At 38.2% G+C, this 232,570-nt stretch overlaps 2 protein-coding genes and 1 long non-coding RNA gene across 3 annotated transcripts in view; all 3 read left to right on the top strand.

The window, feature by feature from the left end:
* Positions 1-7,802: 7,802 nt before the first annotated feature.
* LOC117409277 (cyclin-G-associated kinase-like) lies at positions 7,803-93,648 on the top strand. Its single transcript, XM_034015063.3, has 28 exons — positions 7,803-8,326; positions 23,341-23,402; positions 26,894-26,953; positions 27,509-27,623; positions 28,705-28,847; positions 30,484-30,609; positions 42,879-42,968; positions 44,547-44,682; positions 45,447-45,559; positions 54,613-54,724; positions 62,355-62,463; positions 67,550-67,599; positions 69,381-69,529; positions 69,905-70,027; positions 70,672-70,805; positions 71,915-72,109; positions 72,229-72,346; positions 75,790-75,869; positions 78,488-78,681; positions 78,809-78,967; positions 80,241-80,729; positions 81,458-81,643; positions 81,929-82,066; positions 82,507-82,629; positions 83,059-83,307; positions 89,494-89,642; positions 90,486-90,662; positions 91,157-93,648. The coding sequence occupies exons 1-28, from the start codon at positions 8,185-8,187 to the stop codon at positions 91,256-91,258; spliced, it is 4,023 nt and encodes a 1,340-aa protein (XP_033870954.3). The 5' UTR covers positions 7,803-8,184; the 3' UTR covers positions 91,259-93,648.
* Positions 93,649-97,368: 3,720 nt separating this feature from the next.
* LOC117408849 (centromere protein C-like) lies at positions 97,369-178,904 on the top strand. The gene is made up of 22 exons (XM_034014206.3): positions 97,369-97,707; positions 104,870-104,919; positions 111,657-111,724; positions 111,839-111,948; positions 125,973-126,036; positions 130,473-130,680; positions 131,362-131,613; positions 131,804-132,396; positions 134,286-134,493; positions 138,446-138,700; positions 139,855-140,450; positions 143,389-143,661; positions 144,324-144,584; positions 149,069-150,053; positions 150,451-150,539; positions 152,760-152,834; positions 155,780-155,839; positions 156,966-157,079; positions 176,038-176,097; positions 176,202-176,365; positions 177,420-177,510; positions 178,140-178,904. Exons 1-22 carry the CDS (start codon positions 97,684-97,686, stop codon positions 178,211-178,213), a joined length of 4,674 nt encoding a protein of 1,557 aa, XP_033870097.3. The 5' UTR covers positions 97,369-97,683; the 3' UTR covers positions 178,214-178,904.
* A 45,183-nt stretch (positions 178,905-224,087) lies between these two features.
* The window catches only part of LOC131699672 (uncharacterized), an 11,909-nt gene continuing 3,426 nt past the window's right edge, over positions 224,088-232,570 (top strand). Inside the window, exons 1-2 of the long non-coding RNA XR_009308254.1 lie at positions 224,088-224,279; positions 225,862-225,929. This is a non-coding gene — a long non-coding RNA (uncharacterized LOC131699672). The remainder of the gene's footprint in view (positions 224,280-225,861; positions 225,930-232,570) is intronic.

Raw genomic sequence — 232,570 nt, 5'->3', positions numbered from 1 at the left:
TTATTATACCAAATGAATCACGATATATTACTTATTCTAAATTATTTTGCGTGTTGAAATGCATCGCGCAGATTCTCACATATCTATTTGTATTTTATTATGAAAGAGTATCAACATACCTGCAACATTGAGATTTCAAAATAAGGGCGCTTTTGTAAATTGAAATCTTTGTGGCCTGAATTGAAGTGAATACCAACAGAAAGGCATACAATTATTCCACTTGTACTGTTATACGACGGTCCTTCTAATTGCTTTTAAAAAGGACCACCGTATAACAACTATTACATGCTTCACAATCAAATTCTCTCTTGGCCCCTGTGGTTCTTATTGTACTGTAGTTGTAGGTGGCTGATTTGGCAGCAGCCAATAAATACGTAACTGTAGTTGATATTCCAAGACAGCAAAACATACACAGTTGGCGCTGTTACTGGGTGCGTTCACGAAGATAATTCTGCGCAGAATGATGAACGCACCTACTTTTAACACACAACAAACCTAGGCCGAGTTTGGTGCTGCACATTGACCTCGTCATGAAAGGACGACCTATGGCACCTATTTTATAACAAGAAAAAAACCCTCTAAATTCAATAAGTCCATCATAAAAAAAATTATTTATAAAATCCCAAATACACAACAACGTGGTATTGCAACGTTATTCATTACACTGCACGTATGTGGCGGATCAATAATACCACTGTCAGTAACATTCAATTATCAACTATCTTCTATTTTAAATGAACACTATTTCTGTATATAAACACGTTAAATCAATCTGAATTTCTAAAGCAATGTTGATGCTGAAATTGTAACAGAAACGCCTTTCACTATTTCTGTGACTTTTAGACTTTCCTGCAATACTTTGCAGTTTGTGAGTCTGAGAACATGTCTACTACAGATTTGCTGAACTTGTCACAACATGTAAAGGTCTCTGCTTATGTAACTTTCTTGATCTCTGTTTTTTCTTTGACAACGAAAAGTGTTATTAACTGAAGCGCTGGTTTTCGTAGCGTTACTGGCTTTGGTGTTTTTGTGATCTCTGGTGCTTACCACAAACATCAGTCTTGCTCCCATGTCCCACCGTTGAAATCAGTCCTGCATAGTTTACAGAAAGTACCCCTTGTCCAACGTTGCTTCTGATTATGTGAGAATATGTTGTCCAAGAAGCATGAAATTTGCATCAATAGTTTTTTTTTGTTTTTTTTTTAAGTTTTTTTTTTTTTACAGTAGCAGCTAGGGACATTAGACTACTGTCAGGTCACTGAATTTTTTTTTTTCATCCATGGGCCTTACAAAAAGAGACAGGGGTAAGAACACCTCTTTTAGAGCAGGGGTTCCCAAAATCGGTCCTGGGGACCCCCTGTGTCTGCTGGTTTTCATCCCAACTGAGCTCTCAATTAGTGAACTATACCCTTAAATTGAACTGATAATTTGCTTAATTATACATTTTTACTGGTTTTCAGCTCTTAAACAGTTGCAGAGTTCAAGTTAGCTATAACATTTTATAAGTAACTTGAACTCTGCAACTGTTTAAGAGCTGAAAACAATTAAAAAGGTATAATTAAGCAAATGATTAGTTCAATTAAGGGTTTAGTTAAGTGATTGAGAGCTCAGCTGGAATGAAAACCAGACGACACAGGGGGTCCCCAGAACCGGGTTTTAGAGCATCCATTCGAATGCATCTGACCAAATCTATACTTACACCTCGAGTTAAGTTTGATACATTTCACCTGCTTTCCACAAAGAATGACACTTTGCATCAAATATAAACAAATGAACATAAATTGCTAAATAAGCACCACACTCCTCTGAATGTCGAAAGAAGAAATATGTAACAAAGTTTTAAATAAGAACATAAGAACATGAGAAAGTTTACAAACGAGAGGAGACCATTCGGCCCATCTTGCTTGTTTGGTTGTTAGTAGCTTATTGATCCCAGAATCTCATCAAGCAGCTTCTTGAAGGATTCCAGGGTGTCAGCTTCAACAACATTACTGGGGAGTTGGTTCCAGACCCTCACAATTCTGTGTAGAAAAGTGCCTCCTATTTTCTGTTCTGAATGTCGCTTTATCTAATCTCCATTTGTGACCCCTGGTCGAAAAAGTCTCCTGGGTCGACATTGTCAATACCTTTTAGAATTTTGAATTCTTGAATCAGATCACCGCGTAGTCTTCTTTGTTCAAGACTGAATAGAGTCAATTATTTTAGCCTGTCTGCATACGACACGCCTTTTAAACCCGGGATAATTCTGGTCACTCTTCTTTGCATTCTTTCTAGAACAGCAATATCCTTTTTGTAACGAGGTGACCAGAACACAATATTCTAGATGAGGTCTTACTAATGCAAACTGCAAAGTTTTAACATTACTTCCCTTGATTTAAATTCAACACTTTTCACAATATATCCGTGCATCTTGTTGGCCTTTTTTTATAGCTTCCCCACCAAAATATCGCTCAATCTCATCGAGAGTAGCGTACAAGCTGGCATGTTTTGACCCTTTTCATGCACAAAAATAACCTTTCATTTGACAAACTAATACCCACATTTGCATACGGTAAAAATATGTTAGAAAAATAAATCCATTGATTTTCATGTGTAACATTGCCTTAATTTCTTTCCATATAAATGCATATTTAAGCAATGTAACATTTTAAAACAGTAATTATAACAGTACATTTCAACTAGTGTATCTAATACTGTAGTGCAGTGGTTCCCAACCCCCAATCATTTAACAAGTAATTTGAAATATGCAACTGTTTAAGAGCTGAAAACAAGTCCAGCAGTGTCAGCACCAGTCTGACCAGTCCAGCAGTGTCAGCACCAGTCTAACCAGCCACAGCAGTGTCAGCACCAGTCTGACCAGTCCAGCAGTGTCAGCACTAGTCTTACCAGTTCCAGCAGTGTCTGCACCCATCTTACCAGTCCAGCAGTGTCAGCACCAGTCTTACAAGTCCCAGCAGTGTCTGCACCAGTTGTACCAGTCCCAGCAGTGTAAACCCCTGCACTGACTCGGGAGAGATGAAGACACCCTGCAGGCACGCCATGGTCGGAGGACCACGAAGCTGCGGGCAACTTACAGGCAGGCCCACAGGCGGCCACTAGTCTACAGGGGTCGCTGGTGCACGGTAGACTGAAGACACCCTGGCCAACCGAAGCCCTCCCCACCCAGGTGGCACTCGACCAATTGTGCGCCACCCCCTGGGAACTCCCGTCCACGGTTGGCAGTGGAATGGCCTGGACTCGAACCGGTGACCTCCAGCCCATGGGGCGCATCCTACACTCCATGCAGAGTGCCTTTACCGGATGCACCACTCTGGAGCCCCCGAAACTACTTTTTAAAAACACCTTTTTCTTATACCATTACAGTACTAGTATCACTTAAATAGAAAAACTGTATTTATCTTAAGTGGTGTGGGGAAACCTCAACATTTCTAGAAATATATTTTAAAGAGCAATTCTCATACCTCCCATTAAATCTGCATTATGCCACACTCGCTCTAGCGCTCAACGCTGCCTCAGGGGCTGGTTGTGCTAAATGGATCTGATCCAGGCTCCAGGCTCCGATCTGTGCGAAGCTTCAGTGCTCTTCGAAGACTAAAGAAGTCATGGCTTCCTAATTCTATGACTCAGAAGCGACTGAATAATATAGCTATTTGCCACACTCATCACTCATGACAACATTGTGCCAAAAATCTATTGCTATGAATGATTGCAGCAGGAATATCTTTGGATCTTTTAACTAGCTGTACAAGGGAAGCAGTGTTTTATTATATGTGTTGGTGACATACTGTTTATTTCATATAGAATAATCTTGAGGCATTCCCCAGCTACAGAAACTGTCCCTCACACTTTTGAAACCAAAGTCACGCCACAGATGTGGTCCACTTTATCATATATTATTATTTAATTAACAGTTATTAATTTGTAATATGTTGTCAACAGAAGCTTTAACTGGTATAAATTCCTGTACAGAAAACTTCTACAGTACACACACACACACACACACACACACACACACACACACACACACACACACACACACACACACACAAAATAAGTAGCAGTATTTTAACCGGGTACAATGCAAGAGCTATGTTTGAGTATTTAGATTGTTTTGCAGTACCCTATTTTTATGAATAGCTAAAAACAGTCTATAACAGTTTTATAAAAAACATACTGCATTTTATTCATTAAAATACACTTGTAAAAAAACTCTCATTAGGTAAAGCTTAATGAATAGGTGCCATTATTTAATAAATAACAATAATGAAATACAAGAAATCTTTACAATATTTCCAAACAAAATTAAAATATCATGAAAAACATTGTTCAAAGATGCAGGTATTCCAGAACCATGCCTCCCCTTATGAACTGTGCATATACTTTTTTTTTTTAATCTGTTATAGCTCCTTCCATAAAAATTCCCCTGTACAAGTTATAACAAAATGTAAAAAATGTCCAAATGATGTTCACATGATTCTATGGAAAATAATACATATTTAATTTACTTCACTATGAAAAACACACAATTGAAACAGAGCACACAGTTTTTGCAGTGTTCTGTAGCTTATTACTTACTGTTCCACTCACCAAAACAGCAGATCTTTTGAAAAAAGAGAGACATATGCTCGCTCAGAAAATGTGATGCCTTCTCAAAATAACGATAACCAAGGCAAGGGTATGCTAAATAACTCGTAAACATTTGAGTTTACTGTCCTTCAGACAAAACCTACTTAGCACGTACCCCACCACAACTTCCTCTCCCCGGGTATCATTAGGCTACGTTCAATTTGTCCCCGGCGCGTACATGTTCCATGTATAACAACTGGGTAATACATATTCATCATCACCAACTGGAGTGAGATACATATATATAGGGCTACTGTTTTTCCACGATCGCGGAATCACGGACGGAATGGCGGAATTAGGCATTGGGAAATAATTGGCATTTTGGGAATGGAATTCTGCTTTGCAACTGCACCTTAGAAAAAACAAAACAAAACTGAGCAAACAGTCTTTTACCGCTGTTATTCTCCTATAAAGAATAATGGCTTGCTTTGAAAACTACACTACCCAGAAGCCCAGCGATGGCGCTTGTATAAAACGTTTTTGTATGTTTATTTGGATCATTGGATAATGAGAAACCAGGTGGTTTTGTGGGTGTTACGCTGATGGACTGTCTGTCTCTGTTGCGGCGCTGCCTGGGTGCTGTGTGAGTCGAGTTGTTTAAAAAAAACAACTGTTTAATTTGAGAGAGTTCTATTCTGTGGAATAATTTAGGAGTTTTATATACAGAAAAATGAAAAGTACCTAAAAAAAGATCGTCAACCCCCCGAACCCCTCTCTCTCTACTGTATACTGTAGTAAGAACAGAAAATGGTGAAAATTGTAGATTCAATAATGAGTGGACCAATAAATACTTATTTATTTTACCAACTGTACCGACTGCAAAGCCAATGTGCCAATATTGTGCAATGGATGTGTCAGTAGTCAAGGAATACAATATGAAAAGGCATTTTAAAATCAAATAAGGAGCTTTTGGAAATACGTATCCAGAGGGCACAGTAGTTAGAAGTTCAAAAGTAGAAGCGCTGATCTCTTCTTAAGTTATACTATTAATATGTCACATACATTTTAAAATGTTTGTAATGATACTCCGTTAAATTCTCACACTGTTCTGTTATTAAAGTACTTTTTTTTTGGTAAAATGTGTAAGTCTTGTTCAATATATGAACATTAAGTTATGTAATATTTATTATTGCTTAAACATGTGCAGAGTAAAATACACTGGCCTGCCTACTCCTAACTTTTTTCCAATCTGGCCCCCTTAAATTAAAATAAATAAATAAATAGTTGAAGAGCCCTGCTCTAACTCAGGCAACTCTGTCTGTCCAGGGTATACGAGAAACACATGCAAGCAGTTCTACAGCAAGTGCAGCATAAACCAGTCTGTGTTGTTGCAGATTAAACTACAGATGGGAGAGGGAAGTGTCCTGAACATTGTATTTAATTTGTAATTTTATGAAAACTACATTAAAAAAAAAAAAAAATCAATAGATTTTTAATGTAAACATTATATTTATGTTCAAATTATGTTGTTAGGGTCTGCTAAATAAACAAATAATTGTAACGCAGGAAATAATTGGAACCAATCGTGAGGGTCTGGAACCAACTCCCCAGTAATGTTGTTGACGCTGACAACCTGGGATCCTTCAAGAAGCTCCTTGATGAGATTCTGGGATCAATAAGCTACTAACAACCAAACGAGCAAGATGGGCTGAATGGCCTCCTCTCGTTTTTAAACTTTCTTATGTTCTTAATAAATCGGTAAATCGATATTGGTCATTTTGAAAAACAGAAAAAAAACAGAATTGGTCATTTTGAAAAACGGAATTTGCCATTCCCAAGAATGTAAAATCAAGAGCCCTACATATATATCTGTGTCACACTGGGTAGATTTTTCTACAAATACTATTTTAAAAAACAATAATGCCATACCATTAGTTAGGAGAGGCATGGTTCTATGTAACACGTTAACATCTAAGTTTAAACGTTAAATAAACTTATAATATACACATTTCAAAGCAACATATGCAATTTAAGGTATTAAAATGTTCTTACAATTGTATGTTTTTGTCATAAGCAAAAGTATATCCTCATGGGCAACAAGTGAAAGTTCTCCACGTTGTCTTTTTATTATTATTATTTTTTAAACTAATTTTACAATCATTATTCATGGCATTGGGGACATTTTTAAAGTGTTTTCTCCAGTCTTAAATAAGCTTCTTTTTTTTTTTGCACACAGAAAATTCACACACCCAGTAATCTAACAGAAATAAAAAAAATAACCCAATAAAATAAGCACAGAGCACATTTAAATATATATACAGACAGATTCATCTGACATATATGTGGAATGGTATCATTTTCACTTTCAGTAACAGGTGCTTGGATATGGGTTTTAGGAAAATACACCCTCACGCAATAAAGCTCTCTCAAGTTGTTAGTTTCTCAATTTTTAACACAAGTGGGATTTGAAACTTTGAAATGATGATATCCCTTGTTTTATTAAAAACATACAATAGTGGCAGTGGTACGGTAGTTTGAATTATAATCTTATAAAACACTGAGACTAAAATAAGAACCTTATATTAAAAGGAAAAAAAAACACTAACTTTTTAGGCATGTCAGTCCTGTAGTGCTGATTGGTTTATCACTGGTGGCACTGGTGCTGAACAGCCTGTTTTGTGGGGTGGAGGCACCTTGTACGAATTAATGAATTAAGACGAGGGGGCACGAGTCTATGCTGCCAGAAAATGTAGAACATCTGTTGCTTCTACAATGTGGATTCTACTTTCATGGAACACATTTCTACTTCATTTCAACCCAGATATATTTATATTTACAAATATAAACGCTCTCTCGCTCTGTCGTACTTTAAAATAATGTTTTATCATAACCTTTAGACACATTGGCTTGTCTTACCAGGTTTCTTTCGTTTACCTTCACTTATTTACAGCTAACATATAAATTACTTCAAGTTATTTTAGTGTATTGTTAATAGAGACCACTGCAATGTACACGCGTTGACTATAACTTATATATGCTTAGTACAATATGCAATACCCAACTTGAAGAAATCGATCATGAGACTTTCCCTGACGACGCCAAACGGTTCTGACATCATTTTTTCAGCCTTCCGTCAGCGAGATAGCCAGTCACATGACTTTTCTCATGACTTTTCATTGGTTGACTAATCGTATGATGTAAAGTTGCTTTTACAAAATCAACTCGTTTGATAAAGTTGCGCCTAAACGTGTAGTTTTTACGTTACTTTCTACAAAAAAACCCTCACTTTCTACAGTTCTCTGGCAACATGTAGCCGAGTATCCCCGCGGCTCAAGGGTTGAGCATGACGTCACGTGATGCGTCAGATCCTCACGGAAGTGTAATGAAGATAGTAACTGTTCTCGGCTAAGCAGAACATTAGGAAGAAGAGTGGGTGAGAGAGAGAGAAAATAAAAAGAAAAAAGAAACAGACAAACAGAGAAACAATGAAACAATAACAATTAAGGCGACGGGCAAAGCAATACTGCAGTTTTGAAACCGATCCTTTGGAATACATTACACGCATTTTTTGTCAAAGCAACAACAATCCGTTCTCCCCGAGGGGGACGCCGGACGATTATGTCCTTGTTCCAGTCGGCACTTGATTTCCTGGCGGGGCCCGGCTCTGCTGGAGCCGCAAGCCGAGACCAGAATGATTTTGTTGGGCAGACTGTGGAGATGGGCGACATGAAGCTCCGGATCAAGCGGGTGATCGCAGAAGGTAAGGTATTATGTAAAGGAATCTGTATTAGCATGCAGCTCAAGCCAGGTACATTGAACGAGTTTTTCATTAACGTAGTGTGGCAGGGACAGGTAGGTACACAGTGTTGGTAGTGGATAGTGAATACCTGGCCTTACTTTACAGTCACAGTACACCAGCATCGGTGTTCTTCTGGTTGCACCTGCCATTCAGGGTCTAGTTCTGCGTGGGGATCGGTTGATAAAACTAAACCAAAAAGCAGAGTGTTATTTTAACCACAAGCCTGTCGCTGCTTTACAATCCATTTCAAGAATATTTGCTTGGAAGTGATACTTATACGTTAGTTTAATAGTTTAATAAAGTCAGCTATGATTACTACAGTTTAACGCTTAAAACGAGCAAGTACAACCCGAGGAGAGTGGACTCGGTGTATTCATTCACGAACCCTGTTTTGTTGCTGGAATTTTTTGTTTGTTTCCTTACTATAGACTCGTGTGCTTTATGTGATCAAATATATTGCATATTATTAGATTACCCTAGTCCCTTCAGTGCATTACAGTAAAAGGAGCTTGCAAATCTGGACTTTTATTACCTAAACGTTTTCCTACCTAGTTTTGGTATTTAAAATACAGTAACACTAGAAGGATAGCCACAACAATGACCCAGTTTTAAGTTCAGCAACTATGGAGCCACAACATGCTAAATATCAGATGCAACAAAAAGACACCAGTTCAGGCAATCCCCTCAACTGAATTGTTTACAAACCCACTTCACTGTTGTACTTGGTCTTTTATGTGTGCACTGTAGTATAATTCTGCTGGATTTTACTTCATTTATATTATTTTTAGTGTATGAATGGATTGTCCAGACATTTACAACCGCGTCAGAGCTGGTTGGACAGGTTTCCAGTTGTTATGAGATTACGCTGGTTCAATAAACAAAATGTAGTATTTAAAGTCCTATATTTAGCTGACTTTTGTTAGAATTTTTTTTAAATTATGCTGTGTGCTAAAACCAGTAAAACTTTTAAATTATCAAGTATATTTAAGACTTTTACCCTGTACACATACTTCTGGGGGTACGAAGCCCAAGAGAAATGCAAAAATGAAAGTAGGAGAAAATAATGATCTTGAATATATTTTTTAAACAGTATTCTATCTCTAAACCACTGTGCATAAATGTTTCATTTTTGTTTTAGCAGCTTAAAGGTTAGTATAGTATAGTTTTAAAATGATCGTCCCCCTGTATGTATGAGCGATTTAGATTGAATGGATTTCCACTATGATATTAGGGAGGGTGAAGCAGGTGTCAGGCAATTCTGCCTGTGGAGAATTCTGCTCAGTGGTTTGTGTTGTTCAAGTTATAAAATGTTATAGCTAACTTGAAATGTTCAACTGTAAGAGCTGAAAACAATTAAAAAGGTCATAATTAAGCAAATTATCAGTTCATATAAAGGTCTAGTTATGTAATTGAGAGCTCAGTTGGAATGAAAACCAGCAGACAGAGGGGGTCCCGAGGACCAGGGTTGGGAACCACTGCTCTAAATCGCTCCTGGAAGAGCAGTAAAAAAAATAAAATAACAAGTGCTCTGGCTTTTCTGTTCTATACCACATCATAGATTGTTATTGCTGCGTTACCTGTTTGACAATGTGGGCAATAATCCTTACAATATCATTGCACTAGAACAGACATTTTGAAAAGAGCTTTGTAAGGATTATTGGCCACATTGTCAAACAGGTAACGCAGCAATAACGATCCATGATCATAGCAACACATGGGGACTTATAACACTATTTTTTAGAAACCTGCTACTTGCTCTTTAAATGGCACACAGTTATGCTGAGATGAGCAGTAAAAGGTAACATGATAAACATTTGCAGTGCAAACTACTTTGGGTTATTTAGAGATTCCCAAATACTGACTTTTGATTCTGTCCAGCCTGTCAGTCCCTAACTTGTGCCATAAATTATATTAAAGAAATGTGTTAATCAGATTATTCTACCTTTTATTGCAACATTCAGTAGAGAAAACATGTAAATGGGAACCTTCCGGACAGAAGAGGTACAGTTTTTAAAAGGTTGAAAACCACTGGTATAAAGAAAATCACTCCTAAAAACCTCAACCAACAGCAGCATAAAGGCAAAATAGGTTTGATGGCAGTAGTTTCTTCTTAGGGTCCTGAAAACAGCCAACAGAGAGAAGTAGTAATATCAAATGACACCTGCAGTTTGTTTTTAGATTGGCTGGTGTGTGTGTTGCTGGTATATACTGTTGTTAAGTCAAACTAGTATTTTCGATAAGGAGTTTATCAATTAAACAGTCGAGATACTGTATCTGGACCAAGTTGGAACCAAATAATTAGCACCCTGCTTTTTAAATCAGTAGTACCAGTACCATTTTCACTAATTCCCCCTATTGTCTTAAGAATCGGCCTTCAGTAAAATTAGTTTGCCTCTGTCCCTAGGTTTGGACTCTTCAGTTAAGTAGAACACTGTACTTTTAATGGGAATTTTTAATTGTTGCATCTAATATGCAAATACTTAGAGGGTTCATGAATATGTTTCCTTATAGCCTATGCGGGAAACACAGTTTATGTATTTATGTTACAGATATTTGTAGACCATATCTGGATCACTGCCTACTGTACGTATCACCTTTAAGACTTTCATTACTTCATATTATACTTAAGAGTAGAAGGTTTTAAAAAGCAGAATTTTCCTACCCCAATAGTGTCATTACCATTTTTACTGCTTGTGTAGCTTGACTTGAAAAACATTTCCTTGAAAAAGTCTTGAACGGTAACATATAGAACGACCCATTCCTCCATGTTGGTCCACAAATATTGCTGTCTTATATTGGACAACTTGTGCCATTCTGCATCACTGAAACTGTGAAAAAGGTGAATTACTTTTTTTCTGAGAGCATTGGCTCTCTAATCTCAAGATGATTTGAAGCAAAAAGGGGCAGTGAAAAGGTTCCTTAATCTTATTAAGGGTATGGAAATTAAATTAAAACCTTAGACTGTACTTCAGTAAAGGATTCATGTTCTAGTAATCTACTGACTGGCCAGAAAATAGAGAATGCAAGTACAATTACAATTCCCCTTATCATGTGATCCAGTAGACTTGTATAAGCATTGTGAGATGCGTGCAACTATTCAAAAAACATTATTGGAAACCTTTCATCATGGATTATTTTTCCGATTATTTAAAGTAATTGTAGCATATGTAGCTAATGGAAGTGCAAAATGGAATTATTTTGTTAGCTACAATTCCAGTTAATCATCCAAAAAGACATTTATTTAACTTGACAAACCAGGAATAAACAGCTCTGCTAGGGGCTTGTAAGGAGTCTCTAGTTTATTTGTTTTAAATTTCAGTTGATGCTATTTCCTCTATAAATTTTACCCCCAAAAAGTTCATCTTTTGTTAGGTGGGAAAACTGCTCACACCCAACTTCAACAAAATACTAAAGGCAAAAAAAAAAATAATAATTTGAAATTAGTTTGCACATCTAAAATGTGGTGTAGCACACTATTATAATTTTTAACCACGTAAGTGAAAACTGTCACACAGCACCATTCAGAAGTACATGATCTACTAGCCTTGTTTGAATTTTGCACTGCTTTCATCAGAAGTAAAAACGCAGCCGAACAGCATAACTCGGCAAGTGTCGGAGGGTTTCTTTGAAATCTGTCTGCTCTCCTTTTCATGACCAGCGACGGATGTACAGTAGCACCTATGTATTGCGTGGGTCAAATGGTCAAAACCTTGTAATTTAGTAATTGAGGTTATCAGAATCTTGGTTTGATGTGACCAGTACTGACAATATTTATAAATTCTGTTTTAGTTTTTTTTAGTAAAGTATGCATCTTAAAAATACAAAATTCATAGAACGATATTGTGTCCAAGAAGTTTTTAAAGTGATCACTTCTTGTGCCTCAGTTAAACCCATCTTATAATTCAGTGGTTAGCACTTTGCGTTTTAACAAATCAAAACAAGCACTAACATATAAGCATAAAACAGTTTTTGTTACAGGTGATGAGGAGAGCCTTCTGTGTCATCCAGCAGCAGCACGGACGAAAATATCCTGACAGTTTCTGCTTATGAGACAAAAAAAAAAATGCTTGTGCTAATGTATATTTTAATTTAGACATACGTGTGCGACTAGAAATTCCTAAAGGTTGACCAAACAAAAACATGATTTTTTTTTCACCTGAAAATACATTAAAAAAAACAAAACAAAACAAAAAAAAAAACCTGTCTGATCTAAACTCTCAAAGCTCAATCGTAATGTACTCTGGGAATGTAGTTTATTGGTGTCAACTGCCCACTGTTAATCACACATTAAAAACTACAAATCCCATATCGCTATACTACCATAACAGGCAAGTAGCACATTCTGAGGAAGATGCTACCAGGTTAAATTGGGGAAAAAAATTATAATTATGTTGATGCAAAAGTATTGAACTGCACAAGTGTTATGAAAGGAAGGGAAAAAAAGATTTGTAGATATTCAACAATAAATTTGAGCAATTTTTTTTTTCTGTGCCCCTAAATATTTCAGTGCGCACCTAAAGTTAGCATTGAGCCCTGCCTACACCAGATCACAAGACTCTGATGAAAAATGCTGATAAGTTTTTCTGTTTTATAACTACCTATGCTTAATATTAAAAATGCTTTGATTGCGCGTTTGTTACGTTTTTGTTGCGCATGCTTTATTTTTGGTATCTTACGTATTGGACACTATTATATTAAATCCCGCTAATAATTGTTGGTCACAGCTTACTGGTGGATCGCGGAGCCCGTTGAGATCCACCAAAATGGATCACAGTGTTTGGTTTATTGGCCACCATTGCTCTAGATCAGGGGTGTCAAACTCCGTTCCTGGAGGGCCGCAGTGTCTTCTGGCTTTTGTTCCACCCAAGCTCTCAATTACTTAATTGGTCTAATTATTTGATTAACTGGGCACATTTAACACTTCTGTTCTGGCCTCAAAATGTTTCACAGGTAGTGTACCTTGAATCAAGTGCATTTTTTAAATCCTCAAGTGTAAAAGACCTTAAAACATATGAAATATGTCCAATTGAACTACTAATTAGATCAATTATGTTAATTGAGAGCTTAAGTTGGAATGAAAACCAGAAGACCCTGCGGCCCTCGAGGACTGGAGTTTGACACCCCTGCTCTAAAAACATAACAAACAATAATCACAAATGTGATCGTGATTTTTTTTTTTTTTTTTTTTTTGACACGGCAACAGCTCTTAATAAAGGCAGCCGAGAAAGATGCCACCTATTGATGACAGCACACTAGCTAACCTAAAATGTACAGAAATGTAGCACTGGTTCAATAGTTGTTTTAGACACTAAAACTGAGCATGAAAATGCTCCTCCAGTAATATATAATAGAAATCACACTGTGTTACACTTTTGTTTTGAAGTTTTTGGCTAAGCACATGTGATATACAGGTATGGTCAAAATATATGTAGTAGAGAATTTTAACCAAATTAAATGTGGCCTTCGTATCATTTTGCAATAGTTGTGCTTTGATTTCATATGAAGTGTTTTTGTTGTTACACTAGTGCAACTCCCAGCATCAGGTATTTTGGTATATATCTTTTGGCTGTTGTGGTCAGTCAAAACTCTTCTTTGCTTTCTGTGTAAAAGGAAGTTCAACTTTCAATATGCTGTTTTTTTTGTTTTTGTTTTTTTCCAGTATTTTTTTATCATAGAGAAAAATGTCTGGTTGTTAAATAGTTAGTACATTTTATTATTAGTACATTGATTCTATACATTTCTTCTAATATCAGTAGAACAATGCATTACAAAATAGCTGGAGTTGTAGAACAAAGAATATTTCAGTTGGCCCTTAAAGTTTTAGTTGGCTAACAAATTTTGGCACCCCCGAAGATATATCCACCCCCCCACAAATATATAAATAAGCTACTAAATTGAGAAATGAAACAATGGAGCACAGGATAGTGTAGGTTATTCAAACATGTAACTTAAATAAAAAATATATTGTAGTGACTTGCTAACTGGGTAAGTGTCAACATGAAGGAGACAAACTATCCCTGTAGTATCAAACTCCACTCTTTATTTTACAGCAACGTGCCTGTCAGCCGTGTTCAGAGTAGCTCTGACCCATTCTCCTTACACTATACATAAACATATTTACAGAAGTGTGGACTGTAAAACAAACCCACAATGCTGAAAACACTACTCTATTCGGAAGCCCCGAAGACTGGAATCTCAGCATGGAGCCGGCCAAGAACACTGCCTGTGGTTGCAGCCTGCACATGTGTATCCCTTACTCATACTCTTGCTGAAAGCCCCTTCCAACTGCCCCCCCCCCCCCCCCCCCCCCGACACACCCTGCTCCTATCACACCTGTATGGCATAGACAATAGCATGGAATGCAGATCGTGGGTGTCAAAGTATGCTTCTGATATCAATGAGGAAAAAAAAAAAGTCAGCTGTGTCCTTATACCTGAGTGTGGAATTACCTGGTGAGTGGCATGAAAAGGAAAGGGAGCTTTTGGAGAATGCAACTACAGAGGTATTTTACAGATTGAGCCCCTGGGCGCTGCAGCCCTTTGCCAGTGTTGCTGAGGATAGGGCACTTAGCTGAACACATGTAATGGAAACATTCTGACATTGCAAGTCTGTCACGCTTATCACAAAACACAGTCATTTTCATTCAAATTTGGCCTTCGGAGCAATTCAAATAATTTTGTGCTTAAGCATATGAAATTTGCGCACGTGCACACATTTGTGTCTAATGTTTATCATTATCGCAGGCATTAGCATGGCTAATAAGCGAAGTATTTAAAAGGGCCATCACAGATTCTACTGAATTCAAACAGATGTATCTATGCTGTGCTGTTTGCTGGGAAGTGAGGTTATGATTTATCTACTTCTGTCTCCATAATTTTGACAGGTGTCACACAAATATGAGTACATGTTACCTATTCTAATTAATTTACATTTTTTTACTTTCTTGTTTTCTTTCTCAGTATTAGCCGTGATCCCGCTTATCAAACCGCTATTGCTCTGTGTCTGGACTGATCAGATTTTTGTAATGTGTTTTTTTTTTTCTTTTTTTTTTTTTTTTTTTTTAAGAACTGTAGGTTGCCCTGGATAAGGGCGTCTGTTATAAGAAAATACATAAATACATTAATAACAACAACAATAATTAATAATATTAATAATCCAGCTGGAATCACCTGTTTTTATAGCATATATATATATATATATATATATATATATATATATATATATATATATATATATATATATATATATATATATATATATATTCAAATCTGGGGTGCAATTAATTCAATTTATATAAAACAGGCTCAACAGGCAATGGAATAAGAAAGGAGCACCTTTCGTATATTTACATTCAAAACGCTGACAAAATGTACCAATACAGTAATTAGTAGCCTAGCCTACTACCATATCAGTGTCTTTGATATTGAAATCTATGTGAATGCTAGGTAAGGAGGTGCAAACTGTTGCTTGATCGATCTAGGGTTGATATACTGCTGTATGAGTCTATTAAAGTAAAGCTTCCCTGCATTATACAGGTAGCTGTTTAGTATCTGCCGGCTCGGTCTATGTTACATACCGACGGTATGTACTATGATACCGTGCTGTACTCTTGATTCTGTTTTGGGAGTTTTTCTTTCAGCACCAAGAAAACGTGCTTTTGAAAGTGATCAGTTTTCTTTCGGACCAAAAGAACGGTCATGATTGCAGCTTCCCTGTTTATTTTTTAAACATGTATTAAAACTAGTACTGCTGCTATCACAGTCATTCTTTTGACTATAATCATTATATAGATGTGGACGGAACCTTGTAGGATCGCTGGGTGTTTTCCATTGTTGTAGTACCTCGGAAAGCGCCTGCATTTCACTTCAGTGATTGGGTGAGTGAGTTCTGGAGTGTTGTGCGCGGAGTTAAGGCTTGCTTTTTAAAAGCGTTATTTTGTGCCTCGCAAAATTGGTTTTGTGCTTGGCGCATACTTTCGAACATGGCAGGATCTCAAAGTAGTCGGCTTCTCCTGGGAAATTGCGCTATGCATACATTATATTTGAGCACAGCGCAAAACGGATTGTGGTACGCAAAAAGAAGTTTTGAATATGGCACATTTTGCACAATCACGCATACCGGCCATTTGCGACGCACATAACCCTCTGCACTTTGTGCAAACCTTTCGAATATCTGGGCCTAGATGTTTGTCACCATAGTCAATAATAATTTCTTTCCTTGTCTACAGCTCTCTTCCCAAGTACACGTTCATCTTGGCTACTCTATTTAACCTGGCTTTAGCATTGGTTAATCAGAAAACATTGATTTGAATACAGCCTCCATGGTTAACCTAGATCATTTTTTGTCTGTTGGAACATCTACATATCTCATCTTAATTTTCCCACAGGTTGGATAGCCAAGCACAATGCTGTAGACAAGCATACAAATATTATTTTGGCATGTTTTTTTTGCGTTTTTCAAGATGAAATAAAGGCCTTATTGTTTTAAATTCATAATACATAATGTAAACCCTTTTTGCTTTCTAAATAGTCTCACAATACAGGATTTATTTGCCTAGTCAGATAAAAAAAAACAAAAAAAAAACTGTTATACAGTTACTAGAAGTTATCCTTCTTTCTTATATTATTTCCCTTTGAACCCCTGCTTGAGTGCTGTTTTTTTCCCCAATTGCAAAGATGTGTGAAGCTACAGATCTTTGTAGCTTGACCACAAAAGCTGGGTTATCCTTATTCTCATATCCTGGTTACAATGGGTATTTCAGTCAACTCTGAATAAGCATTCCTGTATTGACTTGAAAAAAAGCTTCAGTGTCACCTGAATTGAACCAGACCAGTTCCATGAAAGGAGTGCCACCATGTGAACAGGATATCCTTTGTATCCTCTTGTATAGAGAGCTTTTTTTAAGAAGCAAAGGCATACATGTCAACAATAAGGGAGCTTTTGTAAGCTGAAATCTTAGTGGCCTGAATTGAAGTGAATACCTACATAAGACAAAGGCATACAACTATTCCATATTATTACTTGGTAGAATGATAGACTGTGATACAGTCTCCTTCTCATTGATTCTAAAAAGGAAACGTATCAAACAGAAAAACAACCATGACATGCTTCACAATCAAATTCTGTCTTGGTCCCTGTGGTTCTTATTGTACTGTAGTTGTAGGTGGCTGATTTGGCAGCAGCCAATGCTTTGTAAACAGGTCCACTGTAGTTGCTTTTGAAAGACAGCAAAGCATACACAGTTGGTGTTGTTACTTTCATCACAAAACAAACCTAAAGGACGCGCTATGTCACCTACTTTATAACAAGAAAAACTCTCCATTCAGCAAGCCCATCATTGCATTTTTTATTTTGTATTTAAATGAAATTTAAAAAAAAGCCAAAATACACAACATGGTATTGCAACGTTATTCATTACCGACAGATCAATAATGACACTGTCAGTAACATTTTAAATTAACACACTAGTAATGTATATAAACACATATTATTCCTGCAATTTGTGAGTCTGGGAACATGTCTACTACAGATTTGCTGAACTTGTCACAACATGTAAAGGTCTCTGCTTATGTAACTTTCTTGATCCCCGTTTTTTCTTTGACAACGAAAAGTGTTATTAATTGAAGCGCTGGTTTTCGTAGCGTCGCTGGCTGGCTTTTTGGTGTTTTTGTGATCTGCCTTTTCCAACGTTGCTGCTGATTATGTGAGAATATGTTGTTGTCCAAGAAGCTTGAAATTTGCATCAATTTTTTTGTTTTATTTTTTTACCGGGCGGGCTGATCGCACGCGAAGCCATCGTCGATGGTCAAGTATGTGAGCTTGCCTCACGCACTGAATGCACGCCTGCCACAGGGCTCCCCTGGGTCCTAAACCCTGCTAGGTACAGATGGGGATTGCAGTAACCACAGACCGTACATGACTTTTGCAGAAATTAAAGGTTAGCTGACATAAAAAGATTTAACAGTAGAGTTTTGAGCAAAATATGGGAGAAAATCTGTCCCGGGAGAAGTGTCTAAAAAAAATGGGAGAGTCCCTGCAAATAAGGGAGAGTTGACAGCTCTAATCTTGATGGGTAAATTCACATGTATCCGTGTGTTTTTGTGCAACGGGGAGGGGGCAAGTAGATATTTCTAGTATGTTGTCCCTTGGACAACAAGTTTTTCAAAGATTGCAGACCCCTGTAGGTACAAAAATGTAATAAGTGTTTGGGGTCTGTGGCAATGTGCTCCGCCCCTGTGTGCATTTCTGTGTTGTATGTTGCGTGTGCTGTGTTAATGTTGGTGTATAGGCATTGGTACATGGGATATAAACGGGTCTGTGTTTCACGTGTGATTTAAAATGTATAATTGTATTTAGGCACGGGATTGCACATCACTTCACGTGCATTTAAAGTATATAATATGTGAGCACGAGGTTGCACATAATTAATTCACATGCTGGGATTCAAGTGAATAATTAATTAGTAATTGAATCCCAGCACAACAGTATATATAGGTGCACGTTTCACTCACTCGGGGTTGGGTGTTCGGTGAGTAGTGAACGGGAGAGAGAGAAGGAGAAATAAAGTTAAAGATAAAGTTAAATAACAATTGCTATCGCGTGCTGGTAGGACCAGCACGATACTTGTTTGTTTATTTACTCACCGTGTTTGTTTGTGTGTCTGTCCGTGCACCGTTTAAGTGTTAGTCCGTTTTGTTTGTCTGTTTTATTTTGGCATAAAGTGCCGTGTCCTGTCTTTTGTTTTGTTAAAACCTTTTATTTTACAATAAACCGGCGCAAGTAAACGCCTTCATCATTTCATTTCATCTGTCTGTGTGTTATTCATTTCCTGGATCTGACGGCACCACTCAGCCAGCCGTGTGACAGGTCTTATGTTTAAAATCTTAATATGTAGATGTGTACCCCTACTGTGAATATAACTTGTAAGATTTAGATTTTATTTAACATTGAACACAATCAATCAATTTGATTTAACAGGGGCAGAGATATAGCGTTGTAGCTTGATGGGTTCACTAAATTCTTCAAGATACACAAAAGGTTCCCTGTGACCCCACCTCACCTCAACAAATGTATAACATACTTTAAGGAAATGTTCCTTTCAGTGCAGTTTTTAACACATTTGCTAGTAAATTTAAGTAACATACCAAGAGTACAACTATAAGCAATATTTGAGAGTTATTCAAATATAAAAATAGCGTCTGCCTGTTTTTTTCCACTCTTTCTCTATAAGCTGAATCCAACTCCTGATGTACAGGTGTGTTAGTTTGTTGCATCACAGATACGAAATCATTGCCAACTGTTACTGCTGTTTTGTGGAATTCTGATTTTTCTGTGTATAACCTTTTTTTTTTTTAAAAAAACAGTGTACAACATTTTACAGCTATTTTTCCTCATCTAACATGTTGTCCCATGATGGCTAACTGGAACACCGCTGCAGCAGGGTGATCCTGGTTTCATACCTTGATGTGTTTTTTTGTTTTTGTTTTGGGAGGACAACATTATTTCCCTGCACTACACTCACTGAAAACTAAATCCATAAATTAATTCATAATTAAACAAATTTCCATGAGCTAATCGGTCTGTTTTATTTTAAAGTAATAATAAAATATTGTACAGGTAATTTCATATATAAGTATTTAATTTCTATCATTATAAACATATTTGGCAATCTTCATGTTTTATTAGTTTTACAAATTGATGAATTGAGCATGTCCAATAAATAACTAATATTGCTTCTGTTCAAATCTATTTAATATAGTGTTTTAAATCTAAAAAAATGTAAATATTAAAGCAAACTAGGTTAGCAAACTAAAATCGAAAGAAAAAAAAATACTTAAGTTTGTCTTGAAATGCTTCTGAACAGTAAACTTCACTTTTTTTTTTTTTTTTCATACATCCCAGCAAGTACTGTACACGCTTGACCACAAAGTTGACTCAGGAATAATTTTATAAATTACACAAGACGATTTTCTATAATCCTCTAATACCTTAGCAACTGGTGTTTTTTTTTTTTTTTTGGTTGTTGTGACTTTACTAGATTGCTACATTTAAATATGAGGTTCATGCATTAAGAAAGCAGCATCACTTATTTGCTAGTTTACAAAAAATGAAAATAATAGGGCTCCCGAGTGGTGTGTCCAGTAAAGACTCCGTGTGGAGTGCAGGATGTGCCCTATAGCCTGGAGATCGCAGTTTCGAATCCAGGCTATGTCACTGTTGACCGTGACCGGCGGTTCCTAGGGGGCGGCACACAATTGGCCAAGCGCCGCCCAGGTAGGGAGGACTTAGGTCGGCAGGGCAATCCCACGGTTCACCGCGCACCAGCCAACCCTGTGGCTGATAGAGCGCCTGCGGGTCTGCAGTTGAGCCATTCAGATCTGTGTTGTCCTCCTGCACTATGGGTCTGGTGGCTTCGCTGTGGATCCGCAGAGCAAAAAATGACGGATTGGCAGGAACATGTTTCAGCCTCCGTTGCCGAGGGGTTGCAGCGGTGAACCGGAGTAAAAATAATAATTGGGCATTCCAAATTTGGGAGGAAACTGGGGTAAATTAGACTAAATTAAAAAAAAAAATGTAAATAATACCTTAAATTGAAAAGATTAGTCTGTGCATTGCCAGGGGCTCACTTGGCAGCCACTTCTGGGTTTCTTTGTAACCAATTTTTCCCACAGCTAGCCAATCAGAAATGATAGGGGTGGGATGTAAACACTTTAAAAAATGTTTGTGTGTAGGTGTTAGACTTCCGCAATTCAGTTTTGAGAAATGCCTGGCTCTAAAAATAGACCTATGTTTTCTAGCAACAGAACGAATGTAGTAAAAATAAATAAATAAAAACTACTTGTCCGACGGGCTAAGTATAACGGTAAAACTTATTGTCCCTCACACAAATGTTGTTGTCCGGGGCGTCGGGTGATTGCACATCCCTGATCTAGTAGCCCATGTTTTCAGTTGAGTCCAGCCAGTCAACAAATACCCTTCAGCCACTTTTCTCTAAATTTGTGTGCTTTATTTGGAGTGGGAGGAGCTTCCCCTGCTTGATCACCTGCATTCTCTGTCATATTACCTGACAAACCAAGACATTTTGACAGGTCACTTTGAGTTGTACGCTTGCTCATATTGACAGTATTAATGAACAATTCTTTCTAACAGACAGGTGCTTTCATTACTATTTTTTACAAATTGAGGTCCGCAAAAGCACTTTCACATAAAAGGATTAAGTCCGTAGTTTTACATTTTGGTCCTCATGCGAACTGACGGACCAGTTATGTTTACAAAGCCACTTTGCAGTGCTTTCTCAAGAAGGGCTGCCATCGTTGATACATTAAAAACAGATGCTTCTACGTGCAATTTTTTTTTTCAGGGACACGCAACACCTCATTTTAATTTGGTTCTGAAAGTTTTTTCCACAATAGCAGCACAAACGCCTCATTGATTTTTATAACCACCATCTTTACCCACGTAGGGTTTGTCGGGACTCACGTTTGCCATTGTCTGCATCCTTGGGACAAGTGTGTGTCCGTCTGACACGGGTAGCACCACAGCAGATTATTATAATTTGTATTAATTTGTATTAATCTGCTGCGTTGTGTGAGTTCGTGCTGCAAAGTTCTGGAAAACAGGGACCTGGGAATACTTGGATCAGAGCAGACTGAACCTATACTGAGTTGTGCCTTTTTCACATGACCTCCTGTGTACGGTTGCTTGTTTTGCAGAAATACATTTCAGGCTTTCTTGTTGACTGCTTAAAGCATAAACAATTGTGATTGAAAGATGTTAGCTGCTGCTGACAGAAGCTCAGAAGTTTAATGGATTTCTTTTTGCTGTATATTTATCTGTGCTGTGGTAATGCTGCTAAGTTTAAGGGTAGACTGGTTGCTTGTCAGTTCTTGGCAGAATTGTTTTTCAAATAATCATTGTTTACATCTCCATTTAGCCAATTATATTAAATATGAGCTCCCCTTGAGTTAAGTTTGACATATTAATTATGTTGATGCAGTTTTAAGAAATGTAACGAAAGCAGGACTTCACTTCCCACTTCCCTAGAGCTTAGTGTTCTTATGTTGAATAAGCAAGTTAGTTAGTTTGGGCAACTCAGTAGAAAAATATAAGCAAGACCAAAACATGAATTCTGATTTATGAATTTAAAAACCTGATTAGGTTCTGAACTGGAGCGGTCTCCTTTTTAATATGAAGAGCAGTGGGGGATGCCTAGTTTGAGTATAATGGTTGGTTCTCCTTTGATATTTATGGAATTTTATTTTTGTGGATTATTTTGCTATTCCTTTTTGTTCTTGTAGTGTTTGGTTTCTTTTTGTTAAATTGTCAAAACTTTCATAACTGATGAAAAAAAAAAAAAAAAAAAATTTGATAGTCCTGGACCCTCAATGGGGGAAAAAAAGTTTTGGGGAGCCCTGACCACCCTGTATTTGAATCTCTGTATGTGTAAGTGCATACCTGTAGTCATACTACAGAAACACTAGTAACAACTGACTCTCGTACAGTAAGCACCTCCTACTCCTTCCATATGGCCTTTTGAGGTTTGAGGTTTCCGTTTCATGAAATGTTTGTCTACAGCACGCTAGACATGGAACTAAAATGAAACCATACAACACTGTTGGTTGCTTTCAAGATGTGGCTTACCTTATGCCGACTGCACTGAAGATTTTAACGCACTGGATAATTGAACATTTAAGCATCATTAACCATTAACAAAATCATACTTTTTTAAAACTAGCTTAGCCATTTAAAAAAAAAGTTTAGCCATTTAAAAATAAAACTACAGATGTTATCCAGCATGCATTGTCTTTAGTAGTTAGTTAAAGAAAAACATTTAAAATACATATTTTTGAAGGCAACAGTTACTTTACCTTTGTTTAGTAATATATAAATAATACTTAAATCTATAAAATAAACATTTACCTTTTCACCGAACATGTTATTACTGTACAGTAACACTCTTTCCTCTTTTCTAACAGGTGGATTTGCCTTTGTGTATGAAGCCCAGGATATTGGAAGTAGTAAAGACTATGCTCTTAAGGTAAAATGTTTCTTTTATTGATGATTAAGGTAAATATGAAAAATGTTTTCCTTTGCAAGACTTTTTAACAGTTCAAGATGAAGCAGATTTATCCATTTTTTTTTAAAGCTCATTAATTTACTGAGTTATCCATGAATGTTGCATCATTTATATTTGTGTTTCGACAAAAAATTCACTTGAAATATATCTGAACTATTACAAGCAAGGGCATCATTTAGGAGAATCGAATTTGGGTATGACTGCGAAAAAGTCTGTTGTGAATTATGTATGTTCAGTTTTATATTCAATATAATGGCAAGAGTAGAGGGAGCAATCTTATTGGTTAACAAGCGTTCTAACCTGTGCAGATATGTCCCCATACTAGCACAGCTCTTCACATGACAATTAGTTCACTTTTCTAGTGGTGCCATTTTATAAGCAATAACACATTTAAGGTTCTTCAAATATGCTCCAATATCCACAGGCCTGAGCTGTTTAACAGCATTTGGCTTCGCCTAGTGACAAACACCACCTCTAGGCTTATAGATATGGGACAATATTTAAAAATCCTGTCATGTGGGGATGCCTTCTTTCACCCTTACTATTTGCACAAGCATTGGAACCACTTGCACCTGCTGTTTGCATAAACCCCTCTTTCCCAGTTCAACATTTAAGCTTATGCTGTATGCCGACAATAGCCTGTTGTCCGTGTCCGACCCAGAAAACTCTATTCCTGCCCTATTTAAAGTGGTGAATGCACTGTCCAAATTCTCAATACCAACTCAACTGGGCAAAGTCAGAGGCGCAGGTTCATTTCAATGACCAAGTAGAGGTGTAAAATACCTGGGCCTTACAATTCCACCTGAATTAGATCAATTAGTTTCATGCAATATTGAACACTTGTTAAATAAATTTACAGCTGATTTTACTAGATGGTTTTCTTTGTTTTTGTCTATGGGGAAAAGCTAACAGCTAAGTTTAAGCCAGGGAAAATCTTTTAGCCGCTGTTGGTTGAACTTGTATGTTCTTTTGCTACTCTCCGTCAACTGTGAATACGCTGTAACTACCCTAGCCCTTTTCAAAGTTCCCTGTTCACTTTAATCTTTTCACATACCTTCAGTGCCGACATATCCCATTAAAATAATTTGTTATTTTCCTAATCATGGTGTGACAAGTTTTCAAACTGTCTGGAAACAAGTCCCCATCGCACTGATAAATCAGTTAAATTGGTGGGGCATTTTTATGTTTTATATTTTAAAAAATCACATTCATTTTTTTTATAGTCAACCTTTAGGAATTTCGTTGCATACATGCGCCTAAATTAAAATGTACGTTTGCACAAGCATATTTTTAGTCGCATATGCACTGTAGAGCCCTGGGTTAGTTTGTCTGTTACTTTTATTATTATTATAGTTTATTAACATACACTTGCCTATTGCTTTTCTCTTATTCAGTTCATTTCATATGTTGATACACGTGCGTTATGACAAGTAATACATATTTATTTATTTATTGATTCATATTGTGTCTCTGGTGGCTAACTCCGTCTTAGACGGAGACTACTGTATATGAAAATAATATAATAAATTAATTTGAAAAATTAAAACAACAATTTGGTTTACCACAGTCCCACTTCTGGAGGTATCTGCAACTCCGATACCTGCTGTGTAAAGTCTTTGGTTCAAGTACTAACCTACCACAGTGTGCATAGTCCCCTTACAAAATCCTGGAGATTTTTGACAAAGGACATGAAGCTTCTGCTTACTATTCTCTACTCCTACAAAGGAAGGACACATACATCGATCTCAGCATTACAGTCTGTATCGGAGAGAGATTTAAATATTTCTGTCACTGGGTAAGAATGTTGTTATGCTTTTTAGAACATTAGACCAATGTCAAGAGAGTTGTGGACTGGACTTGTCCAGTTTAAGATTTGGAATACATTTTACTGGACTGCCCCCAGGCTACATAGACTAGGCCTAAAGGATTCAAGCAAGTGTCAAGCAGAGGAGGGGGACACTAGTTCATATTATATGGTCTTGCCACTGAATTCTGGTTAAAGGTTCACAAAGTCCTGCAAGATGTGGTTAAGATAGACATTCCTCATTGCCCCAGTTTTTACATTCTGGATGACCCCTTCATATTAGCACACCTGCCTATAAAGCAGACTGGATCCAGACTGCGCTATTGATTGGGAGAAAACCTCTGGTGGGAGGGTGGAAATCCACAGAAGCCCCCTCTCTACATGAATGGCAGTTACATCAGGGTAGTATTGCAGCCTATGAGCGACTTTCATATAGGCTTGTGGCAGGATGGCTGCAGTGGTGACGTCACACCCGGAAGAAGACGCAAATACACAGCAGCTGCGGGTTAAAACCGAGACCTGAAGTTGCTCGGTTTCTTTATTAAATAATAATTCAAAATAAAAGAGTTGAACAAAACACACCACACAAACGGGCACAAGGGCCAAACAAACTAGACAGACAAACAAGTAAGTGTCGTGCTGGCTAATCCAGCACGTTTTAGCAATTGTTATTGTCTCCTCTCTATCTCCCCGTACCTCCTCTCTGTACACCCAACCCCGACTTAGTGACAATGTGCGTCTTTTATGCAGTTGTACCGAGACTCGATGCTAATCAATCATTCAATTAGAATCTCGGTATAACTGCACATGGATTAATTACGTGTCCTTCCCCGTGCTCACATAGTATTACATTTTAATCAGCACATGAAGTGATGTGCAACCCTCGTGGCTAAATACAAATATACATTTTATCAGTCGTGCTACGTAGACCCATTTATATCCCGTGTACCAATGACTACACCAACATTTAACACACTACATGCAACATATAAACAAACAATACACACAAGGCGGGGTCACACTGCCACAAGGCTGGTTAACAAAATGGAGATATTTGAGCCAAGATGGTACAGATATTTGGGCATCCTTGGTGTACCGACCCATACAGAGTGGCAACCTAATCCACTTAGAAAAACACTGGTATACTTGCGTCACAGAGATATTGGACATCTAAAACCGCAGGGAGACTGGGTTAAGACACTGGCACTAATTTTATTTATTTTAATTTTATTATTATTATAATGGTGTTCATTTGTTTTCTTATTATATTTAGTTTGTATGCATATGTATCTGTTCTATTTGTTTAATTGTACTTTTCTGTTTTCCTTTTCAACTGGTTATGTATATAGTTAGTTGAGTATATTGCCATGTGCTTTGGTCATAACCTATTGTTGTTTTGGAAAAATCAATAAAACAATTTAATCTAAAAAATAAAAAAATCTGTCATGTTTGCTTTTTTATTTTTTGTGTAAATCATTATACACAATATCCATGGATTTGTTGTATTTTTTGTTTTTTACAGTTTAACCGTGTTAAGAACGAATTAAACATGTATAACACGTGGTAATATTTGGACTTCACAGGAAATTGTCCTTCATATTAATTGTTGAGATTAGCTGTAACTTCCTCCTTTGTTTTGCAATTACAGCGGCTGCTTTCAAACGATGAGGAGAAGAGCAAGGCGATTATTCAAGAGGTCTGCTTTATGGTATCCTTTACTGGAATTGGGAATCTCTCTTGGGGTTGCTCAGTGATCTTGTTCTGGAATAACTATGTAGGAATGGACATTTATCAAGGTTTTTATGGGCATTTAAAACAGTTGTTGAGGGTTTTCTATCTCCACTATTAGTCACCCGAGTTCATTGGACATTTGTTACAAGAAATCCACATACACTACTGAAAATGTAGGTAACAGTTTTATGTTTTCCACAATACTGAGTGCTGACAACTGGTTAGATCAGTTTTCCATTATACTGACACCTAAACATTTTAATGTATATCCCTGGCAGGGATATGTATGACATTACTATTGATGTGTGGTATGCAGTATTAGTGAATCACATAGTAGTTTAAACTGGTGCTGTTTGTGACTCATAGATGTAAGAAGAATAGCTTTACAGGTGGCATCTCAGTGATTTGCCTTTACCTTAGGTTATTAGTAATGACTGAGAATTAAACTCGGTTAAACTAGCAGGTGAACTGTCCCCATCCTAACAACCTCACTTGGTATTGGTATCATTTTACCTTAACCATTAAACTGCAGAAAAAGCTCTCGGGCCACCCTAATATTGTTCAGTTCTGCTCAGCGGCATCAATAGGAAAAGAAGAATCTGACACGAGACAAGCAGAATTCCTCATTCTCACTGAACTCTGTAAAGGTAGGTTTAAAGATGTATGAACCTGTTTGTAGGACTCCTAACACTTTTTTCTGCCTCCCTGCTAGCTTATTACTGCAAGGGATGATGGAACTTACTGGGGCTGCAAGTTGACAGCCCAGCACAGCTCTTTAATCAAAATCTAAAGACTACTAAAAGACCACTGTCAGAATCTGGTTATATATGGAATATACATTTTCGGAATATAACATGCACTCTTACACATTTTAGGAGAATTTGTGGGTTGTATGTTATATAAGGTGGTCACCATACCTTGGTTACAGTGTTTGATATAATATACCTTTGTGTTTTTGCTAGGGTAACATATAAGAGGCATGTGTTAAGCAAGGGATCGAGCCCAAGGCTGAATTCATGTGTTCTCCTCTGTATATACACAAGTTTGCATTATATTTTGTGGTATTGCAAACTTTGTCTGTTGTGGATTTAGATCATGGTGGGCTACATTTTCAAGATATGGAAAGACCTTATTTCATATACAGCTGTGGCGGAATATTTATTGCAATTCTTTCACCATTGACAGTGTTATGGCAGGTGTTTCCAATCTTTTCTTTATCCGCTTCAAAGACATTTTATTTTCACCTAATATTCAATGATTTCCACTCCAATATTTTGAAATTATTTGTACACTTCCTTTTGGAAGACTAGATTAAATATTTGAAGTTTTGCTGAATGTATAATGTTACTAAACTGGTGCATTTAATTTTGTAAATGGAACTCCTATTGCAGTTACAAAGACAAGGAGCTTTGATAAAGGTTTGAAAAGAATAGATTAGTTTCACAGGCACACTCACTTAAGTGTCCATGAAATCGTATCACTTGCATGATATATAAAGGATGCAGGGTAGATATATTTGTCTCTAAACATATTACTCAAATGATTTGTAAAGGGAGATGCCTAAATTGGGTTTCAGAACAAGCTTGTTGTCATAAAGAGATTATTCCTTTTTATTCTAAACTGTATTTCCATTTGTTGTCATGTTTTCATTTGTCGGTGGCATTAACACATTGTGGATATTATTAACTGTTAGTAACCTAATTTGACATGTTTGATTTATCCTTGCAGGTCAGTTAGTCGACTTTATCAAGAAAGTGGAATTGAAAGGCCCTATGTCATGTGATACAGTGTTAAAGGTCTTTTACCAGAGCTGTCGAGCGGTACAGCACATGCACAAACAGAAACCACCTATTATTCACAGAGACCTCAAGGTAGGGCAACATGTGTTTTTTTTTTTATCTGTGATGACATGTTTAATGGGGGGGGGGGGGGGGGGGTTGACGATCGGTTTTTTTTTCAGGTACTTTTCTGTATATATAACTGTGGCAATGTGCTCCGCCCCTGTGTGCATTTCTGTGTTGTATGTTGCGTGTGGTGTGTTAATGTTGGTGTATAGATATGGCTGCACAGGATATAAATGGGTGTGTGTAGCGTGAGTTATTTAAAATGTATAATTGTATTTAGGCACGGGATTGCACATCACTTCACGTGCATTTAAAGTATATAATATGTGAGCACGAGGTTGCACATAATTAATTCACGTGCTGGGATTTAAGTGAATAATTAATTAGTAATTGAATCCCAGCACAACAGTATATATAGATGCACGTTTTACTCACTCGGGGTTGTGTGTTCAGTGAGTGGAGAACGGGTGTGGAGAAGGAGGTAAAATAAAATATAACAAAAAGAATAATAATAATAACTGTTTGACTCACCGTGTTTGTTTGTCTGTCCGTCCACCGTTTTGTTTATCTGTTTTATTTGGCGTAAAGTGCCGTGTCCTGTCTTCTGTTTGTTTAAACCTTTTATTTATAATAAACCGCGCAACAGCGCTTTCATCATTTCACCTCATCTGTCCTGTGTATTCATTTCCTGGATCTGACGGCACCACTTAGCCAGCCGTGTGACAATAACTCCAAAATTATTCCACAGAATAGAACTCTCACAAAACAATTAGTTGCTTTTATAAACAACTCGACTCACACAGCACACAGGCAGCCCCGCAGCAGAGACAGACCGTCCATCAGGGTAACGCCCACAAAACCACCTGTTTTCTCGTTATCCAATGATCCAAGTAAACATACAAAAATATTTTATACAAGCGTCATCGCTGGGCTTCTGGGTAGTGTAGTTTTCAAAGCAATCCATTATTTTTTTATAGGAGAATAACAGCGGTAAAAGACTGTTTGCACAGTTTTTTGTATTTTTATTTATTTATTTATTTATTTATTTATTTTTTTAAAGGTGCAGTTGCAAAGCAGAATTCCATTCCCAAAATGCCAATTCCGTTCCCAATGCCTAATTCCGCGATTCCGTCCGTGATTCCGCAATCGTGGAAAATCAGTAGCCCCAGCCATATGAACTGTGTTTTTATCTGACAGTTTGTATCTGATGGAAATAACATGACATTGAAAATAGCTGTAATGTTTACTTATTATTATTTAACTAGATACAGTTAATTCTCGTTAAAACAAACTCAGATTAGACAAATTTCCTGATGCTATGAATTTTCTATGTGGTCCCAACCAAAGTTAGTAATTTTATTAAAAATTGCTTAACACAAATTAATTTCCTGTTGAAATTTGTATTAAGAAGAATTGACTGTATTATAAAACATATAGTATGTTGTGTTATGTAAGATGCAAGCTCATTTTCACCCAGCAAGCTCACTTGTAGAGTGGATATCAGCTTGTATGGTACAGCCCTGTATACACCGTTCTAAATGTATTCTCTTCTGGTTCTAAGCATTTTATTGGGATGTTTTAATACAGTCATCCATTTGTGATTGCATATTGTCAGTGTGCTGTTGCCGTGTGTAAATTAGATTTATTTTCTTCTATGTTACAGATCGAGAATCTACTGATCAGTCACCAGGGCACAATCAAACTGTGTGATTTTGGCAGCTCAACAACCATAGCGCACTATCCAGATTACAGTTGGTCTGTACAGAAGAGATCAATGGTGGAAGATGAGGTGTGTATGCAATTAAAAAATATATATATATATTTAATTACTCGTTTATATATATATATATATATATATATATATATATATATATATATATATATGGCTTCTGTTTTTCAGTTTTTATTAATTGTATTTTTCGGTGCGTATTTTTAGGTATTTGTGAGTTTTATGTAAATCATTTTTTTCGGGGCTTTCGTTTTTGGTATACTGTATTAAATTAGTGTTTTCGGTTACTTTCCAAAATGCTTGAGCATGTCACTATGTATAGTAGTAACTTAACAGTACTTGCACACTTAAGTTGTACCTTCTTTCGTTTGCTGTCTTCCACAACGAAATCCCTAGGTCATGGGCACATTCTTCTGGGGTTTTTTATGTGCAGACATTTTTGTACATTTCGCCACAATTATGTTTCAAGTCCTCCGTATCTTAACTGTAATACAGCTTTAAATCCCGCTAACAAGCCTCCATTCTTGATTGTAATCTCGTTTTAAATTTATATACAGTACTGTGCAAAAGTTTTAGGCAGGTGTGAAAAAATGCTGTAAAGTAAGAATGCTTTCAAAAATAGACATGTTAATAGATTATATTTATCAATTAAGTAAATGCAAAGTGAGTGAACAGAAGAAAAATCTAAATTAAATCCATATTTGGTGTGACCACCCTTTGCCTTCAAAACAGCATCAATTCTTCTAGGTACACTTGCACAAAGTCAGGGATTTTGTAGGTATATAGTCAGGTGTATGATTAAACAATTATACCAAACAGGTGCTAATGATCATCAATTCAATATGTAGGTTGAAACACAATCATAAACTGAAACAGAAACAGCTGTGTAGGAGGAATAAAACTGAGTGAGGAACAGCCAAACTCAGCTAACAAGGTGAGGTTGCTGAAGACAGTTTACTGTCAAAAGTCATACACCATGGCAAGACTGAGCACAGCAACAAGACACAAGGTAGTTTTGCTGCATCAGCAAGGTCTCTCCCAGGCAGAAATTTCAAGGCAGACAGGGGTTTCCAGATGTGCTGTCCAAGCTCTTTTGAAGAAGCACAAAGAAACGGGCAACGTTGAGGACCGTAGACGCAGTGGTCGGCCAAGGAAACTTACTGCAGCAGATGAAAGACACATCATGCTTACTTCCCTTCGCAATCGGAAGATGTCCAGCAGTGCCATCAGCTCAGAATTGGCAGAAAACAGTGGGACCCTGGTACACCCATCTACTGTCCGGAGAAGTCTGGTCAGAAGTGGCCTTCATGGAAGACTTGCGGCCAAAAAGCCATACCTCCGATGTGGAAACAAGGCCAAGCGACTCAACTATGCACGAAAACACAGGAACTGGGGTGCAGAAAAATGGCAGCAGGTGCTCTGGACTGATGAGTCAAAATTTGAAATATTTGGCTGTAGCAGAAGGCAGTTTGTTCGCCGAAGGGCTGGAGAGCGGTACACGAATGAGTGTCTGCAGGCAACAGTGAAGCATGGTGGAGGTTCCTTGCAAGTTTGGGGCTGCATTTCTGCAAATGGAGTTGGGGATTTGGTCCGAATTAATGGTCTCCTCAATGCTGAGAAGTACAGGCAGATACTTATCCATCATGCAATACCATCAGGGAGGCATCTGATTGGCCCCAGATTTATTCTGCAGCATGACAACGACCCCAAACATACAGCGAAAGTCATTAAGAACTATCTTCAGCGTAAAGAAGAACAAGGAGTCCTGGAAGTGATGGTATGGCCCCCACAGAGCCCTGATCTCAACATCATCGAGTCTGTCTGGGATTACATGAAGAGAGAGAAGCAACTGAGGCTGCCTAAATCCACAGAAGAACTGTGGTTAGTTCTCCAAGATGTTTGGGCCAACCTACCTGCTGAGTTCCTTCAAAAACTGTGTGCAAGAGTACCTAGAAGAATTGATGCTGTTTTGAAGGCAAAGGGTGGTCACACCAAATATTGATTTGATGTAGATTTTTCTTCTGTTCACTCACTTTGCATTTTGTTAATTGATAAATATAAACTATTAACATGTCTATTTTTGAAAGCATTCTTACTTTACAGCATTTTTTCACACCTGCCTAAAACTTTTGCACAGTACTGTATATCATTTTTTTAAATTTTTTTAATTTTTTTATTTTTATTTTGCATGTTACTGATGAGCGATTTATCACTTTTACAGGTCGATTCAATTATCGATTCGATATTTGAAAATAATCCAGATTTACGATTATTCTAATAATATCATTCTTAGGGGGAAAAAAGTCACAAAGGTTCCTGTGGGAGGGTGTGGGAATTCACTGGACACAAGATATAGTCCCCCGTGAAAAGCGCGGCACATTTTTCCAAATCCTGCGGCAAAAGTCTATGATTTCTGCAACAGAAGTTCTTGAATCCTCCGGTAGCCGTTTAAAAGTTAAAACCAACCTGGTTCTTTGTTAATTTTTTTTTTTTTATAGGGCTGTTTTCAAAGTTTATTACAGTACATGCTAAAAAGAATAGCTAATGAAGACACAAAAACATTTATTAAAACTTTAAACTTTTATTCATTCCAAAAACTAAATTGTGAGGCCACTGTCAGCAGGTAGAAAAGTAAAAGAAATTATCAAATAAATACTGATGTTTTCCAGTTTTAAACCTTTACTGCTTTGAGGAAAAAATACCTGAAATAATAAATAAATAAATAAATAAATACAAATTTTCTCCATTTTCTCAGGACTGTGGTCAAGTCCTGCTTTCCCATTGAAGTAGTGGAAACAGGGCTCTGATAGTTTCTTCAGAAACGATATGCATGGCGTTGGAAGTTAAAAATAACTATCTAATGTAGTCTTTTCAAGTAACTTCTACACAGTACAGTATTAAGAAAAAAAGTACCGTATTAAATAATGTTTTAAAGTTGCGATATCCAGTTTCTGCACACAAATCTGACTGTTTCCGCCTTTTTTAAATTTTGCTGATTTTTAAAATAGAGCGTGACTCAGTTTTGTGGCACCGGCATTTTCGGTTCCGGCCTCCCTATTTCAATCTGGCTGCAGGGTCAGGATTATGTGAACATACAAATGCTTTAAAATAAACTTATTACCCTTTAAGATTTCTGCAGACATGTTTGGTAGTTAATCTGTCAATCCGAACACGATTAACAGATGAACTTGTTTTAACCATGTAGGTTTCAGTATTTATGGTTTATTATGCAATGTTGGAACAAATAGAACATTTATGGAAGGCTGCTTCTTGAGAGAGTGGTTTGATTTGTATGTAATAAATGCTTATCAGGAATTCAATAGTAGTACTTAATATCCGAGTACGCAACAGCAGAGTATGTATTAAATAGGGCTGGGTATCGGCAGTGTCTTAACACAGGGCTCAAAGTTTGCCAAAATCCTTAGGGGCATCTGGCTCCTAGACTAAAATTTGGTTGCCAACTAAAACTTTGGGGCCAACTGAAATATTCTTCGTTCTACAACTCCAGCTATTTTGTAATACACTGTTCTACTGATATTAGAAGAAATGTATACCATCAATGTACTAATATAAAATGCACTAACTATTTAACAACCAGACATTTGGTAAATAAATACTGCAAAAAAACAAAAACAACAAAAAAACAGCATATTGAAAGTTGAACTTCCCTCTTATACAGAAAGCAAAGAAGAGTTTTGACTGACTACAACAGCCAAAAGATATACCAAAATACCTGATGCTGGGAGTTGCACTAGTGTAACAACAAAAGCAGCGATTTTAATAAGACTCTTATTGCATAGCAGTTTCTCCCATGCCAGGTTTTACTACGAGCTTGATTCGCCACACTGTATAGGTATCCAGCACAAGTGAATCTTCTTAAACTCATAGCAGTGGTGTGCTGTCAGGACCTTCAAGATATTCTCTGCTGACCAGACAGTGCCAAGTAAACTGTCAGTCAAATGACATTACGTTGCCTCATTCACTTGTGTACAGTGTGCTTGCTTATACGATGAAACATACTACTCTAATTATTATTTATTCATTTGTCTGACGCCTTTATCCAAGATGACTTACAGGGTTTACTAGAGGTTTTTTTTAAGAGTCTAGGGGTTTCCTGAAGGAGATGTGATCAGCCACTAAGAGATCTGCATTTCCCCCGCATGTGTCTAAAACAACGACCAGACACTAGAAAAAAAACAGTTGAGGGTATTCTCCATTTCAGTTGAAGGGCTTGAGTGAGTTTAACCAATAGACAGGCGACCAATCAGGAGTGAGTAGAGGCGGGCCATAAATCTCCCAGGGTATTCTCTGCCTCACTTGAAGACCCTGCTTTAGCAACCAGTGGGAAAGTCAAAGCTCTGATAGCTGACCAATCATTAGTGAGCAACTAATGTGTTGCGACGACTCTGCTACCCAGTCCATTTTGTCACGGCACGCCACTGACTCATAGGTAAACCAGGAATGATCAAACTGCGATACAATGGGAATCTTATTTCCATCCCTGAAAAGTGTACCACATTTAAAGAATTTACATACGGATTAAGAAATATTTAAAAATGATGTTATAACTTCTATTTCACCAGGCTTTGTAAATTATAAATTAGTAAACAAACAAAAAAGTATGATACTGGACTGGTACAAAAACACTTCATATGAAATCAAAGCACAACTACTGCAAAATGATACGAAAGCCACATTTAATTTGATTAAAATTCACTACTACATATATTTTGTCCACACCTGTATATCACATGTGCTTAGTCAAAAACCTCAAAACAAAAGTGTAACACGGTGTTATTTCTATTATATATTACTGTCTAAAACAACTATTGAACCAGTGCTACATTTTTGTACATTTTAGGTTAGCTAGTGTGCTGTCATCAATAGGTTGCAACTTTCTCGGCTGCCTTTATTATGAGCTGTTGCTGTGTCAAAAAAATAAATAAATAAATAAATCACGAGCACATTTGTGATTATTGTTATGTTTATTTAGAGCAGTGGTGGCCAATAAACCAAACACTGTGATCCATTTTGGTGGACCTCAATGGGCTCCCTGATCCACCAGTAAGCTATGACCAACAATTATTAGCGGGATTTAATATAATAGTGTCCAATACGTAAGATACCAAAAATAAAACATGCACAACAACAAAAACGTAACAAACGCGCAATCAAAGCATTTTTTATATTAAGCATAGGTAGTTATAAAACAGAAACTTATCAGTGTTTTTCATCTGAGTCTTGAAACCTGGTGTAGGCAGGGCTCTACGCTAACTTTTTTTTAGGCACAAGTTAAAAAAATCTAGATGCACATTGAAATATACACACAAAAAAATTGCTCAAATGTATTGTTGAATATCTACAAATCTTTCATAACACTTGAAGTTCAATACTTTTGCATCAACATAATTAGAATAACTTTTTTTTTTTCCAACTGAAATGGTAGCACTGCCTGGTAGCATCTTCCTCAGAATGTGCTACTTGCCTGTTATGGTAGTACAGCGGTATGGGATTTGTAGTTTTTAATGTGCGATTAACAGTGGGCAGTTGACACCAATAAACTACATCCCCAGAGTACATTACGATTGAACTTTGAGAGTTTAGATCAGACTTTGCATTTTTTTGTCTCGTATGCAGAAACTGTCAGGATATTTTCATCTGTGCTACTGCTGGACGACACAGAAGGCTCTCCTCATCACCTGTAACAAAAAATGTTTTATGCTTATATGTTAGTGCTTGTTCTGATTTGTCCCAAGATCCACCAAAAATCTCTTCGGATCCATGTATTGGCCACCACTGATCTAGAGTATATATTTTAAACGTAGTGCAGCCGGTAAACATATTTGATTTACCATCAATCTTCTCTCCCGTGCATATGCGCAGGTTACACAGGGCCATAGAATCGTTCCTCTAAATCAGCTGTATGTTTGAAACAAATGGTTTGGAGGATTTGTTCGGATTATCTAAACTTTTAGTGCATTGCTTTTTTGACTTGACGGTACGATCACACTCTTTCTTGTTTTGTTTTTTGGTGTTTTTTTTTTGTGTTACTTTCTTGTTGCCATGTAACTGCGTTGACATTGTGAGCTACCAGAAAAACAAACGTCATGTGACGAGGGCTGCGGGATGTAAAATAGCATGGAAGGCCATCTGGGTCAAAAATGCATTGTGTAGAACACGTTTCAAATATTTGCTACACATACTTATTTTGACCAATCAGAGCACAGAAATGACTACTTGTACCAATTTTAATTGGTACATGTTTTAAAAAAATGACACGAGCGACGTATTTCCTACATTGGTGGATAGTCATTTTACATTAGTGGCTTGTCATGACAACGTATTCGCTTGTAATCACTTATGCACAACGTAATTGGCACAGTAGCCAATAACCTTTGGTGTATCATTTAGACGAGAAGACATGAGTATAAAATAAGGTGGCGAGAGATTTTCTTCATTTGCTGAATGCAGCCTTAAAGCGCATTGTATTATTATTCATAACTTGCCGTTTACAAAAGACCCGGCGATTATTGGCAAAGTTTTACGATGACAGAAATAAAATAAAAAGAAAAAAGAAAATACTAAAGGAAAAGTAAAGGCATATAAAAATACACTATACAATCAGAAGTTAAACAGTTGGAAAGGCAAGTTTAAAAAATGTATGTTTTGAGACAGCTTTTAAAAAATATTCAAAGGCTCAGATTCCCTGATCACTTTTGGAAGTGGCGACTTTTCATTGGATCATTTAGTACACATACTAACACCAAGAAAACAAACAAGAAAGTAACATAGAAGGTGGCGTTTGTGTTTCGTGGCAGCGCTACAATATGTCCAAGAGGTGTGTGTGTTTTTTTTTTTAACCACAGTAGCCCATGGCGAGTGCAAAATAATATATGATTGCCGAGACAAAATTTGGTCGACCCAACGTGCGCAAATTTGAGCCCTGTAACAATATGTTTATTCTTTAAAATACATTTCTTTAAAACAAAATTACAAATCAGGGCTCCAAACACAGTTGTTGCCTTAGGACCCAATGGCTCCTCAGCCAAATCCAATTGCTGGTGCCACTTCAGGAACAAGTTGGTTGCTATCATTTTCAACTGCTTAAAGTACAACAACTTGTTAAGACAATAAAGTGATACTAAAACAGGAACTTCATGTCTGTACTCGCTTGTTTGTTGCCACATTCTGCTGAATGGTTAATCTATGCAGCTGATGACGGCAATGAACTCAGCATGTTTATATTTTTTTATATTTTTCAAGTGTTGTGTCTGGAATTTGTGACGGCACCTCTAATTGTGTCCAGTGTAACATGGGAAACCGCATGCTGCAGTGCAGCAGCTCCATGCTCGGTATCAGTGAAGTCCTGATCTGACAGCATGTAACACAGACAGCTCTTATGATTATATGCTACAGTTTATATTTCAGTAAAAACAAGTTTAAATTGCAGTGAGTTGGTTCTGCTGTTTACGATATTAAATACTAAATGTTTACACAACACTCGAACACTTTTGGTCACCGTCACAACTGCAGCATGAAACTGGGGTTACTGTGTTATGATGAGGCGAGTCCACACTGGATTTTAAACCGGTCAGAGCAGGTTGAATTTCACCATCGCCCTGATGAGATTATCAACATTAATAACCCGCCTCCGCTCATCTTCCGTTTCGCTCTGCTGCCAACTTGACATAAACACCCATAACGCAATGATTGGTAGGTGAGGCTGCTAGAGTGCATGCTAATATTGTATGTTGAGTCGTATTTTGTCATATACATGTATTTACTATTACTGAAGTCATTGTATTTAATCTTGCTCTTAATTGTAATAATACTTGTACTGTGATTCTTGAAATGTATTTTTTTGTTTACGACTGTAAGTCACCCTGGGTAAGGGCGTCTGCTAATAAATAAATAAATAAATAAATAATAAGATATTATATTATTATTATTATTATTATTATTATTATTATTATTATTATTATTATTATTATCAGTGTAGACACAAATGAATGCATCCTCATGTTTGTCAGCAGATCAAATTTTACTTAAAAAAACAAACAAACAAAAAAAACCTGAAAAACAGTGTATCGATAATCGTATCATCAAGAAAAATATCACGGTTCACCGTGTGAGTCGATGAATTGGCACACCCATAGTATTAAACGATGTGTTTTGATAGTAAATCGCTTGTTTGGGTCCTGGTTCCATGGCTTAGGTACGTTATGTACTGGGTGTACGTTTTATCCCAGGTACTTTTATAGGCGAGTTCCACTGTATAACATTTCCATTAACCCTGGAATGGGATTGTGTATCACGATCATACTGAAGTGGCTTCTAGGACCGTGATCATGTAAACACGATATAAAAAAAGCACTATGTTTTGATGACTTACAGGGCCACTGTACTTTGCAGTACAGACTTGAAACACATATCATTGTATAGGGGAGGGACCGAGGTTCACTTCTTGATAGGGCTGTCAGTTAAGCCTCAAAATCACCATCGATCAATTGGGCAAACAAAATATAATCGGTCAAGTTAATATCGATGATTGTACCACCCACATACATTTCACTCCATTCCTCTCCCCGCGACGTTATTATTTGAATATCATTGCAGTTCAGTAAAAGCTTGTGCACAATAATTGAATGCGAGGGGTAATTACGCCTGGGTAGCGTCAGAAGAAAAAAAAACCCACAACATTCGCCTAAAGCAAGTTTAACATACTACAGGAGTGTTACTAAAATGTTTATTCCAAACAGATTACAGTACTCTGAAATGTAATCTATATAAAACTAGACAAGAGTTTATGAAAAACTCAGTGACAGCTGCAGCAACACGCATTGCATCTTGTTAATACTGTACCACCTAACCTTCACTATCTATGAAACAATGCGGAAATCCCTACCTAAAACATCGTCATCATCATAATGGTTAGGGCTCTGGACTTTTGACCGGAGGGTCGTGGGTTCAATCCCAGGTGGGGGACACTGCTGCTGTACCCTTGAGCAAGGTACTTTACCTAGATTGCTCCAGTAAAAACAACTGTATAAATGGGTAATTATATGTAAAAAATAATGTGTACAAAAATAATGTAATTGTATGTAAAAAATAATGTGATATCTTGTAACAATTGTAAGTCGACCTGGGTAAGGGCGTCTGCTAAGAAATAAATACATTAATTAATAATAATAATAATAATAATAATAATAATAATAATAATTAAAATAATAATAATAGTAGTAGTAGTAGTAGTAGTAGTAATAATACATTGATTTACATACCACAACATGCAGACCCGCTATAGGTTATAAATGTTCTAATGTAATTAGAAGTCAAATAAATTGGATTTACAGTGTTTTTATTTTTTTACTTTCTTATTTGTAAACAAGTTCCTGTGATGTTTTATTTCTTTGTGCTGCTGAAAACTTTCTTTGTCCTTTTAAAATGTAAATGCCTGTCTGTGACTTAAAAAAAAAAAAAAAAAAAAAACTATATCAGGGAGTGAAATTCAAACCCTCCCCTATCCTATCCAATGATATGTGTTTCCAACCTATACGGCAAAGTATGGTAACACAGTAAGTCAATAAAATCTAATGAAGTGTGTTTTCTGTGCCATGTTTACCCCATCACGGGCCCAGAAAGACACTTCAAAATGATCGTGTGTACACAGTCCTTAAAGGGTTAAGCCTCTGTGTGCCAGTAAAACAATTTTTGAAAAACAATAAAACAAACATCATACACAATAAAAACACTTTTTTTTTTTTGTAAATAGAAATGGATGCAATGAACAATAAAGCATTTATTTGTAAACAGTATAATACATACAAAACACAAGATTTTTGAAGAATAAAAATAGTTTTTATAAATAGGATAGCATACATATGCAAGATTTGTGGTGAATAATAATAAAAAATTTCTGTAAACAATAACATGAGCATTATTAATATATGATGCTTTGTTGGTGCGAGAGCACAGAGGAATGTGCAGGCCCACCGAGAGGCCGGGGAGGACGGGGACATTTCCTCGGGGCCCAATGCCCTGACAGGGGCCCTGGAGAAGAGGGATTTTTAAATAAACAAATGTTTTAAAACAAGTTGCCCTGCACAATACCATTTCTGTTCCCACCACCACATTTAAAAAAAAAAAAAAAAATCACAGACCCGATGTGCTTCTTTTGTATAATGATTGTATGTGTCGGTAGTGGAGGCGCTGTCAAAATACTATGGACTAGGGATGAGCCCCAGTATAAAAATAAAAATACCATGGTAACATTACTATCACAGTATAGCCTACAGTACATCAAGTTATAAAACGAAGGCTTACAAAAAATGGAGTAATACTACAATTCACACAAACACACACATACATTATATATATATATATATATTGTATATCACACTTCCTTTCACGCAATGATTTGAACTTTTGCATTTCATATTTTACTACACCAAAAAGCTGAAAAATGGCAGAGCAATTTTATATATTGTTTTAAAAGACGATCAGAATTTTAAGAACTCTGAAGTTGCACAATATATACCACAGTATGAAGTATTCTGTTATTAAGATCTATAATTTGCTCAAAACAACGTGGTGCTGCAGTTTCTAGAGCAATTCAATCATATAATGTACTTCCTTCAGCTGATGGTAAACACACTTGGCGAATGATCGGTTATATTGTTTAAAATACAAATATATTTACCAATACAGGTTATTAGTTAAGAGAGAGCAGCTATGGGATGAATACAATAGTGTATAGCAACCCCATTAAAAATCATTTTAATGCTAAAAACGTATGTTATTTGAGGTTAAGTAAGCTTTCAATTAATGACTATTACACATGTGGAGTTTGTACAAAAAAAAGATTGAATACTGTAAATAGCTTAACCATTACTACTTTGAGAAAGTAAACTATCCTGCTGCAGATTTTAATAGAGGTATTGAAAGTTCTACGCATTGTTGACAGTTTCCTTCAAACCCATTATCAAATTACTACTGTATCAATTGAAAAGATCTTCCTCAGACACTTCAAATATCTTAGCAGTATCATCGCTTGGTTTAGAAGCAAGTAATTATCAAGTTTGTGTAAAGCCTAGCAAACGCCTCCTGTTATTGCAGTGATCTATCAGTCAACATGATTTTGCAGGTTAAGAGTTATACAGTGCTTGAAAATATTATTAAATCAGATCTTTTTTTATCATGATTTTGTATGGTTAGTGTAACAGCAACGTATGTGTGTGGCTATTATATGACTACAGACAAGTCGGGAATAACGTTCATTAAAAAGTAACTGTTAGATAAACTTTCACAGACCAGTTTTTTGCTAAAATGTTTGGATTGTTTACATTTTGCGAACAGCACGTTTTTTTATGTATGTGTTGTTGACCTCCGCTGGGCAACGAAACTGGCAAAAACAACATACAGACTAGTTAAAACTAATGGTTAAAACTAAATTTGTATACATGTATAAACGTTTGACTTGTTACGATAGTGTATGTAAAACATTCGTGAATAGGCTTAAATGAAACTGATACTACCATTGTGGCTTTTTAAAACAGACGTTAAGTTACATCAAATATAATGAGAATTAAACACAGATCAACAAAGAAAATAGAAACAAGACCACTATCGGCTGCTTGTGACTCCTGTCGTAATTTTATTTCAAAGCAGTAGGAAGCTACAGCATTATAAACACACATTCTGCAAGACATGTAATTGTAAAAAAATATATAAATATTGCTATTTTTTGTGCTTTAACTGTATAATTCCAGCTATTATCACTGAAGCTGCCATTTCATTTGATCATCAAGCGATCGCAATACACAGTGCACGTCATAATGCTGTTCCCTGGGCTGATGAGTATACTACAGAGTTGGATGAATGTAGTCCCATGTGTGCTGGTTTAGTTTTTCATTGTGATGGGGGGGGGGCACATACCAATCCTACCACGGGGCTCATGACGGCTCTCGGCAGCCCTTGGAATGTGAACACCTTGAAAGCATACAGAGATGAACAGTGGGATGTATTCCTTTATTGCTGTATCTTCTGGTGCAAAATCAAAGGATGGCTTTTTCACAAAATAAATCCTTTTTTCGAAGTTATTGTTTGATAGTGGCTGTATTGCTTCAATAAAATATGTACTAAATACCTAGTGTACAAGACTTTGTAAGAAAAGTGTTATGGTAGAATAGGTATGAAACAAAAAATATACACTAGCATTATATCATTTTAATTTTGTAAACTGATCACTGTCCATTTAAAACATTAATCAATTTATTGCAACAGTGGAAAGAAGCTCACATTCTTCTCTTGTCTTCCCTTTTATTTTGCAGATCACCAGAAATACTACACCAGCATACAGGACACCGGAAATGATAGATCTGTACTCTAGCTATCCTATTAATGAAATGCAAGATATCTGGGTAAGTGGACAATTGTGGAAGCCTGAGGTTGGTGCAGAATCTGCATAAGTCGGAACAAAAGCTATAAAACTTTGTTGCAGTCTTTGCTTGAAGAACAACAGTAAAAGCAGAATAAAGGCCCTGATCAGCGAGAATCTGAATATGCTTTACTTCAACCCTGTATCCCGACTTCATGATATAGCATGTACAAACTTTTATTAGAGTACCTGTTTATAGTGACCATTCTGATGATTCCCCAAGTAAAGGATAAAAATGAATCTTAATGTTATAAAACTAGAAATAAACAACTTGAGAGTCATTAAGAGATTATAATACTTACTTGTTTGATTCTAGTTTTGTAAAATTAACAGGTGTTTTACCTCATTTGAAAACTAGAAATTAAAGACTGGAGTAAACATTTTGAAAATATGGCCCAAAGGCTTTTTAGATGGTCCCTTTTAAAGAGTAAGAAGTTGGGTTCTGCAAATATATAGCGTTACACGTCCCCACGTGTTGCTAAAACTGTTTAAGTAACATACCTGTAATGTTTCTTTTCGTTGTTAACATCCTGACAACTTTACATTTCTAACTTTAAAGCCTGTTTTCAAAGCTCTTTTCAAAATGTCCGCTCTAGTGCACTGATAGTGTAAGGATTATTGCCCACATTGTCAAACAGGTAAGCATTAATGATCTATGATGTGGTACGGAACAGAAAAGCCACAGATATGTTTTTTTTTTTTTTTGTAATCACTCTTCCTGCAGTGATTTAGACTAGAGGACAGATCTCAAACCCCAATGCACTAGAGCAGCCATTTGAAAAGGGCTTTGAAACAGACTAAAGTGTAAAAAGTTGTCAGGATGTTAACAATGAAAAGAAAAATTACAGGTACTACTCTTTTTAAGTATTTATTATAGTAATTTTTTTTTAAATTAAGCCACTAGAAAAGATTAATTTCTAGTAGTTCCTCTCTGTTCGTATTCAGATACATTTCATGTTGAATTTACCAGGAAACAAATGTATGCTCACTTGTAAGACATGAGACTCCGTATCCACCTGACAACCTCACATTACAGAGTGTTTTCTGACCTGAATGTAAAGTACATCCACCATTTTACAGTCAATTGTAAACTATTAAGTACATTATAAGAAAGAAACAAAGTATAATGTTTAACGAAGGTAATGTACTGTATTCTTAATTACCCTGAGGAAAGTACTGCACAAAATGTTAATATCAACTTGCTAGTGTTTTTTTTAGATATAAATCTCAATGTACAAGAAAGCCATTCTTTTCCCACCAAAAAAATAAATGTCTTTTGCATTTACTCCACACTTTAACTCTTACTCAGACTAATTGTAACTTGATCTAAACAACTAATATAATTTAAGGTCTCTCAAGTAACCATATAATTTCTACCTTTTCAAAAAATAGGAATGAAACATGTATATTCTGAATCTTTAACTCTTACTCAGACTAATTGTAACTTGATCTAAACAACTAATATAATTTAAGGTCTCTCAAGTAACCATATAATTTCTACCTTTTCAAAAAATAGGAATGAAACATGTATATTCTGAATCTTGTATTACTGTGTTTACAGGCCCTGGGCTGTATTTTACACCTGCTATGCTTCAAGCAGCATCCATTTGAAGAAGGAGCTAAACTTCAAATAGTGAATGGGAAATATTCAATTCCACAGAATGACACCAGATACACAGTCTTTCATGATCTCATACGTAAGTATGACTTTAAATAGTCTGCTTTTATTAACCAAGACTATTTATCTGTTCCATTTGAAATAAAAACAGGTTTTAAAATGTAACTTCCTGCATATTATGCAGTGCATAATATATTCCCAGCCCGTTTTAAGTTAGTTGATAAAATAGAGTGGTTCACCTGGTTAAAAAACCATTGCTGTGTTATATACAGAGTGAGGCATACAGTCTAGGCCACAGGTTTGTGTCTTGCCTGTGCAAATTCTTCATTGGGGATTCCAAAGAAAGCATTTCATTGGCTGTGTCGCTGCAGGTTCTCCTCGTGCTACAGGCACCTGGTGAGCTGGTACTCCAAACTAACGAACAACAGCTCAGCTTCTAATGTCAGTCAAAAATACAGGATGTGTCACCTAGCAACTAATATTTATCCAACAAATCCAGAAGAGAACAGCAAAAAAAAAAAAAAAAAAAAAAAAAAACAACAAACACATGCACTGGAAAGGAATATATTTAAAGGCATAATATTGTATTTTTTTTTATCTCTAAAGCACTGCGTCAGACTGGATTCAGTACAAAACCACAAAAAATGCATATCAAATGAAATAAAAATAAAAAAAACTTCTGTTTTTAAATAATTTGGCTCATTTGGCATAATTGCTATAATGGTTAGGGTCTCGACCATTATCTGTTATTAAAGGTTCGCTTGTGGGTCAACCTTTTATTCACAGTAATGGCCAGGCTCCTGACCATTACTTCTTAAATAATTAGTCATGCGTGTGTTTCAGGTTCCATGTTAAAGGTTAATCCTGAGGAGAGACTGTCAATCACAGAAATCGTAAATCAACTGCAGGAGATCTCAGCCGCCCGCAACTTGAACCCCAGGTCCCCCATCACAGAGGTAGAAATCTCTCTATTTAACATTGTTTTGTTTTTTTGCTGACCTACACTAGTTGCATATCCTCGTGACCTCCTGTACACTACTCTATACTGTACCCTACAAAATGCATTATTGTGGCACCTTATGTATTGTTTTTATTTCAAACATTTTACTGTTGGACAGTTAAAGGGTTGCACCTAAAAATATTGAAGAATGTATCAGTGCAAAGCAGCATAGAGAAAGGTGATAGAGAGAGAATAATATATGGGTTGAATATCTTACCACACAGTGATCTGTCTCGTGATTTGAGCCGTAAAGCATGAGCCACAATATATTCTATGTTTCTTACCTTCTTACCTTTCTTATCTTATAGTTTTGTTTGTGTAAACTGTGACGCGCTGCTGTAATGCAGCATTCATAGTTATGTCTGTGCAGGTTGTATACCAGTACTGGTTCTCAGTCGTCCCCACTTTATTTATTTATTTTTTTTTTTTACTGACAAGATGAAATTCGAAGGTGTATGTCCAGGTCTTTTTCAGGTAGCTGGTGAAATTCTCTCATTTCTCCCACTGAATGCAAAATATGACAATGGAGTTTCCATGTGTGTTTTTTTTAGCTTGAGACATTTGCTCGAGAAAAGTGTCTTGTGCAAAATGCTTTTTCAGGTTTCCATTTGCTCAGTTTATTTTACTCAAGAAAACATGGCTTTTTATCCGATGTCATGTAAATGAAGGGGAAAGGTGGGGGTTGATATGCAGATTAGTTTTGCGTAAAGTTCTCGTGCTGTTCTCGCAGATGGCTCGTGAAAATGTTGTTTCCATGTGCACACAGAGAACTGGTACACAAGAGAATCTAATCTGCGATTTCTAAATACCTAGTGCATGGTTGTTAAATAATTTTTTACTGCTCTTGGCCAAATTTGTTTTTCAAATGGCGTTAATGGGGTGTCATGTCATTAGAAGTGAATACTGTTTCAACTCATTTATCTTATGACTCATTAATTAAAAATGAACTCGGAGGTATAAAATGAAACTGACCAACAGGTATTGCAGATCACCATGGCTGAAAACCAGCAGAGACGTTATATATATATTTCCCTTTCATTCGGGCAATACAGCATATAGGGGATCAGGTGATGCTGCGTATACTACCCTGGCTTAGAAACCCTACCCGCCCGGATGGCTGACAGCTGCTGAGGAAGCATTCAACATCACGCTTGGGCAAATACGGGTAGTGGGCACTTGAAAGGGAGGTGGTGGATACTGATGAAACGGACTGAAGTGCAGCATTAGTTAGTTCCCAGAATTGCCACTGCCTGCTGTATCCTGCACAAACTCTTGTCAACAACAAAATTAGGTTTTCAGGAATCAGTGGCTGCCTGTGAGACAGACAAGGGGAAGGTTACCTCAGCCGCCAGTTTCGATTGGACAGCAGCGATCTGAGGAGGCTCGTGCTGTCAGAGATTCTCTCCTTTCTTTTAAGCTGTGTTGGATTTACCGTTGTGTTAAATATTAATGATGCAAACAAATAAAACACAATCAATATGTTCATTTGCAGTTTTATTTGGTCAGTTCTGAGAGGGCATCAACAACTTGTTGGTATATATGTTTGTTGTGCTGTTTTGGGTGATCGAGCTGGCTCATGACATCCAGTTCACCAACTATATTTATTAACGTGGAGGGCGAACACCCGCTGCCTTTGGACATAGCTGGGATCAAAAAAAGCACAGGAATTAACCCTTTGCGGTCCATTGTCGGACCTGGTCCGACATTGCAATTATTCCTATCAGGTCCATTGTTGGACCCTGTCCAACATCATTATAGAAACGCAAAAAACTGGTTTTAGTCGTTTTTTCTCCGGAAAAAGTTGAGAAAACCATTCAATGGAAACGACAGAAGCCAAGACAAGTCGGAAAAAAAAAGGCGTATCTCATGAATAGTCATACATGGCCCTGGTATCAGATAACGGGGCGGTCGTAAGTAAACAGAGAACACGGACATTTGCAGAGCTTTTTTGAGATGTTATAGTAATAAAATAATGACTTGGATCGCATTATTGAGGAGTTTGGTGATAAAATGAGTGATCAGGAGATGATTGATCGGTATGTACGACTATTATTATTATTATTATTATTATTATTATTATTATTATTATTATTATTATTATTATTATTATTATTATTTATTTCTTACACAGGTGAAAGCGATAGCGAACGAAAGGGTGGGACGGGGCTGGAGATGCCTAGTGAGTGCTTTGTTGATATGCAGGGCCATTTAAACCCGTTTGACTGAAAAAAAAATACTTTTAAACAGCGCGTCTAAAATTAACTGCGCGTGTGAAAATAAATTGGACCTGGCGTGCCTGACGCACATTTAATAAATGGACCGCAAAGGGTTAATTCAGTTACAGACATTTAAGCAGCTCACTTGCTCTTCGTGTTTACCTTTAGCATGGTTTTACAGCAAGGGTATTCTCAAACAGCTGCTTTAATACTATAACAAGCATACACTGCAGTTCATGGTATATTTGTAAGTTGTTTTATACAAAATTGTAAACCCACTTGAGATATACAGCATGACAGGACAGACACACAGCAGTAAGAACATAAGAAAGTTTACAAACGAGAGGTGGCCATTAAGCCCATCTTGCTCGTTTTGTTGTTAGTAGCTTATTGATCCCAGAATCTCATCAAGCAGCTTCTTGAAGGATCCCAGGGTGTCAGCTTCAACAACATTACTGGGGAGTTGGTTCCAGACCCTCACAATTCTCTGTGTAAAAAAAGTGCCTCCTATTTTCTGTTCTGAATGCCCCTTTATCTAATCTCCATTTGTGACCCCTGGTCCTTGTTTCTTTTTTCAGGTCAAAAAAGTCCCCTGGGTCGACATTGTCTATACCTTTTAGGATTTTGAATGTTTGAATCAGATCGCCATGTAGTCTTCTTTGTTCAAGACTGAATAGATTCAATTCTTTTAGCCTGTCTGCATACGACATGCCTTTTAAACCCGGAATAATTCTGGTCGCTCTTCTTTGCACTCTTTCTAGAGCAGCAATATCCTTTTTGTAACGAGGTGACCATAACTGAACACAATATTCTAGGTGAGGTCTTACTAATGCATTGTAAAGTTCTTACATTATTTCCCTTGATTTAAATTCAACACTTCTCACAATATATCCAAGCATCTTGTTGGCCTTTTCCCCACATTGTCTAGATGAAGACATTTCTGAGTCAACATAAACTCCTAGGTCTTTTTCATAGATTACTTCTTCAATTTCAGTATCTCCCATATGATGTTTATAATGCACATTTTTATTGCTTGCATGCAGTATCTTACATTTTTCTCTATTAAATGTCATTTGCCATGTGTCTGCCCAGTTCTGAATGCTGTCTAGATCATTTTGAATGACCTTTGCTGCTGCAACAGTGTTTGCCACTCCTCCTATTTTTGTGTCGTCTGCAAATTTAACAAGTTTGCTTACTATACCAGAATCTAAATCATTAATGTAGATTAGGAATAGCAGAGGACCTAATACTGATCCCTGTGGTACACCACTGGTTACCTCGCTCCATTTTGAGTTTTCTCCTCTAATCAGTACTTTCTGTTTTCTACATGTTAACCACTTTAAACCACAGTAAAACAACAATAAAAAAAGCTGCCTGCATTATCATTAAGATAAAATACACCACTGCTAACCATAAAACTGCCCACTTTCTGCCATCTTGGAACCCACAGTAACAACTGATCTGTTCCCTTGCAATATTTAGAGCTGTGTCACATAAGGACAAACAAGCTCATTTACATTTTCACGTGAAATGCTGGTTTCCATGTGAATATGGGCGTGGTTTTCCAGTGTTTTCCTTCATTTACACGAGTAATTCTCACAAACGTGCACGCATCGCCACTTCACGTGTAAATAACCCTGCATGGAAACTGGCCCATTGTGAGGTTTATGTCAGTAAGTGTTTTTCTTCTGTATACTGAAGAAGGTAATGATGTAAGTAGGAGTCTGATTTTAAAAAAGTATTATACAATGGCAAGGATCACCTTGCTATTCATTTCAGTGGGTTTGTGAAGACAGTCATCCCCACGGTTCGGAAAAACAGCCTTATCACAAGAAAACAAACATCATTACTCCACATACCTCATGCCAGTTCTTTCTGTCTTTCAAAACACATTTTTCTTTCACCATGTCTGATGAAATGGTAGCTGATTTTGACTGTCGGCAATTCTTTATGAATCGTTGCATCAATAAAAAAAAAAAAAAAATTGCCACCTGTGGAAGTGCGGTGGGCAATTCACTGACACACAAGAGACAGAACTGGTTGAAACGCGGCTCTGGCACACTGATTTATTTTGGCCTGCAGAGAGCGCTGTTGTCCGTGGCCTGTATAGCGGCACCGGTAGTCAAGACCACAGAGTTACCAACACTGGTATACAGTCCGGTTGATGCCGGCACACTCGCAGGTGCTCAAAATAATAATGCAAACAAAAGGCGAAATGAAAAGGGATAATAAAACTTCAAAATAATGATGCTGCTTATGCAGTGCCCCCACTGCCGCTAAGCCAGTCAGCTCGGTATCTCCGTCCTACAGTGTTATGCACTATACACTGGGGTGGCCCAGGTTCTCGTGAAATGCTGTCATTACACACGTCCCCTCGGGTACATAACAATATATTTTAATAAATCGTTTATTTATTGTTGGCTGTCTTCCTCAGCCGTGCTTGCCTGTTTTGGTCTCTCGCATAACCAAGTGCAGTACTTATGGGCCGAGCAATCCCCCAAGGCCCGCCTCTCAGCCACTCAGAGAGATGGAAAGCCAACACACCCTCTTCCCCACCTCTCTGTGTCACTGCCATGACTGACAGGCGGATCTATGAGGCTGCCGCCCCCTTCCTGCAGTACCACGCATGCGCCAAAATGCTTGACAGCCGTTCATGAGCCGACGCAATAACAAACAGACACGCCTGCGTGAAAGTTTCCCTTCCGCAAGGCATGTTTCTGTTTATTCTGTTGAGCCATATTTTTGTTGCTTGAGACGCAGCATAAGCCAGATTGCAGCAGGGATGAAGAAACATTTGTTCTAATCAACATTTGGGCGGGTGGTGGATGGAAGCATCAGTAACAAGCTGCTTCCCGTGCATTGATACGCGTATTGTTTACCTGCGACTATAACCCAGGTCAACCCTGCATCTAGTGGCCAAATGAGCTACTTTCAAGGTTGTGTTGTCAATGGAAATGTCACTCAAGGCCTCGTACACATGCAGGCTAAATGCGGTTGCAAGTTCACCTTTTGCTCTTAATACGGTTTAAGTACACACACCGTTCGGTTGCAAAAGGCAGCGACAACAGCACTAGTTAATCCTGTTCGGAACAAGTAGCGAGTTCTGTTAATTCAGTTTGGTTACTTAATGCGCAGCAACTGTGTGTGTGTGTGTGTGTGTGTGTATTAAAACTGCAAGTAGATTGGAGTAAAATAGAGAAAACATCCATGGAAAAAGGATGGCTACTTTTTAAAAATGTAGTACTAGAGGCGCAAAACAATTACATCCCAAAAGTACACAAATCTAAATCTAAAACAAAATTGCCAAAATGGTGTAACAGATCAATAAAAAAAAAATATTCAGAGAAAAAAGGCACTTTACAGAGCGTTTAAAAGGGACCAAGAACAAAGTACACAGAAAGAATACTTGGAACTGCAAACACAAGTCAAAAAGGAAATTAGAAAGGCCAAGGGAGAGATAGAAAAGAGCATTGCTAAGGGGGCTAAAACCAGTTCCAAAAAGTTTTTCCAATATTATAACAGCAAGAGAACATTGAAAGAGGAGGTAAAATGTCTAAGAGATACAAATGGCAAAATCATAGACGAAGAGAAAAAAAATAGCAAATGTATTAAATTATTACTTTTCACAAGTTTTTACAAAGGAGGATACGGGCAACATGCCCCAAATGTCGACCTATTCCTATCCAGTTTTAAATAACTTTAGCATAACAGAGGCAGAAGTATTAAAGGAACTAGGAGCTCTTAAAATAAACAAATCCCCTGGGTCGGATGAGATCCTCCCAATAGTACTCAAAGAAATGAAAGAAGTTATTTACAAACCGCTAACCAAGATCATGCAACAGTCTCCTGACACAGGGGTTGTACCGACAGACTGGAAAATTGCAAACGTAATACCGATCCACAAAAAGGGAGACAAAACCAAACCAGGTAACTACAAACCAATAAGCCTGACTTCTATTATATGTAAACTTATGGAAACTATAGTGAGATCCAAAATGGAAAATTACCTATATTGTAACAGTATCCTGGGAGACAGTCAGCATAGTTTTAGGAAAGGGAGAGAGTGTCTCACTAACCTGCTTGATTTTTTGAGGATGCAACATCAACAATGGATAATTGCAAAGCATATGACATGGTTTATTTAGGTTTCCAGAAAGCTTTTGACAAAGTCCAGCATAAAAGATTAATTCCCAAACCGAACGCAGTAGGGATTCAAGGAAATGCATGCACATGGATTAGGAAGTGGTTAACATGTAGAAAACAGAAAGTACTGATTAGAAGAGAAACCTCAAAATGGAGCAAGGTAACCAGTGGAGTACCACATGGATCAGTATTAGGTCCTCTGCTATTCCTAATCTAATCTACATTAATGACTTAGATCCTGGTATAGTAAGCAAACTTGTTTAATTTGCAGACGACACAAAAATAGGAGGAGTGGCAAACACTGTTGCAGCAGCAAAGGTCAAAATGATCTAGACAGCATTCAGAACTGGGCAGACACATGGCAAATGACATTTAATAGAGAAAAGTGTAAGGTACTGCATGCACGCTATAAAAATGTGTATTATAAATATCATATGGGAGATACTGAAATTGAAGAAGGGAACTATGAAAAAGACCTAGGAGTTTATGTTGACTCAGAAATGTCTTCATCTAGACCAGGGGTGCCCAATCCTGGTCCTGGAGGGCCGATGCCCTCCTGGTTTTTGTTCCAACTGTACATTAAATTGCTTAATTGGACCAATTAAGCTTCTAATAAGTGCTTGATTGGTCCAATTAAGTAATTTAGGGGACAGTTGGAACAAAAGCCGGGAGGACACCGGCCCTCCAGGACCAGGATTGGGCACCCCTGATCTAGACAATGTGGGGAAGCTATAAAAAAGGCCAACAAGATGCTCAGATATATAGTGAAAAGTGTTGAATTTAAATCAAGGGAAGTAATGTTAAAACTTTACAATGCAATAGTAAGACCTCAATTAGAATATTGTGTTCAGTTATGGTCACCTCGCTACAAAAAGGATATTGCTGCTCTAGAAAGAGTGCAAAGAAGAGCGACCAGAATTATTCCGGGTTTAAAAGGCATGTCGTATGCAGACAGGCTAAAAGAATTGAATCTATTCAGTCTTGAACAAAGAAGACTACATGGCGATCTGATTCAAACATTCAAAATCCTAAAAGGTATAGACAATGTCGACCCAGGGGACTTTTTCCACCTGAAAAAAGAAACAAGGACCAGAGTTCACAAATGCAGATTAGATAAAGGGGCATTCAGAACAGAAAATAGGAGGCACTTTTTTACACAGAATTGTGAGGGTCTGGTCTCCCTAGTAATGTTGTTGAAGCTGACACCCTGGGATCCTTCAAGAAGCTGCTTGATGAGATTCTGGTATCAATAAGCTACTAACAACCAAATGAGTAAGATGGGCCGAATGGCCGCCTCCTCGTTTGAAAACTTTCTTATATTCTTAATAAAACAACTGTAGTAGGTGCTCGGTGGATTTCTGCACAAGTAATGATTCATAACAATAGTAAATAGTGCATACATATATTATACTTTTTTTGTAAGAAAAAAATGTAGGTAGATAGATAGATAGATAGATAGATAGATAGATTTGGTTTTGCAACTTAAATAAAACAATATGGGACAATTTGTGTCCCCAAACGCCACAGTGCGACCGCAACTCGTTTTTCTATTGATACCAGACGTCTCATCTGTGTGTTTTGGCACTCCAGGAAAGGTCTCTGTAAATGACAAAGAGTTCAGTTGTTAATTTAAACAGGGAGTGCACTCACTTCAGTTATGAAAGATGTGTGTGTACAACAAACAACTGCAGCGAGTGCAGTGTGTGAGTACCAGGCCTCAATGTTTGAAAATGATCTGTGGCAGTTTCAAAAGTTAGTATTAATATTATCAATTATTCTCTACATATTTATCTCCTCCTGCCTCACAACGCACACATGAGGTGGCGATATCCCACAACAACACACACCCTGTCGTGCCATATTGCTTAATTAGCCATGTACATACGTATGAACGTACCTAATACCAGGATTTATTTTTTCCAGTTTAGGGGTCTGTTGCCGTAGTAGCATAGAATATATACAGTTACAGAGTTTTAAGTAAATATTGTCCAATTCCATTTTTATAACAAAAACGACACTAAAGATCTGTAAAGAGAGATTTTCCCACAACAGCCCACTTATTTATACCAAAAGATAATTTTTATTGTACTGTTCTGGTCTCTTTCCCTCTTGCAGTGTCAAAAAATTGCCTTTTAACAAAGTGATTTGCACCCCACCAGAATGCAAATGTGGCATTCTTGCCAAAAAAAAAAATTGTGAAGCCCTTTCATAGCTGCCAGCATTATGTTTGTGACATGCAATGCAAATAAGATAACCCACACATGTTCTTGACATTTATTTTAACAGCAAGTTTCAAAATGCCAGGTTAGTATTTTTTCTACTATCTGAGCTGAATTAGGGGATGATCTGTGCTAGTCCAGTCTTAATGAGTGGGCTAATGAGATTTGAGAGAAAGAAGGCATGGCAAACTTGAGGCCCAAGGAAGGGTGGGCCTGAACCAGATTAAAGATCTGCTTCTGCTGCTTAGCAGTAAAACAGAAATATCATCAGCCGGTTGAGAAGTCTCTCTTGGATTTGGTTAAAGTACAGAATTCTGGAGTCCTAAAGAACATTCTTCTGGTGTTTGTTTGTAAGCCTGGATCATTTTCTCATGAGTCTGCTAAGCACCTATTTCTGGAAGCCTACTTATGAAGGCTATGAATCATTGCAGCTCCTGGAACAGAACGGTGGCTATGGGAACAGTGCGACCCCCAGGACATCCATAAGTTCACCCCCTCAAGCGTCCAAGCCAGAAGCTCAACTCAACAACATGCAGAATGCAGGTAAGAATACATGATCATGTGTTAGTTGGTTTTACTTATCATAGCTGTTGGCAAAGGAGACTGTCACCCTACTGAATCATTAGGACATCACCCATGAAGGAAGCATGCTTTAGGTATGGTTATATATGGAATTATAGATGACGGGTATTCATAAAAATAAAGTTAAATTTATCCAGTAATATAGCTGTGTATTGTATAGGTATGTTGTGGTTTTATTAAACAACTATCGCTGTCTTATTGCATTCTGTAAACATCAGCCATTCTGTTAATTCTCAGTTGCAGAAAGACAAGAAAAAGCAGCTGTTATCACATCTAATTCAACAATAAAATAATTGAATCTATTCAGTCTTGAACAAAGACAACTACGCGGCGATCTGATTCAAACATTCAAAATCCTAAAAGGTATAGACAATGTCGACCCAGTGGACTTTTTTGACCTGAAAAAAGAAACAAGGACCTGGGGTCACAAATGGAGATTAGATAAAGGGGCATTCAGAACAGAAAATAGGAGGCACTTTTTTACACAGAGAATTGTGAGGGTCTGGAACCAACTCCCCAGTAATGTTGTTGAAGCTGACACCCTGGGATCCTTCAAGAAGCTGCTTGATGAGATTCTGGGATCAATAAGCTACTAACAACCAAACGAGCAAGATGGGCAGAATGGCCTCCTCTCGTTTGTAAACTTTCTTATGTTCTAATAAATAAGTGTTTCGAAAATGAATTGACTGATTGAATTGCTGGCTATTTTGCTTCTCTTGAATGTCTCCATTTTTCTTTTCTTTTCCATTTGTACCCTATGTCTGAAGTCTCTGGGTCCTGTTTTGAATCCTTTTGCGCATTAAGGTTGAAGTGCAAAGACAAATACCGTTTGAGAATAAAACAGTTGTTTTAGTATAAAACCAGCAAGAAATAATTCTTTGAAACCCTTATAAATATTTGATTCCTCTCAGAAAATCCTCCTTCATGATTAAACAATAATGTTTAAAGATTCTTCCTTGCAGCCCCATTTCTCTGGGACAACTTGTAGCTAATATATCCTTATATTTAAGGCCTGTGAAGTCAATTTCACCAAGGTTCAAATGGCATTACTGTGAACCAGTTTTACTGTATGTTGGCACAGATTATCTGTAATGAAGCCTGATGTGTGATCCTACTGATTTTAGAGTGTAAAATTTATAATAAACTTTACAGTGTACATCTACGTAAGTTAAAGAAAACATGCTGTGTTTTCAATACCCTCCAAGCCTCGCCACCTGAAATGTGTTTGTTTAAGCAAGTAAAATCTGCCCGAGTACGTAAGAAGATTTCCTTGTCAGAAGCATGTCAGGCCATCTGGTTACTAGTGAATCTGTTGTGGAAGATTAGTGAGTCTGTGTTGTGTGACGGCTTATGGAGAGGTTTCTGGAAATGTGAAGACACCCAAATGTGTGCCTGGAGTCAGCATTGTATTAGCATACATAGTCTTAGAAGTGATTTTAATACTGTATGTGATCAATGCAGGTCCAGGGGAGGGAAACAAATGTTCCCAATTTTTTTTTTTTTTTAATCTTTCATTTTATTACGCTATTAACATATTTGTGACAGTTGGTGAGGTTTACATTAAAAAAAAGGAACAAGGCACAATTTCATTAAGGTGGATGTTTTTACATTATGTACCTCATTGGTGCTTGCAGACAGCTGTCTTGGCAAGTTGCTATTTCATTGGTCTACAAACAAATACTGGGAATTAAACAATTATGGTGAAGTTTTACAGTTCACATTGCAGAAAATGTTAAAAATAATAGAATGAAAGGAAGGTGCTGGTGAAAATTTAAGATACAGATATATTTATTTTCTGTTTCACTTGTGCCGCGAGCGAGTGGTGGGAGGGGGGTTTGATTGCTGACATTATTGACAAAGCCTGTAGACCCCCACTGTCCTGGAATAATCCATAAATAAGGCATGTACAGCTCACCTTCAAACTATGAACACCATCTCTGTCTTTATTATAAATGCTTTCCTGGTAAAAAATATACGGACGGTACACTTGAGTCTTATACAACAATAATAAGTCTGCATTTTTTTATTGGTCCGCATGCGTACCTGCGTACCAGTTATGTGAACCCCTGATTAAGGATCAAGAGGGTTCAAGGTGCTGGAAAGCCGTATTCTCTGCAGAAAACACGTAGACATAAGAAATACTCGTCGCAGTAACAACTACAGCCTGTCGTCTGCATTTTCTTTGTGACCTGATGTTGATGGACACAAACATGGTGATCCAGTGAATTATAAAATACACCCTGTGTTTAAACAAGCATCTTTTGAAAAACAAGAAGTTGCCACACATTTGATTCCCATAGAAGACAGAGTGAAAAATCAAGAGGTCATTTTAAACTTCATTAACAGAACATTAAGGGTTTTTTTTTTGTACATGGACCGTTTTTAAGTTCAAACTTTTTTTTTTTTAATTTAAACTTACATGACATAAGCAATTAGTGTTTGTTTTTATTAGCTCTATATTTTCTTACATTGCTTTTCCATGGTAGCATAAAATGAAGCAGAAAATTTCAATTTTCTGCTTAAAAATAAACATTTACAATATTAAATGCTTAGTATTGCAAATAAGCCCAAACTAGTGGATGTTATTTTCAATACAAAGCAATTAAGCTCAAGTTCACAAGCTCTTGCTTTGTGTGTGCCCCACTGAAAGTATTTTGTGTGGCTTCTTTTGTAGGTTCAAATATTAGCAGTTGTAGTAGTTGTAACTGAAGCTCAAAAAACAGGAGGGAAAGGGTAGGTGCCACCAAAATAGAAATTAACAACAACAATTGAACAAGAACAAGTGTACACAGTTCTTTTTTGACCTTTAACAATTAAAAGGGAGTGACTTTCTGATATAAACAAGTTGCATTCGAGATCCAAAGGAACAACTACATTAAAATAAGACATGCTGTACAACATTTATTTCAGCCCATGTGCACAGCACAGGTAAGAAAACATAGATTTCACTTGAAACGTTCGTTGTCAGTAGGCATAAACCAACATGAAGACTAGGGAGCTGTCTATGAAAGAAAAGCAAGCGATTTGGATGCTAAAAGAAAAGAGGAACTCAATAGAACCAAAGCACAAAAGTTGGGCATAGCCAAATCAACAGTTTGGAATATCCTGAAAAAGAACGAAACCACTGGTGTCTTCAGCAATCGGCAATGACCAGGTCGGCCAAGGAAAACAACAGCAGTTGATGACAGAAAAATGACCAGAGCTGTGAAAAAACAACCCTAAAATAAGTGTCAGTGAAATCACCAACAACCTCCAGAATGCTGGGGTGAAAGTGTCACAATCTACTGTTCGCAAAGACTTCGGCAGCAGAATTACAAAGGCTACACTGCGAGATGCAAACCTCTGATCAGCAACAAAAACAGAAAGGCCAGATTCGAATTTGCTAAAAAGTACAGAGATAAGCCAGTAGAGTTTTGGAACACAGTTTTATGGACAGATGAGACGAAGATTAACCTTTATCAAAGGGATGGGAAGGCAAAAGTGTGAAGAAAAAAGGAACTGCAGATGATCCACAGCATACCACCTCATCTGTGAAGCATGGTGGAGGTATTGTCATGGCCTGGGCATGCATGGCTGCCTCTCGAACGGGCTCACTCATCTTTATTGATGATGTGACGAATGATGGCAGCAGCAGAATGACTTCAGAAGTGTACAGAAGCATCTTGGCTACCAATGTACAAGAATGCAACAGGACAATGACCCAAAACACACTGCCAACGCAACCAAGGAGTTCATCAGGGGAAAAAAGTGGAAAGTTTTAGACTGGCCAAGTCAATCTCCTGATTTAAATCCAATTGAACATGCATTTCACTTGCTGAAGAGGAGACTGAAGTCAGAAACTCCCCAAAACAAGCAACAGCTGAAAATGGCTGCAGTAAAGGCTTGGCAAAGCATCTCAAAGGACGATACCAAGAGTTTGGTGATGTCAATGGGTCGCAGACTCACTGCTGTTATTGCATGCAAGGGATTTGCGACTAAATACTAGCTTTTATACTTCTTATATTTGCTTTAAGTTGAATTGTCCCAATACTTATGCTCACATAAAATGGGGGGATGGAACTCTAAAAGTGCTGTTATTCTTAGTTGGTAAAACATGTATGTCTTGAAACCACCAGAAATAAAAGGTGACATGCTGTACTTTTGCCTCATATTAATCTTTTACTCGTATTTTCATATTGCTTGAGTGTACAGCAAAAATAGCAATTTTGACTTCACTGTCCCAATACTTATGGAGGGCGCTGTGTGTGTGTGTGTGTGTGTGTGTGTGTGTTTTTGTGTGTGTATATATATATATATATACTGTATATTATTCAGGTGTAATCTGAATCTTAACGTCCTTCAATTTGGATCCCAGATTCCTGCCACTTTTCAGCCTTTTTTTTTTTCTTTTCAGTACTTTTATTTTAAAAAGCCACAAATTAATGTAAAAAATACTCAACATTTTACAGCACACAGCAAAAAAACATGTCCGCATCATTGAATTGTGATTTAATTTCAGGTTCAGTTACTTATATTCTTGGCTGTCTGTCCATATATTTTAATGGAGGATATTACTTCATGGATGTGTCTATAAATATAACTCCTAGAGGTGTGTATTCTTGAATACACGAGGGAAAACCATTTGCAATTAAACATATGATTTCATATTGAATTGTATAGTGGGGTCTTCCCTAATTTGGTATTGTAGCATGAAGTTTTAATGTTCAGTTTTATAGAGCAGACTGGAACATTAGTATTTTATTGAACTTTTAATTTATGTGCATCTCTGGGCACAGAGCTCTCAAAGTCAAACATTTGAAGAAGGGACACTGGCTCTTAGCATCCATGCTAGCCCTGTGCTTTGAGTAAATGTTTTTGCATGTAATTCTCATTTTCTTGAAAGATCATTGTGAAGACCTATATACTGTATGGTATAGTTGTATAGGATATATAGTGGACGTGTCCATTTTGTTTATGTAGCATACCATGTTATTTTTGTATTTATTTAATAGAAATACTGTATTTACAATGAAATACCAGACTTGACAAATGTGGACAGAAGCGGTGTCCCCAACACCAGGGGCTCTCATTGTTATGGAAGCCGAAGCCAAAGCCAATCATTAAGTAGGAATTACATTCTCTCTGGCCTGGCAACTGAGCCAAGACTAGTTTGAGGGGATCTGTTAAACAAAATATACCATAGGAGCTGTTTGGTTGATTTTTACACGACTGATATTTGTTATCCTTTCTATTTACTGGGGTTTTTTAATGTGATTTTTCTAGGTTTTACAAAGATGTTGGGAGTAGTCATTAATTTGGGACCCTCTTAAAAATCATCAAAACACTTAAGCTTTATTGTAATGTTTCTGTTCTAAAGCAACAGTGACATGGTGCTGATAATATTGTTGGAAAGCCAGCATTCAACATTTCTTCTCTATTAATCATGTGTTTTGGTCTAGCTGAAAATAATAAAACAATGGTTTCACAGACCAGCCCTCACAATACTGTATTATGCAGCCTGTGAGGCAGGGATTTGTTATGAAGGATCCCACTCATGTGCCACATTTGTATTATATTTGAGAAATTTTGTTTTCTAAATGTATTATGTATGTAGAGCTATGGCCAAATGTTTTGCATCACCTAGGATATTAGGATTGAGACATTTAATTAAAAACAAAACAAAACAAAAAAAAAACCCTATATGAACATAATTTTATTATTTTAACATTATGAAATCAAAGAAACTACACAATTATATTGCAAAAGTCTACCGGAAGCCATAATAGTAGTACAGTAGTTCATGTTTAGATTTTGAAATGTCACATTTTTTTTCAGTTTTTCATTAAGTATGTGGAAAACTACAAAACCGTGTGTAATTCAATATGTTAACGTAACATTATTCAGCAGGTTTCATTTGACTTTATGAAGCAAAATTAGTTCATTTTATATAGGGTGATGCAAAACCTTTGGCCATAGTTGTACATATACAGTGCCTTGCAAAAGTATTCAGACCCCTGACCAATTCTCTCATATTACTGAATTACAAATGGTACATTGAAATTTCGTTCTGTTTGATATTTTATTTTAAAACACTGAAACTCAAAATCAATTATTGTAAGGTGACATTGGTTTTATGTTGGGAAATATTTTTAAGAAAAATAAAAAACTGAAATATCTTGCTTGCATAAGTATTCAACCCCCACACATTAATATTTGGTAGAGCCACCTTTCGCTGCAATAACAGCTTTAAGTGCTCTCTGTGTGCTCTTTCAGATCCGACTTCTGTGCAAATGCAGATGCAGGTGTTCTTTAGTGATTCTGTAACAAAATCAAATCAGCAAATTGATTTAGAAAACAGAAATGTGTAGTTGTAGCTTTGGAATGCAGAAAGGAAAAGAGATGTATTACAGACTTTATGGTTTCAAAACAATTTCAAATATTTGAAATGAGACTTGGTTTTGAAAGGTTGATATGGGATTTGATCCTGGAACTGCAAAGTCCTGCGCGGGTCTGATTTACATTTACCTTCTAATAGGTAATTGGGAAAGGGTTACAGACAGGTACGCTGAAAGGACAGAAAACATTTTTGGTGATTCAAATTCAGACCCAAAAATTACATTTTTTTGACCCACGCCCGAACCACAAACCGACCTGATGCAGGACTCTATTGCAAAGACATTGTCCAGCTCAGATTTAAGATTAAAGTACATGGGTCATTCTAGCTTCAGTGGACACAATTCTGCAGAGGCATTTCCTACATGGATAATAATGAATTAAACATACATGCACAAGACTGTGCAACCCATGCCCACTTGTTTGCAAAAATGCCTATTTTGATGACAATTTTTGTCGATGTGGGGCATGTAACGGCATCCTTTAAGCTTGTTTCAAGGATTTTCCATCCTGTATTGATCCACTGGAACGATCCATACATTAAAAAAAAAAAAATGGTTTGAATACACACTTCTACAGCCTACAGATATACTAAGGCAGGTCGAGCACTGTTCATTTGTACATCTGAATTATTAAATGCACAATAGCCAATACTAAAACCTGATAAAGCATAGACTAATAATAATACTAGTACCTTTAATTTAATGTAGCATCCTTCACACCAAGGTGTCTCAGGGTGCTGCACAATATGAAAAAACAAAATCAGGAACATGAGAACAAATGTGTCTTAAGAGTGGATTTAAAATTCAACACTGATGTGGAGTCCTGAATGCAGCCGGGCAGGGAGTTTCAGAGAGAAGGGATAACACAGGTAAAAGTACGCCCACCAAGAGCAACACATCGGGCTTTAGAAGCCCAGAGTTTGACAATTTAAGCTGTCTTCCAGGGATGTAAGAGCAGAGAAGGTCTATAATGTAACTAGGACCCTGACCATGCAAAGCCTTGTATGAGAGCAACATAATCTTGAAGGCAACACGAGAATGAACAGGAAGCCAATGCAAGCGCATAAGGACTGGGGTGATATGTTCTGTACGCCTAGTGCCTGTCAAAACCCTTGCTCCCTGTGAATGAAACTCTTAACTTCTTTTTTTAATTTTGTAATGTTTTCATTATACAGAATGAAACTTGTTAACTGTTCAAGTGTCTCTGTTATTTTCAGGGGTTGTTGCGACCGACAGCGGTCTCTTTGACATCCTTAAAGGAGGCACAGAGAGATTTCTGACCAACATCAAGGATACCTCCTCCAAAGTCATTCAGTCAGTGGCCAAGTAAGTCTGGGAATATAAATAATAACGTATAATATAATAAAAGCGTACTGCAACACAATTATTACTGAAGAAAAACGCTTTCACAATTGTGGTCTTCATTTAAAAAAAAAAAAAAAAAAAAAAAAAAACACATTCCTCTTTTTTTTTTTATATATATATATATATATATATATATATATATATATATATATATATAAACATTGTAAGTTAGATTTTTTTTTCCCCCATATACCGCATATGAAAAATAAATTTGCTATTAAGTGCAGTCTCCTGTTTTAGCGTAATTCTTCATATTAAGTAAAGTGCAGAACTGCAGAGGTTTGATTCAGAACATTTGGTCTTTTTTTATTATGTTGGCATTAATTGCTGTTCTTTCCCTTGTAAAATCTAATTCTTCTCATTAAACAGGTTTGGTGGATATCTACAGTGGCAATGAAAAATGATTCAGACTGTTTACTGTATGTTTCAGTCGCCTGGGTTTTAAGTATAAGAATTCGTTTCAGTTGTGTAAAAAACTATTGAAGAATAATGAAGTAAAGAATAAAATACAATTCATGCATGGCAATTCTTAACCAATGTTAAGAAGTAAAAGGACACACTGTGCTAATTCTCAGTCGAATAATCTGTCAAGCTTTTACAGTTTCAGGGGGTGTACTAGTAATGGGTAATAAAAAAAGGATAATACTACAAAAAGGCAAAAGGTAGTAACCCCTAATTTGAAAAACCTATAGTTGCTTCATTTTAACAACTAATTACAGTTTTTTGAAAACTGAAATGTTTCTGTTTTATCGAGTTTATCCACCACGTTTAATTTTCCAAAAATAAAAATACATTGCTGGTAATAGTAAGCAACTTTACTTAAATCTGAAGTGAGAGATATCAAGTATTTTCCAGGACCTGTCAATTCAGAAGGTCACAGCTTGACAGTGAACATTTTTTTTTTTTTTTTACACAACTGAGTCTAACATTGTATATACTGTTTAAAACTATTGCTATTCAAACTTAAAATAACTGTCTGAATCATTTTGGCACTATTTTGTAGGTTATGGTTATAAAAACCTGATTTTACTAACGATTACCAGAGTGGCTGCTGAAGGGTCTGCCAGCACTAGTGGACACTTTTACTTTTCTTTAGGCCCTCGCAAAGAATCTTCAGCAAAATTTGTGTCTGTGCTGGCTATTACTGTAGAACCAAAACACACATTTACTGCACATCCAGCAAACAGCTTAATTTTAGAAGAAAGCTACTGTAGTAAAACAAACTATACAAGAAATGACTGGAAGTCATGAATTTGTTATTTATATATAAAAAAGTATAAACAGTAGCCTTGTACTTAAATCGAAACTTATCTTAGTAGTTTTATTTAGTTACAAGCCTCTGTAGTGAGTTGTATCTTAAGTTTGTACAGTAGTACAGATAATGTAGACATTTTGTTGTTTAAATCTTACTTGGAGGTTTATTTGATCTACCTAAATCCCACCAGAATACACCACAGATCGATTTTATTACAGCATTTTACTGCACTATCTGTGGTTATGCAATGAGAGCCCCTAAAAACTAGGTGGTTGGTAAAATCCAGGTGGATTCCCTCAGGCTGTAAAATACTGTAAAATAATCCAGGGCTGGTTTATCCTGGCAGGGTGTAGTGTGAATTGCTAAAATTAACACTTATCGTTGTAAGTGCTGCTGTATCTGGTAATGTTGTGGAGGCAGTCTATCAGTCTTAGGCCTTGTCCATACTGCTTTAAACTGGCTTAAAGGTGCTAAATACATTTAGTGTCCACACTACGCAGCGTTTAGTACTGCATTCGAGAACCGGACTTGAGACCACCTCAGGGGGTTCTAAATTAGATTGCATCAGATAGTGCGGTTTGTCAGAAGTGTGGATGCTGCAATACCCAGCTAGATTTTTTTGTGTATCCTCCAATATCTCCAAATGCTTTCTGATATGGCACGTGGACATTACAAATACAGTACTCCGAACAGGTGCCTGAAAGAGCTGAGAATGACTATCAATACTGCTGTACTGTATACAGTTTCTGAGGCTTGTTGTAAAATGGTGGATCATGGAGCGACAGTTGCCGAAATCAAGGCACATTGATATCTGGAGCGATGAAATCAGTCAAGGACAACGCACACATTATGATAAAATGTACCTTGTGTTTTTAAGAAACAAAGCCATAGCGTTCATGCTAAGAAGCGCTATCTCTTCTGTGTGCATGGGTTCCATATTTGCCGGGTTGTAAACATATAATACAGTGTGTGGTGGGATAATGTCATATTAAGTCCCAGTCCATTGTGCTGCTAGGATCTGTAACCAGACTATTCTAATAGTGTTTGTAGGCATTAAGCCCGACTAAACATGAAACGGCACTTTAGTGTGGACGCTTTGAGCTGGATTAATGTTTTTTGCGTTTGGTTATGTAGTGTGGACAGGGCCTTCATTTTCAAACTAGATCCACTAAATGGGGGCTTCAGTTAATGTTTCGTATCTTAAATGAATTGAAGAAGTGGAAATAAAGCTGATCTTTACTTGTACAAGTTAAAAAGGCGATGCTGCGCTTCTGAATCATTTGTTGCTTTTCCTTGTGCCGTTGGTGATTGTTTCCATGGTTTTTTGTTATTTTTTCTCCCCCACTCCTTTCTCTCTTACACCACCTCTCGTGGTTTCATACATACCTCTGATAGCAACCCCAGGTAAATATTCACTGTGCTGTTTGTGTGTCAGTGTGCCTTGTCAAAGCTAACAAGCTTGGGTATGTCAGTAACCACAGCTTGTTGTTCTGTCTTTGTATTTTAGATGTTTTAAACATTTTTAAATGTAGAACCAGAACAGGTATGCAACACTTATTAAAATGGGTTACTGCGTGTGTTTTTATATAAGGGTCAGGTATGAAACCAGGCCAAATATTTAAGCTCAATATTAGTAGTTTACATAGTATATTAAAAGAAAATAGAAATAGTATTTACAGGGGTCGGACCAAAAATAACCCCCTGTACTGTACATATAGGAAACGCCCTAATGTAAATGTCCTTCACTAAAATCTGTGACGCAAATTGCATTCCTGAAATGTATTCTGTAATATGGAGTACAAAAGCTGAATCCCCATGTTGCAAGTCATTCTTAGTCACAATGGGAAAGACGTGTAGAGGATAAATTACACTGTTGCAGGCTCATCTTTATCCGACTTTCTACCCCCAGCTTCCTAGAACTAATTAAGTAATGGTCACATATTCTGCCATCCTGGCAGTCCATGGTGGCATAGACAGAATCATATCACAGAAAAATGTGCCTGTTTTAAAGATTATTAACATATTTTAAAGATAATTGAGGCATCACTAGTGCTGTCTTAACAGCCTCTGTACACAAGGGTGTGCTGCATATTACAGGGATTTCTTTTTTTTTTTTTTGTCCAACACCATTTTATAAACATTTTTAATCAGTTATGAAGGCCTGCCAGAGAGTTACCCACTCTTACCTTCTATCTACCTGGGTTCATCTACAGTCTGTAGAGTTACATTGCCAGGTGTCATAATATCCATTCCAGAGTGATCAGTACAGGGGGAAGAAAAAGTAGTGGCCCTTGTGCTGTGTGGAAGCTGGAGCGAATTATTTTATAGTAGTTGCCTATAGTGTCGTTAATAGAATTTTAGCATCCTGCTCTGCTTTTGTAAGACAAAATGCAACCAGACAGCATAGCATGGTAAGTTCCTAGACTGTTTACTTAACAACCTTACATGCTGATTTGAATGTTTAACTGCATGTAGCTTCGTAGCATGTTTAGAAAGCTGACAGAGTTGGTTTTTAAAACTGCAGTGCAGTGCTGTGAGATTCCAGCTAAGGCGAAGTTGCTTTATCTGACTAAAAGGCATGTCAGACTTTAAGATTCTGTTTTAAGATGTACATCTGTTAGCTAGAGGGAAATTTGTTGTCAAAAGATTAGAAATTACACAAGAAATCAATGTTTTAAAAAGTATTGTTTGTATTTATTTGTATAATAAAAAGGCTAGGCATTGGTGATTGAACTAACCTTATTTGTCCTTAACATTTACTTAACCATCATCACTCAGAATGTGACATTATCAGGGTTTTTTAATGTCAGTTTATACTAAAATCCATGAAACCTGCGTTTTCCTAACTGCATTATTTTAATGGATATTTAAAACCCATTTAAGTACTGTTCATTTATTAATTGCCTTAAGTAGAGGGCCCATAGAGTAGTTGCACATTACATGGGTTAGGGTGATGCTGCATAAAAAGTAACTGCCTAGGACAGCTCAGTCTACTGCAGTACAATAAACACATTCACACTATTAGACTGAAATGGGAAATTTGCCTTCATAACCTATCCAAAAAACAGGTGTACCTGGATTCAGAGAAGTCAATATCCCTGAAAACCAATGCGAAATAACTGATTTTAGGGATTATACTATGATGGACTAAAGGACTTCCACTGATAATTTGATCACATTCTGAGATGGTTGTTTTTTTTTTCTTGGAACGACTCCACTACTTATTATAAATTGTAGTAGAATATATACATTGATTTGGAGGACAATTCACACAGCTTAAAGGCACAAGGCAGTCTGGCCTGTCATTAAGGCCAAGGCTCTTTGGCTTTGGTGCACCAGTATCATCATGTTTCACTTTTTGAACAGCTATAATATGTATTATTTACTCTTCTAACGCGTAACAGCAGCTCTCTATAGACGTAATGCATGTAACATCACTATCAGTGCAGTAACAGTCACGCGAGGGGGAGTGAAGCAGAAACATGGGCCCTAGACAGAGGATGCTTGTTAATAACATTCCTAGTCCAGCAACATGAAAGCAGCAACAATAATTGTTTTTGAACAAGCAAATTCATTTACTGAGATTTATTTTTATTATTATTATTACTATTCTCATTTTAGTTGGAAATTAAACACAAATACATTGCAAAGTTAGGTCATTGAAAGTGAAGAAATTCAGGTTTTGCCTTTTAATTGGCTTCAGAACCATAAATAAAAAGTCAAACTTCACAATGAGAAAAAGCTACATAAAAAAATGCAATGAATACATGCTTAACTGTTTTGTATTTTCAGCTATGCAAAGGGAGATCTGGACCTGTCGTATATCACTTCAAGAATAGCAGGTATGTTTATGCTTTGTTTATATCTGGTGAGGCTTCTATGATGTGTATTATTCACTCATGCCCCATTCCTACTTCCTGTCACTAATCATTTGTCAATAAAATGATATGGTAGAATTCACCAGTCTATTATAATGATCTTTACAGTAGAAGATCATTTAACTATTAATCTATAGTTAGGTTTTCGGCTATGCACAATTCTATGTTGGATCTTTTGAGTCTGAAATAATACACTTTCTATTATTATTCTGATAGTTGTTAATGAAGTTTTCACCTCGAACAAAGATGCCATTGTGACAATGTGGATTCTGTTTAAAATACAGAGAAATATGAATTCATTGTTGCATGTTTGTGGTGCATTTGCTGTTTTCATTTCCAGATTTAACACATGTTTCACAGATGAATCTGTAAGTTGAGTATAGATGTTTATTCACTCTCAGAGGGGGCAGGGGGAATGGTTTTAAATACATCTTCAGTATTATCACCAGTCTGCATTTTAAAATTTTGAATAGTATTAAAAACAAGCATATATACATTGTTCAACACTCTGAAAGAAGCAAGAGCTTTGGAGTAAAACTGGAAGCAGCAGCAACTTTTACTTCAGTAGTGTTGCTATGAAATAAGTGTACATTCCAAATTAATGTACAAAACAATGCACATATTACTATATAACTCTATAGTGTTGTTTCAATGTTAAGATAAATTATTGGAAATCAAAACGTGAACAAAACAATGAAAAGTGGTGGTAGTGAAATTGGAGGTTTAAATTTCATGGGCAGCAGTGTGGAGTAGTGGTTAGGGCTCTGCACTCTTGACCGGAGGGTTGTGGGTTCAATCCCAGGTGGGGGACACTGCTGCTGTACCCTTGAGCAAGGTACTTTACCTAGATTGCTCCAGTAAAAACCCAACCCCCCAAAAAAGTGATATCTGTATATTGTGAAATAATGTGATATCTTGTAACAATTGTAAGTCGCTCTGGATAAGGGTGTCTGCTAAGAAATAAATAATAATAATAATAAATGCTGTTATATTGTGAAGGTTACTGTATGCAATATGGTATACTTTTGTCTGTCTTCTGTAACTCTTCTTTAGTCAGCAACCCCTGTCTTTAAAAATGAGCTACTTGCTTTTTCATACATTTGTTAAATGATTGTTACTAGTTTAAAAAAGAAAGCACGGAAGCTCCCGAGTGGCGCATCCAGTAAAGGCACTCCGCGTGGAGTGCAGGATGTGCCCTATAGTCTGGACGTCGCGAGTTCGAGTCCAGGCTTTTCCTTTGCCGACCGAGGACGGGAGCTTCCAGGGGGGCAGCGCTCAATTGGCCGAGTGCCGGCCGGGGAGAGGGAGGGTTAGGTCGGCCAGGGTGACCTCCGCTCACCGCGCACCAGCGACCCCTGTAGTCTGGCCTGGCGCCTAGGGCTTGCCTGTAAGCTGCCCGAGAGCTGCGTCGTCCTCAGACGCTGTAGCTCTTGGGTGGCTGCATGGTGAGTCCACAGTGTAAATAAAAGCGGTCGGCTGACGGTACACACTTCGGAGGACAGCGTGAGTTCGTCTTCGCCCTCACGAGCCAGTGCAGGGGTGGTAGCAGTGAACTGAGCCTAAAAATAATTGGCCATTTCAAATTGGGGAGAAAATATTTAAAAAAATAAATAATTGGCAACGACTAAATTTAAAAGAAAAAGAAAAAGAAAGCACACACACACACACACACACACACACACACCCACACACACCCACACCCAGAAAACAATGTGTTCTGATGCTTCTGTTTGGTCCTGTTGTAGTGATGCCATTTCCTGCAGAGGGGGTGGAATCTGCAATTAAAAACAACATTGAGGATGTGAGGCTGTTCCTGGACTCGCGCCATGCAGGCCATTATGCTGTTTACAATCTGTCTCAACGAACATACAGGCCCTCAAGGTTTCACAACAGGGTAGGTTAACAAATGCATATTGGCTGCTGCTTTACTACTGGGCAGTAGACATGCACTGAGGGACACATTATACTTATACAAAGAAATTAAGACAAGTAAAAGAAATGTTAGAGGCAGTGTTAGTAGAACAGTTTGAAGTCACTGCTTGTTGTGAATCCATACACATGAAATTAAGCAATGAACGTAATGACAATTGAAATCAGAGATTTAAGTATTCATTTTAGAAACTGATGGGAATAATATACCTGGAGAATCGCTTGTGATCATGCAAGTTTATTATTATTTCAGTTTTTTCTTGTATTTTAGTTAAACAATATTATTTTTTCTTTTGTTTTAATTAACCAGAAATAAATTACTTCCATTTCTCTTTTCAAGGTTTCGGAATGTGGCTGGCAAACAAGAAGGGCACCCAACCTAAAAAACTTGTACAGCATTTGCAAGAACATGCACCTGTGGCTCAAGCAAGACCAGAAGAATATTTGTATTGTTCATTGCCTTGTGAGTTGTGTTTTTGTTCCCATTATTATTGTTTTTTGTTTATCAATGGGACACTTCTCACCAATCAAAGCTTATTCCTTCCAACCACACCCTCTAATGCCATTGGGCAGAATCGAATTGTTTTTTTAATGTTTATATGTTTCTGATATTACTATATCACCATGTGTACTATAGTGTTTGGCGGTGACCTATGATTGCATTTATTATTCTGTGCTGGGGATGAAATTCCCTGTGAGGGGGATATAGTGGAGATGTTCGTACATCTGTATGCCGCTGGAGAACACCTTTTCCAATTGACTGAAACTTGGTACTAACTTTATTCAGCATAAGTTATTGAAAGAATCATATTCTGGAGATATATGGAGGTGTCCGTCTGTCTGATCATCCATGCCTCTATACAGATGCATGTTACTGACCTACTTTATTTTGTTTATAATCTCCTGCTATGAGAATTCAAATTGTGATGATACTTGCTAAGGACATTCATTAGCACAAGTTATTGACAGTAGCATAACTGGCCATATCTGTATTGGTAAATGTGCATAATGTGGATGCAAATCATGGTGATTTACTTTTTCATGTTGCTGACAGCTCTACTTGTGTTTACCAGCCATGGTATTAATTTGCTGCTGTGTTGTTTCCAGGATGGCAGGGCTGCCTCTGCAGTGGCTGTCTGTTCATTCCTCTGTTTCTGCCGCCTCTTCACCACTGCAGAGGCTGCAGTCTACATGTTCAGCATGAAGCGTTGTCCCCCAGGCATCTGGCCTTCTCACAAAAGGTAAACCAGCAGCACTCTCTTACAATATAGTAAAGTAACATTGAAAGATCAATGTATCTTGAAAAATAAAAAGTGACTAGAGCAAAATAATCAAAAACAGCACGGATGTGGACTAACAACTTAGAATAGAAAGACTTGATTCACACTGCCTATCTAATTCAGAAAGACTTGATTCACACTGCCTATCTAATTCAGAAAGACTTGACTCACACTGCCTATCTAATTCAGAAAGACTTGACTCACACTGCCTATCTAATTCAGAAAGACTTGACTCACACTGCCTATCTAATTCAGAAAGACTTGACTCACACTGCCTATCTAATTCAGAAAGACTTGATTCACACTGCCTATCTAATTCAGAAAGACTTGATTCACACTGCCTATCTAATTCAGAAAGACTTGATTCACACTGCCTATCTAATTCAGAAAGACTTGATTCACACTGCCTATCTAATTCAGAAAGACTTGACTCACACTGCCTATCTAATTCAGAAAGACTTGATTCACACTGCCTATCTAATTCAGAAAGACTTGACTCACACTGCCTATCTAATTCAGAAAGACTTGATTCACACTGCCTATCTAATTCAGAAAGACTTGACTCACACTGCCTATCTAATTCAGAAAGACTTGATTCACACTGCCTATCCAATTTAAAAGGAGTGCTTGCTAACCAAGGTTTTAAAAACTCTTTTTTTTCACCGGCTATATTATCACTGACGTTTTGGTTCTTTCCATTTTATGCTTCAATTTGGAATATGAACATATTAAAAAAAAAAACAGCCCTGATGAAAATTACCTAATCACTTTATCTGATGTAGTTCAGATTCACTCCAATGATCTTGCTACAGTCAGACTGTGTTACCTACAACAAATGTACCAGGATGCAGCAGTTTAACCATAAGTTTGTATTTGAAATACTTGCATATTCTTAACTCATGTAAGGAAAAACAGCAGGACTGCAATCCAGTGGGCCTGGGTTTATATACTATCAAAGCCACTGCAAGTCTGTTGTGTGCCATCTGTGCTTCTGCCCATCAGTTCCCTAAAACAGGTTAAATGGTCTCAGAAACAAAGTTTAATTCCGGTCCTGAACTCTTTCTCTGCAGGTATATAGAATACATGTGTGACATGATGGCAGACGAGCCCATCATCCCTCACAGCAAACCCATACTAATCCAGTCCATCGTCATGACACCGGTGCCCCTGTTTAATAAACAGCGCAGTGGCTGCAGGCCTTTCTGTGAGGTGTATGTCGGAGATGACCGAGTGGCAACCACCTCCCAAGAATATGACAAAATGAGGTATGCGCGAAAGCTTCTCCGCCAGAACTGTATCGTACAACTGTGCTCCTTTTTTCAGATGTGTCCTTCACTTTAGACACATACTGACTATGAAACCACTGCAACTTTCATTTTTTCAGGGATTTTAAATTGGAAGATGGGAAGGCTGAGATTCCCCTGGGGATCACTGTTCAAGGAGACGTCCTTATTGTCATTTATCATGCCAGGTCAACCTTGGGAGGGAGACTACAAGCTAAGGTATGATCAGCAATTTGTATATTTTCTCCAACGCTGCAAACTGTATGCTTCCACATTGCCTGAAGGGAGTATCAGAAATCTGATTTAAGAAATGTCCTTATTGGCACACTTGGTTATTGTCAAACCCTGATCACCACTGCATAATCTGCATTAACATATGAATCCTCTATTTATTTTCTTTATTGATTTGCAAATTAGGTTAACCTCTTCAACTCCAGATGCAAAAATGAATGTGCACTCTAGGTATCAGATTTTTTAATTATTTTAATTTGTATTTTTACCCCTGAAATTGGTATAAAATAATAATATTTGGAATAAAGTCAATACATTTGTAACCTTTGTATTAACCCTTTAGGCTCCTGTGTACTAGATAGTCATATTCAATAAAGCAAAACAGACACAAAATATATATTTTTTTTACATTTTATTTTTGTATGAACGAAAACAAACTCTCTATAGTGTATACACAGTAAAATAAAGATTTTATATGCAAAATGGAAATATTCACGTTTGTTATGTAAAGTATGTCAAAAAATGATGCACACATTATATAAAAGGAATACAAAAAAATACATATTTTTGTAAAATAAAATGAAATACTATATACTTTAGATATTTGATTCCTGCAGTATCTCCAACTCTTCTCAATGTCTTCACAGATAGGGATTTTTGCATGGAACGCAATTGGATAATAGTCACCTGATTTCGATCTCTCCTTCCCCACTTCAAAACATATATCACATTACAAACACTGCCTTATGGCATGTATACAATCAGATAGATGGGGGAAAAAACAAACAAAACATAGAATAGATGGCAAACCTTGACGTATGTAGTAGAGCATGGCTCTGCAAGTGCTCTTCCATTTGACGTACATGCGTATGTCCTGGAGCTGAATTAAACTCATTCCTTTTGACCAGCCCCATATATTAAGTTAAACCAACAAAAAATAATCGCTTACCATTAAGCCAACGTTCTGTCAGACCCTTTCTAATGGGAGGGGAATCTGAAGAAGTCCCTGTCTTAGGACTAGGGGCTGTGTTCTTTAAAAGTCTTAAGATTTTAAGATCTGCATCTCCAAATTCTTACGATTTTCTTACATTTCTTTAAGAACTTCTTAAATGTCACCTAGAAAAAAATCTTGAGAAATGTAGTGATAGTTAAGTGGTAAACAGTGTTTAAATTATATTTATTGAGATTTTCAAACAATTATTATTATTATTATTATTATTATTATTATTATTATTCAGCAAAGCGACAAAATATACCGGATTTTCTAGTCAAAGCCCAGGGGGCGTAAGGTTGTCATTAAGACAACGGTGGTGGTGGAGTTGGGGGGTTATTATTGACATTAGGTAGATCGATTACATTTATAATTAGACATGCTTAAAATTCAAAGGTAGAGCTTTGAAGCTTATGGACAAAACATGTTTGTGACTGAGAACTGCACATTAAAAAAAATGTTTTTAATTTAAATAAAGGAAATCATTTCTAATTTTTGAGTGCAGACCTTTTTTGGTTTTCTTTAGAGCACAGAACATGGTCATGGTAAAGAAGCAAGTGCAGTTAACATATTTATTGACTGGTGTAATACAATTCAAAGGTGCTGCAGTATGTCCACTGTTCTGCCATTTCAAATATTTTCACAAAATAAACTTTAAAACTACAGTGTGCAGTACAAAAGCACATCATGATAAAACACATTTGTAGGTGAAAATGCTAGAATAAAAGACGCTACATTTAAAACATATATAAACACATTACATTTTCGGTCCACTAAAATAAATGCCTTTACATAATCTCTGCAATTAAGAAAATTGAGTCTCCAGTGTGAAAATACAACATGTAATAATGAATTAATGTAGCATCCAAAGTAGCACTATAGCATTAAAATGTTCAATCCAAAATAATGCCTGCGTTACAACCTCTTGCAGTGTCTAAAAACAAATAATAATAATAATAATAATAATAATAATAATAATAATAATATGGATTGTAGCGTAACAGGAAAGTGTAATCAATCCAACTGCGGAGTCTGTATTATCTAATCCGAAACCGCCAAACTCTTCATCATCTGAACCTTCGTCATTGATGGTGCAAGCAATTGTCTGTATAATTAATTTACAGAGCAACTACTTCTATTCAGGTGAGCCGCGATATTTCCCCTCAGGCACTATTTTCGCATGGTTATTAAAAAACGGAAATCAATGGTGGAAATTTTACTTTCAGATAAAAGTTGTGGGGATCATTCAAACAGGGGCGTTGACTCTGCAGAATCTGGTTCAATAAAATACATTAAAACAATATTGTAAGTGTTTGAAATGCTTTTGACTTGATTTACATTTTGTTGTAAAAACCATTCGTGGCCTATCTCCTTGCTGCAGCAGGCAGCTCTATTTTATAACTGACCGAAACCCAAGCTTCAGCTCTGGAAACTCTGCCTTGTACTACTGTTAATTTGCATAACAAATTAATCAGTCGTGTGAGGTTCAGCCCACTACACATAATATATCAAAGCTTACATTTTTCTCAAACCTTTTAAGTTAATCATCTTTTAAGTTAATAAAAATAGTTATTTTAACTTTTCAGATGTATTTCTTCTACATATCTGATAAGGGCTACTAATTTAAAACAAGGATTTTGTTATCTTAATTATAAGAACAATTTTAATTAAAACAAAAACATATATATTTCTTTGAATATCAATTTCTTAAGTTTCTTCTGAAGAAAGAAGTTTTGAAGCAGAAGAATTCTGGGGGCTCCCGAGTGGTGCATCCAGTAAAGGCACTCCACACTGAGTGCAGGATGTGCCCCATAGTCTGGACGTCGTGGGTTAGAGTCCAGGCTATTCCTTTGCTGACCGAGGACGGGAGCTTCCAGGGGGCGGCGCTCAATGTCCTCGGCTCACCGCGCACCAGCGACCCCTGTGGTCTGGCCGGGTGCCTGCGTGCTTGCCTGTAAGCTGCCCAGGGCTGAGTTGTCCTCCGACGCTGTAGCTCTTGGTGGCTGCATGGTGAGTCCGCAGTGTGAAAAAAAAGCGGTCAGCTGACGGCACACGTTTTGGAGGACAGTGTGTGTTCGCCTTCGCCCTCCCGAGTCAGTGCAGGGGTGGTAGCGGTGAGCTGAGCCTAAAAAAAAATAATTGGCCATTCCAAATTGGGAGAAAATAATCAAAAAAATAAATAATTGACTAAATTAAAAAAAATAATAATAATAAATAAAATAAAGTAATAATTCTTAAGAGGAAGAACTACTGCTATTCACAACACTTTTCTTAAGTACAAACTTTTCTTAAGAATGTTTCAAGAATACAGCTCCAGCTTTCTATTAAGACCATTGTACTCAGTCTCATTGGTGGTCATAATCATGATGTTATACTGCATATCATTTTAGCTGATTTCATCATTGGTAAAATAGCATATCTGGTTTCTTTTCTTTGTCAGATGGCTTCAATGAAGATGTTCCAGATCCAGTTCCACACAGGCTTTGTGCCCAGAAATGCCACTACAGTCAAATTTGCAAAGTAGGTTTCTTTCCGTCTTTCCTGTCCAAAAGTTGGATATGTGGTGTAGTTTAATTTCTTGTTCAGTGAATAGACGTTGATGGTAAAGCTTGTTCATTAGGACATTTAGGAAAAATTGTCTACAAGACATGAGAGTTCCTATTAGTCTTCTTTGTGATTATTTTTGGATATGCAATGGAGGCATTTGTACAATACAATTTAAACTAATATCGTGCCACAGCATATTTCATTGTTGCCCTTCATGCTTGGAATCATGCTGGTGTGCTAGTTCTCCCCAGAAACAGTGAGTTTGTTAGATTTTCCATTGCAAAGCTCACTATTTCAGAATGGAAGTGCACCCTGGTTGTGGTTTTATACAGAAATTTATCTTTGCCCAGGCGCAGAGACTAGTAAACATTTATTTTCTTAAAGTAGTGACTTTAGTAAATGTGCCTGTGGAAGGCCTCGGAATGACACACGGAGAGTTCAGGGATTCAGTTACAAATTAAATTTAAGTTTATTTACAATAAGTTCAACAAAAACTGGTTGCAAAATAATGGTACTGTTTCTTTAAATTTTACAAAACTATGTACAAAGCTATGCACAAGCCGAGAAGCCAACACATGTAGAAAATTGTATGGGTAAACAGTCTCGCTGTTTGATTATTATTATTATTATTTATTTCTTAGCAGACGCCCTTATCTAGGGCGACTTACAATTGTTACAAGATATCACATTATACATCGTATCACATTATACAGATATCACATTATTTTTACATACAATTACCCATTTATACAGTTGGGTTTTTACTGGAGCAATCTAGGTAAAGTACCTTGCTCAAGGGTACAACAGCAGTGTCCCCCACTGGGGATTGAACCCACAACCCTCCGGTCAAGAGTCCAGAGCCCTAACCACTACGCCACACTGCTGCCCGATTTCAGCACAAAGTATCCTGCAGCAGCGGAAGTATTGCTCTTGGTCTTCTGAAGCATTCTTTACCTTGTTACTCTGCAGGGGATTAAAACAGGAGAGTTTATCACGGAATGGCAAACATGTTGGTGTCGCTTACCAGGTCCCAGGAACACAGTCCTGACCTGTGGAGAGGCTGCCCCTTTTGTACACCTTGGATCCGCCCCCTACCTGATTTACCTGGGCTGGGAACCAGGTGTACCTTGTTCCTCTCCACCAGCCTCCTAGCAGGCAGACTCCTACCTTGTAGTTGCCAAAGCCCGCTGGATGGACAGGTTCCTCCTATTCCCTCTGCTGGTGGGAGGTGAACATTTCAGTGCAGGGATTTCATCTACCTTGTCACAGTGCCAAATATCCATGACTGCAGAATCAATCAATCAAATTTATTTTGTATAGTGTCTTTCATGCCAAGGCATCCCAAAGCGCTTTACATTACAAATAAATATAATATAATATACAATAAAATATCAAAAAACATCCCAAAACAAAACAAAAAAAACATTAACAAAACTCTAAAATAGGCCATCTAAATCTACAAAAAGGCCTCTGCGTAAAGATGTGTTTTAAGCTTTGATTTAAATGCATTTATTGAGTCAGCATTACGGATTTCAATTGGAAGATTGTTCCATAGTACAGGTGCATAATGAGTAAAGGCTCTTCCACCACAAGAGCTACATTTTATAATTGTAGTCACCAGAAGCCCAGAATCAGCAGATCTCAGCTGGCTTCCAGGGACATAAGGTAAAAGCATATCATTAATGTAAGCTGGGCCATTTCCAGAGCCAGCCTTAAATGTCATTAATAACATTTTAAAAATAATTCTATACTTCACCGAAAGTAAATGCAAGCGGGCAAGAACAGGTGTAATATGTTCAAATCTTTTTGTACCTCTCAGAATTTGTGCAGCTGTATTCTGAACCTGCTGTAAGCGATTGATTAGTTTACAAGTAGACCAGCCAATAGGGCGTTACAGTAGTCCAGACGGGACGAAACAAAAGTATTAATTAAAATTTCTATGTCAGATTCTGCAAGATACAAACGGACTTGAGATAAATTCTGCAAATGATAATAAAGCAGACTTCACTACAGTTGAATCTGGGTGTCGTCGGCATAAGAGTGGAAATGAAAACCATCTGTCTGATCACATTACCCAGCGGTAGCATATACAAATTAAAAAGTAAAGGACCAAGAACAGAGCCCTGTGGAACCCCAGAAACAACAAGAGAATTAGCCGATTTTGATCCTCCAAAGGACATAAATTGATGTGGGGAGGTGAAGTAGGACCGCAGCCAGGAGAGTACTGTACCAGTAATGCCAATAGTTTTCTCAATGTGAAAGAGTAAGAATAAATATCTTGGCATGCAATATCTTGAATGGCATGCACACTATGGGTGCACTATAAGCACTGTAAGCATGTATTCTATTGTCTTGTGAACCCCAAAGTGCCATAGGTCTGGAGGTTTGAATCCCAAAACCTTGAGATTCATGGGCTGGTTGTAAGGTCTTAGCCATTATTGTCCCCTATTACACTGACCAGTAGCAACATTATCTTATGGTTTATAAACTTCTTGAAGTCACCACTTGAAGTAAGATCTTAGAGTAAACCATTTTCAAGATAGCATTAAAATAGAAGATGTCATTGCTCAATGCTGTCTTCCCCTCTGCAGATACGACCTGGACGCCTGTGATATCCAGGAGAAATACCCAGACCTGTTCCAAGTCAACCTGGAAGTGGAGGTGGAGCCCAGGGACCGGCCCAGTACCACGACTTCCCCCTGGGAGAGCTTTCCCACCAAGGGACTCAACCCCAAGATCCTCTTCTCCAGTCGGGAGGAGCAGCAAGAAATCCTGAACAAATTTGGTGAGCTCTAAATGCAAGATCTATGTGCCTGTGCTGAATCATTATATATACAGTAGCAAGGCAGTTTTACAGTTATATGTCGGTGGTAGGAGACTGTGCCTAATAAGCCTGTATTGCACTTTTGCAGGTAAACCTGAACTCTCCAGGCAGCCTGGCTCCACAGCTTTTTACAACGCAGGCACGCCACCCTCTGAGCAACCCCAGGACGGTTCAACTACAGAGACAGAGTCTCCACAAAGCACTGACACTAACGCAAATAATTTCTTCCAGACATTGGATTGGGATGGTGAGAGACTTTATGCCCTGAGGAAAATGTCATTTAAATGACCCTAACAGTTTGAGCTTTTTAGATGCTGGGTGCTTTTGAAATGAAGGGCCAGAATAAATTAATACAAATTGTTGTCTGTAGAAAATAGCACACTGCCCTGATCTCAAGCAGCAGATTTGTCTTAAAACAGTTAAGTCAATTTAATATGAAATAATATTAATGATTAGAGAGCTGTTTCCACAACGCTAATTATCTAACTTCTAATACACAACATTTATTATATTTCAACTGAAAACTATTCTTGTTATAATGTGTATGTAACTGGGGTGTAGTTGAAATGAAGGTAGCTTACTGAACTGAATAGAAAATCTGAAGCGAGTATGTGATGGAGCAAGGTCCTTCAAATTGTAAAACCAGCAATGGACTGGTTTGGACTTTTCTTTTAACCGTACTTTAATTAAATACTGTAACTTTTAAAACAAATATATAACTGCACCCACAACAAAAGGGAAAACAAAATTGTTACTCACCGGTTGTGTGTAATTCATTATCCTGCAGCAGAGAGGTTTCTCGTAAGAAGGAAAAGGGGTTAATGGGTTTTGCCACTTTTGAGGCACTAACACACTGGAAAGAAAATTGTTTAACTTACTTAGGGTAGTGTTGTCCTCCATTTTGTGGGAGGAAGTGAAAAAAACACCATCTTGGGTGAGGGGTCTTTGGATACTTACCTCTGTACTGACTTCCTGTAGTCAGGGCAGTACCATTAGTTAAAAATAAAGGAGAAGTATTTTTTGAATTGTTTATCTTGTGCTTGCTTAAAGCATTATGTAATTGATACACATGCATGTTTGTTTGTTTGTTTGTTTGTTTTATAATGATTGTGTATTAAGATGTATTAAATATATTGGAAGTATTTATTTATTCTAAATGTTTGACAGTTTAATAGAAGCAACCACTCACTTGGTTTAGTCAGGGGGAAGGGTATACCTGTTCACGTAGGAGAGAGACCAAGGGATAGCTTGAAGCCTTGCTAAGCCTAACTTTTGCTGTTTTACTTTTTTGTGTCTGCTACTTTAGATGCCAATAGTTAAAATTATTAGTAGTGTATATAGTTTTTTTTGTTTTTTTTGGTTTGGTTTCTTGTTTTGTTCTTGTTATTAATAAAAACGCGAATTTGCACCAACTCCTTCTGTTCATGCTTGCTTTCATGCATAACATCACGTGCTGCTGGCCGTGACTTCTACAGAGTACATCTGACAAATATGTTCTTATGGGGTTTCTTGTCTCACAGAGGAAAGAGAGACTGACGATGTTCCTGACGGACAGTTTGCCCAAGAGAAACGCCCAGGCTTGATGGAGGACCAGGATGACTTCAGCGACCCCTCTGATGACGAATTTGCCTCCGTTGACAAAAGGGACGCTGCTGCCCCTCAGGACAACACAGAGCCTGTCTTTGAGGCTGATTTCACCCAGCTTCCCCAAGAGACCCCTCTCGAGGACAGCGTGGACCTGCTGGGGCTGAACTCAAATGACCAGCCCAAAGCAGACCACAGTCCTTCCCCTGCCGCTGGAGGAATGAAGACCTCTTCTAGCAATGCTGACCTTCTCAATGACCTCTTTGCATCCGTCGGCAGTGCCACGCCACCAACTCTGCAGGACAGTACAGAGGACCTAATTGGAGGAGGAGGTGGAATAGAAGATGATTTCTTCTTCAGTGCACCACCAGCCAGCACACGGGGACCTCCACCAGGAACCACTGTGCCACCAGCATCCTCAAGTGGTGAACACAATTTTTATTTTTATTTTCAAGTGTAGAATGAAAGTGTTTCTAGATAATAAAATAATTTCCTGTCATGCATTTCAATTCGCTGTATAGGTCTCAAATGTGGAGTTTTGAACGAAAGATGTTATTTTAAAGCATTGTAATTGGTACTACATATATTATTTTTATTTATTTTTTAAAGGAAAAAATAAATACGTTTGCTATGGCATGTTGTTTTTTCTCAAAACTGCACATTTGATACCTATGTAGTAAGATACCGGTATACATTGGTTGAGCAAATGTAGTATTTATTATATCCACAAGAGGGTGAATGTTACCAGGTAACAGGTTAATTGTTACACCGGTGTACCTGATATTTAGACATGATTCTGAGAAATCTATTTAGGTCACGGGTGATGACCGAAACAGAAAATCTGAACAACACAAAGAAGTTATGATTGTTTATACCCATACCAAGTTGCTCCAGTCTGTTTTCAAAATACTCTTCACAAGAAAATAAAGGTCTCATTCTTGTCTCTAGCTTTATGGCAATGTGTCTCTGAAATGACACTGTCTCCTGATTTTTATTCTTACACAGGCTTACCAGTAGAATTTATAAAAAGAAACATAAGCACCCAGTTCACGTCACGTATGAAATTAAATATGAAAGAATAACCCATATTGGCTAAAAAAAGAGCGCTAATTCATGACCTTGACCAAGCCTGGTTGTTGAAATTGTTCCACAGATGGAGACACCTTCGACCTGTTGGGAATCAGCTCCTCGGCTTCTGTGTCTGAGTCCTCAGCTTCTGCAGCCCAGCAGTCCGGAACTCATGTCTTTGGAGATCTCCTGAGTCCTGATGGCACCTCCAGCTCCATGTCCTCAAACCCCACCCCTCCCCCATCTTCCAGCTCCGGTTTCTTTAACCTCAGTAAGACAAGTCTCCCTGAAGCATTCTAAATTCAGTGCCCTGTGAATATTGTGTTATTCTAGCAACCGTATACCATTCTGCAATGCTGCTGTTGAGAAGCTATTCACTGCAGAGCAATGCAACTTGGCAGGTGGTGGGACCTGATCAAGGGCTGCAAGATTCCAAGATGAACATAAAGGGGTGTTAGTCTAGATATTTTATGTCATACACACTTTTCTTGGATATGAAGTTATGTTTCTGATTTTCCTTCTAGTCAAATGTCTCATCTTCTCATATGTTGCACAGGTAATTTGTCTTCAGATTCATCTAAGATGGCCTCTTCTGCCAGTCAGCCCGACCTGCTTGGTGGCTGGGATACATGGGCTTCAACTCCTAACACCAGCAACACCATTCCACCTCAGATCAACAAGCCTGCATTTGCAGGTATGGACAAAACTGCTGGAAACTGCTGAACTGAACACACAATATCTCAAACTTCACATATTCAAAAGCTTCCCCAATTTATGACCACATCCACATGGTTAGTCTCCAGAGTGGCCTCATTTAGCACTCCAGTACAAGGTGTTGTGTTTTTAGAACAGTGTCATTACTTGCCATTAATCCAGACTGCTGTGATATCTATTATACAGGTACACTGGGTCATCAATTAACTGGGGAATGAAAACAAAACAGATAACCTTACATTTGTTAGTAAAACCCAGCTCATTAGCTAAACCATCAAATCATTGTGGTCTATTCATATAACTTACAATCATGTTGCTTGTTTTCTTTTTTTAGAAATTTTTGCTTGCATCAGTGGCTCCTGGCAATGGTGTGTAAATTGTCAGTTATCTTTTTATTTAAGGTCTTTGTCTCTTTTCTAGCCCCTGCCGTTAGTACGAGTGCTGCTACTTACGGTGTGTCCTCCAACTCTTCATTCACTCAGTCCAAGTCACAGAGCTTCGACCCATTCGCTGACCTCGGGAACCTTGGTGCCACTTTGTCAGGTAATGTGAAACAGAGTCTAAGTTTGCGTCTGTCAATGAATTAATTATGCAGTAAGCTATATATGACATTCAGACAGCTTTGTGTGAGCATTCACTTCAATTTGATCCAGAACCAAGAAAGTTCTTATTAGGCACATTGGGGCGAGGATATAGCATAATATATTATTAACGTTCATCCTGGAAAACAAACCAATTTATACCTTTCTTTTTGGACTTCGTTTGTATATCGGTTATGACCAAAACATAGTCAGAGAATCCTATTGTTCTACTTTATTGAAATTAATAGCAGCGAGAATGGCTTTTGAAACCTCCCTTGATTAAAAACCCATTTTTAAACCAACATGTTTGTCAGATTCTGGAAATCCCAGTGTTTTATGAGCTGTAGCAGCTTGGTGACTGGATTGTTGTTTCTTTCACGTCCTTTGTTAGGTTCTTCTAGTGGTGGATTTTCAGCACCTGGTTTCAGTCAGAAGCATGCCCAGGGGCCCATGGGTGGCGGTCAGTGGCAGTCAAGCAGGCCCCAGAGTACCAGCATGCCTTGGCAGCAACAGACCCCACCAATGCCACGGCAACCCAAACCAGCACCAGCACCAGCAACACAGGCCAAGCCCAACTACAATCTGAACTTCAGTGTGATTGGGGGTCGAGAGGAGAGGGGCATCCGAGGACCTGGGTTTGGTAAGATAGTTTTGATGTTTACTTGCATAATGTTGGATCATCTTAAGGGAGTCAGTTACACCATCAGTGTTTAAGCTGAGTTTTATATACTTTTTTGGTGTCGATGACTACGACCTGTACCACAAGACTATCACTTGCATTATTATTATTATTATTATTATTATTATTATTATTATTATTATTATTATTATTATTATTATTGTTGCTGCTATTAAGACTGTGTTTTTAATTTTTTTTCACGGTTATCATAGATTTCATGATTTCCCTGAAATTTACCCACTGCCATGTAATATGTTGTTCCATGTGAAAATTCCCATTTCTGAAAGAATGGTGTAAATATTCGTATTTTTTATCACAATAAATATAGCAAGTGGTTGCCTGATTGGCGCACTACCTGTTACACTGCATCTAGGAACCTGCAGGGGCCATATTACAGAACAATTTCCTTACTTGCTTTCCTATCTTATCTTTCATGGCTAGATTAGGATATTTCCTAAATTGGTATTACAGAAGCATTTCGTAAGTCAGCAGTGTCTACAATTTCCTAAGTGTCTCATCCGATCCTAACATTAGTTAGGAAATCCTATTTAACGGCAATCTTATCTGTAAAACTTATCTGTAATTGAGTCTGAGTAGAGCAGGTTTCAGCTCGAGCTTCAGGTAACTGTCATCAGGATGTACACGTTTTTAAGTTATGGCGTCTAAACTCGATTCAGTTGTGGCAAAGAAACGCAGGGCTCTAAATTTTACTCGGGAAGAGAATAAGGTTTTGATAGCAAAAAAAAAAATCTACAATAAAATCTAGTTAACAATAAATAAAAAAAACATCTCACAGGCTGAAGTAAAGCTAAAAATAAGAAAAGTACTGTACTGTGATGTTTGTGCCTCTGGTGTGAAAGAAAGTGTGTAATATAATTTTGTACATTAAAGAGTCCAAACTTGTATTTTTCGAGTTACATTACATATATGAGCCGCTGGTTACAGTTCATGGAGCGTCTTGCTGTGTAATACAACACAACAGAATCAACACAGAATACTTCATATCTTATTCCTCAGTGAAGGTTCAAATATCAATTATCATAATCACTGACAACTTGTGAGTGCATCCAACTCCAACTCCATCGTGTCACGTACATAACACTTCTCTCAAGGGAGGTGGGGCTAGGTCTAGATGTTGCACGTAGTTTACTGTTAAAGGTAAGCATACCAAAATATACTAATGGATCATTATGGTTCACTATAGAATATGCTGTATATAATAAGAATATGCTGTATATAATTAGACCTAAGACCTACATTGAATAAATGCCCAGAAATATTAGTGCAGTACAAAACTTAAAATCGAAAGCATAACAACAATAATACATGTACATCACGTTTTCTTTTTTTGTTTTTTGCATGGTTTGTTCAGAGCTCGCAAACTAAACAATTTTCTTTTTCTAACATACAAATGGGAAAGGTTCCCCTGAGTCCTAAATGTTAGGAAAGAAACTTAGGAAATTACCATGTTAGGAACGTTCTGTTATATGCTATTTCCTATATTAAATTAAGATAGGAAAATAAGTTAGCAGAGCATTTTCTGTAATATCAACTCTCCTAAACTTGTAGTAAACTTGAAGATAAGGTAAGAATGTCACTTAGGTAGCTGGTAGCTGATTTAGCTTGCTTCTGGTAAACGATTGAACACTGCATAGAGTTGCTTAAAAGGTGGACAGAAAAAAATCTAAATATTCTACAATTTAGCATTTACTGTTTTTCGGGTAAGCATTTCAGTATTTAGGAACATTTGTTGTATAACACTATGTAACACAATTTTTGTTCCTGGGTAGTAAGTGTTATTTCCTAATTGCTTATGCCTCAAAAGTATAGAAAATGGCTATTATTCCCCACAGACTTTGCTTTTGTGACCAGGACAGTGATATTTTGAAATTTACCTATTTCCAATGAGAAAACGGGTGAATTTGTGTCTTTTCGTTCACAAAGTCAGAAAAAAACAACATATGAATCCAAATTAACATGTATTTATACTAAAGTAATACAAAAATGACTACAAAAGATTTAGAAGTGAGTAGTTTTTCGAGATTTACGATTATACTGTAAATCACTTTCACGAATCAGCCCCCAAATGTAGTCTCCCATCATGTTCTCATTATACTGTCCTTGGTAGCGGCGTTCAAAGTCCAGTATATCCTGGTGGAAGCGCTCGCCTTGCTCCTCCGAGTACGCTCCCATGTTCTCCTTGAATTTATCAAGATGAGCATCAAGGATATGGACTTTGAGGGACATCCTACAGTCCATTGTGCCGTAGTTCTTCACCAGAGTCTCAACCAGCTCCACATAGTTTTCGGCCTTGTGATTGCCCAGGAAGCCCCGAACCACTGCGACAAAGGTGTTCCAAGCCGCTTTCTCCTTACTAGTGAGCTTCTTTGGGAATTCATTGCACTCCAGGATCTTCTTTATCTGTGGTCCGACGAAGACACCGGCTTTGACCTTTGCCTCAGACAGCTTAGGGAAGAAGTCTTGAAGGTACTTGAAGGCTGCCGACTCCTTATCTAGAACTCTGACAAATTGTTTCATAAGGCCCAATTTGATGTGCAGTGGTGGCATCAGCACCTTCCAGGGGTCCACCAGTGGCTCCCACTTGACGTTGTTCCTCCCCACAGAGAACTCGGTCCGCTGTGACCAGTCCCGCCTGTGGTAGTGCGCCTTGGTGTCCCTGCTGTCCCAAAGGCAAAGATAGCAGGGAAACTTGGTAAAACCGCCTTGGAGACCCATCAGGAATGCCACCATTTTGAAGTCTCCTATGACCTTGATGCCAGAAAAATGCAGATATGTATCCACTTAGGCAGCTGGAACTAAACTGAACTGGTGGGCTTAAGGCCCCTGTATTTATACTACTATTTATATTACTGGAAAGTTCTAGGAAGTTCTAGAAGTTACTCCAAGTTTACTCAGCACTGAATCTATCTGGAATGTTCTGGAAAATAGGTAAATTTCAAAATATCACTGTCCTGGTCACAAAAGCAAAGTTTGTGGGGAATAATAGCCATTTTTTATACTTTTGAGGCATAAGCAATTAGGAAATAACACTTACTACCCAGGAACCAAAAAAAAAAAAAAAATTGTTACACGGTGTAATAACTAGATACTTTTTTGAATGTTTTGAATGCAACAATGCAATTTTCCTGCTTTAATAAATATTATGTTTAATCTCAAAATATCTAAACTGTAAAAATTAGCTATTTTTTACCATAGAAAAAAATACAGTCCTAATTTATTATTTGATCGATTCCATTTGTCATTATATACATCGATATAAATACTGGATAATCGATAACGTGCATAGTTAATAACATTATTTAAGTTTATCGAGGAAACTGCACTGAACGCGCTGCCTTGCTATTTACAGTATTTTTTGCCAGACAAGCAGTGGCCGTGTTCTTCTTTTCCTGCTCGTGTTAACTAGCATCTGATTTGCTGGTCCCATCCTAACAGCGAATCAGTTTTGAAAATGCTTTGTAAACGCCCCTTTGTGTATTCACTGTGTAAACAAACAAAACAAATATGTGCGCAACCTTATATCCAGAGCAGGATGACAGGCTTGTATTCCTGGCAAACAGCCTGTAAATAAATCATGCACATTGAAGAACACTGACTGTATATAGTTTGCGCTTCTTTGGAGTTTCAAAATTAACTGTTATATAATGAATACTTAACAATATTCAATAACGTTAAAAATAAATAAATAAACGATCAGTGATGTTAAACGCAGTTTTGGCATAAGGATCAACTAGCGGGTATGCATGTTGTGGTAAGTAAATCAATGTATTATTATTATGATGATGATGATGTTTTAGGCAGGGATTTCCGCATTGTGTGTTTCACAGTGTTTCACACACGTTACCCAGGCGTAATTACCCCTCACATTCAGTTGTTGTGCACAAGCTTTTACTTAACTGCAATGATATTCAAATAACGTCGCGGGAAGAGGAATGCACCGAAAATGTATGGTACAGTCCGATATTTACTCGAACGATTAGATTTTGTGTGCACTATTAATTGACTGCTATTTTGAGGCTTAACTGACAGCCCTAATGTGACAAGATGTGTTATGTTTCCAACAAAGATATATCTGAGCTTTTCAATATTAGTCTGGAGAACTGTCTGGATTTCTTTTCTCTTATGCTTGACTGTCTGAATGGTAGCACAGAAAACAGTATCAGTCAAAGAAAACTTACAGAAAAGGCTGCTAATGGGGTGCACATCACATATGTCAATGCACAGACATCATCTGCACTCTCACAATTTTGGAGAATTTACAGCATCAATATGTGCTGTTGTTTACCTGGATGCAAAGGCATACAGACGTGCTCAAATTTGTTGGTACCCCTCCATAAAAAACGAAGAATGCACAATTCTCTCTGAAATAACTTGAAACTGACAAAAGTAATTGGCATCCACCATTGTTTATTCCATATTTAATAGAAATCAGACTTTGCTTTTGATTTTTTATTCAACATAATATTGTAAATAATAAAACAAATGAAAATGGCATGGACAAAAATGATGGGACCGCTAACCTAATATTTTGTTGCACAACCTTTAGAGGCAATCACTGCAATCAAACGTTTTCTGTAGCTCTCAATGAGACTTCTGCACCTGTTAACAGGTAGTTTGGCCCACTCTTCCTGAGCAAACTGCTCCACCTGTCTCAGGTTTGATGGGTGCCTTCTCCAGACTGCAAGTTTCAGCTCTTTCCATAGATGTTCGATAGGATTCAGATCAGGACTCATAGAAGGCCACTTCAGAATAGTCCAATGTTTTGTTCTTATCCATTTTTGGGTGCTTTTAGCTGTGTGTTTTGGGTCATTATCCTGTTGGAGGACCCATGACCTGCAACTGAGACAGAGCTTTCTGACACTGGGCGGTACGTTTCGCTCCAGAATGCCTTGATAGTCTTGAGATTTCATTGTGCGCTGCACAGATTCAAGGCACCCTGTGCCAGGCGCAGCAAAGCAGCTCCAAAACATAACCGAGCCTCCTCCATGTTTCACTGTAGGTATGGTGTTCTTTCCTTTGAAAGCTTCATTTTTTCGTCTGTGAACATAGAGCTGATGTGACTTGCCAAAAAGCTCCAGTTTTGACTCATCTGTCCAAAGGACATTCTCCCAGAAGGATTGTGGCTTGTCAATATGCATTTTAGCAAATTCCAGTCTGGCTTTTTTATGTTTTTCTGTCAAAAGTGGAGTCCTCCTGGGTCTTCTTCCATGGAGCCCACTTTCGCTCAAAAAGCGACGGATTGTGCGATCAGAAACTGACGTACCTTCACCTTGGAGTTCAGCTTGTATCTCTTTGATTTTCCTCTTGCGGCCGCGCCCAGGGAGGTTGGCTACAGTTCCATGGACCTTAAACTTCTTAATAATATTTGCAACTGTTGTCACAGGAACATCAAGCTGCTTGGAGATGGTCTTGTAGCCTTTACCTTTACCATGCTTGTCTATTATTTTCTTTCTGATCTCCTCAGACAACTCTCTCCTTTGCTTTCTCTGGTCCATGTTCAGTGTGGTGCACACAATGATACCAAACAGCACAGTGACTACTTTTCTCCATTTAAATAGGCTGAATGACTGATTACAAGATTGGATACATGTGTGATACTAATTAAAGAAACCAATTAGTTTGAAATATCACTATAATCCAATTATTTATTATCTTTTCTAAGGGGTACCAACAAATGTGTCCAGGCCATTTTAGAATATCTTTGTAGAATAAGCAATAATTCATCTCTTTTCACAGCTTCTTTGCTTTATTCTATGACATACCAAAGGCATGCAAGTATACATGATAAAATAGCTTTTAATTTCATCACTTTTCAGGAGGAATGAAGCATTATTTCAATGAGCTGTAAGGGTACCAACAAATTTGAGCACGTCTGTAGGTGTGTAGTTTGTAATAAATTGGCAGGGTGGTGTATTGAACATGAATGGCTATTTCCACTTGTTTTAATTTGTACTTGCACCAAACTGAATTTTCATTAGAATGTTAGAAAAAGCAATAAAGTTTGACTGCATTAATCCATTCACCCCCAATGTCCAAGTTCAAAAAAATGCATATTGGAATGTCATCTGTCAAGTACCAGTCATGTAAATTGAAAAAACGCTTAAATTGAATGTGTTTTGTTTTCAGGACGGAAAACTAAAGTAAAGGAGAATGATTTTGAAGACCTGCTGTCCAAACAGGGCTTCACTTCGACACAGGATCGAAAGGGACCGAGGACCATTGCCGAGATGAGGAAGCAGGAGCTTTCCAGAGACATGGACCCCCTCAAACTTCAGGTTTCAACGGGTTTGCTGTCTACTTTTAGTCTACTGAGAGACCTATGTTTGTGTTGTCTGAAAAAAACAAATGGATACGATTTTTGAACTGTTGGTCATTTTTTAATTAATGTCTACTCCGTCCTTGAGGTGCTCATAAACCTGTTTGAAATGCAACGTGCTTCTGATAAAGAACTTTGTAAGTGTATCAGTTCTGAGGGTGATCATTTGCATAGTTCATAACAAATATGATTTATACATATTATACAGAGCAGTGAGATAATTTGATGAGATGGGGCAAGTTTATTTAATGTAATATGGTACCAATTGTACTGTGTTTTTTCATCGAATTCAAAAGGAAAGAATATTGTAGTATTTATTCAATCCATGCTTGTCCCAACTATAACACTCAATCACAAGAGTGTTTATTCATGACTGATGAAAGGACTGGGAAAGAGACCTATGTGTTATATTTTCAACTTCTATCTCATAATTGTTTTTTATTTTTATATTGAGATTTTAGTCTAGAATAGTTTCATGAATATCAAACTTTATTTTATTTATAAAAAGACATTAGTAAAGAAAAGGCTTTGCGGATGGGGCCCATATTAGCACTAAGCCTAACATTATAATAACTTAATTTAGTGTAACACCTTAAATGTAAGCCTTTTTAGTTGTAGTTTTTTAATCAAAACCCTTTGTTCAAAAAAGTAATTGCAATCTTGCAAAGATTTGGGCTGTTAGTGGTAGAGCAGCACACTGTGAACATTGCAAACAAAGTACGCCTGTGACTCAAACTAGGTTGAGTGTCTGCTCCTTTTAAGTCGGTATTTTAATTGATAACCGTGGGTTCTTTGTGTTCAGATCCTGGATTGGATTGAAGGAAAGGAGAGGAACATCCGAGCCCTCTTGTCCACTCTGCAAACTGTGCTGTGGGAAGGAGAGAACAAGTGGAAACCAGTTGGAATGGCTGACTTGCTGACCCCAGATCAAGTGAAAAAGTATTACAGGAAGGCAGTGTTGATAGTCCATCCGGACAAGGTAAGACGTCTAATATTTAGGTTATTGTAATTTGTAATTTTAAGGCATACAAAACATTTAGTTTGTTTTAGAACAAACGTATTACGCACTGTTACTTCTGTATGCTGCCTATTTTATCTTTTGCATGTTTCTCTTACACTCTTTGCTGTGTCAAACTTGATTAGAGGTAGCCACCAAACACTTATAAACATATAAGTCATTTAAATCTAAATTAAAAAAAAAAAAAAAAAAAAAAACAGATGAAAAGCTTATATTAACTTATTTAATCTGTTTAAACTCTTGTGGTTTCAACATTTAGATTTCTTTGTCCTTGACATTTCTGAGTGTGAGATCTGCACTCTCAGTGAAATTGTAAGTGTTGCTGCTGCTAATAGGTTACAATGGGGATGTGACTTTTAATGATTTATAACATGCTGTTATTGATGGTGTTCCCAACATGAAATACTTTTCCCAACATTAAATACTTTTCATTTTCACATTCTTTCCTCTTTTAGACTACCGGACAGCCTTATGAACAGTATGCCAAAATGATCTTCATTGAGCTGAGTGACGCTTGGTCGGAGTTTGAAAACCAGGGCTCAAAAGCACTGTTTTGAGGATAAAAAAAAAAAAAAAAACTTGATTCAGGATGGTTCAGTGGAATCTGTGTGTCACGAGTGTCCCTGTTTTATGTTCATAAGACAATCACTGTAAACAACAAAAAAGATCACTTAAACATTTGGCTAGCCACATGAATGTTCTATCTAGAAATAGTGCTATATATAGTTTTAATGAAATTGCGGTATTTAAGATAACCAGCAGAAATATCACACCTGCATTTTGTTACATTTGTATTGGATAAGGTGTCATAAAATGTTAAGATTATTTGAATGTATAAGGACTTTTACTAAACTTAAAAAAAAAAAAAAAAAAAAAAAAAATTTGTAAAATATTCTGTAACCAGATTATATTTGGCTTTGTGAAGATGACCACGACACATTTAGAGATTGCAAGAGTGTGTGTGTTTTTTTGTTTTTTTTCCAGATGTCTTTGTAATAGTTCACTATCACCACTGAATAATGTAAATAATACACTCAAAGTTTCTGTTAGAATAAGATAGCAACAGAGCCACATGTTCAGTCAGCGGTGATGATGGGAATTATGACATATCATGCCTTTTCAGTTTTTAAGACATGCAATTAGATTTTGCATTATTTTATACTCTCTATGAATGTGGCAGGGAGCCACAGATACAGTAGTATCATTCCTTTAAATTTTGCAAAACTATTGCTATGCTTTAATGACCTTTATTGTACTCCCATGTAATTTATTTATTTTCCCCCTTAACTAGTGGACCAATCAGACTTACTTATGTTTTTTATAAATTGTGCAAAGATTTTTTGGAGACAGGTTTATTGAAATGAATGTCTGTATGTAAAAAAGCACACCTCAGTACCATTTTAAGAGCATCAATCATTCCAAGGCAGTCTATTGCTCTTGCGAGGCATGTGTGTTCTTTGCAGCTGTACAGCTGTTGGAAGATAAGATGGTCAAGATTGGTAAACTGGGAATAGACAGCTATTCATAAAATGAGTTTTTGGTCTGGCTTCTGAGTTTTGAAAATTTACCAGATGGTATTTACCTGCTTCCAATAAGATCCCACATGACTCATTTTATTTAATTTAAAAAAGACTTCTAATCTGGGGGCGGATCCTCTTTGTTGGTATAGTCTTGTTTATAGACAACAAAGTTATAATCTTACCAAAAATGTCTATGAATGTCAGTTTAAGTAAATAAATAAACAGTAGATGTGTAAAAATGTTCACCACCGTGCTTGTTCAAAAACGACTTTGGAAATGTTAGGTACCGGGCAGTTTTGAAAGTACCACACATTTTCAACGTTCTGCATTAACTTATTTCTGCATGTTGCTGGTGTCGGTGCACTTAATGTGTGTGATTTAGTGAACAATGAAATGTGTGCAATGAAAAACCTATTGAAGTACAGAACATTATTATAGTATTTGGAATCAAGTATACTCTCATTAACTGTATGAACTAAAAAGTGGTGCCAGGTGAAAAAAGACCAAATCCTTTGGAAACCCATTTTTTTTATTTTAAACATTGGCTGCCTCCATACACGGGCAGTAGTGTGGAGTCACGGGCAGCAGTGTGGAGTAGTGGTTAGGTCTCTGGACTCTTGACCGGAGGGTCGTGGGTTCAATCCCAGGTGGGGGACACTGCTGCTGTACCCTTGAGTAAGGTACTTTACCTAGATTGCTCCAGTAAAAAACCCAACTGTATAAATGGGTAATTGTATGTAAAAATAATGTGATATCTTGTAACAATTGTAAGTCGCCCTGGATAAGGGCGTCTGCTAAGAAATAAATAACAATAATAATAATAATACATGATCTTAAAGCTGACATTTACTTATCTTTAACCTTAATAGTTAAGACTGGAAGCCTATATTCTTCTCCCATGCAATACCAGTAAGTTGCTGTAGGTAAAAAAGGCTTTGTAGAATGTAACCAAAAAAAAAAGGCACTACAAGGTTCCCGGGTGGCGCATCTGGTAAAGGCGCTGCGTGGAGTGCAGGATGCGCCCTATAGCCTGGAGGTCGCCGGTTGGAGTCCGGGCTATTCCACTGCCAACTGTGGATGGGAGTTCCCAGGGGGCGGCGCACAATTGGCTGAGTGCCGCCCTGGGGGAGGGCTTAGGTCGGCCAGGGTGTCCTCTGCTCACCGTGCACCAGCGACCCCTGTAAACTGACTGGGCACCTGCGGGCTTGCCTGTAAGCTGCCCAGACCTGCGTTGTCCTCCGACGCTGTAGCTCTGGGTTGGCTGACGGCACAGCGTGTGTTCATCTTCGCCCGAGTCAACGCAGGGGTGGTAGTGGTGAGCTGAGCCTAAAATACAATTGGATATTTCAAACTGTGAGAAAAAACGGTAAAATCAGCTGGCGATTTACTAAATTAAAAAAAAAAAAAAAAAAAAAAAAAAAACACCACATGCACTACAATGTAAATACATTAAACAAAAGAAAGCCCTATTACAAATATCCAGTGCATTATTATTCTGTTTTAAGCATGTCTGAGCCTTATTTTTTATTTTGACAAGGACACAGTTATGCCTTGTTTCCACGTATCAGTATCTTTTTTTAAAGTATCCAGAATCAAATGGAACATTATATTGATAGGAAACCAAATAAATGTGTTTACAGATAATCCACTTTCAATTTGTATTGGTGTAGGTACGTGGAAATACAACTGAATGATTTGGGACATTTTTTTTTACATTTCATTTTTGCCCTTAAAATAAGTAATTTATTATTGAGCAGCACGCACCTGATTCCTGTCCCTTTGGATTCCATGGCGGCATAAATGGTTTTGAAGAGTGAATCAATTCAATTGTGATGTAAACCATGACAGCAAAGACACTCCTTTACAAAATAAAATGATACATTTCTGCCTCAGGCATCCAAACAGGATTTTAATATTTCAGTAGGAAATAAATAATGTGATCTGTTGGTGTTCTCGCTATACTTTTTTTAAATTGTTATTTCTCGTCTAGGTGATTTTTAAGGATGAAGGGAATATGACTAACCTCATTCTTACTTTAGTCACCTCTTACAAGAGTGTAAAACAGTTTTCAATGAAAATAGATTGCTTAATTTGTGATCATTACTTATAATACATACATATATATATATATATATATATATATATATATATATATATATATATATATATATATATACAATATAATGATTTAAAATCTATCTTACATTATATGGAAGATTCTCAGCAGTTACTGTACTACGTTTATGAAAAATAAACTTAAATCATAAAATGAAGTCAAGCCTTTTTCCTTTTTTATTTAAAGCCCAGCATACACCAGGGTTATACATCCTTTACTTTTTGAAGGAATACAAAATAGACTACACATAATGACCATGAATGTACAATCAGATTGTACAGATTCCCTATGGGAGGATCTGTACAGTACATGGTATTGAAGATCTGTTGGTGCATGTACAGTGCCGTGAAAAAGTATTTGCACCCTGTCTGATTTTCTGCATTTTAGCACATTTTCCACCCCCGTGAGCTGAAGCTGAAGCTCAGCTGGGTCATGCAGCAACAAGACAATGATCCGAAACACACAAGCAAGTCTACATCAGAATGGTTGAAGAACAAGAAATTTTAAGTTTTGGAATGGCCTAGTCAAAGTCCAGACCTAAACCCCACTGAGATGTTGTGGCAGGACCTGAAACGAGCAGTTCATGCTCAGAAACCCACAAATGTCACTGAGTTGAAGCAGTTCTGCATGGAGGAGTGGGCCAAAATTCCTCCACGGCGCTGTGAGAGACTAATCAATAACTACAGGAAGCGTTTGGTTGCAGTTATTGCTGCTAAAGGTGGCGTAACCAGTTATTGAGTCTAAGGGGGCGATTACTTTTTCACACGGGGGCATTGGGTGTTGCATAACTTTCTTTAATAAATAAATGAAATATGTATCAAATGTTTGTGTTATTTGTTCACTCAGGGTCCCTTTTTACCTAATATTAGGTTTTGGTTGAAGATCTGATAACATTCATTGTTAAAAATATGTTAAAAATGCAGAAAATCAGACAGGGCAAATACTTTTTTACGGCACTGTATTTTATACTGGAATAATACTCCTGTATCTTAAAGAAAATGCTAAAGACAAAGGGTTGCTGCTGCTTTGGATCATGTACCCAACCACTTAATGGGGTTTATTCAGTTAATCTAAACATTGGCGAATATAAGTACCACCAGTGAGAAAATGTGCATAACAAGAGCAATAAAATCAAAACCTCTTAACAGTGCATAGAAGTGTCTTTAGTGCATATCTGCCTGTAAAAATATATAAAGTGCAGGTACTATTTTGTGATTTTTTCAAAGGGCAGTTGTGTTTAGATCTGCCCAGATCAAGTAAGAAGACCCCCATGTGTTAGTTCAGGAACACACCAGTGGTCCCACTGCAGTTAGACAATGTGACCAACAGCAAAGGTACCAGGATCTATAGTCTGTCTGTATGTATGTATGTATATATATATATATATATATATAATATATATATATATATATATATATATATATGTGCATGTATATATATACAGCTTGATTTAAATATTTGCATATTTTAAATATAATATAACAGTAATGATGTTCATAAAGTTGGAGGGTGAAGATACACATAGGGAAGATATAGCCAATGTATTGTATATAGAGGTGATTGCACATCTGTATGTGGCCACCACTGCTCTCCAGGAGGGGATCTATTGTCAAGAAACAGCAAGATAAAGTGTTTTCACAGGGCCACACAAAATATCTTGATACAGTAGATGAATGTCTTAGGTAAGCAGCTGCATACAGCAACCCTGTGTTTTCAAGTAATTGTAGCTTAAAAATGATTTCATAAATATTACTTATTTTGCACTGTCATTATGTACATAGATTTCAAATGTGCAGTTTTTAAAGAAATATGTTATCGCAAGTTTAAAGAAAGTACTCGGTTTGATTGCCTTGTCTTCCAGGTCAAAGTGTGTCCGTCAATAGACAGGAAAGAAGTCAGTGAACGAGTGGAGATAAATTCACCATCCAGGTAACATTGCCTAACAAGTGTGCAAACAGATATTTAACATAGAGTAGGATCAGACATCATTTTCAAAAATGAAAATACATGTTTGCAGAACATGTGTTTCTTTCAAAACTGCACTGGAGAGCTGAGACCAACTTGAAAGCAATTGGATTTTTTTCTTTTTTTTTTTTTCATTTCAAATTATCCAATTATGTTCCCTGACTGCAGAAACTCCCAACATAGCTCAGCAGAACTGAAGGGCAGTGGGCATCCTCAAAACCCACCACCAAGCCAACTGTCTCTTTACACCCAGGAGCTTGACAGCAGGATGTAATTATTATTTATTTCTTAGCAGACGCCCTTATCCAGAGCGACTTACAGTCGTAAATGAAAATACATTTCAAGAATCACAGTACAAGTAATAATACAATTAAGGACAAGATAAAAATACAATGACTTTGGTTCTAGCAAGTACAAGTATATGACAAAATACCATTCAATAACGGAGCAGATAAGTGTCAGTGATAGTTACATCAGGATGTACTTGAATACAAAATACTACTGATTAAATAACACTTGTGACAGATTACAGTACTCTAAAGTACAGGATTAAATGCAGTAAAATAGGGGGCAGATAAGAGCAAGTAAAGTGCATTTACGGAAGAGTGATGTGTCCAGAGGGAAAAAAAAGGAGTTCTACAGGTGCTGTCTGAAGAGGTGAGTCTTGAGAAGGCGCCGGATATCAAAATTAGCAAAGTATGTTTTCTTGGCTCTCAATTGTCTTTATTTCAGTATATGAGTATGTAACATTAAAATGCGTAAAACTTTAATTGTTATTCTCTAGGTGATTTTTAAGGATGAAGGGAATATGACTAACTTTAGTCACCTCTTACAAGAGTGTGAAATACAATAATTTAATTTCTGATATGTTTTCATCAAAATTCTATTTTTTTTTTTTTTTTTTGCAGATTACTTTGGAATGAATAATCACAAATATGCGCATACGTTTATAAAATGTCAAGCTCTCAAAAAACAAAGTGCACCCAATTTTATGTATAAACTGATGCGCCTATTTGCGTGATTATACGGTATTTGAATTTGTGAATTTGTAGGCGGTGGCAAGTTAGAGTTGCATGTTTCTGGCGGGCTTGAATTGCCCCTATCCCGTGATGCTCTCTGAATACTCCCGTTCTAAGGTTGTGTTGTTGTCATCGGTGCAGTTCAAAAAAGCGCGCGAGGTGGAAATACATAGATAATTCACGGATTAGTAAAATTTATTAAATTGTAGTAACGTTCTCAATGACACAGAAGTCAAATACCGACAGAGATGGTTCCTAATCCTTGGTGATAGTATGGGGTGAAATGCGCCGCTCTTGATGTTTGGTTAAAGAAAACACAGCCGCGATTTTTTTCAGAGGAAAACAAATTATACCTGGACAAAATGAATAACAAACTGCCAACCCTGGTAAGTTTTTTATTTTTTATTTTTTTTTAACAATATCAAACCGCGGACACAGAGATTTGTATGCTCTCGAATACCGTCAATTATATTTAATAACAACTTTTTTATGTGTTGGGGGCTGGGTACCAAACTCCTTCGGTAACTGTGTGGTGCTCTAATTCTCTCTACTTCCGTGTGTAGTATTATTGTGGAAAGAAACGTTGCACTGTTTTGTGATGTTTCGTTTTTGTTGACAGTTTATTTTAAGAGTTGTATGCAGGCGGACGCTGTTATTGTTTTTAGTTAAATATCTAAACAAAAATATAGCAATTTGTTTTTGGGATTAAACACTAGAAACCATCATAGAGCTTGTGTTTTTTTTTTTTTTTTAAGTTTGGTGGTGGGGTATTTTTTATTATTATTTGGCAAAATCGGTTATTTTTGTTTATTAAAAATAAACACTCAAACTCAGTTTCTATTGCATGTACGCTTTACTAACACATGCAGTGTTAACTAAGTGCTGAAGCGAGGATGTCCAAATTTGGGATTCAGGCACTAACTCTGGATACATTTTTAATCTGAGAAGTAACACATTTTGTTTTACTTCGCATTACCGCCCGCGTATCTAGCAATACACTAGTTTTTTTTTACAGCCACCCAAATCACTCTAGCTACTAGTATATTGACGGTATATTACGTAGTCCACAAAAAATGACGATTGATCATTAATGTCTTTGTACCCGCCTTCTGAAAGCCGTGCTCTTTATGTAGAAAGACAGTAGTGCATGATTAACAATTAAAAAAAATATTGCCAAAATCCAGATTTATAATTTTTCATCTTTAATAGACGTTCAGTAGCTAGCGTGTTATTACACCTACTGTCCAAGAGTATACGTATTTCATAAACAGCAAATACCTCCTCAAAGACTACTGCCACTGAAAATAACTAAAATGCTAAATATATTCATTACTACTTTTTATAACGCTCATCTTTCCCACTGTACTGTTCTGCATATTTCACTTGCACTTTATCAGCCATACATTAATCCCACACAACCTTTCAACAGACATATCACCTTTGATTCAAATTCCTCTGCCACTTACCTGTCCTAATTCTATAACATTTAATATCTGTAAGTAACCTCTAACTATAAAAAACCTCAGACTCAGAATCAAATAATAGTATTTTGAATGGAAAAACTGTTGAATGGTATGAAGATACATTTCCTGAATTGGACAAAGTACCAGTAATTCAGAAAAAAAGAAAAATGGCACAGTGAAATAATGAAATAATAACAATGCTAACAACATATTCTTAGCTGTAATTAAAAAACGATGACAAAGCAGAAAAGAAAAAAAGCACATGATACCCCAGCAGGGCCACAGCCAGGAATTTGGGGGTCTGGGACAAGTCATTTGGAAAGGACCCCCCTCTTAATCTAGCAAGCACACATTGACAGCATTTGCCCTGTAAACATCCTTTCAGTTTTTTTTTTTTAATGTTATGAAAACCTCAGTTGAAGATATAGGTTCTAATTGGTTAAAATACAGTAAACCTATTTCAATCATACATTTTCTAATTTATATATACTGTAAACATTTCATCATATGTTTCATTATATACAGCTATGAACAAAAGATTTGCATCATTCATCATTTTAGGACTGAGACATAATTAAAACTAACTATACGAACATAATTTAGATCTTATTTTATCAAATAAACTACAAAATGGTATTGCAGAAATCCACTGGAAGCCGTAAGTAGTACAGTAGTATTTAATGTTAGATTTTGAAATGTCACATTTTTTTAAAGTATATGGAAAACTATAAAGCGGTATGTACAGTGGCTCTCAAAAGTGTTCACCCCCCCTTGGACTTTTCCACATTTTATTGTGTTACAACATGGAATCAAAATTGATTTATTTAGGCGTTTTTGCCACTGATCAACACAAAGTCCATAATGTCAAAGTGAAAAATAAAATCTACATATTGTTCTAAATTAATTACAAATACAAAACAGAAAATAATTGCATAAGTATTCACCCCCTTGAGTCAGTATTTGGTAGAGGCACCTTTGGCAGCAATTACAGCCATGAGTCTGTTTGGATAAGTCTCTACCAGCTTTGCACATCTGGACACTGCAGTTTTTGCCCATTCTTCTTAGCAAAATTGCTCAAGCTCCGTCAAGTTGGATGCTGGGGCTTTGGGTCTGCCAGACCTTTTCCCGTCAGAGTTTCCTCCAGTTTCCAAATGCCTTTTGATGGTGTAGGAAACTGTACTCACTGACACCTTGTCTGTCTTTGCAATTTCTCTAAAGGGAATACCTACACTTTTAAGGGTTATAATGGTCTGTCTGTCTTCCTTTGTTAATTGCCTTTTCTCGCCATTATGAGAGCAATATACTACTTTCTGCAGTACAATACTGTCCAAATAATGCTTAAGAGGGTGTAGTAACACAGTCTGTTCCAACACTGCTTTTATACAGACAGAGGGTTTGTAAGTAATCAACAAAAGTTGGACACCTGTAGGAATTGTTGGCATCAGCTTTCAAGGCTTAATTTACTTCCATTGCTGCAGAACAGCTGTAAGTTGTTAACCCATTACTTGTTCCCTGAAAAAGGCCTTTTTGTATAACTCTGAAATGTACATTATTTTTCAGTTTTTGGTAACCTAAACTTTTTTTTTTAACCTCTGGCAGTTTACTGCTTACCTTTCTACCATTTCAGGTTATTCACTGGACTTGAACTGCTTAAATTTCCATAAAAACTGGAAAAATGGGGGTGTTCTAAAACTTTTGACCGGTAGTGTGTATATATAATTAAAAAAACACAGGATCAACACAGCAGCTTTTGAGCCTCTATTTAAAAATTTTAGACAGCAAAAAGTAAACATCAGATTATGCACGTGCAAGCATAGTGATCCTTATGGAAAGCTGTCTGTGTCAAAAAAGAGCCGTTTCAGGACTGGCTAGCAACAGTTGCAGAAGCTGCTGTGTACAGTCATTACAGCGGAACTCAAGCAGGGATCTGTTAACATTAGCTAAAAACAAGGCAATAAAATTAGCAACAATTTCAAACATAATACGATTACTGCAGAATGTTGCTATTACAAGCATTGCATAATTAATTAGGGTCCTTGCGTTAAATATGCAAATAACAGGTTTAAGACTGACATAGCGCTTGTTAAGCGTCAGCATTATAAAAATCAATAAAAGAAAGACGCATTTGCTTCTATTAGTAGCTAATGTTAAAGGCTTTTTTGTGTTCTAGAATATGTTATGCAATTCAAATAGTTATTTTATTTTCTGTAATCGACTACACTGACCCATCCCTAATTAGGATTATTATAAGTCAGTTTTAGTGTTACTGTGACCATATGGTAACAGCTCGGTTGCATGTTTGCTTGTGAAAAAACGAGTATCATTTGTACACATACATTTTCAAATCTTAATAGTTTTGTCATTTTCTGACAAGCACACAAATGTGAAAAAAGATATAAATATATTGGGCCAGATAAAATTGTATCCGGGCCAGTAAAAACACTAGCTCAGTGGCCCAAGGGGCCAGTAGTTAAAAATCTAAACGTAGAGCCCTGATATACCAGTGACCAAACGTGATTTTTTTTTTTTTTTTTTTTTTTTTTTTTGGAAAAAGCGTTTTTCATATTTTCTCATCTCTACCACATATAGTATGCCTGCTCCTGTTGCAACTTAGATAATATGAAAGGACATTTAGTGGCCTTTCATTTGATATGTTACATGCATGCAGTATGAACTATCCAGTAGTTAAACATACATAAATGAAAACCATGAAAAACAGGCAGAAATAGGGCTGAGTGTAAAGACTTAAAGAAAAGAAATGGAGCGCTGGATAAAAAGAAAAGCATCTTTTTCTTCTGCTGCATGCAAAAACTTCACGTCAGGCAATGGCAAAAGCAATGGAGAGTGCTCTGTCTCAGTGATGAACAGCTGTTAGGTCTCCTGAAAGCAGCTTATTTTAAAGCAACACCAGTGTGAATGATGCAGTAATATACAGTGCCCTCCAAAAGTATTGGGACAGCGAGGTCTAACCTGTTGTTTTTGCTTTACAGTCAAGCAATTTGTATTTGTGATCATGAGATTAATATGAATAATAATGTTTTATTTTTGGGTAATTCCATGCATACATTTGATCATTAGAACAAAAACATACTTTGTGTTCAACCCACTTATTACAAGTGACCATAAGTATACTTTAAGTAACTTTCAGGGTGTAAAAGTCAGTATTTGGTTGCATAGCCCTTTGAGGCAATAACTGCACGAAGTCTGCGACCCATTGAGCTCACCAAACTCTTTGTGTAATCATTTGAGATGCTTTGCCATGACTTTGCTGCAGCTATTTTGAGTTCTTGTCTATTCTTGGGGTGTTCTGACTTCAATTTTTCCTTCAGCATGTAAAATGCATGCTCAATTGGATACAAATCTGGAGATTGACTTGGCCAGTCTAAGATTTTCCACTTTTTTCTCCTGATGAACTGCTTGACTGCATTGGCCGTATGTTTTGGGTCATTGTCATGCTGCATGGTGAAGCACCGCCCAATAAGTATGGAAGCATTTTCTTCTACATAAGCAGACAAAATGTTTCTGTAAACTTCAGAATTCATTCTGCTGCTGCCATCATTAGTTACATCATCAATAAAGACAAGTGAGCCAGTTCTAGAAGCGGCCATGCATGTCCAAGCCATGACATTACCTCCACCATGCTTCACAGATGAGATGGTGTTCCTTGGAGCATCTGCAGTTCCATTCTTTCTCCACACTTCAACCTTTCCATCACTTTGGTAAAGGTTTATCTTGGTCTCATGTCCTTAAAACTTTGTTCCAAAACTCTCCTGGCTCATCTTTATACTTCCAAGCAACAGTGGATTTTGATACTTTCACCCCAGCACGCTGGAGGTTGTTTGTGATTGCACTGACAGTTTTAGGGTTTTCCTTGACAGCTCTGATTCTGTCATCAACTGGTCAACCTGGTCTTGGCTGATTTGGTAATTATACCTGTGAAATTGGGCATGCCAAAATCAACAGTTTCTGTGCTATGGTTCTGATTTGAGTTAATTTTCTTTCAGCTTTGAAATTGCCTGCTTTTCTTTAATAGAAAGTTCTTAGGTTTTCATATTGATTTTCGACTACGGACTCCAAACACTGATGTCAAAGTGAGACAAGTTAATAGGATGTCCACAGCTCTTTTATGAGTGCCTAATTACCCAACAACAAACACCTGACCAACAAGAGACACCTGACAGCCAATTGTCCCAATACTTCTGCTCCTTCAAAATTAAGTTTTTTTTATATGCAGAAGTGCCTTTTTTTTGCCATTCCCATCCTAAAATTTTGGAATCTCCCCCCAGCACACAAAAATGAAATTCAAGCCCTGCGCACAGTTAATAACATTATTTAAGTTTATCAACGAAACTGCACCGAACGTGCTGCCTTGCTATTTACAGTATTTCTGCCAGACAAGCAGTGGGCGTGCTCTTCTTTTTCTGCTCTTGTTAACTAACTAGCATCTGATTTGCTGGTCCCAAACTGTTTGACACAACTTCGATATTTAACAACGAAAGCGCACATGATGCATAATTTACTATACGGCATAAGGTTCCATTATAATAATGTTCGTGGTTCCAATTCAGCCTGTAAATCCCTGTAACTTGTGGCAGTGGAACAGTATGTTTTTCTTTCCATTTGTAGATTTTTGCTTGCCATTGTAACTGTGTCTGTATGGGTGTTTTTGTTATTTCTGTATACCCCATGGTGTCTGATAACAAAAACACCCAAACAGACATGGCAAGCAAAAATCTACAAACGGAAAGAAAAACATATCGTTGCACTGCCATCTTGAAGTTGTGTCATCAACATTTTCAATTCTAACTTTCCTCAGCAACACAGTGTGACTGTACACAGGGAACGTCTGAAATAATGCCAGACAATATTTCAACGTCAGATTGTTGAGAAACTGATAGGGAGATGGAATTTGTGGCCAAATTAGACTTTCCCACTCAACGGTGTGTAGATGATTGTGCATGTGTTGTCAGGAAATGCAAATGAAATCCAAATACGAAGGATGAAAAAATGCAATATTTATTTTTTTAGGTTGGATCATCCTCAGAGACCTCATTCCGAAAGGAAATAAATAGTTTCAGAATCTCATTTGCTAGTTTATTTGATACGTGTCCATTCTGCAAACATTCCTAATAAGTTGGAGCTATATCTAAGACTTTGTGGGTTTATATTGAAACAACACAGTGCTGCTATAATTGTGGGTAGGTCCCTTCATTAGTTGGAAATGAGAACAACTTTGGTTTTCTTTGCCCCGAAACTGCTTACACAGCACAGACATTTTTTTTATTTTATTTTTTATTGAATGCAGCATTAATCATAATCACACAACATACGAAGGAAACATGTCCAGTGTGAAAGATGTCTACTACACAAAAAACAAAAGCAGGTACAAGTTCCTTCCTTATGGAAAATTAGACAGACCATGTTTGTCACACAGACTAGTGTGTTTCAACACATAATATAGCTTATACAATGGTTCATTGGGCATGCGTCTGTATGTTTCAGAGTACATGTGAGGGTACATGCGGAAGTTATGTTTTTTGGCTCAGAAGAGATGCTCTCGAACAGTGATTTTGGACATAGCAGTGTGGCATTATGCAGGTGTTACTGGCTGAAGCAGTTTTGCTTGAGACTGGATTCTCATTGGCTGCCTTTTTGGCACAGTGCGAGATTGACAGTGGGCAATTCATATTTCAGTTTATTAATTCGCAGTTCAATCGTGGAGCAATAGATTTACCAGAAGCCTATCAAGCCTTTCGTATGAATGAATTGACTAATTAATTTCTGAATTGATGGACAAATTAATCTGTGAATTTGTGCACAAATTTATGAATTAATTGATGGATTAATTGATGGATTAATTGATGGATTAATTGATGGATTAATTGATGGATTAATTGATGAATAGTTATGGCACAAATTGCGCTTCATATGAAATATTCAAATGGGTGTTCTTTCATGTTGGTTTATAGTACATTAAAATCTTAACTGTGTCTCATTATTTTTTATTGTTTCAGTACAAAAATATTTATGGCAGTTAGATTTATCGTATCTGACTTTTTTTTTTTTTTTTTTTATTAATTTCTAGGCACGGGCACCTGTTCGGCTTCGGTATATAAATCATGGGGTCGCTGAAAGGTAATAAAATTATTTCTTATATAACACTGGCTTTAATTCCTCTATGATTACAAAGTATGATTAGGGCATTACTGTTTATTTGTTTCTTTATTAGATGAAAAATGTGATTTTTAACAAAATAACAAATCTCCTGTTTGAACTTAACTGTTTTCCCTCACCCCCCAGTATTTGTTTCACTGCATCAGGGTTAGCGATTTTTATTTATTTAAAAAAAAAAAAAAAAAAATACAAATAAAAAATCGGATTTATTTAATTTAAATCATATTTCTTTTTAATCTATTTTTTTTTAAATTATTTTATATTATTTTTTTAATATGCCATTTTGTCTTGGCTTTATAACCCCCATGCTTGGTGCAAAAACAATTGTCGGATTACATTGGATGGAGAAAGTACGATAAGAACTATTTTGGAAGTGTAGTTTTATAAATGGTCAAATACTGTATTACAGCTTTAGCCAGGTGCTGAAGCAAAAACCTCAGGCTAAGCCACAAGCCCAACAGCAGCCCTAGAATTGATGCCACAAGCCCCAGGGCCCCTTTTCAAGGAGACATCTGGAGTACTGGCGTCCATGCACCACAGACATCTGGTTGCTTGCTACTGTTCAAACTGGCTATTCTCTGTAATTCAAGCATGGTCCATCTCCTTTTAGGGGGGTGACTACAACATTAGTCATTGACCCACGAGATTCTGCAGTATTGTCTCAGGTTGCAGTCAATCAGACCAGGCGACTGGTTCACCACGGTGGACTTGAAGGATGTGTATTTCTACATCCCCATAAGACCAGGGCACAGAAGGTATCTGTGGTTCGCTTTTCAAGGAACAGTTCTGTGTCCTGCCGTTTTGCCTCTTCTAGCTCCCTGTGTCTTTTCAAAGTGCATGGAAGCTATCCTGGCCCGATTGAGACTCGGCGGCATTAGAGTTCTCAATTACCTGGATGCCCAGTCTGTAGCTCAGGCAGATGCCCACACAGAGCTTGTCACCAGCCAACTTCATCAGTTGGGCCTGTCTGAATCGTGCAAAGAGCCAGATCACACCTTCGCAGACAGCCACCTATCTGGAAGTGTGCTTGGACTCCAGGTCTGTGCTGTCCACTCTGTTGGACGACAGTGCGGAGAATAGCCACCTGTATAGAGCTTTTTCAGCTCAGAGTGCTTACAGTAATGACGTTCCAGAGACTTCTGGGCTTGATGGCAACGCTGCCCAGACCCTTCCATTGGGTCTCCTGTGTATGTGCCCTCTCCAAGCCTGGTTCAAGCAGGTTTTTATCCCGTGTTGAACCATGGCTGCCTAGTGACAGTGTCTCACCGCTGTATTAAGGAGATCTCTTGGTGGACGCAGTCTACCCATCTACGTCTAGACGTAGCACTAGGCAGAGTCTCCAGAAGGGAGATCATCACCATGGACGTGTCCAGCCTTGGCTGCGGCTCTGTGTGGAATGGCAGGGGGGCAACCCCCCTTGGCAGGGTCTACGTATTTTAGAGCTGCAGGCAGTTTATCTTGCCTTGCAGAATTTTTTGCAGGAGGTTCAAAGGAGACATGTGCTTGTCCGTACGGACAACACTACTGTTGTGGCTTATATAAGCCTCAGAGTGGAGGCTTCACCTCGAGGTGGTGATCCTCATTTGGGAGAGGCACAGGAGAGCAGAGATGGATCTCTTTGCCTCCCAGTAATCGACCCAATGTCCTCTCTGGTTCTCCAGACCTGGATTCTCCAGGCGGAGACCTGCTAGCAATAGAAGTCTTGGAACACCAGTGGCTGAGGCAACTGCTGTATGCCTTCCCACCGCTCGCCATGGTCCCGCTGTGTCCTGGCAAAAATCAGACAGGACTGGGCCAGGGTGCTATTAGTAGCCCCTTATTGGCCAAGGAGACTCAGCCCTGATGCAGCTCCTGAGCGGCCAGCTGTGGAGCCTGCCCAAATGCCGCTAAAGTACAGGATTAAATGCAGTAAAATAGGGAGCAGATAAGAGCAAGTAAAGCGCATTAAGGGAGAGTGATAGTGTCCAGAGGTAATAGAGGAGTTCTACAGGTGCTGTCTGAAGAGTTGAGTCTTGAGGAGGCGCTGGAAGGTGGGCTGTCCTGACATCTGTAGGAAGGTCATTCCACCACTGTGGGGCGAGGGTGGAGAAGGAGCGGGCTCTGGAGGCAGGGGGAGCGTAGAGGAGATAGCCAGCCTTCTAGTGCAGGAGGAGCGGAGAGGTCGAGTGGGGGTGTAGGGAGAGTTCAGGGTCTGGAGGTAGCTGGGTGCAGTCTGGTCAAGGCATCTGTAGGCGAGTACAAGAGTCTTGAACTGGATGCGAGTGGTGATCGGGAGCCAGTGGAGTGAGCGGAGCAGTGGAGTTGCGTGGGAGAAGCGATGTAGAGAGAACACCAGGTGAGCAGCGGAATTCTGGATGAGCTGGAACGGACAGGTGGCAGACGCAGGGAGGCCATCCAGGAGGGAATTGCAGTAGTCTAGGCGGGAGAGTACCAGGGCCTGGACCAGGAGCTGGGTGGCGTAATTGGTGAGGAAAGGTCGGATTCTTCATATGTTGCTCAAGAAGAATCGGCAAGTGCGTGCCAGAGTGGAGATGTGCTGGGAATAAGAGAGGCAGGGGTCCAGGGTGACTCCGAGGTTCTTAGCTGAGGAGGAGGGAGAGAGTGTGGTAGATTCCAGAGGAATGTAGATAGAGAGATCAGAGGAGGAGGGAAAGAAAAGGAGGTCAGATTTAGAGAGGTTGTTTGAGGTGATGTTAGTGCATCCAGGAGGAGATAAGACAGACAGGTAGAGATACGGGAGGGGATGGTGGAGTCAGAGGTGGGGAAGGAGAGGAAAATCTGAGCATCATCAGGGGTCTTTCTACAACAGGAGGGCCACTACTCCAGGTATTTAATACTCAAAGAATGGGAAGTTAAGACCCATTTTAGACCTCAGAAGCCTGAACAAATACATCTTAACAGAAAAGTTCAAAATGGTATCTTTGGACACTATCATCAAGGCAGTTCAACTCGGAGACTGGATGGTCTCTATAGACCTCAAGGATGCCTATTTTCATCTTCCAATACACAACAATTACAGGAAATACCTTCAGTTTGCCATCAAGGACGGAATGTACCAATTCAAGGTGCTTCGCTTCGCGATCTCCACAGTCCCCAGAGTGTTCACCAAGGTGATGGTAGAAGTCGCCTCACATCTACGAAACAAGGGCATCTACATTTACCCCTACATGGACGACTGGTTAATACGGGCCCCATCCAGGGAAAGGGCTTTGGAACACAGAGACACAGCCCTTCAACTGTTTCAAGACCTGGGTTTGTTAGTAAACAGGGAAAAATCCTTTATTTTCAACACAGATCTGGCGGCTCCACTGCAGAGCCACAGGCGCCCTATCGGCCACAGGGGTCACTGATGCGTGGTGAGCCGTGGATTCCCCTGCCGACCTAAGCCCTCCCTGCCCGGGCAGCGCTCAGCCAATTGTGCACTGCCCCCTAGGAACTCCCGGTCACGGTCGGCTGTGACATAGCCTGGATTCGAACCTGCGATCTCCAGGCTATAGGGCACATCCTGCACTCCGCGCGGAGCGCCTTTACTGGATGCGCCACTCGGGAGCCCTCGGCCACAGGTTTTACAATGGATTTTCCACAGACTGGGTCAACCACAGGTAGGCCTATTCGCCACAGCAGAAAATGCCCAACTGCCACTGTTCTGCTCCAGGTTCCAACAAGAAGCAGTCATGGCAGTAGACGGTCTGTCCATCACATGGTCAACCGGTTTGATGTATGCGTATCCTCCCCGGCCGTTTAATTCCAGCTGTGCTCAGAAAGGTGAAAAGAGACCGGGCCAGTCTCATCCTAGTAGCTCCCTCCTGGGTTTAGAGATTCTGGTTCTCGGAAGTACTAGAGATAGCAGAAGCCAGGCCAATACACTTACCAGTGACCAGCGATCTGCAGTCCAAGGTAAATGGAAGTAATTCGTCCATTGGTGCAAGTCAAAATCTTTGCACACCACAAACATAAATCTACCAACATTTTTATCCTACTTGTGCCACCTATTCCATAAAGGTCTTGCGCTCTCCTCCATCAAAGTGCACATCGCTGCAATATCAACAAAAGACCATCAGGACAGCTCTTTGTAGCTTTCAATTCACAAAAAAAAAAGTCTCCAAACAAACAATCTCCAGGTGGATTACATCTTGCATCGAGCTTTGTTATGACCTGGACAAGAAACCGGTTCCAGGTCCTGTAAAAGCACACTCAATGAGAGGAGTAGCTACTACATGGGCACATTTAAAATCTGTCCCATTTCATGACATTTGCACTGCAGCCACGTGGGCCTCCTCCGAGACCTTTACAAAACACTAACTTAAATGTGTCGTCTTCTCAGCCAACTTTTGCTCACTCCATATTATCTGTGGCTTTGGGCACTACTATTTAACCTACCACCCCTTTTTCTAGTCCTATGGTAGGGTTCACTCTGTGTGTGGAGTTCATCTTACGAGGTAAGAAGATGAAGAGTACCTGTAATATGGTATCTTCTTTCTTCGTAGTATGATGAACACACACCTATATCCCACGCTCCTTCCCACTTCTTGGTTTCACTTTGGGTAATTGCTTTGGAAATCAGTTTTCCCTGCAATAGCGGGCCCTGCCTTTATGCAGAACTCGCAATACATTTTCTGTTTTTCACCATTGTAATGTAACCAGGCAAATTTTTGAAGCCACAAAGTCTTAAACTGCCATGCCATTTTTTCTATCTGTGGTACCTTGTCTGAACAGGGAGGCTGCTGGGCAATTGCCGGTAAATTAAACTTCGACTCTCGACTTGCAAGACTTAGAGGCAATATCTACAGTTAATGCAGATTCTGCAGTACTAGTGCTAATTGCAGCAGATGAACTGGAGAAAATAATTGGATATTTCTTTTCAACATGACTCAAAATAAAGCTCTTTACTACAGTGTACCAGCAAAGTATATTGGTTATGGGAGACAGCACAATTTCTTTCAGCATGGTATGGCAAATTTTTTTTTTCTGCAATTTCAGTTCTTTCATTTTAAATCTAACAGGCCTTCTTACACATTACAGTAGTTTAAAAAAAAACAAAAAAAAAAAACGACAGTATTAAAACATGCATGTAGACGCCACAGTGCATTCACTCACTGATAGGTGGGAGATTGATGCTTGTTGGTGCTCTCGCTTGTTCTTTTAAAGAGAGAGTCAGTATTTTTGTGTTGCAGTTGCCAATGGTGACTAACCCCAAAAAAACTGTCGCCCAAAATATTTTTATTTTAGTCACAGTCTGAAGCCACTGATCTGTGTCTTGTGTCACAGGCACTGGCGTTCAGCTTTGATACATCTATTCAGGTTTCGGGGTCTTTAGGAGGTAAACACCCATTAGGTAATGATTACATTTCTGTTTCAGGGAACCAGGGTTATGATAATAACGTAACGTTTCATTTCGTTTGAGTAGCACTTGAAACAGCAAATAATGACTGTGAGCAAAGACTGACTCAGAGGGTGGCATAACCTGTATGGAACTTACATTCTCTATTATTATTGGCTCCTCAATTTGAGTAGCTTTTAAAACAGCCAATGATAGCAGTGGAATTGAAATCAGTCAGGACACTGCCTTGGTAGTAATTCAGCTAATAGAGATTTTTCCATTTTTTTAACCGGCAAAATTTGCGGTGGCCTACCGGGCTACTTTACCGGATGCCGATCTGAGTTTGTATGCTTGTTGTAATATTGATTATAAAGTAAAGATTAATTGGTCCACTGTTGTACTATTGAAATATAAATAAATAAATCGGACAGTTTGATAATTGTATTGAAAATCATAGGCTTACAATGTTTTTATTACCGCATTAACATATTTTTTTTTTTTTTTTTTTTTTTTTTAGCTTGACAAATTTGGGCTACCCCGAGAATATTTCAAACTAGTCTGACTTTGGCATGAAAACTAGTCTCACTTTGACTGCCGAACACCCACACCGAACTGAGAGTGCTGCAGGTTAATATACCGTGGCCGAGGGGTTTAACTAGCTAGTAATTATTCTATTACCCCTCAGCCACAATCTGCACGAGTTTATTAATTACGTGTGACTGCTGGCTAGTTTAACAACGCACTAGCCGACAGCCACACATTACCACGAGTCTTTTAAATACTACTGGCAGAAGACGAGCTACCGACCTCACCTCTGCCAGAACACATTTAAATGAAAACAATAACAAAAACATATGGCTTTGCCGTCATATTTATAAATACATATAAATAAATCATAATAATAATACTACAACAAAACAAATACAAAATAATAAATTGCACAGGGGCAGAGGGGTACCCCATTCTAAAATATACAAATACATTTATGGAAGGGCTTTGCCCTGCCCCCTTTTCATATGCAGGGCTCTTCGCCCTGTCACATACCTATATGGCTGATAGGGCATTGCTTAAACCTAACCTTTAGAGTGTACTGGTAAATTGTTGCACTCCTACAACAGTGTGTGTAATGATATCTCCTGGTTACAACTTGGTATGGACATGTCACTTGAATTCATGTAATATGACAGAATACGAATATTTTCTCCCATGTACCTCATTTATATAGGACGATATGACGATCACTCTTCTCATTGTACTGATTTTTCTGGTTTAGTGATGTGGTTTCCATTCCACAAATTTAGTCATCATGACTCCTGGGTAGAAATATTTTTTTCTGAAATAGAAGTACATCTGTTGATCTTTTCATTCTCTTTTCCAGACAACCAGCTGTTCCAAAGCTAGGAGAAGATGTAATGGATCTTGTGGAAGATTTTTTTGATCACTTAGGTGAGCTTTAGAGAGAAAACAATGCATTAACAGCAAAACTGTATCTTCTGTTTGGTCTTCCAGGACTAATTGATGTCATGAATTTTGAATGCATTGTTTGTTTTACCTCTGCAGATTCTCCACATGGCATAAATAATGATCATACTCTGGGTTCTCTAATTCCTAAGAACAGCTCGACTCCGAAAAATAGAGATTCACCTTTACGAAGAGAAATGGGAAATCAGGTACTTTCTTTTTGTATTGTGTAGAAAAATGCAGTGCATAAAGTTTAATTATTAGAGGTAACTGTTTAAAGCAAGATGCCCAAAGTTTACAGATCAGAGGGCTGTATAGCAAGCAGGGGTGTGGAATTTTTGAAAAAAAAATTCTTCCAAAGGACAAAGTGCTGGAAAAATCTACTTGTCCTTCTTAAATTTACTTTACCCTCCCAGTCGCACAAAACACACAAAAAAGTTGAATATAATTTGTACTATTTTACTTTTATTTAGCAGTGAACACAGTCCATCAATTAGTGATTAACAGGGGCGGATCTAGCCTTGTAGCTTGACTGGTTCACTAAATTCTTCAAGATCCATAACGTGACCCCACCCCACCTCAACATATTTATAACATACTTTAAGGACATATTCCTTTCAGTGCAGTTTGGAACACATTTGCAGGTAAATTTAAGTAACTAAGATAAACTGTAATAAGCAGTACATGGAGTTATTAAAATATAAAAATAGCTTCAGCTTCTGCCTGTTTTTCCACTCTCTCTGAGCTGAATTCAACTGCTGATGTACAGCTGTTTTCGTTGGTTGCATCACTGATACGAAATCATTGCCCAATATTACTGCTGCTTTGTGGTATAATGATTTTTCTTTTCTTTCAGTTTTGTAACTGTTGAACCCCAGGTTTTTAAAGGACTTGTGTGTGTCCATTTATTTATTTATTTATTTATTTATTTATTTATTTATTACTGTTTTTTTGTACTACCAAAAAGCACACAATATTTACAGTGTGCTCCATCAACAGCTGAATAAAGCAATAAAGAAAACAGTGAAAACAGCATTCCCTCTAAATGACCCAACTTTGTTGTCTGTCTTCTATTTGGGAATTCATTTCTCATATGGGTGAATGAAAAACTCACAGCGTTTTGTATGAGCATGTGTTCTTGTCCACTGTCATCTGGGTGGCTATTTTGCATCTAATTCTGCAAAGACAAAATATGTTTTTCTTTTGTTTATTTCTATTCTATACTTATTTAACATCTTGTCCCATGATGGCTAACTGGAACACTGCTGCAGCAGGGTGATCCTGGTTTCATGCCCTGAGGGCATTTTCTTTGTTTTTTTGTGAGGGCAACATTCTTTCCCTGCACTACCCTCACTGAAAAATAGATAAATGAGTTAATATATAAACATGTTGCCATGCGATTTACAGTCTGTATTTTATTTTAAAATAATAAAATATTGTACAGATAATCTCATATATAATGGCAAACTAGGTTAGCAACACCTAAATCAAAAGAAGAAAATACTTTGCCACGGAAAGTTTGTCTTAATGCATTCTTGACCACAAAGTAGACAGATCAAATGTTATACACAGCTAATACCTTTGCCGCTTTTTTTTTCTCCCCATTATATTTTTAATAACTTTACTAGATTGATGCATTCAATGTCAGGTTCATGTATTAAGAAAGCAGTACAACGACTGCTGATTTACAAAAAATGTAATACCTTCAGTTTAAAAGATTAGTCTGTGCCTTGCCACTCTTGGCAGCCATTTCTGGGTTTCTTTGTAACCAATAGATCAGCCTTTGCCACAGCTAGCCAATGACAGTAACAGCCAATTGAATAACTTGCAAAAACATTAACCAATGACATTCGCATGTATTCCTGTTGCCAGTTACAATGACATTTAAATTAACAAATAATTTACTATAGTACTATTGTTGATAAAAGTCAGCGTAATACATACAAAAATTAAAAATAAATACCAAATAATTTCTTGGTATTTATAACAATGCCAATGATGGTAACAGCCAATTCAGTAAATTGTAAAATCAAATGATTGGCATTTGTTCATGTTGTCGTGACCAAGAACAGGTTTTTCAATTAGTTTTAAAGTATGTGGTACTCTTAAGGTGGTAGGGGGCATAGCACAGAGGGGAGGGGTGTGGTGGACGGCTGGAGTTGTCTCTGACTGAGGTTGTTATCCCAAATAAATATACCGCCTCCATAACAATCAATTGTATTAAACATTTTTTGATTACAAAATTCTTTAAATTGGAACAAAAGGGCAAGGCCAAAATGGTTTTCAGTTCAATAAATATTTAGAGGGCACCAAGGCTACTAAACTTAAGTCAAGGCCAAAGTGTAGGATATTGTGGAATTTTGCCTAGGATTCATATATAAAGCCTACAAGGACATCGCCCCCTGCGCTGAAGCCATGCAATGGCTTTTATTGCTAATACATGGGACCATATTTGTTCAATTTTAATAGTATGTGTTCTACTCAGTTTAACAAACAGGCTCTCCAAAACTTTTTCCCATTTGAGGGTCCAGGACTTGACCGAAAAAACTGGGGGTCCCAATGGTACAGTTTAAAAAAAAAAAAAAAAACAGAAACCAACACTAAAAGTTATAAACATAACATTTTTTTCTGTCTAAAAGAACAAAAATGCATAGCAATAATAATCCACAAAAGCAGCTAGTAGTAGAGATTTAGATGACTGCATTTCTTTCTTTTTCTCAATGTTGTATCTAGCTACAATAATTTGGTACACAACCACGTTGTCTGCCAAGAATTAACAAGCAATCAGTAGACCCTTAAATTTATCAGTATTGTAACTACAGTACAGCCAAATTAAACACAGTGAAATAAAAGCCATTAAACTTCAGAGCCATTTTTTTTTCTGACAGCAACCGCTAAGTCTTTCAAACAGTTGCTTATGCTTGGGAAGTAGTGAGAATGAAAGCCTGAAATGGATTTCAGAAACACGCAACAGCACACAGAAGGTCACGTGAACTCTGTATAGTGTTCAGTCTGCTCCGATCCAAAAAAATCTGTTGTCCATGTTTTCCAGTTCTCCACAGTGGGAACTAAGCCCATCAACATGCTGAAGCTGCACCTTACACAACGCAGCTGTATTACCTGCATGATTTAAAAAAAAAAAAAAAAATCTGCAGTGGGGCTGCCTGTCAATCCATGTGCTTTAAAAGGCAGTGTTAGTTTGTTGTTTTTTCCCCGCTGATGCGACTTAATCACGTAATCATGTTATTGTTTGTTTGGAAACACCAATACAGGGGCAGGTGACGGATAAGGTTTTCAAAAGTGAAAAAAACTTTAATATCTTAAATTAATGCAATTAGTATTTTTGGTTTCCTGTGAAATGTGAACCATCCATATCTATACTTGTCACACCTTAATTTATCTATTTTCCGTGTTTTTTGCCCTTTATACCATGAAAGTGTCCTTCGGTGTAACTACACATTTTTCTAGAAATAAATTGCCTTATGTACAGTTTCTATGCACATAATCATTCATATATTACTATTTAGCTATTCTACTTCACAAGCATACAATTATATTTCCATATTTATTTATTTCTTCTTCATTTTCTTTGACGATTCCACTTTTTTTGTATGAACGCACAATAATACTGTGGCGGAGTGTCCCGCCCCTTTGTTTATTTATTTATTATGATTTGTTTATTATGGCGAAAGCCGATTTTGTTATTTGTTATTTATATTTTAAAAACCTCGTGAGGATGCAAGGCTGATCAGCTACTGATTTATTTAACTATCTGACAGTCACGCATCCTTACTAAACTCGTGCAGACTGTGGCCGAGGGGTAATAAGATAATTAACAGCTAGTTAACCCCTCGGCCAGAGTATAAGAACCTGCAGCTGTCCGTGCTGCGGGGTTGAGTGTACAGAGGAGAGTACGGGGAGCGGAGAGAGCGAGGCGAATAAGAGAAACAACTGCTAAGTATCTGCTTATTTGTTTATTTCTATTTGTTTGGCCAATGTGCCCTTTTGTTTTGTTTTGTTTTGTTTAAATATTTTGGTTTATTGATTTAATAAAATCAGCTGAACGCCGTTGCGTTCAGTTTCACCCGCCCTGTTTTGGTTCAGTTACTTCCTGGTCCGTGACGTCACCACACCTCACCACTGCAAGCCATCCTGCCACAAATACCTATAAATAAAAAAAAAATGACTAGAAAAGACTAAAAATGATTTTTTTTTACCAAATTTAATTGATATATTCTATGTGTTTGTATAGATACAAGTTTCACACAAATATCTGCACTTTAATACAGTTAACATATCGGTTACACCGTAGGACCAAAGCAGGTTACCCCGGAGGACTTCTGATTGTTATACTCAAACCATGGCCTATTTAATTAAAATACAGACCTAAATTATGTATTTATAATCTTAAAGGAAAACAGACACATTAGTAGTGAATAATTGTTTAACTTTATTGGTCATTTGCATTTTTTTTTTTTTTTTTAATTACTACTAATCAACATTGGTGAACAGAGGAACAGAACAGAAATTTAACATAACATGAGAAAAACAACAGTAACATTTTGCATTAGGCACTTTGAAAGTATCATACTGCTGATACTGGAAAGTCAACAACTACCAGGCTTTTGTAAATTTCATCCAGTCGGCGCTGCACAGTTTGGAACATCAGGAAGTGGAAGGCTCTGGCTCAGTAATTACTGCAACAATATCTGACTTGTAATAAAAAATTACATCAGAAACTCTAGGCCAGACAAATGAATTCTTATTTAACTGACTCATGCAGTTTACTTCAACTTCTTTTTCTACCGCCTTAACAACTTGCCCAACTTACGGTAGTTCATAGTACATCACAATAACAAACTTGCCTGCTAGTATCTCATCATCAGGGACAAGGACATTTGAGCTGCATGAAGGGGAAATGTCATTTCTTTTGTTTCATTCAGGTCAGTTTCTACAGGACTATAGCATGAGCATGTGCTTGGTATGTGTGCAAAGTTTCACATTTGAAAAATGTGCAGTCTTGCCTATTTGTTGTGCTTATATTAGCTGGACTATAATGTGTTGTCAGATTCTGTATCATATCAGATTCTGTATTATAAAGTGAAAAACATGAAAAAGCACCTTGATCACCTTTTGGAAAGGTAGGTTGCTCTTGCTCTTCATTAACACAGGCTCTATATTGAGCTAACTTTTCTCTGCTTGACAAGGGCATCTGAAAATGAAGAGAAATGAGAAAAATGTATATAAGTGTGTCATTTTAAACTTAGCTATTCATAAAAAAATAAATGTTTTTTGGCTCTTCATAATAAGTAATCAATAAATCTCTTAAATTGAGAGATCATGCCTAAACTCATACGGTGTAACCACCAGGACATTTTGGTGTAACCTAATTCTGGTTACACCAAAAGGACATTTTCCATCTAATGCTAATGTAACAGGTAATTATTATGCCACCTATGCAAAGCAATGACATTGAAGAAATTCTATAACAATCAAATATCTAGAGAGATGTTGATTTTTAAAATATTTATTTGTTATCGCCTTATTCTATGAGTTACATTGAAGGACTGAATATGCATTTTTTTAACATTTATGAGACATACTGACCTTGCTCCTCATGTACTGGGTCCCTTTCTGACTTCCTCATATACTGAGGTCATAGGTCACGTGGAATCTTCAGGCAATATGGTCTAAAATGGCTGTTCAATGTTGGTTATACCATAGGACATTTGAGGACATCAATTTCTCGGACAAAAGTATTTCTCGTAAAAAGCTCATTGTGAATTTAAATAAACGGACAGCATTTCTCCTTGTAACAAAAGACCCCCAAAGAATCATGCTGGTGTATTTCATTAATTGTTTTATTCTGAGTTTTATCATTTTTTTAAAAGTTTACGAAAATGCATAATATTTTGGACAGTAACACCAAAGGACACTTTTACACTTTGAAAGCTCAAAAACCATAACTATGATAATAATTCAAGATAAATACACTAGTTGCTTTATAAATAAAATATTGTACATTTATATATAGTGGATTTTCTAATTTTAATTAATTTATTTTATAGACATAATTATCATCAGACAGCGAAATTGACATGTCACGTCATCTGCCCGCAGGCGCCTCTGCTGTAGCTGAAAGGGCACTGCGGCCATAATGGCAGTGAATAGATATACATTTTGAGCGGCATCGCAGCAATTGACGTGTGACAGACTGTAATTTCAAGCCCTGTCATTAGCTGTTTATCGGTTACCAAACATATTAATCTATTCTTAAAGTATCAATACCTTTTTTTTTGCCACAGGTCTCCTCTCAGGCCTTAACATTAACACAGACCCAGATCACAGAAATTCCTTTGTTTTTAGCTATGGCTTTAATCAGCCTCAGGTGTTTCTCATTGCTGACCGAATTACTCCACGCAGCGTATCTTGGGTAATGTAGATCAGTTTCTCCGTCTGGTTTAGACTCCGGACTACATTTCCCCCTGCTGACAGTCAACCTGGAAATATACTGCGCTGACTTCTAGCACTTGCATACCTTCCATCGAGGATTGCTCCCTGTGCTTCACCACTATATATATATATATATATATATATATATTAATAATTACACACACACACCCCCCCCTGTATTAAGAGGCCACTCAAGGGACAGTCTAATAGTGGCCTCTTAACACAGGTGGTCTCTTTAAAAGAGGGCCCAGAACTTATGAATTTTCTGTTTGTCTCTGACATGCTTTCCTGTAATATTAACAAAAGGATGCGTGTAATTTAATAACATTAATTTAGATAATGCATTTACAAAATACATTATTTTGTAAAAGTAATGAATGCTTGCCTGTCTCAGGTCACACAAAATTTTTTAAATCCTTTGCATATTTCAATGCCTGTGTCTGCCTTTTGAGGTACGTGTTGATTCATTGCATCCTGAAACCGACGCCTGCATTTTTGATTACCGCGCACATTGTTTTCATACTCTTTTATAAGTATGTCTTGAATTTTTCAGTGTTTATTTTCCTTTTAACAGTTTGCCTTTTAAGTCTTAAGTCACTACATCCTAATTATGAGAACATTCTGTTAAATTAGCTGGAAAGAACAACACAACACGAAACAGACACATTGGAAGCTACTTAGTTCCCAGGCAAGTGCGAGAACGAAATGCAAGTTAAAGTAGCATCTGGGGGAAGTGATTTAATGTCATTGCTTGCTCTTGTGTTCGAATAATGAAGAAGCTGAAACAGAATCGGCAAGTCAATCAGGACATCAAGGTAAAACAAAGCGACTTTGTTTAGTAATTAACAGTTTAATTAAGATATTGAATTGGCTCAAAACACGTTCACGTGAACAAAAATAACAACCTTAAACTTCAAGCCCTAATTGTTTCCGTTTCAAAATACTGAATCTGCGTCTTTCTAGTGCCAAATTTTTCAGCGGTTTTTGTGGCACTTAGTCTTTGCAAGTTTAATAACTTTTAATTCTGTAATCTAGGGAGGACCTTTTGTTTCTCCACGTTTTCTCTCTTCCTTTGTAAGAGAGCGCTGTTTTAAAATGGTTACTGTATTCCTTTAAATTTAGGACGTACCACTTCAAACAATGTTTTTCTTATAACAATAACCCTGTGTAAGGGTGCTTAATACAGGTCTGAGTCCGTTGCTGGGTAGAGAATTGTGGTCGCTGGTCGCGTTAGACAGGTGGTCGATTTTAATACAGTTAAATGAAAGGACAAATATAATTGGGAGGAAAGAGTTAAAGGGATAATTGGGGTCAGCTGTTTGAGTACTTTGGTTAACAACTAGGCCTGATTTGGGCCAGCCCTGCCCACTATAAATCCGACTAACTTTGGCCCTTGCCATCAGAGTGAAGTTGTCAGCACACAGGTTCTAGAGGCACATCATGCCACGAACAAAAGAAATTCCTGAAGACCGCCCGAAAAAAGTTGTTGCTGCCTATCAGTCTGGAAAGGGTTACAAAGCCATTTCTAAGGCTCTGGGGCTCCACCGAACCACAGTCAGAGCCATATTGTCCAAATGGAGAAAGTTTGGGACAGTAGTGAATCTTCCCAGGAGTGGCCATCCTGCCAAAATCTCTCCAAGAGCAAGGCGTAAATCGTCTAGGAAGTCACAAAGAACCCTAGAACAACATCCAGGGATCTGCAGGCCTCTCGCCTCGGCTAAGGTCAGTGTTCATGACTCCACCATCAGAAAGACACTGGGCAAAAATGGGATTCATGGCAGAGTAGCAAGGCGGAAACCATTGCTCACTAAGAACATGAATGCTAGTCTCAAGTTTGCTAAAAAGCACCTGGATGATCAAGAGTTCTGGAACAGTGTTCTATGGACAGATGAGTTAAAAGTGGAACTTTTTGGCCGACACGGGCCCCGTTATGTGTGGCGAAAACCAAACACTGCATTCCACAGTAAGAACCTCATACCAACGGTCAAGCATGGTGGTGGTAGTGTCATGGTTTGGGGATGCTTTGCTGCATCAAGACCTGGACGCCTTCCCATCATTGAAGGAACCATAAATTCTGCTCTGTATCAGAGAATTCTATAGGAGAATGTCAGGCCATCCGTCCATGAGCTGGAGCTGAAGCTGAAGCGCAGCTGGGTCATGCAGCAAGGCAATGATCTGAAACACGCAAGCAAGTCTACATCAGAATGGTTGAAGAACAAAAAATTTTAAAGTTTTGGAATGGCATAGTCAAAGTCCAGACCTAAACCCCACTGAGATGTTGTGGCAGGACCTGAAACGAGCAGTTCATGCTCGAAAACCCACAAATGTCACTGAGTTGAAGCAGTTCTGCATGGAGGAGTGAGTCAAAATTCCTCCACGACGCTGTGAGAGACTAATGAATAACTACAGGAAGCGTTTGGTTGCAGTTATTGCTGCTAAAGGTGGCGTAACCAGTTATTGAGTCTAAGGGGGCGATTACTTTTTCACACGGGGGCATTGGGTGTTGCATAACTTTCTTTAATAAATAAATGTTATTTGTCCCTTTTATATAATATTAGGCTTTGGTTGAAGATCTGATAACATTCAGTGTCAAAAATATGCAAAAATGCAGAAAATCAGACAGGGGGCAGATACTTTTTCATGGCACTGTATTACAAAGTTAGTATCTGGGTGTGAAAATTCAGGGGCACCAAGGCAGTTCTAGGGGGCAAAAAGGCAAGACATAAATCCAACCCAAGGGCACGAAGGCAATTTCATAATCATTCATAAAACAACAAAAAAAAATAGACAGCCTATTATGTTGATGAAATGTTAATTCAAACAAACACAATCAATGTTTGCTGAGTGATTCACACACTAATTGTTGTAAAAAATAAAATGCTATAAAAATATCAAATTTAAAAACAACAAACTTTCATAATGAAATGATACAAAGGGTAATTTGTCAAGAAATAAATATTCAGGGTATTTTTTACTAAACTCGATCAGCCTGTTGTTAGCAAGAGCTAAATATAGAGCTTGTCTGTGTCCTGTAATTAACGCTTTTTTGAAACCCTCTATACCATGTGTTTCATAATTTAGGGTAAGCAAGTTCATATAACATGTCTGCTGGTGAAGCGAACATTTAAATCAATGCATTTTTAATGCTAAAAATAGTATTCTTTCAGAATTGGAGAATTGGATATGTATTACACGGCACTGGTTCTATTTCATTGAAATTGTGAAATCCATGCTCACTGTGAAAAGATACAGTCTTAGTGACACAATAGCACAAATAAGCAATGTCTGTGAGGAAAGTTTTTATATATATTAAAAAAAAAAAAAAATCAGGCAAACTTGCTGAAGATTTACCCATGGCTGATGTGTAATAACGATAGTGGTCAAATCAGTTGTTTGGTAGTTTTTCTAACTGGTGTAACCTATACAAACAAAGTGGCTTGGGCTGGGGGGGGGGGGCTTGAAATAGAAACTTTGTCAGGCAATGGAGAATCCTCTGCATCACAGGATTTACAGTTTTGTTATGGTGCATTGCTGGACACTCGATTCAAGAAAAAAAAAATAGGTATGCTGTTTTAAAGCATACACATTCTAACCCCTTTCGTGAAAGCACACATTTTACTAGTTAAAAAGCTAAACTACATAAGGCAGCGAGAATGTATTATTACATACATATATGAAAACAGAAATCGATCTACTTCTCAAGATTGTGTTTCGTTCACTATTATGTTAACTCCTACTCGGTTCATAACATAGGGAGCTGCTACTTGAACCATGTCATACATAGCTACTTGCTCGTTTCTATTTTTTTGTGGTGTGTGTGTTTTTTTTTTTTTTGTTTGTTTGTTTTTTTTTGGTGTGAGGATTTGAGCAAAACTAAATTATCTGCCAAATTTGTGAGTTCATTTTTAGTATTGGTGTTTTGGGGGGGAATAACACTGAATTACAAAATAGCAATGGTCTTTGAAATGTCTATAAATTAGCAATTTTTATACACTGAAGACATGAAAGGAGTTATATGTATTGAACCGTTGTATTTAAGTATTGCAATTTTAAGCATAGAATCAGATCTCCTTATACCATATAGGATCGTAGAATATGTGATTGTGTAACGTGGTACACGTTGTGGTTTTTTTTTTTTTTTTACTAAGCTGTAAATTTAAAACAGAAGTTTAAATACAAGTCTACATTATTTGAAGGATATTCATGTGTATATGTTAAATTGCAGCTGCTAAAGAAATTGCCTGAAAACCCTCTGTTTTAATATTTTTTTGTGAATTGCCTAAATGATCCAAACAGTGGAATGCAAACTGTAACTTAACATATTAAGGTACAACCAATTTCTGCAGTACTTGATGTAAGTTCATATTATTATTATTATTATTATTATTGTGGATAAATTGTGCACCCATTTCTTACCTGAACATTAGGTAAATCCTAGAACACTTCACTGCCGCTTTAGACAGCTCTTCCTTCCTTCTTTCTTTTTAAATGTTTTTGAGTTAGCATGGTGCTCACAGACACAATCAAATTGACACTGCCAGTGAACACGTGTGATTGAAAATTCCTGAATGCGCGGTCATATTGAGCTCAGTCTAACAGCGTCCCTCCCTCTGTTTGCACTTCTTTTAACTAGAATAAATAATCAGACTGAAAATCTTTTATTGCAAAACATTTATATTGTATAATCCAACAAAGAACGTTTTATACATTGTAAAACATTTTATACAAGATAATGATCAGTAAACTATTTACAGTAAATTGTCTTTACAGAAAGGTGAAACAGAAAACATGCAGTAAGAAAACAGCGAGGCAACATGCAATAAGAAAACAGCGAGGCAACATGCAATAAGAGAACTGTAAGGCATTAGGAGCATGCAGTGGATTAGAAACAAAGGACACAGAAGGTATAGAAGGTACAGAAGGAGGCATGCAGTGACAACGTTTTTTCATGAAAGGATATGCAGGTGCAGGAGCTGTAAAAGAGAAGCTAACCACAAAAAAATTAGTAAGAAGTGTGTCCAGAGGTCAGGTATATGCAAAAAGTAGGAGGGAACAGGAACAGCTGTAAAGGGAAATAGGGGAAAGAAAAACACTTGCAGAACAGGATACCGATGTGTACTGTCGTGTCGTATACTTAACCTGCAGTGCTGGGCTGGGGCTCCTCCAGATCATCCTCTTCCTCCTCCTCCTCCTGCAGCAGCAGCAGCTGTTCATCAAGGAGGTCCTCCTCCAAGGCGCCATGCCATCGTGGTCCTCCACAAGGAGGATCCTGATCTCCTCCTCAGTCAGGGCCCTCCTCCTCTTCAGTGACTGAATCAGATGCTGGAACTGTTTCTTGTCTCCATCCATAACCTGCCATACACACAAAAAATGTTCAAATAAATACCAAGTAATAATAATGATTGTCTATCAATTTTTACACGCACAAAGAAAGTAAATAAATAATAATAAAAAATACGTTAAACTAATTATAAAATACGTAGCTAAATAATATTGGCTAATGCTAAACAATGACTTTTACACAAAGAAAGTCAAAGTAAACTAATAATAATGACTAAAGCTAAATAATGTCTCTGTACTTTACACACAAAGTAAAAGTAAACTAATAACAAAATACATAGCTTAATAATAATAATAATAATAATAATAATAATGACTAAAGCTAAATAATGTCTGTCCTAAAATAATGTATATAAATAAAACTAAGAAATTAAAAAAAAAAAAAAAAATTGCTGTTACAGTAGTTACTCGTCTTTATAGTCTTATAAACGTTAGCCCTGCTCAGCAAGCACGACACAGTGAAACAAAAAAAAAAACTGCAGATGCTACACTAGGTCGGTGAAGACAAAGGGTGGTTACCCAGTATGCCATTCTTAAGGTTGAAGTAAGTACTGTGCTTTTAAAACTTTACATCGATGACAAACTTGATCCACAGTTCTCTCAAATCCCCCTTCATGATTTTTTCCGCCATCCATTTAAACACTTCTGCACATCTCTGTTTCTTGCCATCAAGCTGTTTTACGACTTTTTAAAATCCTCATCAGACCAAAAGTAACTTTCTTGCACGTGCCATCAAGTTTACTGCTATAATTGGGGCTTAACTCGCTCCCAGCGTGTGCTACAGTACCCAATTCAGCCGTGTGTGTATATATTCTACATGTCATTTTTTTGGTAAATTACATTACTATTGCTAACTAAAATTTAAAAACAAATGCACTTTTCCCTAAATTAATAAAAATATTAAATGAAACAAACAAACATTTTTCCAATAAACAAAGAAATGTTTGTTTTAAAACAGTGCTGTGTCTAAGATATCCTCTTTACAACCTACAATAATGCTCAAACAGGCTCCCCCCGACCAACCCTAGTGTCCGGAAGTTTTGTAGTTTGTGCCCCAGAGATTATGGACATTCTGCTAACCTGCATTTAACATTATAGCCTTTGATTACTCCAGTGGACTGTTTTCACAGAAGACACAGAGGCTTGCTGAACATCTTGATTACAAAATATTTTTCTCTCCATTTTTGATCTTGAAATGTTCAAAACTCTCCTTGCACTTTTTGTTTTTTCCCCGCTGCTGCATTTGCATCTGTAGCTCTGGTCACTAGCTCACAAACCAGCATGCACATAGCAACTGTTGCATCAGTCTGCCAGTCATTAGTGTTCATGCGTAGTACGTTCAAAAATGTATTCTTATATTATGCAAGTTCCTACGGAATCCTGCTCTCCTGCCTGCCTTTCTGCTGCTTAATATCAACAAACCATGGCTATTTACAGTCAGTAACAAAAGGTTTTGGCCAATAACAGAATAAGTGAAGTACACGTTTTTAAATGGGTAACACAATGAAAATTTATTTTTCTTTCTTTCTGTCTTTCTTTCTGTCTTTCTTTCTGTCTTTCTTTCTGTCTTTCTTTCTTTCTTTCTTATCCAGGGCGACTTACAATTGTTACAAGATATCACATTATACATTATTTCACATTATACAGATGTCACATTATTTTTACATACAATTACCCATTTATACAGTTGGGTTTTTACTGGAGCAATCTAGGTAAAGTACCTTGCTCAAGGGTACAACAGCAGTGTCCCCCACCGGGGATTGAACCCACAACTCTCCAATCAAGAGTTCAGAGCCCTAACCACTACTTCACACAAGAAAAAAACATTGCTGACATGAAGCTTAACTTCAAAAACTTGCATAAAGGAGGCATTATTGACAGCCTCATTACAATGATCAGTAAATGTGGAATATAAAAATACATGTATTTTTTCGGACCTTTTATCAGGCACTTTTTCTTACATATTTAAATCAATATAAACATGGTATGCTGCTTGATTTTTGGATTTACATAGTTTATCGTGTGTTTCATGTTTTATGGTGCAGACTTGTTTGTTGTGTTTGCTTGCTGTTTTAAATCCTGAGCAGCTGTTCTGTTAACGTCATCTTTGAGACAGCAAATAGCCTTTTCTACCAATCCAGCAACTGAAATATAATTTACAATTTGCTTTTTTAGGTTGATTGCTTTAACTTTTTTATTTATATATGTGATGTGGTATTCAACTTGCTTACAAAGGCATACAGTGAAGTGTTTCAAAATCAGTAATCCAAATTGAAGCTGCTTTTTTTTTTTTTTTTCATTCATCATTTGACCACTAAAGATACCAGTGTTAGTGTTATTTATCACTTTGGTTATCCACACCCTACCTAAGTCAACAAATGGTTGGTTTTGGTTTGCATTTGCTCCAAAAATCATTCACTGTTGGATTTGATTCTTTTAGAAACCTGCTTCAGGAAATGAAAGTATGAGAAAGACTGTACTACCAAAGGTGCTCTTTGGAGAAGGTAAGTTTAAAAAAATTCATAAAATAAATAACAAATACAAGCTCTTATTCATCATAGCACTTGGATCAGTGATTCATTGTACTGCAAACCCCATCAACAACACAAAATACTACCGGACCCCACTACCCAGTGTTATTGCAGAATAGTTAGTATTGATAAATAAAACATGCATTTCAAGACAGTATCAACAACATTTATATTTAGTCAGGTCCATGCTTTTTGCACTGCAAGTGGCAAAGTTAGCACTTGAAGTTTTGAGAGTACTTCCTTGACAAGGATCAGAAAGTAAAGGGGTGGATTAGAAATCCCTTTATTGAAGAAATGACTGCAACTGAATGCTGTCCAGGTGGCTGGTGATGATGGGCTGGAAGTCATTCTTTGGCAAGGCACTGTCATCTAAAAAGTCAACCATTAAAGAAAAGGTTTCCCAAACTACTATGTTTTGCTTTACCTTGAAGAGCATATGCTCGTACACATCGATAGCCATACTATGAATACGCCTGGCAACAGTGTCATTAGACAAGGGAATCGAATCAGGATGACTGGCTGCATTTTCTCTCCTTGAAGAGAACTGTGCTTTGTCTGCAAGTGCTGCAACATTTTCAGTGGTGTTAGCGCTTCTTTGCCAGCACAACCAGCCCAAGTAAAATCGAATGGGTTCTTGGCTTTTTAATGTTGCACAGAGCCTTGCTATCGGCACTTCTTTTGCGTACAGTGCATCCCGACTCCCCTTTTTATTACTCCTGTTTCCACCAATTTTCTACAGAAATGTGTATTTCAAAATATTTATGGGTGATATATTAGTTTTCTATTACAATAACTTTTTGAACTCACTTCAACCTTTGTGTCGACTTGTGAGAATTCCAGTAATTGGCTGACATACAAGACCGGATGGGAAAAAAAATACCTTAATTGGTTGCTAGGTAACCAGTTCAGACACAGGCAGGTAGAGCGAGTGACTCATTGGCTGAGTTTACATGTGTTGTTATTGACACGTGAAGTAGTAATGCACATGCACGTTTGGGAGAAAAACTTGGGAGAATCAGGTTTGTGGCCGAAAAAAACAGCCACAGAGAGGGATAGGGTAAATCTTATTTACCCGTGAGCACGATGTAAAACATGGGAAATCCACGGCCATTTTCACATGGAAACACACATTTCACTTGAAAACGTCCACTGCTCCCAATCCAGACAGCCTTGGGAGCATACATGGAAGGTGTCTGGCACAGATCTCTATAATCCTATGTCTCCGCTGGTTTTCAGCCATGGTGATCTGCAATACCTGGATTGGACAGCTTCATTTTATACACTGCCGAGTTATTTTCCTGCTTTTCTTGCCGAAGACTAGCTGCATTTCATGTCAACCAATCTGTGGAATTGGAAGCTTTCCATCCACCTCCTTTCCAGTCTGACAGCGCCAGCTCCATATGCTCTGTCAAGTGCGGGCCCTAGCTTATTGTGTTGACAGGACGAAATCTTGGAGGCGGTCCAGTATTTGTCTGTTATGGGGCCAATTCCCATGGTTAAGCCCTGTCTAAGTAGAGGCTGTCCAAATGGGTAACAGACAGTCAGGACTGCCTATGAGCAAGCCAACTTGCACCCCCCATAAAAGTTCACTATCCGTTCCACCAGGAGCATGGCAATTTTGTGGGCTTTGTTCCAGGGTGCATCTGTCAAGGACATTTACAATGCAGCGGTGTTGGCTCCTCCCCATACCTTTACTAGATTCTACAGACTTAATGTCGTGGATCCTCAAAACCCAGGTTTTGTAACTAGTGTGTTGAGGGCGGCTTCTGAGTCGACCCTTACAACACAGGCATAGAGGTGAGTTTCTCCGTCAGTTTTATCTCCCTAACTACTTGTTACTGGGGTTACTAATGGTAACTCACAAGGCAGCCTCTCGGCTTTGCCTTGTAGCATTCCAGTTGTTCTGCAATATTGCCTTGCGACAGCTTTGGTACACTCACCCATTAGGTAATGGTTACATTTCGTACTTGAAAAGGAATGTTAGGTTATTATCATAAACCTGGTTCCCTGAAATAGAAATGTAACCATTAACCTTCAAGGTCACTGCATCCATCCATTAGGGCAGCAGTGTGGAGTAGTGGTTAGGGCTCTGGACTCTTGACCGGAGGGTCGTGGGTTCAATCCCTGGTAGGGGACACTGCTGCTGTACCCTTGAGCAAGGTACTTTACCTAGATTGCTCCAGTAAAAACCCAACTGTATAAATGGGTAATTGTATGTAAAAAATAATGTGATATCTTGTAACAATTGTAAGTCGCCCTGGCCCTGGCGTCTGCTAAGAAATAAATAATAATAAATAATAATAATCCATGATTGCAGCAGGCTTGAAGTAAAAATGATGCTGAGATACAGTACTGTGCAAAAGTTTTAGGCAGGTGTAAAAAAATGCTGTAAAGTAAGAATGCTTTCAAAAATAGACATGTTAATAGATTATATTTATCAATTAACTAAATGCAAAGTGAGTGAACAGAAGAAAAATCTAAATCAAATCCATATTTGGTGTGACCACCCTTTGCCTTCAAAACAGCATCAATTCTTCTAGGTACACTTGCACAAAGTCAGGGATTTTGTAGGCATATAGTCAGGTGTATGATTAAACAATTATACCAAACAGGTGCTAATGATCATCAATTCAATAGGTAGGTTGAAACACAATCATTAACTGAAACAGAAACAGCTGTGTAGGAGGAATAAAACTGGGTGAAGAACAGCCAAACTCAGCTAACAAGGTGAGGTTGCTGAAGACAGTTTACTGTCAAAAGTCATACACCATGGCAAGACTGAGCACAGCAACAAGACACAAGGTAGTTATACTGCATCAGCAAGGTCTCTCCCAGGCAGAAATTTCAAGGCAGACAGGGGTTTCCAGATGTGCTGTCCAAGCTCTTTTGAAGAAGCACAAAGAAACGGGCAACGTTGAGGACCGTAGACGCAGTGGTCGGCCAAGGAAACTTATTGCAGCAGATGAAAGACACATCATGCTTAGTTCCCTTCGCAATCGGAAGATGTCCAGCAGTGCCATCAGCTCAGAATTAGCAGAAAATAGTGGGACCCTGGTACACCCATCTACTGTCCGGAGAAGTCTGGTCAGAAGTGGCCTTCATTGAAGACTTGCGGCCAAAAAGCCATACCTCCGACGTGGAAACAAGGCCAAGCGACTCAACTATGCACGAAAACACAGGAACTGGGGTGCAGAAAAATGGCAGCAGGTGCTCTGGACTGATGAGTCAAAATTTGAAATATTTGGCTGTAGCAGAAGGCAGTTTGTTCCCCGAAGGGCTGGAGAGCGGTACACGAATGAGTGTCTGCAGGCAACAGTGAAGCATGGTGGAGGTTCCTTGCAAGTTTGGAGCTGCTTTTCTGCAAATGGAGTTGGGGATTTGGTCAGAATTAATGGTCTCCTCAATGCTGAGAAGTACAGGCAGATACTTATCCATCATGCAATACCATCAGGGAGGCATCTGATTGGCCCCAAATTTATTCTGCAGCATGACAACGACCCCAAACATACAGCGAAAGTCATTAAGAACTATCTTCAGCGTAAAGAAGAACAAGGAGTCCTGGAAGTGATGGTATGGCCCCCACAGAGCCCTGATCTCAACATCATCGAGTCTGTCTGGGATTACATGAAGAGAGAGAAGCAACTGAGGCTGCCTAAATCCACAGAAGAACTGTGGTTAGTTCTCCAAGATGTTTGGGCCAACCTACCTGCCGAGTTCCTTCAAAAACTGTGTGCAAGTGTACCTAGAAGAATTGGTGCTGTTTTGAAGGCAAAGGGTTGTCACACCAAACATGGATTTGATGTAGATTTTTCTTCTGTTCACTCACTATGCATTTTGTTAATTGATAAATATAATCTATTAACATGTCTATTTTTGAAAGCATTCTTACTTTACAGCATTTTTTCACACCTGCCTAAAACTTTTGCACAGTACTGTATGTGCGAGCAGCCCTTTATACCCTCGAGGGCAGGCAAGACTGCCTCACAGGCTCGGCTGAGTAGCTTTGGTATAGAGTATTCAGGTTTTTGGTCTTTAGGAGAAACACCCATTAGGTAATAGTTACATTTCTATTTCAGAGAACCATGGTTATGATAATGACAACGTTTTTGTGTCATACATTTTCTTTAGAAATTGCTAGATTTATCTCTGACATATGTCTTGTGATACCCGTAATCATTTTAAGTTAAAAAACAGTTGCCTTTGTTTATCACTGAAGAAAATGCCATAGTAGTTTTCAGCGGAAGACTGCTTGTCAGAACCCTCAAACTAATGAGCAGAGACTTTGACCCCAAGCCTCAACTGTGTTTCTCTTTGTGGAATTATTTTGTTTTAATATATTTAATACATATTTATACGTGCTTGATATCTAAAGTAGTGGCTAACAAATATCATATTGTGTCCCCTGCCAGATGGAAGCTGTTGCAGTCACCAGGAGCAGACACAGCAGCCTAAACCAGTTGTAGAGGTGGTTTGTGCTTCCCCTGCTGATTCTGTAATTACTTCAGTCTTGAAAGATGACAAAAATGAGAACAGTCTGGAAGGGTCCCCTCTCCTGTTAAATAATCAAACAGAAAGTCCAAAGAAAACATCTGTATTGCCTGCAGCTGTGCTGAAAAGGTAAGACTGAGTTGACAAATCAGCGACTGAAGTCACTAGTACAACAACCAAACCCTTGCTCACTAAACATCTATATATATATATATATATATATATATATATATATATATATATATATATATATATATATATATACAGTGCCTTGCAAAAGTATTCAGACCCCTGACCAATTCTCTCATATTACTGAATTACAAATGGTACATTGAAATTTCGTTCTGTTTGATATTTTATTTTAAAACACTGAAACTCAAAATCAAGTATTGTAAGGTGACATTGGTTTTATGTTGGGAAATATTTTTAAGAAAAATAAACTGAAATATCTTGCAATACTTTTGCAAGGCACTGTGTGTGTGTGTGTGTGTGTGTGTGTGTGTGTATATATATATATATATATATATATATATATATATATATATATATATATATATATATATATATATATATATATATATATATAATTGTCCACCCTTAAAAAAAATAAACAAAAGTTAGGTAAACAAAATGTTATCAATTTACTACCAGTGCAGAAATGTTAGCACAAAAAAGTTTGAGCAACAGGCACTGATATGTCATTCAGTGGGATATCCGCTTTGGCAGTTTACGAGAAAATAAATGACAAAAATATCACCCACCCATTCCCCATTAGCTACAAACTCTGTTTGTGACACGCTATCATTTCAGACTAACTTTCAATGATACAGAAGCTCCCCCTTTGGAAAGTGTTTCTTCTCCAAGTAAGAGGCAGAATAAGGAAACATCAGATACACCTACACCAGCTAAAAAGCAGATGCTGGTAATATCTCCAACTTCAAATGCGGAAGAGAATATGGAACCTGATAATCCAGATGCTTCATTGTTGAAAGTATCTGAAAAAGTGAAGGAGAAATCAATATTTCTCCAGATCATAAGGAAAAACGGCCTCTCTGAAAAAGGGTAAGTTCCATGTTTCTCTAGGCTAAACTTACTTATTTTGAACGTTTGTATTGGTGGTTAATCCTTGCTTCTGGTTAAGTAGGTGTGCATGGATTTCGTAAAAGAAGTGTCACTTTAAATTTGAATTGAGCCACATGATCCTAGGATGAGGGTGGTAGTATATTTTAACTGTCCCCTTTTATGATTTCAGAAGAAAAAAGCATCTGGTGCCAACTCCCCCCAGACTTCCGCAAACTGATTTGGGGGATGATGATTTCATTGAAAAGGATCCTGAAGATTTTGCATTTCATTCTTGGATTACAATTCCAAAAAAGAAAAAAGATCCTCCAGTACAGCCAACACCGCCTGAACAGAATCGGAGAGACCAAAAGAAAATAAATGAAGAGCCAGCAGCCACAAAGGCAAATAAAAACCAAGTAGAAGCTAAGCAACAAAATACGGAGGCAGCTGCAAAGAAAAAGGAAGATAGTGTGATGAAAAAGGTGCCACTATCAAAAATAACCCAGAAAGAGTCTTCAGAAAAACATAGTGATTCTGATGCTGAAGGTAGCCTTAAAGTCATAAATAATCTGCAACAAACTGAGACAAATGTCAATAAAAAAAAGAGCAATCAAGCCCGAGTCCAGTATAAAAAAACAAAGGTAATAGAGACCAAAAGGAAGAACACGGTGGAAATGCCTAAATCAATGAAAAGCAAGAGTGTAGACAGTGAATGTGGAAATGAAGAGGCCTTATGCGTACCTCAACTATCTCCAGAGGATGTGCAGCCTGTTAGAAAACAAGGTAAATACTAGAAAAAATACATTGTACATGTATAAATGATTTTGCACACATTAGAAATACTTGCCATGACTTTTCTTGTAGGATGCTGTAAGGCCACCAGGAAGCCAAGATGGCATACACAAATCTATTTTATGTATCGTTAAACAGTAAAACAAAACATCAAAAATAACTTTTAGTACATAATTAATATTTATATCTATAAATCAGTAGTGCATAGGTGCTGTTCGTTGTATTCCTTTTGTATTGCAGCAGTTCACTTACAAATTAGGCAATTTACGCTTTGTATCCACACCCACATGAACCAATGCAAAATGAAAACAGGTGCTGGAATCAACTTGTTTATTACACAGTAATCTCACTTTTAAAGTTGCGCAAGTATTTGCGACCCACTTTGGGGTCGTGATCCACAGTTTGAGAACCGCTGATTTAGATGAATACTTTGTGTTGGTTATGAATGCCACTAAGTATACCAGTCTGAATTCCAAATGTTCCACAGGATATTATATCTTGAGTTGTGTATTCGTTTAATTATGTGAAAACACATTGTAGCTATTTACTATAATTAAAGACCAATTTTAATTTCCACGTACGCTAAATTACTGCCATGCTGATCTCTTTTCCTTGGTAAATAAATAAATGCTAAATGCATCATTAAATAGATATATGTTTTCAATTTGTAAATTCATTGTACTATAGTACTTCATAGTGGAGGTCTGCTCGGGCCTAATTTAAAACCCGACCCGAACAAATCTGAACCTGACCTGACTGCTTCATTCAGAACCTTCATAAACTAATAAGCATAAACTTTGACCCTAAGTCTCAACTGTGTTTCTCTTTGCGGAATGATTTTTATTTTAATATATTCAGATAATTTATCAGTCCCTCCATGATTATGCAAAAGAAAGTAAAATTTAAGCGATATTTTATACATCATGTATGCATCAATGACATTATGCAACAATGTATGCAATATTAAGTCAAACTTTTATTGTAGTAACCACTTTTTATACATACAGTAAAAAGCATTTAAAAGAAAACAAGTCTAGAATCCTTATTTTTGGAAAAACAACATATGCCAAAAATTCCATCAAGTTTCAGTCAAAAATGCTGTTTAGTGACTCATTTTAAACATGTCACAACTGTATGACAGACTGAACTGTAGTCATCATTCTCGTCATCACTATCAGATTATTTACAAAAAGCGGTGTCTTCAAGGGGCTCCAGAGTGGCGCATCCAGTAAAGGCGCTCCGTGTGGAGTGCAGGATGTGCCCTATAGTCTGGATGTTGCGAGTTCGAGTCCAGGCTATTCCTTTGCCGACCGAGGATGGGAGCTTCCAGGGGGCGGCGCTCAATTGGCCGAGTGCCGCCCGGGGGGAGGGACGATTAGGTCGGTCAGGGTGTCCTTGGCTCACCACGCACCAGCGACCCCTGTAGTCTGGCCGGGCGCCTGCGGGCTTGCCTGTAAGCTCCCCAAGAGCTTCGTTGTCCTCCGACGCTGTAGCTCTTGGGTGGCTGCAGTGAGTCCGCAGTGTGAAAAAAAGCGGTCGGCTGACAGCACACACTTCGGACGACAGGGATGGTAGCGGTGAGCTGAGCGTAAAAATAATTGGCCATTCCAAATTGGGAGAAAATATAAAAAATAATTGGCAACGACTAAATTTAAAAAAAAGGCTTGGGAAGGGAGGACAGGGGGTTTATAAGATTATGAATCAACACTATTTTCAAAATGAAGCGTAGGACAATATATTATGCAAGGTATTAATTATGTTATTGTAAAAAAAAAAAGTATGTGATCACATAATCCTGGAGGAACTTTTTTAAAACACACTTATACATGCTTAATATCGAAATAACTGGTTAACAAATAACACCTTATGTCCCCTGCCAGATGGAAGCTGTTGCAGTCACCAGGAGCAGACACAGAATCCTAAACCAGTTGTAGAGGTGGTTTGTGCTTCCCCTGCTGATTCTGCAATTACTTCAGTCTTGAAAGATGACAAAAATGAGAACAGCATAAAAGGGTCCCCTCTCCTGGTGAAGAATCAAACAGAAAGTAAAGAAAAAACATTTGTATTGCCTGCAGTTGTGCTGAAAAGGTAGGATTGAGTTAACAAATGAGAGAATGAAGTTACTAGTACAACAACCAAACCCTTGTTCACTAAATATCTGGTTCCCTTTCAAGTACAAAATGTAACCATTACCGAATGGGTATTTACCTCCTAAAGACACAAAACCTGAATAAGATGCTCAGCCGAGCCTGTGACGTGGTTCTGCCCGCCCCCAAGGACTGCGCACACAGATCTCCACAACATTTTTCCTTTCAAGAACTGACCTGACAGGAGAGCCTATTCAGATAAGTATGTGTTACTTTTTCTGCTATATATTTGCCAGTTTTTTTATTGTGTTTTTACACAAATTACATGGGCTATTAAAAATAATCGCTGTGTTAGCTTTATTAATTATGCGTATTTGTACACTACAAGCTGTTACATCCCACTGTGGCTTTGTGCGCCGTGTGAAGCCAGCGACTTGAGTCGCTCTTTCCCAGGGATCAAGGAACGCAAGTCAACTGACTGCTCTCCCCCCAGGCTGCAATAGCTCCAGCTGGAGTTATTTTATTCTTGTTTTGGCTTTGGCCAAAGTTATGAAAAGATTTATTATTACTGTATTTTGTTGAGAAGTATTCTGTTTTCACAGAGAGTAAGTGCAGGCCTGTCTGCAGCTTATACGGTGACACGTGTAGTGATAGTTCAGCAGCGCTGTGTAGGATCAAAAGGCTGCTTTGGTTGTGATTGCTTGCAGTCTACCACAGGGTTTTGGTGACAGCTTTACAAGGGCTGTTGGTTCATTCTAAGAAACAGGCTTCCCTCAGTCTCATGCGAGTACTGACCGAGTGGTTTTGCCAGTACCTGGCGCAGGTTGGCATCCCTGTACAGTGCTACCCGCAGTAACTGCGAAATGGTGGACTCGGACTGGTACTGAGGTCGCAACCTGCTCCGTTCTCAACCCTGTACCATACTGAACAGGGGACCGAGGTTACCGCAACGGTACCGTACTGACCTGGTGCTAAAGTCACAGACCCGGTCCAGCACACAGGAAGTACCTGCGGTTCACCTTTTGGGGAACAGCGTATGAGTTCCGTGTCTTGCCATTTGGTCTCTCTCTAGCTCCCTGTGCCTTTTTGAAGTGCATTGGAAGCTATCCTGGCCCCTTTGAGACTCATAGCCATCAGAGTACTCAACTACCTTTGGGTCTCCTGCGCATGAGCACTCTGCAGGCCTGGTTCAACAGCAGGGTTTTCAGCCCACGTTGAACTGCGACTGTCTACTGACAGTGTCTTGCCATAGTCTAAAGGCACCTTCTTGGTGGAAACAGCCTGCTCATCTACGCTTCGGCGGAGTGCTTTGCAGTGTCACCAGAAGGGAGGTCGTCACCGCGGACGTGTCCATCCTGGGCTGGGGCGCAGTGTGGAATGGCCGAGGTGTGCAAGGTTTGTGGAACCCCCCTTGGCAGGGTCTCTGCATAAATGTTTTGGAACTGCAGGCAGTTTTGCTGGCCGTGCAGAATTTTTTGCAGGAGGTTCGAGGGAGACATGTGCTTGTCTGTATGGACAACACAACAGTGGTGGCGTACATAAACCACCAGGATGGCCTCAGGTCTCCCAGTCTCCATTGTGTGACCCGTAAGCATTTGCTTTGAGTGCATGAGAACTTCCTCTCACTGCGGGCAGTACACCTGCCCGGGGTGATAAACTGGGCGGCGGACCTCCTCTCAAGGGGAGCTCCCAGCGCCTCAGTGGAGGCTTCATCCCAAGGTGGTGAGTCTCATTTGGGAGAGGTGTGGGAGAGCAGAGATAGGTCTCTTTGCCTCCCAGGAATCACTGTCCCCTCTGGTTCTCCATAAAAGGAAGTGGGGACCCGCTGGCGATAGAAGCCTTGGGACACCACATGCGTTCCCACCGCTTGCCATGCTCCTGCTTTGTCTGGAGAAAATCAGGCAGGACCGGGCCAGGGTGCTATTAGTAGCCCCTTACTGGCCCAGGAGACTGGTCTTCAGCCCTGATGCAGCTCCTGAGCGGCCAGCCGTGGAGCCTGCCCAGTCAAGAGCGTGGGACCTTATGGCATCCTGATCCATTGAGTCTGTAGCTCAGGGTCTGGTCCCTGAGCGGCTGCATTTAAGCTCTCTGGGTCTGTCCAGTATGGTCATTGACACCCTGCAAAATGCCAGAGCAGAGTCCACACGTTCCCAGTATGGTTGCAAGTGGGGCATCCTTTCAGACGTGGTGCCTGCCTCGGGGTTTTGACCCCACGACCTGTCCCATGGCAGTTATACTGCAATTTTTGCAGGACCTGTTTGACAAGGGGAAATTCCTCTCTACATTAACCCTTTGCGGTCCATTTATTAATCGCGCGTCAGGCACGCCAGGTCTAATTAATTTTCACACACGCAGTTAATTTTATACGCGCTGTTTAAAAGTATTTTTTTTCACAGTCAAACGGGTTTAAATGGCCCTGCATATCAACAAAGCACACACTAGGCATCTCCAGCCCCGCCCCACCCTTTCGTTTGCTATAGCGTTCAGCTATGTAAGAAATAAATAATAATAATAATAATAGTCGTACATACCGATCGATCATCTCCGGATCACTCGTTTTATCACCAAACTCCTCAATAATGCGATCCAAGTCATTATTTTATTACTATAACATCTGAAAAAAGCTCTGCAAATGTCCATGATAGTCTCAGTGCGCTGACGCACTCAGCCAGCTTGTTTACTATGAACGCCCCATTATCTGATACCTGATACCATGTATGACTATTCATGAAATACACCTTTTTTTTTTCCCCCCCGACTTGTCTCGGCTCCTGTCGCTCCCACTCGGCAATTGAATGGTTTTCTCGGCTTTTTCCGGAGAAAAAACGACTAAACACCCGTTTATTGCGTTGCTATAATGATGTCGGACCCAGTCCGACAAAGGACCTGTGAGGAATAATTGCAATGTCGGACCCAGTCCGACAATGGACCGCAAAGGGTTAAAGGTCTATCTGGCAGCTATTTCAGCTTGCCATCTCAAAATTGATTCAGTCTCCCCAGGAGCTCAATTCCTCGCGGGGCAGATTTTGAAAGCAGTTTGGCAGCTTTGGCCGCCTATAAATGATATTATTCCTCGCTGGAGGCTTAATATGATGCTTGATACAGTCATGGAGCCTCCATTTGAGCTCTTGCATTCAGCTGAGCTGACATCGCTCAAAGCGGCCTGCATTCTTACAATCGCTTCTGTAAAGCTGGTGTGTAAGATGTATGGATTCTCAATTGTGAAAGCCTGCTTAATTTTTGCAGAAGCCAGGACAAAGGTTATGTTCCGTACCAGTCCTGTTTTTTTGCCGAAAACTATCTCAGCATTACATGTCAACCAGTCTGTGGAATTGGAGAATTTCCATCCACCTCTTTTTTCCAGTTTGACAGAGAGCTCCATACACTCTGTCCAGTGCGGGCCCTAGCGTATTGTGTTGGCAGGACAAAAGGTTGTAGGCAGGCCGAACCATTTTTTGTCTGCTATGGGGGTTCTGAATGGTAACGCACAAGGCAGCCTTGACTAAGCCTTGTAGAATTCTGGTCGTGCAGCAATCTTGCCCATGCGATGGCCCATTCAGTAATGGTTACATTTTATACTTCAAAGGGAACGATGGGTTATTATCATAACCCTGGTTACGTGAAATTAGAAATGTAACCGTGACCTTCAAAGTCGCCGCGTCCATGATTGCAGAAGGCTTAAAGGAACAATGACGCTGATATCTGTGCACGCAGTCCTATATATCCTCTGAAGCGTGCATGACCGTGTAACAGGCTCGGCTGAGCAGCTTTATTATATTCAGGTTTCAGGTCTTTAGGAGGTAAATACCCTTTCGGTAATGGTTACGTTTCTATTTCAGGGAACCAGGGCTATGAGTATAACCTAACAAATATTCCTCCTATGTAATTGCACCCTATTCAAAAATAAGCAAAAATGTCTTTCATATATACTGTGTGACACACTATCATTTCAGGCTAACTTTCAATGATACAGAAGCTCCCCCTTTGGAAAGTTTTTCTTCTCAAAGTAAGAGGCAGAATAAGGAAACATCAGATACACCTACAACAGCTAAAAAGCAGATGCTGGTAATAATGTCTCCAAATTCAAATGAGGAAGAGAATATGGAACCTGATAATCCGGATGCTTCATTGTTGAAAGTATCTGAAAAAGTGAAGGAAAAATCAAGATTTCTCCAGATCTTAAGGAAAACTGGCCTGTCTGAAAAAAGGTAAATTTCACGTTTCGGTAGGCTAAACATATTTTTGGATTTATTTTGATGTTCTTGCCAGTGTCCTTTTGTAGAAATGAATTGGACTTTCAGTTTAATTGTTGATCTTGCTTAAGTATAATCCGCAGAGCTGCTCAAGTGTTAAATGTGATGTATACCAGTCCTCTGGAATGCTGGCTAGGTCTAATTAGTGGGGCTTGCAAAGCAAGAGTCCCCAGTTTAAGTCTTTGACTTACATCTGAAATCATAACTGAAATAACTTTTACCAATCAAGCGGTACAGCTGTTTTAGTAACCGCATCAACTAAATTCTCTCACACTTTTTATAAACTGAAATTTTGACCACTTTCCCAACAAGCTAGACAAAAAGTTAGTGTATGACAGCTTCATCTACTTCTCTGTTATTCAGATATGAAATCCAAACAGAAATAACTTTTACCAATCATGAGGTACACCTGTTTTAGTAACCACACCAACTACGTTTTCTGTGAACTTTTAGAAATAACTGCTGTTTTGACCACTTTCCCAACAAGTTAGACAAATACTTAGAGCAAATGAAATCTTCCTCTACTTCTCAGCTATTCAAACATGAAATCAAAATAGGAATGACGTCTACCAATCAAGAGGTACAGATGTTTTAGTAACCGCATCAAATTCTTTCAGTAGGCTACTTCCCACTGTTGAATTAACTGTCATAGAACTTTGAGATTTCAAATTATATCACATTCTAAGCATGAGACAATAAGTAAACAATGTGACTTGACACAAATCAGCTACTTTGACCACTTTCCCAATAAAGCAAGCCCCACAACTTTACTTGTAAAGTTACCAGCTAGTTTGTTTAATGATGTTTGCTACTTGATAAGCCAATACCACTCAAACAAGCCCAGTGATGTTTATTTACTGGAACCATAAAATGTTCTCAGTACAGTAGATACTAACCCTCTGCTGCAAAATTATTTGCTTTTAAATTGCTTTTTTCACAGACTTTTCTGTAAGGCTGTATTGGTGGTTAAATCTTGCTTCTGGTTAAGTAGGTGTGCATGAATTTCGTAAAAGAAGTGTCACTATAAATTTAAATTTTGAGCCACAGGATCCTATGATGAGGCTGGTAGTATGTTTGTTTGTTTTAACTGTCCCCTTTTATCATTTCAGAAGAAAAAAGCCTCTGGTGTTAACTCCTCCCAAACTTCCACAAACTGATTTGGTGGATGATGATTTCATTGAAAAGGATCCTGAAGATTTTGCATTTCATTCTTGGATTACAATTCCAAAAAAGAAAAAAGATCCTCCAGTACAGCCAACATCGCTTGAACAGAATCGGAGAGACCAAAAGAAAATAAATGAAGAGCCAGCAGCCACAAAGGCAAATAAATACCAAGTAGAAGCTAAGCAACAAAATACAGAGGCAGCTGCAAAGAAAAAGGAAGATATTGTGTTGAAAAAGGTGCCACTATCAAACAAAAAACGGAAAGAGTCTTCAGAAAAACATAATGAGTCTGATGCTGAAGAAGGTAGCCTTGAAGTCATAAATAATCTGCAACAAACTGAGACAAATCCTAATAAAAAAAGAAACAATCAAGCCAAAGTACAGTTTCAAAAAACAGAAGTAACAGAGACCAAAAGGAAGAAAACGGTGGAAGTGCCTAAATCAGTGAAAAGCAAGAGCGTAGACTTTGAATGTGGAAATGAAGAGGCCTTATGTGTACCTCAACTATCTCCAGAGGATGTGCAGCCTGTTAGGAAAAAAGGTAAATACTAGAAAAAAATGCATTGTACAAGTATAAATGATGGTGCTGGGACAAACACTGGATTTTCATGTTCGGATATTCGCTCGTAATTTAAATATTCGTTTAGTTAGTTTTCAAAAAGTAATAAAAACCATTATATTGCTCAGAACACAGGCAGAGACAGCATAGCAGCAGAGACAGGGGGGGCATGGCCCCTTTGTGTTTGCCTTTATTTTACAGCAAGACGTTACAATATATAACATGTTTAAAGCAGAAATATCCCTGGAGTAAAGAATACGTTGTGTAGGCCTTACTTTACCCCAGTGAATTAACTACAAAACAAAGGATGTAAAATAGTTCAAGTTAAACGTTGTTTTGCATTTTTTTAACCTTTTTTTTCCTTCCTTGCCATATGCTGTTTCTTCACAGTGAACAGTGGCCATAGACACATTTTCATAAGTAATAATATGAGGTTGTAGCTGAACAAGCAAACGAAATTTAACTTTAAATACTTCAAATAAAAGAAACGTGGAAATGGCATTGTAAAGTGAAGGGGGGAAAAAAACACTGTTTTGGTTCTTGTTTATTACATTCCACATAACAGAAATTCGCCACAAAAATATATATAATATATAAAAATCACTATACAAAATTTCCAGCAAGTTGGACACTGTTTAAGCGAGGCATTTCAGAATTTGTGCCTTTTTTTCTGTCCCATGAGATTCTGACTCTTTCTAAAGCAGCACAATGCGTTTTTGACCCAGATGGCCTTCCATAGAGATCACCATGTGTGCGCGTGCGCACATAATGTGGTTTGTTTATTTTTTACTGTCTAAAACTGTTATAGAGGCTCAAGAGCTGCTGTGTTGATCTTGTGGTTTTGTTTTTCTTCATTAATCTCGCATATCCACAGAGCTATTTTTCATTTGCCATTTTTGAAATTGTCGTACAACTTCTGGTGAGGCGGTAATTAAGTGCAAGGCATCTTTGTCATTTGTAGTGAATACGAACATCTGATTTTTGTATCCGAATACATGTCAAAAAAATATTTGTTCGAATATTCGGTTATTTGTCCCAGCAGTAATGAACAAATGAAGCAGTGTCTTCCGGGATTGCACACATGAGAAATACTTGACTTTTGCTATAAGATGTGGGGCCACCAGGAAGCCATGATGGCGCAAACAAATCTATTTTATGTATAGTTAAACAATAAAATACATTTAAAAATCTAATAACTTTTAATCTATAAATCAGTAGTACATGGGTGCTTTTGTATTCACACCCAGATGAACCAATGCAAAATGGCAATGACTTTTTGAAAAACTGGCAGAAAGATGAACATAGATTTATGTATCATTTAGCCTAATAGTGTTCTGGACCTTCAATTTAGGGCATACTGCTCCACTTAGACCTGCTGTGGTGATGTTAATGAACCCCTGTATATCATCTAATATTTTCAGGTTTAATAGGCATTAAAAGAGTAATTATAATTTGGGCTTCTGTTTTTCAGTGTATATTAATTTCATTTTGTGGTGTTTTTATTTACAGCTATTTAAGTTTTATACAGATACCCTGAATTTGTGTTTGTTCGGGGCTTTTGCGTTTTATATACTGATGAGATTACTGTTTTCGGTTACTTCCCAAATTTCTTGGGCGTTTTTTTCTGGCACAATATCTATAGTAACATGACAGTACAGTTGAGAGTCAATTATATGAAATAATTGGGACCGATACTAGTTCATGTATTCGATTTGTAATCGAACATGTATTAACAATTACTGTCCCTTTTAATAATGTATAGAATAAAGTTAACATACACAAGTACTGATATATAGCTAGTAACCTATTATATCACACTAAGCATACAACATTGCAAAGCTTTACAAATCATTAAATGAATGCAGTTCAGTAAAACTGTAACACCTACAGTTAAGGTGATGAAATACTTTAATTGAACGTACCATATACCAAACTTTGATAAATCATCAAAGAATACAATTCAGTACAACTTTGACACATTACAGAAATTCAGGAAAATGTTTCTATACTTTGATACCTCCTGTTAAGGCATTGTAATAATGTGCAATTGAAATTAATACAATACATGTTCTTAGCTGCTCAATAACACAATGCTCCATCTAAGGTTTTGGTGATCTGAATAATTCTGTAACTTTCATTTGCCTCAGTTTGCTGGTCCTTTTTTGACAGCTAAATCTCGTAGCTGTTTTAGCAGCAGAAGCTGTGTGTGTAATACACCACACGTAATTCATCACATGCTTACAGGTGCGTTCGGTTGATTAGACAGTACGGTTGATCAAAGATTGGATAATTGTCTCTACTGTACTTGTACATTTGTACCTTGCTTACTTTGCTGTTTTCCACAACTAAATCCTTATCGTCATGGGCATATTCTTCTGGGTTTTTTGTGTGTCTCAGAATTTGTCTCGGTTACCACAATTTGTAAATATGTTTTAAATCCTATGAACGTGTAAATTCTCCATATCTAACTAATATCCCATGAGCAAGATCAAACCTCTGTATCTAATTGTAATCTTGGTTTAAATCTTGCAAGCGTGTACAATCCTCCCTGTCTGCGGAGTCTCCAATAGAAATGTAGGAATTTGCTGCCACTCAGTAGTTGGGGTGGGTCTAAAGTATTCAGAACTAATCAATGCTAGATACAAGTTAGGAAGGAGGGACAGTGCATAACTTACTGCACTGGGAAAGGGGTATAGTCAACATGAAGTAACCATTTCCGGTGTTTATTGGATATGCACAGATTTCCTTTTTTGTATTGGGTGTTTTATCTGTGTATCGGTTAAAACCGAAAATCAAAAGCCCTATATAATGCCCAATTATCTGTGTAGCTTAAAAGTATCCTTGTAAGAGCTGAGTACTGTACAGTACATGTTTTATATGCATTACATGTATATTATAACCTTATTTGCTTTCTGTTCAGGTAAAACTATAAAGAAAACAAATGTGAACAGGAGAAAAAACAGCCAGACGGACAAGGCAAAAAAGAGCAGCTTGCCCAGAGCAGACAGCAGTAGGAGGGATCCCTCTTCTGCACTCCTTCGTAGCATGCGACTGAGAAGAACACCAAGCACATGGTGGGCAGTGAAATCTGACAGTCAAGAAGATGTAGAGGGTGGCCTGTCAATTACTTGCAGTTCCAACAGAGATCCTTCTCCTAGCCCACCTCTCAGTGAGCAACAGAGCACCTCACCTGGTAAAGTCTGCACTCATTTATGTGACCCCCCCGCCCCCCCTTCCCATCACAGGTTCTCCTGACAATTAAATGAATGATTGTGATGCTGAACCAGAAAAAATTACAAATATCTAACACCACAAAATCACTAAAAGCTTATGTTTGGCATACAAATTTTATTTCCAAACAACATTACATTTACTGTAACTTGCATGCAGTTTAGTTTATCTGGAATTTAACTTGCATTACTGTATTTCAGTGGGATTTCAATCGGTGAAACGCATTAAAACACAATAGCAAACACAAGCCTACAGTATGAAAAAAATAACAAACTTAAAGTGCTTACAGTATATAGCACAAGTACACTTATGAGCAGTATTGTCGACTTACATTTGGTTTTACTTTATCAAGTGCAATATCAGCAGGGAATCATTTGTGTTCTGTTATACTTCTGTTGCAACAGGCTGAGTTTGTTTTATTGTGACTTGCTGGTCAAGATGGTTGCATGCGTACTATTAAAAATGAACGGTAAAAGCTACAAAATTGTATACACCAAATTAAATTAAGGCAGGGGCATGCTAATTTACTGTAGTACAGAGTATTTAATCCCTTATTTGCTTTAAATTTAGTTCACAAATGTAGGTTTAATTTGCAACTTTACACCCTCTACCTTTTTGTTTCAGCTAAAAACATGAAGATTAATGCAACTGGAAGAAAGAAGGGTAATAAAAGAAGGAGCTCTTCAGGACCTCAGTATTCAGAGAGAGATTCATCTGAGTACACGTTAGATGATCAAGCTGTAAAGGGCAGCCTTACAGGTCCTGGCATGAGAAAAAACATTCTGAAGGACAAGGCAAATAAGAGCAGCTGCTCAAGTGACGGCGGCAACAACAGCAACCCCTCTCTTGACACATCCTGCAGCAAGCAGCCAAGTAGATTACCTGGTAGGTGGTGGATAGTGAACTACAGTTTAGTTCCTACTTTGTAATTTTGGGGCCTGCTGATTTTCTTACTAATACAAAATGACCCAATGTAGCCATTTTATTTGCAAATTCATGGGACATGCTGCAATCACCAGTGTGCAGTTTTTAGGGACATTGAATGCTAAAACTTGCCAAGTTTTAAACCATTGAAACTTTTCAAATTTTGCCTAACCATTAAACCATTGCTATATCCAGCTGACAAGCAGGATATATAAGGCTTTTATAAACTAATACAGTCATAGCCGCTTTATCGGGAAGCCTCGGGAGATATAAAAATATCTGGAATAAGCGACTGTCCCTATTAAACGAGAGACATATACAGACGTGCTCAAATTTGTTGGTACCCCTCCACAAAAAACGAAGAATGCACAATTTTCTCTGAAATAATTTGAAACTGACAAAAGTAATTTGCATCCACCATTGTTTATTCCATATTTAATAGAAATCAGACTTTGCTTTTGATTTTTTATTCAACATAATATTGTAAATAATAAAACAAATGAAAATGGCATGGACAAAAATGATGGGACCGCTAACCTAATATTTTGTTGCACAACCTTTAGAGGCAATCACTGCAATCAAACGTTTTCTGTAGCTCTCAATGAGACTTCTGCACCTGTTAACAGGTAGTTTGGCCCACTCTTCCTGAGCAAACTGCTCCAGCTGTCTCAGGTTTGATGGGTGCCTTCTCCAGACTGCAAGTTTCAGCTCTTTCCATAGATGTTCGATAGGATTCAGATCAGGACTCATAGAAGGCCACTTCAGAATAGTCGAAATGTTTTGTTCTTATCCATTCTTGGGTGCTTTTAGCTGTGTGTTTTGGGTCATTATCCTGTTGGAGGACCCATGACCTGCGACTGAGACAGAGCTTTCTGACACTGGGCAGTACGTTTTGCTCCAGAATGCCTTGATAGTCTTGAGATTTCATTGTGCCCTGCACAGATTCAAGGCACCCTGTGCCAGGCGCAGCAAAGCAGCCCCAAAACATAACCGAGCCTCCTCCATGTTTCACTGTAGGTATGGTGTTCTTTTCTTTGAAAGCTTCATTTTTTCGTCTGTGAACATAGAGCTGATGTGACTTGCCAAAAAGCTCCAGTTTTGACTCATCTGTCCAAAGAACATTCTCCCAGAAGGATTGTGGCTTGTCAATATGCATTTTAGCAAATTCCAGTCTGGCTTTTTTATGTTTTTCTGTCAAAAGTGGAGTCCTCCTGGGTCTTCTTCCAATGAGCCCACTTTCGCTCAAAAAGCGACGGATGGTGCGATCAGAAACTGACGTACCTTCACCTTGGAGTTCAGCTTGTATCTCTTTGGCAGTTACCCTTGGTTCTTTTTCTATCATTCGCACTATCCTTCTGTTCAATCTGGGGTCGATTTACCTCTTGCGGCCGCGCCCAGGGAGTTTGGCTACAGTTCCATGGACCTTAAACTTCTTAATAATATTTGCAACTGTTGTCACAGGAACATCAAGCTGCTTGGAGATGGTCTTGTAGCCTTTACCTTTACCATGCTTGTCTATTATTTTCTTTCTGATCTCCTCAGACAACTCTCTCCTTTGCTTTCTCTGGTCCATGTTCAGTGTGGTGCACACAATGATACCAAACAGCACAGTGACTACTTTTCTCCATTTAAATAGGCTGAATGACTGATTACAAGATTGGAGACATGTGTGATACTAATTAAAGAAACTAATTAGTTTGAAATATCACTATAATCCAATTATTTATTATCTTTTCTAAGGGGTACCAACAAATGTGTCCAGGCCATTTTAGAATATCTTTGTAGAATAAGCAATAATTCATCTCTTTTCACAGCTTCTTTGCTTTATTCTATGACATACCAAAGGCATGCAAGTATACATGATAAAATAGCTTTTAATTTCATCACTTTTCAGGAGGAATGAAGCATTATTTCAATGAGCTGTAAGGGTACCAACAAATTTGAGCACGTCTGTATAAGGCTTATATTGACTAATACGAGAGGCATTTGAACCCAATTAAACGAGAGGCATATATAAGGCTTATATTAACTAATACGAGAGGCATTGCACAAAGAGTATTTTTTAATGATACATGTTAAATGCATAATTTTGAAATGAGTCACTTTTTTATTTTTAATTCCCAAACAAAATTAATTGCTTTATTACTTACTCTGGAAAGGAACGCCAATAAAAATAAAAAATTCTTGAAAAAGAAAATGCAAAAATGCCATTAATAACAGGTAAGGCCATGTGTAAATCGCTAGTTCACGACTGCACTGAAATCGTGAAAATACCGCAAATATTTATTTATTTAATTTAATTTAAAATATTCTTAAAAAATAAAATGAAATGCGTAAAGTATTGTGGCAAAGTGGTAATGACGTGCAGGTGAGTGCAGTGCAGAATAATCACACAGACAAACGTTGGTACAGGTGCAAGGGTGTTTATTTAAATTAATAAATGTCCAGAGCCTCAAGGCAAAACCTGTAAATAATAATGGTGCTGGAAGTGATACAGCGGCGTATATCACTTCTCGTTATAATCCTACGGGTTTGACCCGCAACCCCAAAGTCCCGTTCCGACACCCACACTAAACACAAACACAAAGACAGTGCGTGATTCAAGTGCTAAAAGGTGCAAAACAAAAGACAGTTCCAGTAGTGAAAAGGTGAGTGGTGAAGTCCGGGTTTGTCGCTGGCCTGCGGCTGCAGCTCCGGATCGTGCTCAGTAATCTTTAGTGAAACAACACACAAGACACACAGTGTTAGGACACAGACACAAAACACTCACGGTCGATTTCACAAACGGGCTCCTTCTTGGTCATATAATTTAACCACATGCAAAGGAACAGATCACTCAAGCCATGCCCCCTATTTATACCCTCGCCCATGACCCCGAGGTTAACGAGCGCATCCGCTCCTCCAGTCCTCGGATGCCACGCCGCTTACCGTCTGGGTCACTGAGCTCGGGTGCCATGGCTCCGCCCCCTTCCGAACTGACCGACTTCCATCTACCCTACGGAATAAATTGTCGTGCCATTTCATTAAGGGTACTCTGTTCCTCGTATTCCGTGCTCTCACAGGTCGAGAGGGAGATCTAACACTAAGACTCATTCGATCTTTGTCACAAGTATATATAAAAAATCACCTTAACCAAACTGTACAGCTTTGCTGTTATTTATGTGTACTATTCTGCATGCATAGAGTGCTGTGCAGTGAGTGTCATGTGACTATATGCAATGTAGGCTGGAAACAAACACTACACTGAAAATAGAAAAATGAATGTCTCTAAAAAAAGTTAATGTGTCTGCAGCAGATCGCGTAAAGCAGTATCCACCAGGTGTTTTACACAGTGATGGAGGTAATTGAAAGAGGAACAAGCAACTGGTGCTGAACATTAGTTAAAAAATAAACAAATAGCTGAAGATTTAGTGGAATGTATATATGTTTGTGTTTAATTGTAAAATTTTCTTGCTTTAAAACAAAACAGTTTCATGTTAGTTTTGTGCCAATTGAAATTCTTTACACACAACTTGTGAAAATTCTGTGAAATTCGATACTTTACCTGTGACACTGCCAAGAAATAAAAATAAATAAATAAATCAGCAATTTTCACAGGGCCTTAATAATCGGCAGATAATTGCCACATTCTCCCAAGAAACATTTGTAATCATTGTTTTTTGTAATTGGTAATAAAATATGAGTCATGAGAGTTCTGTTTTGGGTTTAGCAGCAGCCTGAAACATTGAAACACAGCCATGATGAAAACTCGCAAATGATAAGTGAGGCAAAAACCACTGGTTTACGCAAGTCGTAGCGTAATTACGGAATCACTTAATCACTGCACTGTGGTACGCAAACCTATCTTGCTCTGAAAAGCATTCTCCGTTCATCATTAGAAAATACTGTGTCGCATTTAAACAGAAATCCAGATTTATCAGTGTCCTGATTTTAAGTGACGCTGTCTGTACTAGTAAACCCCAAAACTACTTTTCAATACAAATGATGTTTTCTTTAACACAGAGGCACCTTGTAGTTAGCCACCTGTCTTAACTCTTCCAACACTTAAGTGCCTGAAGACATGTGGGCATACCTGAGACTACTGTATTGAGTACATTGTGGGGTTCTTGTTTAGACCTTCCTGTAAGTGAAGTAGCCACAGCAACTGTTCTCTTTCTTTTGTGTCTGGGTAATTCAGGTTTTGGTCGATGTACTGTAGTAGCCTGTCACTCCTCTGTACAGGACTGCAGCAATGGAACATCAAACTATGTAATTTGAAGTTATAATTGAGTTTTTTCTTTTTACTATATTTTTGTCAAGAAGGTTACAAATTGTTTAAGAAGTGGCAGAAGTGTTTTAAATACATATTTGCAACACGTTTAAATAGTAGCAACTGTTGTATATTTTAACACCAACCGTTTTGATTTACTTTAATTACATTTAAATGTCCTTTTCCTTTCTTTTAGTTAAAAGTAAAAAGACAGATGTGAAACGGAGAAATGGGCAGGCTAACAAGGGTAGGGCTAGAACAAGCAACTCTTCAAGACCCCTTAATTCTGTTCGATCCTTGAAGAATAAATTGAACAAGGAAAGCAAGCAGCGTAGCCTGTCAAGTGCAAGTGCAGGCAGCAACAGTGAACCCTCTCCTGGGCACTCTCGCACTAGCAGCCGGCAGAAGACAGGGCCTCGTACCTGGTGGATAGTGAAATCAGACGAGGATACTCTGAAGAATTTTCCTGAAAAAACAAAACCAACAAAGGCAAGTCGGCAATTGACGCCCAGACCTGGAAAAACCCCAAAATCAATACTCAAGAAAAATTATTGCCAGTCAACAAGGAGCACTGATGATCATGAGTCAACAGCAGAAGAGGATGATGATTCTGAGGAGGAGAAAGAGGTTGTGGAAGATGGGGTGGAGGAAGAAGTTAATAAGGAAGCTGATGATACTGTGTTTTTTAAACTTGCACAAAACCAGCCTGCAGCAGTCCAGAGAAAATCCAGGTTGCCATCCTTTAAAGAATCTCTTGCGCTGGGAAGAGAGAATGTATGTGCTCCGAGCAACTTTAAAACCTCTTTAGCTTCTTTCGGCGTTGCCTGTGCTCCTACCCCAGTTCCAAGTCGAGGAAAGTCGGGTACTAATCCAGTACCTTCTATAAGCAAGGGACTAGTGACTATCAGATCCCCGCTTTTGTCTGCAAGGGCTTCAATTCACAAAAATGACCCCAAAAGTATCAGCACACCACAGTTGCAAAGAGATTTAGAGACCGACAGTGATTCACGTTCGGAAGGAGATTTTTATCTGGAGGGTGTGGCCCCACTAAGTGATACACAAATGGAGCAGTTCCATTCTGGAGCAGTGGATGGTGCAAGTGAAAATGAAGAACAAGGGATACCAAGCCAAGGATCTTTAAGAAGCACTTTTACTCTGTCAGAGAACTCGGTCACCAATCTGTAAGTTTTGCTATCTCATCATTAATCTTTTTGTCACACAAGATTTGAGAGGGGTGAATAGGTCCTGTGAATTACAGCAATACTGTTAACAAATGAATCGGTCCTATTAGAAATGAATAACCAGTATTTTTTACAGTTTGGCTCCAGTTGAAGGCAATGTAAAGATCAATTTTAAGCCACCTCAATGAGAATATTAAGTAAAATCGATAAAGTAACAACTATTTTTGTGGTTGCATATTCAAAGTATGATAGTTATTTGTTCTAATACATTTTTTGCAACAGTAGTAAGGCCACCTCCCTACAATATATAAAATGTTTTTCCAGGGACGACTCATGTAAGACATAAATCAGTATTGTGAAATGCATGTATTTAATTGTTTAACTTTGTTTTAATTAGTGGTCAACATCATAATAGTGGTCCTGATCTTAGGAGGTCTGTGCCAGCAGTCAAAGGTGGCCCGATTCATTTTGAGGACTTGACATCAGGTAAACCTTGGTATTCTAATGTGAGCTCTTAATTAAAAAAATAAATAAATAAATAAAAACACTTACTTGAAATAAATTAATTTCCTTGTGCAACATTTTTGTTTAAAAGGTTATATTATGAACCCCCCCCCCCCAAAATCACAAATGTTGAGATATTACAATCAGTGGATGTAATCTGATCAGTGAGAACCATTCAATTAGAAATGTTTTATATTTAAAGCACAGGCTTACACGTATCCATATGAAGTTGTTTCTGATCAGCAATTTTATATTAGTTCGATTGACATGAGAATGTTAGTCTTGTAATGTCATGTTTGTTGATACATGATTATTAAAACAAAACTTTCTGTTGTAACATACTTTTTTCCAACAGAGTGCGCCAGAGAGCTTTTAGGAATTGAATTGGCTGTATACTGTTCCTTAACAAGATCATTTCTGCTTTAGATTTGTATCTCTTGTAGGGGTTTCGTTTGAGAGTGCTGTATTAACAAACATACTGCATTTTTTAAATGTAATTTGCTGATTGACAATTAAACTACAAAAGCAAATCTATATTAAAGCGTTCTGCCCATACAAATGCTATTTAAATTTAAAGTGTGAACATTTTGATGCAAAAAAAAAAGCCTGTATGTTCTGTATCTGAAAAACTTCTTTGGGTCAGCAATTGGTGCAACATAACTCAATGTTACCATACTTCATACCATTTGGCAAGTATTCAAATCAATAGATGCAATTAATTTGGCGATGCTTCATGCTACTCGTTAATAAAAATAAATAAATAAAAGTTAAGATTTCAGTCAAGCTGGATGGTTCAGTGGCTTTTTTTTTTGTTTTGATTTGTGCCTCCGGCACACACCATAGTTTAACATCAAAGCATTGATCCTTTAATTATCTGGAACTGACTCACTCCAGAACAGTGTCATAAAGGAACTAACAGTTCTATGAAGAACAATGCCTCAATAAATACTGTATGCTACTCTTAGATAGTGTATTAAATGATACTCAAACTGTGTTTTTAAAATTATTTTTTTGATTGACAATGAGGCTAGTAATGTATAGGGTAGGCTGTATTGTTTTAAAAGTGTTCGTGTTGTAAAATGTATAAAAAATAAATGGTCCTGGTCGTATTCAGTCTTATTTAAAAATACATTTACTTAGTTAAGTTTGTGGTAAAACTAGAATGCATAAATAACACACAAAAAAAAAACCATTTACTATGACAGATATTTGGCCGTTTTATTGGTCACTTCGTTCCTAACTATCAAAAGATAATATCTGCATATTTTAATGTCTATTTTGTTAGGGTCATTACTGCAACGTAAGGATAACTGTTAATTTACTATTCTATGCTAAACATTTGATACAAAAGATGGAATTGTTTTGGCCCATATTAAGCCTATTTAAAATAAATCCTGCAAGTTGTCATTTGGACGATGGTTGCATAAATTGACATAACTACTTAATTGACATTAAACGAGAACAGTTTAATGAAAAGGGGTTCACCATTTTTTTTGCTTTTTTTTTTTTTTGCTTTGTTATATTTGAGAGAAATTGATTGTAAAACGAACTATGGGGATTAATATTAATGTACATATTTATAATTAGTAGTAGTATACTGTACTAACTTTATATTTTTTAATGAAGGCTTTATTTCAAATGAGATGTTCAGAAAAACGAGGAAATAGCATACATATACAGCATGACAAGAAAAACGCACTACCTGACAGTTTTTTGGGGGGATTTTTCATAAATGTAGTTGATACATGATTTTAAAAAATTGTTTCTGTGACGACCTAATCGCTAACCCGCAGTGTACTGTACCTACTGTACTACTGGGGACATGGCCGAGGAACCCACTGTATGTGTTATATATTTAAAAATGATCAAGGGAGTGGGTCTTTCACAACAGTCTCCTCTGGCTATGCTATAGTCTACACTCTCCAAACAGATTCTCCATCCTTTGCATGAGGGATATGCATATGGGAGAAATGACTTAGCAAGTCATATAATGGCATATCACTGACAGGGAATAGGCAACCAAGTTAAATGTGTTAAGAATTCCTTTTGTACTAAACTCTTGTTTTGTTTTGCTCTTGTAGCATTATATTAGCTGCTTTTGTGCCCACTAAGTATACAATTTTTCCAGATCTTGACCAGATGCTTTGGTCAAGATCTATGTCAACATTTCCCAGTTAAAATCCTGCCCTTTTTTTTAAACAGTGCTACCAACAAATACTCCTGGAAGAAGATCAGAAAAAAGGAAAAAGAGAGTGGATTACAGGATTACCCAACCGGGTATGTGAGACTTCACTGCTTTACACTTTAAAATCCTATTTATCCATTCCTGCCTCTCACACATTGAAGTTTTAGTGGTAGTATTTGAATCCACAAGCTTTGTGAGAACATTGTCATCTGGCCTAGTTGAAGTTAAACTTCAATATAGCCCTGTTCACACTTGTAGCTGAATGACACTGGTAAAATTTGTTTCGGTTTCGAATATACCAATACAATAACACTTTCTCCCTAACTCACTTTTTTCAACTCAGGTACAAGACCAATACTGTTGCGATATACCTCTCCACATTTAAGCTGGTTTATATACACTTACATCAAAGATATTCTTTTACACACTCCACTGATTCTCTATGGGGACCTCCATCACGCTGCACACAAACTGTTGTGGAATATAGAGAGCTCGGGAGAAGATTTTCTATTGGCACTCAATGGAGCAGTGTCGGATTGAGCTGCTTTTGAGCATATTTTATTGATATGAAGTCTTTTAGTATTGCCCAGGGTGTCTTGACCAGGGATTCAAACCAGATTTTTTTCCGTTCCGGTTAGGCTTCGAACCGAACTGGAATTTTGGGCTCTGGTTCCAAAAGTTCCGAACAGCTGATTTTAGTTTCATTCCGGTTCGAACAAAATGAAATACCGGTTAATACCAGTTCAGTGGGTTTTTTTGTTTTTTTTGGGGTTTTTTTTTAGCCAAGTAGGCTATTGTATTGGTATTTATAGGTCTTCATTTTCTCGAATTAAACAAAGCATGAAATACAGTAAACTCCAGATAACTTGGCACTCAAAGGGAAAACGGTGTGACAAGTTATCTATATCAATAAATGCACTTGCTTCCTGTCTAAAGAAATAACAATACCTATGTTGCAGCCTTAAAATAAATTGACAGCATACCAATGCCATTGTTTCTTCAGTTCAAGCTTACAATTTTTTTTTTTTTTTTAACAATTCAAAACAGCGACATTTCCCAACAAACTCAGTGGGTGAGCATCCTTTCATTCAACGTAATAACTTAATGCAAAGTTTGTCTAAAATAAACTCTGCAGCTGATTGAGATCATGGCTCCATCAAATATGCCACTTGTGTTTTTTTTTTTTTATTTGTTTTTTTTCTCCGTTCTGTTCCACCTTTCAACTTTGTGGTGTTTTTAACTTAATAAAAAAAATAATAATAATAATAATTAAATTCCAGGGCCCTACACATCTGCCATATATTTGAAATACCAAAAAAACCCACATTTGTGATAAACATCTCTTCAAAGCAAGTATAATTAACAATAACTTACATATTTCTTATTGCATATGCAACTTTTCTATATGCTTCTTTTGGATATAACAATGAAAATGAAACACTGAACAATTAAATCATGAATCATTAAATGATTGAGAATACAACGAAATAAATTTGTTATACAATAAACATTGCTGTACATCGACGGTAAAATGTCTTAACTCTTAATATCCAGGAATATAACTAGCAAACCTCCGATTATTAACAAAGCGCTTCACTTGAGACAGACTTTTACAGCCTGTTTTATGTGTACATAAGTTAACAGTACCTGTTTATTTTGAGCGAATACAAGACTAGCTTAATGTGGATCCAGCATGTAGCCGACCGCAAGGTGGAAGCTTGAACTGAATGCAAATATAGTGCTATTTGATTCACTGGCTGCTCTGAAAAAGCAAGCTAAATGTAATATTGAATTTCATTAGCTGGCTGTGATGTAATGCTTTGTCATTGACCACTGGCAAATTATTCTATGCTTGAAAACAATGGAAAGAGACAGAGAGAACATGCTGAAAGGAAACGGGAACAAAAACCTTGACCGATAAACAATGTTGAATATCGTTTTCGTTCCAGAACGTAATAAATTAATTTGGTTTTGTTTTTTGTTTTTGTTCCATGAAAAATATAACCTGTGGTAATGATGACATACCATAATCTATCCGAAAAATGCACTTTTCTGAACACAGAAACCAGATGAGTGTTTCACAGTACTAGAGTAGACGGTTGCAATTATACAACTTGGATTTATTGGTATTAGCCGTCAGTTGTTATATGTTTTTACTGTAACTTATCTGTAAATATAAAAAACAATACATTAATTGAACAAGCGTGACAGAAGTAAAGGCGGAGTTGAGAATCTTGGCAATATAGAATATCCTTGGTGTGAGTGTGTTGCGCATGCCTCAGACTCCTCTGTATTGTCCTATTGTAAGTGACTCTGCATATAATGCACAGTTCACAGCCTACCTCTGTAAAGCGCTTTGTGATGGTGGTCCACTATGAAAGACGCTATATAAAAATAAAGATATTATTATTATATTATTCCTTTGTCATACCGATCCATCTGTCCACACTTGATCTGTTCCGAGTCGTATTGCAGCTGTACCGGTATGGAACTTGCTCTTGTCTGGGTTTCGTATCGATACAGTTATACCAGTACAACACCAGTAACAACTCTGTTGTGAACAGACATTGTGTGTGAACAGGGCATTTTAAGCATTTGAAATGCTATGCAGTAGCATTGTTAGCCAAAGTGCAGCATCCATTTTTTTAACTTGGTGTATTTCACTTCTGTCAACTGTTGTTTGATTAAAGTAAACACAAACAACAATAAATAATGTATTGGTTTTTACTTGTACAATGTAGTTTGAAAAAAAGTGCAAATAACAAGTAATAAGTGGAAAGCGGAAATTTGTGAAAATTGACAAGTTTATACTGATTACCCAGTTGTCATGAATTCTTTCTTTAACAAGTTAGTTAATATCTTGGCACTGTGACAAGGGAAACAATTAGTACAACTAGTAATGGACAACTACTTTAGAAATATCAACATTTTTGGGACATAGTAGTTTATAAAAAAAAAAAAATTAAAAAGTTAAGATTTGTCAGATCGACATCTGTGCATTTTTTTTTTAATTTTAATTTATTTCTTTTGTTTACAGGAGACTTTATTGCTGATGAGATCCTGTCTCCTGAAAGAGAGCTGCAACAGTCATCTCAAAGTAGTAGCCACTATTTTGTAATTCAGAATATATAAGATAATTACTTTCTTCCAGTTTCACAAAACAATATTTCAAGACAGGACAGTTTAGTTCCACTAATCCAAAGCCCCTTTCACACTGGCACTCCTACCCGGGTCCCAATCTGGGTTCTGGCTACCCGGGTCACAATCCTGCATAGTGTGAAACCACGTATCTGGGTCGTATCCAGGTTAACCCAGGTCACAGCGACTCACCTCAGGATGTGGGTCGATATGCTTTGACCCAGGTTGAACGAGACAAAATGTATGAACGAGACTGCCATTTGTAAGCCGACACAGTAACAAACAGCCACGCCTGCGTGAAGGTTTCACTTCTGCAAGGAACATTTCTGTTTATTCTGTTTAGTCACATTTTTGTTGATTTGAGCAGGGATTAAGAAACATTTGCTCTAATCAACATTTTGGGCCGACGGTTCACTCCCGAGAAGCTTGGATAGAAGCATCCGTAACAAGCTGCTTCCGGGACGTTGATATGCGTATTGTTTACTTGCGTCTGTCACCCAGGTCAACCAAGCTTTATCAAAAGCAGGGTGAAGTTGCGTAGCTGACCTGTATGACACAGGTCCTGAGTCAGGTAGAGCATGCCAATGTGAAAAGGGCTTTAATTTAAATATAAATGTTTTTTGTTACGGGATCCATCAGATATGTCAAAATATTGTATCTCAGGGCTTTATTAACATCAGGGCATTATAAATTAACAGATTCAGGTACAATATATCTAAAACACATACTATACAAAGTGAAAGTGCATTCCCAAACACCGTATATTCTAGTACCTGGCTTTTATCTGCAAGTTAATCAATTCTGAATTTACTGTTTTAGACCCATAATAGCGTGTCCATTGATCAGTTTCCATTTGTACCACTCAGTTGGTACCAGCATGTATAAATGACACACACCGAGCCCCATCAGTTAATAGAGGGTATTGTAACTTACAGGATCGGATATGGTAGGTTCTAGTGTATATTAATAAATTAGAGTAACCTGCTTAATAAAAAACACTTACACTGTAACTTCATTCTGCTGTGTCTTTTTCAGATCTTGATCTTGCAAACTATTCAAACAAATATTTTTTGGTAATGTTTCAGATCATGCCTCCACCAGAGGAACCTACCAGAACTTAATTTCAGGTACTTTGAGTACTGAAATGATGGCAAAGCTGTATCGGTGGCTCTGTGGCCCTGGAGAACTGGATGCCCAAGGTAATTTTCTGCCATGGTTTGATGGTTAGCAGGCAAAGTAACCCAATAGTATATACTATATTTCTGATGGAAAGATTAGCTTTGGAGGCCATAAGAAATAAAAAATAAAAAATAAATAAAAAAGCACAGAATACTTCAAAGTTGGTCTCAGTTGCATACAGTGAGTTCCGTGGAAAACTTCCACCTCACTGCAGTGGGTCATACTGAGGTGTGCCGCGGGTGACCAGTTAGTTGCTGCCAGCTACATTTCCATTGTTATAGTATAGTTATTGGTAATATGACTGAGAATTTCACAATTAAAAGAAAGTCCTATACTACTGGTGTCGGGCTGTGCTGGCACAGTTCATTGGTGTTCTCCATTCTAACTTCCATGCGGTCATTTAAAACCCCACAACCCTGCAACCTAAAATATAAAAAATAAACTACAATATTTTAAATGATTGAGAATGAGACTACTAAAGGAAAAATATTAAAAAAAAAAAAAAAAAACCTGCCTATATTAAATGCTATTTGATATTGCAAGTGTCTACCGGAAGCCATAATAGTAGTACAGTATTTCGTATTAGATTTCGAAATGTCACATTTTTCAGTTTTTTGTTAAGTATATGGAAAACTACAAAGCAGTATATAATTAAATAATTAATGCAACATTATTAGGTTTCTTTCGACTTTATGAAGCAAAATTAATCAATAGGTTAATGCAAAAAGGTAAATTTCTTCCATTTACTCTAGTAATTATTGAAATGTATTTGTGTTGCGGGCTGGTTCTTTTTTTTTTTTTGCCGTTACAATTTGAACTTTCACATTTATGTGGATGATGCATCATTTATATTAGCCTCCCTACTAAGACTTCTTTCAGATGTCCAAACTTAAATTAAATACCAACAAAACGGGTAGGTTAAGACTTCTTGGTACAGCTCATCCTTTTTTTGTCACTTTTATTTAAGATTAAGGCCAAGTGTGTGTATGTATATGTGTGTGTGTATATATACAGTACTGTGCAAGTGTTTTAGGCAGGTGTGAAAAAATGCTGTAAAGTAAGAATGCTTTCAAAAATAGACATGTTAATAGTTTATATTTATCAATTAACAAAATGCAAAGTGAGTGAACAGAAGAAAAATCTACATCAAATCAATATTTGATGTGACCACCCTTTGCCTTCAAAACAGCATCAATTCTTCTAGGTACACTTGCACACAGTTTTTGAAGGAACTCGGCAGGTAGGTTGGCCCAAACATCTTGGAGAACTAACCACAGTTCTTCTGTGGATTTAGGCAGCCTCAGTTGCTTCTCTCTCTTCATGTAATCCCAGACAGACTCGATGATGTTGACGTAAGGGCTCTGTGGGGGCCATACCATCACTTCCAGGACTCCTTGTTCTTCTTTACGCTGAAGATAGTTCTTAATGACTTTCGCTGTATGTTTGGGGTTGTTGTCATGCTGCAGAATAAATTTGGGGCCAATCAGATGCCTCCCTGATGGTATTGCATGATGGATAAGTATCTGCCTGTACTTCTCAGCATTGAGGAGACCATTAATTCTGACCAATCCCCAACTCCGTTTGCAGAAATGCAGCCCCAAACTTGCAAGGAAACCTCCACCATGCTTCACTGTTGCCTGCAGACACACATTCGTGTACCGCTCTCCAGCCCTTCGGCGAACAAACTGCCTTCTGCTACAGCCAAATATTTCAAATTTTGACTCATCAGTCCAGAGCACCTGCTGCCATTTTTCTGCACCCCAGTTCCTGTGTTTTCGTGCATAGTTGAGTCGCTTGGCCTTGTTTCCACGTCGGAGGTATGGCTTTTTGGCCGCAAGTCTTCCATGAAGGCCACATCTGACCAGACTTCTACGGACAGTAGATGGGTGTACCAGGGTCCCACTGTTTTCTGCCAATTCTGAGCTGATGGCACTGCTGGACATCTTCCGATTGCGAAGGGAACTAAGCATGATGTGTCTTTCATCTGCTGCAGTAAGTTTCCTTGGCCGACCACTGCGTCTACGGTCCTCAACGTTGCCCGTTTCTTTGTGCTTCTTCAAAAGAGCTTGGACAGCACATCTGGAAACCCCTGTCTGCCTTGAAATTTCTGCCTGGGAGAGACCTTGCTGATTCAGTATAACTACCTTGTGTCTTGTTGCTGTGCTCAGTCTTGCCATGGTGTATGACTTTTGACAGTAAACTGTCTTCAGCAACCTCACCTTGTTAGCTGAGTTTGGCTGTTCCTCACCCAGTTTTATTCCTCCTACACAGCTGTTTCTGTTTCAGTTAATGATTGTGTTTCAACCTACATATTGAATTGATGATCATTAGCACCTGTTTGGTATAATTGTTTAATCATACACCTGACTATATTCCTACAAAATCCCTGACTTTGTGCAAGTGTACCTAGAAGAATTGATGCTGTTTTGAAGGCAAAGGGTGGTCACACCAAATATGGATTTGATTTAGATTTTTCTTCTGTTCACTCACTTTGCATTTAGTTAATTGATAAATATAATCTGTTAACATTCTATTTTTGAAAGCATTCGTACTTTACAGCATTTTTTCACACCTGCCTAAAACTTTTGCACAGTACTGTGTGTGTGTGTGTATATATATATATATATATATATATATATATATATATATATAAAATAAATAAATAAAAACAAACCACAGCTCTCGCATCATAGCACCGCTTTACCTGGTCAGCAGCCGAATTTTTCCCTTACAAATTGGTGTACCTGCTCAAGAGACTGCTGCAGGTTGTCAGCAAAGTCCAGGGGGTACTCACAGCTAAGGGTTGTGTCAGGGGTTCCATAAACCAGCCTCACTGGCAAACAGAGCTCTTCCCCAAACATCAGTAATGCAGGTGTACACTGGGTCATTTCATGTTTCATGTGAGTATCCCAATCCTGCTTGTTCTGCTCTACAAACAAGGCTAACTGGTTTTTGAGAGTGCATATATACCTCTCCACTATGCCATCAGATTGAGGCCTCAATGGCGTGGTGCGCGTCTTTCGCACACCCATCAATTGACACACTCTGGAGAAAACCTCTGACTCGAAATTACGGCCTTGGTCTGAATGGAGTTCACCAGGCACGCCAAATCGAGTGAACATCTGTGTGACCAGTGTCTGGGCCACTGTATTGGCATCTTGGGTAGAAATGGGGAAAGCTTCCGGCCATTTAGTTAGGTAGTCCATGTCAACCAGCAAATACCGATTGCTTGAATCAGACCTTGGAAACGGGCCGGCAATGTCAACAGCCACACGCTGAAGCCGGTCCCCCACAACATACTGCTGCATTGGAGTTCAGCCCCGCTTCCGCAGACCCTTCCTCGCAGCACGGTCTGCACACCTCCTACACCACCTCTCACAGTCCTGCCTACACTTAACCCAGTAGAAGCACTCTCTTATCTTCCCCAGGGTTTTGTCCACACCAAAGTGCCCACCAGCCCAGGTATTGTGAGCCATGGTTAGTACCTTCTTCAGGGACCCTGGAACCAACAGCTGATACCTACAGCATCCCCCCGATGGAGCCTCCCACTTACGATAAAGCAACCCGTCATCTCTATACTATCCCAAATAGCCCAGTATGCTCTGATGTCTGAGCTGAGGTGTGACACGTTTTCCCACTGGGGATGACCCCACGTTCTTTCCAATTAAACAGAGGAGTGAAATCAGGCTCAGCTTGCTGAGCAGCCCTCAGCTCTTCAGCACTGTGACCATCGACAAACGGCTCGCTCGCAGTGGCTTTGCATGTTAACCGGCACAGTGGGGTTTTTTTTCTTTTTTTTTTTTTTTTTTAATTTAGTCGTCGCCAATTTTTACCCCAGTTTTCTCCCCAATTTAGTATGCCCAATTATAATTATCTGTATCCTCGGCTCACTGCTCGCAACCCCCCCCACCCCGCCAACTCGGGAAACGGCGGCTGGAACACGCATCCTCTGAAACGTGCTCCTGCCAAGCCGTTATTTTTCACACTGCAGATCCACAGCGATGCCACCAGACCTATAGTGCCGGAGGACAACACAGATCTGGCGGCTCCACTGCAGAACCACAGGCGCCCTATCGGCCACAGGAGTCACTGATGCGCGGTGAGCCATGGATTCCCCTGCCGACCTAAGCCCTCCCTACCCGGGCAGTGCTCAGTCAATTGTGCGCCGCCCCCTAGGAACTCCCGGTCAAGGTCAGCTGTGATATAGCCTGGATTCCGAACTCGCGATCTGCAGGCTATAGGGCACATCCTGCACTCCACGCGGAGCGCCTTTACTGGATGCGCCACCCGGGAGCCCCCCAGGCACAGTGGTTCTTGAGCTGTAGTAATCCCACCCTGGGAGCTGCCGGTTACAGCACCCTGTTTTCCACCCAAACTGCTGCTCTCCTTCTGCTCTACCGTGGTACAGAAACTACACTCAGTAACCATACAGGGTCGTCTCGATAGGGCATCAGCATTGCCATGCTTTATCCCCTGGTGGTGTAACACTTTAAACTCAAATTGCTGTAGGCTTTGTAGCCACCTTGCAATCTGGCCCTCCAGGTGCTTGAACCTGAAAAGCCATTGTAAAGCAGAGTGGTCAGTACGTACCACAAAAGGTTGGCCATACAAATAATGATGAAAGTGCGTGTCACCTTTTACAACAGCTAGCAGTTCCTTGCGAGTGGTGCAGTAGTTCCTTTCTGGTGCTGTTAGTGTCTGGCTGTAGTATCCTACGACCCGTTCCACTCCATCCTGGACCTGTGAAAGGACAGCACCAACCCCCACGTTGCTGGCGCCTGTGTCCAGGGTGAATGGAAGGTCAAATCAAGGGCAACCTAGTAAAAGGGGCAGAGCCTAAAGCCTGTTTTGAGGTGAATAAAAGCACTCTCACATACTTCATTCCAAAGGCTGTCCCTTCTTTGTTAAAGCATGCAGTGGCTTAGCAATGTCTGCAAAGGACTCAATGAACTTCCTATAGTAGGAACATAAACCCAAAAAGCGGCATACCTCAGTTACATTGGTCGGCCTTGGCCAGTTGCTGACTGCTGTTATTTTGCTTGGGTCTGTAGCAACACCAGGCTCACTAATTATGTGACCTAGGTAACCCACTTCCCTTTTAAAGAGCTTGCATTTCACAGGGTTTAGTTTTAAACCAGCTTTCTGAAGTTTAACAAGGACCCTGCTCTAGATTAGCTAGCACCTGTGGGAATGGGTGAGCATGCACCAGCACATCACCAAGGTAAATAAGACAGACTTCCCATGGCAAACCTGACAACACCCTTTCCATAAGCCTTTCAAATGTAGCTGGGGTATTGCAGAGACCAAAGGGCATCACATTGAACTGGTACAAGCCCTGTCCAACGGTAAATCCTGCCAATAGCCACTCTTTAAATCTAGTGTGGAAAACCAGACAGAACCACTCAATGCGTGAAGGGTGTCATCTGTTCTCGGCAGCGGGTAAGAATCTTTCTCAGTAACCGCATTTAATTTTCTCTAGTCTACACAGAACCTAGTGCTGCCATTCTTTGTCACCAATACTATAGGTGAGGCCCCAAGGACTACTGGAGTCTTCAATAACCCCCTGCCTTTTGAGGTCTCCAACCATGCTTTCCACCTCCCCTTGCTTGGCTATTTGGATCCTCCTAGGGGCCTGTTTAATTGGTGTTGCATTACCAGTATTTATTTTGAGTGACCAGTGCAGTCTTACCAATGTCATCCTCATCTTTACAGAATACATCTTGGTACTCAATCAGCAAAGTTTTCTTTGTTGTTCCTCATTTAGCTCAGCATTGCTTCTTTCCCACAAATCTTTTAAATGGGCAGGCAGTGATCTAGGAATCACCCCACATTCTAGTCTACAACAGTTCTCAGAATCACCACTGGATGGCACCTGTCTGCATGAGCAGCCTGCTACACTCTCAGCTTGCACAAGTGTTGCAGCTTCCCATTCAGCTAACACATGACCCTTTAATTACTTGGTCAGTGTGAGAAATATTCAACAACCTTATAGGCATCGTTTTCGATTTTAGATCCACCACTGACTTTGTGACTAAAATGGCAGGGTGCACATTACTGTCGGGATAACTTTCAATTAAACCCCATTGCAAAGTGTCAGCTCTTTTGCCTTCTAACTCCGCTGCCACCAGTATCTCAGTACCTGCTGGAACAGTAATTCTACTAGCTGCAACAACATGCCCACAACAATCAGGTTCTGATTCTGCCAGCGGGTGACGTAATTCAAGCTCTGTGCCATTTAAGGACAGTACATTCCTGGTTAAATCTAAAACCCCATGGTGTATCTGTAAGAAATCCAAACCCAGTAATAAATCGTCTGCTATGTCAGCCACCCAGATGCTGTGACGTAAAGTGTATTGGCCGATTCGAAATTTTACCTCGCCAGTTCTAGTTGCTGACGTCACATCTCCGGTTACAGTCTTAATGCTGGAAGTCTCTGGTACACTACACTCTGGAATTTTTGAAACAATTTGCTCAAATAGTTTGGAACTCATGAGTCAAATTCGCTCCAGTATCTTACTGCGTCGACCGGCAAACCTTCTACTTCACAGCGGATAACCAATCCACACGCAGTGTTGAACACAGTTTCAGAGGCCTCCCTCACATTATTTCCCAGGTTCAGCCTCGCAACCTGGGAACATACTAGTTTCCCTGATCATTTGCAGACATTGCTTTGTTCCCTGGCTTTCTCTTAATGTGCCCTATCTTGTGACAAAAGTGACACTCCCCGTTAAATTTGCCCGTTTTAGGAATGGCCAATTCAGTTATAGCTTTCCCCATAGCATCCAATTTTTCGACCAAATTTCCTAATACCACCCCTATGTCAGGATTAGAGTTACCTTCCGTTCTCCCACTTGCAGACTCGCCAGTTGTCGCCTCATCCTGGGTTTGAGTGCGGCGAACAGTGTGCTGCTGAGCCAGTTTCTTTTCTCCGGTGGTCGCATAGATGCACTCCAGCTGAATTGCTCAATTGAGGGCGTCGGGGAGTGTAGCAAAAGATCCCTCCTTCAGTCGGATTCTCAGCTCACGGTCCACAAGCAAACTGATGAAATTGTCGACAAGCAAGGCATCTGTGCATTTCTCCAGCACTTCAGGGAATGAAAGAGTGAAAAGGCGCTGTAGATCCTAGGCAAAGTCAGCAAGGGTCTCGTCTGGCTTTTTCCTCCTGGTGTCGTATTGAGCTTTGGCAAGCTCCTTCTGTGATCGCCCGTAGCGCAGAGCAAGGATATCCACCAGCCCGCTGTAGTCGGATGCAGCCTCCGTTTGTAGCAAGGTGAGTACAGTCATAGCTTCCCTGTCTAGGCTAACAGCAAGCTGGGCCCGCTTCTCTTTGTCAGTCCACCCGTTCAGAGCACTCACCGTCTCGAAGTGCTGATAGTATGCTGCCCAGTCAATTTTCCTGTTGAATTTACTCGGCTTCACTTTCTGTTGTGGAGCGGGGCTGGAGGGTGCTGTAGTTAGCCGTTTTTCCAACCGCTCCACTCTTCATTAAATCCTGTTCGTCCATAGCCGTATTGTGAACTTTCTTTTAGCTTGCATTCAAAACCTTCCAGTTTCTCTGTGATGTCTCTGTGCCCTTCTATTTCGTTGCGTAGCTGACTTGCAGTTTCTGCAATTTCGAGCTTACACATCTGTTGTGCTGCCTTGGTGCTGTTCTGTATGTCAGATTTCAACTTGTTCTGGCTTTGGAGCAACTGCACCAGTAATGCTTTCAGTTTGTCTGTTTCTCCCCTCTCGGTACGATCCCTGCTTCTGACACCAGTTGTTACCGCCTGCCCCTCCAACGGCCCGTTTACTCCCTGGCTTACCCAAAACAGGTCGTCGCGCAAGTCTCGTGGATCGCCGGAGGTTGGCTGGAGACCAGCAGTTTGCTCAGCCAGCTTGGTGGTAGTTTTTTTACTTTTTTATTTCTTAAAGAAAATGGCAAAACAAACAGGAAGGACACTAGTACCCTCCCTACAGGCTTAACAGAGACAAAAAGCGCCCACAGTCCCACTCTTTTTTTTTTTTTTTTTTTTTTGGAAACGCCCCTTCTCGCCAATTGGTGACAACCAATAAGAGCAGCACAACAATATATATATACATACACACACACACATATATACACACACACACACACACAAAGTGGTTTGCAGAAGTATTCACCCCCCTGCAAAGTTTTCACATTTTGTTAGTACCTGAGCGTACTCTACTACGGTTTCAAATTAGACTCTGCAGTGTGGAGTAGTGGTTAGGGCTCTGGACTCTTGACCGGAGGGTTGTGGGTTCAATCCCCAGTGGGGGACACTGCTGTTGTACCCTTGAGCAAGGTACTTTACCGAGATTGCTCCAGTAAAAACCCAACTGTATAAATGGGTAATTGTATGTAAAAATAATGTGATATCTGTATAATGTGAAATAATGTATAATGTGATATCTTGTAACAATTGTAAGTCGCCCTGGATAAGGGCGTCTCCTAAGAAATAAATAATAATAATAATAGACTTTACATGTAGAATCTGCACAAACTACTCTACATTAATAAAGTTAAAAAATGCATATAGAATATAAATTAATATTTACAGAGAAAAACAGATTAATCTCAGTTGCATAAGTATTCAACCCCTTTGCTACTGCAGCCCTAAATCCGCTCAGGTGCAAATGATTTGTTTGAAAGGTCACAAAATTAGTGAAATGGTTTCAGCCTGTGTGTATTCAAAGTGGTTTAACTTGTATGTAAAGACATTCAAGCTGCAGCTCACAGTGATCCAACAAAGCAACCATAAAGACCAAGGAGCTTTCGAAACAAGTCAGGGATAAATTGGTAGAGAGGCACAGAACAGGAGAAGGGTACAAGAAAATTCCATCATTAAGAAGTGGAAGATGCATCATACCATCCAGACACTAACCGGATCAGGTTGCCCTCCCAAACTGAGCAGCCAGGCAACCTTGAGAGATCTGCAAAGTTCTGTGCCGAGATAGGAGTCAGTGTTAACATATCAACAATAAGCCGGTCCCTACACAAAGAAGCCATTACTCAAAAAGCCTCATCTTAAAGCACGTGGAGTTTGCGAAAAAGCATGTAGATGATACTGCAGACATGTGGAAAAAGGTTTTGTGGTCAGATAAGACAAAAATTCGGTCTAAATTCCAAGCGTTCCGTCTGGCGCAAGCCCAACACTGCACATCACCCAGTCAACACCATCCCAACTGTCAAGCATGGTGGTGGCAGCATCATGTTATGGGGATGCTTCTCTTCAGCAGGGACTGCGAAGCTTGTCAGGATAGAGGGAAGAATGGATGGTGCAAAGTACTGGCGAATCCTTGAGGAAAACCTGTTTGAGTCAGCCTAGACTCTGAAACTGGGGAGGAAATTCACATTTCAGCAGGACAATGACCTGAAGCACAAAGCCAAAGCCACACTGGAGTGGTTGAACAAGAAGAAAATTAATGTTCTTGAGTGGCCCAGTCAAAGTCCTGACTTGAATCCAATCAAAAATTTATGGTGAGACTTGAAGATTGCAGTCCATCATTGATCCCCAACAAACTTATCAGAACTGGAGCAATTTTCCCGTGAAGAATGGGCGAAAATTTCACCATCCTACTGTGCAAAGCTTGTAGAAACCTATCCAAAAAGACTCAGTAAGTACTGACTTAAGGGGCTGAATACTTATGCAACCAGTACATTTAATTTTGTACATTTTCTTTGCAAGTTTTGCTGACATTTAACCACCTCCTCATATAGCAGTGTTCAGTTTAACCACTACAGCTTTCAATAAAAAAAGTTTGTTTGAAAAACTGTGCATACATTATTTGTAATGCAACAAAATGTGAAAACTTTGCAGGGGGGTCTGCAAACCACTGTGTGTGTGTGTGTGTATATATAGATGTATATATGTGTGTGTGTGTGTGTGTATATATATATATATATATATATATATATAATTATATATATGAACCATTTATTTTACAATCAAAACAAGAAAATGTAAATAAATATCTGAACAGATATCGGTTTACACCATACATATTTATAAAACTGAAACGATAGCAATACATTTTTAACTGTTCAACAGAAATTGGTTTATTATCAAGTATGCAAAAGTAACTATGTAGATAAATAAACTTGGAAGAAAACTTTACAGAAGTGTAGCAGCACAACAAGTTAGAAAAGTCAAATTTATTTTTCTTTTTTTGGACAAAAAGGTATTCCTTTACCTTGAGTCTAAAGGGGCATTCACACCGGACGCGGCGCACATGCCGTCTGCTTGCGCGCCGCGCTGCAGTACTGTTCACACCAAACGCGGCAGGGTAAAGTCAGTGGGCGGTCTGACGTTACGTCACGGCTGCAGGTACCGTGGCTTTTGTTTACCGAGCAACAAACAGTAAATGCCAGCGGGAAAATAAAACCCTTTTGACAGAACTGAAGACACTGACAAAAGACAAACCTGAGGAGCGAAACATTATAAATATATTTTTTTTATGAAACCTAATTCTAACCCCCACACCACCACAATCCCCTCCCCCCCTCCTTTTTTATTAATTTTGTTAAAAACTGTTAAAATATAATAAATGTACACCAAATAAAACGTTTTGTTTTATCTTTTAAAAAGTCTTCTGCAGTTAATTTATCCAAAAAAAAAAAAATGCTTACGTTATGTAGCACCACAATCACCCTGAAAGACCCGCCCCCCCAGTTGCTTTAATATACATACATACAGACGTGCTCAAATTTGTTGGTACCCCTCCACAAAAAAAGAAGAATGCACAATTTTCTCTGAAATAACTTGAAACTGACAAAAGTAATTGGCATCCACCATTGTTTATTCCATATTTAATAGAAATCAGACTTTGCTTTTGATTTTTTATTCAACATAATATTGTAAATAATAAAACTAATGAAAATGGCATGGACAAAAATGATGGGACCGCTAACCTAATATTTTGTTGCACAACCTTTAGAGGCAATCACTGCAATCAAACGTTTTCTGTAGCTCTCAATGAGACTTCTGCACCTGTTAATAGGTAGTTTGGCCCACTCTTCCTGAGCAAACTGCTCCAGCTGTCTCAGGTTTGATGGGTGCCTTCTCCAGACTGCAAGTTTCAGCTCTTTCCATAGATGTTCGATAGGATTCAGATCAGGACTCATAGAAGGCCACTTCAGAATAGTCCAATGTTTTGTTCTTCTCCATTCTTGGGTGCTTTTAGCTGTGTGTTTTGGGTCATTATCCTGTTGGAGGACCCATGACCTGCGACTGAGACTGAGCTTTCTGACACTGGGCAGTACGTTTTGCTCCAGAATGCCCTGATAGTCTTGAGATTTCATTGTGCCCTGCACAGATTCAAGGCACCCTGTGCCAGGCGCAGCAAAGCAGCCCCAAAACATAACCGAGCCTCCTCCATGTTTCACTGTAGGTATGGTGTTCTTTTCTTTGAAAGCTTCATTTTTTCGTCTGTGAAAATAGAGCTGATGTGACTTGCCAAAAAGATCCAGTTTTGACTCATCTTTCCAAAGGACATTCTCCCAGAAGGATTGTGGCTTGTCAATATGCATTTTAGCAAATTCCAGTCTGGCTTTTTTATGTTTTTCTTTCAAAAGTGGAGTCCTCCTGGGTCTTCTTCCATGGAGCCCACTTTCGCTCAAAAAGCGACGGATGGTGTGATCAGAAACTGACGTACCTTCACCTTGGAGTTCAGCTTGTATCTCTTTGGCAGTTATCCTTGGTTCTTTTTCTACCATTCACACTATCCTTCTGTTCAATCTGGGGTCGATTTTCCTCTTGCGGCCGCGCCCAGGGAGTTTGGCTACAGTTCCATGGACCTTAAACTTCTTAATAATATTTGCAACTGTTGTCACAGGAACATCAAGCTGCTTGGAGATGGTCTTGTAGCCTTTACCTTTACCATGCTTGTCTATTATTTTCTTTCTGATCTCCTCAGACAACTCTCTCCTTTGCTTTCTCTGGTCCATGTTCAGTGTGGTGCACACAATGATACCAAACAGCACAGTGACTACTTTTCTCCATTTAAATAGGCTGAATGACTGATTACAAGATTGGAGACATGTGTGATACTAATTAAAGAAACTAATTAGTTTGAAATATCACTATAATCCAATTATTTATTATCTTTTCTAAGGGGTACCAACAAATGTGTCCAGGCCATTTTAGAATATCTTTGTAGAATAAGCAATAATTCATCTCTTTTCACAGCTTCTTTGCTTTATTCTATGACATACCAAAGGCATGCAAGTATACATGATAAAATAGCTTTTAATTTCATCACTTTTCAGGAGGAATGAAGCATTATTTCAATGAGCTGTAAGGGTACCAACAAATTTGAGCACGTCTGTACATACATACATACATACATAAATACATACATACACACACAATACTTCGAAGAATGCACAGCAAACAAAAAAAAATAATGCGATCGCTCTGCTCTACCGGAGAAAGAAAAAAACTGTATGAATGTCGTGGGTACATGACATCCTGAAGAAAAGAAAACAGTACGGCGAATACCATCGGCTACTCCAGGTGAAGTGGCATGGCAGCACAGCATTGTTTTAAATAAACAAATACAGCGGGTCTTTTTAAGTTTACTATCCCATCTTCTACATTTTTACTTATGGGTCATTCCGTGTCAATGCATCATTGTCAACCATAGGCTTTATCTTTTAAAAGTTTGTCTGCAGTTAATTTATCAAAAAAAAAAAAAAATGCTTCCGTTATAGTAGCAGGTGCATAATTATTTTCAATGTGGAGTTTAGCACAAAAAATATATATTACCTCATTTACGTAATTATGTATATTTAATATTCTCAGTAATCCCATTTGTACACCCACAGACCACCATTCTACATCTTTTTATTAATATCACGGTAACTATTAATTGTTGTATTATACAACGCCGGGAAATCTGAAATTAAACCGAACAGCTTTTCCTCCATTTTATTTTTTTATTTCTTCCTCGCAAAGGAACCTCCTACTCTTCCCTGATTGGCTGTTGGTAGGTTACGTCACGACGCGGCGCGGCAAAAGTTGAAAATATTTTATCTCTTGCGCGCCGCTCCGCGGTGCCACGTCCCACTGCCGATGCGCGTAAATACCTTCATTGAAAACCATTGCTTTTGCCGCACGGCAGTGCCGTGCCGCGTCCGGTGTGAACGCCCCTTAAGGCTGTTCACATGTGCAGTGCACTTTCTGCACAGGGCACAGCTGTCCAAAGTTTCATTTTTGTTGCACTTGCCAACCTGGCATTGGCGTCTCTCAGCGGGATTACCAGCTTCAGCTGTGGGTACACACTTGGCAGTCCCCCTCTGTTTCAAATGCTTCTTGTGAAGTTGCTGTGCTAACTGTAAAATATATTCTCTCCTTGGTAAATTCTTTTCCGTGCATTCCTTGTAAAGTACCCAGGAATTGATGGCTGCTAGGTCCAATACATTGTAAAACACCTTAACAGGCCACCGATGGGAGCCAGCTTTCACGGAATACTTCTGTGTAATCTGATCCAAAACATCAACTCCATATTTTGTTGCGTTGTAAAACTCCATGGTATATTTTTTTCAGTAGTCCCGATGGTAATTGACTGATGAAGTGTGCTGAGTCACTTCCATTGCTTTCCATACCTTGTTCATCTCCGGAATCACCTTCAGATACAGTCCGTAAATATTGCAAACACTGCTTAGCAGTCATGCATCTTCGTTGACTCATTCTTCTCTTTTTATTATTTGCAGAAAGTGACATATATGAAAGTCTATCCTCTTGTGTAAACTCTCAAGTATCTTCAGGGTAGCCTCTGACCTTTTATAGTAACCTGGGTAACGAATAAGTCGCATACAAAGTGGCACCTACCAAAAAAGCGCACCTGGCAAGCGGGCGCAGCGTTTGAAAAGGCTGATTTGGAAAACAATACTGTCAGTAATTCATTCAAGCAGAGAGTAGAGACAAATTTAATTACAGCTAAACATATTGCGGACTGGTAAATAAAAATAAAGTAAAATACTGTTCTGTATAATCAAAATACAATTGTATTCTGTGTGGCCATCAAGGTTACTGCTCCTGGGGCTTTTAGGTATAATTTCTGCAATCCCGTTTCATGCTTTGTGAGAATATTGAATACATACGTACAGAAAGATTCATGAACGCGCAGACCCATATGTGTTGCACAAGTAGAGAGAATTCAATTTTAACCCTTTGAGGTCCTGTGTCGGACCTGGTCCAACATCGCAATTTTCCCTTTCCGGTCCAATGTCGAACCCTGTCCGACATCAAAAAGACGCAAAAAACAGGTCTCTAGTTGTTTTTTCTCCGGAAAAAGCCGAGAAAACCATTCAATGGCTGAGTGAGACCGATAGGAGCTGAGAGAAGCCGAAATTTTTTTTAAAAAAAGGGGGCGTATCTCATGAATACTGATAGACCCGACACCACATAGATAACACAGACATACACAAACAAGATAGCTGCTTCCGCATCCAGCGCTCAGAGAATATCACAGACATTTGCAGAGCTTTTTGAGATGTTATAGTAATAAAATAACGACTTGGATCGCATTATTGAGGAGTTTGGTGATAAAACGAGTGATCAAGAGATGATTTATCGGTATGTACTATTACGAGTTATTTGAAAAATATAGCGAACGAGGTGTGGGGCGGTGCTGGAGATGCAGTACCGAGTGTCCTGTTGATATGCAGTGCCTTTTAAACCGGTTTTACTGTGGGGGAAAAAAAAAAAAACGTGTGTCTAAAATAAACTGCACATGTGAAAATAAATGGACGGCAAAGGGTTAAAACCAAAAATCGCCAAAATGACCGTCGCAGGGCTTCTAGTGTTAACAGGGCACGTGATTTAGATCAAGTATCAGCAGCTCCTTCACGACTTCGTAAAACCATATCTTCTTTTACCAGGTCTTGCAAATGTAAAATTGGTCTGCTAATTTGACTAATCACCAGCTTATCCACGATCAGCCTACAAGATGGAATTCCACGTATGATACGGCTGACAGGTTCATGGAGCAGCAGCAAGCGACTTCTGCTGTTCTTGCTGAAGACAAGTCAAGAGAATCTTGACAATTGACAGCCTACCTGAACCAGACAGTAAAACGAGTCCTAAAAGATTTGCTTTCCAGCATAAAGACCCAAAAGAGGATGGAAAACCCTTTAGATACAAGTCCTCCTGGCAGTACTGCAAGATCTGTTACAGAATAATTAGAAACTGAGTTGGCTTTCTGAGAAGTGAGGAAATAGAAGCTCATGAATATCCACTTTCTTGGTGGAAACAAAATTCCTACAACACAAGCACAGAGGTGAAACTCTCCCACAATTTTTTGAACCCTAGCTACTTGTTACTGAGGTTCTGCATGGCAACGCACAGGGCAGCCTTCGGCTTTGCCTTATAGCATTCCAGTCATCTGCAATCTTGCCCTTGCGCCGGCTTTGGTACACTCGCCCATTCAGTAATGGTTACATTTCGCACTTGAAAGGTAACATTGGGTTATCATAAACCTGGTTCCCTGAAATAGAAATGTAACCGTTAACCTTCAAGGTCGCTGCGTCCATGATCGCAGCATGCTTGAAGGAAAAATGACCCTCATATCTATGAGCGCAGTCCTTTTGTGCCCTCGGGGGTGGGTCCATGACTGCATCACTTGCTCAACGAGAAGCTTTGATATACAGTGTTCAGGGTTTGGGTCTTTAGGAGGTAAATACCCATTTGGTAATGGTTACATTTCTATTTCTGGGAACCAGGGTTATGAAGATAACCTTACGTTTTTTGTCAGTTTCAATCACTTCCAGAACATTGTAATTTTTAAATTGCTTACAAACTGCAGTATTACATTTTTGTGTTAATAAAATAATTAGTACAATTACTTTTTATCATAGGGTGACATTTTGCAGAGGAGTAATTTACTGAATTAAGTCAGCAGAAATGTAGTCATAAGAAGCAAAAATCTTGAAGTTATAACTGCTTTACCCTTGAACAAAGACGACTACACGGTGATCTGATTCAAGCATTCAGAATTCTAAAAGGTATTGACAATGTCGACCCAGGGGACTTTTTCAACCTGAAAAAAGAAACAAGGACCAGGGGTCACAAATGGAGATTAGATAAAGGGGCATTCAGAACAGAAAAGGAGGCACTTTTTTACCCAGAGAATTGTGAGGGTCTGGAACCAACTCCCCAGTAATGTTGTTGAAGCTGACTCCCTGGGATCCTTCAAGAAGCTGCTTGATGAGATTCTGGGATCAATAAGCTACTAACAACCAAATGAGCAAGATGGGCCGAATGGCCTGCTCTTGTTTTGTAAACTTTCTTATGTTCTTAATATAAATATTATGTAAAATTATTTTTCATATGTGTTCACAGAGTCTGTTTAGTTATAGTTTTTAATGCAGTTTTCAAGTTTTTCTTTCAGAAGTCTTGTTTTGTACTTCACGTTACCCGTAGTGTACTTTTGTATTACATTTTAGGCTTTGAAATGGCCAGCAAATATGATCATGGTAAAGTGAAAATGTACAGGAATCTCTGGGGAGAGAGGCCTAGAGAAGTAAACAGTTACTGTCAGCAAAGTTTTAAAGTAATACACTTCATATTGTAAGCCACTATACTAATCTGCTGTCCCCATAAGAAATATTTTGTACAAATTGCATAGCCCTCTTCATTTAGGAAAAATAATGTACTACTGTACTCTTATTAAAAATGGGAATAATATTTGGACACGGTTTCCAGTCCAATTCAAATTTCTGTTTGTATTTTTAGTGCCACAAAAGTACTTGTTTACATGAAATTTAGAATGGTGACATAGCTAAAATTAATATTGAATAAAACAGGTAGGGTAGGTGAAGCATAGCCTACCCAATGATTGCTTCCAATGTTCATTGCAGACTTTCCCCTCAGTTAAGGTGTTTTATGCAATATTGACATGCCACGATGAGCCATTATTTGTGTTGTACTTATGCAAGACAGCTAGCTATGTGATGCAAGATGTGAATGACAAAGGTGCAAAACAAATATTTATCGAAGTTGAAACATCAGCGTTATAATTTGGTAACCTAAAAAAATAAATAAAATGTACTCTTCTGCATATTGGGGAAAATGTCCTTAATGAAGCCACGGAACCATACTTCACGGTATTAGTGAATTCTGATCCATATAATAATAAAAATATATATGTCAATTTTCTGAGGGCTTGATTTAAGTGCATTCAAGTCATCAGCATCAAATATTTCTTTACAGAAAAAAGTGCAAATTTATACAGTGAACCATGCAAACGTGTTGCTGTAAATAGTTTTTGAGTTGAATATTTGAGAAAAAAAATGATCAGATTTGAAAGGCGAAGCCAGCTAAAGGTATGGAACATGTTTCATTTAATTGCCATGGGGAGGGACACCATAGTATGGGCACAACGTGCCAAGGTTTTTTTCAGGCGGGGGGTGGGGTTGACTTTTTAGTTCAGTTTTTTTCTGCAGACCACTCTCATGACTGCAAATAGACAATAGTGCACAGTCGGGGTGATTCGGTATAGCAGTTCAGGTACATTACGGTATTGATAACTTTCCTCTTTTTTTTGCACCACAATTATAGTAAGTACGGTATACAGCAGTTTACGCTATGTTTGTTCCTATGAACAAAGTGAAGGAAAAGGCCATTTTCATATGAACATCTTTTTCTACTGCAAACATTCTTCAAAACCAACCTATGATACTTGCAGCCTTAACAAAGTGTCTGAAGAAGATCTTTTGTGAACTGATACTGTGGAATACAAGTTTCCATGTCTCAATTAAAATTTGCAGAGACAAGCGACTGCAGCCAGCAGGATATCCTACTTATTAATAATTGTGTTTAAACAAGTTATGTACAGTATTCAAACTTTTTTAGGTAAGTGAAGAAATCTAATTTATTTATTTTTACAAATGCCACAATAATGATTAACAACATTGGAAGCTTATTTGTGCAATGTCAACTACAGTATCAAATGCATTAATAGTGTTGCTATACGTATTTTATTTATCCTGTGCAAAAAATAAACAACTCGCCTGTGCTCTTAAGTAATTGCCTGTGTTCGTAAATGAATGTTTGAAGCAATATGACGATCCTTTCCCAATTCTCTTTACCATCAGCTGAACAAAGTTTGTTCTTTTCTTTTATTTATTTATTTATTTTACACGTTTACGTTTTTCTAACAAACAAACTGCAGCACCATGTTGGTTTACAAATGATGAATCTTAATAGAATAATACATACTGTGGTAGTATAACATACTGTAGCGGTCGGCTATTGCGGGCTCCAGCGGGGAAGGAAGAGGCAGCCAACAGCGTGAATTTCAAGCAGTTAAAAGTGCTATTTTTATTCCCTGCTCTGCGCGGCAATGGATCACACTCTCGGGGCGCTCTTTTCTCATGGATTAGCTCTCGTGACGTTTAGTGTTCTTTTAAAGTTTGATTGTCTTAAAGGTTTTATTTTTAATTATTTTTTGTTGTTCTTTTTTGGCGTAGTAAAATATAAAATGCCAAATTATTTTTGGTTTTGTTTAGAAATTTACAGTAATTTTTCCATTTTTGTTTTAAGCCTTAATTTTACAACTTGTGTGATGTATTGTATATAGTGATATTAAGGTTAGCATGTGTTTTTTTAGTTTTTTTTGTATTTTTTCTTTTTTACGGTTCTCGTACTGTGCAAATTTTATACCGACCCATACCTTTAGTAGCTGCAATCTATTTAAGGAAAAGGCTATACAAGTCTGGGCTGAGAATTTGTATATAATCATAGACTTGAATGCAAGCTGGTATGTGACTTGCACTTAAAATTAATCAGCCAGTTTATAATTTGTCTTTTTTTTCCTGGATTTTCTAAAACCTGTATTTAATAAATGAAAGAAATTTACAAAAAAAATTGATTTTTTTCTGTAAATTTTCTATAATACAGTGTACCATTCATGGACAGTAAGTTTTAAACCTATAGAAATGTCTTTGTAGTTCAAATTGAATCTCTTCTTTTTCAGGAAACTATAACGAAATCAAGACCAAGCTACAAGACGAGAATGGAAGAATTATTACCGTTGGTAAGTTCTGTTTTGTGTTCTTCAGCTGGGACCATACTAGCATTTTAATTGATTTTAAATGTGCTGTTTCTATTATGCCAATTTAAGTTGTGCTTTCTCTACAGGATGTGTGAAAAGTATTGATATGCACAATTTCAAGTGGTATACACTATCAAATAATTACATGGGCATCTCTAGAGAATTAACTGAACCCACATTTACACATGGCAAAGTGCTGCTGGGACCCTTCATGGAAAAGCCGTGTCAATATGTACATACAAATACAATGGTAAGAAAGTAATTTAAAATTTTACATTTTTTATACTATAGTAGTCTCTGTGTATAGTAACACCTTCTAGGAGAACAACTTTATGTTGAAACAGAATTTTCGCATTGTACATGCTCCGCCTAAAGGAACAGGCACCGATAGTGATTTGTTGCTAACCGATTCAAAACTGATACAGTACTGTTTTGTAACGTGATAACTCATCATCATCAAACTCAAATTCAAATGGTTTATTCTTTTAAAAACTGACTTGTCATCGCAAGAGTAATCTAGAGCTGCTGCTGCATTTAACTTGTAGGGCGGTGCTGTGTTAATCCTTGTTAAAATTAATTCTAGTATTTATAATTACTGTTAGAACCGCTGCTGCATTTTTACCATATGTAGGAGTTTTGTTAATTTAGTTTATCAGTAAGTTTATTATTATAGTTTATTAATATACATTTGCCTTTTGATTTTTTCTTATTCTGTTCATTTCATATGCTGATGCACGTGCGTCATGACATAGTAATAAATACATTTGTATTTATTGATTTCATATCGTGATTGGCTTTGGCATATTGTGTCCGGGGTTCAACTCTGTCTTGGAGAACATGTTGCTTGCTTCCCCGAGGGGTGTTCTTTTAGTGTATATATACAGTTATTCAGTTTATACATTATTGATTTAATTGTCTTTAAATACCAACACTCCAAACTCTGATATGCCTCGCATTTATAAGCAATGCCACGTGTTAACCTTTGTTTTAGAGAAAGTGATACATTTCACCTGCAATTACATGAACAATAAAATATATTTATTTTGAAAATCATATTTACCACTGGTTCATATGTGTTTAAATATTCTACAAGTGGACAATATGCAGTATTTCAAGTACTTTCCCAGCACCTCATTATAGGACAACATCAAATAGAGGATATGTTGGTTAAACTTGGTCCATTTCTGAAGCATTACAAAAGGTTTTCCTCTGATGAAATATAGTTTATAGAGTGTGCACGTTTTAAAAAACATATAAATCATTAAAGTTCATTTAAAAAAAAAAAAAAATGTTCTCTGTTTCAGGTTTTAAATGTCGTGACTGGTTCTGTTAATGTTTACATTCACCTGTCTCAATACCAGCTATCCACGGGAAGTGTTTTCTATGTTCCCCCTGGTGAGTAATGTTTTGTATTTGAACCGATGACAATGCCAGATCAAAGAGGTGTGTTGTGTGTGTGTGTGTGTGTGTGTGTCTGTGTTTTTTTTTTTTTTTTTTTTTCTTCTCAATGATTTTTTTTAAATGTTGCTTGGGTTCTCTTCATTTTATATTAGTTACCAATGCCATACATATATTCATCTCAGAATAATTTCCTTTAGAATAAAAAGTTAATTCTAGCCAAACAAGGGGTTTTAAACATTTCTTGCTTAAAGAACACCTTAACTGCAAACAAATATAGTCCGAAGAGGTTAGTAGCCAACTCCTACTAGTGAAATTCACGCTTGAGGTATCGAGAAGAGCTTCACAAGCCCTTGAAACGTTGTGTGTTAATTAATCATGTCTTTTTTAAAAAAATAATTATTTGCTTATAATCTCTAGTAATTAGCGGATTTGTTTCATTATTGTTAATTCTATAACCTAGGTTGAGTCTAAATTGACATTTTGTGGCTGTAGGAATTACAAATCTTGAGTGATATATTTGGCAGGATAATGAACTGTTACTGAACCTTAACACCCAGGTTCCTTTCTGAACTAATTCTAATTCTTTCTCTCTCTCCTCTCTCCTTTCTCTCTCTCTCATATAGGTAACATATACGGAGTCGTTAATATTACAGACCAACCGGCTCTTCTTTATTTTACTGAAATAAAAGTAAGATAACTTGGCTTAAGTCATGATGGACATTGTGAAGTCAAAGATGTATAAATACCACAGTTTATTGAGAGTATTAGAAATTGAGCTCTGGTATCTGATTTGGTGTACATAAACGATTCTTGTTAAAACTCAACATGTATATATGTTACACAAAAACTGTATTCGGTATAACGTTTTGTAACGGAAATAAACAGTCAGTTTACTGTGAAAGCATAGGAAGGACCACCTTTGCATATATCAATTAGAGGCCACAACTCAACCAAAAGAAACTAAATAAACTGGCGTCTACATTATCCAAACCACTTGCTCAAGCAACAATTGGTTCAGTAAAAACTGTATAAAGACTATGTCAGGAAGTAGTTATTCCACAGCTGATGGCATGGACACCTGATCGGTTCACCTAGGCTTTATAGATTATTGGAAGTTTATTAAAACTTAACATGTGTACATGTTACAAAACGTAATGAGGAAGCAGTTTATTTGTTTAGTTGAACCAAACACGTGGCAAGGTGTTGTGTTGATGCTAATTTGTACATGCGATGGATCATTTTGTATTTGCAGCATTTTATGTCTGTTGCTGAAATGTTTTTTCATAATCAACAGTGTAGTATACATTTTTCTGTTTTATTAAATACTGTACATTTCTTGTTTTGTGTGGACATATTCTCACAATTAAAGTGTTATGGTTATGAAACTATTTAAGTGTTTTATTGAGTTTTATTGTGTATATATATATATATACACACACACACACACACACATACAGTGCCTATAGAAAGTCTACACCCCCTTGAACTTTTTTTTCACATTTTGTTGTGTCAGTGCCTCAGAGTTTCAGGCATTTAAATGATGATTTTTTTTCTACTTATCTACACACCGTACTCCACACTGTTAAGGGGGAAAAAAGTTATAAAGTAAATACAAAACTGAAAGATCATAATTGGATAAGTTTCCACCCCCGAGTTAATACTTGGTGGAAGCACCTTTGGCAGCAATTACAGCTGTGAGTCTGTTGGGATAGGTCTCTACCAACTTTGCACACCTAGATTTGGCAATATTGACCATTCTTCTTTACAAAACTGTTCAAGCTCTGTCAGTTTCCTTGGGGAGCGTTGATGGACAGCAATCTTCAAGTCATGCCACAAATTTTCGATTGGATTTAGGTCAGGGCTCTGACTGGGCCACTCAAGGACACTTACCTTTTTGTTCCTTAGCCACTCCAGTGTAGATTTGGCTGTGTGCTTTGGGTCATTGTCATGCTGAAAGGTGAACTTCCGTCCCAATTTCAGCTTTCTAGCAGAGGGCATCAGGTTTTCCTCAAGGACTTCTCTGTACTTTGCTCCATTCATTTTCCCTTCTATCCTGACAAGTGCCCCTGCCGATGAGAAACATCCCCATAACGATGATGCTGCCACCACCATGCTTCACAGTAGGGATGGTGTTCTTTGGGTGATGCGCTGTGTTGGGTTTGCGCCAAACATAACGCTTTGCATTTAGGCCAAAAAGTTCCATTTTAGTTTTGTCAGACTACAAAACTTTTTGCCACATGGCTACAGAATCTCCTGAGTGTTTGGAGGGACGGCCTGATCTAGACAGGGTCTTGGTGGTGCCATACACCTTCCAATTCTTAATATTAGTTTATTATTTTGTTTATTTAGCAGACGCCTTTATCCAAGGCGACTTACAGAGACTAGGGTGTGTGAACTATGCATCAGCTGCAGAGTCACTTACAATTACATCTCACCCGAAAGACGGAGCACAAGGAGGTTAAGTGATTTGCTCAGGGTCACACAATGAGTCAGTGGCTGAGGTGGGATTTGAACCGGGGACCTGGTTACAAGCCCTTTTCTTTAACCACTGGACCACACAGCCTCGACCATGCTCCAAGGGATATTCAAGGCCTTTGATATTTTTTTATACCCATCCCCTGATCTGTGCCTTTCAACAACTTTGTCCCGGAGTTCTTTTGTAAGCGCCTTGGTACTCATGGTTGAGTCTTTGCTTTGAAATGCACTACCCAGCAGAGGGAACCTACTGGAACTGCTGAATTTATCCTGAAATCATGTGAATCACTATAATTTAACACAGGTGGAGGCCACTTAACTTGGTGTGTGATTTTTGAAGGCGATTGGTTATACCTGATAATTTAGGATTGCTATTACAAGGGGGTGGACACTGATCCAACCAAGCTATTTCAGTTTTTATTTTCAATTAATTTTCTACAATTTTTTTTCTCTTGGAAGTTGTGGGGTAGTATGTGTAGATACATGAAAAAAATATATATATATATATACAGTGCCTTGCGAAAGTATTCGGCCCCCTTGAACTTTGCGACCTTTTGCCACATTTCAGGCTTCAAACATAAAGATATGGAACTGTAATTTTTTGTGAAGAATCAACAACAAGTGGGACACAATCATGAAGTGGAACGAAATTTATTGGATATTTCAAACTTTTTTAACAAATAAAAAACTGAAAAATTGGGCGTGCAAAATTATTCAGCCCCTTTACTTTCAGTGCAGCAAACTCTCTCCAGAAGTTCAGTGAGGATCTCTGAATGATCCAATGTTGACCTAAATGACTAATGATGATAAATAGAATCCACCTGTGTGTAATCAAGTCTCCGTATAAATGCACCTGCACTGTGATAGTCTCAGAGGTCCGTTTAAAGCGCAGAGAGCATCATGAAGAACAAGGAACACACCAGGCAGGTCCGAGATACTGTTGTGGAGAAGTTTAAAGCCGGATTTGGATACAAAAAGATTTCCCAAGCTTTAAACATCCCAAGGAGCACTGTGCAAGCGATAATATTGAAATGGAAGGAGTATCAGACCACTACAAATCTACCAAGACCTGGCCGTCCCTCTAAACTTTCAGCTCATACAAGGAGAAGACTGATCAGAGATGCAGCCAAGAGGCCCATGATCACTCTGGATGAACTGCAGAGATCTACAGCTGAGGTGGGAGACTCTGTCCATAGGACAACAATCAGTCGTATACTGCACAAATTTGGCCTTTATGGAAGAGTGGCAAGAAGAAAGCCATTTCTTAAAGATACCCATAAAAAGTGTCGTTTACAGTTTGCCACAAGCCACCTGGGAGACACACCAAACATGTGGAAGAAGGTGCTCTGGTCAGATGAAACCAAAATCGAACTTTTTGGCAACAATGCAAAACGTTATGTTTGGCGTAAAAGCAACACAGCTCATCACCCTGAACACACCATCCCCACTGTCAAACATGGTGGTGGCAGCATCATGGTTTGGGCCTGCTTTTCTTCAGCAGGGACAGGGAAGATGGTTAAAATTGATGGGAAGATGGATGGAGCCAAATACAGGACCATTCTGGAAGAAAACCTGATGGAGTCTGCAAAAGACCTGAGACTGGGACGGAGATTTGTCTTCCAACAAGACAATGATCCAAAACATAAAGCAAAATCTACAATGGAATGGTTCACAAATAAACATATCCAGGTGTTAGAATGGCCAAGTCAAAGTCCAGACCTGAATCCAATCGAGAATCTGTGGAAAGAACTGAAAACTGCTGTTCACAAATGCTCTCCATCCAACCTCACTGAGCTCGAGCTGTTTTGCAAGGAGGAATGGGCAAAAATTTCAGTCTCTCGATGTGCAAAACTGATAGAGACATACCCCAAGCGACTTACAGCTGTAATCGCAGCAAAAGGTGGCGCTACAAAGTATTAACTTAAGGGGGCTGAATAATTTTGCACGCCCAATTTTTCAGTTTTTTATTTGTTAAAAAAGTTTGAAATATCCAATAAATTTCGTTCCACTTCATGATTGTGTCCCACTTGTTGTTGATTCTTCACAAAAAATTACAGTTTCATATCTTTATGTTTGAAGCCTGAAATGTGGCAAAAGGTTGCAAAGTTCAAGGGGGCCGAATACTTTCGCAAGGCACTGTATATATATATATATATATATATTTTAATGCATTTTAATTCCAGTCTATAAGGCAAAAAAAAAGGTGAACATTTTGAAAGGGAGTGTAGACTTTCTATAGGTACTGTCTATATATGTAATATACCCTTTAAGCACCCTGTGTGCCAGTCAACCAGTAAAATTAGTAAGACATTCATTTGATGTATACTTTTTATTTATGAACAACAAAAATATTTCTTTTTGGGGAAGAATAACACTAAGTATCATGCACTATATAACAATATATATATATATAAAAAAATAGTAACACATGCAACAAACAATAAGAAACATTTTATTTGTACACAGTATAATGCATACAGAACACAAGATTTCTGAAGAATAAAAAGTTTTTATAAACAGAAAACATACCTATACAATATTTATATGATGGAAAAAATAACAAGCAAATTATTATTTAATGTGACTATTACAAAACATATATAACATCAGCTAAAAGCAGAGATGAAAAATCTCAGTTGATTGCCGGTTTTCCGCTTTTACTCGGTCCCCTGGGGCTATTGATGTGATCAATGCAGATCCGGGTGAGAAAAAATTGTTCCTGTTTTTTTTTTTTTTTTAAATATATATATATATATATATATATATATATATATATATATATATATATATATATATATATATATATATATATATACAGTGCCTTGCGAAAGTATTCGGCCCCCTTGAACTTTGCGACCTTTTGCCACATTTCAGGCTTCAAACATAAAGATATGAAACTGTAATTTTTTGTGAAGAATCAACAACAAGTGGGACACAATCATGAAGTGGAACGAAATTTATTGGATATTTCAAACTTTTTTAACAAATAAAAAACTGAAAAATTGGGAGTGCAAAATTATTCAGCCCCCTTAAGTTAATACTTTGTAGCGCCACCTTTTGCTGCGATTACAGCTGAAAGTCGCTTGGGGTATGTCTCTATCAGTTTTGCACATCGAGAGACTGACATTTTTGCCCATTCCTCCTTGCAAAACAGCTCGAGCTCAGTGAGGTTGGATGGAGAGCATTTGTGAACAGCAGTTTTCAGTTCTTTCCACAGATTCTCGATTGGATTCAGGTCTGGACTTTGACTTGGCCATTCTAACACCTGGATATGTTTATTTGTGAACCATTCCATTGTAGATTTTGCTTTATGTTTTGGATCATTGTCTTGTTGGAAGACAAATCTCCGTCCCAGTCTCAGGTCTTTTGCAGACTCCATCAGGTTTTCTTCCAGAATGGTCCTGTATTTGGCTCCATCCATCTTCCCATCAATTTTAACCATCTTCCCTGTCCCTGCTGAAGAAAAGCAGGCCCAAACCATGATGCTGCCACCACCATGTTTGACAGTGGGGATGGTGTGTTCAGGGTGATGAGCTGTGTTGCTTTTACGCCAAACATAATGTTTTGCATTGTTGCCAAAAAGTTTGATTTTGGTTTCATCTGACCAGAGCACCTTCTTCCACATGTTTGGTGTGTCTCCCAGGTGGCTTGTGGCAAACTGTAAACGACACTTTTTATGGATATCTTTAAGAAATGGCTTTCTTCTTGCCACTCTTCCATAAAGGCCAGATTTGTGTAGTATACGACTGATTGTTGTCCTATGGACAGAGTCTCCCACCTCAGCTGTAGATCTCTGCAGTTCATCCAGAGTGATCATGGGCCTCTTGGCTGCATCTCTGATCAGTCTTCTCCTTGTATGAGCTGAAAGTTTAGAGGGACGACCAGGTCTTGGTAGATTTGCAGTGGTCTGATACTCCTTCCATTTCAATATTATCGCTTGCACAGTGCTCCTTGGGATGTTTAAAGCTTGGGAAATCTTTTTGTATCCAAATCCGGCTTTAAACTTCTCCACAACAGTATCTCGGACCTGCCTGGTGTGTTCCTTGTTCTTCATGATGCTCTCTGCGCTTTAAACGGACCTCTGAGACTATCACAGTGCAGGTGCATTTATACGGAGACTTGATTACACACAGGTGGATTCTATTTATCATCATTAGTCATTTAGGTCAACATTGGATCATTCAGAGATCCTCACTGAACTTCTGGAGAGAGTTTGCTGCACTGAAAGTAAAGGGGCTGAATAATTTTGCACGCCCAATTTTTCAGTTTTTTATTTGTTAAAAAAGTTTGAAATATCCAATAAATTCCGTTCCACTTCATGATTGTGTCCCACTTGTTGTTGATTCTTCACAAAAAATTACAGTTTCATATCTTTATGTTTGAAGCCTGAAATGTGGCAAAAGGTTGCAAAGTTCAAGGGGGCCGAATACTTTCGCAAGGCACTGTATATATATATATATATATATATATATATTAAGCTATTATCACTATGTAACACAATTTTTGTTCCTGGGTAGTAAGTGTTATTTCCTAATTGCTTATGCCTCAAAGTATAGAAAATGGCTATTATTCCCCACAAACTTTGCTTTTGTGACCAGGAGTGATATTTTGAAATTTACCTATTTCCAATGAGAAAACGGGTGAATTTGTGTCTTTTCGTTCACATAAAGTCAGAAAAAAACAACATATGAATCCAAATTAACATGTATTTATACTAAAGTAATACAAAAATGACTACAAAAGATTTAGAAGTGAGTAGTTTTTCAAGATTTACGATTATACTGTAAATCACTTTCACGAATCAGCCCCCAAATGTAGTCTCCCATCATGTTCTCGTTATACTGTCCTTCATTGACAGCTCATCCAGGAGCCTCAAAGCCGTGCTGCTCCATAATGGTAACAAGTACCCGTCTCTTCCCCTGGCTCACTCGGTGCACCTCAAAGAGGATTACAACAGCATCAAGACCTTGCTGGACGCCTTGAAGTATGATGAGTACGGCTGAGACCCCCGGAAGGTGCTGATGCCACCACTGCACATCAAATTGGGCCTTATGAAACAATTTGTCAGAGCTCTAGATAAGGAGTCGGCAGCCTTCAAGTACCTTCAAGACTTCTTCCCTAAGCTGTCTTGAGGCAAAGGTCAAAGCCGGTGTCTTTGTCGGACGACAGATAAAGAAGATCCTGGAGTGCAATGAATTCCCCAAGAAGCTCACTAGTAAGGAGAAAGCGGCTTGGAACAGCTTTGTCGCAGTGGTTCGGGCTTTCTGGGCAATCACAAGGCCGAAAACTATGTGGAGCTGGTTGAGACTCTGGTGAAGAACTACGGCACAATGGGCTGTAGGATGTCCCTCAAAGTCCATATCCTTGATGCTCATCTTGATAAATTCAAGGAGAACATGGGAGCGTACTCGGAGGAGCAAGGCGAGCGCTTCCACCAGGATATATTGGACTTTGAACGCCGCTACCAAGGACAGTATAACGAGAACATGATGGGAGAAAATAAAATTAACAAGAACAATTGAAAGTATACATAGTTCTTTTTTGCGTTGATGGAGACACGCGTGCTGAGTCAATCTGCTTGCAGCTTTTCCCACAGTGTCTCTACCACATTAAGATCTGCTTGCAGAGTTAGTGTGAAGACTGTTAGGGCTCTAGCAGTAGGCTTTCCTTGGGTTTCGATCTGTTGGTTAGCCAAAAAGCGTTATAGGTGGGCATCCCTATCTCACTCCCGTGGAAACTGTAGGTTCCAAATCTGCTCCCGTTCCCGCCGGTACTTTGTACAACGAGGGGTTACCCTTCCGATTCACTAGCAGTTGCTGGGCTCAGCTCTGCTATGGGTCTGACTGCATGCAGTCCTTCCCGCAGTGTTTCGTTGCCACTCTGGTCTCTGCTTGTAGTACCATTGCGAAGGCTGTCACGGCTGACAGCAGGCTTCCCCCAGTCTTAGGGCTGTGTTGTGTTAAGCCAGAAGCTATACAGGTGGGCATCCCTGCATATTGCTTCTTCGGTAACTGTAGGTCACTGATCTACCACCGTTCCTAGTGAACAAGGTTACTGTAACGGTAGTGGACCGTGCTCTGCACCGTACCATACCGTACATTACCGAGTGTATCGTGCACCGTACTGTACCAGGAGTACCGTCTGCTATATACTGACTGTATATACCGTATTTTGGGCATTATACTATATCATTAGCACTATACCGTACTGTGCATTGCCCACCATACTGTACTACACTGTGCTTACCGTGCACCATCACTGTTCACTGTACCATACTGTTGCACTGTACTGTGTGTACTCTGCTTTTGTGCACTTCGACATGTTCTGTGTGTACCGTAGATTGTACCATAGTAAACAGTGCAGATGTTAAACATTCAATACAAGACAGTACCATCTTTGATCTAATCAGCGCTGGTTAGAGTCATTGACCACTGTTGTCGCAGTGCCAGCTGCATAGTAACATTGCTGCGTGTGTTGTTCAACAGTCTCCTTTGGGTACTAGTAATATATGCTATAGTGTTATAGCAATTGCAGTTAAAGGTTGTTTACATTGCACATTACTGTAGTTACATGCCTGTGTTTCATTCTTGCGACACATGCAAGATGGGTCTCCCCACAGAGAACAGGCATTCTGTCTGTTCCGACTGGACAAGGCTCCCCTCCTCCTTCAGCTCAGAAAGAGAGCTGTATCCTCTCATGAGAGCTCTATGCTTAGGGGAAGTAGGAGAACATCACGTAGGAGACCGGCTTCACAGTCCTCCTCATCTTCTCCAGTTTTCCCTCCTAAGAGGAGGAGAAGAGCAAGCCACCTGTCTCGTAGATCAGAGAGCTCTGAGCAGCTGGATAAGCTCTTGGAGGCGGTCTCCCAACAGGGAAACATGTTAGCTGAACTGTTAGGTGAACGCACTGCTACACCTGCGCCCTCTGCCATTCCAGTCACAAGGAGTAGTACACGCGGAATGGCAGCAAGAGGATCTGCTGTCTGTCGCTGCTTCTGAGGAGGCAGTTTATCAAGAGTTCCCCTCGAGGAGGGTGATTCAGATGGCGCAACACCAGTAGTGCATGTGTCATTATCAGCAGAGCTTTTGTCGCTGATTAAGAGGGCCACAGACGTTTTGAATGTTCCATGGCCTGTAGATGACGAGCGGAAACTCTCGATTTTTGAAGATGAACCCGCTCCCTCTCGGGTGTTTCCTCCGGTACACCCGGATTTCATCTTTTGAGGTGCATTCATCCTGGGTTCACCTGGCTACAGCGCCTGCTGCTTCACGTTGTTTGGGAATGCTGTACAGCCGGCATGAGGCAGAGAAACTTGGCTTGGCTGATTTTCCACCAGTAGATGCTGCTATCGCATCATTGGTGCAAGCCCCAAGGCTAGCACTTTTAATCAAAGACGAATAAGCAGTGCAGGGTTTCTGAGATTATGCTTAAAAAAGCTTACTCAGCTGGTGCTTTTGATGCGTGGCTAGGTAATTGTAACAGCGTCTTCGTGGCTTACCAGAGCTGTTTATTGAAGTCTCTTTCACAGAGTCACAAACCCACACCGCGACGAACTGTGGCTGGTGAATAACAACCTGCTCTGTATATTAAAATTCAATGGGCAGGCAGTGGGTAGGAACCTGGTTGCTTTAGTTGCTGCAAGACGTCAGCTCTGGCACCATTGCTGGATGCTCCCATTACTCCAGGACACACTTTTGGTCCTGCGGTAGATGACATGCTGCAGCGCGCTCATCGGGCGTGGGAGTCTACGAAGGAACTGGTGCGCCTGCTTCCAAAGAGGCCGCCTCCAATATGTAGGATGGCACCAAACTGGAGACCAAGGTTCCAGCAGCCTCAGAGGCACAGCCGACTCCTGCTAAAGGCAGAGGGGTTTTTCACAACTGATCTGCGGCTGCGCAGAGGGGGAACTTCAATAAATTCCGCCATGAAGCGCCAAGGCAAAAGCCTCAGGCAAAACCGCAGCCCTAGCAATTTGCTGCCACAGGCCCAGGGCCCCTTTTCAGGACCTTGGACACCTGGGTGCTCAATACTGTACAGACCGGGTATTTTCTGCAATTCAAACACGGTCCTCCTCCATTTAAGGGTGTTGAGTACAACGTTAGTCATGGATACGCGAGACGCATTGGTGTTGTCTGAGGAGGTGACAGCCCTGCTGCAGAAACAGGCTATTTGTACAGTTCATCCTCTTCACTTAGAAGAAGGTTTTACTCCAGGTACTTCCTGGTGCCCAAACAGGATGGTGGCCTCAGAACAATCCTCGATCTCAGACAGGTCAGCCCATATCTGAGTTGACAGGCGTTCAAAATGTTAACCATGCAGCAGTTGTTGCAGTCAATAAAGCCAGGCGACTGGTTCACTACGGTGGACTTAAAAGACGCTCACTTTCACATCCCAATAAAATCAGGACACGAGGTACCTCAGGTTCGTTTTCAAGGGAGAGCGTACGAGTTTCAGGTTTTGCCATTCGGTCTCTCTTTAGCCCTCCGTGCCTTTTCAAAGTGCATGGAGGCTATTCTGGCCCCATTGAGACTCAGGGGCATCAGAGTGCTCAATTACCTGAATCTCCAGTGCAGGCAGGGGCTCACACAAAACTCATCACAGACCACCTGCTTCAGTTAGGTCTGTCAGTGAACTATGCAAAGAGCCAGCTCACTTCTTCGCAGACAGCCTCCTATTTAGGAGTGCATCTGGATTCCAAGACTATGTTGTCCACTCTGTCAGAAGACAGAGTGTGGAGAATAGGCTCACAGAGTGGCGTTTCAGCGGCTCCTGGGCGTGATGGCAGCAGCTTCCCAGACCCTCCCTTTGGGTCTTCTGCACATGCGCCCTCTTCAAGGCTGGTTCAACAGCAGGGTTTTTCAGTCTGTATTGAACCGCGGCCATCTGCTAACAGTGTCTCGGCACTGTCTGCAGGCTCTATCCTGGTGGACACAGCCTGCTCACCTACGTTTAGGCGTAGCGCTGGGCAGCGTTACCAAGAGAGAGGTTGTTAGTAGTGCGGTTCAGCAAAAAACCTTGCACTTTGGGTTAGAAGCATGAAATTTGGTAGAATTATATATTGACCCATCTGAACATTTCTGGATAGGGAACACAATTGGCGTCTGGTTGCCGTAATTGCAACCAATACGTTATATTTTTATCAATTTTTTCGAAATCCCGTAATTATACAATCAAATTGCTCTGTTTAAACTACAGATATTGCTTGATTAAAAATATGTTAAAGACCATAATTAATTATAAATATAGAATATTGTTTCAGCTTCCATCTGAAAATAATACACATGTCTTGTAATAGATTGCTTGCCTGTGTGTGTGTGTGTAATAACTACACTGCAGTAAAAGCTTTTTACTAATAATAATAAAATACCTTTGTGTACATCAACTTGTATATAGTGAAAGCAGATCAAGGTGCAGTAAGGCTAACTGAGAATCCAATAGCAATTAGAAGTTGGATGATTGCAGGACCAGAGGTATCCTGGCTTATCCAATAATTTGAGGACCTGTCAGAATCTGGAGCTGCATATCTAGCAAGAGACAATGCAGGTATGCAAAAGAGAAGTAAGATACAATCTAAGAAATGTCCAATATTTGAGAACTACGTTGCATTATTTCCAAAGAGAATAGAAAAAGTTGTATACTGCAAGTATACTTGTGCCAAAATAGGATAGTATAATGGTACCAATAGTATACTTGTATATAGTGAAAGCAGATCCAAGGCGCAGTAAGGCTAATTGAGAATCCAATAGCAATTAGAAGTTGGATGATTGCAGGACCAGAGGTATCCTGGCTTATCCAATAATTTGAGGACAGCAATCCCAGCAAAGAATCCACAAAAGACCATGAACAAGTACCAAGTGTACAGGTATCCTGTGCAAAGGAGGTTATAGCTCTGGTCGCTGTCTTCGAGGAAATGGGGAACCCTTTCAAAGAGGATAGTGGTGCTCTTCTCACATTGGACACCAAAGGCATCATGGACACTGATATAGTGCAAACAGTCAAAGATGTGCTTAAAGTGGGCCAGGCACAATATGACATCTTTGTCAAGGAGAGGTTTGTGGAGAAATCCAAACCAATTACAGAACCACTGCACAAAAACAAGTTCCCACTGTTTTCCGAAAAATAGCTCCTCCAAAACAGATAACGCAGGTAGCAGCTCCAGAGTTCGTACACTTTTTCAACATCAAAATTCCATACTTTTTCCAGACTTCCATTTGTTTTTCCCAGACTTGTGTTTTAGTTAGTTTCCACTAGTTTTTTGATAGTAATCCACATAGGCGGACAGCCGCAGAGCATTATAACTTTTTGATCCAGAGCAGAAGTTTCACCTGGTTTTCTAAAAGTATTTGTCAGAATCTGGAGCTGCATATCTAGCAAGAGACAATGCAGGTATGCAAAAGAGAATTAAGAAACAATCTAAGAAATGTCCAATATTTGAGAACTACGTTGCATTATTTCCAAAGAGAATAGAAAAAGGTGTATAGTGCAAGTATACTTGTGCCAAAATAGGATAGTATAATGGTACCAATAGTATATTAAACCAGACAATTTTGGCACAAGTGTACTTGCAGTATACAACTTTTTTGTAAGGGATGATATTGGATATCTTTATACCCTCTGTTAAATGTTGAACACTATGGGATTTGAAAAATAACAAAAATGAAAGAACAAATGTGCATTATATTAAAATGTGCAAGTGTTGTATATTAAAAATACAAGTCAAATACTAAATACAGTACACCTCGCTATAACAACCCTGTTTGGGTCCAAAACCTTTTGTTCACTATAGTAAAAGGACAATCCAAAACGAACAATATAAGCTGCTGGAGTAAGTTAAGGAAGTCACCTTGGATAAAGGCATTAGCTAAATTATTAATAATAATAGTACTGTTTTTATTCTTTGATTTTCATTATCATTACAGTATTTGTCACTACTACCACTAATAATAATAATAGCAATGAGATTGTGTGAATAAAAGTAGAATTACAAGTACAGTACCTATTTGTGGCGTGCTGCATCCAGTATTCTGGCTATATCCTATTCGTTGAAGAACAAAGTACAACCCCCTCACCCCGCCATAAAAAAAAGAAAAAAAAAGAAAAGGAGCATCCACAAAATTTCAGTTTTGTTTCAATTGCAAATGTTAATTTAAATCTTGGTTCCTTATTTTAAAAAAAACAAAAAAACCCTAATGTTGCTTTGCCATGCCGGTTGCAAAGAGCTGTAGAGCCAACATCAGCAGCAGTTTGATTTGTTTTTAAAAGGCCATATAGCGAGGATGTAAATAGTATATCTGCACTCAGCTGACGGTTTGGACCTGAGACTGTTGTGGCACTCGGTACTGTAAGTTACAAGCAAGCACTATACATTTAAAATAAAATTACCCGTACATTTTATTAATCACATTAAAGAAATGAAAAAAGCGATGTTAACATGCTACGTTTATACACACCATAGGGGCTTTTTTTTTTTTTTTTTTTTTTTAAATCCGAGTAAGTGATAACTATTTGATTTTTAATAAAGGTAACAAGATAACAAAATGTGAAGCTTGGTGAGCAGAGTACAGTAGCTTGTAATTCCAGTCAGGCTGGATTTAAGGTGGGGCAACCGGGACATTTGTCCAGGGTCCTGAGCTGCCGAGGGGGGCCACAACCTGGTTAAAATAAATACATAAATAAAAATTGCTATTTTACAGTTTAAAATCCAATCCACTTGCCCTGTGATTGCACTAGCTAAACACTTGCGTCTCTTACTGGTCACACGCACGCAGGAGGACGGCGAGAGAGAGACATACAGAAAAAATTTACCGGTGCAGCGAAACGAAAAACAAAAACAAAAGGAAGAGCAAGCTAGTGAAAAATGCCTGCTGGAAAACATTCTGAGACTATCAAAATTCTGTTTTAAATCCTATAAAAATGAAGTAACGACAACAACAAATGAACCTGAACAGTTGGTCAACGAGCGTTTTGGTGGCGCTACTGTTCCAAATAACGGGCCTGAAAAATTAGAAAGTAGTACAGAACAAGGAGTCGGACCCAGTCTGCCCACATCGCCAATCAACGATCGAGGTAACTTCAATCTGCCTTTTGCTTTAACCCACAGACTTGTGGAATAACATTCTGGAGAGATTCGACAAAACTAGTAAATCCATTCAAGCACAAACATTGAACTGTCAGTGGTAGTTAAATTAATTGAATCTCTGAAAACATTTCTGGATGAGATTCGTGATCATTTTGATGTTTGAAAACCGTGCAATGGAAACTGCAGTGCTGAAGAAATATCGAGATGAAGAGCGACAGCAGAGATGACCACCCAGTGCTCTGCAGGACCACGATTGCCCCAGTTTAACTAAAGTTTTACTACAGGGCTGTGGCAATGTGCCCCGCCCCTGTGTGCATATTATTATGTGTTGTATGTTGCGTGCGTGTGTTAATGTTGGTGTATAGATTGGTACACGGGATATAAACGGGTCTGTGTTTCACGTGTGATTTAAAAAGGTAGATTTGTATTTAGGCACAAGGAGGGCACAAATCACTTCACGTGCTGGTTAAATGTAATAGGTGAGCACAGGGTTGCACAGAATTAATTCACGTGCTGGGATTCAAGTGAATAATTAATTAGTAATTGAATCCCAGCACAACAGTATATATAGACACATTTTCTTTCACTCGAGGTTGGGTGTTCGGTGAGTGGAGAACGGGATTGGAGACGGAGGTAAAAGTGAAAGAAAGAGTAAATAAGTGTTTTCACTCACCGTGTTTGTTCGTCTGTCTGTTTAAGTGTTTAGTACGTTTTGTTTGTCTATTTATTTTGGCGCAAGTGCCGTGTCCTGTGTTTTTGTGTTCCAACCTTTTATTTTCTGTTCTGTTTATTAAATGCTGAGCGAAAGCATTCGCTCAGCTTCACCAAACCACACCTCTCTGTCTGTTTATTTCCTGCTTCTGGTCTGACGCCACCCACTCCGGCCGTCTTTGTGACAAGGGCCTAGACATATTTTGTGTCCATATTTTCCTAAAGATTCTGGATACCCTTTCAACAGATTGCTTGCACTGATCAAAAGTGTATGTTACTGTGCATAACTTGTTTGGCTTCCTTACCGACTTTCAGAACATGTCAGAATATGACATCAAAAACAAAGCTGCTACACTCATTCAAACCTATCCTGCAGATCTGGATGAATATTTCCCATCAGAAATTCTCCAGTTTACTAAATTTGTTTCTGGCAAGGACAAGAGAACAGCGTTTGATCACCTTCAGCTTATCCAGAATTATTCTTTTGTAACAGATAAAGGTTTTAAATGTATTATATTTTTGTTATAACCTGTTTTAACAACAATGTATGATCAATTGGGTAAATAGTTTTAGTGCGGTTGCAGTTTTCAGCTATGTACTACACAAAAATAAAACTTTAACATGTTTTCACTTAGGAAGATCTGAGAGGGTGGTTCCAGAAAATGTTTATAGCATATTAATGATTATTGATATCAAGTTTCATGCTTCTAACCCAAAGTGCAAGGTTTTGTCAATATCTCTGGTTAACCACACCATTACGTGTTTTTAGCCTTGTTACTTGTACTGGGTTCCTCATGGTAATGCGCAAGGTGGCCTTGGCTGAGCCTTGTAGCTTTTCACTTGGTCTGCAATTTTCCTTGTTACAGCTTTGGTATGTCTACCCATGAGGTAATAGTTACATTTCATACTTGAAAGGGTTATTTTATTAAATTGGCTTTCCGATAGGTTTCAGTACATTTCTGTCGGGGAGATGAAGTCTGATTTGTCAGAGGTTGTCTGTGGTGTTCTTCAGGGTTCTATTTTAGGTCCCCTGTTGTTTTCATTATATATGTTGCCATTAAGTGGTATTATCCGCAGGCATGGAGTGAATTTCCATTGTTACGCAGATGATACTCAGCTGTACTTGTTTTTCAGTCCAGACAATCCCTCTACTGGGGCGCTATTAGCTGCTTGCTTTGCGGACATAAAGTGTTGGATGTCACAGAATTTTCTGATGTTGAATTCTGACAAAAAAAAAAGGACCAGGGGTCACAAATGGAGATTAGCTAAAGGGGCATTCAGAACAGAAAATAGGAGGCACTTTTTTATGCAGAGAATTGTGAGGGTCTGGAACCAACTCCCCAGTAATGTTGTTGAAGCTGACACCCTGGGATCCTTCAAGAAGCTGCTTGATGAGATTCTGGGAATAATAAGCTACAAACAACCAAAGGCGTAAGATGGGCTGAATGGTCTCCTCTCGTTTGTAAACTTTATGTTCTTTTTTGCAAATTAAAAAAAAAAATGAATGTGGAGTTTTACCGCGGTTTGATGTTTGCGTTTTTCCTTCAATTCTCTAACTGTACATGAAAAAAAAGAGAAATGCAAAGAACAAACAATATTTTCAGTTTTCCAATTTCTGAACGGTCAAAAATAAAAAAATAAATTGTGGGGGAAAATGTAATGAGCTGATATCTATAAAGCGCTCGGTAAAAAAATAAATCTATGCAGCAAATATTAGTAACACATGATTTTGCTTAAGTGTACAATTATTGTGCACAAAAATAAATATACGTTGTGGAAATGATGAGCGGCTCACCTCTTACTAACAGTCTATCTCATCTGGTAACTTGCCTGTCACTGAGGCTGCAGACTGCGCAGCCTCCTGATCAGTCATTGACAGCTTGTAACGCTGTTTTCACACTAGACAGCCAATGGAAAGTCTCCCTGTCTGCTTGCAGGAATCATGAGCTTTCCTATTGGGTAAATGCACAGGATTTGAGGGCACCAGCAAACTACTCACTATCTGCAGTGCCCAATCACAAAAAAAGTAGAGGCACATCTAGGATAATAATATAACAACATATATAATATATTATCTGTGATCTAGGGGAGCCTTTATTATTATTATTATTCTTTTCTTAGCAGACGCCCTTAGCCAGGGCGACTTACAATTGTTAGAAGATATCACTTTATACATTATTTCACATTATACAGATCACATTATTTTTACATACAATTACCCATTTATACAGTTGGGTTTTTACTGGAGCAATCTAGGTAAAGTACCTTGCTCAAGGGTACAGCAGCAGTGTTCATGACCAGGGTTTGAACCCATGACCCTCTGGTCAAGAGTCCAGAGCCCTAACCACTATGCCACACTGCTATGACTATTACTTAAAAGTTGTTTAATTAAAATCCAATATTTACATACAAGGACCTCTATGCTGTTTTTTTTATTCTTATATCAGATTCATGTGACAGAGCCCTGGGGGAGGGGGTTATTGCAACAGTAACACAGGGACCCAATTACCACGTGCATTACACATACGCAAGTACAATGTGGGACAGTTACTTTGTTGAACCCCTTGACAATTTTAAATACTTCTATTAAGTCACTTTTGGTTCTCCTTTTTTCTAGGCTATACAGATTCACCTCTTTCAGTCTATCTTCATATGACAGACCCTTCAATCCTGGAATTAATCGTGTTGCTCTCCTCTGTACTCTCTCCAATGCCTCAATGTCTTTCTTATGATATGGGGACCAGAACTGGACACAATATTCTAGGTGTGGTAGGACCAGTACATTGTATAATTTTAATATAACTTCTCTTGATTTGAATTCAACAGTCTTGGCTATATATCCTAACATTCTATTTGCCTTTCTTATTGCTTCTCTGCTTAAGAGATTCATCCACTACTACAACGTCCTTTTCACACATGGCCTCCTCTATTTCGGTACTATTCATGCTGTACTTGCCTGTAATGTTTTTGTGCCCTATGTGTAAGACTTTGCATTTATTCATATTAAATTTCATCTGCCATGTGTCAGCCCATGGCAGATTAATTATAACTCTCTGCTTCCTATCTTGTAGCCATTTATGAATCCATGCTGCTACTTTACCGTTTATTCCTACTGATGTAATCTTTAGATATAGTCTTTTGTGCGGTACTTTGTCAAATGCTTTTTGAAAATCTAAGTAGATTATGTCATACACACTATCCTTGTCCACTCTAGTAGTCACCTCCTGAAAGAAATCTAGTAAATTAGTTAAACAAGATCTACCCTTCCTAAAGCCATGCTGGCTGTCACTTATAATATGTTGTTACTATATAAATATTCCTCCATGTTGGTCCTTATTATAGTTTCCATGATAGGTCTTTAGTTCCCAGAATCAAATTGATCTCCCTTTTTAAATATGGGAACCACATTGCCAATTTTCCAGTCCAGTGGGATGGCTCCATTATTTATAGATTTATTGAATGTATAACATATTGATTTAAAAATCTGTTCTCTAGTTTCCGTAAGGACTCCTGGACAGATTCCGTCGGACCCTGAGGATTTGTTTATTTTAAGTGCTGCTAGCTCCCTTAGTACTTCATTCTCTTCTATAACAAACTCTGGTAATGATGTTTGTGTACATTCTGTTAACCTTGGTATATTGCATAAATACTCCTTTGTAAATACTTGTACAAAGTATTGATTAAGTACATTTGCGATTTGGTTGTCTAGTCACTAAATTACCACTGCTGTCACGTAAACTACTGATATCCTCTTTCAGTTTCCTTTTAGCATTAACATATTGAAAAAACCCTTTTGGATTTAGTTTACTATCTGATGCCACTTGTATCTCTAATTCCATTTTCACTCTCCTGGTCTGCTTTTTAAGGTCTCTACAGGCTTCTCTGTATTCTATTTGTGAGGCTGCTCCCTTTGATTTAATAGAAAGATATAATTTTATTACATTTTTAATACTCAGCTTAATAAATCGATTTACCCATCATGGTTTCTTTTTCTTAAATTGACCATTTCTCATTTTTGGGATAAATGTATCTTGCATTTCTAACATTATATCCCTAAATGCAATCCAATTGTTTTCAGCTTCATTATCTATTAGTATTATATCCCAATCTCTGTTTAGAAGCTTCTGTTGCAATCCTTTGTAATCTGCTCTCCTGAAATTGTAAACCATTGTCTTTGATTTATGCACTGCCCTTGATTTATTTGCCACAAACTTTATCATATTATGGTCACTTATTCCTAGTGGTTCTTTTACCTGTAAGTATCCTTGCTTCATTGTTTGCTAATACCAAATCTAGACATGAATTGTATCTAGTCGGGGCATTCACCATTTGTGATAACAAACAATCTTACACTAACTCTATCATTCCTATCTCTGAGCTGTTGTCTGAGGTCTTGTGGGCCCAGTTTATATTTGGGAAGTTAGTCTTCCATAATTAGAATGTCCCTTCCTTACCTATTTTTTTGATGCTTGCATATACGTTTTCATTTAGTGATTCATCAGAACTTGGGGGCCTATAACAGACTCCCACTATTAAGCCTTTAGAGTTGACTTTGTTTAATTTAATCCATATTGATTCATTGTTGTTGCCATTACTTTCCAGTATTTCCCATTCTAAGTCGTTTTTAATGTATATTGCAACCCGTCCTCCCCTTTTATCATGTCTGTCTTTCCTAACTAACCTACAGGTAGTGGACAAAAAATTGGAAACACTTGGATAAATGAGGGACACCAAGTATATTGAAAGCAAGGGCTTCCACACAGGTGGAATAACATCCCAGCATGCTTAGCGTCATGTATAAAAATGCTGGACAGGCCTGGTTGCCTATAATTATGGCTAGCATGGCTGCAAGAGGGGCAGGAGCTTCAGTGACCAAGACAGCTCAACTTGCTGATGTTTCACGAGCAACGGTGTCTAAGGTGATGTCAGCATGGAACTCCGAGGGAAAGACATCATCAGCAAAGGGCAACAGTGGGCGGAAGCGCATACTCCAGGATCGTGATATCCGTGCATCATTATTATCATTTATTTATTAGCAGTGGTGTGGGTCTGTGCTGTGAACGCACCGGCTGAGTAAGCCCTCTTGAGAATGCTCTCTGAAACCTTGCATTGTTTATTCGGCCAGGTAGCATCTTTATTCAGAAACGCTAGTTTTGGTGCTATTTGGTGGTATTGAGTTATCCGAGTCTCCTGCCTCAGAGGAGGCAATAGACAGCAGATAGTCTTGCTGCCATTCTGAGTCTGTCACTCCCTGCTGCTCTAAAGGCACAGATGGAGTAGGTGGAGCAGTGTGCTCATGCAGTACAGGTAGTGGACAAAAAAATGGAAACACCGATGTAAAGTCACTTAATAGGGTGTTGGGCCACTATGGTATCCCGCTCTGTGGAGTTCTCGGTGGACCGTTTTTGATGAAACTGGCTGCTCGCGCCCCAGGTTGAAATTTGCAGTCAATTGATCTGCAGTTGCTCACCTGTTTTTGCCTTGCACTTCAAATTACTGGGCAGCAGTGTGGAGTAGTGGTTAGGACTCTGGACGCTTGACCGGAGGGTCATGGGTTCAATCCCAGGTGGGGGACACTGCTGCTGTACCCTTGACCAAGGTACTTTACCTAGATTGCTCCAGTAAAAACACAACTGTATAAATGGGTAATTGTATGTAAAAATAATGTGATTGTATGTAAAAATAATGTGTAAAAATAATGTGATATCTTGTAACATTTGTAAGTCACCCTGGATGAGGGTGTCTGCTAATAAATAATAATAATATTGGCATTGGTCTGAAATATCAGCTGTCTTAACTAATGTAGTGTATCCTTCTTTCTGTATTCATTTTCTGTTTCAGCTGCAACATCCTGGTGACTTTTCAGAAGTTTAAAATCCCCCCTATAGCCTCAAAAAGACCTAAACATGCATTTTCTTTAAGTTCAACAGGTACAGCAGAGAGTAATCGTGCAACTAATGGAAATAAGAAATACATCAGTAAGAAATACTGTCCCACAGATAACAGCTAACTGATATTTCATTCCCACCCAAGTTGCTCTTAATAAAGGCATACTCTTATACAAGTTTACCATGGTAAATTCAAATGTTTCTCCATGCGTTTCCCATGCTAATACTATGCCTTTACCCAGCTTTGACATGGTGTGACTGGGCTTTACCTTGCTTGCCAATACTTAACCATGCTTTTACTGCACTTTACTACATTTTGCTTGGTTTTTTTTTAGCATGCTAAACTCTTATAAGGGTAAGGACTGCTGCTGATACTTTACAGTAATGAAAATACACTTTTATTGTAACTAAAGAAACACATTTGGGATAATAAATTGCAACAGTGAGACATTTCCCACATTTGTAGAATCATTATTGCATGACATATACATGTAACTATAATGAGACTTATTACACCTCTCCTACATGGGACTCATAATACTGTCTGTGCTGTAGACAAATCTAATTACTAAAATAATACACTGTTCAAGAAACGCAACAGTGCACAGCATTATCTTTTGAAACTGAAGACACACCGCAGAGTTCACATGTTTCCAGGGAATCTGGGAAGGATAATTGCAGCGCTGACAAGGATGCACCAAGGTATTTGGTTTTAGTAGTTCACACTATGAATCATCTACGGACCTGATCCACTTTCTGACAAAGTGCGAAGTCAGCTCTGGGACTAATTAGGCAAAACAAATGTAATATTAGGCCACGAATGGTAAGTAATTATTCCATTTGAAAAGGTGATGAAGAGAGGACAAGGCAAGGGGAAATGGCTTTTTCCCCAATGAGGTTGTGTGAAGGATGATTACCTGAAATAATTGTGCAGTTGCTGCTTCTGTGGCTACAGTACTGTCCATCCTGCATCAGCTGGGATTTCAAACAGTTCACTTTGGAATCCTCCGTTTATAAGTGCTCCAGATCCATGAGCAGACCACCACATCATGACAGCACAGGTCACGAATGATACATGACTGGAGACCCTAAGAGAGAATAGAAGAGCTCCCTTTTGTTAAAGCTTAACCTTCACCTTCAGATACTCAATGTGTACAAGCAGTCTTCTATATTCTAAACCTTAAATTTAGATTTAAGGTTTAGAATATATATATATATATATATATATATATATATATATATATATATCATCACAAAGCGCTTTACAAGATACGAGACTAGGGTGTGTGAACTATGCATCAGCAGCAGAGTCACACTAAATTAAAAAAATAATAATAATAACAATAAAAAACAAAGCTAAGAAACAAAAGGTGGCCAAGCTTGTGCCGTGCACTACTCCCACTGAAAGTGTGGGATTACAGTCCCCTAAATGAATCCCTCTTCTTAAACACTGGAACCCTGGTATACACACGGTCATTCTATTGGTTGCTCACCCCGGCTCTACAAACAGTCGTGTGGGCTCTCCACAGATTTCACAATCCTTTCTCTTCGGCTTGTGAAGAACAAAATGGAGAACAAACAAACTGGGCGCGTTAAGTAAGTGAGCCGCTCAGAATGAGAACGCTCAGAAAGCACACTGAGCAGATTTAAATAACTTAACGCTCTGCTCCACGAGAGCGCTGAGCGACTTTTAAAAATGGCGAATAATAATTATTTGCTTGTTTGTGTTTCTGAGGTGATGGTAGATAAAATGGCCCCGTGTGAAGTTCCTGTCCCTTGCTGTACCTCGCTGAATTCGGCGCTCTGTTTGGACTGAACCTCATATCTGGCTGTGTTTAAAACCGACAATACCAATGTTAATAATGATAATTATGATTAATATTAATACATTAATAACTATAAAACAGCTCTACATTTAAAACAAATGAAATTAAATGATACAAATTCGAAAACAACAATTTTTACTCCTTCGTCCGCTTGATTTATTTCACAATTAACACACGGATGGGTGGGAGGGAATGTTGGGGCTCAGCTGGCCAGGGCTGCTCTTAACCATTCGCACCCTCAGCAGACTGATGCCAGCTGGCCCCAACACTAGCTCTGTGATATCCTTGGGGCTCCTCTCTGGAGGACAGCCCTGGCAACAGTGCAAACCCCGGGCTTACTGCTGACATCGCTTGTGAGGGGCGCTGGCAACAGCATGGGGCACTCCGGCACTGGCGCTGGTAGCTCCGCACACGCGGACGCTGGACCCTCTGGATGTTTGGATGGTAGGGGTGCTGGCAGTAGCACGGCAGTCTACCTTGTGGCCTACCAGTCCTATTTGCTGAGGTCCCTCTCTGACAGATTGAGTTGCTGCAGCCTGCAGCTTTGCAGTTTTCTTATCGAAATATTGTAGGTTATATGCAAAATAAAAACATGTATTAAAGTCTTTGTTGCTAGGTGGGTGGGCTTATAACTTCCTTATTTTCGTAATCCTGCCTTTCAAACGCTGTCAGAGTATTTATTTAGGAAAAGTCATAAACGGACAACCACATAACTTTTAGACATGCAGAGCAATTTAAATTTGAAAACCTCAACCCGTCAAAAAGACTTCCGTGGCTAGTGTTAAGGTGGTATACGTGAATAAAACATTGTAACGACCCTTGGTCTTAAGGCTCAAAGCAGGAGACGGAGACAGGATTCAGGTGCTAACAAAACTGCTTTATTAAAACAGGGTCCGTGTTTGGGTCAGGACCACACCACAAAAACAATAAATCCTTCCTCCTGTCTCTATCCTAAAAACTCGCTCACTTTCTCGCTCGCTCTATTCCACACACTACTCTCAAGGGGGGGGGGGGCAAGGGCATCTAGATGACATGGTCTGCACCCAACAGCAGACACAGATAATGTTAATGCACAGGACCAGATGAAACAAAAGTCTGCCAACCTGAACCAGTGGCGTAGCCCACCCAAATCTGCGCCTATGTGATTGCCAAGTTTAAGTGCATTTATAAAAAAAAATAATAATAAATGTCAACTGTGCTCCCCGAAGGTGGGTGTTTGAGTTTAGGTCAAATAGGCTATTTTTTAAAATGCTGCAAGCTTTAGCCAATCAAAGCAAAATAGTCATTGTGATGCAATATTTGGGTGGGATCTTACTCTCACACAACAAATCGTGTGCAAGCCACTTTGATTGACAGCAAGTTTCTAGGCAGTTGGCGCGGATCTGTTGAAAGTCTGTCAATGTCTCAGATGTTTCCATATTACAGCTTTATTTTACATTGGAGGAGATCACCTTTGACCTCTGCTGCCCCTGTAGAGCTGCCATCTCTGCAAGGCTAGCAGCTCTGCCTGGTTCTCTAAAATGGCATCCAGCTTCATTAGGACATTTAGTTGGAATTCTGTAAAACAATATGCTTTAATATTACAGTTGACATAAAAGATGAGTTTAGGACTTTTTTTTTTGAAGATTCATTATGTCAGTATAATTCATTTTTAAGTCAGTGTCGATGTCAGAAGTGAGCTCAGACCTTTTGGCTTTTTTTAAAGCGTTGCTGTAACTATCTGCAAAAAAAAAAAAATAATAATAATTGTAAATGCACATGCTTTTTCTTTTCCAATTAAAAATAATCTATTTCTGAACATTTTATGACTGTGTATGCGTTTAAATGGCTGTCACCCAGCTCTTTAGTAGCTGAGCTTGAGTACAAAATAAAGTTTGATAAAGTTTGATTTATTTTTGTTTACAGGTGCAAGTTCAGTGGAAATCATCCAGGGAAATATTTAAATAATTTACCTGTAGTTGTGAAAATCTTCAGGATGCCTTGTCCACTTTTCCTTATCAGGAAGCTCTCCTTTTCTGACCCGTGCTGGCACATTAAAGCGGGGCCAAAGGCAATACACACCCTGTGAACAATATTAAATATACATTTAGGTTGTTAATGAATTGTAACCTAGTAACATAGTCATTATAATGACACAACTCATTATTAAAAAATTAAACATATTTCCCAGAAAAATTATTCTAATTTTCATGAGGTGTCAAGACAGGCTAAATAAAGATGACCTCTTTGGTCCCCTCCAACCATGTCAATCATGGTTTTTTTTTTTGTTTTTTTTTAAACTCAAGACATTTACACAAGAAAAATGTCTTGTGTAAAATGTTTTTCTGGGTTTCCATTCGCTCAATTTATTTTACTCAAGTAAACTGGGCATTTCACTCGACGTCATGCAAATGAATGGGAAAGGTGGAGGTTGATATGTAAATTAGCTATGCGTAAAGTACTCGTGCTGTTTTTGAAGATTACTAGTGAAATTTTGTGAAAATATGGTTTCCATGCGCAGAGAACTGCTACACAAGTGAATCTAAGCTGCTGTAATAAAGCAAAATACCTCGTGCCTGGCTGGTTAATAATGTGTTTTACTACTCTTGCCAAATAATTTTTTCAAATGTTATTGGTAGTGAATACTGTTTCAACTAATGTATCTTACGACTCATTAATTAAAAATAAACTCAGAGGTATAAAATAAAACTGACCAACAGGTATTGCAGATCACAATGGCTGAAAACTGGCAGAGACGTTATATATATATATATATATATATATATATATATATATATATATATATATATACTGTATATATACTGTATATATACAGTACTGTGCAAAAGTTTTAGGCAGGTGTGAAAAAATGCTGTAAAGTAAGAATGCTTTCAAAAATAGACATGTTAATAGATTATATTTATCAATTAACTAAATGCAAAGTGAGTGAACAGAAGAAAAATCTAAATCAAATCCATATTTGGTGTGACCACCCTTTGCCTTCAAAACAGCATCAATTCTTCAAGGTACACTTGCACAAAGTCAGGGATTTTGTAGGCATATAGTCAGGTGTATGATTAAACAATTATACCAAACAGGTGCTAATGATCATCAATTCAATATGTAGGTTGAAACACAGTCATTAACTGAAACAGAAACAGCTGTGTGGGAGGAATAAAACTGGGTGAGGAACAGCCAAACTCAGCTAACAAGGTGAGGTTGCTGAAGACAGTTCACTGTCAAAGTCATACACCATGGCAAGACTGAGCACAGCAACAAGACATAAAGTAGTTATACTGAATCAGCAAGGTCTCTCCCAGGCAGAAATTTCAAGGCAGACAGGTGTTTCCAGATGTGCTGTCCAAGCTCTTTTGAAGAAGCACAAAGAAACGGGCAGCGTTGAGGACCGAAGATGCAGTGGTCGGCCAAGGAAACTTACTGCAGCAGATGAAAGACACATTATGCTTACTTCCCTTCGCAATCGGAAGATGTCCAGCAGTGCCATCAGCTCAGAATTGGCAGAAAACAGTGGGACCCTGGTACACCCATCTACTGTCCGGAGAAGTCTGGTCAGAAGTGGCCTTCAAGGAAGACTTGCGGCCAAAAAGCCATACCTCCGACGTGGAAACAAGGCCAAGCGACTCAACTATGCACGAAAACACAGGAACTGGGGTGCAGAAAAATGGCAGCAGGTGCTCTGGACTGATGAGTCAAAATTTGAAATATTTGGCTGTAGCAGAAGGCAGTTTGTTCGCCGAAGGGCTGGACAGCGGTACACAAATGAGTGTCTGCAGGCAACAGTGAAGCATGGGGGAGGTTCCTTGCAAGTTTGGGGCTGCATTTCTGCAAATGGAGTTGAGGATTTGGTCAGAATTAATGGTCTCCTCAATGCTGAGAAGTACAGGCAGATACTTATCCATCATGCAATACAGTCAGGGAGGCATCTGATTGGCCCCAAATTTATTCTGCAGCATGACAACGACCCCAAACATACAGCGAAAGTCATTAAGAACTATCTTCAGCGTAAAGAAGAACAAGGAGTCCTGGAAGTGATGGTATGGCCCCCACAGAGCCCTGATCTCAACATCATCATGTCTGTCTGGGATTACATGAAGAGAGAGAAGCAACTGAGGCTGCCTAAATCCACAGAAGAACTGTGGTTAGTTCTCCAAGATGTTTGGGCCAACCTACCTGCCGAGTTCCTTCAAAAACTGTGTGCAAGTGTACCTAGAAGAATTGATGCTGTTTTGAAGGCAAAGGGTAGTCACACCAAATATTGATTTGATGTAGATTTTTCTTCTGTTCACTCACTTTGCATTTTGTTAATTGATAAATATAAACTATTAACATGTGTATTTTTGAAAGCATTCTTACTTTACAGCATTTTTTCACACCTGCCTAAAACTTTTGCACAGTACTGTATATATATATACAGTGCCAAAAGAGAGTCTACACCCCCTTGAACTTTTTTTCACATTTTGTTGTGTCAGTGCCTCAGAGTTTCATGCATTCAAATGAGGATTTTTTTCCACTTATCTACACAACATACTCCACACTGTTAAGGGGAAAAAAGTTTTTATTGAGAAAAAAATTATATATTAAAAATACAAAACTGATAGATCATAATTGGATAAGTCTCCACCCCCCTGAATTAATACTTGGTGGAAGCACCTTTGGCAGCAATTACAGCTGTGAGTCTGTTGGGATCTACCTATGTCTCTACCAACTTTGCACACCTAGATTTGGCAATATTTGACCATTCTTCTTTACAAAACTGTTCAAGCTCTGTCAAGTTCCTTGGGAAGCGTTGATGGACAGCAATCTTCAAGTCAAGCCACAAATTTTCGATTGGATTTAGGTCAGGGCTCTGACTGGGCCGCTCAAGGACATTTACCTTTTTGTTCTTCAAACATAATGCTTTGCGCATTTAGGCCAAAAAGTTCCATTTTAGTTTCGTCAGACCACAACACTTTTTGCCACATGGCTACAGAATCTCCTGAGTGTTTTTTTGCATACTTCAAACAGGATTCAAGGTGGGCTTTCTTGAGTAATGACTTCCTTCTTGCCACCCTACCATACAGGCCATATTTGTGGAGTGCTTGGGGACATTGTTGTCACATGCACACTTTGACCAGTCTTGGCCATAAAAGCCTGTAGCTCTTGCAAAGTTGTCATTGGCCTCTTGGTAGACTCTCTGATCAGTCTCCTTCTTGCTCGGTCATCCAGTTTGGAGGGACGGCCCTTCTCTATGCCTTCCACTTAATAATCGTCTTGACCGTGCTCCAAGGGATATTCAAGGACTTTGATATTTTTTATACCCATCCCCTGATCTGTGCCTTTCAACAACTTTGTCCTGGAGTTCTTTTGAAAGCACCTTGTACAGTTCGATAATCACAATATAGTAAGAGTACATACAATACTTCCGTCCTAATAAGAGTAAGTTTAACTAACTAATTTAAACACATCTGAAGAAACACAATATATAGATGTTGTTGTTACTGTAGTTAAACAATCTATTCTGGATGTAGAATCGCAGAAATCACAAGCTTACACAAACATCTGCTGTCCAGAAGCAATAAACTCGCTCCCGTTTGCAGCAGAGCACACATTCACGTTGCAGCAGGCGCTGCTCTACAGTAGATTGCAATGACAAATTACGTGCTTTGCGCCGTGAGCGAGGAGTCACACGCTCCCGTTGGCAGATAGCATCGTGGACACATGAATCCTAAGGGGCACTGAATTCGTCGTAACAGCGGGTCGCTACAATGTATTGAACTTACATTCATGAAGAGATATTATTTACATTGTAATTATAATTTTTTAGAGTACTCGAGTACTCTAACCCACCCCTAGTCAGGATTTGAGTAAAAGAAATAAGTAAATGGAACTTGCAAGAGAAATGATAGAGGATTGTAACATCTGACAAGCATCAATCAATGCACACAGTAAAGCAAACACTAAATGCAGGTGGATGGAACAAGTTTTTTTTTATTATTATTATTTGTTATAATTTGGTAACGTTCAAAAGACATTGCTACAAATTACATTTTAATTGCATTTATTCCACATTTTCTTTTTTATCACGTTTGCCATCTTTCTGAAAGGTTATGAATTCTGTTTCTCCAATATTGAGACTTTTTATCACTGTGAACTTTCAACTCTGTTGGCTCTGCGTGATTTGTGATATAGTGATCACAGTGTCACATGAATTCTCACGAACCAAAAAACAAAAATCAATATTTGAGCATGAAAACGACAGCAATCTAAGTTAAGAGAACAGTAAAACATATTATATGGCCTTTAAGCTGTCTGCTTATAATAAACTCATTAAAAAATCAACACAAAAAAACCCCAACACATATCACTGCATGAAACAGCAGCATTTATGACAGACTATGCAGAATAACAGAATAACACAATACAATGTTAAATACGTATTATTGACACGGCTTTGCAAAGTTCGTTTCCTAAATACTGAAGGACTAGTCCAATTGAAATATTTCAGGGCACATTTTAACTGCCTGATTAATGTTTTACCCTTCTATTACGTTCATGGTGGCAATCATTCTGAATGGGTTATTTTGCACTAATATTTAGATTTGTGTTATCCATCTTTATTAAGAACATAAACCAGGCCATTTCTCGACATGATCAATCTGTTTTTGCCACAAGAGGGCAGTATCTTCTTATAAACCAGAAACTAAGATTCAAAATTAGCTGCCTTTTATTTTTCTCTGGGTAAGTTGCAGGGAGGTAACTGAAGTATCTGAAAAGACCTTACATATTTTAGTTTGGTCTCTTTAGTTGCTTTATATTGCAATAAGAAATACATTAAAAATGTCTATTTATAAATATACAGAAATCAATTATAATGTATTCATTCTCATTCATTTAGCGTACTTACTATGTGCTTTTAATGGACCTCGCTCTTAAATATAATTATTTACTGTATTCCTTATTTTGCTCTTATTTGAATTTGATCTTATTTTCTACTGATTTTACTGTACTTTATAACTGCTCTTATCTGTAATGTGACATGTTATAATGTTATATTTTATAATGTAATGCTTTCTACTGTGATATTTTGTAACAATTGTAAGTCACCCTGGATAAGGATGTCTGCTGAGAAAATAAATAATAATTAAAATGAAAATAAAACACACAAAAACGTTTAAAAAATTCTAAATTTAAGTTAATAGTTTAGCTTAATGAATTTTTTGTTTAGAATATGTGAAAGTGTTTGAAAAGCAATAAGGTATCAATAAGTGTTTCATTTTCTCAAAAGGGTTACAAATCAGCTCATTTTTTCATTTATGTGTGTTGCCCACTGTGTCAACAGGTCCAGAGTTCAAATGCCACTAGTGCCAGCTGAGCTTCAGTCTAAAATTAGACTTCAGATGTGATATCATGTTCTGGGACCTCACTGGTGCCCTTCGCTTTGACAGTGTTTGTGTATTGAGGGAGGCATGGGAAAATGAATCATGCGTCTGTTTACCCAGAACAGAAGTGAGGCTAATGACAAACTGGCGGTAATGTAGCTTATGATTAATCCAAGCTCATGTAAGAAAAATAAACCCAGTTATAAAATAGGCAAACGGTTTCGACAATACATTTTTGTCAGTGTAAAATTACACTTATTTTTAGTACTACTGCAGTACTTGACTAGCTTGTAATTGGGTGGCCAAAGTTGTTCCAAACTCAGGATAGGGAGGCCTTTTTGGTGTTAAGTACATTATATAAGTGTATTTAAAAGTTTCTATTGAGACTTCAGCATGCTACAGTAATCCTCCAGTTACTATCCATTTCTGAATAACAACTTTTAACATACATACAGTATTATTGTAAAAGTATTGTTGTTGGCTGAGTGAGAGGCAGAATGAAAGAGAGATATATGTGTGTGCAATAAAAGTGCAGTTTCCCCGCCCTTGCTCAGAATTGGCATACCTTGTCAATGCGTCATAAGCCCAATAAATATTGCATATTAGTACTATTAACTCAATTTTTTAGACAAGTAGGAGGCTGTGTGGTCCCGTGGTTAAAGAAAAGGACTTGTAACCAGGAGGTACCCGGTTCAAATCCCAGCTCACTCACTGACTCATTGTTTGACTTTGAGCAAGTCACTTAACCTCCTTGTGGTCTGTCTATCAGGTGAGACGTTATTGTAAGTGACTCTGCAGCTGATGAATAGTTCACACACACTAGTCCCTGTAAGTCACCTTGAGTAAAGGTGTCTGCTAAATAAACAAATACTAATGTGTATGTTGTATAGTAGAGGTATTAACAATGTTCTTGGACATTTATATTTAAACATATATGTAACTTTTATTTTGCAAAACTGTAGGCTATCCATAACTTCAAACATTCCGTCACAAACTCCAACCAACACAACTAGCAATGCATTAAGAACCGGTAAATTATTGAACATATTTAACTGTTGCACCACTGTTGTAAGAAAGCAAAATCGCTGAATGTTATTGCAGTCTGAAAGAATCTAAAGCATACAAGGCAATACCAGAAGTCTGTGAAGGACATTAGTCGACCTAATTTGAATAGCACCCTGAGGAGCGTTTTGATTAATGGTGAGTACATTCTAAGATTATATTTGTCTGAAAAACTGACATTATCCCAAAGCCTATTTTAAATACTCTATTCTGCCCCAGTGTTTTCTTTGAATAAATGTGGAGCATTTGAGGTTTAATGACATTTCTTGATGATGACAGATGATGATAGTTCCCATTTTGCTAAAGTTGAACTCTACTTATTTCAGGGCCACTCTTCAAGCTTATTTCATCATTCATTATTATTTATTTAACCAGGAGAGTACATATTAAGACTGAAGCCTTGTTTACAAGGGGGTCCAGGCACAAAAACAAACAGATGAGATCAGTCAACAACAGCTTATCATAGAAACAGTCCAGTGGATATCTGCCCTAAAAGTTAAACATTATTATTATTTATTTCTTAGGAGACGCCCTTATCCAGGGCAACTTACAATTGTTACACAATATCACATTATTTTTACATACAATTACCCATTTATACAGTTCGGTTTTTACTGGAGCAATCTAGGTAAAGTACCTTGCTCAAGGGTACAGCAGCAGTGTCCCCCACCTGGGATTGAACCCACAACCCTCCAGTCAAGAGTCCACAGCCCTAACCACTACTCCACACAACAGCCGTCATTGTCTAGAGATGGGAGTAGGATAGGCCAGTATTGCTTTAGTGTCAAATTCATTGTAGTTAGTAAAATATGTTTGCCATAAAACAAACAGTCATAGCTGAGGATTCCCAAGGAGTGAGAATTTGATGGTTTCTGAATGCAAAAGTAAGACTTTATTGCCCTTATAGACATCTACTTTCTGTAAGCTTGCTTGCTAATTTAGAAATGTAGAATGCTTTTTAATGATTATACCATGTATTTATCATCTTGGTTTTTACCATAGTTGTTTGTGATTTACCATGTGGACCTCTGCTTTAACAGCCTTTAAAGTACATGGTGCTTACAAAATAATTCCAGTAGTCTTACCTAATTTGTAATTCAAGCACTTTGTATTGTTCTGTATGAAAGATGCACATATTATGTTACATGTATGTATGTATGTATTTATTTATTTATTTTTAGAGTGCCCAGTTATTTTATTTATTGTATTATTTTTTCCCTCACCACAGCAATTCCCCACACAGCTCAGGAGAACTGAAGGTTCAGTGGACGTCCTCCGATCCCACAACCAGGCCAGCTTCCTCTTTTACACACAGGAACTCAAGAGCAGATGTCAGCGAGCTACTGGCCTCTGGAGGACAAAGGGCAGCACTACAAGTATCTGTCTGAACTTAGTAGGCACCTGGCCAGTAGGGTCTGCTGTAGCACAGTGAGGAAAGACTGTCCCTGACGGTTTTGCCTCCCTATCTCGGTCCCGTGGACACCAGAGCACCAGAGCCAATGCGACGCTCCCTCCAGATTCCCCAGTGAAGACCGGCAAATTCCCAGAACCAGGACGCGACCCTGCGTTCCCCTGGCTGTATGACTCGCCCAGCACGCCGTTATGTCATGTGTTTACCAGGTGAGCCACTAGGGGACCCATATATTTGATTTTTAATGGATTTGTTTTCATAGCAATTGTTTAGAAAAAAATGTGCACTTCTAACCCTATTTTCCATGCTGCACTTCCCGTTAAATGTTGCCAACCAACACTTAAGTATCTTATCTAATAAATCTAATTCACCTTTACCATAATGTGTGTATGTTTAATATAGTAAAATCTGAGATCTTAGAAATTATGCCAATATATATTAGGTATGATTTACTCTAATTAATTTGCATTTTTAACAAGCTTTTTAGGTAATCCATAAAATATGTAAGCACTGCACTACTTGTGCAGATTATCTTCGGGTCAGGACAAAAAAGGGTGCTGCACCCAGACGCTGGCTGAGTTCCTGCTCATTAAAAGACTGGCCCATGATTTTATTTCAGAAACTTTAATGTTGTTTTTGTCATCCTTGGTGTCATTTATTTCAATAGTATCACCAAATGTGACACGTGTTTTGTCCTGTGTCGCTAAACATTTCCAAAGAAATACATGTTGACCTGCTGTAGTTGGCCAGAGATGAGAAAAAAAAAAACTGATTCCATGGCGATGTCAATTTAAGTTTCAGCAGGCTTGCTTTGATAAGCCTCAGACCTTTCGATGACCCAAGGTCTTTTAAATTGCAAGTTGACAGTAAACACAATCACATTGTGACATGGTAGTCACTTCTTATATACTGTATGGTCTATTCTGTGGGAACATGTAGTAAAAAGACACCCAGAAACATTTCAGTTTAAAAACATGATGTGTTAATTATGCAAAAAAATCTGTTTTGCTTTGCAGTTTTCACCTCACTGATGAAGACCAGTCCCCTCTCTTTAAACAGTCCACAATAGTTCTCTGCAGTGTACCGGTACGTAGTCATTTTCTATGTTTGCCTGGTTTCTGACGCAGCATCAAAAGTCTGAACAGGTTCAAATGATATTAGACTTCCTGACACACAGAACAACAGCTTTTGTTTAAACAAATAACTATTATTGACAATCTAGTTTAAATAAAGATTCATAGAATTCAAACAATGAACAGACTTGAAATGAATGTCATTCATGCACCTGAATACTGTATTTGGTTGGCAGAGTAAGATATTCCATGTTTTTTGGAAATCCTTGACTTACTCACCTTACATGTTTGGGTGACACTTTCAGGATCCATCAATAGAAAAAAAAACATACATGGAAAGAAAAAAAACTCTAAATATATTTAAAACTATACTATATGTCATAATTTTCTCATTTTCTTTCAATTAAAAAAAAAAGGCAGTGAATAGCTGCTTGCACTCTGAGTTTGACTTCAGGTGAATCATTTATTCTGCTTGGTGGCAGACTCTTGTTGCTTTACTGTTAATAGACTCTTTATAACATTTGTTTATCCAAACTGTACAGTATTGTACCATCTCTCAAATTACACAGTGATGGTCGAGACCACAGGCTTGCAGGTAAGAACCCTTTAAACTATATTTATAACAGCCCTAATCACACTGTCTGCCTATCCTGTTTGAGCTGTTTGCAGCAACAACCCTAACTAAGGCCCTGTCCACATTAGTGTTTTCAAACCGTGTTTATCATTCAAAAAATGTTTTAAAGTCCACATTAAACATGATTTTTAACCGTGTTCAAAAATCGAAGTCGAGATCTACTCGGGTTAGTTTCAGTTTTAGGCAAAATCCGTTTAGTTAATCTGGTTTACCTGTAATATGGATGTGAAGTGTGTTTGGTTACAACATCCTCCGAAATGCCCAGGTTGGTGGGATGCCTTCCTCCACTAACCCACAATGCAGTGTGTTTCAACAACAACCAGGCTAAACTAAGCTAGTTTCATCACTGCAATCTGGATGCTTTATGAGATTCCCTACAGTTCCCTAAAAGCATGCCTCAAGTCTGCTCCGGAGGGACCCTAAAGGAGAACATACACATGTAGTTCCACACTTGTAATTGAAAGACAGATAATTATTTTACCTGATACACAATAAAATAGCCATAGCTCTGCAGCTAACCAATGACACATTAAATGGGCAGTAAAGCTGACCAATCAGATCTGGACTAGGGTTCTGTTGTAAGACAGGTTAGAGGTTGGAAGGGCGGGTAAAACGCATTGTGGGTTTAGTAAAGCACTGAACTACTGTTTATAAGTAATATATTTTATTGTTCTCATGAAAGGATGGCAACATGGAGACTTGAGGCCTCTCTAGGAAGGGATTTGTGACCTGAGCCAAATTTAAGCCCATGGTCTCCAGATGTTAACTGAACTGACTGGAAAACCAGCCTTGCCCCAGTTAAAGTTCAATTATAATTTGCAGTACTGTGTAAAGGTTAGAACAGGGGAGGATATTAAGTTAAGTTTAGGATTGACTAAAATGAAACATTTGAAAGTTGGGTTAATTTATGGGTTAACAACCCATGAGGTTTATACCATTTACTTTTGTTTTTAATCTAGGCAAATCACTTCCATGTTTTTTAATTAAGACCAAAATGTGCAATTAAGAAAAACAACTTTTATGTGAAATTTGTGGCTAATTAATTTAGATTTAAATTGTTCTAAAGCTAATGGGTTTTGTGATGGAGCAGCATCCCTCACTGAAACTTCTCTATGGGATATGGGATATAACTTTTTAAGCAAACTAATACATCTAATAAATTGTATTGTAATAATGAAACCAACTTGCCAGTTGTTTGTAAGGGGAATCCATTTCACCAGGTAAAAGCGGCAAACAAAAGTTAATGTTGTTATATAAGTTGTTGGTCAGAAGTACTATCATCAAAGAATGGTGCACATTTCTTGAGTGATGCGCAGATGATGACAGCTTAGTTGTGATTGTAACAAACACACACAAAACAAAGAACCAAAACTAGAATAATGAGCGGTAAGAATAATAAGTATAAAAGAAAATGCAAACTTTATCAGAAGTGCTTGAGCTTAAGATAAAGATAAAATGGGGTACGGGTCACTTAACTCACACACTCAAAAATAGAAAATTCTGCCAAATTTTTGCTCGGTAAGCTTTAATCGGTCATTTAAAGAACAATAAAGTGAGGAAAATACAGAAATTGTGAATTTATTTATGACATAGGTGAAAACATTGCTGCATATTACCTTTCAGTTCAGGGCAGTGAGCGCCGGATGTAGTAGTCACTAGAGGCCGCTAGAGAGTGCAAATTAATTTAACACTTAACTCGCACACTCAAAAACACAAAATTCTGCCAGGTTTCTCATCCTTGAACTTTATTAATTTAAAGAAAAAAAAAATGCGGAAAATAAAAAATATATAGTTATCTATAAAAATATAGTAAAACAAAATACAGCTACCACTTCAGTCCACACCACATCATAGGCGACTTACACCTAACCCCTACATCTAACCCCTAAACCTTACCCCTACCCCTAAACAACCTCTACCCCAACCCCTAAACCTAACCCTGTCACTGTCAAACTAACTCTGTTATTGTTATTTTAACACTCAGTTATTCTTATTTCAAGAACCGTTTCTTTTGCACCCTCCAGCGACCTCTAGTGTCTACTACTTCCGATGCTCATCACCCTGAACTAAAAGATAACATGCAATAACATTTTAACCTATATTTCAAAAAATAAATTAATAATTTCTGTATTTTCCTCACTTTATATGTCTTAAAATGACCTAATAAAGCTTAACGAGCAAACATTTGGCATAATTTTCTATTTTTGAGCATGTGAGTTAAGTGTACCGTAACCATAAAATGTTTTTAAATAATTTTAAATCATTAAAAACTTACCAGGGCTGGAGCGGCTGTACTATTTTGGGCTCAAGCCCTTATAGTACCTACCTTAGGATCAGTCATGCTTATAGGAAGGTACCACTATAGGCTGAGCAACAGGGGGATCCTGTATGTATGACTGATGGTGTTACTTGCTGTAAGGTAAACTAAAAATGTAAAAAAAAATATTCATACATATATAAATGAGGGGCTCCTGAGTGGCGCATCCAGTAAAAGCACTCGCTAGAGTGCAGGATGCGCTCTATAGCCTGGACATCGCTGGTTCGAGTCCAGGCTATTCCACAGCCGACCATGGACGGGAGCTCCCAGGGGGCGGCGATCAATTGGCCGAGCGTCGTCCGGGGGGAGGGAGGGTTAGGTCAGCCAGGGTGTCCTCGGCTCACCATGCACCAGCGACCCCTGTAGTCTGGCCGGGCGCCTGCGAGCTTGCCTGTAAGCTGCCCAGAGCTGCGTTGTCCTCCGACGCTGTAGCTCTGAGGCGGCTGCACGGTGAGTCTGCAGAGTGTAAAGAAGCGGGCGGCTGACGGCTGACGGCACACGCTTTGGAGGACAGCCTGTGTTCATCTTCGCCCCTCCCAAGTCAGTGCAGGGGTGGTAGCGGTGAGCTGAGCCTAAAAATAATTGGGCATTTCAAATTGGGGAGAAAATAATAAAAACTAATTGGCAGTTTAAAAAATAAATACATGCATAAATTCACCCATCCACCTGGGCCAGTCGGGAGGCGGGGTTACCTGTTGGGTATAAATAAGGCACTTTCAGTCTGAGTCTGGGGTGGTTACTGTGACTTGAACAGTGTTTAAAATAGGCTGAGGGATAGCATTAGTACCCTGTGTAAGCCTGATAAAAAGAAACTAACAAGTATAGACCTGAATTTAGGATTTGTGTTTATTTTGTTTTTGTTTCCTGTACAAAGTTAAACCTGTTCCAGTGTGTGTAACATTCCTGTTTGCTTGGTTCTAAAAAATAAATTCTTGTGGTTGTTAACCTCAATCCTCCTGCCTTTGCCTGCTTTCCTGCCGAAACAACATTGCAGACCACATGACCACTCTCACAGGTTTTGACAGTTGAGGCCGTCATATTTATTCTCATTGAGCCAATCTCATTTTCATTTACAGCCAAGAATTTGCATTTGGTAACATTCCTGTGCATTTCTGCAAAATATTTCTACAGTTTTTTTTATTATTATTTCCCTTTTCAATTTTTATTTTGCACCACGATCACCCTTGTGTAAACAGGACTTTCGTGTAAACAAAATATGTCCTCTTAATTGTCATATCCTGAAATATATTGTCAAATAGAAACATTGCATTTCATCATCACTTTAAGCCCAGAAAGTCTATAGAATTAAAGTTCTGCAGTGGGCTGCCCAAAGATCAATTATGCCTGGAAAATCTTACTTACAAAAGAGACCAGACAAACCAAAGTACCTGGGCCTCAGAGTCAAAATATTTCTAAAAGCCACAAATAAAGCCACAGAATATTAATTCGTTTACAGTGTTTATTACTAATATTAAAACGTTTCTATCATTTTTAGTACTAAATAAATATGATTACATGTCAGATGAATTACAAAGCTGCAGCCCTGATTTATATACATTTCCAAATACAGTATTATTTTGAAAGGCTACAAAATTCAGGCAGAATTTCTCATCCACTGTTTAACAATGTCCAGATGTCACATGCATAATTGCCCCAGCCTGAGGATCGAAAGGGCCTCCTCTGCAGAATATTTCCAGTTTGTGAAGAATTAGAACCATAGACATGTGAAATAAAAATGTAATGTGGCAAGCACACAGACATTGTAGTAGACCTTGATAACCTTTGTTATTTAGGTCTAGAAACCCTGTCATATAGTGTTTAGGTATGAAATAGTGTAATAAAAAAAAGGTTTATACTGTAATCCGGCTATAAGACATGACAGGGTGTGCATTGCTGTGAATAATTCCATTATTTTGTACATTGTGAGGCACAAATGGGGAAGCCTTATGGTTTATACACCATGGTATAAAATTACTATTCTTTATCATTATACCTTACCTTACAGCTTTTGCAAATGCTTGCATGGTCATGTCGTTACATCTCCCATTGAAATGAACAGAATAACAATCATTTGCATTACTTTGAGGTTTTACAATACAAGAGGTTTTAATGAAACAAAGCATTGACCCCACAGGAGTCTTCGCTTTTCATTGACTGCAATAAATGTATGGAGTGGAATCTGTGAATGTGCTTTTAGATCTTTCAATGTTTTTCTGTGAGCTTCAAAAATGGCATATTTACAACATTTAATGCAGCTTTGTGCAGCAATAAAGATGATATATGCTTGCTTGTAGGCTAAACATTTGTAAGATAGGTGGCAATCATGCTTGACTGGAGGTAGCAGATGTCCTTGTCTTCAGTCTGTAGGGTTGTATTCCTACTCCCAGCTGTCATAATGACTAATATAGGAGGTAGGACAGTAATATCGAATAACCTATTACTCACATATGCCCAGAAATGGCAGATTTTCATGGATCTTTTATGTGTGAATATATTGTTGCTCCAGTTAGCTGCCTTTGATGAAATATCTTAGAGAGGTATTGTAACTGCACTTTCATTAACACCTCACTCTCATTTATTTGTATTATGCTATTCGATATGGCTAATTTATTCAACAATACATTTATGCTTCTGTTATTCTGGTCCACCAGTTTCGATCTTTGTCCCAGGCTGGGTCACAGTGGTACAGCATACTGTGATCTCTTTCTCTTTTTGCTCTGGTCAGACCATTAAAATCCAGCAACGTAGCTCACACACACCTAGGGGTAATCACATGAAGAATTTGCCAAAAACGGATGGTCAAAATTCAGATACATTAAAAATAAAATGTTTGGAATTTAATTTAGTATAGTTTCAAAATCCAAAACAGTGCTAGTGACAGACAATGCATCTGATGATGGATAAAATGATGATTACAGGGACTGGCCCATTTTATGATACTAAACAGGTGGAAATATAGAAGTCTGATAACTCCAAAATAAATAACTTTTTCTTAACACGACTGATGTTTTCTGTGATTTTGGCTTCATCAAATATGCCCTCAAAGAAAGTTGTGGAAAAAATATGAGTGCAATCTTTTATCCCTTAAAGGGAAATAATCCATCTAATCTTCAGGGGATACAATGAAAGAAATGCTTCAGCAACTGATATTATTTGTGAAAGGGGGTACAATCAAAGCACAGCTTACAGTCCAAGTCATGGTAAGGGGGCTCAGCAAGGCTACTTGGTTTGATACAATACAGTACTGCTCATCGGGGACATTCTCCTTTAGGGAAACTATCAAACCGTGCACTCCTCTACTTTCTCTGGTGTTCTGTTCATTCTTTGATTTTGAATCTTTTGATTTGAATCAAGTACAGCCTACTTCCAGACAGGCAGCTAGCTAGCTTGCTTCAGACTTCAGAAATACTGAGTTAACGTCGGCTGAAGCCTTAACCTTTGACCTTCCATTCCCAAGGCACTATTTCTAACCTCCAGGTGAGTATCTTCCTTGAAGCCTCTTACTCAAAAGCTGTGGGATTTGTAATAGTTCACCCCTAGAGAGGAGTTTGGTAAGCTGAGGAGTAAGGTTGAGATTTGACAAGTGCCGGGTTAGCCAGACTTTCCCTACCGCTTGTGTTTGTAAAAGCAAAGCACTGTGTTTGTAGAGCAAACCACATCTCCAGTCCTCAACCACATCTCCAGTCCTCAACCACATCTCCAGTCCTCAGCCACATCTCCAGTCCTCAACCACATGTCCAGTCCTCAACCACATCTCCAGTCCTCAGCCACATCTCCAGTCCTCAGCCACATCTCCAGTCCTCAACCACATCTCCAGTCCTCAGCCACATCTCCAGTCCTCAGCCACATCTCCAGTCCTCAACCACATCTCCAGTCCTCAACCACATCTCCAGTCCTCAGCCACATCTCCAGTCCTCAGCCACATCTCCAGTCCTCAACCACATCTCCAGTCCTCAGCCACATCTCCAGTCCTCAGCCACATCTCCAGTCCTCAACCACATCTCCAGTTCACCAATGTAATTAGCTCTGGATTGTTTTATTCTGTTTAGGTGCCCTTCAGTGCTTTACAAACTGTGATGCTGACAAGGTAACTACTGTGTCTAATTTGTGTAGCTGATAACTAATATGCCTCTGTTTTTACGAAGCCCTGAAAAAAAGCATCCATTTGATATATTTTATTTTTGTAAATGCGAAAAGCATATTTTCTGTTATAAATAAAAACACTGAACTCCATTTTGCTTGTCCTCTACTTTCCTTGTGCTTCATGCATTGCTCCTTCCCAATAAAATAACCTGTGCTGTTAAACTAGGGAAAAATTGGATAACAATACATTTTAGTGCTCTTTCTTTAGAGAGGTGGTGTAGTCGGATTACTGCACGCCATGGTGGTGGCTTAGCCTAAGCGGAGTTGCCCCTGCTGTAGCTGTACACTCCTCTGCACTGGTTTGGTTTCATTGCCCCACCCCCATTACCAACCCTCTGACCAGTCACGTTGCACATGTTCTTTTGAGGTGCATAAAGGAGACCCCTTTAAGATCATTTCTTTTTTTATTCTTTGTGTCCGACCCCCCAAACTGCATTGAATTTACAGTGGATGTAACCATCTCCCCAAGAAAAATAAAACAAAATCATTCCTGTAAATCTTACCTATAATAAGTATTGCCATCATTCTGTAGGTCCCACATATTCTAATCAGAAATGAATACAATGCATTGATCCCTCCTTGCAGAGCTGAAATTAGAAAAGGTCGGTCACAGGAAAAACAGCAACTGGTCCTGGGAAGACAAGTCAAAGCATCAAGCTTCTGGGAGTTACATTTTTTGAGCTCAAGACAACTCATAGTCTATAAAAATAAATATTCTGAATTAACTCACATATTTTAAATGTCAACTAAGTTCCTTCATGTTGGGAAGTGCAGCATTGAAAACAGTACTAGAAGCGTTCACCAATTTGAGTGTACATCATTCATATAGGAAAATGTGAGATCTACCAAGTTTTACTTGAATTATTTTGTTATCTCTATGTACTTTAAGTCACTGTATATTAACCAACCTAGCTATTGACAAATAAAGACATTTCTTATGTTTGTAGGCTGGTTTATTTTTTAAGAAACAAAAAAAGCTCCAATTAAAATTAAGCGTAAGCAGCTTAACCATATTTTAATATTTACAATGGATATTTCTACTTCAATTTCACCCACCAGGATAATCCCCTGCAATACAATATCTTGTACACAAAGGGGATTTTGTGAAAACAGCGAATAGTAGTACACAAATAACAATAAATGCCATATATAATAGACAATCACATAAAATACTACATACTATATATTCATATACATTATCTATAAACAATATTTTAGTTCAGGTCAAAGTTTGCCCTAATCATTATGAAATTGTTGTATGGTACACTGATAAAAACCCTATGGAGGTGCATGTAATAACTGGGATCATATTTTCTCTCTCTTGTGTACAATTAAACAAATCAGGACCCTTTGTCTTAAACCATTTTATAGCAAATAAATGAGGCTTTTGTTTAACTGAAGAGGTCAGTGTATACTGGAGTCATTATAAGCTCTTTTACCAGAGTCTCATCTGGTCTATACATGCCATGCTGTATTTTTAATGGAGTTGTCACTTCTCATCCTGGATCTCATGAAAGCTAGAAATTAAATCCTCTGTCATCAGGTCTGTATAACCAGCTGAATTGTCATTTTGAGATTTCTCCAATTAAAACCCATGACAGCTGTAATTAACTAAAGATATCCACATTAATTTAAGACTATCAAGATATCTTAACCTTTCAAGATCCATCACAATTTATTATTTCAAGAAGACATTGACAGAATTTGAAATACAAGCAGAATGTTTCAGGAAAGAAAACAACCCCCAACAAGCCTCATTAGATAGGAGAAAGAAACAGTGCTGCAGACATGAATGAAATGGCCGCCACGTTCCCGTATCTCAATTCTCTGCATTTTCCAAAGAAATATATTCTTAACATATAGTTTTTACACTTTTATCTGAATTCTTCACTGAATGATACACTTTTACATGTAAAACTCAAGATCCATGGAATCCATTTTGTGTCAGAAATATTATTTTTTACAAAATATATGTGCTTGCTTAAGAAAGTATAGTTTATTTCTAGCTAATATGTACAGCCTCCATTGGGTCAAAGACTGGGTGGGTGGGTAGACTGCCAAGACCCATTTCATATTTTCAGGGTTTGGGGTTAGCTAAAGTTGAACTTTTTTTCTTGTTTTAGCTAAACCCATATTGTTCTATGTGTTTTTCTATGCACTCATGGTGGTGAGGTATTTGTAAGGTACGGATTAACACTGACTTGACTTCAGTTGATCACCTCAGAGATCCAAATCCATCTCTCTGGCAGTGTCTGCAGAAAGTTCTGGAGAGGCTGTGGTGACAGCATGGTGAAGCATATTCTGATAATGTGTGATCTCTAATTCAAAGACTAAAGACACTGTTAACATACTGTGTAACTAAAATGTGCAAGTCATAGTGGGCACCTGACAATTTTTGGATATGTCTTGAAGGTCTGACTTTGTTGTTTACAGATGACATAGCAGCACATATGACCAAGGAGGGAGAACCACTTATAGGCTGAACAGCCTTTTGAAATTAAATACATATAATTAAGAATCTGACTTTCTGTTACCTCTAGTTGTAGAGTAGGTGAACCATAGGTTAGACATATACCGTATTTCTGCCCTCGAATTTAACATAGTCTTAAATTTGAAGGAATACGTTAGTAACATGTTTTTTTTTTGTTTTTTCTTACTACTGTACTTGCATTTTTTAATTTAATTGCATAGAATAATTCTACATATTTATCCAGGGGTTAATTTGTAAGCAAAAAGGTCCTCAATCTTATAATTAAGAGAAGGTTAAAAAAAAATGTACAGACCTAATTTATTGACCGTGATTTACAGTTGCTCCCATATATGCTTAATGTTCTCATCTGCTTGTAGACCTGATTTTTGTGCTTTACTGTTGGCGTCGCTAGCTGCATGCCAACCTTTGCCTTGCCATGATTTAACTTAGTCTTCAGGTTTAAACAATACCAATGGTGGGCCGACTAATCTGATGAACACTACACTGTTGTTGTGTTGTTGTTGTTGTTAAGAATGCTACTTTTTTTGGGCATTTTGCCGTTTGGGTTGCAAAAAGCTAGTAACTTTCTTACTCATAAACGTTGCATCCTAAAATATATTGTTACAGGCCAGCGCTGGTGGTGATGTGAGCAGGGGCGAACCCGAACAGACTCTCCTGGATCAAGGATAATATATCATTTTTATATTGTTATCCTTGCCATAGATGTTTCCCTCCTTTTTTTCCCCAATTGGACAGAGCAGATACAAAGTAGTTTACTGGTGTTCCCAAATCCTGAGCATTCAGCCAACAGAAAAGCCTGTGATTCCTGCGAGCAGACTCATGGAGTCTTCCCATTGGCTGTCTGGTGTGGAAACAAAATTGGAGTGTTCCTAATATTTGCATCATAGCTTCATTCTTTACTGTTCGCTTATCACAGTAAAATGCAAATATCCTCTCATTCATTTTACTAGAAAGATAAGACTTTTTGACCCCCAGAGCAGTAATTTTGAACTTGTATCATGACCGTTTTCAGAAATTGGAAAACTGAAAGTATTTTTTTTTTATTTTCATTTTTCAGTTTTTTCATCTACAGTTTGAAAATTGAAAAAAAAAAAATTGTGAAAATCTCCATGTCTTTGTTTTTTGTGTTTGAAAAAAAAAAAAGGAATTTGAGTTAGTGGTAACGGAGTTCAATTTTTCCAAGCAAACATCAAACTGCACTTGTGTGTTTTAATTGAAGGAAAGACCATATTTAGGGTGAGTTCCTGTTGTGATTTTTTCCCATTTCCACCACTGGTTACAGTACACTTTTGTCATTCAATTCACAGAACAGGAAACCGTTTTCTTAACTGTATGTGTTATGTATATAGAGTTGTTTTTTTTGCAACAACAAAAAAAGTATTTTTTACCGTTTATCATTTGCAAACTGTATAATTCTTTCCTGTCAGACAAAAAGGTACCGGATCCGGGATCCGATGTGATCCGGCTCAGATTACTCCCTATGTTTATCTACTGTCTGCAATCTGCCTTTTAGACATACAGTACGTTTACATGACAAAGTGTTTTCCGAAAACTAATGTTTTCGGAAAACTGAATCAGAAAACTGATTTTCTTAAAACGTCACTTTTCTGTGTTTACATGATTAACGATAGAAAGTCTAATTAGAATTCAACTGTATACATGTATTTAAGTTTTCGGAAAACGCAGGCTATTTTAGCATGCAAAGTACTGTAGTAGCCTAAGTACGATTTGAACAGACCGGACATTTCTGCGATAGAACTGAGACCAATCCAGCATAGTGCTTTATCGAAGTGTCAGGTCTTAAATTCAAAGATTACTATCCTATAATTCAGATTCCCCACAATGTGCAGTCAGCCTTTCCAACAGCTCATCCTGTTCTATATTACCACTTTCTTTTGCAGACATTATTTTAAATTATCACGTCATTTTAAAGCTGGAAAACATTTGTTGCTTCAGTATGGGCTATTAACAAATACATACAGACTTTAACAAATGTATTACTTTATCCCTAACTAGACAAATGGATGCATGCAGACTGACTGACTACAGATTATTATTATTTTCTCTGTTTTCTAAAACCACGTGCAGAATGAAGGTCAAAGATTGCACATGTGCAGTACGCTATCGGAATAGGTTTTCAGAAAAGTGTGTTTACATGATATACATTTGGTTCGTTTTCGGAATTTAATCGGAAATTTCTAGGTGCTATTTTCCGAAAACTGACTTTCTGAATATTCCAATACATTTTCCGAAAACTGTGTTTACATGACTTTTGATATCAGAATTAGTTTTTTGGAAAACTTAGTTTTCTGAAAAATATAGGAATTCTTATGCTCATGTAAACGCAATGACATAAAATAAAACTATTAGTAGCATGAAAGAAACTTTACAGTGTATCAGAATTGTTGGCCACCATTCACAAGACGTTAACATTGTACAGTAGTAGTATCAAACATGATATTACACTTTCAGTTACAAAACACATTACATAGTAATTACTATCTAATAACAACAGTGTATTAATGTAAATATTCAGTAGGTCTGATTATTTAGCATATTTCGTTAATAAAATATTCTATAGAAAATTCAATACAATATATGTTTATAATTTATATCTAAATCCTGATAGATTCAACAAATTAATATTTATTTATTTAGTTTTCTATAAATTATTAAAAATATCTGTAGGTTTATATTGGATTAATTTTGTATGCAGGATAGTAGTAATAACAGTAAGGTGGTGAAAATAGGAAGTAGAAATATATCATGTATTGGGGTTAAGAAGAGTGAGAAGTGAGGTGGGTGTAACAGTAGAGAAAAGGTTCAGCCACCTGCTATGAATCAAAGTGTGAGAGAATCCATATAATCAGCATGCAAGAGAGATACCTCAGAAACAGCCTTCTAAAAACCTCAGAAACTGGCAAACGTAAGCATATGCAGGGCTTTAAAAGCATCATTGTGGCTTTGCAGGGGGAAAAGTCCTTGCTGAGATGAGATCTTTATCGAGACTGTGATGGTGTCGGATGACACTTAAAAGGGAAGGATCTAAAAGCCATCTGGAGACATGGATATATGACCCAGTGTCTAAGTAATGGACTGCCGTGCGAACACTCCCTGCTGCCCTGCTAATGCCTTGTTAAGAAAGTGTTGATTCTATTTTGTGCTACTTTATTGCCACTAACGCACAGCTATTATATTACAAAGGACTCAGAAGAGGACAAACAACTGTAAAGCTGTGGAAAATCTCTTCAGGGACGCTTAATATCTTCAGGACAGCTTATAGTTGTCATGAGCGGTAATAATGACTGGTTACTTTATATCAGCAAACAAACCATATTGATTCTAGATTGGCATGAAATAGAATGGTTGTTTTTCAGACCAAATGACACCCTTTCGTGTTTAATATTCCAGACTGTTGTGGACCACTTCTTTCTATTCTTATAGGGGGCAGTGCTAATGCCTTTGGGGAGCACATATTAACTCTTAACATCCCCCCCCCCCTTCTTAAATTTGTGTGATAGTTCAGCAACAATCACCTTGTAAGGTAATTATAATTTGAAGCAAATCAAACGTTTGGAGTGTTTTCTCCTGTTGTAAGAAATCACACTTAATATTTATCCCCAATTTACTTTTAAGCACTGCATCCAAAGTTTCACAAGTACCTTACCACAAGCCCTATATGTTTTCAGTAATGTATCTGATATTTTATGGAAAACCAGACAATACAGACAAGGTTATGAGTAGCCTACCTGCCGTGTTCAGTCCTGAATCAGCAGCTGTGTTTGTCCTGTTCCATATGCAACATTTTATATTCTCTTATGTTTTTTTTTACAACAGGAAAGATTGGGTTCAAGCCTAGTAATGTTATCTTACAATTGTTTTTTTAATCGAAAATGTCTTGGAGCCAGCAGACATTTGGATAAGAGTTGTACTGTAGTAGCTGGAGTACTATAAATTTGGTGCATTGAGAAATACTGGACATCGGCAGTGCACGCTGTTTTGAAGGATACAATCTGAAAGTTTATTCAGACTCATTTTAATAAGGGCTCACCACAACAAGCTATCTAAAAAGCTAGCAGTGCATTGTAATATATATATACCTATAATACAGAACCTTTTGTTTTTGCAATCCTTCTGAAAATGTTATTAAGGGTGCTGGTAGTGACAAGAATATAAATTGAGCTACTTGTCCACTTTCCCTGTTTTGAATGAGGTATTTTGTGACAAGAGATTAGAAGAATTCTGTTCAGTTCTCACCAGCCTTCTTTTAACCCTGGATACATGACAAATTGTTTTTGCTGGTCTGCTTTAGAAAGTGACTGGTAATGGTGGTACGTGAACTGAGTCAGGAGAGGGATGATTGACAGTGACAAGGACCTGCCGCTATGGCTTGTCCTACAGAGAACAATCCAAGGACACCTATCAATCAGAATGGACGACAGCTGCCGTAGGAGAAATAATTGGAGAGCCAATGAAGCCTAATGATGCGACAGAAAGCAATAGGGAGACACAGAAAGTCATAGGGTATCAGGCTTCTGGGTTTTCTTGGTGTGTGACAAATTTGAGAAGGAGCAGGATGCTGCAATCATAATGGGCTGTCACTTTTGTTCAATAATATCTGTTTTGCTTTCAGTTTTGCCTCAAAGGGACTTTGAGACCAAGGGGTCTATTTTAACAATAGAACAGTGGCAAACCTGAATACCACTACCCTAAAATTAAAAACAGATTTTTCACAAATCTCATGTCACTGTGTTGTAAATAGTTAACAAGAAGTGTCACAAGCTAATACGCACTGAACTGGTTGAGAACAACCAGGTGACAACAAGAAAAACTCAAATAGCTTGGCTGTTCACTTGAACTTTTATCTCTCTCCACAGGTACTTTTATATTACATGCTGCTCACCACGACCCCCAGATGATAACCCAAGGACCACAAACCAGAAAAGTAAAACTCAAATTTCTTTATTACATCAATATTCACACACACACACACATCTCCCAGTTGGATAGACAGCTGCTGAAAAATGACACAGAGCCCTCTAATGGTCGAATACCGGTATGAAGATAGTAAAATGCATGTAAACCAAATGACTAATTAACAACACTTTAATCTGTTGTATAGTAACCTAATATAGGTCAACGAAACAACTAGTTAGTATGACAATCGTCAGTCACATAGTATACTTAATATGTGTAAACAAGAATGACCAATTAGCAGCACAGTAATCAATCATGTAATATACTTACTATATGTAAACAAACGACTGGTCAGCAACACAATAATCATTTGGGCACCTGAGGCCAGGACAGTTACATATGTGCACTCACACTCCTCCATGAAACCCAAAGACTTGCAGATTATAATCCAGGGTCGAAACAGACCCACTTCTCATCAGCCGCTGGTCCCCCAAGACTCACAGGCACCCGTTAGAACCGAGGGGCTGGTTTACCACGTATTAAATTTGTCCCCTTGAACAATCGTCTCGAAATCCTTTTGGATACCCCACAAAACCCTCGGCCTGGCTACCTGCGGAAACATACAGATTTGAATATGCAATCCTTAACATGCAGTCCCGGCACATAAACAAAAGTATACAGAAGGAATCCCACTGTGTTTTTACTCTGCATTCTGTTATTCTATATGCTATTCATTTCCAATCTCCATAGCCCTCCTGTAAGGTAGTTAATTTAATCACGTAGATTACACTTCATCATAAACCATTTGTTTAAGTGTAACAGGCATAGCATTTCTCTCTGTACCCATTTCTCTCTGTCCCGGTGCACCGAAGTAGCAGTTTATATAGGGTAGGTAAGCTGTTAATGTCTGGATGGTTTCAGCTGTGGATGGTCTGCCAGTTTGTGGCCAATTTTCTATTTAAGTGTCTGTGCTGTAATACAAACAAAACAAAAAAAAACTGCCACTCCAAACAGTGAGCTGCTTCTCCCTCATAAATCAAAAGGGGTAAAAATAATCACAACAAAAATCAATCAAAACACAATTATAACATTGAAACAAATAATATGTGCAATAAACCATAAGTGAAAAAAACATGTTTCCCCCATAAACCAATTTTGTTCACTTGTGACAGAAGGTCAATAAATCAGTACCAAAAGAAACCCCTGCTGGATAAGATGGATTTAAAGAATGGTGGTATTTAGATCTGTCAAGAGCAAATCAGTGCTGATGTGCTCACAAATCCCTTTCTTTGACTTTCTTTCTGACAATTGTTTTCAGAAACATATACAAATCTTATTTGACAGGCAATGAGGGTGAGAAACCCATAAAACTCCTAGGCAAGCTCTACTTGTTATAAGGACTGAGGTGCGCTTGCAGAGATCTGGGGAGAAACTCCCCTGGTGTCTGCCAACTGTGGCCAGTGCCATTGTCTTTGCCTTTCCCTTATAAATGTTTACCATAGTAAATTTGCACAGTAGTTTTGCACTTTTTCCCATGGTTATACTATGCCTTAGTTTACCATGGCTTGACATGTTTCTAGGCTTTACCATACCTTTCTGTGCTTCACCATGCATACTTATGCCTAACTATCACTTTGCTTTATTATACTTTGCTATGCTTTTACTATGGAAAACTTTTCTAAGGTATGAGCACTAATTTCACAAACACCAACATTAAAAAAAATGATACAGACCACCCCTTTATACCTCTTGAATTTTCTCAACTGCTATGACTACTAGAATGATACACACATCTTACTCACAGACATATCATTAGTAATCACATGCTGTATATAGATATTTGCATATCTTTGCAAATTAAAGTCACAGAAACAAACCTTAATATAGGTCTTGCTCACATTTGCTTCTATTTCTGCACTCTGACTAATTTTCTCAATCTGTGTTTTAAAAATATTGTAAAAAAGCAAATAATGCGCAAGTTCAACCTGGTTGGCAGCAGTAAGCATATAAAGGTTAACCAGACAAGGTATGAACTATGAACAGCAACAGTGTGCAGCTTCCCCGAAAAACTGCAAGGGTGTAAGGTACAGATAAATGGAAGCCCTTTGTACCAGCACTAAAAAAAGATTAACAGATCATTATTCCAAGTGAGTTGCTACTTAAGGAAGGGGATTGGGATAGAGGATTTTTTTTTTTTTTTTTTTAAAGTGGGGTAGATTGTTTTCTTGTGGTGGTCATACCTAAATGGCTCAATCCTACAATACACTATTAGTTGTTGCTCCTTTTTGTGGTGTTATTTATTTGCCTGCTGTGGTCACACTGACTAAAATGTAACAAGACTGGTGTTGGTCTGGAAGTGAATTTATTACAATCATATTTGCTACAAATTGATTTTCCTGTTCCTCCTGTAGTAACCTTCACCCTACAGGTTTAACAAACCCTTTGCCCTTTGTCGTACTAGCTTCATTAAAGAACCATCTGTATTGAGTTAAAGGTGTACTGGAGGTTTTTCTTCATTGCGTTTTGAATTGCTGCTTTACAGTGATGTATTGCGTCCCTGGTGCTTAGATTGGAAGCTGATTCGATACACAATAGGGATCGCTTGACAACTGATTCTGATTTATAATAGAATGACATTTAAAATAAGGACTCATCATAATACATTAACAAAGTTAGCATTCTGAATTATCACTGATTAATGGTTTTGTCACACCATCTGCATTTTGAAATTTAAAACAAATCTACAATGTGTGCTTTTGAAGTGCAGGTACAGTCCTATAACATGGCATATTATGTGTAAAAAAAATGCTGTTTAGGGAAGAAAATGATCACCTTTTGAAAGGCTAAAACCTGAGCAGATGGTGAGCAGCTAAGATTCTTATGAGCAGCTAAATTCTTATGTAAAGCTATATGCAACTACGAGCTCTAGTCTATGTCTGCATTCTGGTACCTTGTCATAGCCTCTGCACTCTACGCACGTGATCTATTTTCACTTTACAGATTTTCTTGAAAATCAATAGGAACTCAATTATGAAATATGTAATTGTACAAAATGGTATTCTAGAAGGAAACAGAGGATAGGCCTGTTTTCTGATGGCTGTCGTCCTTCTTCTGAAGCAATGTGACTGTAACTTCAAATTGTTTAGAAATAAATCCATATTGGATCATCGGCTCTTATAGTGACCACGTCAAAAACATTGTACATGACCTTGAACTGGAGGTCAGATGTTTCCTACAGTGCTTGTAAGCAGGAGTTAATTTGTAAACAAAAACATACCAGGTCTTAAAATTAAGGAAGAGGGATAACATTTGTTTTTATTCGTTCAATTCACAAAGCAGCTTTTTTTATTGTGCATGCCATGTATATAGAGTTCTGTTTTGCAACGACAAAAAAAAGTATATTTATATTTAAATTGATATCCGGTGCGATCCAGCACAAATGAACCCCTGCTTGTAAGTGATCTAGTTTACCTGTGTGACAGTGACCCCCATGACATACTTATTTTGTGCAATAGAGTGTGAAGCATGAAAGGGAGACTTACAGAAAGAAAGTTAAGTAGGCAAAGATTTTGGCTAACTCTTTTTCATGGTAGTGTTTTAGAGAGTACTGGCCTCTACTGTACAACAGATGTTAGTTGGTTTCCACTGTGTACCTGCTTGGTTTGGGGTGCACATTCATGATAAGAAACAGGAGTAGTGAGTGAAGTAGTGTGTTGAAACTGGGAAATAGTAGAGGAAGATGGAGGCTTGAAATTCCGATGAAGCAGTGTAGTGAAAGAGGGCATAGACATAAAAAGGTATTCTAGAAAAATCTACAGTATCTGTTATGTTACTTATTCAATACTTTTGGATACTCAATACTCCCATAAACCACCCCTAGATAACTGAACTCATTACAGTGATGAAGACATTATCTGAAACTTTAATCTACAGTCTGGGGGGAAAAATAGACAACAATGTTATTAGGCAATGTAACAGTACTGATCAGTTTCAGCCATTGAAAACTAGTCCCTCCAGCTTTACAGTCTTGTACTGTACTGTCATTTTTGCGACTGTACTACAGTAAATATAGCTCATTGAGTCACATAGAAGATCTATGATCTTTGTAGATGAAGCTGGTTTATTAAGGCACATTGCAAATGGGGTCCCATTTCCTGTGTTGAATGTGCAAGAGGAAGTGAGGGAGACTCGTTGAGAAACATCGTCATAACATGTTACCAGCGATCCAGATAAGCTGTGTACTGGGTGTTTTATGCATTGAAATAATATGATTTACATATGATAATTAAATTTAATGCGTAAATAATACGCATAGCAGTTTTGCTATATATCTAGAGTTTGCATGTTATCAAGCTTCATGTACTTTACGGGTACCTAGCATCTCAATGGTCAATTGTAAATATACTGCATGTGGTTGCTAGCGAATGGATCATAATTGTCGGGACAGGTAATTGTAGCCTACCTGGGAATTGCCAGAACCATGTGATCAATACATTCGGGTTGAATCCACTCACTTGCAATGTGTGCTTGTGACTGGTGAATAAGCAACTGGATTTTTCTCCGCCGTCTTAGTCCTCCTCAACCTAACTTACCAATTTGCCTATCTGCCAACTGAATTTTTGGAAGGTAAATCTATATAATAAAGCTTTATATTGCTATAGCAAGGCGATCAATAAGGAATACAATATTATATAGAGAATAATTGCTCCAAATTTTGATGGATTTAATTAACAAGTCCATTATGGAATGATTATTTCCAACTCCATTCAAGAATGCATTAATATCCCCTGCTGTAAAGAAGCCAGGACTTAATACACTGAAATTCTGTAACCTTCGCCCTATCTCACATCCACCTTACCATCTTACCAATCTAAACATTTTTGAATCATTTTTGCCATAAAGTCTCTTTCGGACAGTGGTGCAAACTCTTATGTACCTCAAACTGGATTATGGTAACTCTCTTTATTCAGGCCTTCCAGCTTGTCAGCTGAATAGACTTCAGAGAATACAAAATATGGCAGCTCGTCTTGTAACTAGGACTACGCTGTGTTCCCATATTACTTCAGTTTTGAGAGAACTGCATTGGCTTCCTGTCCGAGAGAGAATAGATTTCAAAATCCTTTGTATGGTATATAAAGCCTTAAATGGAATAGGTCCTGACTATCTTAAAGCTGTCCTTAATGCCAGAAATACTACAAGGGTGCTGCGCTCAACTGGTTCTTTCTGTATTTCACCTCCTAGATTTTCTGGAGTTCATTTTGGAGGCCGTACCTTCGAGGCTAGAGCAACTTTTTAATGGAATTTGTTGCATCTAGCCTCTTGAAATTTAGGAAGCAACTCAAAACCTGACTATTTAAAAGAGCATTTGAATAAGCTAATAGAGAACTATAGCTGACTTATGACTGGACAATCATGTGTAACAATTATATGTATTATGATGTTTTCTTTTTAATTGTATTATTGGTCTAGAGTTTTTAAAGTCTTAATGTTTTGTACAGCGCTCTGATGCCTGGTGGCGAGTGGCGCTATAAAAAATAAAATAAAGTTACAAGCTACTGTATAATAGGATTGCAAAAAGCAACCAAGGAGTTCAGTGACATCACAAAGGACGAGACCACAGGCCGAGTGTCCAAGGTGGCTTTTTACAATCTGAATAATGTACAGTAGATTGTATTTTATTTTGTATAATACCAGCAATAAAAAAGAAACACACACAAATACAATGAAACTAAACTTTTCTTTACTAAAAATCGCAAATTAAACAAAACACTACTTTTTTTTTAATAATAATTAGTCTTCTTAGTTTTTCTTTTGGCTAACATCAGAGCATTCATAAAATTTCACACTGACTTTAAAGTTCTTAATAATACAGTTATGCCCAAAAATGCCCTGGAGGGTGTAATTTACTGTTTCCTGTGAATGCCCTTTAGGTGGTGCTGCAGCACAGTCTGTGCCGTTGTCGTTGTTTTCTTTCTCTCTTGCAGATTGGAGAAAGTACAGTACACCCTCGCTATAACGGCCTTCATTATAACAAACCTTCAGCTATAACGAACCTGGCCCCTGGACCCCAAATAAAAAAAAAATGTACGCACAGGATGCCACCTCCACAGCGAAGTCAACTCTGTTGTCATGTCGGGTTGATTTGGAATAAAAGCTCTTTCTTGCATGTTGGATTAAGATTTGGTGCACTTTGAAACAATTCGGGTCAGATTGATTTGGAATAAAAATTCTGCTTCAATTTGGAATTTTTGCTTTTTGAACTGCATTTTAATTCTTTAATGAATAGCATAAAGCAAAGGCAGATATATGTAATTCTACTTTTATTCACAATCTCATCTCATTTACTTACTCCAACAGTTTATCCTTCATTTTGATTGTCCTTTTGCTATAACAAACCCCTCGATATAACAAACAAAATTCTTGGACCACAACAGAGATCTTTCGCTGCTTGTGTTCAGCCTTTGACAGAAAGGTAAACCGAGATGACATTTTTTAACAAATAAGCTTTCACTGCATTGCCTATTTGAAAACGTCAAAGCACTTTGAAACCAGCAGGTATTTTACATTTTTAATCAGAAATATCAGGCACAATCGTCATAATAGTGATTTCAGGCGAGTACTGATGTCAGTAGTAGCCTGTAGTCAGATAATTAACCACAGGATTTTATA

The sequence above is a fragment of the Acipenser ruthenus genome, chromosome 2 (assembly GCF_902713425.1).
Source record: "Acipenser ruthenus chromosome 2, fAciRut3.2 maternal haplotype, whole genome shotgun sequence".
In the NCBI taxonomy this organism is placed as follows: Eukaryota; Metazoa; Chordata; class Actinopteri; order Acipenseriformes; family Acipenseridae; genus Acipenser; species Acipenser ruthenus.
Note: the sequence above shows the minus strand (reverse complement) of the source record. Positions and strands in the feature narration are given on the sequence as shown.

Coding starts and splice junctions, on each gene's coding strand:
- LOC117409277 (XM_034015063.3), top strand. CDS start 8,185: ATGTCCTTGTTCCAGTCGGCACTTGATTTCCTGGCGGGGCCCGGCTCT. Junction 42,969..44,546: donor ATGAAATGCAAGATATCTGG/GTAAGTGGACAA, acceptor CTGTGTTTACAG/GCCCTGGGCTGTATTTTACA. Junction 80,730..81,457: donor GCCACCAGCATCCTCAAGTG/GTGAACACAATT, acceptor ATTGTTCCACAG/ATGGAGACACCTTCGACCTG.
- LOC117408849 (XM_034014206.3), top strand. CDS start 97,684: ATGAATAACAAACTGCCAACCCTG. Junction 134,494..138,445: donor CCTGCAGTTGTGCTGAAAAG/GTAGGATTGAGT, acceptor CTATCATTTCAG/GCTAACTTTCAATGATACAG. Junction 176,366..177,419: donor ATGTACATACAAATACAATG/GTAAGAAAGTAA, acceptor TCTCTGTTTCAG/GTTTTAAATGTCGTGACTGG.